At 39.3% G+C, this 288,358-nt stretch overlaps 7 protein-coding genes and 1 pseudogene across 22 annotated transcripts; 5 read left to right on the plus strand and 3 right to left on the minus strand.

The window, feature by feature from the left end:
• Positions 1-8,898: 8,898 nt before the first annotated feature.
• On the plus strand, positions 8,899-13,391 carry LOC148868420 (uncharacterized). 3 transcript variants are annotated; one of them, XM_088969115.1, is made up of 3 exons: positions 8,899-9,361; positions 10,550-10,661; positions 11,564-11,982. In XM_088969115.1, exons 1-3 carry the CDS (start codon positions 9,321-9,323, stop codon positions 11,651-11,653), a joined length of 243 nt encoding a protein of 80 aa, XP_088825241.1. In that variant the 5' UTR covers positions 8,899-9,320; the 3' UTR covers positions 11,654-11,982. The 3 variants fall into 3 exon arrangements, with proteins under 3 accessions (XP_088825241.1, XP_088825240.1, XP_088825242.1); XM_088969114.1 differs by lacking the exon at positions 11,564-11,982 and adding an exon at positions 12,260-13,391 and having other exon boundaries at positions 8,925-9,361; XM_088969116.1 differs by lacking the exon at positions 11,564-11,982 and adding an exon at positions 11,281-11,539 and having other exon boundaries at positions 8,925-9,361.
• A 2,861-nt stretch (positions 13,392-16,252) lies between these two features.
• Positions 16,253-30,329, minus strand: LOC148868421 (CASP-like protein 5A2). The gene is made up of 3 exons (XM_088972549.1): positions 29,479-30,329; positions 18,008-18,140; positions 16,253-16,601 (listed from the first exon to the last, which is right to left on the minus strand). The coding sequence occupies exons 1-3, from the start codon at positions 29,688-29,690 to the stop codon at positions 16,410-16,412; spliced, it is 537 nt and encodes a 178-aa protein (XP_088828675.1). The 5' UTR covers positions 29,691-30,329; the 3' UTR covers positions 16,253-16,409.
• A 7,595-nt stretch (positions 30,330-37,924) lies between these two features.
• On the plus strand, positions 37,925-53,645 carry LOC148868422 (uncharacterized). Of its 7 annotated transcripts, none has more exons than XM_088969118.1 (20): positions 37,925-38,163; positions 38,363-38,456; positions 39,175-39,278; positions 39,986-40,072; positions 40,217-40,292; positions 40,398-40,472; positions 40,567-40,620; positions 42,752-42,811; positions 42,932-43,048; positions 43,773-43,867; positions 43,972-44,177; positions 45,065-45,162; positions 45,945-46,048; positions 46,134-46,299; positions 48,084-48,206; positions 48,893-48,975; positions 50,281-50,419; positions 50,556-50,585; positions 50,758-50,828; positions 52,579-53,645. In XM_088969118.1, the coding sequence occupies exons 2-20, from the start codon at positions 38,418-38,420 to the stop codon at positions 53,408-53,410; spliced, it is 2,559 nt and encodes an 852-aa protein (XP_088825244.1). In that variant the 5' UTR covers positions 37,925-38,163; positions 38,363-38,417; the 3' UTR covers positions 53,411-53,645. The 7 variants fall into 7 exon arrangements, with proteins under 7 accessions (XP_088825244.1, XP_088825246.1, XP_088825247.1 ...); XM_088969120.1 differs by having other exon boundaries at positions 37,963-38,163; positions 38,356-38,456; XM_088969121.1 differs by having other exon boundaries at positions 37,963-38,163; positions 52,582-53,645.
• A 1,680-nt stretch (positions 53,646-55,325) lies between these two features.
• On the plus strand, positions 55,326-159,630 carry LOC148868423 (Zn-dependent exopeptidases superfamily protein). 4 transcript variants are annotated; one of them, XM_088971256.1, is made up of 14 exons: positions 55,326-55,518; positions 58,818-59,182; positions 72,908-73,146; positions 76,048-76,204; positions 95,476-95,553; positions 96,556-96,630; positions 98,009-98,128; positions 122,806-122,964; positions 123,064-123,589; positions 123,693-123,849; positions 125,545-125,654; positions 157,769-157,881; positions 158,259-158,619; positions 159,145-159,630. In XM_088971256.1, the coding sequence occupies exons 2-14, from the start codon at positions 58,847-58,849 to the stop codon at positions 159,462-159,464; spliced, it is 2,751 nt and encodes a 916-aa protein (XP_088827382.1). In that variant the 5' UTR covers positions 55,326-55,518; positions 58,818-58,846; the 3' UTR covers positions 159,465-159,630. The 4 variants fall into 4 exon arrangements, with proteins under 4 accessions (XP_088827382.1, XP_088827383.1, XP_088827384.1 ...); XM_088971257.1 differs by having other exon boundaries at positions 55,328-55,518; positions 58,815-59,182; XM_088971258.1 differs by lacking the exon at positions 95,476-95,553 and having other exon boundaries at positions 55,328-55,518.
• Positions 159,631-165,277: 5,647 nt separating this feature from the next.
• On the plus strand, positions 165,278-172,049 carry LOC148868424 (Acyl-CoA N-acyltransferases (NAT) superfamily protein). Of its 2 annotated transcripts, none has more exons than XM_088973544.1 (3): positions 165,278-165,568; positions 165,984-166,380; positions 171,485-172,049. In XM_088973544.1, exons 1-3 carry the CDS (start codon positions 165,397-165,399, stop codon positions 171,771-171,773), a joined length of 858 nt encoding a protein of 285 aa, XP_088829670.1. In that variant the 5' UTR covers positions 165,278-165,396; the 3' UTR covers positions 171,774-172,049. The 2 variants fall into 2 exon arrangements, with proteins under 2 accessions (XP_088829670.1, XP_088829669.1); XM_088973543.1 differs by having other exon boundaries at positions 165,335-165,568; positions 165,830-166,380.
• Positions 172,050-173,614: 1,565 nt separating this feature from the next.
• LOC148868425 (phosphoglucosamine mutase family protein) lies at positions 173,615-213,528 on the minus strand. Of its 3 annotated transcripts, XM_088968986.1 has the most exons (19): positions 213,116-213,460; positions 212,832-212,951; positions 211,718-211,942; positions 211,409-211,475; positions 206,721-206,904; positions 193,832-193,884; positions 193,563-193,651; positions 193,103-193,339; positions 186,236-186,300; positions 179,269-179,329; positions 179,069-179,186; positions 178,916-178,997; positions 178,734-178,806; positions 178,595-178,656; positions 176,162-176,257; positions 175,848-176,002; positions 175,675-175,771; positions 174,395-174,472; positions 173,615-174,194 (listed from the first exon to the last, which is right to left on the minus strand). In XM_088968986.1, exons 3-19 carry the CDS (start codon positions 211,839-211,841, stop codon positions 174,084-174,086), a joined length of 1,752 nt encoding a protein of 583 aa, XP_088825112.1. In that variant the 5' UTR covers positions 211,842-211,942; positions 212,832-212,951; positions 213,116-213,460; the 3' UTR covers positions 173,615-174,083. The 3 variants fall into 3 exon arrangements, with proteins under 3 accessions (XP_088825112.1, XP_088825111.1, XP_088825113.1); XM_088968985.1 differs by lacking the exon at positions 212,832-212,951 and having other exon boundaries at positions 213,116-213,528; XM_088968987.1 differs by lacking the exons at positions 211,718-211,942; positions 212,832-212,951 and having other exon boundaries at positions 213,116-213,524.
• Positions 213,529-222,576: 9,048 nt separating this feature from the next.
• On the plus strand, positions 222,577-243,363 carry LOC148868426 (ubiquitin-like protein 5 pseudogene; annotated as a pseudogene). Its single transcript, XR_016107082.1, has 2 exons — positions 222,577-222,926; positions 243,152-243,363. The product of XR_016107082.1 is annotated as a ubiquitin-like protein 5 pseudogene (transcript).
• A 16,044-nt stretch (positions 243,364-259,407) lies between these two features.
• LOC148868427 (auxin response factor 18-like) lies at positions 259,408-264,709 on the minus strand. The gene is made up of 6 exons (XM_088971210.1): positions 263,639-264,709; positions 263,436-263,519; positions 262,058-263,270; positions 260,154-261,067; positions 259,998-260,063; positions 259,408-259,714 (listed from the first exon to the last, which is right to left on the minus strand). Exons 3-6 carry the CDS (start codon positions 263,177-263,179, stop codon positions 259,633-259,635), a joined length of 2,184 nt encoding a protein of 727 aa, XP_088827336.1. The 5' UTR covers positions 263,180-263,270; positions 263,436-263,519; positions 263,639-264,709; the 3' UTR covers positions 259,408-259,632.
• Between the last annotated feature and the right edge of the window lie 23,649 nt (positions 264,710-288,358).

The raw sequence follows: 288,358 nt of genomic DNA on the forward strand, positions 1-288,358 counted from the left end.
TAGTGCTCTATCACCATATTGCAGCCAGTCACAACGTGAACGTTGCTTCCAGTAAAAATCTAGTGCTCTAGTTCAGATTTGAGACGTGACTCATGAGCCACAGTATCATCATGCAAATAGGTCCATTCTGAATTTCTGAAATTTGATTTCAAAGCTGCATGAATCCTAGTCTTAAAAGGAAGAGCAGAGTTATACCGAGTGTCTAACTGTGACTTGATGGAAGCACATTTTTCTACAAAACCATCATAAGAGGAAGACCAACATTGTTGCAACATAGGCATACAATCAGAATAAGTGGTCCACATAGCCTCAAATAGAATCTGAGGTCTGTATATAGGGGTGTCAATTGGACTGGATTTGGTCCAATTCGGTCCAGTCCATTACAAATGGGCCTGGTCCAATCCACTCCGATGAATATTTTGGACTATTTTGGATCAGTCCAAAGACTGTCCAATCTGTTCGAATTCCTATTATTAATTTAGATTGGTTTCAACTCAAACCTGGTCCATTGACGCCTATGTTCTTATTTTCACATCAGATATTGGCTCAATCCAATATAAATTCATTATATACGGATCAGATCCAATCCAATATGTCATATTGGTCCATCCAATCCATCCAAATTCAATGTCTTATTGGTCCGTCCAATCCATTCAAATGAATTTTGATTTGGACGGAATTCAACCCAAAACCGGTCCATTGACAGTTTGACACTCGTATCTGTATATCGACGTTTGAAGTCAGCCAAGCTACATAAATAGTGGCATGGTCACTACCAATAACAGGTAAGTGTTTAATGAAATCACAGTGAGAGAAACAGATCAAATCATGAAGATGTTGCCAATTTAATTAAAATTTGAGAGCACCTTTTAGTCCAAGTGTAGGCTGGATCATGGGAATCCAAATCCATGAGGCCACAATCATTCATAACCTCCACAAACTTACGAATACGGCCGGCGCCCATGCACTATGGAAACCAAACCACCTTCTTTTACAGCACTAGCACTAGAAGAAATAGCATTGAGATCACCCAAAACCAAAAGAGCCCAAAGGCTGAATCCATGTAGAAGTATAATCACGTAGCAGCTGCCAAAGTTGATGTCTGTATTCCCGACGTGGAGGGCCATACCCATCACCATGGACCACGATCCGACGGGTCAGAAGCAGAAGTGACAATAAGATATTGGCCACTGGCCAGCTCAGGTAATAGCAGCATACTTGCATCAGTTTATAGATGCGTATAATTTACTCGAGAGTGGGTTAGTATTGTTATAATTGTTGGACTAGATGGGGTCATTATAACTTAGGAGAATAAGCTTTGAGGTGCGTCTGAAGACACTGTCTTTAGAACGTTATTTGCCCCCACTAAGTTTTTCTGAGTTTGCTGTTTGGTTACAGGTAAATTCGTTCCCAATATACAATAAAGCCTTGGGTGAGAATCTACAACCAGCAAAGTTGAAGAATCTTCAAAAAAACTTTCTGTGAGACTGTAATAGACCAAACTGAGAGAGAGAGAAATAGTGAATTTCGAAATTGTGTGTTTTGGAGTCTGATTCATGCTCCTTAAATAATTTGTGAAGAGATATGAGGAAAAGATAGGTGATGGTTTAGAGAAGGCACATTGAACAGTCACAATTCCAACCATTGTGACTATTTAAAAAGTTGTTAACAGTTGGTGACTGTTAACTTTGAATTGTGCCTCTTGATCACACCCAATCGAATCATGACCGTTGATCTCATCAACGGTGATCAACGGTCATCAACGCACCAAAACTAGAGCCGCCCATCGCAAGTCACGCGGATGCGCACGAAGTGCGAGCAAAGTGCGCCTCTAAAGCGCCTCATTGCGTCACAATATGCGCGCACACGTGTGCGCGCGCGTTGCGCGGTATCGAATCCCCATACTCTCCTCTACTAATTCTAAGGAGTGTAAATCAGCTCCTATTGAAATACTGAAAACAAACCTTGTAATTATCCAATGTGGGTCAATTTCAAAACTCGGTTTTCTTTTATTTTTTTTTGTAAGAGAAAAACTGATTTTTCAACCAAATGTGCAGGTGCAATTTCTCATGTAATTGACCAATCAAACCCATTGGATTTAATCTCTTACGAGATTAAAATCCAACAATCCCCCACATTGATCGATCAATTACATAGTTCTCTCTCAATCCAAACTACTATGACACAGTTATGCATACAAAATGTGTTTATCAACTTAAATCTCTTGTTAGTATAGTTATCTCAGAGCCTTGTCAAAGTTATTGGTGGTAAAACCTTAAACCAACTACTCTCAAAACAGACCGGAGACACCTATACACATAAAAATGTTCAGTCTCTGCAAGAGTTTCAAATTTTGCTCAGCACTGTCATGGCCATGTGCTTCTTTCCTGGTTTCATGAACAATCCTGAGAGCAAACCCAAACCCTCATGAGAAGCAGCACCACTTCTATATTCACATAGGTGAAGTTTCACTATGTGCTCCGTTATTTGACACATTTTAGAACTTCATTAAGAGTTTATCTCAACCTCTCATCATAATGGACAGCACTGTTTATGTTGTGATGGGAAATTTCTCAATGTCAGTGCTAACAGTCACATTGTTGTAACTTGTTGTTACCCATTAAACCCAATACTAATGGCTTTTCAATTCAAGTTGGGTTACCATTACAAGTGACTAAGTTAAGGGTTTTAATCCCATCTCTTTAGTTGTCATTCTTACCAATTCTCTAGCTAAACCCTTGGTAAGAGGATCAGCCAAGTTTTTACTTGACCTCACATAAGTTATAGTGATGACTCCATCTTGAATCAGTTGCCTAACAAATTCATGTCTCATACTTATATGTCTGGACTTACCATTGTAGGTACCACTGTAGGCACCACTGTAGGCCCTTGACAGAGTTGCCTCACTATCACAATAAATGGGAATTAGAGGCATAGGACTAGGCCAAAGTTTTATATCCAATAATAAATTCCTAATCCATTCAGCCTCTTTTCCAACAGTCGCTAAGGCTATGAATTCGGATTCCATGGTCGAGTGAGATATACAAGTTTGTCTCTTGGATGCCCAAGAGATCGCACCCCCACCAAGGACAAAAATTCATTCAGATGTGAACTTGTTCTGTCCATTACCGGTAGTCCAACTTGCATCAGTGTACCCTTCTAGCACAGCTGGATAATCACAATATAACAAGCCAAGTTCCAAGATTCTCTTGAGATACCCAAGAACTCTCCCAATTTCCTTCCAGTGCTCTGCACCAGGATTACTTGTAAACCGACTGAGTTTGCTTACTACAAATGCAATATATCAAGTCTGGTACAAAGCATAGCATACACTAAGCTCCCTACTGCACTAGCATACTCAAGTTGTGCAATTGCTCTACCAGTATTTTCTACTAGCTTTATACTAGAATCATATGGCGTGCTATATTCTTTAAACCCTAAATGCTTAATTTTCTCAAGTACTTTCTCAATATAATGTGATTGACTTAATGCATAACCCCTACTATGCTTTTTAACTTTTATTCCCAATATGATATCTACTTCTCCTAAATCTTTCATCTTGAAAACAGAGGATAAGTAGTTTTTAGTTTCATTTATGCCAACCATATTTGTACCCACAATAAGCATATCATCCACATAAAGACACACAATTACTCCATAATTTTTAGTGAATTTTGAGTAGATGCATCTATCAGCACTATTATGTTTAAAACCAAAAGCTATAATGTAAGAATCAAATTTCTCATGTCACTGTTTAGGTGCTTGTTTTAACCCATATAGTGATTTAACCAGTTTACAAACTTTCTTCTCGTTTCCAGGAAGAACAAATCCTTCTGGTTGTTCCATGTAAACCTCTTCATTTAAATCACCATTTAAGAAATCAGTTTTAACATCCATTTGGTGAACAGATAAGTGATAAATGGATGCTAATGCTATAAGTGTTCTAATAGAAGTTGTTCTAGCCACTGGTGCATATGTGTCAAAGTAATCAATCCCTTCTTTTTGACTAAATCCTTTGGCTACCAATCTAGCCTTAAAAGTTTGCACAGTTCCATCAGTGTTGTATTTTCTTCTAAACACCCATTTACATTTTATTGGTTTTGATCCTGGAAGCAGATCTACTAGTACCCATGTGTTATTTGACATTATTGAATCCATTTCATCATTTATAGCTTCCTTCAAAAAGGCAGAATCTCTAGAGGTCATGACCTCACTATTGATTTTTGGATCATTTTCAATGTTTAGGACAATGGGTATTTTATTTAAAATCTTCTCTCTATCAGCCTCAACCAAAAATACAATTGATTGAGTAGAGATAAAATTTGAACCTAAGTGTTTCTCTGTTCTTTGTCTTTGACTTCTTCTAAGTCCTATTGTAGGTGTTATAGTTGTGTCATTTCTTCTTTCAGTCTCATTATTATCAACATGTATTGAGATCTGAGTTTTTCTGTCATTTTCTGCAAGTTCATAACACTGTTTATTTTCAAAAAATTCAGCATCTCTAGTTTCAATTATTATGTTGGACTCTAAGTCTAGAAGCCTATAGGCCTTACTATGTTCTGCATATCCAACAAACATACTTTTCTTAGCTCTAAGTCCTAATTTGGTTCTTTTAGGATCTAGAACTCTATAATATGCTAAGCACCCTCACACTTTTAGATATGTTAAATTAGGTTTTCTTCCTGTCCATAATTCATATGGGCATTTGTTATTAACTCTAGAAACAATTTTGTTATGTAAATGGCAGGCTATTAGGAGTGCTTCCCCTACAGGTTTAAGAGTGCATTAGCTTTTAACAACATGCAGTTTATCATTTTTGTAAGTGTTCTATTTTTCCTTTCAGTCAGGCCATTCTGCTGAGGGGTATAGGGAGCAGAACACGGATGTATTTTAATTTTCTTTTCTAGTTGATTTTCAACTTCAGTCTTATATAGTTTAAACATGTCAAATGCTTCATCCTTAGTTCTCATAAGGTAGACATAGGTGTACCTAGAAAAGTCATCTATAAACGTTATGAAGTATCTCTTGCCTCATCTGATTAATACACCATTGAGTTCACAGATGTCAAAATGGATTAGTTCTAGAAGTTGAGAATTTCTCTCAACACTAGGAAAATGTTTCTTAGCCATTTTAGATTTTACACATATTTCACATTTTTTAGTTGATTCATTACTTTAAGCAATTATACCTAGTTTGCTCATGTTCTTTATGGATTTAAAATTCAAGTGTGCTAATCTATCATGCCATAAAGAGAAAGAATTAACAATATAAGCAGAAATTTTTCCTTCATTAATACTTAATTTGAACATACCATTACAACCATATCCCTTTCCAACAAACATCACATTCTTGGATATGATTAGTTTGCCGGATTCAAAGATAACTTTGAATCCCCTCTTACAAACAAGGTTTACTTAGACCAAGTTCTTTCTAATGTCAAGAACATGGAGAACGTTCAGGAGAGTCAGTGTCTTTCCGGAGGTGAAGTTCAACTCTACGTTGCCTCTTCCAGCAACTTTGGCACATGTTTGGTTTCCCATCTATACCTCCTGGCCATCAGTCACTTCTTCATATGTCTTGAATAAGGACTTGTCCTTACAAACATGGATTGTGGCACCTGAATCAAACCACCATCCAGAAGACGATTCTGCCATGTTGATTTCAGTAATCATGGCCACGAGATTATCTTCTACCATGTTTGCAGACTTGGTTCCACCTTTCCGATGTCGGCAAACTCGGGCATAATGCCCCTTCTTTCCACAAACATAGTAGGATCATTTCTTATTGTTGTTCTTTTTGAAGTTCTCATCCTTCTTCTTTACTTGTAATGCAGTGTTAGTCTTCTTCGATCCGTTTTCCACAAAATTTACCTTAGAGTTCAGAATACCGGTTAGGGTCTTATCCCTACTGTCTCTAATTCGAGATTCTTCTTCAATACGAAGGTATTGTTGAATTTGCTCCAAGGTAAGTTCTTCAGCTTTGTGCATAAGCTTCTTCCTGTAATCCTTCCAAGATGGTGAAAGTTTGGCAATGATTGCTCCCACTTGGAAAGATTCAGGAATGATGATGTTAAGGGATCGAATTTTATTGACTATCACCTGTAGTTCATAAAGTTGCTCCAATATAGGTTTATGGTCGTTCATGGTGAAGTCAAAGTATTCTACAATAAGATACTTATTCGTACCTGCTTCTTGCACCTTGTATTTGAATTCCAAGGCCTTCCAGATTTCTTTTGGAGATGTAAGTTCCTTGTAGAAGTTGTTGAGCCGATCTGATAAGGCATTCAGTATGTGTCCTCGGCACAGAAGTGAGTCATCTTCCCGTTTTGCTCTTTCCTTCTTTAGTTTCTCAGAGTCTTTGTTAGTGGGTTCAGAAAGTGATTGCAGATTCGGGTCCAACAGATAGTATAGTTTCAGTGTGGTCAGAAAGAATATCATCTTGTCTTGCCATCGGCTGAAATTTGCTCCATCGAACTGGTCTAGTCGAATAAGATCTTGGTTCATCATCTTGATCGAAGTCATGCTTGCTTCCGCCTCCATTGCAGAATAACGTTCTAAAATTGTTGGAGAAGATGGGGTCACTGTAACTTAGGAGGAGAAGCTCTGAGGCCCGTCTGAAAACACTGTCTTTAGAACGTTATTTGCCCCCACTCAGTTTTACTGAGTTTGCTGTTGGGTTACAGGCAAATTCGTTCCCAGGATACAACAGAGACTTGGGCGAGAATCTGCAACCAGCAAAGTTGAAGAGTCTCCAAAAAAACCTTCTGTGAGACTGTAGCAGACCGGACTGAGAAAGAGAGAAATAATGAATTTCGAAATTGTGTGTTTTGGAGTCTAATTCATGCTCCTTAAATAATTTGTGAAGAGGTATGAGGAAAAGGTAGGTGCTGGTTTAGAGAAGGCACCTTGAACAGTCACAATTTCAACCATTGTGGCTGTTTAAAATTTTGTTAATAGTTGGGGACTGTTAACTTTGAATTGTGCCTCTTGATCACACCCGATAGAATCGTGACCGTTGATCTCATCAATGGTGATCAACGGTCACCAATGCACCAAAACCAGAGCCGTCCATCGCAAGCCACGCGGGTGCGCACAAAGTGCAAGCAAAGTGCGCCTCTAAAGCGCCTCCTTGCGCCACACACACGTGTGTGCACGCGTTGCGCGGTATTGAATCCCCATACTCTCCTCTACTAATTCTAAGGAGTGTAAATCAGCTCCTATTGAAATACTGAAAACAAACCTTGTAATTATCCAATGTGGGACAAGTTCAAAACTGGGTTTTTTTTTTTTTGTAAGAGAAAAATTGATTTTTCAACCAAGTGTGCATGTGCAATTTCTCATGTAATTGACCAATCAAACCCATTGGGTTTAATCTCTTATGAGATTAAAATCCAGCAATAACAATTAACAACCGTTCAATAGAGTATTAAGGTGATGAATGTGAAAAATTTTTAAATTTAAATGTAATTTTTCTAGTACATGATAATCACATTCTTTTATAATAATGCTAATATAGAATTAATGACCCCATTAAATTTAGAAAATAAGTTTATTTGACAAAATGAAATATAGAAGTTGGTCCAACCTGAACCCAATCCGAAGTTTTAGGATTGGGTTAGGCAGGAGCGGACCTAGGATTTTTTTCTTGAGGAGGCCGAAACCTAAAAAACCTGGATAGGGAGGGCCAAAACCTTATAGGAGGCTAAAACATAAGTGGAACTTAAATAGATTTTATGAGAATTTTAAAGGCATAATGGTGGTGGGGGTGGGGGGTATGGCTCCCCTCTGCCATCCCCTGACTCCGCCCCTGGGGTTAGGAGTTCAACAATATGGATTGAATTAGGGTTGATTTCAACCCGACAAGGGTTTTTTTTTCCTTTGTGGACACACCATCCTCATATCATGAATTTATTGTAGCATACTATGTAAATTTGTTTCGGTAATTCTGTTTCCATTGAGCACCTTCGATCATGGTCTCACTCGCAATAGGTTTTTTTTTTATTACAACTGCCCAATAAAAATAATAATAATAAAAAAGACATACAAATAATTAAGTATGTATTTGGAACCATAAGTGTTTATTCACTAAATATTTGTAATTGATTTATTTACAAAATCAAGAAAAACAATAATAAATCCATTTATTAACACTCAGGCACCATTAGACACTATATTGGCAAAATAATGAATAAAACACCTATCCATTGTAAGAAATGCTAAAATGAAGCTTTCCCCAACAATAGATATATATACATAAATAAAGACTTACTTTTACAAGTTTCTATACATATGAATCTGCATAATGGGAAAAATGCTGAAGTTATGCCTATATGCCTACAATTCCGAACACACTAAAAAAAAGTATGTGGCCAGGTGTTTCAATTTAAGGTTAATAGGATCGCGTCAATGAATTGTTGCAACTATGGATGCGAGTGACTCTCATCAATCTATTTCTCTCTCCCTCCGATCGGCCGCTGGTACAATTCTGTTTTGTTAAATGGAAGCAGTGAGCGTCTATAAAGCTCTTTCAATTCAGTACAAGGACAAAGAGCCTCTCTAAATCCAGCCAAGTGGGCCACGCCTGCCTCCTATATACCATCTTCTTTCTTTTCTGGTAGATTTTAACATTGGTAGTTTTTTTGAAAAGCGAGAGAAGAGTCCGACCGACCCTGCATTTTGGATAAGTTGACAAAAGTGCCCCTTATTATCTTCTCGTGAGTCGTGGCCGACGATGAAAACTTTTTGATAAAAATATTATATATATATATATATATATATAATAAAAATTATTTAAAAATGGATTATAAATTATATATAATAAAAAATTATTTATTTATTATATTAAATCTGTAACTGTAAGAATTACAAACCGAGGTTAGAGGTCAACCTCGGTTTAATTAACAAACGAGCCTATGAACTCAATTCGAAGCTCATGAATAAAATACGAATAACTCGTGAGCAACTCGACTACGGTGTTCTTTCAAACACATGTATCGAGTATCGACTGGACCAAAATTCCTTCGCAATTCATGAGGGCCCGCCCATTACAGTTTACACGTCATTTTTGAAAAATCACTCCCTCGGTCCCTCAACAGAAGCTCCTGCTAGTATGTACCCTGTAGTTTCCCATTCACTTGGGATGTGAAGCCTAAGGTGAACTTCCTTGCGATTCTTTCTGAGTTTAAGAGCGAGCGAGCGAAAGAGAAAGCAGATAGACAATCAAACAAAGAACGAATGGCCGTGTATATGAAAAGCCCAATCTTTATTGGCTTCGTGTTGCTTATGTTTTTGGGGATCGCCATCTACTTCAGGCTTTGATTTATGGATTACAATTTCTCTTCTGAAGACAGAGATCGGATGAGGTTCGATTCCATCACTACCTAAATTCTTCTTTCCTTTCTTTCTTCATGTGATTTCTTTCTGTGTCTCCTACTATTACTGTATACTTTTTTTTTCTAGTTTAGTACCGACATATATCGCATCAGTTTTCTTTAATTTCCCGCTTTTTCCTTGTTTAATGTTCTATTGTTGCTGATATTTATTGGCTTTTCTTTTTCTTGTTCTTTCTGGGTCTGGAAGTGTATCCTTCGGAAAAGAACGCCATTCCCTTTTCTTGAGTTCTTTTCGTTAATGTGAAAAAAGACGGTTCTGAGAAGAATGCACAGATTAAACTTTGTTTCTTCAGGTTACGTTTCTGGTAATTGTATTGAAAGATTTCTTAGAGAATAAAGAAATCCTGAATTTTGTTTTTGAAAGTATTTCGTCGTTTTGAATAGCTCGGGAATGATAAGTAGGCAGGTGTTTCTTTGTTTCTGTTTTCTTTATTTCTTTCTCGTCTTTGTATGCGTAATCTAGTTAAAGATTTTGAGTTCGTGGTATTTAACTTTCGTCACTGCAACCAATTCACTTACATTTTCGTTGTCCAATGCATTTCGTTCCGGTCATTTATTGGAACAAATACTACCTGGCTTCTCCGAAATGGCTCTGTTTAGGCCTGGAACTGACCGACTGTCTTGCCATTACAATGATCTTCAAAATTGTAACCCATTTCTCAATTGAGTCTCCGTAGCCAACATGGAGTTCTTCCATAGTTCTATTCATCATTGCAAGTTTGCAACATGAGTGATGTCTGCCCGCTTAGAAATAAAATCAAATGGCTATGTATTTTTCTGAGTACTGCCAGGCAGTCTTGGAGTCGGTACAGACCCATCAGAAGCCAATAGAGGGCTCATGAGTGTCTTTTTAGGATTTGAAAAAACTCATCAAACAAAAACGAATTTCTCATGATTTTGACATCAAACCAGCTTAAAGGCGTAAGATGATACAGACAGTCACTGTTTGAATTTACTTTTGACTAGTCTGACCATCAAATCTATTCAAATTTTGTTGTATGAGGCATATAATAAGATCTCAAACCATTGGATCCCTGGTGTCCTCTAAATCTATGCAGGTGGGGGACGAAAACTTTGTAGATAAGGGGTATCTGGGGGTATCTGTAAATACTATAAATTATATCCATGACCAATGATGCCTTCATTCACTCCTTGCAGGAGGCAATTTGATCTTGCTAACAAGGAAGCAATGGATGAATGGGCAGAATGGAGATTGAAGTATGATGAGGAAGCAGAGAGGGCTACAACTTGTCTTAAAGAGCTGATAAAGGTATGGACCTTCTCTTTAAATGTTAACTGTCTGCATGCTCCATACTATCTTTACATATATATTTCCCAATTCATAAAATTGTTCTACAATTCCCTATTCCTATAATTTCATAAAATTGAGTCACTGGTTGTAATTGCATTCCCTAGTAAGTTCATCACATTTTGTTAAAATTTAATTAAATGTGCTTACGAAAATGGTATTCACCTACCAGCTTATTCAATTATTTTAGTGACCTTTCCCCTGCTCTCACACTTAAGTGTGTGCTTGAAATTAAACCTGATTTAAGGTATCTAATCTCTCGAGTTTCAACAGCATTTGACGGTTTAAAGATAAGCATAATAATAATTTCATTATTCAGACATCAGAGAAAGATGTTTAGAGATGCTTATTTAGAAGAGTTAGAGGGTTAGGAATTTTTAGCTACCAAGATGTTTCTTACCACAACCAGCATAGCATGCACCTACTTGTCCATGTGTAAATCTAATACCATATTGTGCAGTTTAATTCCACATGTAAGACTCTTGGTCCTCTTCATTGTTAATAGCATAGAGAATAGATAGAAGATCCTTTTTTGAATCTCTCCTATATCTGGTTACATAAGGTTGCATTCCCATGACAGACCAAGGAAGCTCTTGAAAGGAAGGTGGAGGAATACTGCTTAATACAAATTTCTCTTTTTGTTCTTGCTCATTTTTAATTGGTTTCTCATGTAAGGATTAAAAAAAATGTTTCCTATGTGGTCTTTTCAGTAAGGTTTGAAAGTGGGCTTGTATCACTTTTCATGAAATTCTAGCATGATTTTATGAGCTACCCGAGTGATTTGTATCTTCATTCCTGAATTGCTGCACCTTAAATGACCAACAAACTTGCCTTTTGATTTGTTTTGTTTATGACATCTTTAGAAAAACGTTGACTTGCTTGACCGAGTGGAGTCATTGAACCAAGAGCTTGATGCAGAGAAGTTGAAATGCAGCTTACAACAATTTAGCTGACCATCAATTCTGATATTGATTTGGATATGATTTTATATGAGACTCATTTTTGGCTCTTTCACGAGGTTTTTTACGTTTTCTCCACCAGATCAAACTAACATTTGGTTGGTGAGTGAGAAAGGCAATTATGTCATAGGTCAGTTTTCTATAATACTATTTTTCCAAACGGGGTATTTGTCAGTGAGTCACCACTGGGCATTTCCTAAGCCATAAAACAGTGGAAGGAAATATAATGTTGTTATTATGGTCAGATTTTACTGTCCATATTTTGTAGGTTGACTTTGTATATTATTTTTCAAATGAGATATTTGGCTTTTTTTTTCTTCCAATTTCCAAAATTTCAAGTACATAATAACGAATACCATAAATCCAACTCCGAGAAGTTTATTGGAAGGGAAATTGTCTAAAATTCACCATGACTTTTTAGCATTTCTCTTAAACTCATTATGACTTTTCAAAATGTCTAGAGAATGGGAACCTCATGTCAATGAGTTTTTATTTTCAAAACTCACCATCCGTTGAAGCACCGTTAGTGTTCATTGACAGAAATTATCCATGTAAGCATAAATACAATTTTCAGGTATTTATGGCGAGTCAAACTTTCAGGTTGCGTTCTTCCCTCTTCACTCTCCCATATGCTTGCTCTGTCGCTCACTAATGGCGCAGGAGAATGCTGCAACTCTCAATCTCCAGAATGACGGTGGGGCTGACTGGCTGAGAACGGAAGCACCAAGACCGTGAGCTTCTCTTCCCTCAAGCCTCAGCTTGTCCTCCAGGCTTCCAATGCTGTCGAGGCCGTTCAGTTGTACAAGATACTCTATCCTGCTAATTTGATCTAATCTCCAGTTGAAAAATCTCACTTGAAACCAACCACCCCAATGGACTCCATGACCACCCAAAAACCAGCTATGTATATGCCAATCAAAATCAATATCAGATAAGCGTCTTCCTTGCTCAACCCACCATGATCTCCGAGTTTGGCAGCCATTATTCCTTCGACCATCAACTGTGAGGCAAACACCTAAGCTCTGCTTATTGCAAACAACACCCGTTGGTCTAATCTATCCACGATCGGCAAGGATATGAAGGTCAAGCCAGTACTCACAACTCCATTCATCACAGCAGACATGAGAGATGTCACCAGCTTAATTGGGATTGAAGCTTGGACTGCAACCAGGGCCAGAGAGAGGTGCCAACCCCAACTGCCTCTAATCTTTTCAATACTGAAGTTTATGAGGTTTGCTGATAAGGCTCCGAGCTTCCGATGCCTACACTAAACTGGAAGCCATTGTTAAACTTGAAAGCTCCTCTGTAGTGTGGTGGAGCCATTTCTGAGAGATACAATGGGACTGACTGCACAATATAAGAAGATTAGTTACTACCTAAAAAACTCCTCCGAGCTTCCGAAGTTACTTGGGTGGTGCTTGATCATCCAATGAAATGAATTGCATGTGGTAAGTTTTTGCTCAAAACCCATATCCTATACATTCCTAGGAAAGTGGTAAATCTGAGAGATGCCATCACATCTCCATCCTGTTCCAAGAACAAACTTACTCGAGCGCAGTATAAATCTAAGAGATGACATCATATAATTCTATGAATCCACCCCAACTCCAAGCAAGACACGGCCTAATATAAGCATGTATACGTTGAAAGCAGTGCCACCAAGAGCAGTGGCAGAGCCAGGAATTTTCTTTTGCGGGGCCAAATTAAAGTGTTAAATAATAAAATGAGATAGGGAACAGAAAAAGTAGAGTTTGAGAAAAAATGGCCTGAGGATGTTTGGGTCTATTATTTTTTTTTTTTTTTAATTTTGAGAGTTTGAGGAATGTTAAAGCGTAATCATTTACATTTTGGTTGATGTTTTGGGGGACCAAAAACCCACTTTATTAGGTTTTGATCCAACCTCCACTTCCACTTAGTAACGGCACATAAATAATGGTTTTAATAAAAGGTTGGGGGGCCAAAGAAAGTGGCACTGCCGGAAAAAATGGATGGCTTGCACCCAATGGCTCGAGTTACTAATGAAAAGGTTTGCATTTATCAGAGGTGAGCGAACCACCAAATCACCTTCTCTGATTCTTCGTCTTAGGCGAAGAAGATACTTCACTAATAATGCTTTCAGTCGTCCTGCTAATCTGATATTGATCATATGGTTGTTTTGATGATCACATTCTCCGATCGGTCTTTTGCCGTCTTAGACAATTTTCCTTATTGGAACAGCCAACATGCCTCATTAATTTAAAATGATTGAGACTTCTGGTGACTCCCACTTTTATGGTGGGTCTCGGACCATGGTAGGGTGTTGGAACGGATTTTGTTTGTGTTGCCAGGATATCCGGACTCACAGACAGAAGGTCCCAATTTATCCATTAGTTATTGCACTATTGAGTATTTGAATGGATTGGGACCCTCGCCTTAATCCATTTTAATGGTTATCTCCCTCTCTGTCCCCCACCTTAATCCGTTCTCCATCATCCGATAACAGGATTATTAATCGGGGAACAGAAAATGAAGTTAATCAAAATGGGAGAATAGCAATTCACGCAAAAAGTAAAATAAAGATTCTGAAGAGAAGTATTTTCCATACAACAATAAAAATAAAAAATAAGTGAACTAATAAAGTTATTAGAATTCTTTAAACTATTCACGCGTTTTTTCCTCAAGTTAAGCCAAACATCAACAAATAGGAAACGTTAATTTTCTACCAAATATTATTTCTTTAAAAGAATAGTCATCAAAATCATGCTTGATATCAGAATAAATCATTCAGTGCGCAGGGTCTAGGTCCACTAGGATGACTAAGGCTGCGTTTGGCAAGTCTTTCGGTGTGGGCTTTGGGCTGTTTAAAAGCTCGGAAGCTTAAATTCTAGACTTTTCCTATTTGGCAATAGAAAGATTTATTCGGGAAAAGCTCCAGCCCACAAAAGAAGCTAGAAACCCGAATTTAGACTTTTTCGGAAAGCTTCAAATGAAGCTTTTACAGTCTCTTAGCGCCCTGTCTTCTTCGAACATGTGGTACAATGCATATGCGTAGAAGAAAATGGGTTAACTTTCCACAAAAACTATTTAAATGTGTAAGTGGGGCCTACCAATGGTATGTGGGGCCTATTTTGGGAAATATATGTGGAACCCACGTACATGTCCACACATGGACCCACATGCATATCCACCAATGGCATGTGGGGCCCACCTTGTAAAATGTATGTGGGCCCCACATACATGTCCACACATGGACCCCACATGCATGGCCACCAATGGTATGTCGGACCCACCTTGTAAAATGTACGTGGACCCCACATACATGTCGACACATGGACCCCACATGCATGTCCAATGGTATGTCAGGGCCACCTTGTAAAATGTATGTGGGCCCCATATACATGTCCACCAATGGTATGTAGATACCACCTTAGAAAATGTATGTGGGTCCCACATGTTAAATGAAAGGTTTGTGGGCCCATACACAAGACATTCACATTACCAAACAGCCTTAGCTTTTATGGTCTTTTATGAAATCTATATAAAATATTTCAACCAAACAGTCTTTGATCTTCCAAAATCTATTTGCAAAAGCTCACTCTATCTTTTAACCATCAAATCTTATAGCAGATCTTTTGGAAATGAATTGCCAAACAAACATTAAGTTGAATCAATGGCTGTCCAAATTCAAATTGAAGCTCAATATAGCCACACATATTTGTTTTCAAAATAAACGGAAACAAGGAAAGCTAATTAAAACTAATTGGTTAAATCATAGAGCAATCGCCCCATTTTCATTTATCTGCTCTAGGGCTTCTTTGCAACCCTTTAGGCCCCGTTTGCTTTTTGGTAAGTTATTTACCCAGGTAAATGCAATTATCCGAGTAAGTGTGTTTACCTATGTTCTTTTATTTCTTACATAAATAAAGCAATGACCATTTTAGCCATAAAAATTTATTATTAAAATGGGCATTTTTTGTCCCATTCAAGTGTTGACAACTCCCTCCTAAGTGGGAAAGTTATTTACCCACCTAGAGATGGGTATCACTTACCCCGATCAAGGTTCAAAGTATCGATACGATACGCCCCATATTAAGCATGTCATATCATATGTTTTGAAAAGATACACCCTCCCTACACCTATTACAAGTGTTTCGAGAACCCCGCCTTTTTTTAATAGAAAAAACCTACTTTTAGCTTCCCAAGAAACCAAGATTTGAAAAAAAAAATAAAAAAAAAAATAAAGTGATTCATGTGTTTCTAAGTACTGATACGATATTGCTGATACACAGAAGCGCATCGGTACTTTGAACATTGACCCGGGCAAGTGATACTCAAGAAAATAAACTTTCCCTAGTCCCCACATAAATCAATCAGAACCAAAATCCCATTGACCAACTTTCCTCTCTCAAAATCCGAAAAAAGAACGCCCTATCCTAAATAGGAAGTGCAAAACACATCACTTTGGTAAATGATCATCCGATGTTTTCACCCAGCACGACCAGCGTGCAAGCATTGCACGTTGCATTCCACACCATGGTTAGCGTGGGCTGTGGACATCCTCACAATGCAGTTCAAACGATATGTCAATATCCACATACCTCTGCATGCATAATGTATTCGAAATGCTTTCAATTTTATGAATAGGCCAACTTATGTGATATGCACAACTGTGTAAGTCTACTGTTGGAGTGAGAAATAGTAGGGGAAAAAACCATCAGATTCACACCAATAGCACAACTTTTAGACAATATAAACTTCTTCTGGTCTTCAATCACCGGGATGCCAGTGACCAAAAGTTCAAGAGAAAAGATGGGGAAACAGTAAACCAGCTGATGAAAGCCATTGCTGTTGCTGTCTCGAACCTTGCACAGTGGTTACGAGCACAATCATTAAGATCATTGCCAATGAGCACAGTAATTCCTGCTGATGCACAGGCTGCAGCAAAGGTAAGTGTGGATGTTACCTGAATTGGAAAGACCCAGTATTAGAAGGCAGGGAAGAAACCACATGAGCAATGGAGGAATGCAAATGAAATATATTATTAACATGGTTCCAGAACTCACATCAGCCGTAACCACCGTCTCAACTCTCAAGGACCATCCTGAGATAGTCCCATAAAAATGTGGACACGTTGGTCATGTCGTGTCTGCATTTTATTAGTTGTCTCAGGATCCTGAGAGAGTGGTCACAACTTTCATAAAACACATCTATGCAAAATAGGGACATGTTGCATTTTATCCCCACTCATTTTGTTCTTTTAATCAGGCATACTTCTTTTGGCTCTCAGGAGTCCAGATTGTGTTTATTGGACATTTTGTCGGATATGTGTCATGATGCAAACAAAAATCATATTTCCATCATCACCCAGTCTGTACACTATCTTCCAACACAACATTTACATGCGGGTACACTGTACCTGATCAAAAACAATCCATGCATCTGATGTGCATGCATTGAAGCCATCCATCAAGCAATTTGCCTTCATCCATGCCACAAATTGATGCTTTCTCCATTTATCACTATCAAGGATATTTGCAGAATAAATTATCTTTGACAACTTGTTTCAAATCCAGGTAATTCTCTACCCACACTTCCCTCATTTTTAGACAATTGATACTATAAACCTTTCTCTTAACAACATAGTCATGAAAAAGGTTTATATGTATCCTTTTCATCTATACCTGCATGTGGCACAGAGAGAATGGTCCAACATCATCCACCTGTATCGCCTGTGCTACCCCTTATCAGCCCACATCAACCACATATTTGTGTATATTAGTTGATATAGGCAAATACATGACCAACTAAGGACAATTAAGTTTTGTATAGCTAACCCAGAGAAGCAAGGAAAAGAAAGATGCAAATGGCCTAAAACAAGTAGAATGGCAGGAAGGAATTTGCATAGCTAACCCAGAGAAGTTGATACAGCATCAATGATTATGGTGATATATTTCTACTAACAACTTATAGATATCAACAAGTTGCTTCTAACATGGAAGACAAGGTTGAAGCCATGCATCCCTCCTTGACCAAAAAAAAGCAAGCTGGGCCTATGATTTATAATCAAAGTGCACCTCTAACCAAGATTTACTCAATACACAAAATCTGGCTGAGTTTAAGGGTCAGAAAGAAGCAGAAAGTCCACACAAGATGTTAAATCAAACCAATGGATACTTAACTCCAAATAAAGTTCAGTCACAACATGAAAAATTTGGTCAAAGTTGAAAGATTTGCAGTTCCAAAACAATCACAGAGTAGTCCTCTGATTGTGAATAGCTGAACCACAACAACTAAACACCATTCCTTGTTTAAAATGAAACAGTGAGCACTTCTCTGTACAATGTATTATCGGATACAAATTGTTCTTACCCCATCACCAATTGTAAACAGGCTGACAATTCGAGAATTCCGCAAGCATCGCTTCACAAGAAGGGCATATATGTCTACAAAGGCTAGTGACAAGCTCCACACACTTTGCAAGCTAACAGCTGCTACAAGGTAACTGACATAAGAAGTACCAAGAAATGTTATAAGAGAGATGGAAAAAGACGTTGATGCTACATTGACATGAATGTTATGAGAGAGAAGATGGAAAAACAACTAGTTCATGCCACACACACATGCTAAAAATCATATAACACTTCATCCGTAAGTACAAGCACACAAAAATGGAAACATAAACAGTGAAGTGGAAAAATAGGCTCCAAATAAACCTCCAGGACACTCAATTGAAAAAAAAAAAAAAAGAGATTTCTCCTAGTTTTAATAAACTGGATCTTACAGAAAATTTGGATCCTGAAGAACTTGTGTTTCTGAAAATTGAAATGGTTATCGAGAAAAAACATTTGGAAAATGATGATTTAAAGAGCATACTTGAGACTAAGCTAGTAAGATGTTTGGATAGTACAAGTCTATGACATGAGCATAATATGAACAAATCTTTTACCATGACAGGTACAAAAGATTAATACATTATAACCACCACATAGAATGAAGAAATGTAAAAGAAACCTAACACTTCAACCACCCACTCAATTCAATAAGCTTCTTCCTGGGCTTGGGTATCAAAAGAAGCATATAAATTGTAAGAACCTATCTACTATCAAGCATCTGAGATGGATTCTCATTAAAAACATGATTTTCATTGGTTTTCCAAGAAAAAGAAATTGATGAAGTATCTGATGTGGACGCGTATTGGGAGCAGCAGCAACAATGATCCAGTGTTCTCATCCTATCCAATTCGGCAGCAACAGTCTTATCCATTCAGCATATTAGATTAGACTATGGCACAGCGTGGAAGCACTAAACTGGGCTGGCTATGCAAGCACCGGGCGAACACCAGCTTTGTAGCAAAGCTTTTATGTAAATCTCTAGAGGAGAGAGAAAAGTTGGCGAAAAACTGTATTGTGTATTAGCTTGGAAAATAACAATATTTATAATACATTTGGAAATTGTAGAATAACTAGGAAAGAATTTGTGATATATCTCTAGTCTGCTAGGATCGAACTCTTCTTGATCTTGATCTTTGTCTTGATAGGATCGACACTCTTGGGCTTGATCTCCACCGTCCGATCTCCCTGGGTGCATGACTTATCCTATCTTCTTGGAATTACCTTGGATCTTGAATTTCCTTGAGTCTTGGATCTAGATGTATCTTGAATTCTTGAATTATCTTGGATTCTTGAGTTCTTGATTTATCTTGGATTCTTGAATTCTTGATTTATCTTGAATTCTTGAATTCTTGATTTATCTTGAATTCTTGAATTCTTGATCGATCTTGAATTCTTGGATTCTTGATGGGTCTTGAATTCTTGAATTATGGGATAATCTTGATTCTTGAATTCTTGATTTATCTTGAATTCTTGATTTATCTTGAATTCTTGAATTCTTGATGGATCTTGAATTATTGGATTCTTGATGGGTATTGAATTCTTGAATTATGGGATAATCTTGAATTCTTGAATTATCCTTATCCTGCAAGCTCCCTTATCCTATGAACTGCCGCCCATATGGTGAGGTGGGCCCCATTATGGGATGGGCCTCCATCATTCTCCCCCACTTGGGAAGAACTCGACCCCGAGTCGTGACTAGGATATGCAAGTGTCATCTCTGGTAGGTAGCGATGAAGGTCAGCCACATTGAATGTCTTAGAGATACCCATATGATCTGGTAGGTCCACGACATATGCAATGTCGTTGATTTTCTTCACGATCTTGCATGGACCGTACTCACGAGGCTGCAACTTGTTGTATTTTCCCACTGGAATCCATTCCTTCCTTAAGAATACCATAAATTCATCACCGACGTCAAATACTTGGTGTCGACGATGCTTGTATGCTGCCAACTTGTACTTGGCGTTGGTTTGTTATAGTCTCTGCTTCACGGCTTCTTGGACGGATTGGATCTGGTCCGCCATCTGTTCTGTAGAGGTGCTGACACCGGGTACTCTGGGTAGCTTCACTAAATCTAGTGCATGATTTGGAACCTTCATGTAGACAATGGAGAATGGAAATCTACCTGTGGAGTTGTGTACTACATTATTATAGGCGAACTCAGCCTGTGCAATGGCGAAATCCCATTGTTTCAGTCTCTCTCGACATATACTGCGAATCAAATTACCAAAGGTCTGCTTCACCACCTCTGTTTTTCCGTCTATCTGCGGATGGGCTGTGCTGCTGAAATTTAGTGATGAGTCAAATAACCTCCATAGGGTCATCCAGAAGTGACTTAAGAGCCTTGTGTCTCGATCTGATGTGATAGTCTTGGGTACCCCATGTAAACGGACAATCTCCCTGAAAAATAATTTGGTTGTCGCTGATGCATATGTTGTTTTCTTGCATGGGAGGAAGTGAGCCATCTTAGAGAACCTGTCAACCACTACGAAGACGGAGTCCATATATTCTTTGGGTTTTTGGCAAGCCTAACACAAAATCCATGGACAAGTCTTCCCATATTGCAGTAAGAACAGGCATAGGCATGTAGAGACTAGTATTTTGGGTTTGTCCCTTAGCTGTCTGGCAGACATAACATCTACTCACAACAGTGGACACATATCTTCTTAATTTCGCCAATAATAACGCCCCTTAATTGCTTCAATTGTCTTGTCCCTTCCCAGATGTCCTGCTAATCCACCCCCATGCAGACCCCCGATGATCTTTTCGCGAAGGGAGGTGCAAGGGATGCACAGTTGTTCTCCTTTCATAAGGAACCCATCATAAATGTATAAATCATCTGCTGGCTGTCAATTCACACATTTTTCCCATGCCTGTCGAAAGTCCTCATTCTGGGCATATAGGTCTTTTAAGCACTCAAAACCCACAATCTCAATGTTGAGGGTCTTGATGAGGGCTACACGTCTACTAAGGGCATCGGCCATTTTATTTTGTTGTCCAGCCTTATACACAATTTTGTAGGGGAATTTGTCGAGGAAAGCAGATCATCTTGCATGTAAATCACTTCTTAATTGCTTCTGCCCACTGAGATACTTTAAAGCCTGGTGGTCAGTATAAAGAACAAATTCTTTTGCAATTAAATAGTGTTCTCATGTTTTCAAGGCTCTCACCACAGCATAGAACTCTTTGTCATAAGTGTACCACTTTCTCCTGGATTCACATAACTTTTCACTGAAGAACGCAATGGGTCTCTTTTCTTGGGACAATACAGCCCCTATGCCAACTCCACTGACGTCACATTCAACTTCAAATAATTTATCAAAATCTGGTAAAGCAAGGACAGGAGCAGTACATAACTTTTCTTTTATGAGAGCAAACTTTTCTCTTGTTCTTCTCCCCATTGAAATCTTCCATTTTTCAAACATTCAGTGATGGGAGCTATAATACTGCTAAAATGTTTAATAAAGCGCCTGTAGAAAGTTGCTAACCCATGGAAGCGTCTCACATCTGTGACATTTGATGGGGTCGGCCACTCACTTTCACCTTTTCTTCACCTACTTTAATTCCTTCCTTGCTCACAATAAATCCCAGGAATAATAAAGTATCACTCATAAAAATGCATTTATTCAAATTAGCATATAATTTATTTTCCCTTAATGCTTTTATGACATCCCTAATATGTCCAATGTGCTCAGTGATAGATTTGCTGTAAATTAAAATATCATCAAAATATACCAGAACAAATTTACCAGTAAAGGGACACAGTACCTGGTTCATCAGCCTCATGAATGTGTTGGTTGCGTTGACTAGTCCAAAGGGCATGACTAACCATTCGAACAGGCCATCTCTAGTCTTAAAGGTTGTCTTCCATTCATCTCCGGGACGGATCCTAATTTGATGGTATCCACTCCTGAAATCGATTTTTAAGAAAACTACAGATCCATTAAGATGATCTAGCATGTCGCCCAGCCTAGGAATGGGGAATTTGTAACCAATAGTAATTTTATTAATGGCCCTGCTGTCGACACACATCCTCCAACTTCCATCCTTCTTTGGTGTTAGCAATGTTGGTACTGCACAAGGACTCATACTGACTTGAATGTGTCCCTTTTTCAACAATTCTACCTTTTTCCCGTAAAATTTCTTTCTCTTTATGACTCATCCTGTAATGTGGTAGATTAGGTAGACTAGCACCTGGAACAAAGTCAATATGATGTTGTATATCTCTCATGAGTGGGAACTCATTTGGTAACTCATCTGGAACTACATCATGGAACTTATCAAGTAGTTCCTGTACTTCCACTGGAATTTTATTCCCCTCCAGGGTCTCATTCATATCTTCTCCCTTTACTACCAACAAATGTACCTCGCAGGTATCCTTACATTCTTTTACAAATTCAGCATGATGATGTGTAATAGTAAAGAAATTTTTCTCATTTGTTTTTGGGGCCTTTGGAACATTCTTTTCAGCCATGGGTAACAAAGTGTAATGTATACCCTCTTTTTTAAGTTGGTAGGTATTCTTCATACCCATGTGCCTTGCATCTATATCAAATTGCCAAGGCCTACCTAACAAAATATGGCAAGCATCCATGTCTACAATATCACAATATGCTTCATCATTATACTTACCAATAGAAAATGGTACCTTGCAGCGTTCCTCCACCCGTACGCCGCCTCCTTCCTTGATCCACCCAATTGCGTATGGGTTTAGATGTTTTTCAGGAAGTAGTTGTAACTTTTGTATTCCATCCCTGCAAATAATATTTTCTTGACAGTACATCTAGTACGGAACAATCTATGCCTTTGAGAAGTATCTTTATTTTTCTGGGATAGCATTAATTTTCTCACAACACAAGTATACTCTTCATGTTCGTATGGACCCTCTTCATCTTCCCCATTAGATCCACGGTACATTTCCTCCTCCACATCTTCTTCCTCCTCCCTTTCTATCATATTAGCTGCCTTCCTTTTGGGACAGTCACTGGATCTATGCCCAACCTCATTACATTTAAAGCATTTTAAAGGAGCAGGCTTTGCATAGGGATTACTGGGTTTAGGAGGGTTGGAAGGGTTACCTCAAGTATGTCCTCTTGTGATGGCCTTACCGATGTTAGCTGTATTTGCCGGGTGAGATGGTTGTGCTCCTGAAACTGGCTTGCTTCTGTCGACAGTTGTCGCTCCCGCTGTACCGGCGATAATTATCACTACGGGCCTTTTCTTGGAACATCAATTCTGCCTTTAAGGCTAGGTTCCTTGCTTCCTGCACACTAAGAACCGCTCAGATAACGTGTTGCCTGCTGTTTATCACTGATTTCTTTTAGCTAATCTTAAAAATTCAGAGGTATATTCATTAACGCTACGGGAACCCTGCGCACACCGTTGGTATGATTTAAACATGTATTGTTCATAATCTGGGGGTAAAAATCTACCTCTGTTTAACTATTTCATGCGCCTCCAGGTTCGAACAAAACCCCTTCCTTCTCTGATCTGGGTCTCTCTCATGTGTTCCCACCAAACGGATGCGCCTCCTTTTAGTCGGAAGGCTACTAGTTTGACTCTCCGTTCTTCTGGGATTTCCATATACTCGAAGAAACGATCGACTTCTGTAATCCAATCTAGAAGTCCTTCTATGCCAAGATCCCCACTAAAAGTAGGAATATCTACCTTGAGTTTAAATTCATCATTATTCCTACGGGGATTGAAATTACCTTGATTGTGCCAATTTCTGTCGTTGCCGGGAAAAACTGGAGCACCACAGAATTCTAACTCATCATCACTGTCATCGTCAAGAACTGGACGTCGGGATGCAGCGTTGACGGGTGGTCTGTCGTGGTCGTCTCCTTCGATTGGATGTGGATTTTCCCTATTCCGTGGAACAACCTCCCGTAACAAGGTTCACAGTTGTTCAGCCATCTCGGCCAACTGTTGTTCAATGTTACGTATGGTCGTGCACTGCTCTTCGATTGCTCTCCAAACAGCTGGGAACCCTTGATCTCCGTCATGGGGTGGGTTGCGACTACTACCGTCTTGGTTGGCCATCTGACTGGGCGAACTCCCTGCTTTGATACCACCTGACGCAATGTGAAAGCACTAAACCGGGCTGGCTATGCAAGCATCGGGCGAACACTAGCTTCGTAGCAAAGCTTTTACGTAAATCTCTAGAGGAGAGAAAAGTTGGCAAAAAACTGAATTGTGTATTATCTTGGAAAATAACAATATTTATAATACATTTGGAAATTGTAGAATAACTAGGAAAGAAAATTGTGATAGATCTCTAATCTGCTAGGATTGAACTCTTCTTAATCTTGATCTTTGTCTTGATAGGATTGAACACTCTTGGGCTTGATGTCCACTGTCCGATCTCCCTGGGTGCATGACTTATCCTGTCTTCTTGGAATTACCTTGGATCTTGAACTTCCTTGAGTCTTGGATCTGGATGTATCTTGAATTCTTGAATTCTTGATTTATCTTGAATTCTTGAATTCTTGATGGATCTTAAATTCTTGGATTCTTGATGGGTCTTGAATTATGGGATAATCTTGAATTCTTGAATTATCCTTATCCTGCAAGCTCCCTTATCCTATGAACTGCCGCCCATATGGTGAGGTGGGCCCCCATGATGGGATGGGCCTCCATCAGACTATCTTGTTATTCTTATCTTATTAAGTTAGTATACTAGATTATCTTATCTTATTAGATTAGGACTAAGAGAGACTTATCTTATCTTATTAGATTATGACTAAGAGAGACTTATCTTATCTTATCAAGATAGAGTTGGAGGTCTCCCTATTCAGCAAGGAGTCTCCCTAAGAGCAGGACTCCATCTCCTATTTAAGGAGCCACTATAATTGAATAAAGGCATCCAAGAATTTCAGTCAAGAGAAGAGTTGAGGAGAGTTAGGGTGATCTCTTGGACAAATCACCCCTTAGGTCGCCACGATAAGGTCTGCACGCAAAGGGAGGGGCAAGGGGAAGCTAGAGGTTCTCCCCGTGGACCAACTCGTGACAAGATCCTACGCCCGGGCCCATAACATTTTGGTATCAAAGCAAGGTGTCATGGGTGATCTGGAGCAGTTGCAGTCCAGGGTCCATGAACTCGAGCACCGACTCATGGAGACCAGCTCGGAAGTACGAGAAATCAAGGACAAAGTAAGGGAGCTACGGCGTCTAATGGAGTTATTCCTTTCTAGCAAAGAGAGGAACACAAAAGGGGTGACAGCCACTAGCGGCCGCCAACCAAATCTACCGGAATCTTTCAGCGAACAGCAGTTCGGCAACCAGGGGGCCGCAGTCATCCCCAAGTACAGCAGGTTAGAATTCCTGTCGTACAACGGCAACGAAGATCCCTTGGGCTGGCTGTACCAATGTGAGCAGTTTTCTCGAAATCAACGGATAGACGATTGAGATAAGGTAAGCCTAGCCGCCTTTCACTTAACAGAGGAAGCGCAACTGTGGTTCTATCGATTAGAACAGGAAGAACCTGGGCTTAGTTGGACCCAATCCAAGTCCTACTGCCTTCTTAGATTTGGGCCCCCACTGACAAGCAACCCCTTAGGCAAGCTAATTAACCTTAAACAAACGGCACGATGGCAGAATACCAGCGCCAGTTACATACCCTCCTCACCAGGGCATCTTCAGTGCGACCGGACTAGCAGGTAGACATGTTCACCGCTGGGTTAGCAGAACCCCTGCGGGTGGACGTGGAAATGCAGAATCCCCCCAACCTGGTTACAGCCATGAATATAGCTCGCGCCTCCAAACGCAAACTACAACTCAGCCACGAAACCTTCAGTATGGGGCGGCCTCCATCAGCTTGGGCATCCCCGGAACCACTCGGAATGGCTCCATATTCAGCAGCCAACCAAGAACGGAAGCCACAGACAAGCAACAATTCCAGATCAGCATCCAATGTGGGGAGCAGCGTCGTTGCACCCCTTATTAAGCACTTGTCCAGGGCTGAGATGGCGGAACGCAGGGCGAGGGGACAATGTTTTAATTGCGATGAACTCTACTCAGCAAGGCACAAGTGCAAGAGATTTTTCTGCCTCCTGGTGAAACAAGAGGAAGATGAGGATGAAACCTTTTCATTGGAACCCGATCCAGGAGGGCAAGGTCATTCCACCTATCCGGGATTCCTTTGACGGTGTTTCCCGACACCCATCCTGAATTCAAGCTTGAGGACAAGCTCGTAGTCCAAGAGGGGAGTAATGATGTGGGCGCGTATTGGGAGCAGCAGCAGCAATGATCTGGTGTTCTCATCCTATCCAATTCAACAACAAGAGTCTTATCCATTCAGCAGATTAGATTAGACTATCTTGTTATTCTTATCTTATTAAGTTAGTAGATTATCTTATCTTATCTTATTAGATTAGGATTAAGAGAGACTTATTTTATTAGATTAGGATTAAGAGAGACTTATCTTATCTTATCAGTCTTATCTTATCAAGATAGAGTTGGAGTCTCCCTATTCAGCAAGGAGTCTCCCTAAGAGCAGGACTCTTGTAATCTCCTATTTAAGGAGCCACTATTATTGAATAAAGGTATCCAAGAATTTCAGTCAAGAGAAGAGTTGAGGTGAGTTAGGGTGATCTCTTGGACAAATCACCCCTTAGGTCGCTACGATAGGGTCTGCACGCAAAGGGAGAGGCAAGGGGAAGCTAGAGGTTCTCCCCGTGGACCGACCCGTGACGAGATCCTACGCCCGGGCCCATAACAGTATCTCTGTAATAGGTTGGCTGTTGACCTTTTTAAGTAATCCCCTACCAAATGACCCTAAATAACATAAACATGGTGTCATGGTCTACCTAAGCACCTACAAATGGATAAGGCTTTACTAAGTTGAGCTAACATAGTTTTTTCAACCACTCAGGCCAATGTAACCAAAACAAAATAAAAGATTAAAACAAATATTGGCAATGTAAAGGACAAAAGCAATAAGGTGAGAATACCTTGATATTCCTAGCTAGACTTGTGATGGGGTAAGGAGATTTTGTTGTATTAATATTAATGAGAGGAAAAAGGGAACCACACAAGAAAGAATGCAGAACAGTCTAAAAGCCATGACAAACGTACAGCACAATGCCCTCAATAAAATAAAAGATATACATAGAAAAATTGTCCTTGTTTATTTGCACTAATCATAGATGAATTGACTAAACATTCACAAGGAGGTTTCATGGTGCTTGTTATTTTCTGATGATTCTGTGTTAATTGATGAAACTAACAAAGGATTGAACCCAAAATTAAGTTTATAGATAAATAGCTTAGAAACAAGAGTTATTAAAATAAGTATGACCAAAACAAAATATATTCTGTGCAAATTTAATAATGATAGGAGTCCAAATCAGGATACACATAGGATTTGTGAGAGAAATTGTAATTGCTGAGTAGAGTATGTAATGTGTTTGTTGCTTTTCATTCCAGTTCTTGATGGAGTATGTAATTGCTGAGTAGATCAGTCTGCCTTTCCGGGACTGCTCGCAGCTTGTATGTGCAGATTGTGAATCAATAAATATTACATTACCTTTTCCCAAAAAAAAAAGTAATGCATAGTATCATTTAAAATAATAAAAAAAAAAAGCATGTATAACAAGCTGCTGTACACGGGGATTTTACAATCACTGCCCATGCAGTCTTATACCCCCAAACCCTACTTTACAGAAAGACTTCCATATACAAAAAAAGGAACTATAATTTCTGTCCTTAAATAACTTGTTCATAGTAAGCCAAGAAAACATTTTTCCCTAGATTTTCTGGAATACTGTGTCTACAAAACTGCTTTTTTATAAATAAATAGAACCTTTTATTAATTTGGAAATATTAGCACATACAAGCAGCCCTTGGAGAAACGCGAGCTGCGATCTCTCCACTAAAGAAGAAAACAAAAGCAATAGGTTACGGTTGTGCCAATACAAAACTTCCCTAGCTGCCCCTTACTTGCCTAGACAGTGCCATACCATTTGTTGATCTCCCCACCCATTGTATTCTTAGGTCCATGTTTCTTGTCAGCACCTTCAACTTTTTTATTTCATTCCTGAAGCACCAAACTACCAACTCTAGGTCCTGCAACCAGCTTATTACAACCTTTGAGTCACCTTCAACTATTAGCTGTTCCACCCCTAATTGAGCTGCAAACTGTACACCTTGCAGGGCAGCAAACAATGCTGCTTTTGTTTTTGAATATCCTTGCATTCCTCTTGTGCCAAAAAAAACCAAATACTGATGCAGGAGCAATTTAGGATTGAAGAGCAGGAGATGACTTGATTTGACCTTTCCATTTCTTTGGTTCGATAATTCATAATCATAACAAGGGAGAGATTTTGTATGATGCAGCCCATAGAATTAGAGCACGATGGGCAAAAAGAAGAGGTGCATTTGGAGTCTTATGTGATAGGCAAATATCACTTGGATTAAAAGGAAAACTCTATAAAACAGTTGTAAGGCTAGTGATACAGTATAGAGCAAAGTGTTGGGTGGTCAAGAGACAACATGTAAAAAAAAAAGTATGGAAGAAATGTATATGCTGAGAATTATCAAAAAAAAGAAAAGGAAAGAAATGTGTATGCTGATATGGATAAGTGGAAAAACTAGGAAAGATATGGTCACAAACAAAGTCATTCAAATGAACCCAAAAGTAGTTCCAATAGTTGATCAAACAAGAGATATAGACTAAGATGGTTTTCTCATGTGCATAGAAGACCATCTACAGCACCCATAAGAATAAGCAAACCTGTTGCAAGTTGAAGGGGCTAGTAGGGCTAAGAGTAGACCAAAAAAGACATGAATTGAAGTAGTAAAAAACTATTTAAGCGCTCATAATTTAGCAATAGATATAGCACTAAACAGACTGGAATGGTGAAGCATGATCCAGTATAATTGGGATAAGACTTAGATGATAATGATATGATACAAAAATTATAGTGTTCCTAATTGTATAACGGAATTAATAAATACCAGTACTTGGCAATAACCCAAGGAACCTAATCACAAAAGTTCCATGTGTTTGAGTACTGAACAATTGGGTCAAAAGAAAACAGGTGCTGTTCAAGCATGTGAACAACGCAACGAGATCAGATTGGATTCTGTATTAAAATTTAAAACTCATGCAACTACTAGGGAAAAATAACTACACAATCCATGATTCATCTCCACGCCTTTCTCGGTACATCAAGTTTTTCAGATTGTATCCTTACTATGCATTAGATTGGTCACTAAGACCAAAGTGTAAGTTCTGTAGCATAAAACAACATACAAATAAACCGCATCAAATTTATACCATTCAGGTCCCCAATCCGATTATTTTATTGTTCTGGTTCGGTGGTTCCTAACCCTTTCCACAAAAAAAAAAAAGGTTCCTATCCTCATTCCTATAATAATTCAAATAAGCCGCAAAAAGACGATGAGATAATAGATTGAAGGGAAAAAATGGCAGAAATAAAATATTACCAGAAGGTTGTGACAGAAGTGAAATCGTTAGTGGAAGCCATGACGCAAAGCGCTGCAACTGCAAATAAAAACTGAGATATGCGTAAGGCGACTCCGCCGAGTGTTCCAGGCATTCCTTGGATGTCCTTCATCCTCACTCTCGGCACATTGTTTGCAGCATCAGTTAGAGGGGGGGCTTCAACAGGGTGAACCGCTGGATGACTTGCATTCATTGCTTCAGAATAATATATGAGTTATATAAAAGAAAATGGATTATTAATTCTTATAGCCCAGCGATGCCCATGGACACGCGGAGACAGTAACGCTTCCACTCTCGCATTCAAACACGGGGGAGTGGAACCATTGATCCCACCCCCTAACTTAGCACTCCAACCGTGTCGACCCTCCGATATTCTATTGAACAGGAAAGATAATATGTCCGGTAGCCCAATTCCACAAATTAAGTTGAAGAAAACCCTAACCTGATTGTTCTGAGACAAAAATGGAACAATTTTTCCACCAATAAAACCACAAACCCCTGATTCTGCAAACAAAATCCTCAACCACGTAAATGGTAAATGAACCCTAGGCTTACACAATTTGGGGGAAGTACAATATATTTCCAACTCGGGACACTATGCCCATCAGATGCTAGGGCAACACAGGCAGGCACCCCCTTGCTTCAGAGCTCTAATTCTTCAAACTTACAAAGAAGAACGTAACAAACATAACAAGATACTCCGATCAGTCTTCACTCTTTACGATCGAAAGAACGTAAACGCGACATGGGAACTTCTTTTTTTTTATAGGAACTTCGTCCAGCTGCTTGGCGCCTTGGCCTACTTCCAGAGTTCCAGCTTACTAACCTGCGTAAGCGTCCTCTACTAGCCACGTGGCAACTAGTTATTTGACTTATTTCCTGTGCCGTTCACACGGGAGTACGTAACGGGTAACACCATAGCCTGCACGGCCTATGTACGAATGATCATTGATGAATGGCCTTCCTCCCCGCCTAGACAAGTTCATGGGCCGGGCCGGGCTTTCACTCCTCATTAACAGTATTTTTTCAGGCCCGAGCCCTAGCCCAGCCTGACTAACAGGCCTACAACTTGGGCTCAAGCCCGGCCCTCTTAAAAAGCTCAAAGCCTAAAGCTTGACCTAACAATGTTTTTTTTCACTTTTATTGAAGATTGCATCTTGAGTTCGTCGAAGTTCACCGGTGGCGTTGGTGTTCACTGGTGAGAATGAGAACATTGAGAAGATGGAACACACACACACAGCGTGAACTCACCGTAGTAGTCCACTGGTGGCGCCGGTTCCTAAGAAGATGAGAATATGCAACAATGACTCAGTTAGTGAGAAACCGAGAATGAGAACTACGGGAGAGACGATAGAGAGAGGATTGGTGGAGAGAGAGATAGAGAGAGAGAGAACTCACCACCAGAGAAAGAGAGAGGACCAATGCTTGAGATCGCCGATGCCCGAGCTCACATGTTGCCTCTGAGATTAACAATGGTGGCTGCCTGTTTGGGCTTGCACCGATTCTTATGAGTAATAGTGAGGAGATAAGAAGATGAAGACTGGAGAAAGGGAATAAGAAAGGGTACTTATTTGGCTAGGGTTTAGAAATTATAATAGGTTACACTTGGTCAGGCCGGGCTTGGCTTTTGTGGCAAATCCCAAGCCCGACTCGTAAAATAGTCGAGCTCAAGCTTTTAGGCCTGCAGGCTAAAAACTATGCGCAAGCCCGTTCGGGGGGTTGGGGCGGCCCGTCGAGCTACCTGGACCATGAATAGGTAGTCCCGCCCAACTTACACCTACAGGTGCTTATGGCTCACGCTTCGGTTAACCAAATCATGAGCATACTTTTTAAACCGAACTGAACCTTGTGGTTTTTATATTTGTGAACCGAAACCAATCGAATCAATCCATCAATAGGATGCTTGGGATTGAGGATCCTAGATTTCCTGCCCACAATAACTCTGTCAGCGTCTACCCACGTAACATCGCAATCATACATGAGGAACATCTCATCCTCCTACATAGTATTATGCACGTGGAGATGTTCCCAATTCAAGGACATAGTGTGTTATGGGTAGATGTGGGTAGAGTTCTTATGGGCAAGAGATCAAAAGCAATGTTTTAAAAAGCACCACGGTTTATTTGTTAGGTTAACCAAAACTAACTAGATGGGTCCTAATGTAGTAGGCACGTTATGTAAGCACAATGAGTGAGCACGTAATAGTTGGGTGATACATGTCCCAGTTATGTAAGCACAAGGAAAACCTAAATGTGTTGGGAGTTGGGACTCATGTACGTTCTATTTTTTTATTTTTTATTATTTTGACAAAAGTAAGAAAATAATAGATAATTTATGTATAATGGAGCAAAAAAGTTTAAATAAAAGGCACATTAACTGGGACACGTGTCACACAGCTATTACGTGCTCACTCATTGTGCTTATGCCTACTACATTCGGACCCCAAACAGATGGTATGTTTCAAATTGGATGGTTGATTTTGGTTCAATTTTTTGGTCTTTTGGGTTTTAATGGCACTGCAATTGTATACAGCCTTAGTATTTAGGCCATTGGATATACTTTTATTTCCAAAACGTGCTTTGCAATTTCAAACCAATTTTTTTGCCAAATACATATAAAAAGGGAGAAAACCATTTTTTCAATGTGTTTTTTGTTAAGCAAAAGCTAAATAATAGAAAGGTCATTTACTAAAACACCCCTTATAGTTTCCTGGATTTACCAAAATTTATCCTATAGTTTGTATTTTACTAAAACACCACTTATAGTTTGCTATGGATTTAATCAATCTTTTATTAGATGACAGTGGAAAATGATAATGTCGACCATAATGTTAATTTAAATAATTTTTATCAAAATAAAATAAAAAATAAAAATACCATTTTTGCCCCTAATAAGACACGAGCAACCACTATATTGGTGGCTATATTTGGTCAATTTTGTTTTTTGTACAAAGAAGTGATAAGGATACTTTTGGACTAAAAAAACATGGCCATTATGGCAAAACAAACATTCCTTAATGAAAGGTTGATTAAGTAAATAAGTTGTAAAACATATGAGATATTTTATTAAAATGAAAACTATAAGGTGGGTTTAAGTAAATATGTAAAATTCAAAGGTGTGTTCTACTAAATGACCCTAATAGAAACACATAAGAGTATACAACTATTTTATATTTTCAAAATTTTTAAATAATTAGTAATTATTTATATTTTATATACTACTTTTAATAATTTTTTTATAATACAAAAATAACAATAATTAATTTTAGTTAGATTTATTCATTAAACTGATGAAACCGACCAACCCGATCAACTTGACCTGACCATATTGGATCAGTTTCGCTTTCGTCATTTGTAAAGCGACCAAAATCGGATGACTTGACCATTGATATATATTAATATATTATATTTTAAATATATTTTTTAATATGGGAAAGTGGGAAATTTTCCATGTTTCTTAGTCAAAAATGTTTTATATCATAAATTTTATTTTTAATAATTGCATTGTAATTTTCAAAATTTAAATTTAATTTTTAAGTTTAAATCTTTTGAATCAACCAACCAAATCAAAAAATTGACCCAAACTGATACAACTTGAATAGCTCGGTTTTTGCAAATGGTCAGTCAGTTTCAATTAACCAAGTCAATTTGGTTGGCAAAACAACCTACAACTAAACCGAACAAACTCATGAACACTCATAATTTAAAATAAATTAATAGTCTCATATTTGATAAATAACAATATTTTAATCTCCAGTAATTGTTGAAAATTTATAGCGAATATACACAATTACTATAAAATATATTGATAATGAAAAAATACAATAATTGCAAACTTACAATAAGTACTAAAAATATATTAAATTAGTCAATAAACAGTATAATCTCTAATAAATATTAATCAATAAGTTATATAAAAAATACAACAAATACAATTAGTACAATAAACAAAATTTAAAATTTTCAATAATAGTAGTTTAATCTCCAATAATTATTGAAAGCTTTTTGATAAATAACAAAACTAAACTAAATTTATACATAATTATTGAAAACACATTTATCACAAAAAATAATAAATAATTACTGAAATACAATAAATATTAATTGATATAAGTGAAATTATTTACTTACAATATTATGTAAAAATATTAAATTATTATTAAAGTTATTTATTTATTAATTTTGTAAAATATTAAATTATTATTAATTTGAACATTATGTTATAATTATTTTTCTAATTTTCTAAATTTTTTAATTTATTACATAACTTATTTATTTTAACTAATTTAAAATCAAGTTATGTTAAATATTTAGTTACTTAACTACTTAAATAATATGTAAAATATATAAATTTTAAAATATTAATTATTTATTGAATTTAGTAATCCACAAAATTATAATTTATACTATCATTACATAATTTTATTACTAATTTTGTAAGATATTGAATTATTATTAATTTCAATATTACGCTATAATTATTTTTCTACTTTTAAAATCTTTTAAATTTATTACATAATCTCGTTATTTTAACTATTTACAATATAATTATGTTAAATATTTAAATAATATGTAAAATATTTAAAATTTTGTGTTATTTACTGAATTTAATAATCCATTAAATTATAATTTATACTATTAATACATAATTTCATTGTTAATTTTGTAATATGTTATATTATTATTATTTTCCATATTATGTTATAATTATTTTTCTACTTATATTTAATTTATTACATATTTTCATTATTTTAACTATTTAAAACCTAGCTATGTTAAATATTTAAATAATATGTAAAGTATATATTTTTTTTTGTTACTTGAATTTTATTTATTTAAATATATTACATATTACTAAATATTTTGTTATATAGTTATTTGTATATTTGTAATATTTTTATTTATGATATTTATTTATTAAAATATTTACAAAAGATTTTATTTTTTAATGTTGTTTTTATTATTTCAGTAACATTTAAATTAATAATCCAGAAAAAAAAACATAACTTAAATTGTTAGTACATAATTTCGTGATATATTTTGTAAAAATATAAAATTATTTTTTGTGTTTTTAATATATATTTTAAAGTTTTTATAAATCTATTACATATTACTAAATATATTTTTTATATATTTATGATATTTGTTATTTATGATTTATTTATTTAAATATTTAAATAAGATTTTATTTTTTGATGTTGATTTTTTATTATTTGAATAACATTTAAATTGATAATTTAGAAAAAACATAATTTAAATTGTTAGTACTTAATTTTGTGATATATTTTGTAAAAATATAAAATTATTTTTTATGTTTTTAATAAATATTTTAAAGTTATTATATAATTTTTTTATAATATTTAAATAATTCTTAAATTTTTAATCCAAACTTTCTTTAGATAGATATAGATAAAAAGTTGGGGAGAGGATAAATAAGAATTAGAGATAATTTAGGGGATAAACTCTGTACTAAATTAGATATAATTTTTGAGATAAATAGGAATTAGAGATAATTTTGGAGAATGTGGGGGATATGGAGGAGGTAGTTGAGGATAAATTTTATGATAAGAGATTATTTAGGTTACTGGGAAAATGCATCTCATTGATTGTTTCAAAAATGACATGAAATAAAAAAATAAAAATTTTAAATAAATGAGAAAAATTTTGACCGCTTTGTTTTAATATATATATATATATATATATATATATAGAGAGAGAGAGAGAGAGAGAGAGAGAGAGAGAGAGTAGTGTAATTTGCATATCTATATTCTATTAATTCCCAAACGCTCTTGCTAGTCATCACTCTTGCTAGCAAATAGCTCATGAGAAGCTTGGCTTGTGGCCACCCCTATTGGCAGCTCCCCTTTGTGGCTCCTAGTTTTCTATGATTAATTTCAAAAGATATTGAACATGAAATTATTAAGAAAAAATGATGGATAAAGAGAGTAAACCATTGAGCAACCTAAAACAATATATGAACATAGAAATGTAATGGCAAGTGATGTAAGATGGATTGTGAAAAAGTGTTTTGCTTGTGCATAATAAAAGATGTGGTTCCTTGGCAATATTTCTGTATTAGCCATCCCAATCTCAAGGATGAAGCCATTTTGCTTATACATATATATATATATTCTATTTTAATAAAATTTTCTTTGTTACTCATCAAGGTTTGGCCATCCCAATCTCAGTGCAAATTTACTAAATGACATCTGTATAAGTCATTTTGACAGTTGAATGTGGTTTACATCCAAGATCCACTATTGGATCTCAAAATCATCCATTACGTGCAGGCATGAATAACTTGGACCATTGGATCAACTCAATGGCTCCTAAATATCAAGTAAAAGTGTCACCCCAGCCTGAATCACCCACATGGATGTTTCTTGAAATGCCCCACAAGATAGCCAAACATGATGAAACACTTATTTTTGCTAAGTTGTAAAGTAACTTTAGCGCCACCTCAACATTTCATTTCAAGAAATGCCCATGCATTGGGGAAAACATGAATTTGATGTTTTCCCGTATGCCCCATACACATAAATCAAAGAATTTCAGTTTTTTTTTTATTATTTATTTGATAAAACAGTGGTTTTATATGTAATAAACACCAATGCCTATGTAGTGTTGATGTAGTGGCATTTTTTCAATAAACACCCACATAACCAAACATATACTAAATATGTCTCATGGACATTGTACTCATATTTCTTATGAATGATTTTTGGCTTTTTGAAAAGAAAAATCAAGCGTATAGAGAACTTTTTTACCATTCCAACAATATAGAGGTAGGAATGGCAACGGGGCAGGGATCATATTCTCCGTCCTCGATCCCTGATGGGGATGGGTTCCCGTGCGAACCTGAATCCCCGAAATATTTTTAGATAACAATAGTTTTTTTTAAAATAAATTTACTTAAAATAACTAAAAAAGGGAAATTTTAAACAATGTTTTAAATATGTAGAAATAATATAATATTATTTAATATAAATAACATTATATATATAATTAGGGTTGGGATGGGGACCTCAATCCCTATCCTTGACCCTAACCCCGATAATAGATTCCTATTAATCCTCGTCTCCATCCCTACCCCACCAATGGATCGGGAAAGTCGAGTCCCTGTTGGGGACAGGGAAAATTGCCATCCCTATATGGAGGTAGAGATGCACCGTTGGAGCATTATAGGGATGACAATAATGATGCATATGTGTAATGACAAATGGGGAAAGGGTTAGAAAAGCAATGAAAGAGAGAGGCGATAAGTTTACCACCCACATGAGTTTTAAAGATTCAGGCCCCTTTTAGTTCACGGGAATAGGGGTTTGAAATCGGAATCGAATAGGCTATTCTTATTAAAACTATTTGGTTGGGCAGAATCGAAATCCCATTCTAATTCCTGCTGGAATGGCATTCCCCTATTCGAGGGATTGGCCATTCCCTACCCCTCCCTTGTGAATAAAATCTCATTCATGTTTATTCCGGTTCTCATTCCCATTTTTATATGAACCAAACATACTATGTAAATAAACTATTCCCCCATTCTTATTCCGATTTATTTTATATGAACCAAACATACTATGAACCAAAAATATCCTCAGTGTATATTTTGAAATTTCGAAAACAATGATGAATAAAGAATCAACAGATATCTAACTCTTTTTGAAAATCTCATGTCATGTCTTTTTTTTAAGGCAAAACTCATGTCATGGTTATGTCAAATTAGGAAATCTCGGTGTATGTTCAAGACTTTTATCCTTTGATTTATTTTAGTCTCATTAATCTCGCCTTTAACAACCACTGCCGCCCACTGAGCATTAATAGAGTGGGGTTCTGACGTCAAACAAGAAACTGACAGATAATAAGATATCTATGGGCGGTTAGGTCAACCTAAGCTGGCTTGATGTGGCTGAATCTGGGATCCAAAAATTGATAAATCTATTAATATACTATAAAAAACTTGATAAATTTATTTTATATGATTTTAAAAAGGAAAAGATTAATTCATTAAATGAAATTTCCCACCAGAAAAAAAAGGTTTATTAACTTTAAATGTAATCAATGCCAATGAACGCCTAGATAGGTAATAAGAGGCGTAGATTCTCCCGAAAATTGGGTGAGGAAAGAATTCGGGACCTGATATTTCAGGTCATTACTCATTACGACCAAAAAAGATATTCCATGTCAACAATTCTTATGCCGCCACGTGGCAAGTCTTTTGGTCATGTTTGGTGGAGACTGGAGGATGCTCCCAGTTTCTGGTGACGAGTGCGCTGGGCATTTGGGGAACACAAAATGCCATCTGAGCGGGGGCTACCGAGCCCTACCAGTTACCTGCAGGCTGCAGCGGGTGCGCATAATTACTGGATGCGCATTTTAGTAATTATCATCAATGCAAATGGAGAAAAAGGAAAAAAACAGAGAAATTTTCGAAACAATGTATGGTCGCCGTCATTTTTCGAAAAGTTCGGGGAGTATTTCGACAAATCGTAGCGGCGTACCTGTAATGCATGCAACCTTCACCGTGGATATTAGAAAAAACCCTATAAGATTCATCCATCCACACTTGGTTTTGTGAATTCGGCCCTCTTTTTGTACTTTCGCAATCTCCATTAGGCATCAACGTAGCCTACGTCGCGGCAGTGATTTTGGGGCTTTCGATCTTCGCGGGTCTGCCCACTCTCCCTCCTAACTATTCGAGAGATTAGTGCATTTGTTTTTCAAATAATTGGATGAAAACTTCCTTGTTCAAACATTTTCGTGTCTGTTAGGGTTTCTCAAATTTCAGATGGCGTTTTCTTTTGCTCGGTACTTTAGCTGATAGCAGATTCTATGTGTTTCTTTCTTTGATTCTGTTATAAGTCTGCAGATCTGCAAAGTTGCTACTTTCGAGCTCGTATTTCTGTTAAATTACTCATTTCAAGATGTTCTGGCGCATAACAGCTCTTTCCGCTTCTTCCCCTGTAAGTGAAACCCTAGATGATTTTGCATCTGTGTTGACATCTTTAGCTTCTTGATCATGGTCTCTATATGTCAATGACAATTGTATTTTGTTATTATAATTTTTTGTTGTTTATATGTTGTTCTTGAATTTTAGCATATTAAGGTTGTGTGCTAAACAGAGCTATAACTATAAGCATCTGCAATTAGTAGTTCAGTAAATGCGGGAAATAAAGCTTTTAGTGCGAGGTTATTTTAACGCTGTTAGTGCCAATCTAAAGTTTGTAAGCTCTGAAAGGAATTTGGTGTCGATTGGATGCTTAGGGTCGAACTCCGATATTCTTTAGTTGTTAATTTAGTTGCTTTATCTGTTCTAGAGGAAGGGAATGTTTAATACTTTGCCTTTCATAAATTCCCGTCATTTATAAATTTCAACTTGTCCCGGCGGTTGAGATATAATGTTGTGGAAGTGGAATTACTGTTCCTTTTATTGTTTTATGGCTTTCCTGGAAGAAACATTTATTTTCCCCATTAGTCCACCTGATTATGTTAACTATTCATAACTTTCTAGGTTATATTTGCTGTTTTACTTCTCTTTTTCTTGACTTTCTCATAATGATTTCATTGGATTTTGACACTATATAGCCTTTCTTGCCTTTCAATTTCAATTTTTTTTTTTTGTTTCATTAGCTGCTCTTGTCTATGTCATAAAGTGTTGAAACATCTTTTCCTCATTGATAGGTGGAAGCAGTGTTGGACAAGGACAACTTCACTTTGGAAGAGCTTCTGGATGAGGAAGAAATAATCCAAGAGTGCAAAGCTCTAAATAGCCGCCTCATAAATTTGTAATATACTTTTCTGCTTTACTTATCACTTATCAGTCTTATCTATGTATGCATTTTCATCCTAATTTATAAGGAAATAAATGCTTTTTCTTTGTATGATTCAATGTACTTGATGCACAGTACTTGTTTTCAGTTAAGCATTATTTTTTTCCCTACCAAATTGTTGATCAGTTGGTCAATGTATCTGACATGAATAAATGCATGTTTATTAATCTACATTTGTTTTATGGGGTATAGTAAATGGATTTTGGTTTTGTTACGAGCTATGGCTTTAGAAAGAAAGTACAAGTGAAAATAACAAGTAGACAGGGAACTTTTTATTCAACTTGTATCAAACCAAAAGTAAAAAACTTACTAGCCTAGTTTTGGAAGTAGGAAGTGAATACCTCTAGAAAGGAAAAAGAAGAGCAAGAAAAATTTAATTAGGCACAAATGGGTTAGGAATTGAATATATGAAGAAAGAAGAAAGTCCAATAAAGAACTACAGCTGGATAGAAATGAAATTTGAGTACCTAAGAGATGACCTAAATAAAGCCTACGAAGTATAAAAAATTTCTAGAAACTGGCATGATTCTATAAAACCATAGAGTTCTCATTGAAGGTATTTTATGGTTGGAAGCCTAATGGAACTCATCTCTTTCTCTTTCTCTCTCTCTCTCTTTCTCTCTCTCTCTCTCTCTTTTCTTTTCCGTTTTTCCCTTTTCTAGTTTGCGTGATAGAACCCAGGTGGATCAGTTACTGCACTATATTGTAGAAGAAGCTCCAGAAGGTGCTGACAGCAAACGTGCTTTCAAGTAATCTGCTCTGACTTAAGGAGATTCTTTTTTTACCAGGATTGCATATTAGATATATTTTGTGTTGTAACTTGTAAATACCAAAGTGTATTTTTCCTGTTGGTTATGTTGCATTTCATGACATCATTTATTTTAACGGTTTAGGTTTCCCTTCATTGCCTGTGAGATATTTACATGCGAAATTGATGTCATCCTTAAGACTTTGGTAGAAGAAGAAGAGGTATATCTTTGCTTTATGTTCATATTTTTTACACTCTTTGTTTATGGAAGTTTCTTTCATAGGGATTACATTTCTAATTAAGTATTCTTTTATTTGTGGTTGCAGCTAATGGACTTGCTTTTTTCTTTCTTGGAACCAAACCGTCCTCATAGTACCTTACTGGCTGGGTACTTCAGCAAGGTACTCTACAGTCTCATTTCTAATTTGTTTATTTATGTTATGTTTTTGTAGGAAATGCCTGGTTTACTACTATCTTTTCACTGTGATTTTCTAGGTTGTTGTGTGCCTTATGTTACGGAAGACAGTCCCACTTATGAATTATGTTCAAGTAAGTATATACTTAACCATTTGTTCTACAAAGACTTTTTATTTATATAAAAAAAAGAGAAACAAACAAATAACTTGTTTTCCCTTTGCTTTTGCTCTATAGCCAGTTTTATAGAATCTAAGTAGAGGTGAACAGTTGAATTTAGTATCTCTGGGCCATGTGAAGGAGTTGGTGCTGCTTAAAGTGTAAGAGGGAAAAAAAAAGAAAGAGAAAGCTCTAACTCTGCACTGCTTCCATCTCATTTTGATTCTGAATTTTGGATGCCAAATAACTCTTATCACTTCCAAATTTCAAAACAAACCAAAATTTAGTATTCTTTTGATCAGTAATAGGAAATCTATATTCATTAGTAAGATTAAATTTAGTAATGTGCAAGTGTACAAGAGAAGAGGCTAAGGTAGCTTCCAAATGAAAAACAGCAGAAATATAGAAGTAAAAACCATAGTGTTGTAGTAGCCCTACCCTAGAGAAACTGGGGAGATTCTGAATTCCTCATTAAATTTGATCCAATTGGTGATTTTCTTCAGCCTTTTTAGTTCATTAGGATCATCCAATGTGGCTGGCAGCTAATGTGGGCCTATGATAGATAAATCTGTTGTTATTCCAAGGTGGTTCAGAAGAAACTCTTAGAGTTGAATCTCATTCCTAGGTTTAGTTGCCAGGGAGTACCTAGTTCTACTGATTTGAAGTTAGGCTAAAACCTACCTGACTCCCTGGCTTGAGGCCTGGTTTCTTAGGGTTAGTTGAACTGGGGCTTTGCTCTGCAAGATTAGGGATTTTTTCCCTTTGTGGGTGTATGGGGAAGCTGCATTGTGGGATTATGCTTCTATCTGATAATGTGGGCCTATGATAGATAAATCTGTTGCTATTCCAAGGTGGTTCAGAAGAAACTCTTAGAGTTGAATCTCATTCCTAGGTTTAGTTGCCAGGGAGTACCTAGTTCTTCTGATTTGAAGTTAGGCTAAAACCTACCTGACTCCCTGGCTTGAGGCCTGGTTTCTTAGGGTTAGTTGAACTGGGGATTTGCTCTGCAAGATTAGGGATTTTTTCCCTTTGTGGGTGTATGGGGAAGCTGCATTGTGGCAGCCTCTGGATTATGCTTCTATCTGATTTTTATTTTTTTGATAAGCATCTGCTGTTCTTTAATAAAACCTCTTTCACGCTGTCACTGGTAAAGAACAAAAAAAATGTTTAAAACGGAAAACTTTCCATCATGCTTGTGCATTATGCACATGAGCCAACACGGAAGTGGTTGATCTGTCAATTCAAATAAGCTTTGTCCCCATCTATAAAAAAAAGAAGCCTTGTCCCAGCCATTTGAAGTTGGCTAGATGAATCCTCTTCCACAATTCTGTTCTATCCAATGCCATATCCATTGTGAAATTTTGGAACCTTATATCATCCCTTACTACATCAATCCATGGCCTTTCTGGTCTGCCCCTAGCTCTTCTATCTCCTTCAACTTGAAACGAATCAATTTTTGTTACTGGTGCTGTGGATGGCCATTTCTGCATGTGATCACCGAGCCATCTTAGTCTACCTTCTCTTGTTTCATAAAAACTCTTTGAAAGGCATGCCTTTCTACTCCACTCTCTCCATTTTATTCTTCTCTATCTCCTGAATGTAACAATAAATTTAGTAGAATCAGTACCCAAGAAAAAAGGTGACAATAAATTGCTCTTATTCAGAATTGTTTGATATTTACATGTTATGAATATGGACGTGATGGTTCTTGGGCATGTGGAGCTCCAGAAAGGGCATCTTCCTTCTGGGTGATCATGATTCTTAATGCACTTAGTTATACAATGATGATACACTGAAAATGATGCAGAACTGTGAAGATTGATGGCAAGGCCTATGTAATGGGAATTGTGAAAGTTAAATTTGTATTTATTAAAAGAAAATGAAATTTAGATGTGCTATTGGAATTTGGAAACAATTCTGTTCTGGTCTCACTGTAGTGGTATTAAGTGGTATGGTAATCTGCAAAGTACCATCATTAGGCATGCCAGACGTAGGCATTCCTTCAAAATTGTCATGTACAAGGAAAACTATAATACTTAGACCATGGATGACTTGTGTGTCTTTCTGGTTTTCTTTGACTCCACTAATTTACCTTTGTTTTTATCAGGTCCATCAGGATGTTATCCGCCAGCTGGTTGATTTGATTGGAATCACATCGATTATGGAGGTCCATCACTAGAATCATAAATGCCTTTCATGTATCTTATTTCAAGGGGTTGTGGATTTTTCGTTTATGTTTGTTTGACAGACCGTAGAGAGTACTCTTTCCTGACAAATTCTTATCCAGGTTTTGGTTCGACTTGTTGGTGCTGATGATCACATGTATCCCAATTTTATGGACGTGATGCAATGGCTAGCTGATAGCAATTTGCTAGAAATGATCGTCGATAAACTGAGCCCATCTGTAAGTGTCCAAAATTGCATATTGTGCTCTTGTAAAATTTTTCCCTTTAATTTTATTGCACTTTATATAAAGTTTGAAGCTATAGTTACCAGTATGTCCCATATCGGCATCGTCTGGTATAGTATATAGAATTTCTGTATCGCTAAATACAAAGTATAGACAGGACAACTTAGGGAAGCTAAACATCCTAAGAGACATGTTTCTAGAATGTTATTGTTCATGTAGGAGTTGGGCTCACATAGAATCATAGAATGCACACCAAATAGGCTTATGTACTTCAGAAAAATGACCATATGCATGATGGTTAGTTGAACTAAAATTGTAATCTGGTAAACTAATTTTTCATTTGTGGATTGTGGAACTTTTGGAATGTCTGACATGTGAATGCATCGCGATTTATGTTTCTGTGCTCAAAATATTGTCCTTGTATTGATTCATGTATGCTATTTGGACACTTATGAATGAGGGGGGAGGGGGGGTGGGTGACACACCAATTTCTAGAACTTAAATAGAGTTGGTCCCTTTTGTGAAGAAATTTTTTCTTTCTCTTTTGGCCATGTTGCACTGTTTACCTGTGCAATTGCTCAGGCATCACATGATATTTTATTTTATTTTGTTCTTATTTTTTTGCTGGCATTCTTGCTATGCATTCTTAGTTTATCATTCTGGTTAGTTTATTGAATGACTTTCTGGTTTCTGATATTTTTGTGCACAAATTGATCAGAGTCCTTCTGAAGTTCATGCCAATGCAGCAGAAACTCTCTGTGCTATCACTCGAAATGCTCCCTCGGCTTTGGCTGCTAAACTTTCTAGCCCAAGGTTTTCAATTTATCTCTTTCACTTGAGATATAGCCAGATTTCCTTTACAGTAGAAACTTTGATATTGATTGGGGGATTGACTCCTTTTTATTGTTGTTATGCAGTTTTGTTGCAAGGATATTTGGTCATGCACTGGAGGTTTCACAAATGAAATCTGCACTTGTGCACTCACTGTCTGTCTGTATCTCTTTGTTAGATCCCAAAAGAGCAGCTATTTTCCCTTTGGCTAATTCTTTCCGAAGTCAACATTTATATGACCCACCCATTTACCTCAATCCTGAGACTGTTGGTGCTATGCTGCCAAAACTTGGTAAGTTGGGTTTGAACCATAACGACCATAGTAGTTAGTTCTGTCATGATTCTTCCTATCAATTTTTATTCTACATACATCAGATCTGATAAATTTTTACTGTAATAAGCTCTCATACACTAGTTTTTTGGTACTTCGGTTGTATTTCTGCTCAGTTTTATATGTTTAATCGGTTTTGAAGTTTTGTTGACTGCAGTTGATTACTCCTTTCTTTTCCCATCTATGGGCATCACTACGTAGTTTATTGCTATATGCTTTTTGCATTTACTGCCTTTGTAATGGTTTCTTTTTGCTTTGGGTTTTAATGTGGATCATATGATTTTGCATTTACTGCATTTACTACGGTTGTTAATGATTTGTTAAACGATGTTACCAATTTGAAGTCTCCTATAACATAATTCCTTGTCTCTTTTTGTGACCTTAAAACAACCAAAAACTTGCTGAGTCAGGATTTGATATCCTGGTTTAATATACTCTCTTTCCATCCTGAGCCAGATGGATTATATGATTGTGATGTTTGATTTGAGTGGTATGCAATTATGATCAATTCAGCAATTGCTTATGTTCATATTGGTTTGTAGAACTTAACAATAAACAAGGGTTTGCTTTTTTTGTGATGTATCTTCAGTTATCAAATTGAGAAATCATTTTGTTGTTTGTTCTCCAAGAAACTTGAAATAAATAGTTATTATGATATTTGTGAAAACCATCAAGCTTATTATTTGATGCTGTACCATTTTTTACTAGCTTGTAATCCATCATGATATGCATTGGGAACTTCTAAAGAATATATCCTTAATTGCAGTTCTTTGTGTCTTTTCTTATAGATAATGTTTTAAAAATTTTCACAACCTTAACCATCCTTTTACTGCCCGACATTAATGCAGGGGACTTGCTTATGCTTTTGAATGTTTCCTCTGATGAGGGGGTTTTGCCTACGTCATATGGCAAACTTAGGCCTCCTCTTGGGAAGCACCGCCTAAAGGTTTGTTCCTATCTTGGATATAATGTGGGGCTTAATGTTATATTGTTAGTTAATTTAATAATAGCCTTTTGATATGTAAGCTTTGACATCTTTTCTCTGAGAAACCAATAACGGTAGACCTGCCTTTCTTTCTTTCACTTGGTGGGAACCGAACCTGAAAATCTAAGGTTGAAATTTGGGTTAGGGTTAGGGTTGAAAAGTCCAAACCCGATTTAACTTTGGGTTGGGTTGGGTTAGGGTTGAGGCCTTGGCCAATCCGTCCCAACCCAAACCCGACCTAGCTTGATATTTGTATATTTGCAAATATGCATCATAAATGTATGTATATATGTATGTCAACAATTTTGACAAGTAGAGTAGTTGGGCCAACCCTAACCCAACCCGGTGGGGTTAGGATTGGGGGTTCTTTAGCTTGGGTTGGGTTACGGTTGACCTGAACCCAACCTAAACCAAGCCCAACTTGCACCCCTAGTTGTGTTGGACTTTGCTGATTATCCAAACATGTAGCATAGTTCTCTTATGAACACATATAGGATGGGTTAGTACATAGTAGGTGGTTTGACTTTCTGGAGTGGGAGTTGGCTGGTTGTTCAAATGTATTAAACAAATCTTTATCAATGCGTATGTCTCAATTAGGTGGCTTTCATAAATCATAACTAGTTTGACATTATTTCTTTTGTTAAGATTTCATGCTATGTGTAGTTTAGATGCTGAAATGGGAATATTATTGATCTTCAAGTTTTTCTCTTTTTCCTAATTCTTTTTTAACAATGCCATTTCAGATTGTGGAGTTCATTGCAGTTCTATTGAAGACTGGCAATGAAGTTGCTGAGAAGGAATTGATCAGCTCTGGTACTATCCAGAGAGTCCTGGATCTATTTTTTGAGTAAGTTATTATTTATTTAATTTGTGTATTTGGCCAAAGTTTGCAAATTACCAGTAGTTTAACATATTATTTGTAATGTGTGCAGGTACCCATTCAATAACTCACTGCATCATCATGTAGAGAGTATTATCTTATCATGCTTGGAAAGCAAGAATTATGCAATTATTGATCATCTCCTCCGAGATTGTAATTTAGTTGGTAAAATTCTCCAGGCAGATAAAAATCCTGCTATTCCTGGAGATTCAAATCAGGTAGTCAAATATTCATATAATTGTGGAAGTTCTCATTGTTTGAGCATCTCTAATTGATGCTGTTTTTTGATGTCATTCATTCATTCATTCTGCTTCTTCTTCTTTCATGTGTTCAAAATAGTGTACATGGTGCTATGAAATACTTTCCGTCAATCTAGCTTTAGTTGGCCAAATCTTCAGGCTAACCCTATTTGTTCTAATCTTGATAGATTTTTAGTTTCATTTGATTGGAAGGAGCATTGGACAAGTTTGTTGGGAAGAACTCTGCCTAGAATTAGCTTAGATCATTGGCTGATTTGCTTATTGAGAAGCATAGATGGGGGTCCGATCCCTTTCAACTTTGAGAACATGTAGCTTACCCACCCGGGGTTCAAAAATAGGGCTAAGGAATGGTGGGATACTTTGGTTCAGCTACTAAAATGGGAAGGGCAAAAGTTCCTAAAGAAGTTGTAGTTGCTTTGTCATACCTCTATGTACAAATTAGCTTGGTAAATTAGTGAGGTGACCCTTCATTGTCACTTTGTTACCTAGGCATTGCCTTGACAACCAGGCTTGGAGTACACCTTGCACAGGACAAAAAGTTCTTTGTAAAGAAAAGTGGAAAATTATGGCATTGCCTTAGTGTTGAATGGGCTCTCCTAAGTGGATGAAATGTTTGTGTTGGGCACACTTCAGATTCTGAGACTTCATGGATTCTTGGGCATTTAACATAATATCTACTTGCTTGTTTGATAGAAATTAATAGTTGATATACACAATAATGCTATTTTTCTAGAAACCATTTTTAACAAAGAAAGTTCCAGAGTTTTATGTATATAATGTTAGAAAGCAAAAAGTTGTGCGCTGTACCATTTGAATAGTTTATACTCCTCTTTGGTATGGTGAAAGGTGATGAAGGTTTACGGGGACATCAAAATATGAGGACACTTGGAGATTGATTGGCACAAAAGGATGAAAGTGGCAAAAAGGAGAAAATTTTGATTTTTTGTTGTGAACTGAAGAAAAACCTTAGTTGGGTCAGTTTTAGTTGTACTGATGGCTGTAAGTGGCTGATTGTAAAACTATAGAGGTAGAGAGAAAGGAGGGATTCTAGCTCCATAAATGCTTTTTTAGTGAACTCTCCTTGCTCCAGAAAATAGAAACCTAATTTTTAATTTCTGCTACCCTATTAAAATCCACTGGCCACCTATTCACTCCCCCAGTCTAAATCAGCCTTATACCACTGGTTGCATATCGTATTGTTCTGTTTTTTCTCAATTATGTTATATTTTATTTCACCCCAAGTTATAAGAACCTCCCCTAGTTATAAAAGGCCATTATCCAGTGTTGATCCCAGTCATCTGTGTCTTGGGAGGGTAGACTGGATACAGTCCTACACCTTTTTTTTCTTTGCGCAAAGCGGCTGCTCTTAGACTTGAACATGCATTCTCATGCTTTCCAGCCCAAGGTTTGACCATTAAACGAAGTAATGACCTCTAGCCTTCCATATTCCAACTTCTAATTTAATAAACAATGCTCCCAAGAAGAAGGGCTGACTTTGGCATGTGGCAAAGGGTTTTCAGCTGAATTCCCCATCAATAGATGGCTAGGAAAGGAATTTGTGGATCTCTCGTGTTCTGAAGTAAGAAATCCAAGTAGCACATTTGTCCTTTATATAATACATTCATTGATACAGACATGCATGCATACATACATGCATTCATGTATATACAATACATTCATTGGCACTACATTCTTTTATACCTTTACTCTTATTTTTTGTGATATATTCTTTAATGTTGCAGCCAACCTTACCTGCTGCTAGAAGATTTGCTCCACGAGCTGGCTACCTTGGACATGTCACTCGAATCTCTAACAAACTTGTTCAACTAGGACATGGTAACAGTCACATTCAGGCATTTCTACAGGTTGGTCTTGCAAGTTGTCTCTGGCTGACTTGAGAAAGTCAGTGTATGACGCTCAAATTCAAATGTGTTTGAAAATCATATTTCCTCTATAGTGAAGCCTTTTAAGGAACTGTAGTTGTGGATTTAATGTTATCTCAAGGGACTTGACATTTCTTTTAGATTATCTCTGCAATTTGTGGGTGCCATATTTCCTTATTTGTCTGTTAAGTTGAGTTTTGGGCCTATTCTTATTGGAACGCTTTGTTCTGTAATGGTGATGCCTTGTTCTTTCTACATTGTAGCAAGATGCCAATCCATGATTGAAGTACTTTGTGTATTATTATACCCTCAGAATAGGTACCCATTTGTCCATCTTGAACAAATTGCAGTCGTTTAAAGCAGTTGCCAAATATTTGACTGGTCATTTTCCAAAATTTTCAGTAGAAAAGTTAGCAAGGAACTTTGAGAGAATACATGTTATCACTACTGGCACTTTATTGTGTTGCTCCATTCTTTATGTCAGTAAACATCTTGGTATAATGGTACCTAGGTTTGGCTGGAAAAATGGCTCTTTCTTAACATGTTTGTGTTATTAGCTTCCAGTTACAGTGTTGCATCTATGGGAAATTATATGCTCTGGGTCAATTTTGTCTGGAGCATATTTTGGAGGAATTTTGATTCAACTTTGGTTCATTTACTTTATCTAGGAAAATGGTGAATGGCTTGATTGGCAAAGCACTGTTCTAGAGGAGCGTAATAATGTGGAAAATATCTACCGCTGGGCCTGTGGGTAAGCTTCTTATCATCACTTAGTGCTACATTGTTTTGTTTTGGATTAACATGTTGGGCATACAATTTGTAGTAATACAGTTAAAGCTGAGGTCTACCCCATTGTTTTGCTCGGTGGACTTTTGTCTTCGAACTTGCTAAAAAGGGTACAAAGAATCCCTGTTCTTGAAGGAAGCAATTTATCATGAACTATGGATGTTGGTTGGGTCCAAGGTTTAAAATTCCGCAACGTATCGGGCTGTATTGGCTGATACTTATTGTTTTGACAAGGGCCTGATATGTGGAATGGGTCAAGTTCCGTGGATGCGTTCCTTTTTGTTTGTATTGGCCTGATATGGGCCTGTATTGGGTTGTTTTGAGCGGGTCCAATATGGACTGTAACAGTGTGTGTTGGCCGATACATTTGGAATTTTGGATTTTAATCTCTTTTAATGACATATTTAATGTTAACCCCTATCTTTAAGACACACTGTTACTCCTATATTCAGTGCTAGTTTATACATTTAAGGCAATATTAATCCTCAAATTTGAATTTGAAGGCATGCCATTAAACGCATTACACACCCTTTATTTAGCTATATAACCCATAAATGGGTGATACTGTAACAAGAAGGTTTGAACCCTGGTTATTAGTTTGTAATGATCACCAAGTCCATCATTATGTGCTGCTATATTTGCTTGTTAAAATTATATGCATATTTGTTCTTAAGTAAGCTTTCTCTTCTTGGTGGATGTTTGTCAATAAATGCTAAAACTGTTCATTAAAATTTATATATTAATAAACTTTAAGACAAATTATATTGATTTTCTGAAAATTAAGGTAACATACACATTTTATATATTAATAACTATTAAGCCAAATTATATTGTCAGACATGCAGACTAGCACTTTCTTTTGGTTTTTATATTAAAATATTTGAACTTTGAATGCTATATGTTGGTCTAGTATCAGTTGGTGAAAAACCAAAAGTATTTAGGGCTGATGTAGACCAAGTCTTGGACATATTGCAATCCAGAAGGTTGCCTACCTCTGGCAGACAGCACAGATTGGCCCATGATCTCTACATGTATTAGATAAAGGGTGGGTTGTGTAGGGAAGGCCCCTACTTGACCTGATCAGAAATTTTTTCGTAATATCAATATGAAGCTATGATATCAAGGGTTTGAAGAAGCACTTGCATGGTGGTTTTCATTTTATTTGGTTAAATAATTGGGGTTACAAGTTACTATTTATTGTATGGCTTTTGGTGGTTTTCATTTTTCATTCATATGAACTTTAAGCTTTATTGCAATCCTTTCCTTGCAGTCGTCCAACAGCATTGCAGGACAGGGCAAGGGATAGTGATGAAGATGATCTTCATGATAGAGATTATGATGTGGCAGCGTTGGCTAATAATTTAAGCCAGGCTTTTAGATACAACATGTTCGAACATGAGGGAGAGGAGGTATTTTCAAAGTTGCCTGAACCTGTATGGTGTTGACTATGTAGTGGTGCATGCTGTTTGTCTTCGGTTTGATAAATTTTGTTTTTCATGAATTCTACTTATGTTGTTGTTTTATGGTTTGCCTTGCCTCTTGCAGGTCCATGGATCTCTTGAGCGAGATGACGAGGTAATATTGCTGGTCTTCTAAGCTAATGTAAATTGTTATGTTTATTTCATATCATGGATTATGTAGGAAACACCAAAATATTATTAATTACTGAGGTTGAGAAATCTAGGTGGCAACAAATATTTTTCTTACATTATAAATTTTAATATATTATTTTGTCAAATAACTGCAGGATGTGTACTTTGATGATGACTCAGCTGAAGTTGTAATATCATCACTGAGGCTTGGTGATGACCATGAAAGGTAAGATTTCTGGTCACTGGGATATTAAAATTATCTTGGCCATTATGCAATATTGGCCTCAAGGATCAAAATATCGACATGTCAGATACCAACAATTGGGTATCGGTGTGTTGATAAGACTGATACTCTTGCCTTTTTTTTATTTCTTTTATCTTTTTATGTGCGACTCGGGTTGGCCAGAGTTAACATTTTGCACTGCTTCGGGTTCAGGCTTGGAGTCAAGCCCATTCAAAATTTGACACAACCCCAAGTTCCCAACCCAAACCCACCCAAGTTGCACCTCTAAGAGGGATACCTTCTTTTATCCCAAACTTTACCCACCAACCCTGTATGTATCAATATATCCATGCGTCTCCATGACTACTTGAGTGTATTGTATCGATATTTTGATCCTAGCTTTCTGTTCTTGGGAAGGGTTGACTGGATATAGTCCGGACTTTTGGCATTGTTTTTTGCATAAGGTGGCTGCTCTCAGACTCGATCGAACCTTTGTTCTACTTGCCAGCCTGAGAATTTTCCACTACACCAAGCAATGGCCCCTGGCATATTCAGAAGCAGTCATGAGTTTGCTAAGGTGCCAGTTGAGTGGTAGTTGTCCTAGAAAAAAATCTACGTTCAGTACACTAGTCAGGGAATTAGTGTGCAACTTGGGCTGGTTATATTGGGTTTAAGGTCAATCCAGGCTTAACCCAAGACCTGAGCCTTGGGGTCGGGCCTGGGCCTGGACCAACCTTAGGTCAAAGCCCGAGTTAAGCAGCTCAAGCTAAACCAAACACAATTCAAGCTGGGCTGGGGTGCACTTAAGCAGACCTGCGCAAGTTGGTATAATAAAGGAAAAAAAGGATACAATTATAATACGGTTATTTGTAAATATGATATAGTTTTAGAAAGGAATACAACTATGCATGCACTTAACATGCATAATGCATCTGATAAAAAATATACCTATGTATACATGTTTGTGCATTACAGTGGACTTAGTTGATAACATGGGCAAGATATTAGATATATACTCTGGAATGTACATTCTATTGTAAATTGTAGTAGTACATGCACACACAGATAAATGCACAATATACGTGGGAAAAGATGCACGATGTACAAATATACATTCGGTGGGTAAATATATTATAGAAACTTGGGCTGGCATGGGTCGGGGTTGCTTTGTCTTGGGCATAACTTGGCTGGCTGAAGCCCCAATCAAACCCAACTTGAATTTAAGGTCATGCCTGTTTTCAGGCCCAAGTCCAACCAGAGCCTGAAAGCCCAAGAAAAAACGAAGACAAAATTCATTGTAAAAAAAGTGCAAGTCTACATGATCTTGATGCATGGCACTGGAGCTGCATAATAGAAAGTTTACCCTGTTTCCCCATGTCACTGTTTTCCCTCTTGGAAGCTTCATCAGTTCTTTTACATGCAACTAAAAGAGTCCTTTTTCCTGGCCTATATTCATTTTTAAGAAATTAAGAAAATACTGCACTATCTATTCATGGGATTTATAGGAAAGAAGTGAAACACCAATTTGATGGATACATGGCTCGAGTCCAGAGAATCCTCATTAGTAGGTCTGGTTCAGGGACATCCCCCTTGTGGTTAAATGATCCAGTCACTGCATGCTTCAAAGCCTGCAGAACATTTTTTTTCTTTTATTTTCCTGTCCTTTCTTAATCAGTTCATACAACAGTCGGTTAACCAAGGACATTTGGATTGTCACTCACAGATGGTTACATTTCTGTATTTCTTGATGCAGCAGTTTGTTCACAAATTCCAACTGGTTTGCTTTTCAAGATGATAGAATTGTTGGTGAACATCTGAGCACCTCTCAGTCGGAGAAGATGGATGAAGTCAATATGACTGGAGCAACAAATGGTGGCGGTAGCAGTAGTGACGATGAGGTAGTGGTGGGAGAGGATGACGAATTAGTTGAAAGCATGGTAGCTTCTGTAAACGGGGCATCAAGTTCCAGCACAAAGATTCAGGATGAGTGCACTGGTAATGGTCCTACAAGTGGGGGAGACCTGAATCCCCAAAGTGACAAGGCAAGTGCTTCTGGTGATTTGGGTTTCTTCCGGTTTGACACAACAGATAGTAGCAACCCATTTGGTGATAGGCCATTTCCTCATTGGGTGGGGTGGCAAGAATCGCCAGATTTACAGGTTGGTGGATCTGGGAGGAATCCATTCAGTGATAATGGCGCCTCCAATATTGATATTTTCAGCCCAATGGATTCTACTGGGACTACCATCAATCCTTTCTCTAATGGGGAGGTGAAAATGCATAATGGTGCAACGAGTTCTTTGGTTTCCAATGATGGGCCTGTGGGGACTGCTGCAAGTCACATGACTGCTGTACCGTCATTGTTTGAGGAGGATGTTGAATTTGTCGGTGTGGAATCAGAGGGCACGGAGAAGGCAATGGAGCAGGCCCTGAAAGAGGGGATAGTAGGGGAAGCAGGTCCGTTGAAGAGGAATCGTGAGCCCAAGGTATCAGAGAAGTCCAATGAGGATGGTTCAGGGATGTTTGAGTTCAACGATACAAACTATTGGAGGGTCGATCAAGAGGTTGCTGTCGTTCAGGAGTGATTGGTTGCTTATGGGTTGTCTGTCTCGGTCAGATATTTGAGCCATACGTTACGGGTGCCGTGGATGTTGGCGGCAAGGGTATTCTGGCTCGTGTATGTACAGTATATTTTTCCAATTAGGGATTGGGTACTGGATCGTGTTATGCTCTCTTATTTTTTTGTTGTTGTTGCTATTGTTGTTATTATGTTTTCTGTTCTGTTTCATTTTTTACCCTTAACTGGGGATTTTGTTTCGATGCCTCGTAGCCTCCATATTTTATATTCCCATCGTCCACGGTTTTCTTTCTGCATAATGACCCAAAGTAATTTGGATTTCTTCACACTATCAGTAGGGCTGTTGTCGGATTAGAATAGGATAGATGATAGACGGATAGGCCACCTGTCTTATCTAGATGTTAGATGGGACTTAGTATGCCAATAGTTGATGTTTTTTTTTTTTTTTTCATTTTTAGAGGAAAATAGCTAAGTTTGTTTATAACATAACGAAAGGAAAAAAAAAAAAATTATGCTGCCAGAGTCGCACTCTTAACATAATCGATTATGTTTCGAAAGTAATGAAATGAGAAAAAACTTTATTTTGACAAAATTGCTTCATAGCCCTAACGCCCATCAGGCATCAAATCCTACCAAGTACCAACCTTTTACTTGGGACGTTTTTAGTGTTTATTTTTGGGAGAATGATCAATCAGCCCAGGGTCAGAATTTGTAGGTCCCAAGTACAGTTGGAGTGGATGTCAGTTTGGAATTGATGCTAATTTATGGGTGGGCATTGGTGTGTAGAGTGAGATTTTTTGTCCTTTTGAATATTTATAGTTTTGCAGTGAAAATCAGAAATCTACATTGGGCTTGATTTTAACCTCTCTATTCAACAATCAACAATGATAAAAAGGAGTTCATGGTTTTGATTAGATCGTAAATAGAATTTTAAAATCCATTGAGATAGAGAGGTTAAAAGTTAGAGCAGTATAAAACAACATTTAATGCCTGTATTGCTAGTTCTTTTAAAGAAAATTAGACTAAACACAACATTTAATGTCTCTTGCAAAAGAAGTTTTCATTTCATTTGAAACCAACCCAAGCCCGACTTTAGTTGAAGTCAATGGTGTGATCAGAGTCAGTGGCGGATTACTAACGATTGAGATTAAACAGACATGTTTTAAAAGTTTAGGTATTGAATTAATACGTTTTGAAGTTCGAAGACTAAAATGATATTAGGCCCAAAATACATGATACTACGTTACCTATAATATGTGGAGTGTAAAACTTTGTATTTTATATTATTTTATATGTATTTATACTGTATATATTTGTATTTGTATTCTTTCCAAATTGAACTTAGGCATTTTTTGTTAGTTTACACACATATAAATCAGAACTGATTCGAAATTTATTTTTTTTGAACTGATCAAATCGGTTTGAGTTAGTTCAATTCGATCGTTTTTCTTTATTTTATAAACAACCGAAACCCCAATTACAATCTATCATGTAAGAATCTTTAAGAAAGCCTGTTAAACTTTTTTAATTCCAACTGTAGTAGGCATGTTAGGTAAACACAATGAGTGAGCACCTAATAGCTGTGTTACACAACTCCGGATGTAGTACATTAGGTAAACACAGTGACTGAACACCTAATAGCTGTGTTCATTTCCCAATTAATGTGCCTTTTATTCAAATTTTTTTTGTTGCGTTGGACAAAAAATATTTATTATTTTATTATCTTTGTCAAAATAATTAAAATTAAAAATAATAAAAATAAAAAACCTAAACATTTTGGGAGTTAGGAATGATTTATGTTTTATATTTTTATTGTTTTTTAATTTTAATTATTTTGAAAAATAATAAAATAAAAAATAATTTCTATCTAACGTAACAAAAACGTTTGAATAAAATAGGCATTAAAGTCCGCTACTGGACTCGCGCAGCAGATACAGAATTACAGATACAAACAGTCAAGGGGTTTTGTTGTCATTTAACATTAATTTTAAGTCCATCTGTGATCTTTGTAGACTGTAGTCATACAGAGAACTCCGAAATTCCGAATCAGAAGTGTCGATTCCTCCACTGCTCTCACCCTCCGAACTTCCAGAGTCAAACTATCGACGCGGATAGGTAATGCTCTCTCCCTTTTCCATCTTACTATTTTGAGCTTCATATTTCGGCTTCTTTCTATTTTCAAAATTGTATGTATCGTTTCATTTTTTCAACTAATTATTTGTTCACTTGCTCTCTGCTGCACCCTTTTTTCTTAGCTCTCGACTTTATTTTCGTCCCTTTTCGTCTTTTCTTTTACTCTGTCTTTTTCCGTTTTATCTTGGTACCTGCGTCTTTAATCTACATCACCGAGTCGACTCTTCACGTTTCTAACGAAGCGCTTAATCGAATTTTGGTATCCTTAAAATCTGTTTCTTATTTTCTTTGTTTGGTCTTAATGATTTGATAAAATAACACATCTATACTACTGTAAAAAGTACGGATGGCAATTTTATCCCGCTATATTTAAATTTATTAATAAAAGACTGAGGGCAAATAAGATAATTACTTCTTAATATTAAATGGGTTGAAAAGAGGTAATTTAAAGATATTCAATGCATTCAATTCTCTCTCATTAAATATTAACTTGTATTTATGTTCATTGATTTATACATTTAATTTAGTTTTGTTTCTTTTAATCATTAAGTTCTATTAATTGAATCCATACTTAATAAATTAATTCCAATAACATAAAACCTTATAATTTTAAAATCTACCTAGAAAAAATGGTGTTTTCATCTAGGTGGTAGTAAGAAATTAAATCATTTTGGGTCAAATGGGCTAATCCATGTTGTCACGATTAAATAATAAAATTAAAAAAATTAGAAACATTTTTTAACATACATATTAAACAATAATAGTTATGATAAATAAGAAATATTTTTACTAATGATGAAAATGGAATGTAAAATTTAAAATCAATTGGAAATAAAAATATTTTCCTATTCTCTCACATTAAATCCTATATTTAAGATACATTTTTTTCATCATTAAGTTCTTGTAATTAAATCCATAATATTAATTTTAATAGTATAAAAATAAATATTTTGAAAAGTAAATTGAAAACAAAACCATTTTCTTCCCTCCCGGTGGTGGGCAAGCAATTTGACCATTTGGGGTCAAATGGATTGATAAATAATGCCATAATTAAATAATAAAAATTAAAATAAATAACTAGGAAATGTAAGAAGTATTTTTATTAATGGTGAAAATGGATTGCCAAATTTAAAATCCACCTATAAATGAAATGATGCCATAATCAATTAATAAAATTTTTAATAATAGAAAATACAAAGAATCACAAAAGTATTAAAAAAAAGATAAAGAAAATTTTGGGCACATTTCTAATGTTATATATATAAAAAATAAAATATTGGGTACATCTCTAATATCGTGCATTCATTATATTGAACAAAAATAAGTTTTATACATAAGAAATAATTTTATCAATGATGGAAATGCAATACAAAAATTTAATGTCAACTTTGAAATCAAAATATTTTTCTTTTTAGATGGTGGGTTAGTGTATTGAGTCAAATGATACCAAAGACAAACAAAAATTAAGTGTGATGAGTAAAAAACATTTTTTATAATGTAAATGAGATCTATAATTTAAAGGGAAAAATATAGTCAAAGTTGGTTGTACATTTAAAACTATGTTGCAGGTTGGTCCAGAAACCAACAAGACTCTAACAACCAACTCTACATTTCAAATTATAAACCCCCCCTGCCATGTCATCGGAGGCTTATGTGGTTGTTGCCAACATGAGACTCTTAGTCCATGTTGGACACAACAAAAAGCCAATACCGAAAATAGGTGTTCAGTTTCTCTCACACTCCCTCTGTCTCTCGATCTCCCTCCTTTCTCTCTCACTCTCACAGTCGTCTCTCGATCTCCCGCTCCCTCTGTCTCTCCCACTCTTCCAGCTTCGGTCTGTAGCCAAATCAAAACCTATCTCTCTTTTTCTCTCATTCTTCTCCCTCATTCTCCCTCTCGGTCAATATCTCCTTCTCTCTCCCTCAATCTCTATCATTCTCCAATTTGTGTAAATTACATAGCCAAGAGTTTCTTGTGAATTTTTATCAAATAGGTGTAATGATTTTTGAACCATACCAAGTTGGTCTCATGCTCTTTTATACAATCTAATTAATACCACATAAGTGTATAAGAAAATAAAAAAAAAGAACGAGAGAGGGAGTGAGAGAGAAATTGAAGGAGAACGATAGAAATTAAGGGAGAATGAGAGATTGATTGAGAAATAGAATGAGAGAGATTGAGGGAGAACGATAGGTAGAGAGAGAATGAGAGAAATTGATATATAGAAACCCAAAACCATTTTTATTTATTTTCAAATCACACAGTTGTTGAACAAATAAAGATGATTGTGAGAGTGAGAGAGTGTGAGGGAGATTGAGAGAGTGAGTGAGTGAGAGTTAGAGTGAGAGTAAGAGTGGGAGTGAGAGTTAGAGTGAGAGTAAGAGTGGGAGTGAGAGAGAGAAACTAAAACCCTTTTTTTTATTTTCTAATCACCCAACATTAAAGGGCAATTTTGGTATAAGCTTTTTGTTGTGTCCAATATGGATTAAGAGTCCCATGTTGGAAACAACCACATAAGCCTCTGATGGCATGGTGAAGGTTTTTATAATTTGAAATGTAGAGCTGATTGTTAGAGTTTTGTTGGTTAATGGGCCAACTTGTAGCTTAATTTTAAATGTACAGTCGGCTCTGACTATAATTTCCCTAATTTAAAACTAATCATTCAACTTTTCAAAGAAACTCATGATATCATAATTGAATAATAAATATTTAAGAAAAGATAGAACACAAAAAATGAAAATGTACAAAATTTTGTCAAAAACATTTGAGAACATTTTTGATGTTATATATTCATCATATGAAATAAAAATAATTTTTAAAATAAAAGTTATTTTTATTTATGATAAAAATGCAATACAAAATTTAATAATAATAATAATAATTGTTATTTGCTACAAGCATTAAGTTTATTTTTAATCATATGTTACTTTTTTTAATTTTCAATTTCTATCTTAACTATGGTATATCTAAAATTCAAGTAATTAATATGAAGAAAAATTTCTCATGTGCAATGCATGTGCTTAATTACTACTAAAGCTAAACTACTAAGAGTAAGCTCAGATATACAAATATAATGTAGTTGGTTTAATATTTTATTACTTCACATATACTGTGAATGAAAGCGTAGGTCCTGCGCTGCTTTGTTGGTTGAAGGCTTCTAGTGTGAGAAGTTATCTATATCAATTGATTCTTTAGTTGTATCTCATCTTCTTAAAGATTTTCTCTGTTGGTTTAGTATTACTTGATGGCTTTGGTTTTTCTTTTCATCTGTATTCAGCAGGTGATTCTTAATTGAACACAAAAGAAATAATGCCCCGAAGGTCCACCACTTCTTCATCAACGTCAAAGCCATTATTAAATCCTGAAACGGTTGATTCAACTACAGTTGATAAGGCCCTCTATTTAAATGAACGTGGAGAAAGCCCAAAAAGGTCGGCATTTTTATGGCTGGCCTTGTTTGCAGTGATCCTTAATTGCTCTTGGGGTGTTCATTATTATCAGTTTGAAAATATGCCTAGGCCTCTTAATGCCAACCAGGCAGGCAAAAGGGGTTTTTCAGAGCAACAGGCCATGGAGCATGTCAAGGCTTTGACTGAACTAGGTCCTCATCCTGTTGGTTCTGATGCTCTCGATCTTGCACTGCAGGTTTGCATCTATTGATTCTATTACCTTTTTTTTAGTTTTCCAATCATTACTTCTCTCTTGTATCATGTAAATTAAATAATTTCGCTGGTTCATTTTTCACAGCTTCTCTTTTCTTTGTTTTTTGATAGTAAATAGAAATTTTATTAAAAGATAAGGTACATCCTCAGGTTATAATAAATCACCAAAAAAAGAAAGCAAGTGACCCATCTCAGATCCTAACCTTATACCCTCCCTAAACCCTGAGCTCTACTAACATCTAGGCCTAGAAAATCATAAAAAAGAAAGAAATAGAATCCTGCAAACCCAACCCAAACCCATAATAAAAAAGATCCACAACTGACTTGTCAGTTCGTGAGAAGATGAAAGAGCTAGAAGAGAAACACAAGTTCAGATCTGTTGGGGTTGATTAATTTGATCGAACCAACCCAGAAAAGATGTATTTTTATTAAGGTCAAGTGAATGGACAAGATTGTCCTTACAGAGAAACTAATGTACACACCTATTACAGTACAAGAAAGAATAAGGGCCCGTTTGGTGCATCTTTTTGAGAAGATCTTCTTGTAGTTCTGACAGTCAAAAGACGCATTGAGCTTTTGACATAAGATCTGGGCAGCCCGAAGACAGTTTGGCAGATGTGCGTATTTCCGTGTGTCTGCCCGCATCTTTCCGCACGAGATTAAAACGTGAAAGATGCGGGAAGCTTCATTTGAAGCTTCTCGAAATCAGCCCGAAATGGGCTTCTCGCGTCTTTTCGGTGCACCGTCTTTTGGAAGCTAGATCTTCCATGAGCCAAATGGGAATAAACCAAAAATCGGTCTTCCCAGCTTGTAAACAGCCAAAAGACCGCACAGAAAGATGCACCAAACGGGCCCTAATAAAATACAATAGAATTACAAAGCTACCCTTTATTTTCTCTACACCCCCCCTCAAAATGATGCTGGGTATAAGCATCGGTTTGTCCACAAGAAAATTATGTCGGGATTTGGTCATGGCTTTGGTGAATAGATCCGCAAGCTTTTGACCCGATGAAACATGTGGGAGAGAGATGTGCCCATGTGGAGAAGATCATGAATGAAGTGACAATCTACCTCAATGTGTTTAGTACGCTCATGGAATACGGGATTGGATATAATCTTGATTGCACTCATGTTGTCAACATACAAAGGAATAGCAGATGAGTGATCAATATCCATGTCATGAAGTAGCGCCTTAAGCCAAACTATTTCACTGCATACTGAGGACATGGCTCTGTACTTGGCTTCAGTAGATGACTTGGAAACCGTCTATTGTTTCTTGCATTTCCAAAAAATTAGGGAATCACCAAAGAATATATACCAGCCATTAGTAGAGCGACGAGTGTCAGGGCAACCAGCCCAATCGGCATCCACATAAGTTCGGAGTTGTGTGGAGGAAGAGGATGAGAAAAAATAATCCATGTGATGATGTGCCCTTGACATAACGAATAATCCGAAGAACTACTGAATAGTGAGGCTGAAGTGGAGCAGATACAAACTGACTCATGATCTAAATTGCATAGGAAATGTCCGGTATATTCATGGTTAGGTAGATAAGACTACCTACAAGATGCTGATATAGAGTAGCATTAGGGAGCCTCATCCTTACTCAACTTACAGTTAAGCTCAAGAGGTGTATCAACTTGTTTGGAGTCAGTCAAGCGAGCAAGAGTCACCAAATCAGAGGCATATTTCTATTGGTTGACAAAATAACCTTGATGACATCTTTGAATTTCAAGCCCAAGGAAGTATGTCATTGGCCCAAGATCTTTCATTTTGAAGGAGTGACTGAGCAGAAGTTTCCGTTTATTAATACCATCCACATCATCTCTAGTGATATGGATATCATCAACATAAACTAAAAGAAGAGTCAACCCTTGATCTCTCTTAAGAGTGAAAAGAGATTAATCTGAAGCACTTTGCTGAAAACCAACCTGCAACTAGACTTGTTCATGGGCCGGGCCGGGCCGGGCTCGAGCCGGACTTTCATTTGTCACTAATGAAAATATACTAGGCCCGAGCCCGAGTCCGGCCCTGGTAAAAAGCCCGAAACCCGAGACCGAGCCCGAAGCCCGACCTAATTGAAAAAAAAAAAACAATTTTCCCTATTCAAATTAGAAATAAAAATTCAGATAGTATTTTTTTTTTCTATTTAAATGAACAATGGGCCTACAAGATGGTATTTTTCCCTTTCTTTTATATTTTAAAACACAATTTTACATTCTTAAATAAAAAAATTTATTCAAATGGACATAATCACATAACTAATTTTAAGTTTAATATTAGGTCGGGCTGGGCTATTTTGACAAAACTCGAGCTCAACTTGAATTTATTGCGGGCCGGGCTTTTTGGCCTGAATTTAAGCCGGCGGCCCTATAAGCATGTTCAAGCTCGTCCGGGGGTCGGGCCGGCCCGTCGGGCCACCCGAACCATGAACAGGTCTACCTGCAACACTATTGTACGGAAGTAGTTAAACCAAGTTCGTGGAGACTGAGGGTTGTCATAGTAGCTGGGAGGTGGTTTCATATAAATTGTCTCCTGTAATTGTCCATGGAGGAAGGCATTCTTGACATCCATCTGGTGAACTGTCCATTGTCCAAGAGCAGTAATGGCTAGTAGCAAACAGACTGTTGTCATTTTGGCCACAGGAGCAAAAGTTTCATCATAGTCAATTCCATACTCTTGCTTGTAGCCTTGAGCAACCAAATGGGCCTTATATCTGTCCAAAGTACCATCTGATTTGAGTTTCACGGTGTAAACCCATTGGCTACCAATGATGGAGGCATCTGGAGGAGGAGAGACAAGACCCCATGTATCATTCTCCAATAAAGCCTGGACCTTTGAATCCATAGCATCTTTCCAATGCTTAACTATTACGACTTGGCTGTAAGACTTAGAAATATCTCTGGATGACAAAACAACTGAGAAAGAACTATGACTAGAAAAGAAGCCATAGCGATCAGGTAGACGAGAAATATGGGATGACTGACGCAAAGGAATAGATGAAGGTAAATCCTCAGGAGGAGAATCTGTACTCAGTGTTTTAAAAGGTGTGGGAGGCGTATGCCTAGAGGCGGCATGGGAGGCGTACGCCTCCAGGCGAGGCGCTGACACCTCCGAGGAGTACCCCTCAGGTGCAAGAGGTGTATGCCTTTTGCGCTTTTCTTATGAGGTGTGCTAGAGGCGTTCGCCTCATGTGCCTCATGCACATCTGATATAAAAAGATAGAAAAAAAAAGAAAAAAAGAAAAAAAGGAAAGGAAAAGAAAGGGAAGGGAAAGAAAAAGAAAGAGAAGAAAAAAAAAAGAAAAAGAAAAAAGGAAAGGAAAGGAAAGGGAAGAAAAGTTAAGGGGAAAGAAAGTGGTTTGCCCCTTGCCCCTTTGGCCCTCCTTTGAACTAATGTTATGCATCTTTATTCTTCTTAATATAAAAGATTTTTATTAAAAATAAAGAAAAAAATGAGATCCTCCCTTCCTCTTCATCCTCCTCCTAACCCCCCTCCTCTTGAGGAGGCTTACGCCTCCTTGTGTTTGGGAGGCTTACGCCTCTTGCGTTCTGAACTATGCCTCACGCCTCTGGGTAGTGGAACGCCTCGTGTCACGCCTCCGCATTTTAAAACATTGTCTGTACTTACAATAGTAATGGATGAAGAGGAATGACCAGTCACTGTTGCTGGAAGTGGAGGAGACATAGGCGATGGGCGAACTAGATGCTTCCTGAAATACATCTCAAGTGGCTGAAATGAAGTAGGAGAGTCACCTGTAGAGCCAAAGTTATGTAGAATAGAAATGGATGGCGCAGGCAATTTAGTAATATGTTCAAAGAACGAAAGGTTCTCAAGAAAGATGACATTGCGGGAAATCCGCAACCTGTAGACTTTGGGTTCATAACAAAGGAGTCCTTTGTGTTCCATACTATATCCCATAAATGCACACATAACTGATTGAACTGTTAGCTTGGTGCGTTCATGGGGAGGGAGATGGGCAAGACAAACACGTCCAAAGACACGAAGTATGGATAGGTTTGGTGGGCGATGAAATAAGGATTGATAAGGAGAAGAATTTCCAAGAATAGGTGTAAGAAGAACATTGATAAGGTGAACAACAATGCGAGTCGCCTCCACCTAGAAGGTAAGGGGAGCATGAGAGTCTTGAATCAAGGATCTTAGCATACTAGCAATGTGGCGATTCTTGTGCTCTGATACTCCATTCTGTTGAGGAGTATCGGGACAAGATCTCTGGGACTGAATACCATGTTTAAGATATGTTTGAAACTCACCATCCTAACCATCATAGTACTCTCCCGCTGAATCTGACCTCAAAATGCTTATAGTACTTTTAAACTGAGTCATTACCATAGCATGAAAGTTGTTAAACATGGAGAAAACTTCTGAATTCTTTCGAAGGAAATAGAAGAACTAGGAGTATAGATGCATGTTTAGTAGAAGATGGAAAAGGTAAATAGAAGAACTAGGAAATAGAAGAACTAGGAGTATAGTGTCGAGTACAATCATCAATAAATAACACAAAATACTTATAGTCTAAGCGTGAAATAATTGGAGACGACCACACATCACTGTGAATGAGGTAAAAAGGTATAGATGCATGTTTAGTAGAAGATGGAAAAGGTAAAACATGACTTTTACTATAGCAACAAGTTAAACATGATTTATCAACATTCTTAAATGAAGAAGTAGTCATAGGCAAACAACCAGAAGAAAATAAGTAATCCAAATTTTTAGCATGAGTGTGACCCAAACGTCTGTGTCATAAGTGCCACACATATTACAAGAGGAAATAAAAGAATTAGGAGTAATAGATAGCAAACGGGAGTCTGGTGAAATTCTCTTATTCTTGAATTCCAGAGCAAACAACTTTCCAAGTCTACGCTCCTTCCCCTTCAGCTCCCCACTGTGTTGGTCCTGGATAAAACAACCATCACGAGTAAATAAGGCATTATTACCATCATCAACAAGTTGCCCAATAGAGATAAGACTAGTAGTCAACTTAGGTACGAAGAAGGTTTTGGGAAGATGAAAGGGTTTGGACTTGGAGGTGGACAAAAATAAATCATCACAATCACATACAGGTATAGAATCGCCATTAGCAGTAATAATATGGTTGACAGAGGCCTGATAAGCCTTATGTTGTCCTTTCTTGGGAGGCCTAGTTGGGCATTCCACTATAATGTGTCTCTGCTGTTTGCAGTAGGTACACAAGTTTTTCTTCTTGCAGTGGGATGCCACGTGACTATATTCTTTGCAGTCACAGCACTGCATCTTTGAGAAGTCTTTCTTACCTTTTTGTTTGGTAGCCAAAAACATTGTATCAATCCCACGTTCTTTCTTATGATCAAGTGTAGACAAGTTAAGAAGACGAGTTTCCTCCCTTAACAACTCTCCAAGAATTGCATCAAGATCAGGCATTGGCTCTCTGCTGAGTATACTAGAGCGTAGAGTCTCATAATTGGGCTTGAGGTGCATCAAAAAGTGCATGGTCTTTCTTTTGCTGAGATGTTTCTTCGTAGTCTTTACACAACAATCTGTAGACAAATCCCCAAAATGGGCCAGTTCATATTCAGTCCAAACTCCAAAGATTCACAAACCCCACAGTATTCTTGAATCCGCTTCTCCCCTTGGACATAGGAGAAGATATCAATTTCAATTTGATACTGCCTAGACATATTCGATTATTGATATACATTTTCAAGGTACTCTTTCATGTCATGGGCTGATTTGAGACCTCTCATCAGAATACTAACATCCATGGAAATAGAGCCAAGTATCCATGAAGTAACCTGAGCATTTTTAGTTCTCCACTGTTTCAGCCCTTTGACATCACTGGTGTCAGGCATGGAAGTGGAACCATCAATATAACCCCACATACCTTTCCCCTCAACAAAGTACTAAAAATGGAACTTCTAGAGAGCATAGTTGCTCCCATCGAACTTGACAGAAATAGTTTCATTCTTTTCCAAAGCCATGTCGAAAAGAATACAAAATAAAAACTGATCGAAGCAAGATAAGCAGTAATCAAATTTAAGAGAGTCAAAAACAGAGAAAAGTAACCTCTTACAGTCACAAATTGTCCAAGATCCAGCAACAGGAGAAAACTGGATATACAGTCCAGAAAGGGAAAGTCTGGATGCATCCGCCCAAAGGAGATGTATAGATCTCTCTGAAAGCTTCTCGGATCTCAATAAAAATTTCAGAATATGATGAGGAGGGTTCGGTGACACTTCCTTTCAAATCTTATTGCAAACTGATGTCATATAAGAGAGATCCAATGAAATCTCTCTTACTAGATGCGCAAAACATAGGGAAATGGTCTTTGGAAAGATCAAAACAGTCCAGAACCAATCGACAATGATAATAGCTCTCAAACTGATTTAGGAAAGAAGAGAAATGGATCAAAGAGCAGCCTGCTCTGATACCATGTCAGTTCGTGAGAAGATGAAAGAGCTAGAAGAGAAACACAAGTCCAGATCTGTTAGAGTTGATCAATCTAATCGAACCAACCCAGAAAAGATGTATTTATACTCAAGTGAATAGACAAGATTGTCCTTACAGAGAAAATAAAAGAGCTGTACAGTAATGTACACACCTATTACAGTACAGGAAGGAATAATAAAATGCAGTAGAATTACAAAACTACCCTTTATTTTCTCTACATACCCAAACTACAAATCATGTCCATTATTATTATTATTATTATTATTATTATTATTATTATTCAAATGAAGGTTGCTTTCAAATATTCACAAGGGCGAATGCTAACCTTCATCATCATCATCATCCAAACCTTATCCCAACTATATGGGGTTGACAACATAAATCCTGTTTCACCATTCCGTTTTGTTTAATGCCATATCCATTGTTATGGGAACTTAGATAATTTCTAACTATTTTGACCCATGTGCTTTTTGGTCTACCCCTAGACCTTCTAGCCTTTTGAACTTGCAACATATCAATTCTTCTTATGGGTGCTATTGGTGGTCTTCTATGCGCATGGCCAAATCTTCTTAGTCTACTTTCTCTCATTTTATCACCTATTGGAGCTACTTGTTCTTTCAAATGACTTCATTTTTAACCCTATCCTTCTTAGTTTTTCCACTCATTCATCCCAAAGTACACTTCTTTGCCACATTTTTTTGGATGTTGTTTCTTGACTACCCAACATCCTGTTCCATACAACATAACTGGCCTTACAATTGTTTTATAAAATTTTCTTTTCAATTTAAGTGGTATTTGTTTGTTACATAAGGCTTTGGATGCACTCCTCCATTTTTGCCATCATGCTCAGCTCTATTCTATGGCTAACACCCCCCTCAACCTCTCACTTGTTATGAATTATTGAACCAAGGTACAGGGAAAGGTCACATTGCATTATCTCTTGGTCTCCAATGAGTCCAATCCTAAGTGTATTCTCATTTGCGCTCCTATTATTATTTGTTTGCTGAAATAGGGCTGTCGAATGAGAGAAGAAGAGGAAGAAGAAGAAGAAGAAAAAATGAGATGGGCGGCAGAATAATGCTCAGCCAGCCCTAATCTATCATATATAAGGACATTACATAATGTTACATAAATAGACAAGAATGCCCCTGATTAGTGATGGGACACCTAGTCAAAATAAACACTAAATAAGATTAGGCCCAGTAACTAAGGCCCAATAACTAATGACTTAAGACCCAACAAAGATAAACATACAAATTAAGACAGCCGAACCAACACTCCCCCTCAAGCTAAGCATGGATGTCAATCATGTTTAGCTTGCCAAGTTAGTCCACGAATTTCACTGTAGCTAGCCCTTTAGTCAGAACATCTGCAATCTGCATCTCGGAGGGAGTATAAGGAATGCTGAGTTCTCCTGAGACAATTCTTTCTCTAACAAAGTGACGGTCTATCTCAATATGTTTCGTTCTATCATGTTGCATTGGATTATTTGCAATGTTGATGGCAGCCTTGTTGTCACAGTACAACCTGAGAGGGCACTCAATCTTTATTCTAAGTTCACCAAGCAGGATCTTAATCCACAAGAGTTCAGCAACACGATGAGCCATAGCTCGGTACTCGGCCTCTGCACTAGATCTAGCAACCACATTCTGTTTTTTACTCCTCCATGTAACTAAATTTCCTCCAACAAAGGTACAATACCCAGAAGTAGACTTCCTATCCCCAACAGAGCTAGCCCAATCTGCATCAGTATATCCTTCAACTTCAATTTTACTGTTTTTCCTGAACAGAATTCCTTTCCCCGGGCAAGACTTCAAATATCTGAGGATCCTTTCCATAGCTTTCATGTGAGGGATTTTAGGAGTGTGCATGAACTGACTGACAACATGTACAGCATAAGCAATGTCAGGGCGAGTGAGGGACAGGTAAATCAACTTCCCCACTAGCTTTTGGTATCTTTCCTTATCAAGGTAGTCCTCTCCTACTGACACCTGTACACCATGATTCTGTTCTATTGGAGTATCGGCTGGCCTACACCCCATCATGCCTGTCTCTTGAAGAAGATCAATGATGTATTTCTGCTGACATATATAGATGCCCTCTTTGGATCTTGCAACTTCAATCCCAAGAAAGTATCTCAGTTGGCCCAGATCTTTGACCTCAAATTCAGCAACCAAAACCTCCTTTAGTCTTTTAATCTCTTCCTGATCATCCCCTGTAATTACCATATCATCCACATAGACAATAAGTGCCGTAAGTTTGCCATTTCTCTTCCTTACGGAAAGGTAAACGTAGTTCCACACTCCATCCCATTTCCAATTTTGCTTCATTATCTCGTCTTTCTGCATCACATCGCCAGTTTGTTTCACTTTTGTCTTCTATTTCCCTACCTAACAATGTTCAAGAAGCTCTTAGTTCACCTGGATGGCGGCGGGCAATGGAGGAGGAACTTTCTGCTCTTCAACATACTCAAATGTGGGAACTTACTACTCTTCCACCTGGGAAGCATACTGTGGGCTGTAAATGGGTGTATACTATGAAATACTTGCCAGATGGTAGTGTGGAGCGTCTGAAGGCCAGACTTGTTGCTAAAGGTTACTCACAGGTGTATGGTGTGGACTATATGGAGACATTCTCACCGATGGCTAAAATTGGTTCCGTTCGTGTCCTAATTTCCTTGGCAGTTATGTATGATTGGCCTCTCCTTCAACTTGACATAAAGAATGCCTTCCTCCATGGTGATCTAGTGGATGAGGTATATATGGAGCAATCACCTGGGTTTGTTGCTTAGGGGGAGGGTGGTAAGGTGTGCAGGCTGAAGAAAACAATCTCCACATGCTTGGTTTGGGAAGTTCAGTGAAGTGGTGAAGAGTTTTGGAATGAAGCAATGCCAGGTTGATCACTTAGTGTTCAACTATGACTCAGAAGCTGGGAAGATTTTATTAGTGATAAATTGGGGATTGGCAAAGTAAAGGTATTTCTGCAAAATCATTTTCAAACAAAGGACCTTGGAACATTAAAGTATTTCTTGGGAATAGAGGTTGCCAGGTCAAAACAAGGTGTGAATCTGTGCCAAAGGAAATATGTCCTTGATCTATTGGAAGAAACATGACTGTTAGGTGCAAAACCGGCTGAGACCCCTATGGAACCAAATGTTAAGTTGAGCAGTGATACAGGAGAAGTATTTGAAAATCCTGGAAGGTATAGACAACTAGTGGGAAAGCTGAACTATCTGACTATCACGAGACCCGACATCTCCTTTGCAGTCAGTGTGGTGAGCCAATTCATGCAGAACCCTCGTATATCTCACTGGGATGTAGTCCTTAGAATTGTGAGGTATCTGAAAGGTGCTCCAGGCCGTGGGCTATTGTATAAACTAGGAGGAAAACTTGAAGTAGTTGGGTATACAGATGCAGACTGGGCAGGCTCAGTGAGTGATAGAAGATCTACTACAGGCTATTGCACATTTCTGGGTGGAAATCTTGTGACATGGAAGAGGAAAAAGCAGACGGTTGTAGCCAGAAGCAGTGCTAAAGCCGAATATAGGGCCATGGCTCACACTACCTTTGAATTAGTGTGGCTGAGGAATCTCCTACAAGAAATTGGGTTTCACATGGATAAACCTATGAAATTGTACTGTGACAACCAAGCTGCTACATATCTCATCCAATCCTATCTTTCATGAGAGAACAAAGCACATAGAGGTTGATTGCCACTTTGTGAGAGAGAAGGTTTTTGCCAGAGAGATAAATACAGAACATGTGGGCTCCAATGACCAGTGGGCAGATTTGTTTACAAAAGCTCTAAGCTCAGGGAAAGTGAACTATCTATGTAACAAGCTGGGATTATATGACATATATTCTCCAACTTGAGGGGGAGTGTTAAGAGGTGCCGAATAGGGGTAGTTTAGTCTTTTTATTAAGTAACTTGCTTATGTGGCAGTGTTATTAGAGTTACTCTGCCCCACACTTAAGTAAGGTCATTTTTGTCTTTGTAACTATGATTAGAACCTAATATAGATTAAGGGGGTCGACTGAATGGGTAACCATCAGATTTTCGACAGACCCTTCTTCTTCTTCTTCTTCTTCTTCTTCTTCTTCTCCTCTTCCTGTTCGGACTACTGTAGCAACAGTCGAAACAAGTTTAATCCCTTAATAGTTTTTTACAACTTTGTATGCCACCTTTATTATTAAATATAGGCACCATACTGCTCTTTCTGCATTCATTAGGCATCTTCTCTTTTATTTTCTTATTAAATAGCTTAGTTAGCCATAATAAACCTACCTCTCCCATACCTTTCTCACACCTCTATTTGAATATTATTTGGTTCTAATGCCTTCCACTCCATCTTATTTAGTGCCTCCAAAAAATCTAGAGCACTCCTTCGCAGGTAAAAAATGAAGAGTCCTACTGCAATCAGGATTCTTCCCCCTTCTCCATTTCTTCCTGATTTTGGTGATCAACCCTAGATCTGCAACAAGGGGTTCTAGATCCACCAAAAAGAAAACAAAAAACAAAAAACCGGCCACCTTTGAGGTCTTCGATCAGCCCTCTAACTCATCATGCAGTTGGCTGATCTAAGGCTGCATGATGGGAGCACAGAAAAAAACTAAAATCCTGCTCAGATACCAAGTAGAAATCTGCAGAAATAAAAAAACTGTAGAAAAAAGATGAAGAAAAGAAGAGTTTTTGTGAGAAGAGAGGAGATAAAGAATTTCGAAAAGAATGAGAGAACAATCAGATCTGGCTGCCCTCTCATTATTATTTATACTTAAAGTAAAAAATATGTACAAAGAACTTAAAAAAGGCACTTCAAAACACTCCAAAGGGTCCCAACAAGTGTGCTGTGGTCCCCACTACCTATCTAAACAAAATTAATTCATAAATCTACACAAAATCCATAACACTAAGCAAGGGGTGAATAGAGATCAACTGTTTTGGGCTAAATTATAAATATCATTATAGGGTTGGATGACTTGGCTATGCCCTTTGCATTGCATAAATCATATTCTGATTAATAAAATTTTGTTCCTTGTTGCTGATCATATATGTATGCATGTAGTTTGGGTCCTAATCAGTTTGGAACAACCGAAACGGAAAAACTGATCCCAATCCAATTTAGTTGGGGCAAAATATTAAAACCCAGAACCAAGCCAATTATAATCAGGGCATGTAATCGGACCTAGACCCTATATAATGGGGTTGGGTTGGTTTGGTTCTGTTAGGTCTGCCTGATCCAATAACAGCCCTATACCTTAACCATTACACCCAACATATTGAAAGCAGGTGTAGTTCTATATTTTGTCTTCCTACAACCACTACCAGCTAATGTTTCTTGGACATTGATCACCAAACCATTTCCAGTAGGAAGCAAAGATTACACAGCAATATCTTGAGTATTGCCAACACTGATCCCATGATTTAGATATTCTATCACAAGACCTCCCCCTCCAACACCGTTGTTTGAAGGATTAGTACAGAGATAAGCATTCAGAGCTTTATTCAATTCCCATGCTGTTTTAGCCAGTCTGGCATTATCCTTCACCACCTTCCTCTTGTACACTTTCCTAAAGTTCTTGCAAGGACCAGCCTCATGCAGGCCTCTTTTTAAATGAAGATTTCATTTATTTTCCCGTGCTGATATTTATATCCCTCCCTAATTAGTATTCAAACAATGGGTCCTGAAACCTGAAATTACTAAAGTTGGAAACTCATGTTGAACATTAATCCTATTAACCCGACTCAATCTAGGTTGGGTTGAACGGGTCAATCCATAACATCATTAGACAGAGATCTTGCCTTGGGATTAAAATATTAGGTAATGTTTACATTTATACACACACACATCTGCCATTGGAGAGAGATATGTTGCTGCTGCTGTTGCTTCTTACTGACTGTTTTGTTCATGCCTCCATGGCTCATATGCCATTGGAGAAGGATGAGGGGGTGGTGACAGTGGTAGTATTGCTTCTGTTCCCATTAGCCACTGCTTTTCTGCCATCAGCCACCTTTTCTACTTGCAACTGTTGGCCACCTCTTCTATTTGATGCCATCGATCGTTCTTGTCTCTGCTACTTGCTCCCAGATCTAGTTGCCAATCTAGTGGTTAACCACTACTATAATTTTTTTGATCAACATACTACTATAATTTGAACAGGTTGTCACTGCTAGCTGAACAGTGCTGACATGCTGCTGCAATGCCATTGAGGACAGTGAGTGACTGTGTATTAAGTGTTACAGGGGTGAAGCATAGGGGGGAAACTAAAGTTCCTAATCCTAGTCAATTGAATCAGTTGGATCTTAGCTGTGGTCTGACCTGTCCCTGCTAAATGGGCCAACTGATTCAATGGATTGATCACCTGGTCAATGGGTTTTTGCAATCAACCACTTGGGCCAGCTACAGGTTGAAAACACTGGGATAAATAATTCAATTACATTAAAAGCATGTAAAACAGACAAGTTTTGACCCATGAAAAATAGGCTGAAAGAAAAAATGACATTGCACCAACTTTTCACAAATTTCAAGCCTCTCTAATACTATTTAACTTTTAAAATGACTAACCCTATTCCTTAGACACTGACAAACTAGAAAACAAATTTGAAAAGATTATAAAAATATTAAAATCCAATGCATCCAAAAATTACAAAATTGACATTGGATGAAGAATTAGAAGAAAACTGATTTCTTTCTCAATTAGTTATTTTCCTTGCTCCTATGCCTGCATCACCAAGGAGTAAGCAAAGTTAATAGGTGAAGTTCCTTTCAATGTCTCCAAACATTGCAAGGGCCGAACTATGAACTTGTGGCAAAGTACTGTTGAAGGGTATAATGAGAGGGAAAAATGGAATATGTGGTTAAATTAGTATTTCAATGTCATTCTAAAGTTCCAAGGATGTGCAAGTCCTTTTACTAATTAAAAATGATATACTCTTCCATTGAATGACTAATTGTTTTATTTGGTTAGTACTTTTGATGTCCTTGATCATACATTTTCCATCTCTCTCTAATGACTAACAAGGATGTATGCTATCAAGAGGGAATAAATCTACCATTTTTTATATAAATATAAATACCTTATGTCTTTTAGGCAACTGATGTTGATGTAGTTCCAAGGATGAGTAGGAGACTTACTCTGTTTCCAACTTTACTCAACTGATTTTAACTTCTGCAACAATTTGTTTCAACAATTTGTTCTTAAGTTGTAATTTTCATGTAGAGTAATGCTTTTGACTTCTGATTTTTGACATGTTTCTATGACAGCATGTTTTGGCCGCATCAGAAGAGATTAAGAAAATGGCACACTGGGAGGTTGATGTTCAAGTTGATATCTTCCATGCAAAATCTGGTGCAAATCGTCTTGTCAGTGGCTTGTTTAAGGGGAAAACACTTTTGTATTCAGATCTTAAACATGTGGTCTTGCGAATCTTGCCAAAATATGGATCAGAAGCAGAAGAAAATGCAATTCTGGTTTCTTCTCACATTGATACTGTTTTCTCAACGTATGTTTCCTTTATTTGTCTTCTTCTGTGGTTAAAAATTTTCTGAGTAGGACTGCTAGTTATACAGACCTTGGGAGTACTTTGAACTTGTTAACCATTCTTGAAAATGTTTTCTTGGATCCCTCTAAGGATGATATCAGAATTTGGACCCCGTCCTCCTTCGGTACTTTCTCTTGTGCTTCATTCTTTGAAACCTTATCTCAGCCTTCTGCCTCTAGTGGTCTTGTCTTTCCATGTTAAAGAGGATTGGAGCAAGCCCATTCCTCCTCGGGTTGGTAGTTTTTGTTGGAAAACATTCTTGGAAAGAATTAACACAATTATTTGCTTTAAAGAAAGAGACCCAATTCTTGTCTATCCCCAGATAGGTGTATTCTCTGCAAAGTTGAAGGGGAAACTGGTTACCACCTATTGATTTCTTGTGGTCTTGCTTGTTTGCTAGAACTATTTTGGAATGGGTTTTCTCCCTTTTTGGGTGTAGCTGGACCCCCTCCCCTTGAATGTGCAAAGCTTCTTCTCTCCTTACTTTGGTTAGCCTTTAAAAAGAGGGAGAATTATGTGGAGATGTATTAGGGCTGAAGTTTGTTGGTCTATCTGGGAAGAAAGAAACTCACATACCTTCTCAGAAAAAGGAAAGAACCATTGAGAATGTAATGGAGTTCATACACTTAAGGGTGGCTCACTGGCTGAAATCCCTGAACCTATTCATAGTTTTCTCCTTTGATGACTTGCTAAGAAATTGGTTAGAAATAGCTAATTTTGCCCAGGTTAATAAGGCTTCTTCTCCCTCTTAGGCATCTCCCCCCTGGATTCATAAAGCTGAATTTTGATGGAAATAGTTTAAGGAACCCAGGTCTCTCTGGTTTAGGGGGAGTGTTTAGGAATTAGGAAGGGCTTATTATAGCCATGTTCTCAGGCCCTATTGGAGAAGGAGATTCTCTTAGCGCTGAGATCCTTGCGGCTCTGGAAGGTGCCCAAAGAGCAAGGGAGTTGAACTTAAGGAAAGTGGTTATTGAAGGTGACTTAGAGGTGGTGGTGAGATGGCTAAAGGAAGATAACTCTGGTATCTGGAACTACATCAATGAAAAGAAAAAGTTTAAGTGGCCGACTAGGGACATTGAGGTGAAATACAATTGGGTAAAGAGAACTGCTAACTCACTTGCTGATGGGCTAGCCAAGCAAGGGGTGAATAGGGGATCTTTCTTTTGGGATCATTTCTAATTTTGTATCCTTTGTTTTGCTCTAATGGGGGAGTTAAGAAAGTTTACCTCCCCCCTCTCTTGTAATTAAAGTTTCTTATTCTTAATAAATTCTGCCGTTACTGATAAAAAAAAACAAATACAAATAGGAATAAATAGAGAGGATTAAGAAAAGATTGACTACTCAAAACTCAAGTATTAGTGGTATTCTGCTCCAAGCTAGATTTTTGTAGGTTTCAAAACTGAACTTGAATTAGAACTCCTCTCGGAACTGTTCTACTACAGTAAAAAATGGTGTCAATCTAGTTTCTTGTGCGAACACGGTGATAGAGGGATTGGAAAGCGCCAATGGGCTAACTACTCAAAACCCAAACTCCCAATACTTGAAAACCCTAGCTGGGGTTGAGTTACAACTCAAATAAGAGAGAAAAAAACCAAAAGACCCCCACAGAAATAGCCCCCTTCTCTTTTAATAGCTGGCTGGAAAATCCAACTAAGATATTTACTCAAAAGCCCCTACAATGTCCCCCCTTCACAAACGACTCTATAGGAACAAAAATTAATTTCGAACAACCCCCAAAAGATAATTTTTGTTACAAAAATACCCAAGAGACCAAAACCCAATGGATGTGCGCCCAACTGCCCTTACTAGAATCTAAATTAAAAAATGACGAAATTACCCCTGGGCCCAAACTGACAACAGAGCTACCAAAAACAACTATTTGGCATCCTACTTCAAAACAAACAAGTTCAGAACATTTTTACATCATTTCTTCTTTATTTATTGGCTCATCAATTGCCCCTGCTTATGGATCATTGCCCATTTTATTTTTTCCTTCTTTCTATTTCTTTTTTTTTTTTTTTCGAATAAATCCATGTTATTCATCAGAACATAGAAAAGGAAGGAGAAAAGATTTTGTGGGCGTAAGATATCTTGGATACTTAATGTTCCATTCATGAATTTTTGGTTGATGACAAGGAGTCTCATTAACAATTAATTTTCCCGTATAAAAAACAATTGATTGTCCCTTATCAAGTCTCAATCCTTCCCTATATTCCTCATTTTGAAACTAGGTACTAATAAAAAGAGCATTACTCAGTGTTGGTTCCGGATATTTGGGGCCTTGGGTGGGGCGGACTGGATACAATCCTAACATTTCACATTTTTTTGCATGAAGGCAAAGGTATGGATCAGGCCATGCATGATGAGCCCAAAAAGGCGAAGGTATGCAAGAAAAATTATCCTAAAGACCATTCATTCTGTTGGAGAGTTGACCAGACATGCAAGGGTCTGTGTCTGATATATGGATTTGGTACTGTGTCTGGGTTATGGATCAGATATTGGGTTTTATGGTGAGGGCTATTTCTGGCTTATATCCATTAGGGTAATTTAGGTCTTACAAGTTTCTATTGTTCAAGTCATGGGTTATGTTTCCCTATGGATCATGTGTTTCTATGTTGAATTAAAGGGCACTTCTATTTAAAGTCTTTTGTGGTCATTTGAGGAAGTGAGAAGCTACCAAACCAAACTATGTTAAGTTAGTATGTCTTTCTGTTTATCATTTCCTAATCCACATGCTGACAATCTTCTCCCTTAATTGTCCATAATTGTTGCATAGGAAATTTGGGAGACAATATCAGTATAATCTTTGTTTTTTTTTCCTGTTTTTGTTGTTTAAGTTGGAACAGTTTCTTTGATTTTCAGGGAAGGAGCTGGTGATTGCAGTTCATGTGTTGCTGTTATGTTGGAACTTGCCCGGGGGATTTCTCAATGGGCTCATGGATTTAAAAATGCTGTTATATTTTTGTTTAACACTGGGGAAGAGGAGGGTCTTAATGGTGCTCATAGTTTTATAACACAGGTTTGGAGTATTTGACATGCCTCCTACTGTGCTTCATTTTTTTTTAATTCATTTGTAATATTGGTAAAGATATCATTCATTCTACAGGTTAATCTACATCATTCTTACAATCATACATGGAAATTATCCTTTACTGATAAAAAATCAAGTACACCAAGATGGAAATTGTAGTACTATTTGAAAAGTGCTAGAATCTGTTTGTATAGGTAGCAGGATATAAATGTCATTTTTTCTTTGTTTTATTTAAGTAGGGGCAGTTTAGTCAATGCATATCATATTATTATAATAAACAGAGATGTTTTACAGTTAGGAGATCAGTTCAGTTTGATCTCATCTGCTTTTAGTCCTATTTTCTATTCTCCCTCCTCTTTCTCTCCTCTTCTTCTTACTACCTAGTTTGCTTTCAAATTTGTTTTCTCCTTGTTTTCTTTTATCCTGAGATTTATTCTAGTCTGATTACATGGTATTAGAGCACCATTAATCACCTGGATAGGTTTCAGCTTTTTTGTCCCCAGCCCTGCGCATAGGAGATTCTTACCTCTACACAGAGAAGAATTACCAATTGATTTTTCTGGACTGATCGCATCAAGGATAGGAGGGCTTTCGTGCCTCAGCCTGGGTTGGTTTGTGTTGATTGAGTGGAGTTTTGAGATTCCTCTATTCGACAGTTCAAAGTGGGAATTGGAGTATGTTTAGGCTAGTTGATTTAACAGTTGAGTACTCTATCAGTTCATTTGTTTGGGTAATGGAAGAGTAAGAAGCAGAGTGTGGTTGCTTGTAGTGCTAAAGCGAAGTACAGGGCGATGGCTCATACCACTTGTGTAATCTGGTTGGAGCATCTACTTTAGGATATTGGAGTGGTTATTTCTGAGCTCATCAAGTATTTTGTGACTGTTAATGAAGTGGTATTTCGGTCTTTGTACCTGTTGAGATTGCTGAGTTGTTCTATTATGCTAGTTCGAGTGCCTCTTACTTAAATAAGGGCACTGATGTCTTTTCCTCACATTAATAATATAATATCAGGTCTGGTCGAAAGGAGTGTTGAATTTTTCCCTAATTTGAACCAGACCTTCTTCTTGCTTGCTTGCTTTACTTGACTGCTAACGGACAAACAGACTTCTAGGGCAGGCCGAACTTCAACATGGTATCAGAGCCAAATTAAACAAATCGGACTTGCCTAGAATTCTGTCTTCTGCGCATTCGACCTAGTTTTTTTTTCTTTGATTTCTCAGCTGTCGATTGGAGATTGGGAGAAGGGCTGAAAAGGAGTGATCACCCTCTTCCCTTGGAGATGTCTATGCCTCCGGTTGTGTCATGTGTGGTCGGTTGCTGTGTTTTCTAAGCCCTCCCCTAATCAATGTAGGGCTTGTACGCGTGGTGCAGTGGGTGTTTTCTTTCTTCGTGTGGTTGTCCTTCAGGCGATGAGGTAAGGAGTTTCTTTTATGCATAATTTCTGTTATGAAGCACATAAGAGGTATGTACAGATCGTATGGAGGGGTTTCAGATTGTAGTGTGCTAGGGTTTATGCTGGTTTGTGTGTGATTCGAAGGGAAGTGGTATTCACATAGTGGTGAAACTTTAGGTAGCTGTAGAGTAGGATCTGTGGTGTTACAAATGCAACTTTCAGCACTTATTATTGCTGAAATCAGTGTGCAGAATTTGGTGAAGTGTCTGTGTGCAGTGTGCAGTGTGTAGTGTGCAGAATTCGGTGATAAAAGAATTCAGCAATGGGAGATAACAGCGATAGTAAACCTAATGTGATGATATCTACTGACTACCTGAATGTCCAAATGACCTCCATTAAACTGAATGGGGAGAATTATGTCCCTTGGGCTAAGTCTGTAGAGGTTTTTTTGAAGGCAAAGAAGAAGGTGAAGCACATAAGAGAGGAGAGACCCCCCACTGATTCTCATGAGTATGAAGACCGGGAACAAGAAGATGCACAGATCATCACGTGGTTATGGAACAGTTTGGAACCCAGAATTAGTGTGAACTTCATGTTTCTTGACACGGCCAAAGAGGTAGATCATGCTAAGAAATTGTATTCTGGTTAGGACAATACAACCAGGGTATATCAACTGTATCATGAATATTTCAATCTGCAACAGGGCAATCAGAGTCTTGAGGAATACTATGCCAGTATGAGAAATATCCGTAATGAGTTGAATGTCTATCACCCTCTCACTCTTGATGTCAAGATTCAACAACAACAGAGGGAGCAACTTGATGTGACTCGGTTTCTAGTGGGACTGAAATCCACCAGAAACCGAGTATGAACCAGTACGAGCCCAGATACTAGGAGGATCAGCCCTTCCATCTTTAGATGTGTTTGCTCGACTTCGGAGGACTTCCATTGGATCTAGGGAAAACCCTAATGTCTCAGATAGATCAGCATTTGCAGTATCGAGAGGTCGAGGTGTTAGAAGTGGGGCTCGAGGAGCCCAGTCTGGCCGTGGTGGTAGTAGTGGCCCAGTATATGGCCGGAGTGGTAGTGGTGGATCTACACATACCCGTGGTGGTGGTCGTACTGGAGGCAGAGATTCAGGGGGAGCTTGTGGTAGAGGACGTGGCTCGGGTCCACGGAGGTGTACTCATTGTGGTTTGGATGGACATACTATTAATTATTGCTATGACTTGCATGGTTCACACTCGACTTGGGCCAATCATGCCATGACTAGTGACACTAGTTCCAGTTTTAGACAGGAGAACCGTTCAGCTGATCAGATGCCTCCTACCTCTTCAGATGGTCCAAGCAAGGAGATGGTGAGTGTTCCTCGTGATGAGTATGAAAGGTTCGTTCAATCCACATCGCAGCACAACACAACTACTTTTGCACACTCAGGTATGGCTTGTTTGGCATCCACACCCCCAACCCTTGGATTATTGACTCTGGAGCCTCCGATCACATGATTGGAACTCCTGATGTGTTTTCTTCTCTCACTCATTGCTCAACATCACAATCTGTTACACTTGCTAATGGCTCCACATCATCTATTTGTGGTGTTGGTAATGTTGACCTGGACCATGTATCCCCTTCCTTAGTTTTGTATGTACCTAAGCTTCTATTTAATCTTATGTCTGTTAGTAAGCTGACCAAGTCACTTAATTGCTCCATTACATTTTACCCCTCTATGTGTGTTTTTCAGGATCTCAAGACGGGGATGAAGATTGGTGGAGGGCATGAAGCCGGTGGATTGTATTATATTGATGGTGGTGGAAGAATGTCAACAGCCCTTCAGTCATCTATCTCTCATCTCCAGTGGCATTGTAGATTTGGTCATCCTTCGCTTTAAGTGTTAAAGTCTTTGGTTCCTTCGTTGAGTCAACTTTCTGTTCTAGATTGTGAGTCGTGTCAATTTGGGAAACACCATCATGTTCCCTTTAGCTCTAGGGTTGATAATCGTGCATTGAGTCATTTTTCTTTAATTCACTCAGATGTTTGGGGTCCTTATAAAGTGGTGTCATATAATGGATACTGATATTTTGTTATTTTTGTTGATGACTTTTCAAGGATGACGTGACTCTATTTAATGAAGGAAAGAAGTGAATTATTTACCATCTTCCAAAAATTTTATGCTGAGATTTGCAATCAATTTGGTGTTCACATTAAAATTTTCCGTTCTGATAATGGCCGCAAATATTTGTCTTCATCTTTTCAAGAATACTTGGACCAACATGGCATTATACACCAAACTTCATGTACTTACACCCCACAACAAAATGGGGTGGTTGAGAGAAAGAACCGACATCTTTTAGAAATGGCACACTCCCTCATGCACCACATGAATGTTCCCAAACCCTTTTGGAGTGATGCGATGCTCACCTCTTGTTTCTTAATTAATCGGATGCCCACATCTATCCTTGATGGTCGTTCTCCATTTAATGTCTTGTTTCCCACCATGTCTCCATTTCCGCTTTCTCCTCGGGTATTTGGGTGTGTCTGCTTCGTCCATAATCTGGGTTCCAGGAACGAGAAATTAGATGCACGATCCCTTAAGTGCATATTCCTTGGCTATTCCCGGACTGAGAAAGGGTACAAGTGTTACCATCCCAATTCTCGTCATTCCTTGGTATGTGCTGATGTTACCTTCTTTGAGTCTACTCCGTTCTTTGTGGGGTCCGGTGATGCTTCTTCCTCCACATCACCTCCTCCTCTTCCCCTTCCTGTGGCTGATCCTCTTCCTCTTGTTCCAGCCGTGCCTACGTCCTTGCCTCCAGTGCCACCGTCCGTCCACCTATCCGTCACGTGTATACACATCACCCACGTGTACCGGCTACGACTCCTCTGGCTTCATCACCGTTGACAAATCCAACTCTAGACCCGCCACCAGCCTCCGACCTTGATCTTCCTATTGCCTTACGGAAAGGTAAACACACTTGTACCCTTCATCCTATTTCCAATTATGTTTTACTTACTCACCTTTTCGCCTCCCATCGCCAGTTCATCTCTTTGTTATCTTCGGTGGTTGTCCCTAAGGATGTTTAGGAGAAGCCCTTCACCAGAGTGGTGTCGTGCTATGAAAGAAGAGCTCTCTACTCTCCATCATAATCACACTTGGGACCTCACCGCTCTTCCTCCTGGGAAACAGGATGTTGGTTGTAAGTAGGTTTATACCGTTAAGTACTTGCCTGATGGTCGTGTTGAGCGCCTGAAGGCGCGAATGGTAGCAAAAGGGTACTCCCAAACCTATGGTATTGACTACATAGAGACCTTCTCCCCGGTTGCTAAGATAGGGTCAGTTCGCGTTATCAACTCTCTTGCAGCTATGTATGATTGGCCCCTATATCAGCTGGATATCAAAAATGCATTTTTGCATGGTGATTTGCTCGAGGAGGTCTACATGGAGCAACCACCAGGGTTTGTTGCACAGGGGGAGGATGGCAAGGTATGCAGACTTAAGAAGGCTATATATGGACTTAAACAGTCCCATCGAGCATGGTTTGGTAGGTTTAGTGAGGTGGTAAAGAAGTTTGGTATGAAACAGTGCCAAGTTGATCATTCTGTCTTCAGTCATGACTCTCCGGCAGGAAAAATACTACTGGTGGTGTATGTAGATGATATCGTTGTTACTGGGAATGATAAAATGGGCATTGACAAGTTGAAGGCCTTTCTACAGGAATACTTTCAGACAAAGGACCTTGGCAAATTGAAGTACTTCTTGGGCATAGAGGTAGCAAGATCTAAGCATGGTATTAATCTGTGTCAGAGGAAATATGTGCTTGATTTGCTGGAAGAAACAGGTTTGTTAGGTATAAAATCAATTGAGACACCTATGGAAACAAATACGAGGCTGGGTAGTGATATGGGTGAAGTATTTGAAGACCCTGGCAGATACCGACGACTTGTAGGCAAACTAAACTATCTAACCATTACTCAGCCAGATATTTCATTTGCGGTTAGTGTGGTGAGTCAGTTCATGCAGAAACCTTTGGTCCCTCATTGGAATGCAATGCTAAGGATTGTGAGGTATTTGAAAGGAGCTCCTGGTCGTAGTTTGCTATACAAAAGTGGCGAAAAACTGGAAATAGAAGGATACACTGATGCTGACTGGGCTGGTTCTATGTCTGATGGGCGGTCTACCACAGGCTATTGCACTTTTCTAGGGGGTAACTTGGTAACGTGGAAAAGTAAGAAGCAAACAGTTGTGGCAAGAAGTAGTGCAGGAGCAGAATATAGGGTTATGGTACATACTGATTGTGAATTAGTGTGGCTAAGGAACCTTCTATAGGAGATAGGGTATGACATTAATACTCCAATGAAGCTCTATTGTGACAATTAGGCTGCAATTCATATCTCTTCTAATCCAGTGTTTCATGAAAGAACCAAGCACATTGAGGTTGACTGTCATTTTGTGAGAGAGAAGGTGCTGAATGGAGTGATAGAGACTGCATATGTTAATACGGGAAACCAGTGGGCAGACTTGTTTACAAAAGGTTTGAGTCGGGGGAGAGTGGACTACATATGTAACAAGCTGGGATTATATGATATATACTCACCAGCTTGAGGGGGAGTGTTAGTGAAGGGGTATTTCAGTCTTTGTACTTGTTGAGATTGCTGAGTTGTTCTATTATGTTAGTTTGAGTGCCTCTTACTTAAATAAGGACACTGATGTCTTTTCCCATCACATTAATAATATAATAACAGGTCTGGCCGAAAGGAGGATTGAATTTTTCCCTAATTCGAACCAGACCTTTTCTCTCTTTCTTCCTTCTTCTTGCTTGCTTGCTTTATTTGATTGCTAACGGACAAACAGACTTCTAGGGCAGGCCGAACTTCAACAGTGACAATCAAGCTGCTATCCATATATCCTATAATCCAATATTTCATGAAAGAACCAGACATATAGAAGTAAACTGCCACTTTGTAAGAGAGTCACAAGTGGTGACATTGTGACTCCTAACCTGAGATCAGAAGAACATGTATCCGATCTCTTTACAAAGGTCTCAGCTGGGCAAGGATGGATTACATTTATGGCAAGCTGGAGCTCTATGACATTTTTGCTCCAGCTTGAGGGGAAGTGTTAGAAGCTGTTGTATAGGCGGAAGGATATAAATGTCATTCTTTTCATTGTTTTATTTAAGTAGGGGCAGTTTAGTCAATTTACACCATATTGTTATAATAAATAGAGATGGGCAGAAGTTAAGAGATCAGTTCAGTTTGATCTCCTCTGCCTTTAGCCCTATTTCTGTTCTTTATATTCTTTTATTCTGAGATTTATTCTAATCTGACTACAAAAGCCATACCTTTCTTTGAAGTGGTTGCTTATATATTTTCTTGATTTTTCAAAGCAATAAACTGTTATATTATTGTATATCTTCTGTGATTTCTTACCACTGGATTAGAAAACCAGATAGTGGTTTGATTGACTTGTTGGGCAGAGATGGAGTTCACAGGGGGGATTTGAAACAGGGTCCTGTGCTACAGTCAAGGATTTCTTCTCATTTTATGTTTTAGGCAACTGCTCTGTTATTCTTCCTTTATTTTCTTTTAATAGAATTCTGATACTGTTACCTATAAAAGAAAAGGAATGAGAAATACACTGTTTCTTCAGAATCCTTTGACAGAGTATGGGAAAAATCTTCATCGAATTGTGGAATTAATGAGTTGTCTCAGCTACAGACAATTTTTTGATAGGGCTTAGCAAAAGGATTTTTTTTTCTTTTTGTATTTCAAGGGGATTGGAAGGGTTTGGTTTTTCTTGGGTGATTATTCCTTTCTTTCTTTGTTGTGGGTGATTTCTTATCACCTTTTCCTCCTTTCTTTTCAATATATATATATATATATTTTTTTTTTTTTTTCTATTTAGTTAAAAAATTGTCTGTAGCTGAGGTAAGAGAACCCCCTCCCCCAAAGATCATGGTAAACTGTTAGTTTGTGCCATAGTGGTTCTTTTGAATAATTGAATCCATTTCAGAAATCATATACACAGGAGCTGTGGAATCTCGTTAAGAAAGTGGTGATGCCATAATGGTTTCCAGAAAGCTTTACCAAAATACCTTACCTAGACCTAATATCATTGGCAATTCTTTATATATGAGGAATTGAGGATAAATTTGACGTACAAGAAGTGGCACCTCTCATGTGATTAGTAGGGCCTTCATCTGTGTCTTGGTGGAAATAGCCTTTCTGACAGGACTTCTAAAGGTCCAAATGATGTGTCTTTCACTGTCTGGGCAAAATCTCCAATCCTGGAAGGTCTTGAATTGTCAAGCCAATAGAGGATGGCAGCCTAAGGGGATTATATTGAATAGGTGTTGAACTGCTGTACAAAGTAAACAAGATTCACTCTTAATTGGGTTTAGAGGGTAATATGGAGTCCAGGAAAGATGATGGACTGATAGAAGTAATGGAATAGGATGATTTGAGACAATTAGAGGATGATTGGTTTAGTTAGGAATAAAAACTAGTTGGGGGTCTAAACTAAGGACTAGGGTGATTCCATTTTTCTTTGTATACATTATATAATCATTCTGTTAATGATAAAAAATAGCCATAACTTGGAGGGAATGAAGAAACTATGGGTTTAAATAATTTAAGAGAGTAATTGGGGGTAGATAGCTGGGGCTAGTCTACCAAAATGGGCTGACTTGTTTAATTTGTAACATTGTAATCCATTTGTTCTTTTATGTCAAATCAATAAAATTTCAGTTACTGATCAAACAAAAATATTTAAGAGAATTAGTTTTTGAAAATTTGGTTTGAAGATGGAAGCTAAGAGTTTTTTGTTCAAGGGATGCAGAATTGAAGGAAAGGCAACACTCAAGATCAGGGAAATGAACATGGCGATGATTTTGTTAGTAGGCAGGGAGGCAATCGAATGATGTCTACAATTCATAGAGGGGGCTTTACTTTCAGCAAGAAATACCTATTGTAGGAAGTTGAAAGCAGTAGATGAAGGGAACTATATTGCAGAAAGAAAGGAAAATGCAAAGAGGAGATACATAACTCTCTACAAATTCTTTGGGAAAGGTAAAAACAAGTTGTTTGCTTTGTTGAGGGAAGAAAAAGCGACTGATGGAAAGAGATTCTAGAGTCTTGCAGAAGTTCTTGAAGCATGAAGAAGAGGAATCAGAGGTGGCTAATAGAGCTGAAGAATTGAAGAACAAAGTAGGTCCAAAGAAGCTGGAATGACTAAAGAACTATTGTTAACAGGGAAAGGAAGAACAAAGTAGCTCAAAATGATAGCAAGTGGTGAGAAAGGGGACTGGAGAGATCAGTGTAAGTCCTCAGGCCTAGAAAAAGATAGAAGCAATGATAATAAAATAATTGGAGCTTAAGGGTGCAGTAAATCTGAATTGGAGGGCGAGGTGGAAGTAGTAGCGGTAAATCTGAAGTCTTTGTTAGGAAATATCATTGTTATCATTGTTTGAAAGTGGTGTCCCACTATCTAATGCGGAGAATGGATGTAGAAGACAATGCCATCATTTGTATTTGGGGGCTTCCTTTTCACTTGTGGAAGAGGTGTTCAAGTTAATCATTTTGTTGTGCAGTACGAAGCTGGATGGTTTTTTGTGATCAGTCTTCACTTTGCTGCTATTTTCTTGAGTGGAGTTAAACTGGAGGAGATTCCAAGGAAAGTTGAAGTTTTTATTGATCAAATGTATTAGTTATCCAGGTTAACAATGCCCGTTGAAGCAACTTTGTGAAAGGACGCTAGGTGGGAGGAAGATGGAGGGCTCAAAGAAGAAAGTTTACATGGTAGGAAATGAGTGGTTAATTCAAATGAGATGAGAAGTTATACAAATTTGGAAGAACAAAGTCTGGGTGGTGGAAAATCTGAGAAAACAGGAGGTATTTTTGGATCAAGAAAAGAAGGGTCAGCATGTGGCTGGTCATATGCCCAGGCGCTGATCAGTGTCATTAATGGCACTTCACATGTGCAGAAAGACCAAGGTGAGAATTGGAAATTTGACTGTGCATTAGAGGGCTCGAGAGTGAACCAAACCGATGGGGTAAAACCAGTCGACAAGACCCATTATGTGATACTTAAGAAATTTCATGAGGGGTAGGGAAATAATGAATATTGGGCCTGGTGTCTTGAAGCGTTCTAAAGACAGATGTAGGTAAAAGCCCAAAGGGGGGGGGGGGGCACGTGACCTACTTAAATTGCACATGGTAAGTGGAGGGATGATGGTGGATGCTAACTTGTATCCACCATTGTCTTCCTCAATCAAGTTGGGGAGCTATTGAGGCCTTAATGACAGGAAAATGTCAAGGACATTTCTACAGTGGGTTCCAAGCAGTGATTTGAAAGGCATGCCTAGGTGCACAAGCTAGAAACATTTTAGGCTCTGCACCTAGGTCCAGGTGCAGCCCCTTTGAAAAGGTGTATGCCTGGTGTGCTTTGTGCTATAGCTTGAGTGTGTGCCTGGTGCGCTTTGTGCCTTAGCTTAGGCACATGCCTTTGAAATAGTGCAATTAAGAAATGTAGAGGAGATGGGCCGAATGGCCCATAGGCTGTCATTGTATGTTATGTTTATGTTTTCCTCTGTAATGGGCCTTATTCTGGGCCCATACTCTTATATACTCTGTTTTTGTAATTTCTTGCCCACCCAAGGGCCTCTCTGTAATAATTCAAAGATTAACTTAATAAAATGTTTTAGAGTGTTAGAGGGAGGTTTAGTTCGAACCTCTCACTCTCTAACTCTCATTGCCACCAGCTCTCTCTCTCTCTCTCTCATCTTCTTAATCTTCTCTTGTTTGTTTTCTGGTTTTGCATCTAATCTCAAGCAGTTCTATACTTCAAGAGGGCTGTTTTCAACTTGGTATCAGAGTAGGCCAGAGCTTGGCGTGACCCTCATGTGGTTCTAGTCCAGCCGACCGCATGAGGATGTTCTAGGGCTGGAAGTTTAAAGTCATTCGCCTAGTTCTTGGAGGTCATTGGAGGGTGCCCAAGTCTCTACCCACTTGGAGAATAGTTCAGTGACCAGGAAGAATTAGAGAGAAAGGTGTTCGGCCTGATTTGAAGCTCAAATAAGAGATTCACATACTGTAAGTTACCGCAGTTATTGCTGGGTTATTTTCTTTGCTTGGGAGGGCTGTTAAAGTACTTGAAACCCCTCTCCATTCTGCTCTACTGTTCGGCTGTTGCTGGACTGATTCAACTCAGAGATTTTTGGGTTATTTTGGGAAGCAGTTCGACTGTTGTTGGACTATCAAGTTGCTGAAACTGGTTTGGACTCAATGGTATTAGTCTCTAATTCAGCCCAACCTTTTCTTGGACCTATGAAATACTATTGAAGTGGATTCTACTAGTTATCAATAGGGTGTTAACTACTGCACACAAAGTGTTTGTTAAAAGGCCTCTTAAGGACTGTCGACTGTTATTTATTCTCTTTGGAACAACGGTTGTTGGGGACCTGAAATACTTTGTGTTTGGAGGTCTGCTGGTTGCCCCTTGAAGGCTGAAACAGTATTTCTTCTTCTAGAAAGAGCTGCCACCGAGCTTGGCTGTCACGGTTGTCAAGACTGAACTGATTTTGTGAGCTGTGTGGTGTTGCCGATTCAGCTCAAACCAAGTTCATCAAGAATCCCTGCACTTTGAGAAACTTATTAAAACCCTAATTGGAACCTTTTCATGATGAACTTCTCAGACCTTGAAAGCAAGAGTGCTGTTGAATATGGACAGACTTTGGGAACCCTAGCCGATTCTATGTTGGCTGTAACTACAGTTAAACTTGATGGAACCAACTACTTGGCATGGTCACAATCAGTGAAAATCCATATTTGTAGCAGAGGAAAATGGGGGTTTGTTTCTGGGAGCAAGAAAGCTCCCCCAGAGGACGATCCATCTTATGAGAGATGGATGCAAGAGAACTACACAGTGATTGGGTGGCTTGTGAATTCAATGCAGACACAGATTAGTCAACACTATCTTTGGATGAACTTGGCTAAGGAAATCTGGGATAGTGTTGTAGAAACCTACTCCTAGAAATTGAATGTTGCCAGAGCCTATAAACTGAGGAGTGATGTGAAGAATCTAAGATAGGGGGAGAAATCCCTTGCGGCATACTTCTCAACCCTGAAATCTTTATGGCAAGAGATTGATCTGATAGAGGCTGTAACATGGGATACCCCCAATGATGCTAAAACATACAGGAAATTAGTTGAAAGGAACAGGGTCTTTGAGTTCCTAACTGGGCTGAATCCTGAATATGATATCACAAAGCATAACATTTTGTCCAAGGAAAGTGTTTCATTGTCGCAAGCATATGCTTTGGTCAACGGTGAAGAGAGTAGAAGACAAGTACAGGTTCAAGGAGTTGGCATCAATGATCATTTTGCAAATATGGGGGTTAAACCCAAAGGGGTTATAGGGGGTCCCAGTGGCACAGGAAAGAAGGAGGCGGTCTGTGAATATTACAAGAAGATGAAACACACCAAGGAAAAAGTGTTGGAAATTGCATCCCAGTCTTGTCCTTGTTCGGTTCCAGAAGAAAAATGATAGTAGAAAGACAGGGAGTGCAAATGCAGCCATGGGTACAGATACAGAAGTTGAGTCTGCCTGTGCATAGTTGGCAGCCATGAAAACCGAGTATGAGAAGTTTGGAAAGATGATCAACCATCTTGAAGGTGTAACTTCATCATCCAACCCTTCTGGAAATTCAGCCACCACCGCATTTGCTCACTCAGGTATAAGAGCTTCTACTAACCATGCATCCACCTCAGGTAATCCTAAGACCCTTCGGATCATAGACTCAGGTGCTTCTGATCACATGACCAACCTTTCCACTCTGTTTGTTTCGTATGATTTGCTTCCTGGTCGAGACAAAATCACCTTAACTGATGGTTCTCTTGCCTCTATTTCTGGCAAGGGAACTGTCAAGGCTACAAACTCCTTACTCTTATCTTCCACTTTTCATGTACCTAAATTAAATACCAATTTATTATTTGTAAGTAGCTTGACAAAGTCATTGAATTGTTGTGTAACCTTTTCCCCTTCTCACTGTGTGTTTAAGGACCTGGAGTCTCGGAAGGTGATTGGGAGTGGCCATGAAGCGAATGGAATATACTTGCTCGACACTCCTGGCCAATGCTTTGATCATCCCAAGAATGCTGCCTTTGGTTCTACTTCTTTAGAGTCGGTCAGTCGAATTATGTTGAGTCATTGTCGGTTGGGTCATTTACCTTTTTCTGCTTTAAGTCATTTACTTCCCGAATTGTTTAAGGGAGTCAGTGTGTCCAGTCTCAATTGTGAGTCATGTCAATTGTCAAAGCATTGTAGAAAAAATTACCCTGTGAGCAATAAAAGATCTTATTTTCCTTTTCATATTGTGCACTCTGATGTGTGGGGGCCTTACCACTTATCTTTTATGGGGGGCTACATATATTTCATCTTGTTTATTGATGATTTTTCTAGATTCACTTGGATATATCTAATGAAATCCCGTGATGAAGTCCCAAGACTTGTGAGGCAATTTCATGAGCTTGTTTTAACTTAATTTGATACCAGAATTAAGGTTTTCAGATCTGACAATGCAAAAGAGTATTTTTAGAAGAGTTTATCCTTGTATCTCTCTGACATGGGGGTTTTTCACCAAAGCTCCTGTGTTAGAACCCCTGAACAAAATGGAGTTGCTGAAAGGAAAAATAGACATATTGTTGAAGTTGCAAGGAGCCTTTTGTTTGCCTCACATGTTCCACAAGATTTTGGGGTGATGTTGTTCTTACTGCTACCTATCTCATAAACCGTATGCCTTCCAGGGTTTTAGGGTTTAAATCCCCCTTCAGTCTTCTTCATCCAGATAAAGATCTCTTCCCGATTCCTCTTCGTGTGTTTGGTTGTACCTGTTATGTTCACATTCCAAGTGCCCAGAGACATAATTTTGAATCAAAAGCCCACAAATGCATATTCCTTGGTTACTCCCCCACACAAGGGTTATTGTTGTTTTGATCCAACGGCTGGCACTCGACATGTCTCTATGAATGTTACCTTTGATGAGCTTTCTCCTTTTTATGGTTCCTCTCAGGAAGGACATTGTCAACAGGGGGAGAGTCTGTCACAAGTATTTGCTCTTCCTCTTCCTGTCCCAGTTGAGTCACTTGACAAGCCTGTATCCTCACCAAATGAATCAAAGGAGGATCAACCATTTCATTCCTCTTGCCCTAGTGCCCCTATTTCTTTACCTCCTCGTCCTACCCATAATCCCAAAGTGTATCAAAGGCAAAGATCCAGGAATGAGCAAGTCGTTTCCCTTACAACAGATGAGACTCATACATTCCCAATCACAGATGAGGTAATAGGTATTGCTTCAGCCTCTTTGGAACCATCTTTCCCAGATCTTGATGTCCCCATTGCTGTTAGGAAAGGAAAGCGGAAGTGCACTTCACACTGCATTTCGGTTGCTTCTACTTTCTCCTTCATACTTTGCCTACCTCTCTTCAGTTGCTTCTAACCCCATTCCTAGGTCTGTGTTAGAAGCTCTTGGGATTCCAGAATGGAGAGATGCCATGAAGTCTGAAATGGATGCTCTACACAAAAATGATATTTGGGAGGTGGTGGATTTGCCTGAAGGGAAGGATCTAGTTGGGTGCAAGTGGGTCTTTACCATTAAATACAGGGCTGATGGGACTATTGAGAGGTACAAGGCCAGACTTGTTGCAAAAGGCTACACACAGACATATGGGATTGACTACCTGGAGACCTTTGCTCCTGTTGCCAAGATGACATCTGTGAGGGTTCTCTTATCTCTGGCAGTTCACTTTGATTGGCCTCTTTATCAGTTGGATGTAAAGAATGCATTTTTGAATGGTGACTTACATGAGGAGGTCTACACGTGTCTCCCTCCAGGAATGTATGGGAAAGATATGCAAGGAAAGGCATGCAAATTGAAGAAATCACTTTATGGCCTCAAACAGTCTCCTAGAGCCTGGTTTGAGAAATTTAGAGCTGCACTTGTTAAATTCGTCTATGTTCAGATAATCAGATCATACTCTCTTTGTGAAGAAAAGTGGATCTCTAGCAGTGTATCTCATTGTGTATGTTGATGACATTATAGTGACTGGTGATGATGCCTCTGGCATTCGGGCCCTTAAGTCTTTCCTCCGTACAAAATTTGAGATTAAGGATCTGGGGGAGTTGAGATACTTCCTTGGCATAGAAGTTGCTAGATCCAAGGATGAGATTCTTATTTCCCAGAGGAAATATGTCCTTGATTTGCTGTCTGAAATTGGAAAAATGGTTGCTAGACCAGCTGCAACTCCCATTGATGTGAGTCACAAACTTTCAGCTTTGGATGGAACATTGTTGGAAGACAAAGGGGTCTTTCAGAGACTTCTTTGGAAGCTCCTGTACCTGTGCATGACTCGGCCAGATATTGCGTATGTTGTCAGTTGTATTAGCTAGTTCATGCATGCTCCTAGAGATACTCATATGGCAGTAGTAGAATGAATTTTGTGCTATCTGAAAGGCTCTCCAGGAAAATGAATTCTATTTACCAAGCATGGTCATCTGAAACTTGAAGCCTATACTAATGCTGATTTGGCTGGAAATATTGATGATAGAAGATCTACTTTAGGGTATTGCAGTCTGGTGGCTGGTAATGTTGTCTCTTGGAGGAGTAAGAAACAACCCGATCCTCCGCCGAAGCAGAGTATAGAGCCATGGCACATGGAGTCTCTGAATTGTTGTGGCTAAGGTCCTTAATGGAAGAACTTGGGATTGATCATGACAAACCCATGATGTTGTACTATGATAATCAGGCTGCCATCAACATTGCTCACAACCCAGTACAACATGATAGAACCAAACATATTGAGGTTGATAGGCACTTTATTCGAGAAAGAGTCTCTTCCGGTGAAGTGTGTCTTCCATTCATAACTTCTGAAGGACAATTGGCAGATTTCTCACCAAGGGTATTTCCAAGGCAAGGCTTCAACATGACACTAGCAAGCTGGGCATGATTAACATCTATGCTCAGCTTGAGGGGGAGTGCAGAGGAGATGGGCCGAATGGCCCATAGGCTGTCATTCTATGTTATGTTTATGTTTTCCTCTGTAGTGGGCCTTATTCTGGACCCATACTCTTATATACTCTGTTTTTGTAATTTCTTGCCCACCCAAGGGCCTCTCTGTAATAATTCAAAGATTAACTTAATAAAATGTTTTAGTGTTAGAGGGAGGTCTAGTTCGAACCTCTCACTCTCTGACTCTCATTGCCGCCAGCTCTCTCTCTCTCTCTCTTTTTAATCTTCTCTTGTTCGTTTTTTGGTTTTGCATCTAATCTCAAGCAGTTCTATACTTCAAGAGGGCTGTTTTCAACTAGAAAGAAATAAAGAAATTGAAAGTTTGACATACTTGCATATGTTTTATATGCTATGGAAGAAAGGGTGGTAGGTTCTTTAGTGGCTTGTTTAGAGTGTTCTACCACCCTCTGGCCTATGATCTACCTAGGTATTCCTCTTGGTTCTAATCCTAAGATTTTGGAATGCAATTTTCGAAAGGTATGAAAAGAGATTGGTTGCATGGAAAATGAATTACATATGTTTAGGTGGTAAGATTACTTTGATAAAATTTGTGTTTTCTAATTTGCTAATTTATTTTCTCTTTGTTTTTAGGATTCCACCAAGGGAAGCAAAGAAGTTAGATAAAGTGATGAGAGATTTCCTCTAGGAGCCAGGAGCAAGGAATTAAGTGGGTTGGATATCAAGAATGTGGTTAAAAAGAATAGAGCTCTTCTAGAGAATTGGTTGTGGAAATGGCTGCTACAGAGAGAGAGAGAGAGAGAGAGAGAGAGAGGTTGTGGTATAAGGTGGTAGATAGTATTCATGGAGTTCGGAGAATGGTTGGGATGCTGGAGTATCTCATTGAACTATGTTTGTAGCACCTTGGAAAGCAATTCATGGTATCCTTCCTCATTTTCTCAGTCTTATTAGGTATTATGTGTGCTTTGGTAATTCGGTTCGGTTTTGAGAGGATTTTTGATTAGTGACTCTCCTCTTAAGGACCTTTTCCCCTCTTTGTACTCCATTTCTTTGTACAAAATGAGGTTATTTCAAAATTCCTTACCCCTTTATCACTTCCTTTTGGTCATAATTAGGCAATTAGGATCTTGGTTTTCATAGAGGGTTGAGAGATGAATAGTTTGTTTCAATGGAAAAGATTTTGTTTCTTCTGAGTAAAGTTTGTTTGGAACCCCATAAGCTTGGCAAAAGGGTCTAGTTCCTCACCCAAAGGTCTTTTTTCTTGTGCCTCCTTTTTAAGTCCCTTTGTTAGACTCTTAATCCTCAAGTCTTTACCCTCAAGGAAGTATGGTCTAGGTCTATCCCTCCTAATGCCTTTTTTTTTAATGGAAAAATAATCACCTTGGATTGTTTGGAAAAGAAAAAAACCCTTTGTATGTATTTCCTTGATTTGGTGCATCATGTGTAAATCAAATGGTGAAAACATAATTGTTAAGGTGCCTAGGTGATTCTAGATGGCAGTGGGGTGCCAAGTTTTCTAGTTTTGTATACAATTCAGCATGCATTTTATTTGGAAAAATAACAAAATTCTCTATTAGTAACATTAAATTTCCTCTTAAAACATAGAAAATCAACATATCTAGGACTATTATTTTCAATTATATTATTTCAATACTTTCAAATTGATATTAATATAACAAATATTTAATAAAGCAATTTCATATCAAATTGGCAACTAGAGAAGGTTATTTCATCAATTCTCCTTTGATGATTTGTGGATAAATTGGAGTGTGGTGTCAAGAATTTCTTCAATGAAGGATAGGGTAAACTTCATGTGGACACCTCCTTTGGAAGAATACATGAAGTTGAATTTTGATGGGAGTAGTCAAGGTAACCCGGGCCCATCTGGAATTGGAGGGGCTATAAGAGACAAGGAAGGAATTGTAAAGGCTTGGTTCTTTGGACTGGTCAGTATGGGAGGCTGCTGTACAAGGAGTTAGATTGCAAATGAGCTGAGCATGGAGAACTTGATGATTGAAGGTGACTCTAAGGTAGTTAGGGATGGCAATTTCACGGGAATTTTAGGGTATCTGATCCATCCCAAACCTAATAGGACCTGTTTATCAAAACCTTGTAGGGTTTGGGTTTTGACCTTAGGGTACCTGGTACCTGAACTTAATTATACTTAATGCGGGTACCCACTCCCGATACCTTATATAGGCATCTTTTGCATTGACATAGCACACTTTCTTTTTAAGAGGGGCATCACATTTTACTTATGTGATGTAAAATCGGGTGCAAGGTTCAAAGTATCTAAAAATGCGAAGAATATTGAAGATGCAATTAAAAGAAATGCATTTGGATTTTGGATATGCTTTGGATATGTATTAGATACAATGGAAAATTTAAGATACACATGGATACACCGTGGAAATTCAAATATATAATAAAAAATATATGAATTTTATTATAATATACAACTCTAATAACTCTATACATAAGAAAAATGTATTTTAATAGTTTTGACTTTATGTGAAGTGTAATTTCACCATACAAAATGGGATGTATAAACCATCGGAATGTCCCAAGGAACATTGATATACACATATATGCATAGCTTAACAAACTAATGTTATAAATCTCATTAATGATCATGTAAAAGGTTACAAAATTTAAAATAAACAAAGTTTAATAAATAATAGTGTTATGTGTAGTAGAAAAATTACAATCTCCTAAGAAATAGTCATAAAAAAAGTCTCTTAAATGGATAGTTGAGATTATAGAGGCAAAAGCATTCCAAGTTGGTTTGGTTATGGGATTTATGGCTCGAGACCTAGGTATTTGCAAATGAATATTTTCTGTACTTTAATATGTGTGGATATAATATGGTTGCTTATCAATGCTGGTTTAACAAGAAACATGAAACTTGAGAATACAATGGGTGGGGAGAGTGGCGAATGTAATGGCTGATTATTTGACCAAGCAAGGCATCAATAGGATTCGATAATACTAGGCTTAGTTGTAATATGTATTCTGTAATGTTTGATTATTTTTTTGGGAGAGGTTGCTGCTCATGCTTCTTCAAGGGATGGTTGTTCTGTTTGAACCTTAATGGCATTAATAAATTATTCATTTATCAAAAAATTTAAGAGAATTAGAAGAATTCTATTACTTGGTTGCAATGGGAAATCAGGTAAATTTCCAACTCCAAATAGTACCAATCAAATATACCTCAAGAGAAATAAGAGAAAGATGGAAAATCCCTTGAATCACCCTAGGCTTCTAGAAATCATTTCTAGTATTTAGGAATCACTTGTATATGTAGTTGTATTACATTGCTCAAGGTTGCAACAGCACGTAATCCTATTTCATTCTTTCACCTTGAAAGATTGATGTTTAACTTAAGATTTTCCAGACTTACAATAGATAAAGTGTAAAGGAAAGCTAGGGGACACTTTATCATAGTTGGACCAAAAATGAAAGAAATATGGTGAACTATTAATTGACTTTCAACTACTCCACAATGACTTCTTAAGGGACTGTTTTTGATCCCTATCAGCCAACTGCCATCAAACATTAACCTAACCTCAACAGAGATTCTATCATCATGGATAATTTTAGTTGGCATGATAGAAGGCTAAGTGGATGATTTCTTCACTATATTTGGGAATATTCTCCTTTTTTCTTCTTGGTGTAATGAGTTTCTCGAAATTTTTACTAGTATTTTTTTTTTGTTTGGGTGCTATGAATAACTTTCTCTAGGAAGATAAGAAAATGGAGAGTCAACTGTGAACACCATGCACATATTTTCTGTAAAAAACAGATAAATCCTTTTACATAAAAGAGTAAATTTTGTACTATTAATGCAGCATCCTTGGAGGCGTACCATTCGTTTGGCTATTGATTTAGAGGCAATGGGCATCGGGGGGAAATCCAGCATATTTCAGGTCCAACTATTTCTGATAATATAGAAATAATTTGTTTGTCTTACATCATGTAGTTAATGTTACAATCTGCTAATAACCATGCAAAAGATATAAGTCATTCATCTAGACTGTCCAACCAATGCACTATCTCTTGGATAGAAGCAGATGAAATCATCTCTGACCTGTGAACTTGGTGGCCTGTTTTTAATCGTGATAGTGACCATTGGAACCAGATGATTAATCATTGGGGAGTTATACTGCTACATTTCAACTGGTGATTCATCATTTAGATGGTCCTTGTGGAATAATGTATACCTGTTTGATGGCTTTGAGCTGGCCCTATCATTGGCCAAATGTTATTGGATCCTTAGCAGGATGTCCTTTTGTATATTTTTCTTTTTATTTTTTGATCAATAACCATAACTATGAGTTTTACTAACTATTAAAATAAAGGATTGCTTCTCTCTGTCCAAAACGAATATAGAGTAGAGTCAGTAGACAATACAAGCAGCTCAAGGCTGACAGCCATCATCAATTTACTGGTACAACTGATAGATTTACATCAGTACCTGGACCTGGAGTTCCCCATAGAAGCTGGTCCCTATTAACTCCATACTCTTGTAATGACATCTTCTATTGCATTAACTGATTAAGGCGCCCATATGAATGAGCAGTTCAGATTGGATGCCAAATATATAGATTCTCTAATCAGTTGTCGAAGCATCCAAGGGTCCTTGTTCTTTCTTCCATCCAAGGACCAATACTTCTTTTAGGTTTCTTTCGTTGAAGTATCAAATACCAGAAATTAGTTAGTAAGCAAAGTGACTTGATTGATATATAGATATACATTTGGTTCTGGTTTGAACTGGACCTTGGTCCTTATGATCTTACGTCCTTATCTGTTCTCTTTGAATTGTTGATTAGACACAATATTGCATTTTCTTTTCCTATTGCTTTTCTTCTCATCCCCCCCCCCCCTCATGATAAGAATTCACTAAAATTAAATGGCATGCATGGAAACAGGGTGGTCCTGATCCTTTGGCTATTGAAAACTTCGCGAAGGTTGCAAAGTATCCATCTGGACAGATCATTGCACAGGTTAATGTTTCTTTTCTGTTATTTCCCCACTCCTTTTTCTTCCTTCCTGGGTATGTCTCCATCCACCAAGAAAAGGATTCTGAGGCAGCTTTAGAAATCCTGAAACTCTGATATATATCCATACTCCATACTTTCTATTTCATATATAAGAGATCTTTTTCTAAGAAAACTAATTTCATGGGACTGAAATGTAAAACGGCACATCCGTAATGATGATGATGATGCAATGAGAAAGAAGTAAAGATTTTTGACATAAATAATTATAGAAATGGTATTAATAAAAGGAAGATATATTTGATAATTAGAAGGAATTAGTTTGCTAGAAAAGTCACCTAGCAAAAGACAGTGTTTCCATATTACCACTATCTATTCATGTTGTAAACTTGAGATCCAGTTCCTCAGGGTTGACCCCCATTAGAATTCCTGTCTATCAGCTTCTTCTTTAAGTAATGTCTTGAGATAGAATACCTCATATACTCCATGTGTCATAGATTTGAATTCTTCTTCATTGGATTCAGCAACTACTTGTTGCACATAATAACCAAATTTCCTCCCACAAATGAATGGTAACCTGAAACCAACCTACAACTAATGGTGGTTCTTGTCAAATTAGCATCTCTATATGCCTTAGAACGAATATGACCATGATTAGGATGTAGATACCTTTTATGCGTAATGACTTTAGGTACCTTAGAATCCTATTAGTTGCCTCCGAATGATTTTTCCTAGGGTCATGCATAAGTTAGTTTTTTCAATACCAGATGGGCATGGATTCCCTGCACTACTCCCATCAAAGTTCAACTCGATGTAGTCAACCAAAGGAGGAGACCATGCAGGGCTTATATTAGGTTTGTGGCAATCAAAACTATCCACTTCCTTCCATTTGTTCATGACATCAGCTGTTGAGAAATCAGCGAATATCTTCATAGATTTTACCCAATGAACCACTCTCACCATAATATTTCAATGACAGCTTCCTACTTTTCTTTCCTTGTCTAAGAATAGTCTTGCATTTCTTCTTCCCATATAGTTCAGCTCACAGCTGCCCTTACACATCTCATAACACTCGCCCCCTTTTCTTTGGCCATCTCAAGAAAGTAGAAGCAAATAAGCTTTGCACATTAACTGGGGGAGACCACCTAGCCACCCCTCTTTTCTGTACAATTCTCCTTGGGAATCAACCTGCAATACAAATGATTCATATTAACCCCTCCTTTTGCTAGCCCATCTGCCAAATAGTTGGTTGACCTTGGAATCCAACTGTAGCTTGTTTTAGCTCCTAAGAAAATTGTCTGATCTCCCTCAACATTTATTTGTTTTCATAGATATCTTCTTGATATTTGGAAGTGATATTAAACTGAAATGACGAGTACTGCAGGATCTGTTTCTTTCTGGACTCGTAAAGTCCGCAACGGATTTCCAAGTGTACAAAGAAGTTGCTGGTCTTTCTGGGCTTGATTTTGCATATGGAGATGCTGGTGCAGTGTATCACACAAAGGTTTATTTTTTGCATTTTAAATGTATCTTGTATTTCCATTGATTTATAGTATGTAGTCACAATTTTCAAAGGCTAAATTTGCAGTCCATTGGTTTTTAGACTTTAATTTGATCAGCAAAGTTCTTATTTGTTTGTGTTTGGGAGTTACAATAGATCTTCCGGCAAAAGAAAAGGCCTTGGAATCAGAGAATATGGCCAAAGAGAAGAAGATGATAAATTAGTCCATCAGACAGAATTTTATCACTATGTCAAGAAATGAGCCATAGAGAATCCTCTGATCATCCACTATGTCAAGAAAGGAGTAAAAAAGAATAACAGTGAAATAGAGTTTTTCAAATACATAACACATCTTTGAAGAAGAGTCACGTGTACTTCAGATGGCTCAAGCGACATTTTATAGATAAGAAAGCAATAGTTCATACAATGACAATTTGAAACTCAAGTGAGAAGATTATGTTGGGCCGAGTGGTTAATGTTGGTGGGCTTATTTATCATTCTATGTCCTATTTCTATGGTCTGTTATGGGCCTTTAGTTATTGGGCCTAAGCTTGTTTTATTTTGTACTGTCTAGGTGTCCCATCACTAATCAGGGGTATTCTAGTCTTTTGTTGTAATATCTTAATGTTAATACAAATATTAGCTTCTAGGGCTGGCTGAGATTTGATTGCTGCCCATTCATTGATATTTCCTCCTCTTCTTCTTCTTCTTCTTCTTCTGCACTTCAGCAAACATGATATCAGAGCACCAATTGGCCTGACTGATTACATCTAGTTTCTCCTTCTTTTCTTCTCTCTTCTATTCTATTTTTTTCTCCTTGTCTTGGCTACTGTGAAGAAGCCCTAGGACCGATCGTAGGCTACAGAAAGCTGTGTCTAGGGCTTCTCTTTGGGTGTAGAGACCAAAGAGAGTTTCCCCAGCCTGTTATGCCCTGCTAGTTGTTCTGCAGCAGTTAGTAGCCATTCGGCTACTAGAGAGATCTGTGTAGAATTGATCTAGGAAGGAGGACTGAGTGGACAGTCCTAGTTGCTGTTTGGGAGTTAGAACAGATCGCAGAGAAAGTGTTTACAGCCCAGGTTTGACTACCAAAAGTGTTGGATTTGTTTTCAGAAGTTACTTTCAGTCTAGACCTGATTACAGGGAGTCCAGTTACAGAAGCTTCTCAGTTACAGATTTGAGTGGAGAGGTTACGTTCAGTTCAGTGGAAAAATTTTCCAGGTTGTAAGGCTTCTTCTAACATCCATTGACTATTTTCAGTCCAGTAACAGCTCCAGCAGGCCTTAAACCTTGTCTTTCTCTTTGAGACTACAGCTATAGGTTGCTATTATAAGTAGAATATGTCCACAATATCAGAAGTGTCCTCTAAGGACAATAGGACTGGTGGGAGATCCTCAAACCTAGAAAACCCAAATCTGCATAGTATGCAAATCACCCATGTGTTGTTAGACAAATACAACTTCAGAGAATGGTCTGTTTCAGCCAAACTTTTTATTACTTCCCAGGAACTTATGGGTTATATAGATGGACAGAAGAAGGAACCTAAAGAGAATGGTGCTAAATACTCAACCTGGCGCAAGGAGAATGCTACTGTTATGTCCTGGCTGCTTGCTTAAATGACTCAAAGGGTAGCAAGGACTGTTCAGCACTTCCCTATAGCATCTAAGATTTGGGAGAAGGTGTCTAAAACCTATGGACAGCGGAAGAACAATGCAAGAACTTATAGACTAACCCTAGATATTGTTGCATTGAGGCAAGGGGATATGTCTGTTACAACCTTAAAAGGACTATGGGAAGAACTGGACCACCATTTTGTACTTGACTAGGAAAATGCAAGAGATAAGGAGAGGCATGATAAACAAATAGAAGAAGGCAGATTTACATCATGTTTACTATTTTGTAAGAATGAAGAGGTTAGAAGGAAAGAGATGCAAGTAGACACCCAAGTGCAGCCTATTGAGCATTCAGCCTTGATTTCTTCAAGCCAAAAGGGGGGTAACCATTCAAACATGAGGCACCTCAAGTGCTCTCATTGTGGAGGAGACAAACATTTGAAAGAGACTTGCTGAATTATTTATCCTCACCTGAAACCAGCTGCATTAAGGAAGAACAAGAAGCCCTAGAAGAGCCAAACAACAAGCGGAAATGTTGTCATAAGTAACAGTGTTGAAAGCTAACTCAGCCTTCTGATCCCATTGGGTTGTCTTTCCCGGTTAAAGAAATTTGGAGTAGGCCCATTTCTCCTCGGGTTGGTAGTTTTTGTTGGGAAACTTTCCTGGAAAGAATTAACACAAATGACCTACTTCAAAAGAAGAGACCCAACTATTGTTTACTTCCTAATAGATGTACTCTCTGTAAAGCTGATGGGGAAACTGGTTACCACCTTATGGTCACTTGTTCGGTTGCTAAATCAGTTTGGGAGTGGGTCTTTTCCCTTTTTGGGTGTGTTTGGATTCCCCCTAGGAGTGTCCAAAGCTTGTTCTCTCCATCTTTTTTCAGATGGCCAAAGAAGAGAGGGAAGACTATGTGGAGAAGCATTAGGGCTGCAGTGTGTTGGTCTCTATGGGAAGAAAGAAACTCACGAATATTTTCAGATAAGGAAAGAACCATTGGAAACTTATTAGATCTAATCTTGTTAAGGGTGGCACATTGTTTGAAAACTATGGAATTGTTCTCAGATTATTCTGTGGCTGACATGGTGAGAAATTGGAAGGAGATAGCCTCCTCTACCCTTTGTAAGAGGACCTGTAGTCCTTCGTGGTGCCCTCCTCCTTTTGGGTTCATAAAATTGAATTTTGATGGTAGCTATATAAGGAACCCAGGGCCTTCTGGGATTTGGGGAGTATTTAGGAATGAGGCGGGGGCTATTATTGCTATGTTCTCAGGCCCAATTGGGGAAGGAAACTCTCTTAGGGCTGAGATTCTCGCAGCCCTAGAAGGTATCCAAAGAGCAAGGGAGTTGAACATTAGATGTTTGGTTCTTGAAGGTGACTCGGAGGTGGTGATTAGGTGGCTAAAAGGGGGAGGCAACGGGTTATGGAGTTATAACAATGAGAAGAATAAATTTAACTGGCTGAGTAGGGATATTGTGGTTCATTACAACTAGGTGAAAAGGACGGGGAATCCTCCTTAATAGACGAAATATTCCTATTATGTCAATGCCAATTGAATCAATGTTATTACCTGTGAATTCAAACATTTTGGTATTTTCCGACCTATTGCTTCGGATCCCCCCATCAGTTTACTAGGAAGAGAAGAATCAAAAGGATCGAACTACCTACTCATTATTCGGAGGTGAATCATAGAACACCAAAAGCAGTGGTATCTTATGGACGCGTTACTGCGCTAGCAGCATGATGAAAAACTACTGCGCGTGCTCGTTCAAAAGTACTGAATACGCGTTAGCGCAGTGGCTTGAGCGCTGCTCGAAAACCGGAGTGCTCGTTAGCGCACTGTAGTTTTCCCGCCTACCAATCAAAGAGTCTGAGAGTAAGCGTAAGCTCACCCGTAAGCTTGAAGAGCTTTCTCCACCAGAGAGAGTGGAGAAGGGGAGAAGCGACTCGTCGTAGAAGCGTAAGCTCACCCGTACTTTACTGCTCAGCTCAGTAAAGTACGTACCGGCTCGTTTTTGTTGAGTCGTCAAACATTCGTGGGGGGTCTGGAGGTTTGACTCCTCTTTGATCTCCCAAGACAACATTCCGCTTCCTCTTTATTTCTGGATTAGGAAGTAGAGTGCTGCCAGAAGTTAACTCCTCTTCCTCGGGCCTTAGGAATCCCGAGGTTCAAGCTGGGGAAATGGTTGAATTTGCTAGTGGTGTGAAAGGAATAGCGTTGAATCTTGAGAATGAGAATGTAGGTATTGTTGTCTTTGGAAGTGATACCGCTATTAAAGAAGGCACAGCGAGGTGTGAAGCGATCTCGTACCAAACGAAACGATTTTCACTTTCCATAACCAAAATGAAAGATAGTCAAACCGATTCTTGCAATTGTGGTCAGTCTTGCTACCTCTTAAGTTGCCACCCCGACTGTTGCTGCTGTATATGGATGGGACAGTGGAAGAAAATGGGCATATTTTGTTTTGAGTCGGTCCACCATGATCAAGACCCATACTCCCTTTTTTGGCAGAGCTGCAAAAAATCTTACCTACTAGTAGCTTTAGTCTTATCTACTTAGGAGCTGTCTTACTAGTAGCTATCCTTGCTTTGCCAATCTAGCTAGAGAAGAGCTCTTTCTTGCTTTACTAGGAATAGCTGTCGGCTGTGCTTTTATGCAGTTTTAATTATAAAACATAATTAAAACTATTTAATTATGAATATTAAATAGTAATATTTATATTTAACTAGTAATAATTATAGTTAATATTAATAGTAATGTTAGTGTAGGGGTATTTCTGTCTTTATACTTATCTTGAGGTTGCTGATCTGTAATATTATATTAGAACTAGTGTCCCTCACTTAAATAAGGGCACATGTATCTTTTCCATTATATTAGTAATATAAAACATGTCTGGCCGAATGGGAGAAAGGATCTTTCCCTAATTCGAACCAGATTTTTCTTCTCTCCTTTTCTCCTCCTTTCTCTCTTTCTTTCTTTCTTCTTCTTCTCTCTTCTTGGCTGTTATCAGACTAACAAAACTCAAAGGTAGGCCGAATTATAATATGGTATCAGAGCTCAACTAAGCAACTCGGATCTGCCCAGATTTCTGTTTTCTGCGCACTCAATCTAATGTTTTCTCTTGATTTCTCTTCCATCGATTGGAGATAAGGGATAGGGCTGAAAAGGAGTGGTCGCCCTCTTCCCTTGGAGGTTTCTATGCCTCCAGTTGTGCTGTTCGTGGTCGGTTGCTGTGGTCTCTAAGAAGCCCTCCCCTAATCGATGAAGAGAAGAGGGCTGGTTCGTGTGGTGCAGTGGGTGTCTTGTGTGGACTGATTTTCTTCTTGTGTGGTTTGTTTTTTGGGTGATGAGGTAAGAGATTTCTATGCATATTTTTTGTTATGAATCAAATAGGAAGAATGTTTCAGATCATATGATGGGATTTCAGACTGTGTGTGGTAGGGTTTATGCTGCTTTTTTTGTATGATTCGAAGGGGGAGTGGTTCTCATATAGTGGTGAGATTTCAGGTAGTCGTAGGTAGGGTTTGTGGTGTAAAGAATGCAACCTTCAGCAATAACAAGTGCTGAAACCAGTGTGATTAGTGTGATCAAGTAGTGTGCAGTGTGCCGAATTCAGTAATAACAGAATTCAGCAAAGGGAGATAACAGTTATAGCAAATCTAATGTGATGATACCTGTTGACTACCTGTGGAAGTTTTTCTGAAGGCAAAGAAGAAGATGAAACACATAAGGGAGGAGAAACCCTCCACTGGTTCTCATGAGTATGAAGACTGAGAACAAGAGGATGCACAGATTATCACGTGGTTATGGAATACTATGGAACCCAAGATTAGTGTAAATTTCATGTTTCTTGACACTGCCAAAGATGTGTGGGACCATGCTAAGAAGTTGTATTCTGGTCAAGACAATACAACCGGAGTATATAAGCTGTATCATGAATACTTTAATCTGCAACAAGGCAATCAGAGTCTTGAGGAGTACTATGCTAGTATGAGAAACATTCGTAATGAGTTGAATGTTTATCACCCCCTCATTTCTGATGTCAAAATTCAGTAACAACAGAGAGAACAACTTGATGTGACTCGATTTTTGGTGGGGCTGAAATCTGAGTATGAACCAGTGCTGGCTTAGATAGTAGGAGAGTCAGCTCTCCCTTCCTTAGAAGAGGTGTTCGCTCGACTTCGGATGACTTCCATTGGATCTACTGAGAACTCTAATGTCTTAGATAGATCAGCCTTTGCAGTGTCAAGGGGCTGGAGTGGTGGTGGTGGACCTACATATAACCATGGTGGTGGTCGTATTGGATCTACTGAGAAATCTGAGTATGAACCAGTGCGGGCTTAGATAGTAGGAGAGTCAGCTCTCCCTTCCTTAGAAGAGGTGTTCGCTCGACTTCGGATGACTTCCATTGGATCTACTGAGAACTCTAATGTCTTAGATAGATCAGCCTTTGCAGTGTCAAGGGGCTGGAGTGGTGGTGGTGGACCTACATATAACCATGGTGGTGGTCGTATTGGAGGTAGAGATTCAGGGGAAGCCCGTGGCAGAGGACGTGGGTCGGGTCTGAGGAGATGTACTCATTGTGGTATGTATGGACATACCATTAATTATTGCTATGACTTGCATGGTCCACCCTCAACCTGGGCCAATCATGCCATGACTAGTGACACCAGTTTCATACAGGAGAATCGTTCAGTTAATCAGATGCCTCCTACATCTATGGATGTTCTCAGGAAGGAGATGGTGAGTGTTCCTATGATGAGTATGAGAGGTTTGTCCAAATCCACTTCTCAACAGAACACAACTACTTTCGCACACCCAGGTATGGCTTGTTTGGCATCCACACCCAATCCCTGGATTATTGACTCTAAAGCCTCTGATCACATGACTGAAACTCTAGGTGTGTTTTCTTCCCTCTCTCATTGCTCAACATCACAATCTATTACCCATGCTAATGGTTCCACATCCTTGATTTGTGTTGTTGGCAATGTTCACTTGACCCCCTTATCTTTATCCTCAGTTTTGTATGTCCCTAAATTTTTGTTTAACCTTATGTCCGTTAGTAAGCTGACCAAGTCACTCAATTGCTTTATTACTTTTTACTCTTCTTCATGTGTTTTTCAGGATCTCAAGACGGGGATGAAGATTGGTGGAGGGCATGAAACTGGTGGATTGTATTATCTTGACGGTGGTGGAAGAACATCGACAGCTCTCCAGTCATCTCTCTCTCCTCTCCAATGGCATTGTCGATTTGGTCATCCTTCACTAAAAGTTTTGAAATCTTTGGTTCCTTTGTTGAGTCAACTTTCTGTTTAGATTGTGAGTCGTGTCAGTTGGGGAAACATCATCGAGTTCCCTTTAGTTCTAGGGTTGATAATCGTGTGTCGAGTCATTTTCCTTTGGTTCATTCAGATCTTTGGGGTCCTTATAAAGTGATGTCATACAATGGATATAGATGTTGGTTCAGCTGTCTTAGTTTGTATGTTTATCTTTGTTGGGTCTTAAGTCATTAGTTATTGGGCCTTAGTTACTGGGCCTAATCTTATTTAGTGTTTATTTTGACTAGGTGTCCCATCACTAATCAAGGGCACTCTTGTCCATTTATGTAACATTATGTAATGTCCTTATATATAATAGATTAGGGCTGGCTGAACTTTTTTACTGCCACCCATTTCATTTCTGTTCTTCTTCTTCCTCTTCTTCTCTCATTCGACAGCCCTATTTCAGCAAACATGGTATCAGAGAACTGATCTTTCGACTGGTTACAACAGCCACATCTTCTTCTACTCACAGGTAACTCTCCCATCTTTCTTGTTGGTTGCTGCAAAGAAACCCTAGGGTTGGTCGTAGAACACAGCTAGACCTACATCTAGGGTTTCCCTTGGTTGTAGGGCCCAAGGGGAGTTAGACCTAGAGGCTGATGCCCTAATAGACACAGTACAACAGACTGTAGCCATTCGGCTAAGATAGATCTGTGTAGAACAGATCTAGGCGGAAGGACTGATCTCAGCAGTCCTAGAACTGTTCGTGGGTGAGGTTATAACATGCGATAGCAGTGCTTAGCACACAGTAGAAGCCAACATTTACCTTTTTCATCATTGGAAGTGTTGTTTCCAGAATTATTCAAAGGTGTTTCAAGTCAAGAGTTAGTTTGTGAAGTCTGTCAACTATCAAAGCAATGTAGAACTGTTTATTCAACTTCAAGTAATGAAATTCGAGCTTCTTTTGACTTAGTCCACTCTGATGTTTGGGGTCCTTCTCCCATTATTTCTATTGATGGCTTTCGATACTTTATCAATTTTATTGCTCACTATTCTCGATGCACATGGATCTACTTATTAAAAGCACGAGAAGAAGTGTCGCGGGTAACCATGACATTTTGCAAAATGATTGAAACATAATTTGGTATGAAGGTCAAACAATTCAGGTCAGATAATGCTGCAAAATACTTTGAAAGGTCCTTGAATCTGTTTATGGAGGATGCTGGAATGATTCATCAGTCATCTTGTGCTACTACCCCCCAACAGAATGGGGTTGTTGAGCGCAAGAATAGGCACCTATTGGAGACTGCTCGAGCCTTACTATTTCAGCACAAAGTTCCAAAAAGCTATTGGTCTCAAGCAATCCTTACTGCATCATATCTGATAAATCGAATGCCATCCAAGGTATTGGGGATGAAAACTCCTTTCTCTGTTCTTTGCCCCCATCTTCCTGACTTTTCTCTTCCATCGAAAGTCTTTGGTTGTGTATGCTTTATACATGTCAAGGATCCGAAGAAGACAAAATTGGATCCTAGGGCTACAAAGGGAATCTTTTTGGGGTACTCCCCTACTCAGAAGGGATACAAGTGTTATGATCCAGTCACCAAGAAAAAATATGTCACAAAGGATGTGGTATTCTTTGAGTCTCAATCCTATTTTCACTCTTCCCAGAATCCTCTTCAGGGGGAGACTAGTGGGATGGAAGAGGATTCTTCTATTCCTCCATTCTTTGTACCTCTCTCGACCTCAGGTCTTCCATCTTCTCCTCCTGATCCACCTAGTTGTGGTATCCCGGGTGAATCTAGTGAGGCTCCCATTGTACCAGCTACTACTAGTGATGTTGAAAATATTACTGAAGACTTCAGTAGGCTGCAAAGAGATATTAGAATCACCTACAATAGAAGGAAGAAGGGTCCTCTAACTCATGACAGCGACCAATTGAACTCGGATCAACCTGTCTCAGAAACTCAAGGTAATCCTATCAGTTCCTCTGACTTAGATCTTCCTATTGCCCTTCGTAAGTCTACTCGTTCTTGTACTATCAAATACCCCATTGCTGATTTGTGTCTCACTCACAGTTGTCTCCTCGTTATTGTTCTTTTGTGTCGGCTCTATCTTCTGTGCATGTTCCTACCAGGTATACTGAGGCAGTATCTGACCCAAAATGGAAAGAGGCTATGGATGAAGAAATGAAAGCCTTAATGAAAGCAAGGACTTGGGAATTAGTGGATCTACCAGAAGGGAAAGGCACTGTTGGATGTAAGTGGGTGTTCACTGTGAAGCACAGGGAGGACGGGTCCATTGAGAGGTACAAGGCTAGACTGGTAGCAAAAGGGTTTACTCAAAAAGAAGGGATTGACTACAAAGAAACTTTTGCTTCGGTGGCAAAACTCAATACAATCCGAGTTCTATTATCATTAGCTGCAAATTTCTCATGGGAGCTACATCAGTTGGACGTGAAGAATGCTTTCTTGAATGGCGACCTGCATGAAGAGGTGTTCATGGATCCTCCACCAGGTTATGTTCTTGGCAAGAAGGTATGTAGACTGAGAAAGGCCCTATACGGCCTTAAGCAGTCTCCTCGAGCTTGGTTTGAGAAGCTATGTGGAGTCATGAAGAAAGGGGGTTACACTCAAAGTGGAGCAGATCATACCCTATTCATAAGGAAGAGAAATGGCAAACTTACAACACTTATTGTCTATGTGGATGATATGGTAATTACAGGGGATGATCAGGAAGAGATTAAAAGACTAAAGGAGTTTTTGGTTGCTGAATTTGAGGTCAAAGATCTGGGCCAACTGAGATACTTTCTTGGGATTGAAGTTGCAAGATCCAAAGAGGGCATCTATATATGTCAGCGGAAATACATCCTTGATCTTCTTCAAGAGACAGGCATGATGGGGTGTAGGCCAGCCGATACTCCAATAGAACAGAATCATGGTGTACAGGTGTCAGTAGGAGAGGACTACCTTGATAAGGAAAGATACCAAAAGCTGGTGGGGAAGTTGATTTACCTGTCCCTTACTCGCCCTGACATTGCTTATGCTGTACATGTTGTGAGTCAGTTCATGCATACTCCTAAGATCCCTCACATGAAAGCTGTGGAAAGGATCCTCAGATATTTGAAGTCTTGCCCGGGGAAAGGGATTCTGTTCAGGAAAAACAGTAAAATTGAAGTTGAAGGATATACTGATGCAGATTGGGCTGGCTCTGTTGGGGACAGGAAGTCTACTTCTGGGTATTGTACCTTTTTTGGAGGAAATTTAGTTACATGGAAGAGTAAAAAACAGAATGTGGTTGCTAGATCTAGTGCAGAGGCCGAGTACCGAGCTATGGCTCATCGTGTTGCTGAACTCTTATGGCTTAAGAACCTACTTGGTGAACTTGGAATAAAGATTGAGTGCCCTCTCAGGTTGTACAGTGACAACAAGGCAGCCATCAACATTGCAAATAACCCAGTGCAACATGATAAAACAAAACATATTGAGATAGACCGTCACTTTGTTAGAGAAAGAATTGTCTTAGGAGAACTCTGCATTCCTTATACTCCCTCCGAGATGCAGATTGCAGATGTTCTGACTAAAGGGTTAGATACAGTGAAATTCGTGGACTTACTTGGCAAGCTAAACATGATTGACATCCATGCTTAGCTTGAGGGGGAGTGTTGGTTCGGCTGCCTTAGTTTGTATGTTTATCTTTGTTGGGTCTTAAGTCATTAGTTATTGGGCCTTAGTTACTGGGCCTAATCTTATTTAGTGTTTATTTTGACTAGGTGTCCCATCACTAATCAGGGGCACTCTTGTCCATTTATGTAACATTATGTAATGTCCTTATATATAATAGATTAGGGTTGGCCGAACTTTTTTACTGCCGCCCATTTCATTTCTGTTCTTCTTCTTCCTCTTTTTCTCTCATTCAACAGCCTATTTCAACAAACAATAGATATTTTGTCATTTTTGTTGATGATTTTTCAAGGATGATGTGGCTCTATTTAATGAAAGAAAGAAGTGAATTGTTTACCATCTTCCAAAAATTTTATGCTGAGATTCGCAATCAATTTGATGTTCACATTAAAATTTTTCGTTCTGATAATGGCCGTGAATTTTTATCTTCATCATTTCAAGAATACTTGGACCAACATGGCATTATACATCAGACCTCATGTACCTACACCCCACAACAAAATGGGGTGACTGAGAGCGAATCATCATCTTTTGGAAACACGATCCCTCATGCATCACATGAATGTTCCCAAACCCTTTTGGAGTGATGCGGTGCTTATTTATTGCTTCTTGATTAATCGGATGCTCATGTCTATCCTTGATGGTCATTCCCCATTCACTACCTTGTTTCCTGCCTTGTCTCCATTTCCTCTTTCTCCTCGGGTTTTTGGATGTGTCTGCTTCGTCCATAATTTGGGCCTCGGGAAGGACAAGTTAGATGCACGATCCATTAAGTGCATCTTCCTTGGCTATTTTCGGACCTAGAAAGGGTATAAGTGTTACCATCCTAGTTCTCGACGTTCCTTTGTGTGTGCTGATGTTACCTTCTTTGAGTCTACTCCGTTTTTCTTGGGGTCCGATGATGCTTCTTCCTCCTCATCACCTCCCCCTCTTCGACTTCTAGTTGCCGATTCTGTTCCCCTTGTTCCATCTGTGACCAAGTCCCTGCCTCCAGTGCCACCACCTATTGAACGCCCACCTATCCGTCAAGTGTATACACATCGCCCACATGTATCGGCTGCTACTCCTCCGGCTCCATCACTGTCGACAGATCCGGCAGTTGTCTCCACACCAGCCCCAAACCCAGTATCTGATCTTGATCTTCCCATTGCCTTGCGGAAAGGTAAACACACTTGTATCCTTCATCTTATTTCTAATTATGTTTCACTCACTCAGCTTTCCACTTCCCATCGCCAGTTTATCTCCTTGTTATCCTCAGTTGTTGTCCCTAAGGATGTCCAAGAAGTCCTTGCCTCTCCAGGGTGGTGCCGTGCAATGGAAGAAGAACTCTCAACTCTACTTCATAATCATACTTGGGACCTCAATGCTCTTCCTCTTGGGAAGCAAGCTGTCGGTTGTAAGTGGGATTATACTGTTAAGTATTTGCTTGATGGTAGTGTTGAGCGCCTGAAAGCTCGATTGGTTGCAAAAGGGTACTCCCAAACCTATGGTATTGACTACACACAAACCTTCTCCCTAGTTGCTAAGATAGGTTCGGTTCGTGTTGTGATATCTCTTGCAGCTATGTATGATTGGCCCCTCTATCAGCTTGATACCAAGAATGCTTTTTTGCTTGGTGATTTGCTCGAGGAGGTCTACATGGAGCAACCATTGGGGTTTGTTGCTTAGGGGGAGGATGGTAAGGTATGTAGACTAAAGAAGGCTATATATGGGCTTAAACAGTCTCCTCGAGCATGGTTTGGTAGGTTCAGTGAGGTGGTAAAGAAGTTTAGTATGAAACAGTGCCAAGTTGATCATTCCTTCTTCAGTCATGACTCTCAGGCTGGAAAAATCCTATTGGTGGTGTATGTAGATGATATTGTTATTACCGGGAATGATAAAATGGGCATTGAAAGGTTGAAGACTTTTCTACAGGAACATTTTCAAACAAAGGACCTTGGTAAGTTGAAATATTTATTGGGGATAGAAGTAGCAAGATCTAAGCATGGTATTAATTTGTGTTAGAGGTAATATGTGCTTGATTTGCTGGAGAAACAGGTTTGTTAGGTGCTTGATATGGGTGAAGTGTTTGAAGACCCTGGCAGATACCGGCGACTTGTAGGTAAAGTGAACTACCTAACCATTACTCGGCCAGACATTTCATTTGCGGATAGTGTGATAAGTCGGTTCATGCAGAAACCTCTGGTTCCTCATTAGGATGCGGTTCTAAGAATTGTGAGGTATTTAAAAGGGGCCCCTGGTCATGGTTTGATATACAAAAGTGGTGGAAAACTTGAAATAGAAGGGTATACTGATGCTGACTGGGCCGGTTCTATATTTGATAGGAGGTCTACCACGGGCTATTGCACTTTTCTTGGGGGTAATCTGGTGACATGGAAAAGTATGAAGCAGACAGTCGTGGCGAGAAGTAGTGTAGAGGCAGAATATAAAGCTATGGCACATACTGCTTGTGAATTAGTGTGGCTAAGGAACCTTCTACAGGAGATAGGGTATGACATTAGTACTCCAATGAAGCTCTATTGTGACAATCAGGCTGCAATTCATATATCTTCTAATCCGGTGTTTCATGAAAGAACCAAGCACATTGAGGTTGACTGTCATTTTGTGAGAGAGAAGGTGCTGAATGGAGTGATAGAGACTGCATATGTTAATACGGGAAACCAGTGGGCAGACTTGTTTACAAAAGGTTTGATTCGGGGGAGAGTGGACTACATATGTAACAAGCTGGGATTATATGATATATACTCACCAGCTTGAGGGGGAGTGTTAGTGTAGGGGTATTTCTGTCTTTATACTTATGTTGAGGTGGACGATCTGTAATATTATATTTGAACTAGTGTCCCTCACTTAAATAAGGGCACGTGTCTTTTCCATTATATTAGTAATATAAAACATGTCTGGCCAAATGGGAGAAAGGATCTTTCCCTAATTCGAACCAGATTTTTCCTCTCCTTTTCTTCTCCTTTCTCTCTCTCTTTCTTTCTTCTCGGCTGTTATCAGACTAACAGAACTCAAAGGCAGGCCGAATTATAATAAGTAATAATTAATATTTTTCACATAATCACTTAAATTAATATTAATATATTAATTTTATATTAATCTTCATTCATTCTTGACCAAAGAAGAGTCTGGGGAGCGAAGAAACAAGCAAGAAAACTACAGTGCACGCTAGCGCACGAAGCTTGATGAAAAACATGAGCAGCAAGAAAGCCGGATGCAACAAGCATCACTCTACCGAGGGGCAACAAAGGCTGGAACTATTCCCGCAAAAAACAAGGAACCTACTTTTGTTATCCTTGTAAATGAAAGCCTAGAGGAATTGATTTTGTTGGGAGGTTCTAGGCAAGAATTCTCCTTTCCAAACTCTTCTCCCTGGTTCTCTTGTTTATTCCATCCCTTTACGTGTCTTTGGATGTGTTTGTTTTGTTCATGTTCTTATCTTCCTAGTGGTATGCGGGACAAACATCGTTATAAGTTGTCCAAGTTTCCAAGCAAATTCCTTTGCACGAGTAAGAAGACGATGTATTTCCAACAATGACGAACTTACCGCCTGAGCACCTCGTTCATCAGCCTCATGAACGTACTGGGTGCATTCGTCAACCCAAACGACATGACCAACCAAGCTCATGAAGACCTGAAAGTTAGATGAAAATTCTCCCCCTGAATCTGTGCTAAGAACTTTTAGGGATGCATGAAATTGATTTGGCGAGAAAATCCTTGTACTAAGGCATGTTCTTCTTTCAAGTAAAAAAATCCAAGTACAACGAGAGATGGCCGACGTCTAACCGGCATGAATACCCCACGTTGACTTGCTTTGTCTTGCTTACCTCCTGTTGAGCAAGAGAAGAGAAGAGAAAAGAGAGGAGAGAAAGAGAGGAGAGGCGAGAGGACTGAGAGCCCAAAAGCACACAGCAGGCGTGTGCAGTATGTTATTATTTATACTAGGTTGGTTGTACAACATAAAGTATGAAGAAATTACAAAAGTACCCTTGCGGTACTAAACATGTGTACAACAACATCTGTCAACACTCCCCCTCAAGTTGGAGCATAGATATCAATCATGCCCAACTTGTCACAGAGATTATGATGTCTAGAATGGTGTAGCCCTTTTGTAAAGATGTCTGCAAGCTGGTTCTCAGAGCTGACATAGGGAGTACATACTTCGCCTGTGATGACCTTCTCTCTGATAAAATGCTTGTCAACTTCGATGTGTTTTGTTCTATCATGTAGCATTGGGTTAGCAGCAATGCTTATAGCTGCTTTGTTATCACAAAATAGAGTCATAGGCTTGTCCACTGGGAAACCCAACTCACACAACAGATTCTTTATCCACATACCTTCAGCTACTCCGTGAGCTATTGCACGATATTTAGCTTCAGCACTGGATCTAGCCACCACATTTTGCTTTTTACTCCTCCATGTAACAAGGTTCCCTCCTATAAAGGTGCAGTAGCCACTAGTAGACTTTCTGTCACTTTGAGATCCACCCAATCTGCATATGTATAAACTTCAACTTTCAAATGCCCGTGCCTTTGAAATAACAAGCCAGCACTAGGAAACTTTTTTAGATATCGGAGGATTCTTTCTGCTGCTTCAAGGTGAGTGGACCTAGGTGCATGCATGAACTGACTGAGGACACCAGCAACATAAGCAATGTCTGGACGAGTCATAGAAAGATATAACCATCTCCCTACAAGCCTCTGAAACTGTTTCACATCCTTGAGAGGTTCACCTTGGCTGTCACCTAATTTATGGTTGGGGTCAATGGGAGAGTCAACTGGCTTCACTCCCAACTTTCTAGTGTCCTGAAGTAAATCTAGGACATATTTCCTTTGGGAAATGAAGATACCCCTTTTTGATCGGGCAACTTCAATTCCAAGGAAGTATTTGGGAGGTCCTAGATCCTTCACTTCAAACTGAGTAGTAAGGAAACCCTTCAACCTCTGGATTTCATCCTTCCAGTCACCAGTAACAATTATGTCATCCACGTATACTATCAAGGGAGCCATTTTACTTTCTCCTCTTTTCACAAATAGTGTGTGATCTGATTGACATTTCTTGTATCCTCTCTGCTGAACCGCAACATGGAATCTGCTGAACCAAGCTCTTGGTGATTGTTTCAGCCCGTATAAAGACTTCTTCAACTTGCACACTTTCTGTTCATTGCCTTGAGCCAGAAAACCAGGGGGTTGAATCATGTAAACTTCCTCTTAAAGGTCACCATTCAAGAATGCATTCTTGATGTCAAGCTGATGTACGTCCCAATTCAGATTAGCAGCAAGAGAGAAAAGAACTCTAACGGAGTTCATCTTGGCAACAGGGGCAAAAGTTTTTGCATAATCAACTCCGTACACTTGAGTAAACCCCTTTGCCACTAAGCGAGCTTTATACCTCTCCATTGTTCCATCAGCCCTATGCTTGACAGTGAACAGCCATTTACATCCAACTGGATCCTTTCCCTTAGGAAGATCTACAAGTTCCCATATGCCATTTTTATGAAGGGCATTAATTTCTTCCTTCATGGCATTTGTCCATTCAGGTATTGAAAGAGCTTCTGCCACATTCTTGGGGATAGGGACACTATCAATAGAGGTAAGGAAAGTACGAAATGAGGGTGAAATGTTCTCATAGGAAACAAAATTGGAAATGGGATGTTTAGTGGTGCACAATCTAACACCTTTCTTGTGAGCAATAGGAAGGTCAAGGTCATTAGCAGCAAAGATATCAATTTCAATAGAATCATGAACATCACTGGGAGCCAAGTTACCTGAGTGGGTATGATCCTCCCCTGAGGAGTTTGATGGCATTGGAGGTACAACTTCTAGATTCTCCACAGCTCTTGAATTTGGTTGGCGTTTGCGACGACGAAAGAAGACACGAAAAGGCGGAGGATCAGGAAGAGAAGGGAGCTGAACCAATTTCTCCTCATGCCTACACTCCCCCTGAGGAGAAACAGGAAAAAAAGGCTCATCCTCAAAGAAAGAAACATCCATGGAGACATAGAATTTCTGAGAAACAGGATCAAAACAACGATATCTCTTTTGAGTGAAGGAGTAACCAAGGAATATGCAAGGAATAGCACGAGAATCCAATTTCCCACAGGTGGGAGACAGATTTTGGACGAAGCACCGACAACCAAATACACAAGGAGGAATGGGAAGAAGGGGGGCCCTTAGGAAAGAGAAGCTGATGTGGGGCTTTGTACTCTAACCAACGAGAGGGCATACGGTTAATGAGGTAGGTAGAACAAAGAACAACCTCAAGCCAAAAACGTTTGGGGACAATCATATGGAGTAGTGAACCCCGAGCCACTTCAAGGAGATGTCGGTTCTTCCATTCAGCCACACCATTTTGTTGTGGTGTTCGGGCACAAGAGCTACGGTGAAGTGAACCACGCGAAGCAAAGAACGTGAGATCACTATGAAAAAACTCTTTCGCATTGTCTGACTGAAAAATTTGGATTTCAGTCTGAAATTGAGCGAAGACCATCTGCTGAAAATCTTGGATAATTTTTGGTACTTCCTCCCTGGTTCGCATAGGATATACCCAAGTATATCTAGAATATTCATTAATGAGGGTAATGAAATACTTGTAGCCACTCTCAGACGGTAAAGTAACAGGGCCCCATACATCAGAATGAACAATGTGAAAAGGAAATTCAGGTTTACTATTTTTTGAAGAAAATGAGTTCTACAATGTTTACTTAACTGACACGTTTGACAAAAGAAATCTGAAACGGACATTGACTTTAACAATTATGGAAATACAACTTTTAAAGATTCAAAAGACAAATGACCAAGATGACAATGCCATAAATAAACTTGACTTTTACAGGACTGACTCATAGACTCTGTAACATGAAGACTAGCCTTATTCTCCAGCATGTAAAGTCCATCAACCATACGTCCCCTACCAATCGTCCTCCCTGAGGCCAGATCCTGAATCAGAGTCACTGAGCAGTTTAAGGAATTAGTAACACTACTAACAGAGAACAAATTAATGGGAAATTTTGGAACATGTAGGACATCAGAGAAGGTAAGGCCAAGGGGAAGAGAGATGGTTCCTTGACCAGCTATGGAAGTGTATGATCCATCAGCCAGTCTCATCTTGTCTCTTCCAGAAAGAAGGTGATAGGTTTGAAAGTAAGTGGACGTACCAATCATGTGTTTTGACGCTCCAGAATCAATGATCCATGGAGAGTCAAGGGTGTGAGAAGCAACATGGAAAGTTGTGGCAGAGTTACCTGACGTAGATGCATATGAGGTTGAGGGAGGAGCATCCATCTGACGAATTGCTCTACCATAGAGCTCTAAATGGTCACGGAAGGAATTCATAATATCCTCCCTCAGGTCAGATCCAGAGAGATGTGTCTGAGTCACAATAGGGATGGAGGGCTAATTTTCTCGAGTAGCCATGTTGGCCATGTTGTATTTCTTTGTACCTTGCTGTCCGGACCTTTTATTCACATCTGAACCTTGCTTCTTATTCAGATCTTGAGCCCATTTTGGTTTCCCATGAAGATCCCAACAGGCATCTTTGGTGTGTCGGGGTTTTTGGCAATGAGTGCACCACAATTTGTCCTTATCTTCTGTTTTTTTCTGAGAATCTCCTTTCTTGGAAGAAGATCCCACACTAGTAGAGACACCCCCTTTTGCTGCCAACACAACTGCATCCCCACCAGGGCTGTTCATCAAATTCCTTCTGCTATCTTCAGATTGTACAAGAGCATAAACTTCCTGAACTGAGGGAAGATCCTTAGAACTGAGATTGTACTCTGATAGATTCATACATAGGATTCAGACCATGTAAGAAGGCAAACACTCTTTGCTGGGAGACAAGTTTCTTGTATAGTTTTGCATCCTCGTCACACTTCCAATCCACATTCTGGTAATGGTCCAACTCCTTCCAGACAGAAGTCAAGTCAGAGTAATATACTGATAAACACCTCTCTCCCTGTCTACAAGTAGACGATTTTGCCTGCAGTTGATAGATCTTGGCATAGTGTTGCAGTTCTGAATATGTAGATTTTGCTTGTTCCCAGATCTCATTTGCAGTTTTAGCCCACATGAAATTCTTCCTTATTTGAGGTTGCATGGAGACCAAGAGCCAAGACATAACCATACTGTTCTCCTGATTTCATCTATCATATTCAGCACTCTCAGAGTGTGGTTCTTTAATTTTCCCATTAATATAGCCTATCTTCCCCCTTGTAGTGATGTATAACTTGATCCCTCTTGGCCACTGTAGGTAATTTAGACCATCAAGAGGGACAACAGCCATAGGAAAGGATAGGTCACCACCCCCACTCATTCCATTCAGCATTGAAGAAACTCCAGATGTGGCTGAATCTTCACCACTCATGATTTCAGGTTTAAAAAGCAGCACCCAAAGAAGGTGCACTGCCTCACAGAGCTGTTACAGAAGGCACCAGGCACTTCCTGACCTTCAGTCCACTAAAAAGACTGCTACTGCAGCACACAAACAGGTCCTTATGACCTACGGTTTCACAGGGATCCAAGAACAAACACTGCTGTTGCAGCACGTAAACAGGTCTGTATGACCTACAATTTTATAGGAATCCAAAAGACAAACACTGCAGTTGCAGTACATAAACAGGTCTGTATGACCTACAGTTTTACAGAGATCATATGACCTCTCAACAGAATGGAAGATGCAAGGTGAAGTTCACCACACACCTAATCGGAAGACCTGGTACAGTGCCAACTTCAGGGCAGCCAAACAGCAGTCAATGAGATCAAAGTAAAAAGAAAGAGTTACTTCAGTCCATCAACAGGGTAGCCGAACAGCAGTAACACAAAAGGAACACCACAGTCGAATATTAGGGCATCAACAGTCCATAACAGGTGCAAAGAAACACAAAAAAAAAACTTCAGTTGAATACCAGGGCACCCAAACGGTAGATGAATAGTAGATAATACCTTCTTGAACATCAGATGATAGCCTCTCTATAAACCAGAACTTTCTCTACGAACATCAGATGATAGCCTCTCTGCAGCTGAACAGTCAATGTTGGTAGACTTCTTTGAACATCAGATAGAAAACTCTCTATAACCAGAACTCCTTTCTGCGTTGGAAGATGAAAAGTCAGGCAGGCATCTTCTTGCTTAAGGTCGAACAGCAGATGGATACGGCTGGGAGATGAAGAGATTGACTGCTCGACATTGGAGGATGAACAAATCAGATTAGCTTGACATCACCCTTCAGGCCTGGACGACTTGCTCTGATACCATGTTGAGCAAGAGAAGAGAAGAGAAAAGAGAGGGGAGAAAGAGAGGAGAGGCGAGAGGACTGAGAGCCCAAAAGCACACAATAGGCGTGTGAAGTATGTTATTATTTATACTAGGCTGGTCGTACAACATAAAGTATGAAGAAATTACAAAAGTACCCTTGCGGTACTAAACATGTGTACAACAACATCTATCAACACCTCCCATTAGCTATAAGTAACCCCCGTCTTAACTTCCCCTTTTTCTTAATCCAATGAATAGGCGAGGGCTTCGCTTGCTTAGAAGCAGGGGCAGGGAGGAAACCGAAAGATAGGAAATCCATATGGTGAAACATGAGAAAGACAAATTGCTTAAAATCGGAAGAAATCGAGTCTACCCACACAACGACCGACAGACTCGTGGTATTGAAAACCTCATTAGAGGAGAAGGTAGTTGACTGGCAGACCCTTGAACGTACATTAGCTAATGGGAGGCCGGGGGGCAGGGAAAAGAGTCGAGTCGATCAGGCTCGACAACTGAGAGAAGCAAAACGAAATCAGGATTTGGCCCCTCCCTTGATTCGATGTCCAAGGAACAAGACTTCTTGTTGAGCAAAAGAGCACTTCTCCTTCTTGACATAAAGCTGGTTGTCGCGTAATATCTGGAAGACAGCTCGTAAGTGCTCCACGTGCTCTTCATACGCTTGCTAGAGAAGGTCGGTTAAGCGCAGGAATCCCGTATGACCGAACTCGAACTCGCGGTAATCTCTCTTATTTCATACGAAATTTCTTGACCCAAGCAAGAGGGTCGGCCTATGATCGCTCACTACCGATCGCCTAATGGGAGCCTCCAGTCGCCTCTACTTAACAAATTGTACTATTAAATGGAGTCAAGTAGTATAGTTGAGTTGATTCGAAAGCTTTCAGTAGAAGTCTGCCTTACACGGGGGCCCCATTATGAACTCCTCAACTTGTAGTCCACCAGGAGGCTAAATCCTCTCATGAGTTCCGTCTGAACCCAGGTTTGTAAACCAACCATTCAATGGAAGACTTTGTCCTTCTGACGGTTTGTCGAAGCCCTCAAAATTAATTCTAGTCCCACCTTACTATGAACTTGTAGTAACAGTGGTACCGGGTCGAATCCCACAGGGAGCCAGTAATTAATTTCTCAGCCAAATGCGCAATATATAGAGTGGGAAATTTGAATAATCAAAATTCTAAAATAACAAAAGAGCAAATAACAACTAACAAGGAATATTCAGTCTTACCAACTCTGATCCAAGGGTTCGAATTGAGTCAATTGGTCATCGATCATAGGTAAAAATCAGCAGTCTTGCAATTCAAGCATTTAACCTTCGGATTTATTAGGATAGCCATAATAAACCTCATGTTTTCCTAATTTAGTTGACCAAACCCAGCATTCGATCAACACTTATCATTGATCGACTGGGCACGATAGCGTTCCATATCAATTAATGATAGCAATAAACTCTGTGAAAACAGTTAAACCAAAATAAAAATAATTGAGATAGTTGCAATTATCCAATCTTGTTCCGTTGATTCCCTTTAGGTTAAAACATGCCAATACATTGGTCAAAGGCTGTCACGAGCAATTGACCCAAAAAGATATTAACCTATTTGCTACTTGTACCACTATTCGTAACAATTACAGATCATCGAATTATGGATAGCAGTAGGAAGATCAACATTAATTAATTTGTCAGACTAATCAACACTAACTTCCATAAGAACATGCACAAGAATCAACGAATACTTGAATTAAAAGCAAGAAATTAAATTAAACACATAATCTCATGATGACACAATCAAATCAACAATCCCCCTTGAATCAGAAAAGAAAGGCTCAACCGCTCATAGTTGTCGTCTCCTTCTTGCTTTGCTTCCAAGATGGATGGACTGCTTGATTGCTTGATTTCTTGATTGATGCCTAAAGCTGGTCCCCCCCCCCCCCCCCCCTTTATATAGCTTTAGGAGGAGGGGCTCTCTCCAACTCCTCTTAGGAGATTATCCTAAAAAATAGAAAGTCCTAATCAGTTTTGATCTAATCCTATCCTATCTCTTATCTAGTAATCTCAATCTTCTTTATCTTTCTAGGATTACAATTGGAATTTAAATCTGATAGGACTCTTTATTCTTGAATTCGAGTTGGGCTTCTTTAATAATTTGGGCCGCTACAAGGCTTTTCTGCGAATTGGGCTTCAGCCGTGAGCTGGGTTTCTCTACGAATTTGCTTCGACTTCGGGCCCGATTTTGACCTTGATGCAGACTGAATCTATCAAAACCCAAAACTCGAAAGTTTTAGAGTTCTTCCTTATCTTTCCAATGCATCTTGAATTATCCCAATCGGAGTCCAGATGTGAGAGTTATGCCCAGATTATTGAACGGTGCCAAAATTGTGCAAAATCGTCCGATTAGCCTTGTTTTTTTCCTGTCTCTTCTTGCTTGCCCTGAATCGAAATACAAGAGTAATGAGTCAATTAAGTGCTGATTTAATGTAAAAGAATGAATATTTGGGGATAAAAATACGATACTTTTTATTCCCATCACCTTCGACCAGGCATTCTACCCTTGTCGAATCGGAACCAACCACCACTGCATTGCGCTCGAACAGTTGAGCGGCTGCTGGCCAACAACTTTCGTAGAGCGATTCTCAACGAGGACATTGAGACTTTTCGATAAACAAAAAAATGTTTTTAGGCTTAATCCGCCTTTGCTAAAGATCAAGGGGTACACTTGTACTTCGGCTAATAAGGGAAAGGTTTTCTTTTCAAATCCAAGTTTGACTCTGATTAGATCCTTAGCGCAAGCGCTAAGTAAGCAATCTACCTTATGTGCTAATTCTTTTGCTGATGGGTTAGCAAAGCAAGGGGTGGATAGGGTTTCAAGTTTTTGGGCTAATTTTTGAATTTTCCTTGTATTCTTTGGTGGGGAGTTAAGTCTTTTTACCTCCCCTTTGTACCTAAGCTTCACGTAGTTTCATATCTTTAATAAAGTTTCTTGTTATTGATAAAAAAAAAATGCCGAAATATCATTGTTTCTCTTAAAATTTAACTTGCTATTGGAACTCTACAATGTTCTAGATAATAAAATACTAGTTGGGACCCGTGCGATGCACGAGAAATTTGAAAGATTTAATAATTTTATTTACTATTAATTAATATTAAATTAATAATAAAAAATTGTTGTTAATTAACTAAAAGTATTCAAAGTTATTGTTAATATTTAAAATTTTAATAATTGTATTTTTCATTTAATGTTTGATTTATAGAAAATAATTATTGTTAACTTAATATGAATAACTTTTTTAATAAATTTAGTTTTATTAATAATTTGTAGTAATTTTAATAATTGTTATTATTTTTAAATGAAATTTTGATTAACTTTAAATAAATAAAAATAATTACAAAAGCTAACATTTTTATTAATTTCACTAATAATTAACAATTATATAGGAATGACAACGGGGTGGGTTCAGGGTGGGGCACCCCATCCCTGTCCTTGCCCCATAGTCACGACACTCTACTCCATCCCCACCTCGTCCCCAATGTCAGGCGGGTTCAGGGCAAGGGAACCACTCCCCAATGTTGGGCGAATTGGATGGGAAATCCTCGAATTTCTCCGCCCATCCCTAGTATTGGGCGGGTTCAAATAGTGGTGTAAATTGGGTTGTGTTGGGCCGGCACGACACGACCTGCATGTGGCCCGCACAAAGTGTGGGCTGTGCCGTGCTGGCCCACGGGGCGTCCTGGGCCCCGTATGACCTTAATGTATTAGCAGATGAGCTAGCTAAATCTGGATTCCTAGGGAACTAAATGTATTAGCAGATGAGCTAGCTAAATCTGGTGACACTTGGATTATTTGTATAGTGACAGATCTTTGTCTGTGTAGGCATGTTGACCTTTCTTTTTGCTTTTCTGATGTACATCTTCTCATATACTTCCCCTTTTTAGTGACTGAAAATTATCTTTTCTAAAAAAAATGCATGCTTGTTGCAGTTAACACATCAGGGATTATTGAAGATAGAGAGCATTAACTTTACAATTTTATAACATAAGTAAGTAACCATATAAACTACCAAAAATCTAAAATATGTGATGTGGGTCATGTGGCATGGGATTTTAGGGTGAAACCTGCCTTGTGAAGAGGGTTGAGAATATGGAGGAGTCCAACATGGAAGGTTCCTAGTTTGTTTAGAATTTTGTTAAATAACCCTAATAGTAAAACCATGCCAGAACAGTTTTATCCACAAATAAGTTTTGTTTCTCATGCAAGTAACATAACCAAGATGATTAGAGACCCTTATAGCAGGTTGCTGATTAATCAAACTAGAATCACGAACCTTGATTCTGTGACTAGTATTCTTTCTAATTCTTTGGATGAATTTTACAAATTCATATCTATACTTAGCCATGCATTTTTTCTAAACAAATAATTATGTAATTGAATCCCAAATTTTGATTCAATAAATGAAAATTTTTATCAGAGTTTCAACACTCTGATTTTAACAAAACTCCTCTTTGGATAAAAAAAATTGCAATCGTGTCTCTAAAAGATCCCACAATTAGTAACATACTTATGGATGCTAATGCATGTCTGGCTAAATTTAAGGATGACTCCTTTCATTTGTCCAATAAATCCAGCTTATCAAAGTTGCCAAGCTATGATGCATACCGACTAAAGTCTGAATACAGTATCAAAGTCTGAATGCAGCTTATCAAAGTTGCCAAGTAACATATATTAGCCATGCCATAATTTTGGTTCACTCTGATTTTCAGAATACAGTATCAAACTGTATTTATTTTGTCACATACTATTTACTTAACTGTAGCATATTTGAAAATTTTGAATGGTAAAGCCTTTGATGATTCGACAATGCAGAATGACAAATTGAAGCTTTTGAAACCTGGATCTCTTCAGCACCTTGGAGAAAATATGCTTGCTTTTCTGCTTCAGATTGCTAGGTCATCTGATCTTGTGAATGGCACAGCTATGCAAACCCGAGAAGATAATGACCATGCTATATTTTTTGATATTCTGGTATTGAGGAACTATTAAGACTTCAATGTTATTTACTTTTCTTTTCATGGTTGGAAATATTGTACTATGTCATAGTTAAAATTTTCAATTACTTATCAGGGAACTTACATGGTTGTGTACCGTCAACATCTTGCAAGTATGCTCCAAAATTCAGTGATAATGCAGGCGCTTGTAATCTGGACAATGTCATTGCTTATGGGTGGTTTTCCAGCTGCAGCATCATTGGGTTTATCATGTTTGAGTGTTCTGATGATGTGGATATTTTCACTAAGTTTCTCTATTCTTGTTGCCTTCCTTCTACCACTCATTTGTTCTTCACCAGTTCCCTATATTGCAAATCCATGGTTAATCATTGGCTTATTTGTTGCACCTGCTGTTCTTGGGGCCTTAACTGGTCAACATGTGGGTTTTCGCATTCTTCAAAAGTACCTTCAGCATGCTTCATCCAAGGGAGGGCAGAAGAGATCGCATGTTGTTCAGGCTGAATTGATCAAATTGGAAACCGAAAGGTGGCTCTTTAAAGCTGGTTTTGTCCAGTGGCTTGTTCTTCTGATGGTGGGAAGTTTTTATAAAATTGGATCTTCTTATTTAGCTCTTGTTTGGTTAGTCTCACCTGCTTTTGCATGTAGGTTTGCATCCTGGATTATCTCATCTATTTACAACTTTTGAATCTTATACTACATCATATGGCTTCCCTAATTCTTCTGTTTTGACATTGGAATATCCAGATGGGTTGATTGAAGCAACATTATCTCCTGTCCGATCACCAAAGCCCCTCAAAATTGCAACCTTACTGCTGGGTTTGACTGTTCCTGTTTTAGTTTCTGCTGGTATATTTATTCGGTTGGTAGCCACCATGACTGGGATGATGGTTCGATTTGATAGGTAAGATCTCCAATATTCGGTTGGTAGCCACCGTGACCTCCACCCCACATCTGCTGGAAATATGGGGGTTTGGTATGAATTTAGGCACTTCATACATGGTCAATTCTTGTGACAGTGGATGACAAGGAGTGGCTACATCAACCCTTCATGTATACAAAAAGAAATTCTGGATAGCAAATACAGAAATTCTTTTTCATATTAGTTAAGAAGATAAACACAGAGAGTATAAAATTACTTTGTTGTAAACTCAATGCTAGGTGGGAATAAATGGCATCAAAATATGTGACCAGTGACCCTAAAACTCAATAATTTAATGTGATACTCAAAAGTAATTTCTCATGTAAATACTAGTTCATGACATCATGGGACAAAGAAAAACATATCTAGGTTTCTAGATCATTGAGTGCTATATATTTAGTAGTTAGTACTATATGAGACATATGGACATACACAGATAAACATAGTTGCAAATGATGATATGTTACATATAATGATAGTTTCTTTATCTACAACATAAATATGTTGCAAAGTATTGCATTTTTTCAAGAAGGTGAAGTATTGAATTTATTGATTTGTGTTACTGTGTGGCCAAAGTAAAGCAAGCATGCACATCAGGTGGAGGGAAATTTTCTAATTCCATTTATTTGATTGGGATAAAGTTCATTCTTTATGATCATCTGGCGGTCTAGGCCTTGGAAAGTTGCAAAATTCAACTATTTGCCTTGGAAACCGAGGCCCATTTAGAGTTGTGAAAGTGTTCATAAACCAAGGCCCATTTAGGTGAAGTATGAACTCCATATGTGAGTTCAGGGATCAACTTGCTGATGTTCTCACAAAGGGCCTTCCCTATTCGCAGCACAATGAGCTATGTGACAAGTTGAGCATGATTGATATACACTGCCCAACTTGAGGGGGGAGTGTTGGGATTCTATAATAGTTTGTGCTGCAAGGGCACTAATGTAACTTCCTTTTTATTGCTGCAACTTAAGTATAAATAGAAAGAAGGTGCTGCCAATCCAGGTTTTTGCCTCTCCAACTATTTTCTTCTCTTCTCCTCTCTTCTCTTATCTTCCTCTCCTCTCTTTTCCCTATTGTTTTCTAGTGAATAATAGGTTACAACTTAAAAATTTCTTTTGAACATAGTCCTTGCTGTCCTGTCTATAGTCATTTCGTTGTCCATTCCTAGCACCATATGTGGTTAATCATGCCTGTTTATGTACACTATTTATGTATTCAAGTGCCTTCATTTTGCAGCAAAAAAAAAGTACTCTTTTCATTTAATCTAGGGCATTGGGTCACAGGATGCATGGTGTAGTCTGGGACCCCAATAACTTATTATGTTTAATTTGATTAAAGGATTGGGTCCAACCACTGAGCTGACCCAGCTGAAGATGATAGCTACAGTAAAAATCAGTGTGAACTGATGAACTATAGCCATCTTCATGTTATATTAAGCGTATTTCCTTGAATATAGCATAATTGTTTCAACCATTGAAATTAATAAAACAAAATGTACAGGTGGAAGAATCCCTTTGGGCTGGCACTAGGTGGCAATTTGTTCTCTCTCTATATATATATATCTTGTTCCTAAGACCATACTTCAACATTTTTTCTGAATATTCTAGTTTGATCATTTATACTCATCTCCAGAAGATTGAAAGAATGGGTAGTAACCATATATTGCATTTTCTGCAGGAACCCCGGTAGCACACCTGAGTGGCTTGGAAGCATAATGGTTGCTGTACTTGTTGCTGCTATTATTTGTCTTACATTGGTTTATCTTTTTTCATATGTTCACCTTTCAGGTCTTAATTGTCTCAATGAATTTATTAATTGTTGCACTGATATTTCCTATGTTCATATCAATGCGTGCTATTGTGATTTTTCTACAAGTTTCTTTGGAAAGCAATGCCATCAATTGTCTTAGGTATAGAAGAAAACCTTCTTAGGGTGTATAAAGAGATGGTTTGTTGAACAAGATAGAATAACAGAAAAAGCTTTATAACGCCACGGAGTTGTCACTGTATAACCCTTCTCTTGGGTATGCAAGAAATCAAAAGGGGTATTGTTGCTATGTTCCAGTTTCTGGGAGTCGGTATGTTACTATAGATGTCACCTTTTTTGAGTCCACACATTTTTTCTCGAGGGGTTCTTCTTAGGGGGAGTGTTTTGGAGAAGGAAGTGAGTAATCTATACTTCTTCTTGTTCCAGTTCCTTTGTCTACTCCAATGTTTGACCTACCTATCTCACCCACTTTGCCACCTCCATTGTGTCTTGTTTCTTAGTGTTTTATACAACAACGCCTATGATAGCAAAGGGAGGTTGATTCCATAGTAGAGGAACCCACGTCACTCCCTATCGGCTCATTAGAGATTCCTGGTTCGATTGACACAGACCCAGGTATACCTCTTGTTCCCCTGATGAAAGACAACTATGCAAGAGGAAATAAAAGCATTGATTAAAAATCATACATGGGAGATTGTGGATTTGCTTGATGGCAATCACCCAAAGCTTGGATTGACAGGTTTAGAAGTGCATTGGTTGTATTTGGCTACACTCGAACTCAATCTGATCATACTCTTTTTGTAAAGAGGAGGGTGTCACTAGTGTCGGTTTTGATAGTGTATGTGGATGAAATTGTAGTCACAGGAAATGATTTGAGTGAGATTGATACCTTGAAGAAGAATCTGCACAAAGCGTTTGAGATTAAGGATCTTGGGGAGCTGAAGTACTTTCTGGGCATTGAAGTGGCAAGGTCCAAGCATGGGATCTTCATCTCACAGAGGAAGTATGTTCTAGATCTACTACATGAGATAGGAAAACTTGGGGCAAGGGTAGTTGATACACCTATTGATCAGAACCACATGACAAATGTTTCAAAGGGTGAACTAGTGAAGGATTTTGAAAGATATCAGAGGTTAGTGGGGTGGTTGCTATACTTATGTATGATACAACCAGACATCTCTTATGCAATGAGTGTAATGAGTTTATACATGCATATTCCACGAGTTCAGCATTGGGAGGCTATTGACAAGATACTTTCATATTTGAAGGGACACCTAGGTAGAGGCATATTGTTTGCTAACTATGAAAAATTGAAGGGTGTCTAGATGATAGGAGATCTACATCAGGAGTTTGTACTCTCGTTGGAGGTAATTTAGTTTCATGGAGGAGTAAGAAACAAACAGTTATGGCAAGGTCAAGTGCAGAAACTGAATGCAAAGCCATGGCACATGGTGTTTCAGAGCTCCTATGGATCTTGTTAGGAGAGATTGGAGTTGAGGTCGAAGAACCTATGATGCTATATTGCGACAATCAGGCAACAACTAACATTTCCCACAACCCAGTTCAGCATGATAGGACGAAGCATATAGAAGTGGATAGACACTTTATAAGGGAAAGTGTGACATCCGGAGAAGCTTACTTTCCATATGTTGCATTTGACTTGCAGCTTGCTAATGTTCTTACAAAAGGAGTTACAAGAAACAAGCTAAAGCATGATCTATGCAAGTTGGGAATGTGTGACATTTGTTCCCAACTTGAGAGGGAGTGTTGAGTTTTGGGCTGATATAACATGTTTTTTATTTACATAGCATAGTTAGGGAGTTATTGGGCCTTAGGCCCATTAGTTTTATGTTTTAAGTTACGAGTGTTTTTAAGATCTCACAAGTAGCCGACTTACTAAGGGCATACTTGTCTGTGTACTCTCTTTTATTTATGAGTATATAATCTAATGAAAGGAGCGACTAAACCTAATTCTAAGGTTCTTCCAGTCTCTTCTATCTCTCTTCTCTCTCTTCCTCAGCTAAAACCCTTTCTTCTCTTTCTTTTCTTATTTCTTTTACAGTTTTTATATCAAAACAAGTTGTCCAAACTTTTCTACTTTCTCAAAATAAGATTCTATACTGGAAGTTCGTGGAGGTAGGCTGATGAAAAAAAATACATGAAGATTGAAGCAAAGGAGTTTCTTTTTGAGGAGCTTAGATTAAATGGTCAACTGAGCTTGAAAATCAAGGAAGCAAAGAAAGGGCTGGTGTTGTTAGAAGGTTTGAAGGTGATTGAAGGGCTTAAGGAGTTTGTGAAAGATGCAAGTAACAAAGGCAAACAAAATAGCTGGAAAGATTCTCTCTCAGAAACTGGAAGAAGGTTTGTAGTAGAGTGTAAGAGAAACACCAAAGGCTTCTTCATTTCTTTGACAGAATTTTTTGGCAAGGGTAGGAAGCAGATGGTCTGCTTCCCAGAGGAAAGGAAAAATCAGGGCTGGAAGGCAATTCATGGAGTATTATGTGAATTGCTGCAACGGTTGGGTGCTAAAAGAGAAGTAACAGAAAGAAGGAAGAAAAGTAGTTCTAATAGTCTGGAGAACAATAATAAGCAAGAGACTCTCATAGTGACAGCTAGGGCAGGTAAACACAGATTGGGAGTAAACTTACAGAGAGGAGATTGGGAAAGTAAATTGATATTTAAAGCTTCAGTTCACATTTTAGATTGGAGGAAAGTTGCAGATGTGTTAATGACATGCTTGAAATTGAAAAGCACATTTATTTTAACACCATCTGAGAAAGACAAGGCTTTGCTAGATTTGCTTGAGAATAGAGTAGAAGTTGAGGCTCTCAATATCCAAGCTGAACTTGGGAATCTCACATTATCAAGATGGTGTTTGGGGTCAAACTCCAATGATCTCTTTGTTGAAGATGGAGTACTGGTGCGTCTTTTAGGCCTTCCCTTTCATTTGTGGAAGCAAGAAATTGCTGAAGCCATTGCTTTGAGGTGTGGAGGATCATTAGGAGGTGTTTTTTGGGGACATCTCTTTTCAGCTTCCATCTTATTGAACGGGGTAAAACCTGAGGAGATTCCTTGGAAGATAGAGGTGCGAGTTGAAGGAAAATTTTACTCAGTATGGCTGGCTTCATCCATTGAAGTTGTGCTTTGGAAAGAGGCTCGTAGGGAGGGAGATGAGAAGGTTGAAGAAGAAGAACTGCATGGCAATAAATGATTGGATGGTTTAAACGAGAATGGATCTATACAGAGACTCTTTAGGTTTTGAGTAGAAAATAAAAGAGAAGAAGAGAAGGAGATAGAGAAGGACCACTCGTGGGAGAAGCTTTGAAAGGAGAGAATGGTTCGAGTGCTTAAAACAACCGCCCCACTCCTTAATTTGTATACATAGTTTCCTAATTGTAAAAGAACTTTAATGCTTACATGGCAATAAAAGATAAGATTAAAATAAAACTAATCCTAGATAAGGTAGAATAAAACTTATCCTACTAGGAAAGCTGATCCTAATCAATTAAATCTAAGTACATCTCAAGGTGTCACACGAATACTCTTAATGTGGGGTCCACAGTTTCCTACACTCCCCCTCAAGTTGGGTCGTAGATATTTATCATTCCCAACTTGCATAGATCTTCTTCTAACTTCTTTCTTGAAACAGCCTTGGTGAGAAGGTTTGCAAGCTACATGCCGGAGGTGATGTAAGGAAGGAATACTTCTTGAGATGTAACCCTTTCTCTGATAAAATGTCGGTCCACTTCGATATGCTTAGTTCTGCCATGCTGTATTGGGTTATGGGCTATATTGATGGCAGCTTGGTTATCACAGTACAACATTAGGGGTTTCTCATAAACATTACCCAATTCCTCAAGTAATGATCTCAACCATAGAATCTCAGCCACACCATTTGCCATGGACCTATATTCAGCTTCAACACTTGAACGAGAAACAACACTTTGTTTCTTACTCTTCCAGGAGACCAGATTACCTCCTACAAAGGCACAATATCCAGAGGTAGATCTTTGGTCATAAACACACCCAACCCAATCAGCATTTGTGTAGACTTCTATCTTCATGCGGTCATTTTTCTTGAACAAAATGCCTCTACCTGGGGACCTCTTCAAATATGCTAATATCCTTTCAACCGCAAGGAGGTGAGTAGTTCTAGGAGAGTGCATATACTGACTAACTACACTGACTGCATAACTGATGTCAGGTCTTGTGAGGCCAAGATAGAGAAGCTTTCCAACTAACCGTTGAAACATAGCTTTATCTTCAATAGGTTCTCCACCCTTTGTACTAATCCCATGGTTCTGTTCAGTAGGTGTGTCTGTAGGCTTAACTCCCAACTTTCCTGTTTCTTCTAGCAAATCAAGAACATACTTTCGTGAGATAAAAATCCCATGCTTGGATCTAGCTACCTCAATGCGGAAGAAGTATCGTAGTTCCCCCAGATCTTTTACCTCAAACTCTTGATGGAGTTGCTTAAGAGACTCAATTTCAGTAGTATCACTCCCAGTTACTACAATATCATCCACATACATGGCAAGCAAGGTTACGGAGGAACCCACTCTCTTAATAAACAAGGTGTGATCTAATTAAGCCTGCACATATCCGAACCTATCAAGGGCTCGTCTAAATCTGTCAAATCATGCTCTAGGGGTATGTTTTAGTCCATATAGAGCTTTCTTCAACCGACAAACCTTTCCTGTCTCCGTACCATAAAATCCTGGAGGCAATTGCATGTAAACTTCTTCCTACAAGTCTCTATTGAGAAAGACATTTTTAACATTCATCTGATATAATGGCCAAGAGTAACTAGTTGTAAGAGATAATAGGTACTCTGATAGTGGTCATCTTTGCTACTGTTGCAAAAAATTTCTTAGTAGTCAATACCATATGTCTGAGTAAATCCTTTTGCAACTAATCGGGCCTTATACCTTTCAATAGAACCATCAACATTATGTTTCACAGTGAATACCCATTTACACCCAACCGTTTCTTTCCTTTGGGTTGATCAACTATCTCCCAGGTATTGTTTCTGATGAGGGCATCCATTTCTACTTTTATTGCATCTTTCCATTATGGTACTTCCAATGTTTCCTGTATTGTTCTGGGAATGTGAATATCAGCAATGGATGCAAGAAAAGACTTGTAGGAGGGAGACAAATGATCATAGGATAGGAACTGAGAAATGTAGTGAGTTGTGGTGCAACGACGTTTGCCTTTACGGACTGCTATGGGGAGATCAAGGTCACTGAATGAAGGTGAAGGCTCCATGGTTGGATGTCTCTCATCTGTAGTATCTGTGGTACCTGGATCTAGATCTGCAGAAGGAACCGAGGCTACTGTGATACCTGGATCTGGATCTGTAGAAGGAACTGGAGCTACTTTGGTACCAGGACCTAGATCTGTAGAGGGGACTAGGATTGGCCTGCACTGCTGATGTCCAAAATTGACATGTCTCCATCGTCTGTGATAGACTCTCACATCCTTGCATCTTTGACATATTTCCCCATTACATCATTTTTCACTTAATGGGATTGGGAAAGGAACTTCTGATGAGCTACTCCCAGCTTCACTATTCTCCCCCTGAGGAGAAACCCTTGGATAATAGGGTTTATCCTCAAAGAAGGTGACATCCATTGAGAAAAATCTTTTTTCAGAAGTCGGTTCATAACAACAATATCCCTTTTGAGTTTGGGCATAACCAAGGAAAATACATTTGGAGGCCTTGGGATCAGATTTGGAACGATGAGGGCCAAGGATTTGAATGAAACAAGTGCACCCAAAGGTTTTGAGGGGAATGAAACAAGTGCACCGATTGATGAGATAAACAGTTGTAAGAGCAGCATCCCCCCAGAAACATATAGGCACATTTGAGGTAAACATAATGCCTCTGACTACCTCAAATATGTGTCTATTCTTTCTTTCAGCAACCCCATTTTGCTGTGGTGTATGTGGGCAGGTACTCTGATGGATAATCCCATGATCAAGCATGTAGGAGGCTAATGGGTTTGCAAAATATTCTTTTGCATTATCTGATCTAAAAATTTTAATTTTGACCCCAAATTGGGTTAAAATCATTTGATGAAAGATCCGGATTAATGTTGGAACCTCATCTCGAGAATGCATAAGGTAAACCTAAGAAAATCGAGTGTAATCATCAACAAATAATATGAAATATCTATACCCCCCATGGTAGTGGTATGATAGGGTCCCTAAACATCAATATGCACAATTTCAAAAGGAATATTGCTTCTGTTATTACTTAATGAATAGGTAGTCCTGCAATGTTTTGCAAACTCACAACTTTCACATTTCAAACTAGTCATCTGGACAGATTCAAATATACTGGGAAACAAACTTTTCAAAGCTTGAAAGGATAAATGGCCCAATCTATTATGCCAAAGCATCACCTGATCAACAAACTGAGAAACAAAGGATTTCTTAGTTTCACTATCTTCCTGATGAGCACTTTCTCCAAGTAGGTAGATTCCATTTGTTTCACGGCTAGTCCCAATCACCTTCCTTGTTTCCAGATCCCGAAAAATACATCGATAAGGAAAAAATGTTACTGAACAATTCTGCCCTTTCGTAATGCTACTAATTGAGAGCAAGTTAGTATTAAGCTTAGGAACATGCAGGACAGAGGATAGGGAAATTGTATCAGACAACTTGATGTCTCCTTTGCCAGATTTAGGAACAAGGGATCCATCAACAATGGACACTTTATCTTTACCAGAAGATAGATGATAGGTAGAGAAAAGTGATGGCAAGCCAGTCATATGGTCAGATGATCCTGAATCTATTATCCAAGAATGTTCTGTATTACCTGGAACTGAAGCATGATAAGTTGAGGTCCGATTACCTGATTGAGCAAAAGATGAGGTTGAAGGAGCTGATGATGGCTAAGGAGATGATACTGAATTACTGACTCCACTTTCTAATTGTGTCAGAGCAGCTCGGACAACGGCTAGGGTATCAAGAGGGGTACCTCTTGAAGTTGTTGAGGCTGCACTATCAGTGTTGACAGCTTTATTGGCATTACCCTTTTTTGTTTATAAGTTTTGTTGGAACTAGATGTGGATGCAACTTCCAATAATTATCTTTGGTGTGCTTAGGTTTCTTGCAATGTTCACAAACTAGGTCATTTTTAGTCTCTTTCTTCATATCCCTTTCCTTATCTCCCCCTGGCTTGGGTTTAACTGCTATTATGGCAGATTCGAAAGGCTTTGCTGTAACATAACCTTTCTCCTAGTCTCTTCATTGTGCACTAGGGAATAGGATTGAGATAGAGTCACACTTTTTCTTGTCAATAGTTGTTGTCTTATAATATCATATTCAAAATTTAGACCAGCCAAGAACTCAAATACTCTATTAGTTTCAAGTTGCTTTCTGTAAGTCCGTGCATCTTTCTGATTCTCCCATTCAATTGTCTCAAGGTAGTCAATCTCATGCCACAGGGATTTCAGGGTTGAGAAATAAACAGAGACCAATTTCTCCCCTTGTATGAGATTTTTGACCTCACATTTCAGCTCATAAGCCCTAGCAACATTAAGGGGTTGAGAGTAAGTTTCTTTCACAACATCCCAAATTTCTTTAGCTGTTTTTGCCCATAAGTAATTTCGGTTGATGTGTGGCTGCATAGAGTTGCACAACCATGTCATCACCAAATAATTTTCCTGAATCTACTTAGCATAAGTGGGATCCTCCTTGGTTGGTTCCTTCACATCTCCCAACAAATAGTTCAGCTTTCATCTTCCCCCAATGGCCGTCATGGCTGATTTTTGAACCATCAAACTTTACAGTTGTAATCTGGAAGGTGTTTTCAGCAATGCTTCTTGAACCAACCCCCAAACACCCTCTCCTTGGCTTTTAAACTCCATTAGAATGCTTCCTAATTACTGTACCAATCGGCCTACTGGGTCTGTAGCAGGTAATAGGAGGGTTCTGATTTAGAAACCCTAATTTTGTGACAGTCGGCCTATTGAGACTGAACTATATCAATCCTGTTAAAAAAAAAAAATCTACTGGATCTTCCAAAGAGCAAAGGAAAAAAAATCAAGGGAGACAAATCTGATTACTTCCTTGAAGCAATAACAACCTTGAAACTTGAGGGTTTTCTCTTAAACCCTAAAAAAATGCAGAAAGGAAGGGTTTTTTTTTTCTTAACCGTACCTCTTATATCAAGAGATCCTTGCTGCTGATTTCTGGTAAGGCTTGAAAACTTACCAGAAAATCCTGAGAAGCTTTGACCTTGATAATCAACTTTAGTCTTGAATAGAAGAAATCGATCTTGAACCAGAAATCTTCTGAAACTTTGATCGCCGCCTCTAATCTTGATCAAGAACTGATCTTGATCCTCTTCTCTTCATCTAATTCTTCCTGGTTATCAAAGATCTGATCCAATCTTTGGACTGCTGCTGTAGATAACCTCCAAGAATCAGCCGAAGGGAGCTTTCTCTATTCTTCCAGCCCTAGGCAGTTCTCATGTGGTCGGCTGAATCAAACTCACATGAGAAGCCCTAAATTTGGCTGTGATACCAAGTAGTCGTACAAGACTACAGAGACTCTTTAGGTTTTGAACAGAAAATAAAGAGAAGAAGAAAAAGAGAAGAAGAGAAGAAGATAGAGAATGAGCACTCGTGGGAGAAGTTTTGAAAGAAGAGAATGGTTGGAGTGCTTAAAACAGCCGCCCCACTCCTTAATTTATATACCTAGTTTCCTAATTGTAAAAGAACTTTAATGCTTACATGGCAATAAAAGATAAGATTAAAATAAAATTAATCCTAGATAAGATAGAATAAAACTTATCCTACTAGGAAAGCTGATCCTATTCAATTAAATCTAAGTACATCTCAAGGTGTCACACGAATACTCTTAATGTGTGGTTTACAGTTTCCTACAGCTCTTTCACTAAAATGGCACAGGTGGTAATAGGCGCCAATTTGCCTGTTTTAAACAAGGAGAAGGGGTTGGTTCAGGGAGGAACCGAACCTGGGCCTGATAAAACCAAACCGGGCTTCGGGCTGAATGTGCGTGACTTTCCTAAAAATCACGTGAAGCTGCAGACTTATAAGCAAGGGCCGAGTGTTAGTAAAGGTCCCATGGGCTTTGGGCGATTTAAAGAAGGCCCTAAATTCTCAGGGACGGAGGTTGTACCTGGGCTGCAAAAATCAGGCCCATCTAAGGCAGGTAAGACAGGAAGCCCAGTTCAGGGGCCCAACCCAAAAGATGTTAACTTAAAATGGCACGTGACCAACCATGTGCCTTCGATAGATGGTAATTACCATCTATCTTCTTCCTCTTTGAGTGCAGTGAATCGCGCAACGGGGAGACTGAACTCGCCACACTATGGAGATTCGAAACAATGGGTTCCGGCAACAAGATTAGAGCAGTCCTCACCTGAAAAACGAAATCCAAGGTGCCTTAAACGAAGGGAGTTTGAGGAAAGAAAGAGGGAGTTCTCTCAGTTTGAAGATTTCAGCAATACTGAATTGGATGATTCTGAAAGTCTAGGCAGCATCGATCTTAGCAGATCAAAGGACATTGCTGAAGAAGAGAACCTTGGAACGGAAGTATTGTTCCTGGAGGAGGAGGGATGTGTTTATCAGAGTTTTGAGGGAGGTTTGAAGTTTTCGATGGAACGGCAGAAGATAGCTACAGTTGGGACCCAGATTCTGTCTACACTGGCAAGGGAGATCAACTCAGTAGCGCAGGAAGAACAGGTTATGGGTTTGGAAGGGAAAGACTCTACCGGAATGCACTATGATGTATCGCCTATAGCCAAACAGCAGTGGAGACTAACTCAGATGTGGAAGTTGACAAGTTGTTGATATCCTATAATAATTCTTCTAAGAAGATCAGAACTCAGGAGACAGATTTAGACTTGCATCCCGATGCTGGTTCTGGTCCTCTGAAAGAGTTTCATTTGGCTCCTAACAATGAAGGTACTATTGTCAATTTGGTTTTTGTTATTGATGCTCTTCCTGTGGTTGAAACAGATATGCTAGCATCTCGAGAGGAAGTTTTAGGTGAGGAGGAAAACAGAGAACTTAGCATTGGTGAAGGTGAGAGAAGAGAGGGAGAGGTGGAGATGAAGAAGAAGCGGGAGGAAGAGTTAGAAAAAATTTGGGAGCTAATTTGTGAGTTATTGGAGGAGTATAAAGCAAAGGAGGGGAGGGGTTAGATGGTAGGTGATGAGGGCGGATTTTGCCCTCCAATGACATTGTGACGCATGGCACCTCAGAACAGCTAGGTGACACCCGGAACCACTCAGGCAACAATTTGCCAAGTCGATGGTGTCCAACTTGGCGGTCCGGCGGCTTGGCACATGCGTCGACCTGGCGACCTGTGAGACGTGTTCGCCAACAAATTCGACATGCATACCCCACGATCCTTGGAGGTTGGCCCTCGTTCCGGAAGATGGGCAACGTGCATGGCAGTTACCTCCGAGGATCTCGGACTAGTTAGACACGTCCTCCTGGAGATCTCGAGGGAGATACTTAAGCAAGGCCTATATAAAGGCACCAACCCCAATGATAGAGGTAAGCAAGCAAGTAAGCAAATTCCAGCTCTCATACTTTGTGATTTTTAGCTCACAGACTACTATGAGAGTACTGACTTAAGCATCAGAGCGACCTCGCCGAGTTAGCCACCCTGGGTCCTCTGACATTTGGTTCCTTGCAGGTCTCTAAAGAGCAACGAAGCTCATCAATTCAGCTCACCACCAGGCAGCTCGGCCCCCTGGTCAGTGGCACCTCACAGGCAGCTCGGCACCTCACAGGTAGCCCTGCACCTGGTCAGCCTAGTGCCTCACAGGCAACTCGCCACCTAGTCAGCCCGATGCCTCACAGGCAGCTCAGTAGCCAAAGTTCTCCACTTCGGCCTGAGTCACTGGCCACTTGGAAGCAGACCAAATGATGAGGTACTTAGCACAAAAAATTGGCAATAACCAAAAATATGATTCATCAATTGGCGCCGCCTATGGGAAACGCTACAAACAGCTAAGTTCTCATCCTCTAAAAGGCTAAGTCCTCACTTTTTAGAAACTAAAGCTCTCGCTTTATAGTTTCCATTTTTTATGAACTTAAAGACTATGCAGGAAGTTGATAGCTAACAGACCAAGCATCTCTACCAACTTTATTTCAACTCGGATAAAGCCTCATCAATCCTCTCTGCGAGGTCCCCTCTACAAAGATGAGCTCTTCGTGGCTTCCACGGGAGTTGGCGGCCAACAGACTGCATGGACGCCCTTGCTGGTCGAGCCTTCTAAGGCTCCCGTGCGAGCTGGCAACCTAATGTCAGTAGTGATGCCCCCGTAGGTCGAGCTCCTAGTAGCTTCTTGTAGGAGTCGGTGACCAGCGTCACGAGGCTGATGTAGTGCAGCCATAGCACTAAAGTATCGAACTGGCGAAGACCTCGGTACCACATAAGACCCAGTCGCCTCTTCGGCATGGGCAAAATCAAGGAGCGGACTGCGAGTCGCTCCCAGAGCATAAGGAATTGAATCGATGCTTACGAGTTCATCAAATTATTCATTCCGGGCCAATAGGAGAAATCTACTCCCTTCGCCAAGTTACTTTCAGCTCGGGAGTGGGGGGCAAATGATGAGGGCGGATTTTGCCCTCCAATGACATTTGACACATGGCACCTCAGAACAACTAGGTGACACCCGGAACCACTCAGGCAACAACTTGCCAAGTGTCCAACCTGGCACATGTGCCAACCTGGCGACTTGCGAGACGTGTTCGCCGAAAAATTCGGTATGCATACCCCACGATCCTTGGAGGTTGGCCCTCGTTCCGGAAGATGGGCAACATGCATGGCAGTTACCTCCGAGGATCTCGGACCAGTTAGACACGACCTCCCGAAGATCTCGGGGGTGATACTTAAAGCAAGGCCTATATAAAGGCACCAACCCCAATGACAAAGGCAAGCAAGCAAGTAAGCAAATTCTAGCTCTCAGACTTTGTGATTTTTAGCTCGTAGTCTACTATGAGAGTACTGACTTAAGCATCAGAGCGACCTCGCCGGGTTAGCCACCCCGGGTCTTCTGACATTTGGTTCCTTGCAGGTCTCTAAAGAACAACGAAACTCATCAATTCAGCTCACCACCAGGCAGCTCGGCACCTCACAAGCAGCCCTGCACCTGGTAAGCCCGACGCCTTACAGGCAGCTCACCACCTGGTCAACCCGGCACCTCATAGGTAGCCCTGCACCTGGGTAGCTCGGCACCTCACAGGCAGCCTTGCACCTGGTCAGCCCGGTGCCTCATAGGCAGCTCGTCACCTGGTCAGCCCAGCACCTCACAGGCAGCTCGGCATCTCACTAGTAGCTCGGCAGCCAAAGTTCTCCACTTCGGCTTGAGTCATCGGCCACTTGGAAGCAGACCAAATGACGAGGTACTTAGCACAAAAAATTGGCCATAACCAAAAAATCGATTCATCAGTAGGGATTTTGATGCAACTCCTTAGAATAAGGAGAGTAACAAAAGTTCTAGGCTACAGGGGGGGAAGTAAGTATAGGCAATGGGTTGGCTAAAAAGTTAGAGGGGAATGTGAGAAGGAAGAAGAAAAAGAGATCAGAAGTGGAGAGACTATTGTCAGATATAGAAGGTGATATTGAGTTTAGTGGAAGGGGAGAGAGAAGGAAAGGTTCCTTGTGAGATGGAACCGGGTTCGTAAGGGGCGTACGAAAGGAGTCTTATTATGAAAATCATCAGCTGGAATGTGAGAGGGTTAGGGAGTGCAAGAAGGAGAAGGGCAATCAAAGACCTGCTGAGGAGAGAGAAGCTTGATATAGTCATGTTACAGGAAACTAAGTTGGCAGATTTGGATAGAAGATGGGTTAGGAATGTGTGGAAATCAAGAGGAGTGTGCTGGACCTTAGCTCCCTCATTGGGAGGCTCGGGAGGGATAGTGACTTTGTGGAGAGAGGATGTTGTAGAATCAATGGAAGAACTTGTAGGGAGATTCTTTGTATCTTTAAAATTCAGAAATGTGGAAGATGGTTTCATTTGGGTATTAATGAATGTCTATGGGCCAAATAATTATAGGGAAAGGAAGGAAATGTGGGAGGAGTTGTATGGTATTCAAGGCTTGTGGGATGGCCCATGGTGTTTAGGGGGGGGGATTTCAATGTAATCAGGTTTTGCAATGAATCAAATAACCCCCAAAGATTGGTTACTACAAGTATGAGAAGTTTTAACGAATTAATCAACACCTGTGGGCTAAAGGAATTACCCTTTCTACAAGCTAATTTTACTTGGTCAAATTTCCAAGAAAACCCTCTTTGCTCCAAACCTGACAGATTCCTTTTTAATGTAGAGTGGGAGGATCATTGGAGGAATTTGGTGGCTAAAACCCTTCCTAGAGTTACATTTAATCATTGCCCTATACTATTAGGTCAAGATGTTCTAGGCTTTGGCCCTCGACCTTTTAGGTTTGAGAACATGTGGCTAACCCATCCAGATTTTGAACGAAAGATTGGGGAGTGGTGGAATGAAGATTTGAGAGGGGTTAAGTGGAAAGGTGTAAGATTCCACAAAAAGTTAGAGACTATAAGCAAGAATTAAAGAGTGGAATCAGGAGCATTTTGGAAGGGTAGAAGACTAAAAGAATTCTTTGATGTCTAGGATTGATGAACTAGACTCCAAAGAATCCTAGGGAGGAATGAATGAGCAAGAAAGGTTGTTGAGAAGTAGGTTAAAAAAGGAATTGGAAGAAGTGCTACTTAGAGAAGAGATCTCATGGGGGCAAAAGTCAAGACACAAATGGATTAAAGAAAGGGATGGTAATACACAATTTTTTCATGTGTTGGCTAATGGGAGGAGAAAAAAAAATTGTGGCCAAATTAGAAGCAAGGTTTAAAATGTCAATGTCGATGGAAATGTCGCTTACCAAAATATAGGTCATATGTCAGAAATGTCGAGGGGAAATATTGTAAAAATTAGAGACATTGTGGAAATATTATGAAATATGTGGAAATATGCACTGCTATTTTGTAAAATGATAAAAGAAGAATTAATACATATTTCTAGACTATTATCTTATTCCCAACCATTATATAAAGCTAAGAAGCTAAGCTCAATAACAAATTAGTAAATGACGATTTACTGATTTATTATGCATTTTGATGTTTTTACAAGGTTATCTGATATTTTATTTTCTTATTTTTAATTCTGATTTATTATAATTTCTAATATATTTATTTCATACTAGTAAATAGAAATACATTTATTCTTATTTTTTAAATATTAAAGTTATAATACATTATGTTTTATTATAAATTTAATAAACTGATTCTCCTTTTTGTAGTATTAAGATTATGATAAATTATGATTTCTTATAAAACTTAATGAATTTATTATGATTTTTAATACTAAACTTATAATAAATTATGATTTAGTATAAAATTTAATAAATTTATTTGATTTTAATAAATATTTTAAAAAATACTAACTAGTTAATATTTTATTACTTGAAAAATATTTTATGTTTTATATTATAATGTAATTAATTTATTCTTTTTTTTTATATTTTGTTAATTGTTTTTTATAAATATTTTATTTGAAATATTAAATAGAAATTATTAATGGAATAATTTATATTAATATGCTATATTATAATTACTAATGTACATTAGTTGACATCCTGTCGATCGAAATAATGTAATTTGTATATTGCCATCCATTTTCGTGTCGGTGAGCCTCGACGTTGACATATGTCAGGCGACATTTCGTGACATTTGAAACCATGATTAGAAGTGGATGGGGAAGAAATCACAGATCAAGATGAGATAGCAAAAGTGTTGGTGGATCATTGTAAATCAATTGCAGGGAAGCCTCTGAGCAATAGACTAAGGTTGGAAGGTCTAGATTGGCCCAGGCTGTCTAAAGAGCAAGCAAGATGGTTAGAGAGGAGTTTTGAAGAAGAGGAAATTAGGCATGCAGTGTTTTCAATGGATAGATCCAAAGCCCTTGGACCAGATGGCTTCACCATGGCTTTCTATCAAGATTGCTGGAATGTGGTGAGGGAAGACCTTTGTGCTGTGTTTAAGGAATTTGAAGTTAATAGCAAAGTAAGCCCTGGAGTTAACGCCACTTTCATAGATCTAATCCCTAAGAGAAAAGAAGCAAAAAACCCTAAAGATTTTAGGCCGATTAGTTTGGTGACTAGCATATGCAAAATCCTGGCTAAAGTGTTATCCTTAAGGATTAAAGTAGTGCTACCCTCCATCATTAGTCAAGCACAGGGAGCTTTCGTTCAAGGGAGACAAATAACATATCAGATTCTAATAGCGAATGAATGTGTGGAGGAGATGAGAAAGTCCGGAATGCAAGGGTTTGTTTGTAAGCTGGACTTAGAAAAGGCCTATGATCTGGTGGATTAGAGCTTCTTACTAGAAATCTTAGGGTGTTGTGGGTTTGGAGTCAGATGGTGTAATTGGATAAAGGGATGCATAAGTTCTTGCCATTTTTTGGTCTTGGTTAATGGGGTAGTCAAGGATTTTTTCCCAGCTCTTAGAGGTTTTAGGCAAGGTGACCCCCTTTCCCCTTTTCTTTTTACCCTAGTTGCAGATGTCTTTAGTAGGTTGATCTCGAAGGCAGACAGGGAAGGTGTAGTGAGAGGCTGGAGGATAGGAAGGAATGGGATTAGGGTGACCCGTTTAGAGTTTGTTGATGACCTAATAATCTTGTGAAGGGGGTGATAGGGGAATAGTAAGTAATCTCAAGTCTTTAATAGAGTGCTTTGAGAGAGTATCAAATCTGAAAATAAATTTGGAAAAGAGCTATGTGGTGGGAGTGAATCTGGATGAGAGGACCCTTGAGTCGGTGGTTGTTTAGGTTGTCCTATTTCCTATTGGCCTTTACAGTATTTAGGTCTTCCTCTTGGAGCCAACCCTAAGGAGAGCATATTTTGGGCCCTGGTTTTAGAAAAGTTTGAGAAAAGGTTAGCCTCGTGGAAAAGGAACTATATTTCTTTAGGGGGTAGAGTTACCTTATTGAGGGCTTTCTTAGCAAATCTGTCGATTTATTATTTCTCTATGTTTAGGATTCCGGTTAAGGAAGCCAAGAAACTAGAGAAATTAATGAGAAATTTTTTGTGGGAGCCAGGGGAGGAAAAAAAGGATCACTTAATAAATTGGGGAATAGTGTGTAGGAGGAAAGAGGAAGGTGGATTGGGACTGGGGAATTTAGTTTTGAAGAATAAAGCGCTCCTAGGAAAATGGTTGTGGAGATGGTCCCTAGAACAGGAGAGACTTTGGCATGAGGTGATAGCTAGCATACATGGCAGTTTGAGCAATGGATGGGATACTGGTGTATCGCGTTGAGCCACTCTGGCAACTCCTTGGAAAGCAATTCAGAGTATTCTTCCTCCTTTCATCAACTGTATCAGGTATGAAGTCAATTCTGGTACTTCTGTTTTTTTCTGGGAAGACATCTGGGTGGGCAATTCTGCCCTTAAGGACAGCTTCCCTTCTCTCTATTCCATTTCTTGCTACAAGGGTAAAACAATTTCTCATTTTCTCCCATCACCTAATTCTTCATCTTCTTTGAGTTGGGACTTTGGGTTTTGTAGGGGTTTGAGGGATCATGAACTATCTTATGTTTCAGACCTGTTGTCATTGCTTGAAAGTGTTTTTCTGGACCTTTCCAGTTCTTATGTGCGACTTTGGTCTCCAAACCCAAAAGGTTACTTCACATGTGCTTCCTTTTTCAAGTCCCTTTGCTCTCCCTTGAGACAAGTGGGGTTCCCAGCTAAGGAGATCTGGTCTAAACCTGTACCTCCTAAAATTACCATGTTCTGCTGGGAGGTTTTCTATAGGAAAATCAACAGTTCAGATCTACTGCAGAAGAGAAGGCCTTCTATGTGTTTGTCTCCTAATTGGTGTGTACTTTGCAGGGCTAATGGTGAGGGTTGCTCTCACTTATTTTTAACTTGTCCCTTTTCTGATGCTATTTGGGGTTGGATCTTTGCTTTGTTTGGTTGCAGATGGAAAATGACCACAGCCATAGATCAGATCTTTGATCCTTCCTTCTTTGTGTGGCCCACAGAAACTGGTAAAACAATGTGGAGAACCATTAGAGCTGTTGCTCTGTGAACAATTTGGGAAGAAAGAAATGCGAAGATATTCCAAGAGAAGGAGAGAAATGTGCAGAATGTAAAGGATTGTATTTTGACCAGGGAAATCCACTGGCTGAGATCATTAGATTCCTTCAAATCATACTATTTTGATGGCATGTGGAGGAACTGGAGGGCTGTGTCTAGCAGCAGTAACAGAAAGAACAGGGTACTAGATGTGTGGGTACCCCCTTCAGAAGACTGGACAAAGCTGAATTTTGATGGTAGCAGCCAAGGAAATCCGGGGTCTTCAGGGATTGGTGGGGTGCTGAGAAATAAAGATAGTAACATTCTAGCTTTGTTCTCAGGCTTTGTGGGTATAGGAGACTCTATCAGAGCTGAGCTCCTAGCAGCAGTACAAGGCATTCAGGTTGAGGATCAGTTAGGAGTTCAGAATTTGATTATTGAAGGAGACTCCAAAGCTGTTGTGGGTTGGCTAAAAAATCCAGATTCAGTGATCTGATGCTACAGGGGTATTATGAGGAAAGCTAAATGGTTCTCAAGGAACATGAATGTTATTTTTCAGTGGGTGGGTAGAACAGCTAACACCATAGCGGATGGGTTAGCTAAACAAGGGGTATCAAGGGAACAGTTATTCTGGGCAGCTTTGTAAATTTTTTGTTACTAGTCTGAGGTAGTATATTGTTGCTATTGTGGAGAGGTATCAGCTCGTGCCCCTCCTTTGGAAAGGCTGTATTGTAATATCCTATTGCTTTTATTGAATAAAATTTTAATCATTTATCAAAAAAAAAAAGATTCTATACTAAAGAGAAACCCTGGTAGAACTATATTTTTCTGTACAGTTAATTTGTTTTGCTTAGACTAGAAGATTTGCAAGTGCTATAAGGACTTGTCTTGTCAACTTTGCACCAACTAGTGATACCAATCTAGGGTGTAATCTTCAACTTTGCACCAACTAGTGATAAGGACTTGTCTTGTCAACATAAGCAGCCTTTCAATCCTCCTACTGGGATTAAAGAGTCTAGCAGGATCAAAGGAACTCAACATGATACAGTTCTACCCAATTTCTCAGCAGAACCCAGCTTTAACAGAATATTGAGATAAGCAAAACCATAACTTATAGGGGAAAAGAACAGTGAAGCAGAAAATGAGGGCATTTGAGGGGAACACACAACTGTTGTCAAGCACCTTGCCTTTATATAAAAGGTGAGTGGTAGTCAAGATTAATCAGGTATGCTATTCTGCATGGAGCAAAATTTTGAAGTGGAGATGGGCATCCTAAATCCATTTTCATTGAAAGGATTCAGCAGAGAGGCTGATTAGGGAATTCTGAAAAGATTCCCTAAGAGAGATTCACATTTGCTTCCATATTATAGCACCATTTACCTCATCTTTGTAGCCACGAAGACAGTGATCCCATGCCACCTAACTGCTCTCCTCAGAAGAATTTACATTCCTTCTCTCATTTGAAAATAATGAATTTGCTTTAATTCACTTTGTATTTTCCAGAAACTCCAGCCAAAAAGCATGCAGATTGGCTGAGGCTCCCAGTCTAGTTTAGTTGTTCCATACTGATGTAATCTGTAATATATGCCACAGAGGGGCTTTTTTGTCTTTTCCTCTTCTTTTATTATGTACGGTCGTCCTAGTATTTAATCTAAAGCTGGCGCCGCCAGCAAGAACTTTTGGCTCTCATTGGTTGAAGGATTCCTCTGATTTTTCTGGATTGAGAATGAAGGGAACAAACTTCTTCTGGACCTGAGAACTGTTCAGCTGCATCTTTCTCATCTGTTCTGGGCTGAAACTGAACTGAAGTGATTTCAGAAGTTATTGATGATTGGTTGTGTTTCGACTGCTGCTACAGTAGTCTGAACAGGAAGAAGAAGAAGAAGAAGAAGAAGAAGAAGAAGAAGGGTCTGTCGAAAATCTGATGGTTAACCCATCCAGTCGACCCCCTTAATCTATATTAGATTCTAATAATGTTTACAAAGACAGAAATGCCCTTACTTAAGTGTGGGGCAGAGTAACTCTAATAACACTGCCACATAAGCAAGTTACTTAATAAACAGAAGAAGACTAAACTACCCCTATTCGGCACATCTTAACAGGTTGAATCTTCCTAAGAGGCCGGCTGTTCTTTTTTCTGTTTTATCTTACTTTGTCTTGGACTCAAAACCCCAGAATTCTCTCGGACTGAACAGGGAAACTTTTTTAAACTCTTTTTTTCTTGGTTCTTGGTGTTGATACCAAGAACAGGTTAAGGTTTGCCAAGACCAAATGATATAAGGTGGGTTTAATCTCTTCTTTGTGGGTTGGATGATCCAGAAACCAATTTTCTTGTGAAGTAATTTGTAGGTCATGAGTGACCTGATTTGGCTGACTGGTACAGCAGTTGTTTACTGATGTTTGTGGCTAATATTAGCCTAGGGGAGATCTGTTACACCTCTGAGAGTGTTCAGGTGGCTAGTATAGCAGCAGAATACTGATGTTTGTGGCTTAATATTAGCCTTGGAGGCCCATTTTACCTGTCAAAGTGTGTTACTACAAGAACTGAAATTATGTCCTGATTGTCAGAACACTTAGAGTGAGGGCTGTGTAGTTTTTGTGGGTGTGTGTGGACTGAAATCATGAATACTGAAGATTCTGCAACCTCAGAAACCACCATGAATCAGGGTGGAACGAATAGTGGTCATGACTCCATGAATTTCCCAATGACTATTACCCCTTTGGATGGTAGGAATTACCTGGCATGGTCTAAGGAGATGTGGCTGTATGCCTGTATATCACAGCCATGGGTAAGGAAAGATATATTAATGGGAAAATAAAGGAACCTAGGGCTGGTACTGCTGAATACGATAAGTGGGACCAAGAGAATTGCATGATTATGTCCTAGCTTTTGACATCCATGTTACCATCCATCAAATAGAATTTTATGTGGGCTGAGACAGCAAAAGAAATATGGGACCAAGCGAAGGCAATTTACTAAGAGCAGAGGCACTATGCTAGAATTTATCAGCTACAAGCAGAATCTTTGACATGTAAGCAGGGAGAAAGGAGCTTATCGACCTATTATTCTGCCCTCACTTCAGTTTGGAAAGAATTAGACTATTATCAAAGCATTGATTGGGAAAGTGAAAAAGATGCCAAGGCCTATAAACGACTAGTCTCGCAGCAAAGGGTGTTTGCTTTCCTTCTAGGTTTGAATCCCATGTATGAACCTATTCATGTTCAGATTTGGGCAGCAAGGATCTTCCGTCTGTCCAAGAGGTATATGCACTTGTTAAATCTGAAGAGAATAGGAAGTCTGCCATGAATCCTCTTGAGGAAGAGACTATTGCTCTAGCTGAAAGGGGTTACATTGGGGCACCAAGAAAAGGGGAAAATCAGAAAAAGACAGATGATAAAGACAAGCTGTTGTGTACTCATTGCCAATAATCTAGGCACACCCATGAAACTTGTTGGGAATTGAATGGGAAACCAAAGTGGGTACAAGAACTGGGTAAGAAACCAGCACAAGAACCGAGCAAGAAGCCATACCAAAAGAAGTTCACCTCGGCAAACTTAGCATCTGAGCATCAGAGTACTTCTCAGGATTCCCCCTGGTTTTGACCCTAAGGAAGATATTATCAATTCCTCTCGTGACCACTTAGAGCAGTATGGTAGGGCTCTCCACAATGCTGATTTTGGATTCACACCTTCTACTTCATTTGCCTTCTCTTCAGGTAATTCTGCCTTAGCTTTCCATGTGTCTACTGATAACTCGGAATCCCCATGGATCATTGATTCCGATGGATCCAGCCACATGACTGGTAAGCCAACCTTGTTCCAAACATGCTATCTTCTCTCTAGCAAAGATAAAGTGAGGTTAGTTGATGGATCATTCTCCTCCATTGCTGGTCAAGGATCTATATCTTTGCTTTTTGGCCTTTCCTTATCTAATATTCTACATGTTCCAAAGTTACCCATTAACTTGTTGTCCATTAGTAGTATTACTTATGCCTTGAATTGCTCAGTAACCTTTCTTTCACATTCTTGTGTTTTCTAGAATTTGGCCTCTAGGAGAACGATTGGTAGAGGGAACATGGTGGATGGTCTCTATGTGTTGGAGAACAAAGTTGGTATTACAGTTTCAAAGTATTTGAGTTCGTCAAATGAGAGTCAGGTTATTTTGTGGCACCACTATTTGGACCATATGTCCTTTGAGTCTTTGAAGTATTTGTTTCTAGGTTTGTTTGTCTTTGTTTGTTAGTGACTTTCAATGTCAAGTGTGTCAATTGAGTAAACATTGTAGAACTTCATTTCCTTTACGTAATAAAAGATCAGAATTTCTTTTTTACATTGTGTATTCAAATGTTTGGGGACCTCTTAATATTCCAACTAAGAATGATTACAAATATTTTATCTCCTTTATTGATGACTTCTGCTACACTTGGGTTTATCCTATGCATTCACGGGAGGAAGTTCCTAAAATTGTAAAAGATTTTCAGCATATGGTTTACACCCAATTTCAATCAGAGATCCAAATCTTTCAATTAGATAATTCCAAGGAGTACTTCCATGGGGACCTCACAGAATTCTTTACATCTCATCATAGGGGCTTATGTGCTAGAACCCCTCAACAAAATGGGGTTGTAGAGAGAAAAAACCGACATCTCCTTGAAGTTGCTTGGGGATTGATGTTACTGATGAATGTCCAAAAAAGATTCTAGGTGGACGTTGTCCTGATTGTTGTCTATGTTATCAATAGGACACCATCTTGGGTATTGGAATATAGGTCCCCTCATCAGCTCCTCTTCCCTAAAGCACCAATGTTTCCTATACCTATGTGTGTCTTTGGATGTAAGTGTTTTTTTCATGATCTCTCTGTTACTCATGGTAAGCTTGATCCCAAAGCTATTGTGTGTATTTTTCTTGGTTATTCTCTTTCTCATAAAGGTTATCGTTGCTTTGACCTTGTGTCTAAAAAATATTGTTTCAATGGATATTTCTTTCTATTAAAAGTCTATTATATTTTAAGTTTAGTAACATAGGGGTATTATTGTACTTTCTCCCTCTTTTATTTTGTTTTATGTCGCCCTAGTATAAATACAAAAACCTAGCGCTGCCAGCTTGACTTTTAGCTCTCAATCTCTTTTCTCTCCTCTGTCTTCTCTCTTCTCTCTTCTCTCTTCCTTTCTCTTCTTTCTTGGTGCAAAGGATTTTTTTTTGCAGTTATTCAGTGTGTGAAGGGAAAATCGTGTAAATTGGAGACAATTTATCTTTCTGGGTGTTATATTACACTATTTTAGGGTTTTTTGTGCCTGCTTTGAGTGTAACCTGAAGTTGTTATCATGAGTGGTGAAGATTCTGCCATATTTGGTGTTTCCTTAATGCAGAATGGAATGAGCGGGGGTATGGATTTATCCTTCCCTATGGCTGTCATGCCTTGGATGGCTTAAATTATTTAGAATGGTTGAAAGGGATCAGGTTATACATTACTACAAGGGGAAAGAGAGGATATATAAATGGGAGAATTAAAGAACATAATTCTGGGAGTGTTGAGTATGACAGATGGAACTAGGAACTTTATGTGGGCTGAAACGGCTTATGAGATTTGGGAACAGGCAAAATCAACCTATTTTGAACTGCGTCACCATGCAAAAATCTATCAATTACAGGCAGAATCGTCCACTTGTAAACAGGGGGAGAGGAGTCTTTTTTGTGTACTATTCAGACTTTACCTCCATCTAGGAGTTAGATCACTATCAAAGTGTGGACTGGAAGTGTGATGAAGATGCAAAAGCATACAAGTCTCTTGTTTCCCAACAACGAGTACTTGCATTTCTCCATGGCTTGAACCTTGTGTATGAATCCATCAGAGTCCAAATCCTAGGCAGCAACGATCTTCCATATGTCTAGGAGGTGTATGCATTAGTACAGTCAAAGGAAAGTAAAAGAAATTTGATGAATAATTCTAGGGGGGATGCAGTTGTGTTGGCAGCGAAAGGGAATGTTTCTACAGGTGGGGGAAATCTCTTTAAGAAAGGGGACTTTCTAAAAAGGTGGATGACAAAAGACAAACTATGGTGCATCCATTTCTAGAAATCCCGATACACTTGTATACATGTTGGGAACTTCATGGGAAGCCAAAATGGGCTCAAGAATTGAGTAAGAAGCAATGTTCAGATTTGAATAAGAAGTCGGGACAGCAAAGTCCAAGAAAGCTCACTAGGAGAATCAGCCCCCTACTACTATTGTGACTCAGACACACACCTTTGGTTCTGACCCTAGGGAGGATATTATTAATTCCTTTTGTGACCATTTAGAACGCTATGGTAGGGCAATTTGTTAAATGGATGCTCCTCCCTCAACTTCATCTGCATCTACATCAAGTAATTCTGCCACAGCTTTCCATGTATCGTCTCATTCCCCTGACTCTCCTTGAACAATTGATTTTGGAGCGTCAAAACATATGATTGGTAAGTCCACTTACTTTCAGCCCTATCACCTCCTCTTTGGAAGAGACAAGGTGAGACTAGCTGATGATTCATACTCTACCATAGCTGGTCAAGGAACCATTTCTCTTCGCTTTGGTCTCACCCTACTTAATGTTTTGCATGTTCCATAATTCCCTATTAATTTGTTCTCTGTTTATAGTACCACTAATTCTTTAAACTGCTGAGTGACCTTTTTCCCTTATTGTGTGATCTAGGATTTAGCCCCAGGGAAGACGATTGGTAGAAGACTTATGGTGGATGGGCTCTACATGTTGGAGAATAAGGCTGGTCTTACAGTCATAGAGTCTAAGAGTCAGTCTAGTAAGAGTCGGGTCTATTTATGGCACAGTCGTCTTGGTCATTTATCTTTTGAGTCCTTAAAAATGGTGTTTCCAGAGTTGTTTAAGTCAGTGTTAGCGTTAGAGTTTACATGTCAAACTTGTCAATTGAGTAAGCATTGTAGAACTCATTTTTCTTCAAAGAATAATAAATCTGAATTTCCTTTCCATATTGTTCATTTTGATGTTTGGGGCCCTATTACTATACCATCTGAGAGTGGCTACGAGCATTTTATTACCTTTATTGATGATTACTCCAGATACACATGGGTATATCCCATGCGAGCTAGGGATGAAGTACCAAAAATTATCCAAGATTTCCACCAAATGGTCTTCACCTAATTTTAAATTGAAATCCAAGTTTTTCAATCTGATAATGTCAAAGAATATTTTCATAATGATCTCAGGAGTTCTTGGCTTTGCGTGGATCACTTCACCATAGCTCATGTGCCCAAACATCATAACAAAATGGTGTTGTTGAAAGAAAGAACCGACACCTTCTTGAAGTGGTCCGAGGGTTATTAATTCATATGAATGTCCCAAAACACTTTTGGCTTGAGGCTGTCCTTTGTGCTATTTATCTCATTAATTGTATGCCCTCTCTCTGGTTAGAGTGCAAAGCCTCACATCAGCTTATTTTTCCTAAGGCTCATCTTCTTTCTATTCCTCCTTGTGTGTTTGGTTGTTGTTGTTTTGTTCAAAACCTATCACCCAATAGTGGAAAATTGAATCCCCGTGCTCTTCCTTGCATCTTCTTGGGGTACTCCACCACTTAAAAGGGATATCAGTGCTTTGATCCCGTCTCTCGGAAGTATTATGTTTCTATGGATGTCTCTTTCTTTGAGAGTGAGTCTTTCTTCCTTGTTTCTCCTCAGGGGGAGTGTAGGAATGAGGAAAAACCGGTTCAGCTCCCTCCTCTTCCTGATCCTCCCTTTTGTGTTTTTTTTTATCATCACAAAGGCCAACCATGTTCAAGAGCTGTGGAGCACCTAGAAGTTGTACCACCAATGCCATCAAACTCTCTGAGGGTGAATCCTACCCAACCAAGTACCATGGTTCCCATTGACATTCCTACCCTTATTGCTATTGATACCTCTAACATTTCACCTTTCCTTTTGGCCTTTCTTTCTTCCATTGACAGTGTTCCTATTCCTAAGAATGTGGCAGAAGCTCTATTGTTGCCTGAATGGACAGATGAACAAAGAAATTCATGCTTTGCATAAAAATCGCACTTGGAAATTGGTATATCTTCATGAGGGGAAGGAACCAGTTGGATGTAAATGGGTTTTCACAGTAAAACCTAGGGCTGATGGCATGGTGGAGCGGTATAAAGCTCGTTTAGTGGCAAAAGGGTTTACACAAGTGTATGAAGTGGATTGTGCAAAAACTTTTGCACCTATTGCTAACATGAACTCTATTAGAGTCCTTTTTCTCTTTAGCTACTAATCTTGATTGCGACCTTCATCAACTTGATATCAAGAGTGCTTTTCCAAATGGTAACCTTGAAGAAGAAGTGTACATGGTACAACCCCCTGGTTTCCGAGCTCAAGGTAATGAATAGAAAGTGTGCAGGTTAAAAAAAACCATTATCTGGCTTGAAACAATCACCGAGAGCTTGGTTCAATAGGTTTCATATAGTTGTTCAGCAAAGAGGATACAAGCAATGTCAATCTTATCACATGATTTGTGAAAAGAGGTGAAGGAAAAATTGCAGCCCTAATAGTATATGTTGACATAGTTATCACTGGTGATTGGAAAAATGAAATTCAAAAGTTGAAGAGATTTCTTGCTACCCAGTTTTAGGTGAAAGATCTAGGTCCTTTAAGGTACTTCCTTGGAATTCAAGTTGCTTGCTCACAAAAGGGTATCTTCATTTCCCAAAGAAAGTATGTCCTAGATCTGCTCCAGGATATAAAAAAATTGGGAGTGAAACCCATTGATTCTCCTATTGATCCTAATCACAAATTAGGTGATTGTCAAGGTGAATTCATCAAGGATGTGAAACAATTTCAGAGGCTTGTAGGAAGATTGTTATATCTTTCTATGACCCAACTTGTCATTACTTATGCAGTGAGTGTTCTTAGCTAATTCATACATGCCTCTAAGACCACCCACCTTGAAGCAGCTGAAAGAGTTCTTAGATATCTTAAGAATTTCTAGGTGCAAGTTTATTGTTCCAAAAGCACGGGCATTTGAAAGTTGTAGTGTATACTGGTGCAGATTGGGCAGGATCCCTAAGTGATAGGAAGTCTACCAGTGGCCACTGTACCTTTGTCGGAGGGAACCTAGTTACCTAGAGAAGCAAAAAGTGGAATGTGGTGGCTAGGTCTAGTGTTGAAGCTGAATATAGGGCAATGTCTCATGGAGTGGTTGCAATTATGTGGCTAAAAAATATGTTGAGTGAGTTGGGATTTACAATTGATGGACCTATGACCCTATACTATGATAACAAAGCAGCCATAAACATTGTTGCTAATCTAGTGCTGCATGATAGAACTAAACACATCAAAGTCGACAAACATTTTTTTAGAGAAATGGTTGTCAAAGGGGAAGTGTGTACCCCTATGTCAGTTCTGAAGACCAACTTGCAGACATCTTCACAAAAAGGTTACATCACTTGTGGCATCATGATTTATGTGACAAGTTAGGCATGATTGACATCTATGTCCCAACTTGAGGGGGAGTGTTAAAAGTTTGTTAATATTTTAAGTTTAGTATCGTAGGGGTACTATTGTACTTTCTCCTTTTATTTTGTTTTATGTCGCCCTAGTATAAATACAAAAAGCTGGTGCTGCCAGCTTGACTTTTGGCTCTCAATCCCTTTTCTCCCCTCTCTCTTCTCTCTTCTCTCTTCCTTTCTTCTTCTCTTCTAAATAATACTTTCTTTGAAGATGTTCCTTATTTTCCTATTTCTCCTCAAGGGGAGTGTGTAGTTGAGGAGAAACAGAGTAAGACTCAAGTTTTATTGCCTTATATTTCTGATCCTCCTCCATTTTATGTCTTTCGGAGATTGCGTTACAAAAATCAAGGCCAACAAAGTTCAGTTGCCACAGAGCCACTAGAAACTATGCCACCAATGTCATCAGAGTCTCAGGGGTTGGATCCTTCACCTCACCTAGGTACTATTGTTCCAGTTGATGTTCCTGAATCCATTGACATTGACACTTAAAGTTGTGACCTGAACCTCCTTATTGCAAAAAGGAAGGGTGTCAGTTCATGCACCACACACCACCCCGTGTCTCACTTCTTGTCCTATGAGAATGTCTCATCTTCTTTTTGTTAGATAGTGTATGCCCTTAGCTCCAATCAGATTGATGTACAGATACATTTATTGTAAATGAATAAAAATACATAATTGTTTCTTGTTATCATTGGTGTGTTTCTATGTAATTACCCCTTAAACTAGACAATTATGAGACTCGTGTTATTTTAGAATGTTCTTAGTTGTTGGATAGACTTGGGGAGTTTATCCTATCAAGTCTGACACTATTGTGCTGCCAAAAAGGTTGGGGTAGCCTGTTTCGGCTGCTAGGGTTAGACCCAAAGCACATGTAGTGTATGCCTATTTGAAGCACTGAACCCGGACCAATTTCCAGTTATGCCCTGGACCTTGGAGACTGATGGGAAAAACTGGAAAGTTACACATAACCCCCTAGACTTGATTATGGTACCACACTGAGTGTCGGATCAGGTTGTCTTTGATATGCCAATCAATAAGATCCATTGTGGGACAAAACCTAGGTATGTTGGGGTAGCCTGAGAATTCACTTTAGTGGGTGATCATAGTGATAGAATCAGCCCCTTTGTCGGATAATGTGAATGATCGGGACTGCACTGTGTCTGATGAAAACCAAAACTATCAGTAGTCGATTTCAACTGTGTTTGAGATTTGTTTTGCAAAATATATTTATATGATATTTATATATTATGTTTTAAGAAAAAGTGTTTGCAAAAGGTTTTAATTCCCAAAACCCATCCAAGTAGAGAGTGCAACACTATACCTTGCAGTTAGGGGAGAAGTCCTTCCCTGTCGGGCAGTGTTTGATCATTGCAGGCTGAGAGGTTGAGTGTAAGAGACCATTAAGGGTTGTTTACTTAATGGGCTATATCTTACTTAAGTGCATTATCCTTGGGCCTTCATAGGATGGCTGGACTCATGGATCATTTAACTGTAAATGTTGGGTCCATTAAGAGCCCATACTGATGGACTCAGGGGTTCACTGCATTGGCAATAAATTTGGCTAGGCCTTTTCATAGAGGTTGGGCTGAACCCATGTGGGCTTATGTGAGGTCATTGTTGGGGTTCCACACCATACAAATTGAAACTAAATGGACCAGCAACTATCTTGGGACGTGAGCCACTTGCTTAATGGGCCTAAAGCCCATGATTAATGAGATTAATCAATTTGTCACATGACTGCTTAAGTTGTCATGTGACTTAGGTGAATATGGGTTTGGATATGGGTCTGGAACACCCATTCTCATAAGAGGATAAGTCTTATCCTTTGATAGAGTCCAAATCCAATTAAAGATTTGGATTAGGAACCTCCTATTTCGATTAGGAGTGGTGCTCCTTAAGGCTTAGGAAAAGAGAGAATTGAACTGCTCCAGATTACACACTCTGCTTTCAGTTCTCTCTCTCTGCTCTTGCCACCAAAAACCCTAATTTGACCTCCCCTTCTTGGACTGATTTTTTATCAGTTCCTTCTCTAAATTTTTCGAGAAACTTGTAGAGGATTTCCGTGCTCACCTCCCTTGTTCGATCCATACTGTTGGATTGCAGTTTTGCTAAAAACTGCATTGTTGAACCGGCTTCATTCAAAGCTGCGCCATCTTCAGTGGAAGCTGGTTTTGAGATTCAGTTTGGACGTGAACTACTACCACTTTGGGAGCTACGTCTGTGGATCCCGTATCAGGTATACATCTCCCTCCTTTTGGTTTCAGATCTGGTCCGGTTTCGGTACAAGAATGATCCTTGAAAAATGCAATTTTTCTAAAATAGGGAATACGATTCCCGGAATGTTGAAAGAAAATTTTTGAAATTTCGCCCAACCGTCTAGCATGGTTCGGCCATCCATATGATGGATCTCACCTTCCTTCACTTTTTGTGCTTTTCTATCTGCCATTGGTAGTGTTCCCCTTCCCAAGAGTGTTGTAAAGGCCTTACTTGTTCCTGAGTGGACAAATGCAATGAAGGAAGAGATCAGTGCTCTTCACAAGAATGGCACATGGGAGTTGGTAGATCTTCCTAAGGGAACGGAGTCTATAGGGTGCAAACGGGCGTACTTTGTAAAACATAAGGCAGATGGTTTTGTGGAAAGGTACAAGGCTCGGCTAGTTGCAAAAGGCTTCACACAGGTGCATGGAGTTGATTATGTCAAAACCTTTGCTCCAGTTGCATAAATGAACTCTATTCGGGTTCTTCTATCTTTAGCTACAACTCTTGGTTGGGAGCTTCATCAACTTGACATAAAGAGGAAGTGTATATGACTCAATCCCCTGGTTTTTGTGCAAAGGGCAATGAACAGAGAGTCTGCATATTGAAGAAATCTTTGTATGGTCTAAAGCAATCTCCAAGAGCTTGGTTTAGCAGGTTTCACCAGGCAGTTCAACAAATGGGTTTTAAGTAGTGCCAAGATGATCACACACTCTTTGCAAAGAGGGAACAAGGAAAAACAACAGCTTTGATTGTCTATGTAGATGATATTGTCATCATTGGAGACCGAGTCTCAGAGATTCAAAGATTAAAGAAATTCCTAGCTACACAGTTTGAAGTAAAGGATTTGGGGCATTTGCGTTACTTCCTTGGAATTGAAGTTGCTCGCTCTCAACAAGGCATCTTCATTTCCCAAAGTACACCCTAGATCTCTTAAAGGCTATAGGGAAGCTAGGGGCTAAACCTGCTAACACACCTATGGATGTAAATCATAAACTTGGGGACTACAGTGGTGAGCTCTTGAAAGATCCAAGGTAATACCAAAGACTTGTGGGCAGACTTCTCTATCTATCCATGACCAGGCCTGGCATTGCATATGTTGTGGGTGTCCTTAGTCAGTTCATGCATGCACCCAAGGAGGTGCACCTAGAGGCAGTAGATTGAGTTCTTAGGTACTTGAAGAAATTCCCACGGACAGGTTTACTCTTTAAGAAACTTTGTGCACAAATGCTAATTGGATCGGCTCAATGGATGACAGAAAATCCACCAGCGGCTATTGTGCCTTTGTAGGTGGAAACCTTGTGACTTGGAGAAGCAAGAAATAGAGTGTGGTGGCCAGGTCAAGTGCAAAGGCAGAATACAGGGCTATGTCACATGGAGTTGCAGAGTTACTATGGATCAAGAACCTATTAAGTGAATTAGGATTTCCTTTTGATGATCCTATGTTACTCTCTACTGTGACAACAAAGCTGCTATCAATATTGCAGCCAACCCAGTTCTCCATGATAGAACCAAGCATATTGAGGTTGACAAGCATTTCATCAAAGAGAAAATTGAGAAGGGGCAAGTGTGCACTCCCTACATTAGCTCCGAAGAACAGCTTGCATATGTTTTTACTAAGGGATTATGTTCACTGTGGCATTATGATCTTTGTGACATTTGGGGATGATTGACATCTCTGCCCCAACTTGAGGGGGAGTGATATAATCTGTAATATATGTCACAGAGGGGCTTTTTTTGTCTTCTCCTCTTCTTTTATTATGTACAGTCGCCCTAGTATTTAATCTAAAGCTGGCGACACCAGCAAGAACTTTTGGCTCTCATTCTTTTCTCTTCTCCTCTTCTCTTCTTCTTCCTTGCTGAAAACACATACTGGCTGTCAATCACCTTTCTCTGTTATGCTTTTATCCCCTAAATCATCAAATCCATTCCTCAGGAAGTGCTTAGTTCAACAAGCAAAGTGGTCAGTAGATTATGCCTCTTCTGTCCTTGGAATGTTCATGGCTGGGATGATGCTACTAAATGGTACTTTTCTCATTATTTGGGCATTCCACAAGAAGTTAAGTTTTATCCTTTCAAATATATCCACCACCAATGCCAGGATAGAAATAGAAACAAAATAGTAGAGTGGCATTAGAGAAGGCTCTCTTGACAAGAGTTAAATTGCCACCTGATAGGTCATGTCTTCTAGCCTACCAGTTTCCTCCAAATCATTCAACTACCAAAGTCCCAAATTGATTTGGATCTGTAATTTGCCACTGGAGGTACGCTCAGGTACTTGAATGGAAGAGAGCCATACCTGCATCCAAGTGTAACTACTGACTTGTACACCTTTCCAACCATAAGAGTTTCACCCCACTTCAACACTAAAATTTTGAATAGACTTGACCTGTTAGTTGGGATCAACTACCTAGAGGGAAACTATACAGATATATCACCTTCTTCCCTCTTTTATAGTAGGGTGCGCAAGACCTTAGCCTTCTCTTGGTTTGGTGGGAACACAGTGAAGAAGAGAAGGCAAGAATATGTTTGAAGAGTGCTTCAATTTCAAGTTTATGACCATCTAAATCCATAAAGGGATTCTTGTACGAGTCCTTTTTGAAGCCCCTTAGTCACATCGTGATCTGCATATCAAGTATAAATTCTATTTATCAAAATTAAGTATTTCTAGAAATATATATCACTAGTTTATGTTGTAGCAGAATGAATGGATCGAGGATCTACAGCATTAGATGTACAATATGTTATGGTTGCCAGTAATCCTTTGATTAAACATCATGCAAATCCAAACTCACCAGTTGATTTAACACCTCTTGAATGTGGTCTCAAAATCAAATGGAATAGATGATCTCAATAAGCTACAAAATAAAACCTGTTGGACCATCTTCATGGCTCTCAATATCATCCAAGATCAAGCATTTTAATTGGGTGAGGATCATTTATGACCTGTAACATTTTGAGCAATGTTTGCTCCAAATTTATGTTTTTAACAAATACACTGGTTGGGAGCAAGCAGCAGTCTACTGTCTCCTGACTGGCTCAGATGCAGTCACTTTATGTCATGGTAAGAAGATAGTCATGTAACTCATTGAAAGTTGCCTTACTTTATCCTTAAGGTGGTGTTTCATAACAGCTGAGTGCTGACTAGTCAGAACAAAGAAAACATCTATTTTCTGTTAGTTTCTTTTTGTATTTTGTGTAAACTAATGAGATCATATTTGGTTTGTAATTGTTATCTGTAAGAGTTTGATTATTATTTGGTTTTATTAGTTCTGATTTATATGCATGTTTACAATTGGTATTTAGGTGTAAAAAGATCATTCGTGTATGCAAATTGTGCTCTGTTCTGCCTTGCACTCACTGCAGTAGTGTCTGGAATTGTACCACCATTTACTGAAGATGTTGCTCGAGCTGTGAATGTAAGTTCTTGGTTCTTGTTGGCATTTAAGGTATGCATGATGCTTTTTGTCTGTCAAATAAAACTAGTTGTCCTGCTTTTGTAGCATCTCCTTCTGTCCAATATGCATTTACTGTTCACTCTGCTAAGTCATTAAAAAAATAAGCAAAAAGTCAAGTAAGGTGAGGCATTTTAAAATCTTAATATAATCTCCTGTCTCCATTCTTTTTAGGCAACAAAAAACAGTTTCTCATCGACTTTCTTTAGCTGCTGCTTTTTTTATTCTTTTTGTATTGGTCTTCAAAATGTGTAGGTGAGCATGGTTAAGATTTAACATCCATCTTTACTTCTTAGTTCTTACCAAGTTGATGCATGTTACAAACACTTCATTGTTCACAGGTTGTGCATGTTGTGGAAACAACAGGAAGATATGGTGAAAACAGAAGCCCTGTCTCATATATTTCTCTTTTCTCTACAACTCCTGGAAAATTGACAAAAGAGGTTGAATATCTCAAAGAAGAAGGATTTACTTGTGGAAGAGAAAAGACACTCGATTTTGTTACTTTCACTGTCAACTATGGTTGCTGGAGTTCTGAGGATACTGAAAGTGGATGGATGGAATCAGATATTCCAACTCTCAAAGTTGAAAGTGACAAGAGGGGCAATAACAGGATCACACAGATTTCAATTGATACAAAAGATTCTACCCGCTGGTCCCTTGCAATCAATACTGAAGAGATTGAAGACTTTATATTTGAAGGTAAGGAATAATTCTAAAAAACTGTTCTGCAATTTGTCATATACTTGTTAAGTTTTTAACTTGTCATGCACCTTAGCTTGGCATTTATATGGTAGTATTGGACAGAAATAGGCAGTGTTACCTCTTACAACTTAGTGTTCCCTATGCCTGACATGGCAGAGATAAATGGGATAATTGGTCCATTCCAAAATAGAACCATAAAATCAATTCACATGGTATATGGAACTTTCCTGATGTACCTAGGTCAAACCAAGTCCCATTCTTGCTATTTTTGCATTCATCTAGATTTTTCAGAACATATGAACACATGCTTTAACAGATTCTTGTCTTAATCTTATAGGATAGTTAAGCATTGCCTTCTCTTGCCATTGTGTTTACTAATGTATTCATGATAGCCAAAAACTTGCCACATTTGCATAGAAGAAAAAGAAAAACTACTAAAAAAAGAGGAAAAGCCGTATTCAAGGAATATATAGGTATACTGATCATTATCCATCTTTTCCTCCAATTTATTCTGGAACCCAGGGAATTCAGAGGAGCTGGTTCCAGTAGGCAACAAGAATGGAGTTAATGGATGGCACATCATTCAGTTTTCAGGAGGGAAAAATTCCCCAAGAATGTTCAATGTGACTCTCTTCTGGTTAAACAATTCTACCCGGTTAACTAACAAGTCAGATACAGAGAAAAAGGACCCGTATCTCCTAAAATTAAGAACAGATGTAGACAGATTAACTCCGAAAGCTAAAAGAATACTCATGAAGCTCCCTCCTTGGTGTTCCCTGTTTGGTAAGTCAACTTCTCCTCACACTTTAGCTTTCTTAAGTAAACTCCCTGTTGATTTTTAGGCCCTTTAAAATTTTCTATATTGAAAATGTATGTTTAGAGTTGACAGAACATAAAGTGCCCACGATGTCCTTCACAAGTGATGATCTCAAAATCTCTAATACTGTAAAAGATCGGACTCAGTTTGTCTCTTTCTATTTGATAACGAAAGAATTGTGGTTTACTTCATTGCTCTCTCTGTAACACTTAGTTGTAATTACAGTGCATAGAACTCATTGCGAACACAGATTATTGTGTTGCATTTTGATAGGCTAACCGGTAGGAGACTCACTAGGTCAAAAATGTCAAGCTGATCTGATCAGCTTAGACCATCTGATTTGTTTTTACTGCATGGCAATTCTAAAGCAAAATCATGCATATTGGTGAATGGTTCTGGATCGGCTACAAGCAAGACGTGTGCAATGGGCTAAGTAACCCAGTCATGAGTAAACACGGCATTACTGGTACATCAGAACTATACGGGTGGCCGTTGTGTTTACTCCGGTCCCCATTGGACTATGTTATGTAGCAGATTCGGGGTCTTGACAAACACCCCCAAGTACGTATTCTTTTCTTTCTTTTTCTCTATTGGCAACAATGTTGTGAAAAAACGCACAGTAGCAGCCAGCTGGATCAAGTCAACCTAAACCAGGCACTTCACAAAACCTCAAAAACCAGGGTTTTTTTGTTAGGTTAAACCAGGAAAAGTGGGAGCCATGGCCCTTTCAGTTTAATGACTGGTATGGTTTTTGAAACATTGGTAATTGGTTGAGAGGGATGACGGATGAGATACAGGTGAAGGTTGTGATGATACAACGTGAAAATCCAGGAACTCTTGCCAAGTTTGAACACGGGGCCCAAACTTCTTCAACAGCCCAAAGTGGAGGTTACTTTCTACCACAACTAGAATTGCTAATAATCAAGAGAGATTAAGAGAGAGTGTTATGCTAAGAGGGAGAAATGTTTTCAGTAGTTCAAATGCACCCCTCAATATTCTGGGTTCTATTTATAGACCCTTTTATGACTGTTGGGTTTGTTCCAATGGATAGGAATTACCCACAAATCTCTCTAAACAGTTGGGATTAGCCTTTACTGGAATGAGACACTTGACCTGGTTGTTGAGACATTTTTTCATCCAACAACTACTCTAGTGGACCAAGTTTAAAAGAGATAAGTCAAAACCAATTTTATTTTATAGGAAAATAATAAATAATAATAATAATTGAAAAGATGTGTTAATTGTGTGTGCATGTTGGTTCACATAGAGCAAATAGTCCATTGATCGTGTGGTTATTCCCGTTGGCCTACGAATAGTCCTATATGTCTAGGCCATTCGGTCCAACAACAGGCTATTTGCCATCATGCGTTAAATGCTATATATCATTATGAGCCTTATTTCTACCAGACACAAATGCTTCAAACTCTAAACGATTCTGAGGAATCAATTCCTGTTGTAAAAGACCATGGTCACCTGCCTCATCTCACGTGAGTTGGTGGGTAGGTTAGCGATCAGAAGACAGTCCCTCGTTTGGGGAGACTCGTCAAATTGGAACCAGCATAATAAATCGGTTTATTTGGTTAAAAATAGAATAGAATTAATCGAAATTTTCCATTATTTTGGTCATAACTGAATTTCATTAATATATTAATTATGTATTATATATTAATATGTACGTATATATTATGTATAAAGAATAAATTTTGGTTTATTTGTTTTTTCTGTTAATTAAATTTCTAAACCAGAAAATGGAAACCAAAACCAAACCTTTGTAAAACTGAACCAAAAACTGAAATAACTGAACCGAAAAAATCAAAATAAAATATTTCAGTTCGGTTTGTTGGTTTTAAGCAATCAATGCTCAGCCCTAATATGACACATTTTGAAAACTGGGGGTTTGAAAAGCAAGGTTCTGCTTCAGCTGATGAATTCTCAGTGCATTCTTTTGGAAAAATCTTTCCTTTCCATCTATTCTATCATGGAGATTTCCTTTCCTTTCCATCAACAAAGCAGAATTTCACACGCAGAGCATTCCTCATTGCTTACTGCTAAGTCTAGTTATCACCATTGAGTAGGGATAAAATGAGTACAGTGCTTGGATTGTCTGAAGGATGCAAGAATTACGGGGAATTTAGATCTGAATCCATTGCAGCAGGCTGCAAAAAATAGAAGTGAACGAAACAAGGGAATGAAAGAATAGGGATACCCTGAAAACTGAGAGTTCGAAGGGAAAACTCAGGCAAAAAATTCATTAATAAGATTACAAGTGATGCAAGGTGATTTGGCCCGACCTAGTAATAGGGGGACACGTGGGCACGACCTAACCGACAGGATGACAACCCACTCCGACGCATCAAATCTGCAACGGACCATGCTCGAATAATCGAACCACCTTGGGGCAAGTCCACCTCTGGACAAGTTCACATCGGAACACATCGCATCAAGACCACCTCGATCCCAAGGCACTTCGGCATTCGTACCAGGTCGGATCCAAAGGGCACTAGTTTAAGTAATATTGACCGACCTCTACATGAAAACCCCGAAGATCTTGCCACCAGATTCCACGCTTTACAGGATCATGCCTCGTAACAGTTAGTCTTATCTCCCCTGACCGATTCTCGTAGTAGTGATAAGCCTTGTCGGCTAGTAGTGTTATCTCTTGTTAACGCGGAAATGGGCCTCATCATAGTAAGGATCCTAGAATCACTCTGAAAAACCCGCGAGGACTCCAGTATATAAAAACCCCAACCCTCCAGGGGTGAAGGTACGCGTAATCTCTGCTCACTAACTCTCTTGCTTTCTAAGCTACTATCAACTCACAAATTACTGACTTAAGCATCAGAGTGACCTCGCCGAATAAGAACCCATGGGTTCTTTGATTCCCCTTTTGCAGATAGTCAAGTCCATCGTCTACTGAAAGCCAAATCATCACTAGCTAGGAGCAATTGGATTGCGTCGCATCACTAAACACCCTTTCACAAGATTTGTCAATTTGTGTAACTCTTGACCTTCTACAAGAATCTATTCTAACATAACGGCCATGTAACAAACTCGACTCTTTATTCTAATACACTTTAACGTTGTATTAGTTTTTTATCCTCTCTGATGAGAAATTCATGCTTTGAATCAGTAATGCGAGAAGCCCCTTCGCTGAATCACACTATTCACAAGCCCTGATTCCATTTTTGTACACTTGCTATTCATAATCACCATTACGTGATGAAGATTAGTCGTTGCCTATCATTCCTCCCATGCCACCACCAATGAAAGTATGGAACTAGCGATGTAAATGCTGTAAGTATAGCTTGTAAATCCCTTTCTTTTTTTTTCATGGATAATGACGTTAATTGGCTTTGGATGTTTGCAAAGAAAGAAAAAAGGAGAGATGGAGAAAAAAAAAACAAAGGAGAAATCTAAACCTCAGTAATCTTCTGAGTTTTGAGCCTCTAATAAAGGAAAGGTGGTTCCCGGAGTTTGCAGAACTCAACTGGACTCGATATGGGGCAAATGGCAATCAGTGTAAAGAAAATAATCAATTGTGGTCAAAGTCAAATTGTTATTTTGCACTCTTTGGTTCGTTTCAAGATGATTTGCAGAGATCCGGTTTATGTGTACGCTTCTCGAAAGTCGAAACACTTTTTGTGTTCCAAACTGTTTCCCCCGTTTCTGCTTGGGAGTTCAGTATTGGCCGTTGCGCCTAACCGAGTAACAGTCCGTAGTCTCGGACCTCTGGGTGGCATTTTGGTTCTCTTATGCTGAAGTTTCAAAACCTCTTTGTAAGTGGCTCTGGGCTCACACGATCACACTTGGTAAATATTAGACAGACCAATCCCCATTAATCAAGCGGTGTAATTCCATAAGCCGCCTGTCAAATTAGAATCTATCTAACTCCATACACTATAAACACTAAATAATAATGTTTTTGAACCGTCGTTGATTCGGACGATTGGACTGTTTGGACTGAAAACTGTTCAGGTGACCGGTTCCATTTTATTTCAAATCCACAATTTGGTAAAAAACCGTTGAATTAGTCAATGAACCGTTGATTCGGATAGTTTGACCGATAAACTGTTCAACCTGGAGAACGGTTTGCTGCTCAAATCTCAGATTGAGAAATCTTAGATCTGAGAAATCTCTGAAACTAAGAAATCTCATATCTGTCTTTCTCACACGAGAAGGTGAGAGAGAGTGAGATCTGAAACTGAGAACGCCACCATTGTTGCCGTTGTAGTTCACCATCACCGTCACCGTTGCCGCTACAAGCCTGCAAGTCCTCCTCTTCTTCTTCTACTAAGCTCTTTCAGTTCAACAGACAACTTTCAAGTTTCAAGTTTCAAGTTTCAACCCTTATTTCCTCCTATATAGTATGCATTAATGCATCTTACCCATTAGTATGCTCAAGCCATTCGAACCATTTGACCTGAATAGTCAAACCATTGACCTAAAAACCAGTGGCCAGAATGATTCCATTTCCAGATCAGTTTTTAAAACTTTGCTAAATAATACACTATCATCCATTGCCATGAACATTAAACAATCTGTGACTGGAGAGTCAAGAATTCAAATACAAATAATTAGAAAAAAATATAGAAAGCCGCATTGAAAGGGGGGGAAGGAATGACTCCAAATTGAATCAACTGATTCAATCAATCAATGAGGCCTGCAATAGAGGTCTGAATTGAATGGAATCAAAATCCAATTCCTATTTTAATGAAATGGTATTTCTTCATTTGAGCCCTCTTTCTTTCTTAAAAATAAAATTCCATTTCAAATTATTTCAATTCTCATTTTGATTCTTATGTGAACCAAGATTTTGATTGATTCCAACTGTAAATCAAATATAGCTGGTATTCTCTTTGGGCGAGTACATTGGGAAATATATAAGACCGGATGACTGGATTCAACTTTACGAGATTGGTTCGGGTAGACGGTCCTGAGCATACCATATCCGGCTCTCTAGGAATCGAATCTTTACCAGTGATGAGTCATGAGTGGACTAACATTGCAAAGACGCAAACCATTGTATGCCGTGATAGATACGGTTACTTTTACCCCTTGGGCCTCGACCCAAGATGTGGGATGGGATCATGAGATCGGATCTGTTCTTCACATCTGGCGCTTCGTATTTATTTGTTATTATTCACGAATCACGAGAGATGTTTCTAGTGCATGGTGGATGTGCCTGTGAGGCGCCCATTTGTAAAGAGTAGATCTCGTCATTGTGATCATAGCTAATGGGAACATTTATGAGTCATGCCACAGCTAAATGAAATCAGATCTGCTTCTCACATATGGCGCCTCACATGCACATCCTATCATGTATTGGGAATATCTATTGTACTTATAAGTTTGGGAGATGATCCCAATGCATGATGAATGTACATGTGAAGCGCAAGTGTGAGGAACAGATCCAGTTCCCAGCTAAACGTTAAAGAAACGGGATCTGCTCCTCATGAAGAGGCGCCCAAGTGTGAGGAACAGATCCAGTTTCCAGCTAAACTTTAAAGAGATGGGATCTGCTCCTCACAAATGGGCGCCTCACTTGCACATCTACCGTGCATTGAAAACATCTCCCGTAAATAATAATTAATTAATACGGGAGATACTCCCAATGCACGGTAGGATGTGCATTTGAGGCGTCCTGTGTGAGGAGACCCGGTCACAACGTTGAATGGTGATCACTAAATCACTAATCACTGTGGTGGTGGATTCGATAGAGCCACCGTGTGCTGGTTAAATCAACTGATCTCTCTAAGTGGGCCCACAACATCAATAGAATTGTCCTTTAGCGGTTGATTAGGGATATCTCAGGTTCAAGCCTCTGATCCAAACAGCACCACGTTCCCTCCCCGCGCTAAGTGAATTGAAGTTCGTTAGCAAGTTAGCAACCGATTCGGTTAGATTTTTTTTCCTTTCTTTTGGCGGAGAGCGAGCGAGCGAGCAGACAGAGATCAGAAATGAGGATAGTACCGCTCGGTATCTCTGCGTCTCCATATCCCACCTCAAACCCAATAACCTATCATACGAAAATCTCTCTCTATCCCAACAAACTCGCCCTCCCACGGAAGCTCACTCGCTCTGGAGATGAATCCTCCCGATCATCCTCTCTCTGCAACTCTCCCAAATCAGGTATGCTAAATTACGAATCTCATCTATTTCTATTTGTTTCCTCGTTTCTTTAGTTTATTCTTTAAAATAGTTGATAGATGTCTTTCGATCTGATTGCATCAAAAACCCCATCTTCACGCAAAGTTTTCCACTAGAATCGGATTGCGTGGAGGAGGTGATATTGGGGCTTTGCGATCTTCATTTCTTAAATTCTTTAGATCGGATAAAAGCTAAACTGTGGCATCGAACAATTCTGAAAACTATCATGGGTTCGTTTGCTAGGGACAAATTCAGACAGGCGTCCAAATCCTGGTTCTTAACTATTTGGGTCCGTGTATTTTATGGTTAGAGTTGAGGGGGGGAAACAAACTTATGGTCGGTCTGCCTGGCATTCACTCGGGTTCTCTGGTGAATTTACCAATGTTTTGGTGTGTAGGAAGTTGCAGAGCCAGTCAAGCTGTTGAATTATTTTCGAGCGTCTGTCCTGAGATTGTTGTTCGGGAGGCGCGGTTGGAGGATTGTTGGGAAGTAGCTGAGACGCATTGTAGTTCCTTCTTCCCGGACTACTCTTTTCCATTGGATTTAGTACTGAGGGTCGACAGGCTGGTGGCAATGCTATCCGGGTTCTCTATTCCCAGTGGTTGTAGGAGATCGTGTCTGGTTGCTGTTGTTGGTGGCTCAGTTGATGACGGCTTTGCCTTGGGAAGTGAAGAATTCAAAATAGGAGAGTTTGAAGGGAAATTCAGCTTCAACAGGGGATATGTTGCTGGAATATTAACAGTGGATACGGTGGCCGATTTCCTTCCTCGCAAAGGACCACTGCGGCAGAGAAGGTTAGATATTTTAGCAGAGAAGCTTTACCTTGTCAAGTTTCACCTTGTTCAGCAACCTAAGTTGCAAATTGCAACTGAATGTAGAAGAGTTTCCATCTAACTGGTTATAGGCATGCATATTTGCTGTTAACCTTAGTTTTCTCAAGATGATCTTGATTCAAGGTGATTCATCCGTGTCAATGGCAGATGCACACAGCTTCTGCTCATCAATTGGCTTATGTGTCAGTTAACATTTTTTCCGTCAGAAGATTGCGTTCAGATTGGCTACAGCCTCATAATTCTATTAACAATCTCAAGCAAACCTATTTGTAGCTGAAACTTTGATTATGGATGATAAGTTGATTTAAATAGCTGGAAAAAAATGATGACATAAATTGATATATACTGCATCTAATTGGGATGTATGATCAACCAGACAAGATGTGCTTTATGGATTGGAGATAATATATATATTAATCTTTGTTGATACAACTTTCTCTTATCTTTGTGTTGAATGTTTTTTATGCTGTATGAGAACAACACGTAATTAGGTTTATAGAAAAAGGTTACTTATTCTAAGTTGTTTAGTTGCCTCTGTTTCCGGAATCTTCATGAGACGAGAATTTCATATTCTGAAAAAAAAATATCTGAATTGTCTAGCCATTTCTTTGATAAAAATTATTTGAAAGAAAAACACTGATATTTTAGGATCAGAATTTTTATCAATTATGAAATTAAAATGACAATGAATAAAAAATTTACCCTTTATGATATTTTACTGCAAGAATAGAATGTTTCTCATATTCTTGTAATTCATTATTTGGACTTACAAAGTGATTGAGATTTTTGCATTAACATACAAGGAATCCAATTCATCCTTAAGGAAACTGGTCTGTAAAATTCTTCTGGCATTCTTGTTCTAGTTTGGACTTTATCAATGTCTTATTGCCTTATTGGACATGTTTTTTGAAATGATGGACATGTCTCCATCATTACCATATGCCTATCCACTCTATCTTGAGCCATGTTATCTGTCAAAGTCTAAGGGAATGGTTTGCAAGTACCAGTATAAAACAAGAAAGAAATAATTTAAGTATATAAATTTGTTGCAAGAGGATAGGAAAAGGAAAAATACATTATAAGGTAGAAACCGTAGAATACCAATCTGAAATTATTAAAATGATGTCAAGTGGGTCAATGCTTAACAGAACTGACATTACACAGATTCTTGGTGAATTCACCTTCTTTTCTTCCTTCTTGGTGCTATTGTCCACACATTGGCAGTAAATAGGTCTTCTTAGTGAAGTTGAAGTCAAATGGATCAATAGATTAGTACAAGGCCCATATTGGTGGCAGAAGGCTTTTAACCAGAACAAGGGGTTTATTATGAGGAGACGTTTACTCTTGTTGCTTAGATGACAATTATGAGATTTGTTCTAGCAATTGGATACACATTGATGATAAATTCATGGTGTATAAACTCAAGAATCCCTATATGGGTTGAAAAGAAGGTTCCCAAGGTATGGTTTGAACACTTAAAAGATGTCATTACACAAGCTAACCATGTCCAATGTTGTTCTAGCTATTGCCCTCACATGTATTTCTCCTATTGTATGTGGACGATAGATATACTTATAACAAGACATGACCCTCAAAAGGTATTTGACAACTCAAAACTCCCAAATCCTTTAAGATGAAGGATTTGGGTTCTCTGACTTGATTTCTTGGCTTGGAGCTGCATTCTTCTCCTTGAGGTACATGATGAATGAGTAGAAATACACTAAACATCCTATCAAACTGGAAATTTTCTGTGATAATAAGCAAGTCAATACTCCTTTACAATTGAACATCAAGTACTCAAAAGATGATAGTACTCCACTCCTTGATCTGGTTCCTTATCGATCATTGGTGGGAAGATTTATCTACCTCACCATGACTCAGCTTGATATTGCCCATGTTGATCGAGCTATTAGCTAGTTGGTCTCATCACCTTGTCAATCACATCTCATTGTTGTCTAGCAGATTATTCATTATCTATGAAGGGCATCCTCCAAGGGATTATTCTTTTTCTTCATCCTCGCCTCCTAGGTCCTTTTGCTATCTATTTAAACTTTTTTCTTTTTCTTCAGGTTGATATTATGCCACCTATACCACTTTATTTATGTATTTATTTATTGATAGTAAAAAGAAAATTTTATTAAAACAGAAGAAAAGATACATTCTGAGGGGGTGTCAAGGTAACACCATGGAACAAACCCAAACAACAATCCAAACTTCTAAATCCAGTGCGATCCAAAATCCTCATCCACAATCAAAGCTATTATCTTGAAAAGCAAACTGAAAAGACCAATGTCCATATTGCTACTGACTTGCCACTGAATGCTACCACTTCTCAATGGATCATTGCAAATTCACAAACAACCTTCTTCTCCTTCTTTCCAACTAATCCATCACCTAGCAAAGGTGAAGCAACTCCACAAAATCTTGACCAACCAACTTCCTCTTTGCAAAGGCCAAGAGGAAAATAATTCTGCAGTGACTTCACCACTTTCCACTGTTAAAACCCCGAACTTTAAGTTTTAATCTCGCTACAAAGTTCTATATCTTTGACTCCTGTATCACCCCCACCTCTTATTTAATGTTTCTAACTACACTCCTCACCACAGCCCTTCAACTAACCCTCCTAGCCCCCTTATAACCAGCTCAGAAACTTCACCTCCGACCCTTGATCTCTTCGCCCCACTCAACTCCCCATTCCAAATTTCACCACCCTCAATTATTTTCTTTTTATTTTTTTCCTCTCTTCTTTTCAAAATGTTCAAAGGCTTTCCTTGCAGAGCCTTCACCTCCCCAAAAGATTAAACCAAGTGCTTTTCCCACTGCCACCTCCCCTCTCCACTAACTTACCAATTTCCGCCTCTCCAAAATTGGAATTTGCAATTTCTAAGGCCCCTTCACCACCCTTCCCCTTTGTCTCTTTTTTATCCCCCTTTCAACCTCGCCAATCTCCGCCTCTTCTTCTGCCCCTACAGACAAATTCAGCGAGTGTCTACTCTTTTCTCTATTATACATTCTGTTATGAAGATTATACCCTTTCGTCCCATCAGAACTCTTCCCCTTTGCTTGAACTTTCCTCACCTCCCCCTGCTCCTCCCACGTCACTTCCTTACTAGACTCATCCCAAACCTCAGTACGAGGCATAGGAACTGGACTTACCTCATTGCTAAGAAGACCAGCCTCAGCGATGCTGCTTATGTCACGCGACCCATTCTCCGAATCAACCTCCTCAACTATCTTTGTCACAATCTCCACCCCACTCGCCAAGACTCCATTGAGAGAACTTTTGGAGTGTTGAACATGCAATGGCTGTACCACAGAGATGAGCTTGCCCCCAATCATACCGCCAACCTCCTGCAACTGAACCTGCTGCCTAACTCCCCGTAAACCAGCCTCATCATTTTCACCAGCAATGTCTTCCACCTGATTGCACCCTGCACCGTGTTCACCTTTTCTTTTCTCCCCTTTATTCAGCACTGCCTTCTTCTTCCTACCTTTCCCGTACCTTGGAACAACCCAAACCCACTAATCAAATCCTTTACCCCAAAAGATTTTTTTCCTCCCCTCTTCCTATCTTACCCCTCCTAGCCTCCTTAAAGACTTCAACTCCTTCCACCAGTTTTTTACTTCCAAAACTTTTGTTTTTTCTTCTTGAAGTGGTCCCCACTTAGGCCTCTCGACTCCCTAGTGCCCACTACTGCTTGTTCCCCTTCTCCTATCTAAATCTTCTCATTCCATTTTTGGTCTTCCGCTCTCACATCGCCCTCACCCCCCATGTGTCCCTCTCGATGTAAATCCAACTCAAAATTTTCCTCTGAACTCCCTACTTTACCCTTCAAACATGCCACCTCATCGTCATCCACCTTCGATCGACTCTTCATCTCCCTACCCTTCTCCATTCTGCAATTCTGGTTCTTCTCAATATTTTCTCCCCCTAGCTTATCCAAATCAACCTTTCCACCATGCTTTTTCATGTCTGCCCTCAAGAAAGTCCTGTGCTCCCCTTTTAAAATTAATCTCAACTCATAGCTCTTCCCAGCAAACTGAAGTTCCATCTTGTTTGGTAGACCAGAAACCTCCTCCACTTCCACAAATATATTGTAGCCATGTCCAACCTTTCCGAAGTTCTATTCCTATCATCATATTTTAGGAACTTCCCGTAACGATCCCCAATTTCCTTAAAGGTAAGTATACTCCACGCGTGAAGGGGGATACCAATCACTCCTAACTACACCGCCCTTCTTCTTGCTTCTCTAATTACCCCTGCTGTTGGAAACCACCAACTTAATCGAAGGTCATATTCTCTCACCGTTAAGCTCTCTTACTCCAGAATCCTCTCTGCTCCTCTACTATAGAACATAAACAGGAATAGCCCACTGTTTAACTTCCTCACACCCATCAGACAATCCTTCCCCCAATCAAAAGACACCCACACTTCAACCTTCACTTCAGGATCTGTCCCCACGAACTAGGCTAGCCTACAACACCTGCATCCTCATCCATTTTCCCAACTCCCACATTGAACACACGCCACCACCACCCACATCCTCAATGCTCCTAGTGCCATTCAAATTGCATCTAATCATATTTTAAATGAGTGCATCAAGTACATTGAGGTGGATTGTCACTTGATCCACAACCAATACCTTGTTGGTTGATCCACACCCTTTCTACCAGTGGCTCACCAAGAAACCTTCAATCTAAAGCTTGAAGATTGGTCGGGTTATCAGTATATAAAGCAGGTACAAGCTTGAGGTTACTAAAGACAACTGACCAGTTGAAAGAGATTCTTTACTTGGTTATTATAATATTATAATAACAAAAGCTGTCCTTTGTTGACCGGTTGAAAGATTCCATTCTGCAGAGCCAGATGTATAAGAGGGCTTATTGCCAAGTTGAGGGACTGAAGATAAAAGCTGTCCTTTGGCCATGTTACACTCTGAGTTCATGTCACTCTTACGTATAACAATTTTTCCACAAAAATGACAGCCTATATTTTACTTCATTCTTCTTTTCTCTCTCCGTATCAGGTCTCTTTCTAACGTGTGTAATCAACATATCCTGTCAGGACTGGGATAGCATACATATCCAATGTTGCAGTTCGTGAGAGGGATAGGCGTAAGGGAATAGCCAAGAGACTCATAGCAAAGGCAGAAGCCCAAGCAAGGAGTTGGGGATGCCGTGCCATTGCATTGCACTGCGACGTAAACAATCCTGCAGCCACACAGCTGTACAAAGGCCAGGGCTTCAAATGCATCAAGGTCCCAGACAAGGCAAACTGGCCTCGACCTAAGACCTCTCCAAATATACAGTTCAGTTTCATGATGAAGCTCCTTACCACACCAATCCCTATTTGATTCCTTCTGGATATAAGAATCCTTAAAGGAAGAATTTGGAGTGGGGGAAGGAAAAAAAAAAAAAAAGAAATGTTGATTCTGTAAATATGTAAACAAATAGATATTTTGATGCGACTCTCAAGGAACTGTATTTATTGCATGTGTAATATTCATCTCTTGCAGCAAATGTTGCATGCTGAATGCTCTTTTTGCTGGCTCAGTTTGGAAGGAGTACAAATACAAATATGTAGTGTAAAATTTTGTATTGTATATTATTTTATATGTATTTGCACGGTACATATTTGCATATATATTCCTTCCAAACTAAACATGAATAACAAAAAAAAGAACGCTTTTTTCGCTTTCTCACCTGTATTTCTCATCCGATTTACAATTCAGTGAGGACCTTCTGAATCAAACATAATGTGCAACTTTTAGTTGCTACCATCAGGGTCTCGGTAGTCACAGATTCCAGAAATCAACCCAGCCACATCCCGAGAGATATTTTTCGTGATATTTGTTGATATGGTTTAGAGTGGAATACGGTTGAGATAATTGTATCTCAAAATGCAATTTTTTCTTCACAACATTGATTTTTTTATGGACTGTTCAGACTGGAAATCGTTCAGGCAACCAGTGCTGTTTTATTCCAAACCCGTCATTTGGTCATAAACCATTGACCCAAACAGCTTGACCGATAAATCGTTCAACCCAAAGAACGATTTGCTGCTCAGATCTCAGATTGAGAAATCTCATATCTTTCTTTATCGCACAAGAAAGTGAAAGAGAGAGAGATCAGAGACTGAACGCCACTGCTGCTGCCGCTGTAGTTCAACATCGCCGTCACTGTCATTATCCTGCAAGTCCTCTTCTTTTTTTGAACTCTTTCAGTTCAACCAACAGCTTTCAAATTTCAAATTTCAACCTTTATTTCCTCTTATATAATATACATTTGCATCTTACCCTAATATTCCAATCTAATAAATAAGATGCTCAAACCATTCGAACCATTTGACCCAGATGGTCAAACCACTGACCCAAATACCATTGGTCAGAACGGTTTTGTTTTCAGGTCAGTTTTTAAAACCTTGCTTTTTTTTTAATCGACATCAACTCTTCTTTGGTATATGCACTTTATATGCCATCGCATTGATCACTTGGGTTTCTTGGAAGTCCTTATTGTTTCATACTTTTATTATTCATGAGTAATCTGCGCGTCCTCTCACTAGACCCATACGAGAGCCACTGGACTGGGCCTCCTAAATCTCTTGGATTATATCGAGACCCTGCAATCAAATGATGGTCCTCATACTTGGGCATATTTTTATTAGTGTCAGAATACTTGGGCTTAGTGCCCTGCATGTTTAATGTGAAGGCTGATATGTCCCTCCCAAGTCCCAACTATGAGTTCTACTCCAACGACTTTACCCATTTATAAAAAAAAAAAAAAAACAAAATCCAACAACTATACACTTGGGACAATTTCGTCAGCACAATAATCAAAAGCAATTACGGTCCTGCGTACTAAGTTCTGAAATGAAAACCGGAGTGCCCGACTTTTCGTTGAGGCTCTTGAGGGGAGCCGGGGAGAGAATCAGCAGTATACCACGTTAAAAATATCCCAAACATGAAACAAATAATCCCTCTTTCCGAACAACAAATAATCCCAGTTACATTCCTTGGTTACCTTAAAAATATATTCAGCAATGTTACCCGTACTTTATCCTGAAAATATATTCCTTCTTAGCCTGTAATTTATATGTTAGTATGTAGTAAAAATCTTTCTTAACGGTCACCACGAACCACCTGATCTCTACCTGCTCTCAGCTAACAGAATCAAGAGGGCAAATACCAGTAAAATATACAAAAAAATAAAAAATGCCATTTCTGAACCTAGAAAGACTGATTCAACATGAACCATGGTCTAATAGATGGCATCGATCCCTGTTGATACACTCCGTTACTTCTTAGGGTGTTGAGAAAAGTAACCCATTTTGTACCGTTCAGTCCCCCCATCACGCACATAAACAATGTCTTTCCCCACACCCCACCCTCAGCCCACCTCAAATATTTGCACTACAAATATGATTTTTATTACTATTTTTCTTTATCATACACAGCAGGCTAACATGAAGAAAAAAACCTCAGGATTCAAAAAAACCATTTCAATGTGGTCATCCAAACTAGAGTCCTAAAGACTTCCCTCAATCCCTGAAGCAACCTGACATTGGCAAGGACCTGACAAGTAACCATCCCAAAAAAGGACAGCTATTACCAGATCAGGTTACAAGCCAAGAGCTGATAGGCTAGCTTCTTGTAAAGCTCTCAACTTTACGATGCATGGACAAATTTGCATAATGCAGACATGTCCAAAGCGGGGAACTCTTTAACAGCGGCAAGCACAGAAAGCCCAAGCTTCACAGCATCCTCATTGCTTGGTGCCTGCAGTGAGTGCTATCATTGATCAATGGAGACATGCAGCAGGCACTAGCATCTTATAGAGATAAGCAGTAGTAAACGGCAAGTTTTGTTGAGTGACAAGTTTTGTGGTCAAAGCTTTTGCACCTTCAAAGTTACTAATTTCACTAATATAAGACAGGCTTAAAAGTAACAAATTAACAATCCAGGAAGGTGTTATTTACCTCGATGTTGAGAGGCAGAACAGGATCGTGGAGAGAAAGTCTTAGAAGGAACCACCCACCATAGCCAGAGACTCGAACCTGTTTACATGAGGGATAATACACATATTTGTAGCTTTCGACTCAGAAAGAAACCAAATTTTCATTATCTAATCACCCTTTTTTGGTGATGGTTTCAATAGACGGGGCAACTTCAGCTGATTTCTGTAACCGTATATTAACAGAAGTCAAAGATACACCAATACACGTATAGGATTTTCCTAGGTCTCAGAGAGAACGAAAATTCATCCTTCTAACTCAGAATTCCAAATTGATAGTTGGAAAGTTGCAAAAGAAAACAGCTCAGTCAATGTCCAAGTCTAACTCTGCTTGCCCCATGTTTCTCTTTTGTGGTTCCAACATATGAGATGATTAATATACTCAACAACTAGAAAGTTAAAGAGAGAGAGAGAGAGAGAGAGATTCTCACATGCCGAAACAGGATTCATGTAGTCAAACCCAGGGGCGGAGCCTGGGGATGGCAGAGGGGGGCCACCACCCATGCCTTGAAAATCCCTACAATACCCATTTTAATTAATTTTACCTATATTTTGGTCCCCCTACCTATATTTACTAACTTTTGACCCCCCCTATCGATGTTTATTACATTTTGGCCCCCCTCAAAAGAAAATCCTAGCTCCGCCCCTGAGTCAAACCACTGGGCAAGGCTTGGATGACGAATTCTCTCCCACCATGTTATAGGGCTAAGAATTTACCCCAAGGTATGGCATTTGCAGCTCTGGAAGGTATCCAGAAAAGCTAGGAATATGAACATCAGGAGGTTGATCCTTGAAGGTGATACAGAACTCAGAAGTGGTGATTAGATAGATAAAGGAAGACAACAGCAGCATGTGGAGGTTTAGCGATGAAAGGAAGAAATTCAAATGGCTTACTAGGGGTATTGAGGTGAAGTACAGCTGGGTGAAAAGGAGTACCAACTCACTTGCTGATGATCTAGCCAAACAAAGAGCGAATAGGGATTCTTTATTTTGGGCTAATTTCCAAGTTTTTCTTGTAATCTATTGGTGGGGAGATAGGACATTTTATCTCCCCCTTTCTTGTACTTATATTTCTCTTATTTAATAAAAGTTTTCAGTTACTGATAAAAAAATGGAGAAGCCGTTTTTTTCTAGACAGATAACATTAAGAATAATGGTAAAAATGCAGTCATCATTTGACAGAACTTAAGAATCTTCCTTCTTTAATCTAGCCATATACAATTTAGCAAAGACTGATGAACTTACGCCTTCATAGTTAACAGGGGCTTTCTGAAGCTTTGGGTCTGAGTTTGTCATGTTCTCTAAATGCTTAAGCACTGCCTCTCCATAATCCCGGAAAGATCTGAAAGCAGAGAATCATTATTTTATCCACCACTTATTTATTCAAGAATAAACCATAAGCTGATCATCCATCATACCCTCCTTTCATATCCACATGATTCTGATCAATCTTCAACCGCAGTTCAACTGCAACAGCTGGCTCCTCCAGACCCTCCACCAGATCAGTCAGAACTTTGCTGCCACCACTTGTTCCAAGAGCTCTGGCCGAAGCAAGTTTATTTAATAGTTTTACCTGCAAGTAACACAATAAGGGGAAGGAAAGAAAGCAAACAGGAAAAGGTATTCAGTTAGAAATATGGACTAAATAACCATGTGTTTCTTTCATCCATTAATGGAAACCAATCTACCAAGTGAAACAACCTCCCAAAGGATAAAAGCAACTAAAGCTTACCATAAGGTATGCACCATCATCAAGCCAGTGATTCTCCTTGAGAGCTCCATGGCCACTGGTTTCAATTGCTAGGTGTGATTCCTCACCAACCGAGTTCTGCCAGCATTATTTTTGCTTCAGTTAGGAACATTTCTGTAGGAATAATTTGTAGCCTCTGGGGGAGGGAAGGAATAGATCACTTGAATTGAAGATGGTAGGCAATCTAAGCACTAAAGCATTGCCATAAACAAGGAACTAGTAGGGCCCCATGCAATGAAGAGGATTTGTTAAGTAAAACTGAAACAGGAGGAGCCCTCTAATGTGCTTTAGCTTTTCATGTTCAGATGGAGAATATTTAACTTATTTCAAGAGACCCTAATTGGTGATTCATAGCTTTCTTGTCAAAACTTAAAATTAATTACACTTAGTTGTCAAACATGAATAACCATGAGAAAGTAAAAGTCCTATTCTTTCCTCTGAACAATTTACATAACATAAATAAATAATTTAATTTACATTAATTACTATTAATTACTTTTACTCTGAGCTTAAAGTCAAGTTAGTGTAAATACTAAAGCTTAAGTTAACTTTAATGTAATTATTTTCCTATTTTACTTATTTTAACTTGACCTATTTAGATTAATTTTAATTTCCCAAGTTATAAGTTAAATACTAGCATGCTTGTTTTAACAATACACCTCGCATATTAATTGTAACTTAATTTATATTAATTTATTTGCTATTAATATTAAGTTAAATTACTATTATTAATAATTAAGAATAGCCAGTTTTATTGAATTAATTAATTAATTACCATATCATATTTTAGTAATTAATTAGTTATTATATTATTATTACTAATTAATATTAAAAATTTAACTTAGATATTACTATTTTAATACATCTAAACAAAAATTATGGTTTAATTCTCATAAACTAGCCTAAATCAAGCCAAACTGAATCTGGTTTAGTGTACAAAGGCTGTTTGTGAAGAGATCATCATGGTATATTAACGTGCATCTCGGTTACCCTTCAGTATGTCACTTCATCATTGCTTGACATGTCTATCAAGAGTATAAGAAGGTTAAAGTGTTACACATTGAGGTTCATGCCTCCAAGTTAACTGTAGCAATTGCCCTTCTATTGCTATGGCTATGTGGGCAATGTTTAATAGGAAGGTTTAATAAGGTTAAGACAGGTTCCACAAAGGCAAAAGGCTCAATTTTATGTCGTTGAGTCATCTACAGGAAGCTCCAAATAATAGCACCATATAAGCACCCTAACTATTTTAGCTTGTTTTCCCAATCCTTTCAAGTGTGCATCATCGTTTACAGTTTTACACACTGTATAGTGTATACAGAGCCAAAAGGCCCAAAACCTCCATTACTAAACAGTATGTAGGATTGGAAACTTTGACATAAACTAAAAAGAAACTTATTGGTATCAGGAAAGATGATTGTGCAGTGACTTTGATCCAGCCTTGTTTAAAAAAGCTGTCAAAGACTCAGAGAGAGAGAGAGAGAGAGAGATAGAGAGAGAGAGAGAGAGAGAGCAGTGAAGTGACCTGCGCTATCACGGAGAACCAACTATATTTGACTTTTTTTTTTCTGAGAATTAAGTTCCTACGTAAACATAAATCACTTTTATCTAATATAAAAAGCAAGATAGCAAGCAAGTAAGAATCATGAAACAGTGAAATAACACAAAGATTGAATAAAATGCAATTTCAAATCTTATAATTAAGATAGTGGCAATGTAATAGATCAAATCACATTTGCAAAAAATATATATATCACTAAATTAGCAAGTTATACTAAACAAAAATTAAATAAATTATAGGGCAAGCAATCTATGTAGAGTGGTTATTACTCCTGTTTTTGTTCTATCTAGCACCAAATTCTCTAACTGTATGTCTTCTTTCATCGAGAATAAGATCATGAGAATTATATTGCAACCTAGGTTGAAGGTTTTATGACTCTCAAAGATGTGGAGTAAGCAGTGGTGCTCTCCCGACCACCAACAAAATCTACACAGGCTGTACTTCTTCCATCATCCCTCAGGACTTCCTTACTATTCTTGGATTTGGTGGGTTTGATACCGAAGCCAAGAACCAAAGAACCTCATTGAAGAAACCAGCTGCATCCTCACTGAGATCTGATTTGACCATGACCCTACCCAACCTCCAATCCACCCAACAACCATCATCACCACAAAAAGAAAACGCATGCATGATATACCCACTTGTGTGTGTGTGTGAGAGAGAGAGAGAGAGAGAGAGAGATCAGAGCAATTTAGGGAGACCATCTTTTTTGATAAATGAGGTACTCTCCCTAGTTGAATGAACAAAAAATGAATAATTGTTTATTCAGAAATCAAATCAGAAAAGTCCGTAAGAAACAATCTGCAGCTCATGCACATGTAGCTGAATATATGTGACATTAAGTCAAGTCTCACCAAGCGGATTGCTTCATCAATGACATTTTTGTACCCTCTTTTGAAGCGGTGGTGCTTCCCTCCTACAAAACATTAAAAGTTATGAGCATAAGATCCATCAAGAATTCGGAATAGTATGACATATATTTCAGTTTCTTACCAAGTTTCTTCTCAATGAATGAGGTTAACCCATCTGAAGTCACACTGTCTGTGACAATAGTTGTTCCTGGATGCTACTTGTGAGAATACAACAGAAAAAGATAAAGCTATCATTTGAACAGGGCAAGAAAGTACTTGAAAATCCATTGCCATTAAAAGACAGTTACATAAAAGAAACCTTACTTCCTCAAGAACAATTGCAGACATTAAAGCAATCAAACGGTTGCGATTGAACTCACGGCCCATAGAATCCACAGCTGCAGATCTGGAAGAAAATTTTATTCAGAAACACTGATAATACATGTTAGACAAATGTGCAAGTATCAGAAACATCACCTGTCAACATCTGTATCAAAGATTATTCCCAAGTATGCGTTGTTATCAAGGACTGCCCGAGTAATAGCTTTCATCGCTGCTTTATCTTCTGGGTTAGGTATATGATTTGGAAAGAGACCTGATACCAGAACAATGTTTTCAATATGGAGTATCAAAAACAACCTCAAAAAGTTTTGCAAAGTTCAAGACTAAGAAATTACCATCTGGCTCCAAGAACTGACTGCCAGAAATGATAGCCCCTAGAGGTTCAAGCACCTTCCCCTGTCAAACCATTGAGAAGAGCAACACCAAAGTTTAGGAATAGTAACTGATTCTAATAACTTTTCTGTTTAAGAATATTGAGTTTTTGCACCTCTAAGCATAAGAGGAATAAATGATTGACAGAAAATTCACAGGCAGTAGTTAAATCCATACATCTAATTTATCTGTTATATAAGAGGATACAGAAGATATAACATATTTTAGATTAAGGGCAACCCAGTGCACGAGGCTCCCGCCAATGCGGGGTCTGGGGAGGGACAGATGTACTCAGCCTTATCCTGCACATATAGAGAGGCTGTTCCCAAGATTTCAACCCTGGTCACCCAGGTCACAAGATTCCAAGATTTCAACCCAACCATTGTGCCAAGGCCCACCCTTTATTTTTATGATCAATAACAATAACTTTTCATTAAGAATTAAGCTTTAAATACAAAGGAGGGGAAATAAACTATCTTAACTCCCCAGGGATGCCAAAGCCACCGCAAAAAGAAAGTAAAAAACAGTAACAAATAAACCCAGAATACAGACTCCCTATTCAACCCCTTGTCTAGCTAACACATCGGCAAAGGAATTAGCACTTCTCTTTACCCAAGTACATTTTACACCAATATCCTTTGTCAGCCACTTTAACTTTCTCTTTTCATTGCTGTAATTCTAGAGCCCATTCTTGTCTTCCTTTAATCAGCCCACTACTATCTCAGAATCTCCTATGACCAGCTTAATGATATTCAGGTCTTTAGCTCTTTTTACCCCTTCCAAAGATGCCGGTAACCTAGCCCTAAGAGAGTCACCTACTCCAATTGGGCCTGAAAACAAAGCTATTTACATTCCCTTGCTCATTCCTTAGTACTTCTCCAATGCCAGAGGGCCCGGGATTTCCACTACCAACGAAATTCAGCTTGATAAAGCCACTAGGGGGAGGACTCCAAATTGGACATGAGGTCTTCTTAGATGGGACTGAACTCGCAATCTCTTTCCAGTTTCTTAGCAAATCATCCACTGAAAAATCTGTGAACAGATCCAAAGATTTCAGCCAGTGTACCACCCTTAATGTAGATCACTTCTAGCACATTTTCTACGATTCTCTCCTTGGCCCACCCTCATAAAACATAATTTTAGATTGTATGATCTAAATAATTTGGTGAAAGGTGAATACAATAGGTTCAACAAGCTAAGTGTAAGATTCAGATCATGCAACAGCAAGGGAGAAGAACCCAATAACCAACTCCTGTAGCTTTATAAAATTACCATTCACCAAGTAGAGATTTGAGCATTCAATTTTTCAAGCCAATAAATGCAGACTATTTGGCTCTGAGTACTCCATCTCCTGACCTAGCATTTTCAGTTACCTTACAATCTGGCAAAGGAGAAAGATACCCAGTCACCTTTATTGCCTGTAGTGTCCTCTCTAATTTAAACTGCCAATGTGATTGATGGGTTCAAAATCAATTTGGTGTTTCAGTAGAAATGTTTCGTTCTGACAATATGAAAGAATATTTTCAAGGACCCTTTCTATCTTTTCCTTAATTCTTGCAGTATTATTCATCAGCCTTCCTGTTCCCATACCCCATAACAAAATAGTGTTGCTGAATGGAAGAATAGAAACTTGCTTGATACAACACAGGCCCTCTTTATTCAGCTGTCCATTCCTAAAATTTATTGGAGTAGTGCTGTACTTAAATCTTGTTTTCTTATTAATTGTACGCCTTCTCCTATCCTTAATGGTGAATCTCCTTTTTTACTCCCCTCTTTCCTTCCATGTCTTCGTTTCCTCTTCCTCCACATATTTTTTGGTGTGTTTGCTTTGTCCATAGACTTGGCCCTAAGGTGGATAAGCTTGATTCTCATGCTTTCAAGTGTACCTTTCTAGTTTCTAAGATCTCAAACTAAAAAAGGTTATAAATGTTATTGCCCCACTCTCCACTGGCCCTCTATTGTTCCAAATGTTTCATTCTTTAAAAATGTTCCTTTCTTCTCTGCCGTTGAGTCTCCTTCTTCTCCTCCACTTCTTCCTATTCCTACTACAGAGGTTTCCCTACCAATTCCTGCTGTTGAGACACTCACATAGCCACTAATTCATAAAGTGTACATGAAGAAACCATGTGGAGTAGTGTTTCGTACAATTCCAGCCTCTGTTTTTTTTTTCAGCAAAAAGATTGTTTCATTAATTAAAATATGTGGAGTTAATTACAGACTGATGGCCCAATAGTCATCCCCAAGGATTACAACCCAAGTTACAAGGCCCAATATAGTTGCTGCCTTGCAGCCCCTTGTTTGGCTAAAGTATCTGCTAATCCATTTGCACTCCTCCTGATCCACCTAAAATCAGCATTTATATCCTTTGCTAATCTCTCCACCTCTCTGAAGATATGCTTGAGGGTACATTGAACATGTCTATTACATTTTTCCCAAGAGATTACAACTTTTGAATCCCCCTCCACTTCCACCTGACGAAAACCCAATTGCTTTGCCAATTGGAGGCCCTGTAATAATGCTGATAACTCAGCCTTTGTTGAATTTGTAATACCAATTGGCTCTAAATATAGAGCCAATATCTTGCATTCTTCATTTCTGATTGCTCTCCCAATTCCTGCCACTCCTAGGTTGTCCATAGAGCTTCCATCAAAATTCAGTTTCACTTTGTTTACCTCTGGTGGTTTCCACTCGACTCTTATAGTTTCCTTGCCCCTAGAGGACTGTGCTATCTCTTTCTATGCCCTTTGGATGTCAGTTACAAAGAAAACTTGAAAACTGTCCAAGGTTTTTATGCACAAAGCAACCCTCAGTTTTATGTTGTCAATGACCTCTTCCAAAGTTCTAGATTTTCCAGCAAAAGTTCTATTATTTCTTTCCTCCCATACTCCCCAAGCAATAGCCGCTTTGGTAACTTTCCACATAATTCTCCCTCTCTTCTTTGGTTGCCTCAAGAAGTTAAGATTGAAAATGTCTGTCACCTCTTGGGGAGGGTCCCATCTGCAACCAGAGAGAACAGAAAAATTCCTAAGTACGATGTACAAATGAGCAAGAGATCAGTAAGTGGGATTCCTACAAAGAAAATACACGAGGACAGAGGCAAGTGGAAAGCCTCCTTTTCTGCAGCAAGTCGCAAGTATTTACTTTACCAAGGAAAAGGGTCCAGCAAAAAGCTTGGATTTTTGGTGGGGTAGGTTTGCTCCAAATTTCTTTCACCGAGAGAGCCACCTCTTGGGGCCTAGCAAAAGCAAGATGACTGAAAAAAGAGGAGCAAGAGAAAAACCAATCTGAGGAGATTACCCAGAATCTAGAATCCTCCAAATTGGGGTCTAAGTAAACTGATTGCAAGGTTCCAACTTCCAAGGAGATCAGTCGACAAGATACACTCTCTATCCCTAAGGCCTCTTCTGAAACCAAGGTTCCAGACTTCCAGTTGATACCTGAATGGGAAGCCACACCCAAATTAGAAATGGTTTCATTCTTGAAGTTGGAGAAGGTATAAAGGTCAGGGAATTGATCTTTAAGTGGTGATTCCCCAACCCAAAGGTCTTCCCAAAAACGGATTCTATTCCACTTTGCCACGTCAAAACGGATGGAACTAAAGAATGCAGGGTAGGCTTCGTGAATAGCTTTCCAAGGAGAGACTGAAGTGGAGTGATGAGCCAATTTAGCATCCCAGCCATTGCAATCTAGACCATGAATGCTTGCAATTACTTTGTGCCACAACCTATCTCTTTCAAAGGGAAATCTCCATAACCATTTACCCAACAATGCGGTGTTCCTTAGGGCAATGTTTCCTAATCCTAGCCCCCCTTGCTCTTTTGGCTTACTAACTTGTTCCCACTTGACTAAGTGATCCTTTTTTTCCTCCCCCGGTTCCCAAAGGAATTCCCTCATGAACTTCTCTAAATGTTTTGCTATCCTTGCCAGGATACAAAAGGTGGAAAGAAAGTAGATGGGTAGATTGTAATGGACCAACTTCTAATCTCACACCCCAATACCTCTGCAAAGCTCAAGAGCTCCTCTTCCTCCACATTAATTCCAGCAACTTTAGGTTACTCACCATTTCCATATCAAAATTCTCACAAAACAAAATTGTATCATCAGCAAATTGAAGGATGTGAAACAATTACTTGATCTCTTCCAACCCTCCAATCCCTGATCAGCCCTGGGAATCTACAGCTGTAACATCTTATTGAGGATCTCTATTACTAAGGTGAAAAGGAAGGGAGAAATGGGGTCCCTTGTCTTAAACCTCCCTTAGCCGGAAAGAAGTCTTTCGCCACTCCACTAATAAGAATGAAATAGTGAACTGACTCAATGCATCCTTTTATCCACTTCCTCCACCTTTCTCCAAACCCAAACCTCTCTAGGTTTTCTAGCAGGATTTCCCAATTCACTAAGTCATAGGCCTTTCTAAATCCAACTTACAAACCATGCCTTTTCTTCTTTTTGTCCTTTTCTCAGCAACACATTCATTTGCCACAAGGAGTTGATCCACAATCTGTCTCCCTTCAACAAAGGCCCCTTGGAAAAGAGAAATTATTGAATGTAGGACTTTCTTGATTCTCTCTGAAAGAACCTTTGCAGTGATTTTGTAGAGACCCCTATCAAGCTGATTGGCCTGAAACCTTTGGGGATTTTGCCTCCTTAGGTATCAGGGAGATAAAGGTAGCATTTGCTCTAAAGGGGATCTTTCCTTTTCAGAAAAAATCTTCAAACACTTCCACAAGGTCAAATTTTAGGAAATCCCAACACTCCTGGTAGAAAGCCATAGTAAAACCATCCAGTCCCAGGGCTTTTGATCTATCCATGGAGAAAATTGCTCCCTTAATTTCTTCCAAAGAGAAATGTCTTTCCAATTCCTAGGACTCATCCTCAGAAATTATAGTCCACTCCAGATCCGGTAGCTTATCCTAGAGGCTTCGGTGACTGAGAGGAAACTCTTAAAATGGTTGACAAATGTCCTCACAATCTCATGAGACTCCCTTAGTTCCTGGCCTTCCACTTCCACACAAGATTGGTGTTTAGTCTCTGTTGCACAACCATCAGTTTCATTGTCAATGGATTGATCTACCTTAGATTTACCTATTGACTTCGGAAAGGTAAACATTCTTATACTAACCACCCTATTTCACATTGTCTCTTTTGCTCATTTATCTCCTTCCTATCACAAGTTTGTGTCTCTTGTCTCTTCTATTTCTATTACTAGGTCTATTTAGGAAGCCCTTCTCCCCAGATTGAAAGAAGGCAATAAAAGAGGAATTTTATGTTGTTGAGTCTAATCATACTTAAGATTTCACTCCTTTCCCTCCTAGGAAAAAGGCAATTGGTTGTCAATGGTTTTATACAGTTAAGCATCGGCTAAAATGGTAGTGTTGAAAGGTATAAGGAGCAATTGGTAGCAAAAGGTAACACCCAGACATATGGCACTAACTACATTGATACATTCTCCCCTATGGATAAAATGGGATCTGTTTGTGTTATCATTTGTTTGGCTACTCACTTTGCCCAATCGTTGCTTCATCTAGTTGCGAAGAAAGACTTCCTTCACGATGATAATGATATTCAGGAGCACCCTCCTGAATATGTTGCTTAGGCCGAGGTAGGTAAGGTATGCAAGTTAAAGAAGACAATTTATGGGATGAAACAGTCACTGCGAGCTTGGTTTGATCAGTTTAGTAGTGTGGTACAGCAGTTTGGACTAAGGCAATGTAGTGTTGATCACTTTATTTATAGTAGAGACACACCTTCTAGTAAGATTGTTCTACCTGTTTACGTTGATGATATCATTATCATAGGAAGTGATACACATGGAATTGAGGAGTTGAAACAGTTCTACAACAACAGTTTCAGACCAAGGCTATGGGTTAACTTTTGCTGTTGGGGCCCAACAGCATAGGCTGTTGAGACAGTTTCTGGGCTGGGCACATTCTGGGCAGTTCACCCATTCACGCCTATGCTTTGGTTTTTAGTCAAAATAAATTAAGATGTAATTACTAATTTACCCATTCACATGGTAACGTGGCATTTTCAAAAATTCTCTCAACAGCATAGGCTGTTGGCCCCCAACAGCTAAAGTTTTTCCGGACCTGGGACACTTGAAGTATTTTTTTAGGCAATGAGGTAGCAAGGTTGAAGTGGGGAATCTCCCTTTCACAGAGAAAATATGTACTAGACCTGCTAGAAGAAACAAGATTACTAGGAGCAAAACCAATGAACACTCCTATTGATCCGAAAAGATATCTGATAGTGAAGGGGAGTTCCTGGATAATCCTGGCGAAATATAGAAAATCAATGTAGAAACTCATTTATCTTCCCCCTTCTTATACAAAAACCCTTTACCTAGGGCACCTTTATAATATACAATCAAAACACCATACAGAAAAATAACCACTTGCCGAATGCCACCTTTAGTTCAAACCAAAGGTATAATAATATGAACAAAAAAGGCTATACTATCATTTTTCTTAATTCCATAATGCATCATAGCATCCCCCTAGAATGTCAAGAAGTTCACTGCTCAAACTGTAAAAAGAAATTTATCATTAAAAAAAGGAAAAGCAATTCTAATCGGGACCTATGTTACCCAGATAGAGCAAAGATACAATTGGAATACAGTATTAGATAAAATTTTACACTAAAATTTGAAGTATCCAACACCTTTGTACAGGTATCAGGTATCATAGGTTGGAACTACAACAAACAAATCTGGAAAAGTTGATCTTCATAGCCAAGATCTGAAGAATAACATAAGATCCAGTCAAGAAGCTCAGAAACCCAATAAAATAAACATGGTTTCATTACATCTGGTTAAAAAGAAATTTCCAGATCAACTTTAATAAGAAATAAGGCTGAAGCTACATGTAATAAACCCATAACCAAAATTTCCAATTTCACATTCTTAAGAGTTACGATATGGAATAAACTTACTGCAAAAAAACCTCCAGCTCCATTCCCTGCGTCAACAACTATATGGAACCCCTCCAATGGCTTTTCTGTGTCAAAAGTAAATCATAGTAGGTCAGACAAGTATTGACACCCAATAGAACAATATCAGGAAATGAAAAGAAAACTGTGGTTTTAGGTTATGGCTGAGAATATATCCCCCATTCAAGTCACAGTTCCTACCAAGGTTCAAAATATCGATACGCCTGATACACTGGTAGAGGCGTATCAGGCAGTATCAGTAGCTTTTTTTTAGTTTTTTTTTTTCAAATCCAGTTCAGAGGGGCCGGTTTAAGGTCTGTCCACCCCCTGAACTGGTCAAAACCCCGATACACCCTCTGTAGGGGCATATCGGGAAGCTCCCAATACAATACATATCAGCTGATACGGGCCAATAAGTATCGATACTTTGAACCTTGGTTCCCAACTTCCTACTCCACTAGGGGTTAGAGTTTTTATTTTCTTTTCTTTTCTTTTCTTTTTTTTTTTTGAGTTTATTGAAGACGAGAATGAAAAAGAGTCATGAAGAGATGTACAGTGAAGCAGTTAAGGCAGAATTACAAAGGCAGACAATTGCCACTAAAAAACCTTTCTCTAAAAACCCCTGATTTTGCTAGGCTATCAGCAACAGTATTTTGCTCCCTAGGAATCCAGACCAGCTTCACATTCATTGAGTCTAAGATATCCCTAGCTTCAGCTAGCAAGTGTGCTAGTCTCCAAGGCCCTCCTTCATTCTCCCTTAACCAACTATAGTATTTGCATAATCCCCTTTAATGGTTCAAGAGGATAAACCTAGCCATTTGGCAAAGCGAATTCCTGTAAGGGCAGCCAAGACCTCTGCCTTTGTAGCATCTCCCTCTCAGCAGGACCACTATAAGCCCAGCAGGTATTCTGATGAGTTACCGCTCACCTTGGAAGCCCCTTCGAGGGTGGCTTAACCTCCTGAAACAGAAGATGGGAGGGAAAGGGGAAAGGTAGGAAGAAAATGACTCAGAGAGAGATGAAAGGGATATTCATTCACACCACTTATTACATGATCAGGGCCTTATATAGTTGGCCTACATGTATGCAACCATGGAGAGAATATCTTCTGGTGGCAGTGTAACTAACTCTGGGAGGCTCTGCTGCGTGTCACGCTAGCCTCTGTCTTCTAGTGAAATGCTGATCGGTGGTGGCCTGCTCCACTCCTATAGTTGGGTTCGGAGGGAGTGTTTGGGTTACAACAATTCCTCCCCCCTTAGCATTGACCTTGCCCTCAAGGTCTAGGTCTGGAAACCTCTCATTCAGCGTAAGATAAGGTTCCCAAGTGGCATCATCTGAAGGAAGCGCAGCCCATTCTACCTTGGCTTCTGGCACAACCTGACCACCTCCTCAAACCCAACGGAAATCCACAATTCTGATAGGCTCTGTGTCAATGTCCCCTTCTTCAGTGAATTGAGGTAAGTTGGGTGAGAAAGGTGTATGATTTCCCACCGCCTTCTTAAGAAGTGAGATGTGAAACACTGAATGAAGCTTTGAGGTTGCAGGGAGGTCCAACCAATAAGCAACAAGGCCCACTCTCTCCAGAACCTTATAAGGCCCATAATACCTGGGTGCTAGCTTGTGCCAAGCCCGTCTTACTACTGAGATCTGGCAGTAACGTTGGAGCTTAAGGTAAACGAAGTCACCCACCTGAAATTCTAACGGGCTTGAAGGGTGTCATTCCAACAGTTGATTGATAAGTCGAATTGTACCAGTATTCTGCCCACGGAAGCTAGTGAGCCCACTGTCGAGGCTTTTCCCCTATGAAACATCTAAGGTAGGCTTCCAAGCAATGATTAAGAACTTCAGTCTGCCCATCAGTCTGCGGGTGATAATTCGTGGAGGGGTGTAGTTGGGTTCCTTGCAACCGACAATATTCCTTCCAGAATGAACTCAAAAAAGCAGGGTCCCGATCTGAGAAAATGGATCTTGGGGTTCCATGCAGCTTGGCGACGTCCCAGATGAAGATGTCAGCCACCATTGTTGCGGCGTAAGGGTGAGGTAATGCAGAGAAATGGTTGTACTTGGTGAGACGGTAAACCACTACCATGATAACATCCTTTCCTGCAAAACGAGGAAGACCAGTGATGAAGTCCATGGAAAGGTCTTCCCACACTTGATCTGGAATCTTGAGAGGTTGTAGAAGGCTAGCGGGAGACTGTGACGAGTATTTCTGCTGTTGGCAGGTTTGGCATTCAGATACATATTGTAATACATCCTTACGCATTCCTACCCAATGATAGTGGATGTTACGCACTCCTACCCAATGATAGTGGCTGCTGAGCCTCTTTAGGGTCCGTAGCACCCCTGAGTGCCCTCCCAAGGCGGAGTCATGAAACAACCTTAGTAGTTCAGCTTTGTGGGCCGAATTCTGGGCAACAACAAACCGACCCCTAAAAAAAAGATCAGGCCCCACAACTTGGTAACCAGCAACTTGTGAAGGGACTCGCCTCCACTTATCTCTAATGACCTGCAACTGCGGATCAGACCTGGCTTCTTGCCATATAGCTTCAAACAAAGGGAAGTTGGGCTGAGAGCAGGTCAGATGGGCTAACTCTTCTACTCTTGACAAGGCATCAACTACTCTGTTTGCAGGCCCCGGCTTATATTCTATGAGGTAGTCAAAGCCCATCAGTTTACTAAGCCATTTTTGCTGCTCCGGGGTGTGCACCCTTTGCTCTGCTATGTACTTCAAACTTCGTTGGTCTGTCCTAATAACAAATTGGCGTCCCAATAGGTATGCATGCCACTTTTGCACTGCCATTACCACAACCATCATTTCTTTGACACAAGTGGAATGACTTTGGTGAGCTGTTGAGAGAGCCTTGCTGAAATAAGCAATGGGCTGCCCTTTCTGCATCAAGACGGCCCCTACTCCTACACCCGACGCATCACATTCTATTTCAAAGGGCTGAGAGAAGTCTGGAAGAGTGAGGACTGGAGGGCTGGAAACTGTTGTCTTCAAGTCTTCAAAAGCCCGTTGGGCTTTATCAGTCCAACTAAAGGAATCCTTCTTTAATAGAAGCATTAGAGGGGTGGCCATAAGCCCATACCCCTTAATGAAGCGCCTATAATATCCAGTAAGCCCAAGAAAGCCCCGCAGAGCCTTTACAGTAGTGGGCTTGAGCCACTTCCGAATGGTGTCTATACCTTTTCTGGGTCTGCCATGACCCAACCTACTGCAACCACATGGCCTAAGTACTGAATTTGTCCTTCTCCAAAGGAACACTTTGTCATTTTGGCATGTAGTTGGTGACCCTTTAGAGTTGTAAGGATGAGTTTCGGATGTTCCATATGTGTGTCCCAATCCCTGTTGTATGCCAAAATATCATCGAAAAAGACCAGAATAAATCGCCTTAGAAATGGCCTAAAGATGTCATTCATGAGGGCCTGAAAGGTGGAGAGGGCGTTTGTGAGTCCAAAAGGCAGCGTTCAAGCCATTGTGCTAACACGCAGCCATAACCAAAAACTCATAATGGCCACCGTGGGTCCTAAAGGCCGTCTTGTGGATGTCAGCCTGGTGGACCCGAATCTGATGATACCCGGACCGCATGTCTAATTTGGAGAACACTCGTGCCTCTCCCAACTCATCCAGTAGTTCGTCAATGAGGGGTATAGGAAACTTGTCCTTCATGGTAATCTGATTCAAGGCCCGGTAGTCTACGCAAAAGCGTCAACTACCATCCTTCTTCTTTACTAAGAGTACAGGAGATGAAAAAGGGTTGGTGTTGGTCTGTATATGCCCTTTTTCCAATAGTTCTCTCACTGCCTTCTCAATTTCCAGCTTCTGAAAGTAAGGGTATCTATATGGCCTCACATTGGCCAGATTAGAACCGGGTGAGAAAGGTATCTGATGATTACGAGCCCGGGGTGGAGGTAATTGGTTCGGCTCCTTGAATACATCGCCAAACTGATTGAGTATCGACCGTAAGGCCTTGTATTGGGCTTTTGTGGGGTGAACACAGCCCTGGTTGTCCAGAATTGGGACTGTGGGTTGGCCAGCATCCTTGGAGGTCCATATCATGGAGGCTAAAGTGTCACTTTGTGGACTAGGGAGCCGCACCCCTTGTAAATGACAAGACTGGCCATCCTGGTGAAAATCCATTGTCATTTTGGTCCAATCACATAGAGCAGGGTCCAGGCCACGCAACCAATGAACCCCCAAAATAATATCAGCCCCCGAGAAATCCAATGGGTGGAGATCCATCACAAAATTATGGCCCTGTATGAGGATTTTTTTCCTTCTTACATACACCATTACATGACATTTGACTCGCATTAGCCACATGGATTGAAAAGAGAGGAGTGGGTTGTATGGTCATACCTAGCTACTTAGCCAAACGGCAAGTGATGAAATTCAGGGTAGAGCCACTGTCAATCAAAATCATCACAGTTTGGCCCACCAATCTTCCTTCTACTCGCATGGACTGAAGAGAGTTGAGGCCCATGAGGGCGTGTAAGGAGATCTCGGCCCCGTCAGGTTCTGGTCTATCTGGAATCAATTCACAGTCATTTAAGTGCTCTGGATCTGTCTCTTCCGGCTCTTCCTCTGCCTGTAGGAGAAACACCCATTGGACCCGACATCCCACTAAGGCTTTCTCCGGCTAGCCGTGTACCCTGGTTGCCATCCACTCGAACTCGAGCTGGTACTCTGCTACCGTTCCAGTCTGCTTCAATCGGGTGATCAACTCATCGTAGTCCACGAATGTTGTCGGCCCAAAGCGGATGCACAAAGCTTCGGTGAACTCCACCCAAGTTATATGGGGATGATTCCGACGATACCACTGGAGCCATAGAATCGCGTCCCCTTCTAGATGAATGGAGGGACGGAGACACGCTAGTGTGCAAAAGTTTTGTGGTATTTGAAATATCTTTCTGCTCGGAAGATCCAAGGAATGGGATCTCCACCAGAATAGTTGGGAAAGTTGATCTTAGTGACTTTTCCGGTGGGGTAATCCCCTGTTCTTTGGCTACTGGAAGTAGAGGCTTCCGCTCCTACTAGGTGACTGGTCTTGCCAGACTATTGCTGAGAGACGAAGCTGGAGATGACCACTTTGAGTTCCTTGAGTTCATTCAACACCTGGTGAAATCCAACCTCAAGCTAGTTGACCCTTTCATCCATGGTAGTGGAATGTGTCTGTGGCATCGTGAAGCCTGGGATTTGGATAGCCTGGCTCTGATACCAATCTGATGAGTTACCGCTCACCTCGAAAGCCCCTTTGAGGGTGGCTTAACCTCCTGAAACAGAAGATGGGAGGGAAAGGGGAAAGGTAGGAAGAAAATGACTCAGAGAGAGATGAAAGGGATATTCATTCACGCCACTTATTACATGATCAGGGCCTTATATAGTTGGCCTACATGTATGCAATCATGGAGAGAATATCTTCTGGTGGCAGTGTAACTAACTCTGGGAGGCTCTGCCGCGTGTCACGCTAGCCTTTCAGTTTTCTAGTGAAATGCTGCTCGGTGGTGGCCTGCTCCACTCCTATAGTTAGGTTCAGAGGGAGTGTTTGGGTCCCGACATTTTCTCCCTTTCTCCTTGGACTACACCTCCAGTTCCTGCTTGACCTGTAGAGCCTTGGGCACTACCATCAAAGTTTAGAGTCACCACTCCTTCCTCTTTAGAAAAATGTCTCACAATCAATTCGGTTCTTGGAGAGGAGTGCAGGACTGCTGAAACCACCCAAAGGTTATAGAGAAAAGTGATGTAGGAAGTTAGGTCTTCAGCATTCCTAGCTTTATTTTCGAAAATTCTATTGTTCCTTTCTTCCCAAATGCCCCACAGGACTGCATGAGTCACCATACTCCAATATAAATTATAATATTCCCCTTTTCCTAGTCCTCGAACTCCAGGAGGTCCTCCATGGGGTTAGAGTTGTGACTTGAAGGGAACATTCCAGGTGGTGACCAAATGGATGAAAGGGATTTTGCATGTCCCATAGCTGTCTCCATTTCAACAGAGAAGACTATGCCCTGGCTTCAAGGTTAAGGCCCCGTTTGGTTCACAGGAATAGGAGTCTGGAATTGGAATCGGAGTCCCATTCCCATTCCTGCTGGAATGGCATTCCCCCATTTGAGGGAATGGCCATTCCCCGCCCCTCCCTTGGGAACGAAATCCAATCCTATTCCTGCTGATTCCAATTTCCACTCCCATTCCTGTCTGAACCAAACATACTATGGGATTCCGATTCTGATTCCAGTGGATTCAGATTCCAACTCTGATTCCGATTCCAACTGCGAACCAAATGGACCCTAAGTGGTTTTTTCCATTGATTAAATAGATCTGCAAGTGCTAATGCTGACAATTTGGACAAATATGGTGTCCCAGAACAAGACTTGCAGTGGGGCATGTTAGCTTCAGCATAGTATAAGTTCACTCTTTCTTGTATGGGTCTATGTTACCCGGATACAGTAGGGACATGACAGGGTATGAAATCAAATACAAAATTTACACTAAAAATTAAAGTATCTGACATAATACAGCACCCTACAGATATCCAGGTATCAAAGGTATAGATTTCCCTATGTGATTCTCTTGGATTTTCTTGGTGATTGGGCTTGTCACCTCACAAGCCCAAAACCTCCTCCATTCTCTTTTAAGAATCTTATTGATAAGATTCATCTATTTGCCCAGGGAAGGGGTCACTGTAGCATGTAGCAACCTCAACAATAATAACAAAACAAAGTAGGCAACAGTGGTAATAATAATAAATGTGAGTAAGATGTAAGACCTGGATCAAGTGAGTCAGCATTCCACATGATAAGAGAAAGAGGAATAAAACTTTCCTAGATCTATATTTTATTAACATTTTTCAAAAAAAAAAATATTACCTATATTCCCAGCAGCTCTGCGCACTGCTTTTACAAGATCAGATGTATAAACAGACATGTAGTCCACCCTCTTTATTGATGCAGAAGTTGCTCTTTCTGAGGTTTTCAAATTTTCAGATGAAAAAGTGGCATATATATTTGCAGCACGCTCCAAGATATCTCTAATGTCAGCCTTCCCCAGCCCCCCAGCATTAGTGAAAAATTTAAAACCGTTTCTGTTGTAAGGAAGATGGCTGGCTGCATGCAGAATTACATCAAAAAGCTTTTAGCATAATTTTGAAATGCAAAAGTATGAAAGAAATATTCCAACAATGATAAAGTAATAAAACACAAAACACTAAAATAGTCTAATCTACCATCAAAAAAGCATAATCTAGTAATGATTCCATAACCCGAAAAACTCATTATCCCCTTACAGGATCTAAGGTTGATAAGCTCAAACAAAAGACACTGTATTCACCTGTTATCATTATGGACCCATCAACTGGGCACAGAAACTTCTCATCTTCTGTAAGTGTGCTGTTAAACATTGCTGGTGTAGATGCTAACCTACAAACATTTAGCAATATCCATCAGTATAGGCCTAACGATAAAGCAAGGATATATGCTAAATAAACAGATACCAAAAAAGATGCCTCAATTGTGAATTGCTTGAATACAAATGCTCATATAAACAATCAACCCAAATGATCAATGATGGATAAAAACGATTACTAGTATATTACTTACCCATATTGAACAACATCCAAACCTGCACTAGCAATTCCTCGAGAAACTGCATCCTGAAAGTAAAAACCATCTAACCCTCAGAATTCTTACAATAAATAATAACAAAAACAATAAGAATAAGAATAACCATGAAGTTCTGATAATGAAAACAACAAGAATTAAGAAGAATATAAGTTACTTGTATATGGAGAGCTAGGTCTGAAGCTGAAGTTTAGAAACAAATATTTGTTGGTAAAGGGCCCTAGGAGATTTCTTTTGGATTTTGACAAACTTTGGTGTACTATTACTTGAAGCATTAACAGTCTTAATACCAATGATATAGATGCAAGGCTGGCAAGAAGAAAAATATTTCCTCTCCTTGCAAATACTTTTGGAGGAAGACCATTATACAGACTAAATTCCCTAGACTGTATGCTTTGTCACCTTTTCAAAATTGCCCTCTTTCCTCCTTTTACAGATCTATTTTAAGACGCACTTGGAACATACTCAAGAAATGATTAAGGGATATGGAATCTGATGATTGCTCAGGTAATAATACTAAATTCTGGGAACATTTTTGGATGGAGCAGTCTCCATTAAAAGAACAATTTCCTTCTCTTTTTGCTATCTCTTCCTGCAAAGGAGATTTTTTGGCTAAATTTTCCATCCCTTTATCCTCTAGCATTGGTTTTTACTAGGATTTAGGTTTCAAAAGAGGTCTTAGGGATTCTAAGTTAACCAATGTTCTCAGTCTCCAACAAATTCTTGGACAGTTGGACCTTGGTCAATTTTGGATCCTGTCACTCTTAGGATCTTTCACTTGTGACTCATTTTTTAAGGCTTTACACAGTCCCCTCTTCCCTTGCAACTTTTTCCTCAAAAGAAGTTTGGTGTAGACCCACCCCACCTAAGATTGGAGCTTTTCCTCAAAAGAAGTTTGGTGTACACAGTCCCCTCTTCTCGTGCGATTCACAATTTGAATCGTAAAATTTGAATCAAATTGAGGCCAAAACGATACAAATCATATATATGAATCATTTTTTGAATTAATCGTACGACTTATAGTTAAATTGCTAATTTAAATCATGAATCGCGATTCATACACGATTCAAACGATTAGAGCTGAAAGGTTAATTTAAGAGTAAATGACGATTTAATCCTCCTCCTTTTTAAAGTTTCACCTTTACATCAAGGGGCAGAATTGTCATTTTAGTTATAAAATATAAAATAACCTCTTTGGTCGATCAAACATGACTTACCATTAAGTAAAAGACTAGGCGGGAGACTGGGAGAAAAGAAACCCTCCTCCATTGTTTCGGTGAAGCTCCAAACCTCCTTCCCTGCTGGTCCGCTTGATAGGTAAGAGATTTAGTTTTTTTATTTTTTAGATTTCTACTGTTTTTCTATTTGTTGGACATGGTTTGTGTAGAGAAGATGGGCCGAATGGCCCATAGGTTGTTTATTCTTTCTTGTTATTTATGTTTCTTTTCTGTAATGGGCCTTATTCTGGGCCCATCTTGTCTATATTAAGTTCTTTGTAAATTCTTGCCCACCTAAGGGCCTCCTTGTAATTATTCAAATATATCTTAATAAAAGAATGTTAGGGTGCTGAGAGAGAGGTAGGTTCGAAACTCTCATTCTCAGACCCTCATTGCTGAACTCTCAAGCTCTCCTCTCTTCAGTTTTCTTCATGGTATCAGAGCATATCTGAACCTGAATATCATAGGGCTGGAAGCTTAGTCACATACTGCCTGATTCTTGGAGGTCAGTGGACGAGCCCAAGACTAGAATCTCTTGGGGAAGGGGTTCGATGGCCAGGAAGAACCAAAGAAAAAAAAAAGGGGGAAGGAGAAGGGGAACAGCTCGGTTCTGTTTTTGAAGCTCGACTGTGTTTGGACTGTTGAAGCTCGAACTGTAAGTTGTGCTCAGTTTTCTGCTCTAAAGTTCGACTGTGTTTGGACTATTGAAGCTCAACTATGTTTGGACTGGTTGTTCTGTTTTTGAAGCTCGACTGTGTTTGGACTGGTTGTTCTGTTTTTGAAGCTCGACTGTGTTTGGACTGTTGAAGCTCGAAATGTAAGTTGTGCTCAGTTTCTAATTGTTCTGTATTATCTTCGACTGTGTTTGGACTGTTGAAGTGTCTGAAAACCCTAGTTGTTCTGTACTACCTTCGACTGCATTAAATCTGGTTTAACCCAGAAATTTCTGGGCTGTTTTTCTCTTCTTCTTGGACTATTAAAACCTGCCAAAACATCCTTGTAACAAGGTTGTGTATTGTTACTCATATTTTGGCTGTTTTAAGGGGTTGTACAAACTGTTTTTGGGGTCTTTTCTCTTCCTTGACAGTGGGGCTGTCTCTATTGCCCACACTGTGTTTGTGAAAAGGCCTGTTCAGCAATACCGATTGGTATTTACTCTTCTTGGCTCAGTGCACAGCCTTGAAAAGGTACTTCGGCTGAGTGCACAGTGCCTAGGAGTTTCTGATTACTTCTTGAAGGCTGAACTCAGTATATTGTCTTCTTGTGGTCGGCTGAACTCTATTTAGAGTGTTTACATGATGTACTCCTCAGAGTTTGAAAACAAAAGTGGTGCTGAATATGGACTGGTTCAGAGAACTCCAAATGATTCCTTATTGACTGTGACCACAGTTAAACTAGATGGAACTAATTATCTAGCATGGTCACAATCAGTAAAGATTCATATTTGTAGTAGAGGAAAGTGTGGATCCATTTCCGGGAGTAAGAAGGCTCCCCCAGAAGATGATCCATCCTACGAGAAGTGGGTGCAACAAAATTACATTGTCATTGGGTGGCATGTGAACTCAATGAAGCCGCAAATCAGCCAATACTACCTATGGATGAATTCAGCAAAAGAAATTTGGGACAGTGTTGCGAAAACCTATTCACAAAACTCAATGTGGCCCGGGCATATAAATGGAGAAGTGATATAAAGAATCTAAGACAAGGGGAGAAACCTCTTGCTGTATATTTCTCAACCCTAAAGTCCTTATGGCAAGAGATTGACCTAATAAAAGCAGTACCTTGGGACACCATCAATGATGCAGAGACCTACAGAAATTTGGTTGAAAGGAACAGCGTATTTGAGTTCTTAACTGGACTAAACCCAGAATATGATATCACAAAACTGAATATTCTTTCCAAGGAGTGTGTCTCTTTGTCACAAGCTTATGCATTGGTGAATAGTGAAGAGAGCAGAAGGGCTGTTCAGGTTCAAGGGGCTGATATGAATGATCACTTTGCCAATATGGGGATTAAACCTAAAGGGAATGCTGGAACTTCTGGTGGCATAGGAAAGAAAGAAGTTATATGTAAGTACTGCAAGAAGTCAAAGCACACCAAAGATAAGTGTTGGAAACTACATCCTAATCTTGTTCCTAGTCGGTTTCAGAAAAAGTATGATAGTAAAAGATCGGGAAGTGCAAATGTAGCTGCCGAGCTAGATAGTGAAGAAAGGTCTGCTGATCAGTCAGCTGAGTGATGTGACCTCTTCTTCCAACCCTTCAGGCAATTCTTCTACTGCTTCAGCATTTGCTCATTCAGGTATAAGGGCTTCTGCCAATCATGCTACCACTTCAGGTAATCTCAAGATCCCTTAGATTATTGACTCAGGTGCTTCTGACCATATGACCGATCTTTCTACCCTATTTGTTTCATATGACTTGCTCCCTAGACGTGATAAAATCACTTTAGCTGATGGTTCACTTGCCCCTATCTCTGGTAAAGAAACCATCAAGGCTACGGATTCCTTATTCCTACCTTCAGCCCTTCATGTACCTAAACTAAATACAAATTTGTTGTCTGTAAGCAGTTTAACCAAGTCACTAAACTGTTGTGTAACCTTCTTTCCTTCCTACTGTGGTTTTCAGGATCTGGAGTCTCAAAAGGTGATTGGGAGTGGCCATGAGGCGAACGGAATATACCTGCTTGATACCCCGGAACAATGCACTGATCATCTTGGGAATGCTGCTCTTGGATCTGTTTCTTCAAAGTTTGTTAATCGGATTATGTTGTGCCATCGTCGTTTTGGTCATCTGTCTTTTTCTGCCTTGAGTCATCTTTTCCCTGAACTGTTTAAGGGAATTAGTTTGTCTAGTCTTCATTGTGAGTCTTGTGAATTGTCAAAGCATTGTAGAAACAATTATCCTTTGAGTAATAAAAGATCTTCTTTTCCTTTTAATATTGTGCACTCTGATGTGTGGGGGCCTTACCACTTACTTTCCATGGGTGGCTATAAATATTTTATCCTGTTTATTGATGATTTTTCTCGGTTCACTTGGATATTCCTGATGAAATCCCGTGATGAAGTTCCAAGACTTGTAAGACAATTCCATGAATTTGTTTTAACCCAATTCGATACCAGGATTAAAATCTTCAGATCTGACAATGCAAATGAATACTTTGAGAAAAACCTATCCTGCTATCTCTCTGACATGGGGGTTATTCATCAAAGCTCATGTGCTAGGACCCCAGAACAGAATAGGGTTGCTGAGAGGAAAAATAGGCATATTGTTGAAGTTGCAAGAAGTATCTTATAAACCGTATGCCATCCAGGGTTTTGGGGTTTAAGTCTCCCTTCAATCTTCTTCATCCAGACAATGACCTGTTTCCTGTTCCTATTTGTGTCTTTGGCTACACCTGTTATGTACATGTTCCAAGTTTCCAAAGGCATAAATTTGAACCCAAAGCTCAAAAGTGTATCTTCCTTGGTTATTCCCCCACACAGAAGGGTTATTGTTGTTTTGATCCAAAGTCTGGCAATCGGTATGTCTCAATGGATGTCACCTTTGATGAGCTTTCCCCCTTTTATGGTTCCTCTCCAGAAGGACATTGTCCACAGGGGGAGGATTTGTCACAGGTGTTTGCTCTTCCTCTTCCTGTTCCTGTTGAGTCTCTTGATGTGTCTGTTTCTCCTTCAAATGCATCAAGGGTGGATCAGTCGTTTCTTTCTCCTTGTCCCAATACTCTACCTCCTCGTCCTATCCTCAATCCCAAGGTGTATCAAAGGCAAAGATCCAGAAATGTGCAGGTTGTTTCTCCTACAACACATGGGCCTCATACACTTCCAGTCACAAAAGAGACAACAGGTACTGTTTCAGCATCTTTGGATTCATCCTTCCCTGACCTTGATATTCCCATTATTGTAAGGAAAGGAAAATGGAAGTGCACTGCACACTGCATTTCCAAGCACCTTTCTTACAGTTTGCTTTCACCTCCTATTCCCAGGTCTATGTCAGAAGCTCTTAAGATTCTAGAATGGAGGAATGCTATGAGATCTGAAATCGATGCCCTATACAAGAATGACACATGGGAAGTGGTGGATTTGCCTGAAGGGAAGGATCCAGTCGGTTGCAAGTGGGTCTTTACTATCAAATACCAAGTTGATGGCACTATTGAAAAGTACAAGGCCAGGCTGGTTGCAAAAGGCTATACACAGACATATGGGATTGATTATTTAGAAACCTTTGCACATGTTGCCAAGATGACATTTGTGAGGGTTCTTCTATCTTTAGCTGCTCACTTTGACTGGCCCCTTTATCAATTGGATGTGAATAATGCATTTCTGAATGGTGAATTACATGAGGAGGTTTATATATTTCTTCCTCCAGGGATATATGGAACTGATATGAAAGGGAAGGTATACAGGCTGAAGAAATCTCTTTATGAACTAAAACAGTCCCCTAGAGCATGGTTTGAGAGATTTAGAACAGCACTTGTTAACTTTGGTTATGTGCAAACACAGTCCGATCATACTCTTTTTATGAAGAGGAGTGGACCTCTGGTAGTATACCTCATTGTGTATGTAGATGATATTGTAGTGACTGGTAATGATGTTTCAGGAATTCATGATCTAAAATCTTTTCTCCATACAGAGTTTGAGATTAAAGATTTGGGGGACTTGAGATACTTTCTTGGTATAGAAGTGGCTCAATCCAATGATGGGATTCTTATCTCCCAAAGGAAGTATGTTCTTGACTTGCTCTCTGAGACTAGAAAGATGGGTGCTAGACCAGTTGCTACTTCTATTGATATGAGTCATAAACTCTCAGCCTCAGAAGGGACATTGTTAGAAGACAATGGAATCTTTTAGAGACTTCTTGGGAAACTTTTGTATCTATGCATGACTCAGCCAGATATTGCATATGCAGTCAGTTGCATTAGCCAATTCATGCATGCTCCCCAAGACACTCATATGGCAGCAGTAGAGAGAATCCTATGTTATTTGAAGGGCTCCCCAAGAAAAGGTATTATGTTTTCCAAGCATGGTCATATGAAACTTGAAGTCTACACCGATGCTGACTGAGCCGAAAACATTGATGACAGAAGATCTACTTCTGGGTATTGCAACTTGGTGGCTGGTAATGTTGTTTCTTGGAGAAGCAAGAAACAATCGGTTGTTGCTCGGTCCTCTGCTGAAGCAGAATACAGGGCCATGGCACATGGAGTTTCTGAATTATTATGGCTAAAATCATTGATGGAAGAACTTGGAGTTGAATATGACAAGCCAATGATGTTGTACTGTGATAATCAGATTGCCATCAGCATTGCTCACAACCCAGTGCAACATGATAGAACCAAGCATATTGAAGTTGATCAACACTTCATTAGGGAAAGGATCTCTTCAAGTGAAGTGTGTCTTCCTTTCATCACATCTGAAGGACATTTGGCAGATTTTCTCACCAAAGGCATTCCCAAGGCAAAACTTCAGAATGATACCAACAAGCTTGGCATGATTGACATCTATGCTCAGCTTGAGGGGGAGTGTAGAGAAGGCCCATAGGTTATTTATTCTTTCTTGCTATTTATGTTTCTTTTCTGTAATGGGCCTTATTCTGGGCCCATCCTGTCTAATATTAAGTTCTTCGTAAATTCTTGCCCACCTAAGGGCCTCCTTGTAATTATTCAAATATATCTTAATAAAAGAATGTTAGGGTGCTGAGAGAGAGGTAGGTTCGAAACTCTCATTCTCAGACCGTCATTGCTGAACTCTCAAGCTCTCCTCTTCAGTTTTCTTCAGTTTGCTCCAAACTTCCTTCTCTACTGGTTTGTTGTACATGGTTTCTACAGTTTTTCGATATCTTCTTCTTCCTCCTCCTGCTCCTCCTCCTTTTTCTTCTTCTTTCTTCTATATATATTCTTTCTTGTTTTGACACAAAAGCAGGGGTTCCACCCATTTCTTTCAATCTTTTTTTACACGAAAACAGGGCTCCATCCCATGTTTTTCATTCTTTTTTTTTTTTTTTGCATGATAGCAAGGGGCTTCAACCCATGTTTTTCCTCCTTTTGCATGAACTAGGGGTCCTCCCTAGTTTCGTCCTTTCTTCTTGCATAAAAACAGGGGCTCCGCCCTTTTACATTTTCCCTTTTCTCATTCACCCTTTTTCCATGCACAAAACAGTGGCTTCTCCTCAATCTTTTTACTTGTTTTCTTGCATGAAAATAGGGCTTTAGCCCTGATATATTCCCCTCAGTCTTTCCCTAATCTCAAAACAGGGCCTCTTCCCCATTTTTCATTCTTTTTTACACATAAAACAAAACTGTATTATGGAAAAACAGAGAAGTACTTGCACTTTAGAGGTTAAAACGTGATGCTTTCTATTGTGCAAAAACAACTTTTTTACGAAAAGACAGGGAATATCCTATTTTTTCACTCTTTTTTGACATGAAAACAGGGTTCATTTATTTTCTTCTTCATATTAAAACACTGACTTTGCCCCATTCTTTCTTATATTCATTTTTCCCTTGTTTGTATTTTTCTCCTTAAAATTAGATAATGAGTTATGAAGCACTTCTTTTCAGACTTTAAAATTTGATCCATACACATAATATCTCTTTATAGGCATTCATTTCACATGACTTAGGTGTCCTTTTGTTTATAAATGGTAGGAAGCAATGATAGAATAGGGCCTTTGCATCTGAACACTCAAGAACTCTATATTCCTTGATGATCAGTGAGGATTTCTTTGTTAGCTTCAGCATTCATTTCTTTGTTTGTATTTTTCTCCTTAAAATTAGATAATGAGTAATGAAGCACTTCTTTTCAGACTTTAAAATTTGATCCATACACATAATATCTCTTTATAGGCATTCATTTCACATGACTTAGGTGTCCTTTTGTTTATAAATGGTAGGAAGCAATGATAGAATAGGGCCTTTGCATCTGAACACTCAAGAACTCTATATTCCTTGATGATCAGTGAGGATTTCTTTGTTAGCTTCAGTATTTAAGTCTTTATTTATGCTGGTTTAGTGGAGATGGTTAGGCTTATAATTTGGCTAGATTTGAAATTTATTATACTTGTCCACAGCATTTCTTTGGTTATTTAGAGATTTATGTCACCGGAATGTGCTTATGAGTTATGTCCAATTATGCGATGGTATTAGTTACCAAAAAAATTATTAAACTTAAGAATTTAATTTCTTTAATTGAATTGTTTCACTATTGTATTCTTGTATTGATGATTTAATGTGTGAACTTTTTGAATTATCATGTTCTTGGATGTGTAAGACTCAAAATATCATGTTCTTGTATTGATGATTTAGCTTAAATTATTGAAACTTGAAAGACGAAACATTAGGAATTAGATAACCTTTTAGTTCTTTTTTGTTGAGCCTTGGGGATGAAGAGTGAAGACATGAACATGATGCCATGTAAAGCTCATATTTATATAATTATATAATGATATCAAATAGCAATAAAATTAAGGATATAGTTTTTTATTGTTTAAAATTGAAGTTGAACTTGATCATACCCATGTCTTCAATTGAATTATGAATTGTGAAAGTGGTGTAATTGTTAGACTCACTACCAGTACTACTACCTATTTACCTTATGTCTATAGGCTAAAATTTAGTACAAAGTCATTATTTTTCCTAATTTTTGAGGGGTTTAGGTATTTTTTATAGTTTTTTGACAATTTTTAGAAAAACTGGAAAAAAAATTATGATTTACAATACGATTCATGATATGGTTCGATTCAAACCTCTTTACAATTTACGATACAATTAAGATTTTCAATGGAGGATGCATATATGTATATTTGATGTTTTTATAATCATAATAAACTTGATGGTTATTGATCAAAAAAAAGATATGGAATGTGATGATGTGATTGTCTCCTTATTCCTAGATCCAAACGGGCAAGATGGTAGAGCCTAGTCTATTTGTCCTGGTGGTTTTTTCTATTGTGCCTCTTTTTTTAGGGATTTGGTTCCATTGCTTCCCCCAACTTGTTCAAAGTTGTTTAGTTGAGTCCCACCCCTTTTGAAGTTGTTTAAGGATTTGGTTCCACTGCTTCCCCCAACTTGTTTAAAGTTGATTACATCACAAATGATACAATCATTCTTTGCGAGGAGTGTGATAAAACCAACATGAGGAATGTAAAGGATTTGGTTAAGGAATTCCAAAGGATATCAAATTTGAAATGGAATTGGGGGAAAAGTTGTGTGGTGGGAGTCAACATGGGAGGCAATGACATTCAGGTAGTGGTAGAGATTCTTGGATGTGAAGTCAAAGGCCAGCCCCTAGAGTATCTTGGTATGCCTTTGGGGGGTAATCAAAGAACAAAGGCTTCTGGAAACCTGTTGTGGAAAGATTTGTTAAAAAATTAGCTATCTAGAAGAGGAATTACATCTCTTTGAGGGGTAGAATAACTCTGATCAAATCCACTTTAGCCAACCTGCCTATCTACTTTCTCTTTTACTTTTAGGATTCCAGTGAAGGTAGACAGGCAATTAGAAAAGATTATGAGACACTTTCTTCTGGGAACCGGGTGATGAGAAAAAAGGCCACTCAGTAAAATGGGAACAAGTGTGGAAAATTTGATAGTCGAGGGAAACTCTAAGGTGGTAGTGAGCTGGTTGTTGAATCCAGATACAATCCTCTAGGGATACAGTGATCTTCTCAAGAAAGCTAAGTGGCTAACAAGGAACATGTCAGTAGTTTTCAGTGGGTTAGCAGATTAGCAAATGCTATGGTCAATTCTTTGGCTAAACAAGGGGTCTCAAGGGCTGAATTATTTTGGGCTACCTTATGATTGTATCCTGTTAAGAGTATGGTTCTATTCTCATCTCTACGGAGAGTTAACATCTCGTGCCTCCTCCTAGGGTGAATGTATACTTGCTTCTTTTATTAATAAAATCATTATTCATTTATCAAAAAAATAGAAACAAGTTTGCAAGTCTAAGGATCGGGGGGCTGGGCACATTGGGAATTTGGTCAAGAGAAACACAACCTTACAACGCAAGTGGCCTTGAAGATTTCCCCTAGAGGGTGACAGGCTGTGGCACAAGGTCATTGAAAGCATTCATGGTGTGGCAGAAAATGGAGAGCATGCAAAAATGGCAATTCACACTTCACCAAGCTCCCCCTAGAAAGCAATTATTGAGGTGCAACCTTCCTTTATTAATTTTATTCACTTTGATGTGGGTTGCAGGAATAAAGTGTTGTTTTGGGAAGATCTTTGGATTGATGAGCTGCCTCTTAAACTACGATCCCCTGAACTTTACTCCCTGTCTAATTACAAACTGGACCATGTTTCTAAATTTGGTGTAACCACTACTTTAGGGTGAATTGGGATTTTAGTTTTAGGAGGGGCTTGAGGGATAGTGAATACAATTCCCTAATTCTTTTACTTTGCTAAAAGAAAAAATTGGACCAAAACTATTCTGATGTGAGAGTTTGGTCTCCTTCCACTAAGGGCCTTTTCTCTTCTGTCTCCATCAACCTATCAGTTCATTCGGGGTGGGGGGGGATTCTCGGTGAAAGAGATTTACTGTAAACCTGTCCCTCCTAAAGTTCAAGGTTTGTGTTGGGAAGTATTCCTTGGAAAGATTAACACTTGTGGTAGGCTACAGAAAAAAGGCCTATATGTGCGTCTATTGCAAGGCTAGTAGTGAGACCCTCCCTCTTTGGTTGCATACGGGTACCTCCAAAAGATGTGGTAAGCCTATTCAACTGACTTCTTGAGGGATGACAAAGAAGGATTAGGTGGACAGTAAAAGCAACTTTAGTGTGGACTGTTTAGGAAGAAAGAAACCAAAGGATCTTAAAACAAAGCTGTGTCCTTGGCGGTACAAACACTTATTGAGCAGACTATTCCACTCAAGGGAAGTGTGGTTGCTTTGCTTAACTCTTTCTCTACAATGATGTCAATATTATTTCTTCTCTTGGCCAATCTCAACCCATGAAGAACTGCTAATATATGTGGGGGATGGTGATGGCCTGTGAAGTTTTGAAAGTCTAGGGGAGTGGCAAGATCAAAAGAAGACGAGAGAAAGAACAGATCTGAAAGGCATATCTGAGAGATGAAGGGGTTGGAGCTCCAAGTTCTCAAAGTCTAGGGTTCTGTACTGCTGAGACTCTGAGATGATCCCCACAGAAAGTCCCTTTTTGGCTTTTTATACATATTCCTCTTTGGGATGTCACGTGGAGAGTGTGGCCACTCGAGATGCAGAAAAATCTCTTGTCAGAGAAATATCTTAGTTAGTTATGCCGGCTCAGCAAGGTCGTTATTGGGAAAAGGCGTGGAACAAACCTGGTACTAGACTAGGTGTTTTTTTTTTTATCAATAACATATAAACTAGGTGTCTTTCCCAGCAACTCATGTGTGTCCCCCAGTCACAACCCAGCCATACGCTACCAACTATGGCTCTCTCTTTCTTTGCTGGCTATGTTTCACACATGCAGTTGTATGTAACAACCATGGTCTTGGGACATCCATGCCCTTACAGATTTCAGATCTGATTGCATTTCTTTGGTCTGCTGGTCCAGGAAGAGTTTATTTGTCTCTATACTGTTTCTGAATACCCCACCAATTCCGGAAGGGCCCAGGTTACCCCTGCTGCATCCATCAAAGTTAAGTTTGATCAATTGAGGTGGTAGGAGTTCCCATTGAGGGTGTGCAACAACCCTGACAATAGAGGAGTTAAAAATCAGTTGCAACTTTCTAACAATGTCATTTGGTGGAGAAAGAGTTAAACAACCACACTGTTCTTAACCTAATGAACCACTTTCAAGGTGATGTAGTCTATAATAGCTCTTCTATCTTGTGCCTTGTCCCTAAACAGCCTTCCATTTCTTTTCCTAAATGGACCACAGTAACAAAGCAGAGTTATTGATATGATCTCTCGCTTCTAACTCCAAAAAAGCCTTTCTCGAAAAGTCATCTCCTGGTTGCAAAAGCTGTAACAATCAAGGCTGAATTTAATGAAGGTTGGCCATGGAGGAGATCAAGATGGCTGGATTGTTATTAATCCAGTTAAGGAAGAAGCCTTTATATTCCAGCCCCAAACAATGTCATCAGTACTGAATACTTGGAATTCGTCTAATGTCTGAGTCAATGAGCTACTCTTATTGAAAGGATATCCATTAAGACCTCTACCAATTGAGATTTTTCTTGAAAGATTCTTGCTTTGCATTCCTCTCAAGTCAACCAAAGGACAACAACTCTAACATATCTTTGCATGATGTTTCTTCATTTTCTTTGAGGGGAAAAGAACAAGGGTCCGAACAGGCGAGTAATCTCAGTTGGCATAGAGAACTTGTATCTGTTTTTTTTTTTTAGTTTGATCAGTAACAATGAACAGTAACTATCAGCTGTTCTTGGGAGTGATAGTACTGGGAGGCTCCTAAATGGAACATTATCCGCTTAAGCTTGCAAAGTTCCTCCAACATGAACATGAAGCACTCAAATAGATTTGAAACAATGGAAGCTGGGCAAAAAGACTAGCAAGCCTTAGCATCCAAGGTCTTGGGAGGACCGGAGGAGTGGATTGGTTACAACCCAAATAATCTCAGCAATCAGAAAAATAAATCAAAACAAGATAAAAATCTATTCTTTTGATAAAGGACAAACAAATTTATTACTGGATATGTAAAGAACTGAAATTACCTGTAGCTTTTGTGCAGATATCCGCGAGTCATGGCCAACAGAAACTCTCAGCCCTCTAGAGCCATCTGCTGCTTTTCTGGCCAATAACCATGCAGCAAATGCAGCAGCTATTGCTTCAGTGACAGACTCAGTGAGATTAACAGGTTCGCCCTCAACACCAGCAACAGCAACACCTCGAATATCACTGCAAGGGTGAATTAGTCTTTAAAAATACGAAAATGCTCATTCCAACAAGTTATATAAGTCATATAAAAATCAGTCTCAACAATAACCCCAATACCAACCTTTATAGCTAACAAGAAAAAACACATGGCTGTTTGCCATACAACAAGCTTAAACTTACATTCTTATTGTCAACAGTTAAGTCATCCACTAATACTTATCATTGGAAGTGAAAAGAATGATTCCTTAACTGGTGAACTAAGGCTGTCTCTGGATTAGGGTGAATTTCAATTTGGCAGGAGAATTGAAATTATTAATTCCAAATATTTCCAGATTTCATTATTTGGGTCCATTTTATGCAAAATAGGATTCAGACAAAACAAGGATTTTCAGCCTTGAATTCTGCATTTTAGCAGAACTAAAAATGATGTAGGAGACTAGTCATTCAATTTCGTGGATTTGAGATGGGAGTGGAATTCAAATCCATATCCAATCCCATGATCTAAATGTGGCCTAAAAATGTAAAGTTGAATTTAACATCCATGAAAACATGATGGCCTTACAATAATGCCTCCTTCTGGAACACTATCCATTAAGCTTTGACAGGTTTTGCTCAGACGATGATGATTCCAGGCTTGCAAAGAGTTTAGCAGATACTCCAGCAAGAATGGGTGTTAACAAGAACAAGTTAAGAGGAACACCAGGACCTGGTGCAAATTTATAACCATTTTGGACAAGTATAGTGTGGTTGTATCTCAGATGGTCTGGTGCAAATTTATAATGATATTCACTGTTGTTCAAAAAAATATCATTTGAACTCATAGATTAGCCAATAGCTTAGCTGATGCAGCTAGGCAGGGAGTTAATAGAAGAGTATCATATGGGGGGTCAACCCCAAGGAAAGTTATATATAAATTGTAAAGTAGAAAGTTTGAAATTGGGGTAGGTAGGTGGAGCTAGCCTACCACATCAGGAAGGGTGCTTCGCACACTTGTACTGTAATCTATTCTTTTTTACACACTAATAAAGTTCTTGCTTACCAATAAAAAAAATAAAAAGGGAACAGAAAAAGAATGTTGAAGCCATGAAATTGGTAGTGCAGCAGCATTGTACCCTGTTTTATTGAGAAAAGGTAACTTGTATACGAGGGATGCACATCAATGCACAAAAAAGCGTGACAGATTCGTTCAATGCCGAAATTGTGGAGGAAGGAAGCTATTACCATAGAAGACCATTACCTAATGTTGGTCCCAGCTATCCAGGTCTTGGGAGGGATTGACTGCATATGGATCTAACCTCTAGCATTTTTGGCACACAATGTAACCTCTCAGACTCAAACCCACATCCTCATGCTTTTCATCCAAAGATTTTACTATCACATTAGGCAATGGCCCCTTAGCAAGATATCACTGTACAATATAAATAAAAGCCTGAATCACCCCCAATTTAAGCTATTTAATGGAAAGAAACCATTTGAAGAGGGAGAGAAACAAACAAAGAATGAAACAAAATATTCACTCTTGGATTGACCTCACAATGGAAAGAACCATTCATTGGGTCTTGACCTATGAAGAATACAAAAGAACACCAAAGATGGCATTTAGAACGATTGGCAAACTGTAACAGGCTTCTCCAGCCAGTGGGAGAAAGCAAAGTAATATGGAATGGAGAACACTAGAGAAAGGGAAAAAAATCTGAACTTTGATAATGCTGTTTAGGCAACCTTGCAGTTTCAGGCACATTGAGGAAGCTGTTAGATTAGGGGTGGCAAATGGGTGGGTTGGGTTGGGTAAGGCTTGAATACCAACCCACCCATATTGACCCACCAACCCACCATGACCCATCATCAATCCTTGTTAAAGGGTCATAACCCACCCATATTGACCCTTAACCACCATCACCCATACTAACCCACCTACCCTCACCTATAAATACAAAAATGGGTTGGGACAGCCCCCATATACCCAAAAAACCATTTTTGAGAAAACCATCTCTCTTAAGACTGCCACGTGATAGAAACGGGTTGGGTTGACCCGTAAATCCGGAAAAAAATTAATAAAAAACATTTTTTAGAGAATCGTCTCTGGCAAGACTACCACGTGACAAAAATGAGTCAAGTCGACCCGTATATCCGAAAATGCAAATATTGTAGATAAATGCAAAAAATAGTAGAAAATTGCAGAAATGCAAAAAAAAAAAAATGCAGAAAATTCAAAAATACAAAAATGCCAGAAAATTACGAAAAATACCAAAAAATTACAGAAAAATCAGAACTTTTGCAGAAAAAATTAGAAAATATGCAAAAAAATACCAGAAATTTTCAGAAAATGTAGAAAAAAACCATAAATTTGCAAAAAAATATGCAGAAAATACCAAAAAAAATACAGATAGTGTAGAAAATAGCAGAAAATGCAGAAAAATACCAAATAATTTTAGAAAACGTAGAAAAATACCAGAAAATTGCGAAAAAGCAGAGAAATACCAAAAAATTACAGAAAATATAGAAATAGCAAAATTGCAGAAAATGCAAAAAAAATGCATAACTTTTATAAAAGTGCTTTCGCAAAAGTACTTTTATAAAGTACTTCCATAAAAGTGATTTCATAAAAGTACTTTCGCAAAAGTGCTTTTGTAAAAGTATTTTTATAAAAGTGCTGTGTAAAAGTACTTTTGTAAAAGTGCTTTCATAAAAGTCCTTTTCATAAAATTACTTTATAAAATTGCTTTTGTAAAAGTGCTTTCATGTAAAATTGCATGTGAACACGAAAGTTAATAAAATCTATTTTATTTCACTTTTAATCACAAAATGAGATGTGTCATGGTGGTTTGGAACTGTAATGAGATGTGGACACACTGGGAGACATGAGTTCAAGTCACTTCAATTGCTGTTTTTTGAGATTTGGCAAATATAAATAGAGCTGACTTTGACCGAACCCATCCTGACCCGCGCGACCCAACCCATCCTAACCCTAATGGGTACCCTCAACCCAACCCACCTTGACCCTTTTCCACTGACCCTAATGGGTTAATCGACCCATATTGACCCACCAATAGATTGGGTGGGTATGGGTGGGTTCCAAGGTGGGTGGGTTGGGTGGGTCAAATGGGTTGGGGTCAAGATTGCCAGCCCTAGTTAGATATGACAAGGGGAATACCCTTCTAAGTTTTTCTGGTCTTGTTGGTCCTGGAAACAACTTAAGACAGAGCTGTTAGAACTAATTCAAGGTTTAAAACTTGCCTTATCAACTAGTTGAATGGATCTACTTGTTGAAGGGAATTGTCTAGTAATCATAAACTGGTTAAAGGCAGTGGAACAAGTGCCTTAGACACTCGGGTTTCTAGTTAGAGAAGCTAGGGCCTTGGCTTTAACTCTGATCACAAGTAAACGTTGAGCACAAAGAATTGCTAAATTCTGATAAATAAAAAAAGAACGAAAGCATATTGCAGAAGTAGCAAGAAGTCTATGGAAGACAAAAAATCATCATAAGCTATCCTTGAACTTCCATTGCAAAACTTGGAAACCAGTAACCTAATTTCTTCTTGCAGAGTAAGATTTTCCTTACTGAGTATTACTGACAAACCAAAGTCATTTCGAGGGACCAGAACACCAAGCAAACCTATATATGCCAGTAATCTAAGGTGCTAAGCTAATTTAAATATTATACTATATCCTCTTAACCCATTGAAAGGTAAGGAATTTATTTCCTTTCAAATGTTTGGGTTTTAAGTTTTGAAAGTGTCAAATTTTTGCTCTAAATTATCCAGTATAACTGGACTTAATCAAACAGACTGAACCAGGTCTGTAGCTCCTGGTCTTGACTCAAGGTCATAAGTTTATGGATACAGAGAAAATGATGGATGGATTTCACTAGAAAATGAAAGTATATTGCACGTATGTAACAATATAGTTATAATATTAACAAACTCAGCAAGTATGTCATACTGCAGTATTGCAGTATTGCACAAGCAATTGCCTGCAGCTTTCCTTTCCCAGTGATATATGTGTTTACATATCTACATGTCATTAGGAGTTTTTTTTTTTTTTTTGATGAATATGTCATCAAGAGTAAATTCTTTTATTGAATGTTAACATCCAATGATACGACCAAAATAAATAATGCAATGAAGCACATAGAACCATCTATCAAACAGATCAACTATAAATTCCACTTCAACAAGTAAACATAAGAAGCAAGTTAAAATGTATAAAACAACATTGTTTGCATGTTGCAACTGATTTTGTTCCCAACAGGTATGCGAATTGAGAAAATCTAAGGTTGCATTAGATAAGCTTCAGGATTTTTGCTTTTAAAGCCCATAAGTACAAAGCCCCAATTTTATGCTTTGTGCTTTGAGGCTCCAATGTGTTTTGACTTTAGATTTTCATGTTTTTAAAAGCAACTCTTATCAAACATTAAATACACTTTTTGACTTAATTCTGTTTCCTACACCCCCAAAGTTCAAAAGCAAAAGCTTATCCAAACAGAGCCTAACTAAACCACACTATGGACGTGTATAATCTTTACCTGCCATTTTGAAGCTTGCTAAAATCAATATTTTCAAGAGATGGTGCTGCACTAGCAGATGAAATAGCTGCAGAAGAAATGTCAAGTCAGGGGAAAGGCCAAAAGGCATAACTAGTATTAAATTTATAAGTGACTAGAGGAAATCAAGTTGAAATAATCAATATTTTCACGCCAAAATGGCCATGGAAGTATAACTAAAAATGACTGAAAATGCATGATTAGAAGGACAAAAAATATGCAATTTCCAGGATAACAGAAAAGTTATGTTTTTGTTGAGATCAACCTAAACAGTTAGAGTCTAGAGCAGACCATTGCAACAAATACTTCCTCGATTCCGTGAGCCACTCTGGTATTTTGCCAAGGAGCGCAACTGCATGGGTGATATGCCAGTCCATGCCAACTTCCCCTGTTGATAGGGAAGTGAGTCGCGCATGTTAGGGGCAAAACAGTCATAGCGGTAATGGGTGACCAACTGCCTATTCTGTTGGCAGCATCGTGACACAAAAACATTTTGAACAATCTTCCCTGATGTTGCTGCATACAAATTTGCACATCTTATTAGATCTATAATTTCTGTGAGACTATCCGAGAAATTAAAATGAAACTATTTCAATGCTATTGATAGCATTTATTCCTCAACAGTTTTTAAAAGCTTTAGTTAAATTAGTTTCATGTAAAAACTAGTTAACAACTACAGAATTTAATAGTTTCAATGTGAAGTGCTCCAGCTACTTACTAGCAGATTCTGAAGTCTATTATTCTTTTTTTTTTTTTTGCTAACTCTGAAGTCTACTATTCAAGCATATAATTTTATGATCAGGCTAAGTTCAATTAGAGGACAAAATTTTGGAGATTTTGAAACTCAGAGTTCTCCTATAAATGGTAGCTGCATCCATCCTTAGTACGCTAATAATTTGCAAATGTCTAGATGAGAATTTACTCTTGGCGCCTTACGAGGTTTCAGAAAAGAATGTTAAAATAAGAATCATTCCCTTGTAAAACATAATACATCCAGTAACTTGTTGAGCAGAACAATGCGAATGAGTTCTGTAGTCGAAGTAATAGTGAAGCAGTAGAACATGAAGTTCAAGTTCAACACCTCCCTTTTTTCCCTTCTTGCAATATCAACCACCTATCTACGCTCAACATCAATCATCTTCCATGGGAACCCCCCCCCCCACCCCCCCACCCCCTCCCAAAAAAAAAAATAGAGTGAAGAAGAATAAAAAGAGGAAAAAATGAACGGGAAAATTTTGTATGAAATCTAAATTCTAAAGAATTTGACATCAGCTCAACTGCTAGTCGAGACTATAAAATATAGTGAAAGAATGAACTTCACGTTTCTAACGTGACGATTATCAGTAACATATGATCAACTGATTCCGATTTGAATAATGGGCATACCAGGAGAGATCCCACTTACACGTTATGATTCGATCTCCATGGATGGATTCCTGAATAACGACGAATTGTCCATGTTGGTTTGTATCTTTTTCTCGATAGGTATTGGGTTTGCAAATTCAGGATCCCAAGTTTAAGCATGCTATAATATAATACCCATGGGGTGTCAGTAGACTGATACTTTCAGCAAGTACGATATCGTTAAAATATATCGGCCATGTTACACAAATATAGTATAAATCATGAAAGCAAAAATGAAACCGTTTCAGCTTTCAGGCGAAGGATGAAATGGACGAATTCATTTACCTGCCATTTGACGAGTCGAGCTAAGAAACTTGCAATTTTACCAGCAAAGCGAGCGCAAGGGATACAGAGGGATAAAGATAGGTCACAGCGACGAATGAACGAAGAACCGGAGAGAAGTCAGAGAACCGAACGCGATGGATGAGGGAAAAAATACCAGAAGATATAAGGAATGCGGAGCGGAAGCATAGATTTTCTCAGAAAAAAAAAAAGGAAAGAGAAAATGATTTTAGTGATGATTCGATGTTTTTTTTGGGTAAAAAGATGATTCGATGTTGATGATCTCATAGAATACGCCGTGACCACCCTAATGCGTTTATTATTCATCGCCATCGGTAGAAAATCTTCTACCTTTTTTTTTTTTCATCCAACGAGTGGATATAGACACGTAGGGAGGAACCAATGAAATCACACGCATTAGATCCACCGGATTAACGGACTTTATATTACTCAAGTCTCTAACAAACGCTGCGTGCGCAGAGTCCACCTAACGCTCGTAAAACCGGAGTAGGTATGTTGCCACTTGCCACCACGTGTTTCTGTAAAGGGATATTTGCACTTAGAACTTAAAAGAACATATTCAACAGACGCAACGTGGCTCTCCTTCGAAACGATTTTTTTTTTTATTTTTGTAAACAACTTATAAATGTTACCGTCAAAAAAGAATCAGAGAATATTAATTTATCTACTTTTTTTTTTGTAGAAGAAAGTATCTGTTTGGCCAATTTTCTCGTGAGTAGAATTTAGAAAAATGATATATTCGGGTGAATATGTTATATATGTTTGTTTTAAAGGAAAATGTAGGGAAGGGAAGAGAAACCTGTACAAACTTCAAGCCTTTGTAATATTTGTCTATTTTTTTTTCTTTCTTTCTCTACATTTTCCTTTAAACCAAATATAGTAATAGTAATATTTATCGAAATGTAGTATTCATCCAGCATCATATATTTTGGGAATATAGGCGACTTTAGATATCTAATGAGTTCGTATCAAAATATGGCTACATCGGGTACTAATGAATGGTTTTCTTTGAATGCTTAGGCTGTGTTTGTTTTCGGTAGAAATTCATTCATATAAAACTTAATCGATGGGTTTAAAATTTTAGTGGATCGTTTGCGGTTTTTTAATGTGATAATGGATGCAAGTGCGGTGTATTATTTGTATTGACTATCGATAGAAAATTCAACTAATGGGTTGTTTATGTAAGCCTTACACTGAAAACAAGTATGTGAAAATATGAACCGAGCGTAAAGTTTTAGACCAGTCCATATTTATACTAAAAATAAACGCATAAAAATATATAGACTGGATGTAGAGTTTTACACCAATTCATATTTACATTGAAAACAAACACATGAAAGTATAAACCAGCTGTAGAATTTTACATCAGTCTATATTTACACTATAAACAAACGCAACCTTAAGAGTTATTGACCGGTTTGTTACTAAAAACTGGAATTTTTCGATGGATAAGGATGAAGTGGAGGAACGCAATTCTGTAATTGTTTTTCGTTAAAGTTTTCACTATGATTGTTCTTCACAATCAGAACCAAAAATATTAGTCTGTTTATCATTTACACGTATATGAGAAATCATAACTAAAGCCATAGTTTGCTGCCATGCATCTTGACATCTCCTCATGACATTCGAGCCTCTAAGCAATTAGATGGTAATATCCGAGCCTCTAGCAATTAGAGTGAGTTGCTCTGGCTCTTGAAATCAGACTAACAAATAGAAATACCAATCACCCCCCCCCCAACAAAAAAAAAGGCTTCTTTTCCAATTATGTTTGTGAAGTTCTAAAAAATGTAGTCATTTTCTGTTCTCTCTCTTCAATCAAAGCGCACAAGGGGAAAATGGGGTGGTGCCATTGGTGGTGGTGGAAGTATACCCTTTGTCATCTTTTTAGTGTTTTACTTTTTCGTGTTTTTTTTTTTTTTGTTTCGGCAAATTCAGGCTAAGAAGAAGTCTAAGTAGGGTCGCCATGGCCTCTATAACCATCTCAACAGCGTTGTTCCATGTTTAACAAACTTTAATTTGATTGTCAATTCAATAGTGGCTCGGTTGGTATGTTAGGTGGGTAGTCCCAGCAAAAATATGGATTCTAGTCCCGTGATTTCTGTGTACATTGAAGAGTCAAGCGTGTTGTGTTAATATCAAAAATTAAAAATACCTTTAATTAAATTTATATTTGATATAACATACAAGTACACATGTATAGACAGATTTGCCCTTGAATTGTAAATAGTTTTGTCTTAGAGATACTATTACATACATGTTTACTAGTATGCATAAATACATAAATCTTCATAATATAAAAATTCATAAATATATAAATAATGGATGTATAATTGCATAGGCATACATGCATGAGTACAAGTGTATATAGTATTTAAATTGAGCATGGGCATGGTTGGTCAATGTTTCAATTCTAACCCATCCATTTAAAAAAAAAAAAAAAAAAAAAACCCAAACCTAAGTTGTTTTCATAGTTTTCACCCCTAACCCAACCAAACTTCGATCCAACCCCATACCTACCCTAGTTTTTCAGACGCAGGACCATATAATGTTTGAAACACTTGGCAGGGTCCATGACATGTTGAGGGGGGGGGGGGGTATAAAAAAATGGAGAACAGAGAAACCAGGTACAAAACAACCAGAAGAATAACTAATAACCTGAGAATAGACAACTTACAAATACCTACTGCATACACTAAAACAAGTAAATAAAAAAAAAAAAAAGAGACCTGTTGTCTTCCTCTAAGGCTTCCACAGCCCAGCCTGGGAACATGTTCACCAAAACCAGATTCAGATAAGCCCTGAATTGCTGCTAGATGAGCCACCCTATTTGTTGATCTTGGAACAAAAATATAACAAATAATGACAAGAGTTTGCCATCTTTAAAATATCCTGAATCATAAAAACTGAAAAAAGGTATCAACCGAGCAATTAGAGGCTTGACAGAAAAAATATTGTTTAGGACTTACGAGATCTTTACGATCACTTTCAATTAGAGTATTCTTGTAGTTTTTCTGAGCAACAAATTTTAGAGTTTATAAAATAGCAAAATCTTATGCTTGACCGGCTAAACAGCCATGGCATCTACCAAAACAAAGAGCTTGGCATCTTCCTTATGTGTCACGATCCACTAAACCAAAACTAGCAAGACAATTATCATTCAAGAAATAGCCATCCACATTTATATTCATCCAAGGTTGAACCGACTTTGTCCAAAAAAAGGGAAAGGGCCCGGGGTTCTCTAGAAAGGGGCTGATTTGGTTTCAACTTCCTCATTATTTGGCGTATTTCCTTCACTACTTATTTGGATATGTCAATCGCAAAACTTGGGTTAGGTGTCTCATTTTTAAAAATAGCACTGTTTCGAGCCAGCCATATACCCCACAACAGTCTTCAAGCAAGGTTTTTTTTTAAGCCATCTGCACCTTAACACCCACTTTTTTAACCACTCCTTAAACTAGTATTTTGGTTCAACTCATTAGAACTAAGCCCAATGCCACTCCCAAGCCAATCACTTCGAGCATGATCACATCTTAACATGGCACGCATAAGCATTTCATTTTCATAACCACAAATCTTGGAGATTGGATTAGAAGTAGCCTTTTTATTAACCAGATTATATGCAACTATCACCCCATTGTGACAGCATTTCCACATGAATGCTTTGATCTTTGCTTCTATCTATAAAGACCATATAGCTTGTCATAGGAATCTCTCATCTTCTTGTCCTAGACCATCCTGCTCAATAAGAGGGGGGCCATTCAGGTTTTTTGCCTTAAAATAAGTCAATTTAAAATTAAACTTGCCATTTCTAGAGGGAAGCCATACCAGTCTATCTGTGACCCTCAAAAGCATTGGTAACAGCCATCTCAAATCTTGACCTTTTCACCATAACCAATGCTCCAAAAATCACCTTGTCCAATAATTTTTTCTCTTCCAAAATACTTTTCCACCCCCACAACCCACTACTAGCAAAATCTGTAGTCATAAAGTTTTTATTCTTCTTATACTTTGTTATAATCACATTGGCCCAAAGATTATCTTCACCAAAGCAATCCTCCATATTAGTTTATCTATATGCCTTGTTAAACAATTTAGGATCCCTAAAAACCACAATCCTCATCCAATTTATTTTTACTAATCGCTAGTTGTTTCAATGATTTTTGTTACTTTTTTCAACTGTACACCACCAGAATTGCCTTTGAATCTTTTTTATCTTGTTACAAATGGTCTTTGGGATAAAAAAAAAAAAAAAGGGACATACAATAAGAGGGGATAGTAGTTGCCACTGATTTGATCATGACTTTTTCCCTGTATGGTAAAGGTATTTACTTTGCCAGCTATTTGTTTTGTCCTCTACCCTATTCAACAAGAAATCAAAGACCTATTGTTTTGGACTTGCTTATTTGGAGGTGAAGACCAAGGTATATAGAAGGTTTTGCCACCCTCCTCAAGTGGAGACTTCTAGCAACTAGCTTTTATATTTTTTGGGTGTATATTTGAGTTAAACTTGACTATAGATTTTTCAATATTCACTTTTTGGCATGAGGACTGCTCATATGGTCTGATGATATCTAGAATTTTATAACCCTCCTCCAAACCAGCCTTGGTAAAGATGTAGCTATCATATGTAAAACAAAATATAAAAGAGAAATTATGGGACTTTACTGATTTAGCTTAACAATAGAAATTTTACCATTCAAAACTAACTTATTTAGGAGTGATGAGAAAACATTAGAGCACAACAAAAATAAGTGTGGGAAAATGGGGTCACCCTACCTAAGACCCCTCTCAAGCCTCGCTTTTCTACTTTGAGATCCATTTATTAGAATTTAATAAGACATTGAGGATACTAAATTCATTATCCAACCTGTCTATTTATACCTGAAGCCCAATTTTTCCATTACCTTTTGGAGAAATTGCAACTCCACCCTATCATAGACCTTACTCATATCCAAATTTAATTGCCATGAGACCTCTCTTATCTTTTGTCTTCTTCATATGGTGAAAATTTTCATGGGCTAGCAAAATATTATCCCCTATATATCTATTCCGAAGGAAAACACTTTGATTTATTTATTTATTTTTGGAAGCTAGAGGGTTCAGTGATCAAATTTATTGTTAAAAACTTCCAGTTGTGTTGATTCATGCTAGCATTGCTCATTAAGTATTGGAAATGACAAACAAATTCAATGGATCCTGTTAAGAAATGACAAACACCCTTCCTCATAGTCAAAAATGTTTTTTTATTCTTTTGTGCAATAAAAAAAAGTGAATATGTTACAAAATTCAGCCAATGTAGTTAAAATAAAGGGCATAACAAACATGTAAGATTCAAAATAACAAAAATAAAATAAAAACAAAATAACAAAATTGTTAGATTCAGCCAATGTAATTAATGTCCATTTTAGTATTTTACTTATTTTTTAGGTTAGCATCCATTGTATGTGCTTTAATCTATGTTTCTTTGGTTTGTTCTCTTGGTTTTTGTTTTACTTTTGGAATAAAATAATTTGGGGAGGGTGTTTATCAGTGTTTTAAGACTTGCACCGGGCTAAAAACCGGAATGTTGGCCCTAATTTTACCGGTTAATAGGATGGTTTTCTCGTTTAACTTGCCAAATTTGTCATTTAACCAGGGCTCGGAAAACCATTACTTTATAGATTTCATGGTTCGACCGTTCAATCTAGGCCGAGCCTAAAACACCAATCTATCCTTGTTCAAAGAGTGACATGGGATTTTTAATATTTCTGGACTAAAAAAAAAACATTCAAAACGAACAATCAAATGGTTCATAACAAGATACCCTATTTTCAGTGTGGGCAAATTTCTTAAACTACCCCTAATGTTTAGGAAATTGACTAACTATACCCCTACTATTTCAATATTGTCTTAAAGTACCCTTACTGTTTATGACAATTGTCACACAGCTCCCTTCTTGTTAAGTCTCCATTACAAACCATTTACATGTGACTTTACGTGTTTGATTTAATGTTAAATTATACCAAAAATATCATTTGACAATTACCGTACATCCCCTGGGATGCAAAGTTTGTAGCATTTTCTGCAAATCATATTGTCCATATTGTATTTCCAAGCCAAAGCCATCAAAGAAGGATTGATAATTCCTCCACGAAGCCTTAGAACCAGATGCAAGTGTGGACTATTTCTAAATGCTATAGTCAACAAGGGTTTGGCTATCTTCAAGCTACTTTTTTTTCTGCAAATATCACCATTTTTCTATTCAAACCAACAGTGGCAGCTAACCCCCCCTCTCTCCCCTTTCCTATTTTCCCATTTTCATTTCCATACTTCTTTTCTTCCATTTTTTTTTGTCATTGTTCATCATGTTTAGATGAGAGCAACGAATCCTCAATGGTGATTTTCTCTTAGGCTCCGTTTGGTTTGTGTGATGGAGATGAGAAAAAAGGAAATATTCCAAAAATATTCCTTTTTCTCTTATTTGTTTTGAGGGAAATAGAGGGATGGGATGAAAAAATGTGGGATGCGAGATCCCAAAATTGTGGAATCGAGGTTGCACCAAAACAGTGCGACCCCAGTGGAAAAAAACTCAAGAAACCATTGTTCATTGCCTTCCAGCGACGATGAACAATGTGACCTGATCTATTCTCCATTGTTTTCTTCATCAAATATTAACAATGAACCACTGTTCATTGCCTTCCCCATTTGAATAGAGGAGGCAGCGGTGGCAAGAGAAGTAGGCAGCGGCAATCTGCTACCTTCCCTATTCTCTGTCTCTCCCTCCATCTCCATCTTCTATCTTTTCCTTCACCTTCTTCTTCTTCCTATTCTTCACATCTTCCTCCCTTACCTTCTTCTTCTTCATATTCTTCCTGTCTTCCTCCCTCACCTTCTTCTTCTTCCTGCGAAGAATCGGGTCATGACAATGCTTTTTCCTATTATTTTCCCATGCCACCCAAATCTTCCCACAAACCAAACAGAGCCTTAGTCTTCCCTGTCATCACCACCGGCGAGCATTGATAAGGTATAGTTATTTTCCAAAGATAAGCTCATCGATCTCCTCTAGGAAGCTACCGATAAGCATACTAACATCATGGACCGTATTCACAAGGTCACGGATGTGAACCTTGTGGCAGCAACTGAATCCCATGTTCCTCTTATCCACACTTTCCACCCACTTCATCCGTTTTTATCTTTTGACAGCACCAGTCCAGATGCATCATTACGACGACTTGTCCTTTTATTATTATAAAACATGCCAATAAAATTGTAGAGTTTGACAAAAAGTGAACCTAGACCTATTGTATTCAGCCTAAACTCGTTAAATTGGAATTGTTTCCAATGACATTTGAGATGAATTACAATAACTGACTATGAATTCTAAGAATCATACGAGTATCAAGGGTTTTTACATAGTCTTAATAACAGTGAGGATTCATGATGGATTGATTTGTGTGCATAACTGAGATTGCCGGGGCAGATCTCTCTGCAAGTTGCACAACCGTTCCCTCTCTCTATTTACTGAGAGTTTATCTCTTGCATTTCTTGAGGTTCTATCAATCTCTCTATTGGGGACTTTTCTGTTATCCTCTCTTTTTTTTCTTGTTTTTTTTTTCTTCTTTTTGTAGGCATTTTGACAAGGGGTTTACTTGCTCTTGGATCCTATATTGGGCATTCAATACTGGTGGGTGTTGCTTTACGTTTTTCCGTTCATGGTTAAGTCCATACGCGGTTCTCCGACAGAAGCAATTCATGGTCAGCTCCATTTGCAGTTCTCCGGCGAATGCCATTATGGAAGGCAGTTACAGTATCTGGTATCGGTTGTAATGTTTGGGGCTCTATCATCTTTTGCGGATCTACCCCAACCATGCTATTACTGGCTCTTTGCAATATCTTTTGGGAACCTCCCCTATCTTTTCTCTCGCCGTTTGTGGTGGATTGGAGTTGTGCTTTTCTATTTTTATTGGTGATTTAAATACACCTTTATTTGATTGCAAAAGTTCATTTGTTATTCTACATCCATTTATATATTTTGCTCTTATTGAGAAATTGTATTTGGGTTCTGATTGGCCTTGTTGGCAATTCTATGTACTTGTATCAATTTCTTGAATGAATGGAATATGTTTTAAGCCTTCAGAAAAAGATTGCCAGAGAATTTGAAGATTTAAGATTGGGCCCACCCACACTATCAACCCAATGGGAAACTGCTCATCATCACAAGAATAAAGAAGAAAACGAAGAAAAACAGGGGAAAATCAATTTTGATGGAAAAATGTTCAAACTAGTAAACATGTCAGGTGTGCACTTCTCCCTTGTTTCGTCACCGCTTCTAGCGGTGGATTTAAATGCCTCTCTCTCTCTCTCTCTCCTTCCCTCTCTTCTACTCTCTCGTATTTTTCTCTGGTTCTCCCTTCCACCCTCGTTAGACCGTATCCAAGAATCGATCATATGATGCCAAGTTGCCAACTGTGATGTAGTACCCGCCCCTCATTAAACAGTGGTGGAATATAGTATTTAGGATAGTAGCCGAAATGCTAGAGAAGAGGGTAGTCATGCTTTCTGTTTGAACAATCTGAATCCCAACGGAGATAGGGTCGTGTGAACATACCATTAAATGTCTGGTAATATTGACAAGATTTCTAAATTCTAATTTGGAGAGATGACGGTGATGATTCACCGTTGCATCTCCAAACAGAAGTTGCAGTGGTTGTCCTTACTCTTTGGTGTCCTTTCTTAACATAATGGTAAAACCCAATATTTTTCGAACCGTTGTTGATCCAGATGGTCAGACTGCTCGGTCTGAAAATCATTCAGGTAATCGGTTCCGTTTTATCCCAAATCCGGTCTTTAGTCAAAAGCTGTTGAATTAGTCAATGAACTGCTGATCTGAATGGTTTGACTGTTGAATCATTCGACCTGAAAAAATGGTTTGCATTTTATTACTTGTGACAAGTTTTGTCAGAACAAGAATGAAAAAAGAAGATCTCTCAAATATGAAATCTACTGAGAGAGACGTGTGAGACAACGAGAGAGATTTCACATTTAGAGATTTGGGAGAACAGTCTAGAGAGAGAGAGATATGAGACTCAGAAATCTCAGATCTACTTTCATTGTCAGTTTGCCACCATTGCCGCCACTATAGTTTGCCATCGCCATTGCCGTCACTGTCACTATTGCTGCTGTAAGTTGCCTTTATCGTAGCCATTACAGTCTGCACGTCCTCCTCCTCCTCTTCCTTCTTTTTATTCTTATATCGTATTCAAACCGCATCTTATCTTAATATTAAGATGTTCAAACCGTTTGACTCAAATGGTTAAGCCGCTGACCTAGAAACCAATGGCAAACGGTTCTGTTTTCGGGTCGATTTTTAAAATCTTGGTAAAAACAATTTTTCATGCGTCTCCTTTATGATTTAAGAAACAGTAGAGGTATTTAATAAAATACAAAACAGTAGGGAAATGGCCAAATGATGGTGGCTCAGTTGGTAGGTTCTCTGACTCGTTGGAGTAGAGACCTGGGATCAAATCCCGCTGCCACCAGGGGTTTTTCTGCAATCTGAACTGCAGTAAACCTGTGCAAGAAGGAAGAAAAGATGATTGAGGTGGTATTGAATGATCGACTGGAGAAGAAGGTGAGGGTGAAGTGCAACGAGGATGATACAATCGGCGATCTCAAGAAACTTGTCGCAGCACAGACGGGTACAAGAGCCGAGAAAATTCGTATTCAGAAATGGTACACTATCTACAAGGATCACATCACCCTCAAAGACTACGAGATCCACGATGGCATGGGTCTCGAACTCTACTACAGCTAGGTTTGTTTGATTTTCTGCGAGCGGCTATTGGAACATAACAAGTTATACATGCCTTAAATTGAATTCTGTTATTTTGTTTATTTTCATTGGTCTGATGCTGTTGGTCAGTAGTCCATATAGTTTTCGCAAGAGTGGCGTTCATCTGATGGGTTGATCTGAAATCGTGTTTTTTTTCTTCCTCCGGTATATGTTTTCATCAAATTCCTGTGGAATACGAATACATGCACAAATTCCAAGTGGCTTTTGTAGTATATCTTTTGGTGCGTTCATGGTTATATGTATGAACAAATTTCAACTACGTTTCTTTGATTCCATGAAAGTTACATTCACTGCGGTTCAAAATCTGCCTTTTGCCACCGTGTTATGACCACTAACCCCCTTAGAAACTGGGGTGGGGACTGGAAGTCTATATGGTGCTTGAGTTTATGTCAGTGAACTGGTCACTACACAAGTCTGGAGAAGGCAACCCACACAAACTGAGTTGCCAGCCCTTAACAAAGGTAAAAAAATGAAGGCATTACAATCATCAGAGAAATTAAAAAACCAAACCCCTTTAAAATCAACCAGAATCATTGCCTAAGAAGTGTTCTTTCAATGGATTCCATCACTACAACAGTACATTGTATTCCTGATGCCTGCCTTCAAAAATCTTACCATTCCTTTCTTTCTGAAAGTTCCAGCAAATTGCAAATAAAAGAATAAGACCCCACATGATACTGCCTCTTTTGTTATTTTTCTTTGGAGACAAATGCTGAAACCTTTAAAGCAGTTGACCTGGCAATCCTTTCCATCTTGCTTTTATGCTTCCACACCAATCCAAGCAAGCCTTGTAGTTTGGAAACGGTTTTTAGCCATGTGTTTACTCCATGTGTAGTTTGTTAAGAAAAAATTGTCATTTACAAGCAACATTACAGAATGACTGTTCCTATTTCTATATAGTTAGATCATCCATAAACAATTAAAAAGATGTTTGTTGAATGCAGTTCATTGATGTATATCTAACTAGGACTTCACTATTCTTATGCTAATGCTCTGTTATACATTCTTTTGATCATGTCAATATCCATTCAAAACTTGTTTTTCTCGTTCGGAAAGCATCACCTTACCTTTTTTCACCAAAAAAAAGGAAAAAAAAAAACTATTGTTTCTCTGACATCCTCCTTTTAACCTAATATAAACAATATGATTTTTTTCTTCTTCAAAATGTTCTCAAAATAATAATATAACCCTGCTTTATTATTCTCCATGGCAAAAACAAATAGATTTTATGATATGACCTCTAAATATAACCTTCTTTTATTTCTATTTGGATAATATTTTGATTTGAAGCCTTTCCTATCTTTATTTCTCAAAGTGCCTTCAATCTTTAGACCTTAATAATCTAAAGTCATGGATGATCAAATGTTAAGGATTATTTTGCAATCAAGCTCAGACTATGATCCTCATTTAATAATGTTATAAAATAACCTCTCTTGGGAGAAGGAAGCTACAATTTAACTTTGATGGGTGCTGTCTTCGAAATCTTGGGACTTCCAAAGTGGGGGGAGTGGTTAGGGGTAGGAATGGCAACGGGGTGGGGTGGGGATTGGGAGCCATCCCCATCCTCATCCCTACGAAAATCCCTATCCTCGTCCCTGCCCCACTAGCAGGGACAAGGTTATCCCCGTCTCCTTCCCCACTCCCTGTGATTTTTTTTTATGATGTCAATCCTTTTGTTTTTGTTTTTTATTTCATTTAAAAAATAAAAAATTAAAAAAAATTAAAAAATTAAAAAATTTTAAAAATTAAAAATAAAATGTTAGAATTTGCAATCCTATTAGAAAAGATCCAAATATATTCAAACACATTCAAACATATTCAACCATATTTTAAAATATTAATATAAGCAGGGATCCCCATGGGCGGGGACGGGGGCCCCACGGGGTGGTTAGTTCTCTCCCTATCTACGCCTTATCCTTGCCAACAGGGATGATTGGATGAAAATTTCATTGAAATGGCGATCAAGATTCACTAATTAGGTTGTCTCCTATAAGCAGGCAATGGGGAGCTAACATCGACGATGGTGAACAAGCAAAAGTTTTCGGAGGGCCCTATTTGGTTACTTACACCTACACAAAGACTAGGTAGGAGGGGTATTGGTTGTTCCTACTTGCGAAGGAACGGAGAGCAAGGTGCTCTAGATAGAAAAGGTAAGGGGTCTTTTGCGGAAGCTCTCAAGAAGAACATTTGGACGACGGAAGGCGAGGTAGAAGTACGGGCTAGGAAAGAAGTTTTTTTCATTGTGATGGAGATTTTGAAAGGGGAAGAAGAGTAGAATTCCTTAAAGCATGCCTAGTTGGTGCGGTAAACTCACCCAAATATGTGCTCGATCTGAAGAACTGGGGTCTACGGAAATGGGGAGTCAAAGGCGGTTTGAGACTTCGGAGGCTTCCAGATTCAAGGATCTTGTTTACTTTTGCAAGCTCTAAAGAAGCAAGGAGAGTTTGGCTCTTTGGGAGTAGAAATGTCAAGGGAGAGCTTCTTCATCTGGTTCCATGGTATATGACTGTGGAGACTCTATAACTTGATGTATCTTATTAGTATAGTCCTTGTTGTACATTACTTCTTATTCTTCTTTTCTCTTTTAGCCCTATATGGGCATTCTTGTAATTGTACATATTTTTTAATATATAAGAGACTCTTTGAGGTGGGGGTCATTCATTCTTGATACCTCTAAGATTATTCTTGTTCTTCTCTCTGTTCAGACAAGAGTGTTGACATGGTATCAGAGCAGGTTGCTCTCTGATCTATTTTCTCTCTCTCTCTCTCTCGTGAAACTCACTAGAAGTAGTAATCCTGTCATATTAGGGCTGCTTTGATCAACCCTTTTCTGTTCAATCTTCTTTGCGCAACCAGCAGGAGAGATTTTGTTAGATCTCTCTTGTGAGACATTGGTTCGAGGCCAAACTTCAAATCTAATGTTGCTTAGACCTGATCTACTCTTCCTACAAACATCATCTGATTTAGTAAGTTTCCGAAGGAGTTCTGATCTTCTTCTTGGGGCGGCAACATTGTACAGTTTTCTTTTTTGGACTGCAACAGCTTTGGACTCCAGATCTGGTGTCGCCTAGACCTGATCTATTCTACCTACAAACAACATCTGATTTGGTGAAGTTTTCGAAGGAGTTCTGATCTTCTTGGGGCTGTAACACCGTACAATTTCCTTTTTCGGACTATAACTTTTTTTGGACTTCTAGCCTTCTACATTAGCTTGCGATCTGATTTCTTTCTCTCCAGATTGAAGGGTCCTCTCCAGCTCTTCTTAATCCTACACTCATTTTTTGGTTTGGAGATATCTAGGGACTATTTCGATCAGCACAAGATATCCCCTTATTCTTGAAAAAGAGGCATGCTGTGTTGGTAAATCACAATTTTCTCTCAATCGGCTGACTCAATCAACCTATAACCCTATATTTGGTGTCGTCCTAGGGTTTTCTTGCTTCCCATTTATTTGATTTAGGCTTCATATTCATATTTGAAGGGTTTTAGACTTGACAATCTTAAAACTTGCCTTTTTTGGACCGTTATCCTGAGTTCTTAATTGCTGAATTTGGTTGTCTCTGATATCCTTATGCTTGGACTGTTATTTTCTTGCTGAAATGGCGTCTAATAGAGAAGATATTATTCCTATAGAGCTGGAAGGATCAACCTATGGAATTGACACTGCTGTTGTAGCACATGGGAGTAAGAAATCTACTATTGATGGTGATTCTTTGGCATCTATGGTTGAGGAAAACATTCGACAACTGGTAACTTCTGCTATTTCTTCTGCTCTTTCTGCTATTGACTTACCTGGTGAGTTTTCCGGTTATTGTGCTTCTTCTTCTCATACTTGGATCATTGATTCCGGAGCTACTAACCACATGACAGGAGCCTACCCTAGCCAACCAAGTAACCTTACTAAAGCCCATCACAAACATATTGTTATTGCCAATGCTGAAAAGTTAAACATCATTGGTAGTAGTGATCTATCTCTTAAGCTTTCACCCACTGCATCTTTCCCTCTTACCAAGACCCTTCTTGTTCCTAATCTCACTACAAACTTGATTTCTGTTGGCCAATTAATTGATGAAGGTAACATTCTCATCTTCTCTCAGGATGGATGTTTGATTTAGGACCGGAACACTGGGAAGGCAAAAGGGAAGGGGTGTAGGCTGGGTCATTTGTTTGCATTGGAGTTTGAGAAGCCTCAAATAGCATCATCATCAGTTTATTTCAATTCCTCCACTTCTAGTTCCTTTTTGAGTCATAGAAATAACGTTTGGGACTTGTGGCATAAACGTTTGGGTCATTTACATTCTGAAAAATTAAAATTTTTGTTTGATTCAGGCCTCCTTATTAAGAACAAAGTTCATTCCTTGCACACCTTTGATACATCTTGTGTTTCTTGTTGCTTAAGTAAGAGTCGTACCTTACCATTTTCTCACATATCTGAGCATGCTACTTCTCCCTTTGAGCTTATATATAATGATGTTTGGACTGTTTCTGTCTCTTCTCGGCTTGGATACAAATATTTTGTGTCGTTCATTGATGATTGTACCGGGTACACATGGATATGCTTTCTTCGCCACAAGTCTGAGGTGTTCTCAACATTTAAGTTGTTTCATGCTATGGTGCGGGTTCGGTTTCAATCACAAGTGCGTATTCTCCGTTCGGATTCAGGGGGAGAATACACTGATGGAGATTTTTTATCCTATTTGAAGGACCATGGAATACAAGTGCAACGAAGTTGTCCAGATACTTCTTAGCAAAATGGTGTGGCCGAGCGCAAGAATGGACATATCCTTAGTGTTGTGAGGACATTATTGCAGGAGTCCCATACTCCACCTTCCTTTTGGGTAGAGGCAGCTAGTGCAACTGTGTTTTTGATCAACCATATTCCTTCCTCAGTTCTTAGTAATATGTTCTCCCTCTCAGAAGTTATTTGGTCATTCTCCATATTTATCTATGCTTCATGTTTTTAGATGTGTGTGCTTTGTTCATCTTCCCTCTTGTGAACATTCTAAATTGTCTACGCAGTTTTTCAGGTGTGCCTTTGTGGGTTACAGTCCTGTCCACAAAGGATTTTTTTGTTATGATCCCTCTATTCGTCGCATTCGTATATCACGTAATGTTGTTTTCCTTGAGTATATTTCATTTTTTGCTGGAATTGCTAGACTGTCTACACCGTCTATTTCTATTTTGCCAAACTTTGATTCACAGGATGCTCTACCTCCTGCTGAGAAGGACTTTATCGTCTTTTCTCGCAAGCGGTTACATGCTCCAGCCTCTGCATTTGCGACTCTCCTTCCTCTCGGTTTATATCATCATCCTACCATTGCTCGTGTAAGTGATACCTCTACTTCATACACTCTTCATACTTCTGTTCCTCTTCGTCGTTTTACTCGTATATCTAGACCTTCTGACCGCTATGGTTTTCCTTTAAACCATAGCTCTTTGTCTGCTGTCCTATCCTCCACAGATATTCCTCGCTCCTACCAGGAAGCTAATAGTAGCCCTCATTGGAAGGAAGCCATGGATGTAGAGATTCATGCTTTACATGAGAATGCCTCTTGGGGTCTTGTGCCTGCTCCTCCAGGTGCATCCATTGTTGGGAGTCGTTGGGTTTACAACATTAAGCTAAAGTCTGTGGATCTCTTGATCGATACAAGACACGTTTAGTTGCTTAGGGATATAGTCAGGAGTATTGTATTGACTATGAAGAAACCTTTGCTCCTGTTGCAAAGATCACTACAATCCGTGTTCTTTTAGCAGTGTCTACTGCTCAGTCTTGGACCATATGCTAGTTTGATGTGAAGAGTGCCTTTCTTCATGGTCAGTTAAAGGAGACAGTCTACATGAAGCCTCCTCCTGGTTTGAATGCAATGATTCTTCTTTAGTATGTCACCTAAAAAAATCTCTATATGGTCTAAAACAAGCTCCCCGGACATGGCTTGAATGCTTTCGCGATGTTGTAGTTGATGCTAGATGTAGCTAGAGTTCTTCTGATCACTCTTTATTTGTTAGGCGACGGCCTTAGGGTATTACCATTCTCCTACTATATGTCGATGACATGTTGTTGAATGGGAATGATGCTGAAGGCATTCGTGAATTGAAACTATTACTTCATAATTCCTTTCACATGAACTTGGGCCCTTTCACATATTTCTTGGGACTAGAAGTACATCGTAGTGATCGAGGGTGTTTTGTTTGTCAGCAGAAATATGCCTCTGACCTTGTTAAACTTCTTGGTCTTAATGATGAAAAGCATGTTGATACACCTATGGAGCTAAATCTTAAGCTATCCAAATCTGAAGGTCCATTACTTCTGATGCTGCCTTATATCGCCAGCTTGTGGGGTCCCTCATTTATCTCACTATGACTCAGCCTGATATTTCTCATGCTGTTCAGGTTGTTAGTCAATTTGTTTCTGCTTCTCATCAACCTCATATGACTGTTGTTCATCGCATCATTTGATATGTTAGAAGCACAACTTCCCAGGGACTGTTCTTCTCCTCCTCTCCTATTTAGTTGAGAGCATATGCTGATGTGGATTGGGCTGGTTGTCTAGACACTCGTAGGTCCACTTTTGGGTGGTGTGTTTTTATGGGTGATTCACTCATCTCTTGGAAGTGTAAGAAACCACAAACAGTCTCCAAGTCTTCCACTGAAGCAGAAGTATAGGGCCATGTCTTCGGTTTGCAGTGAGATTGTTTGGTTACAGTCTCTCTTTATGGATCTTGGCATTCAGCTCCCTACTCCTATTCCTCTCTATGAAGACAATATGAGTGCTATCAAGATTGCATCTAACATTGTCTTCCATGAGAGGACCAAGCACATCGAGGTGGACTGCCACTTTATCCAAGATCTCTTCACTACTGGGTCTATATCGCTTCCTCATGTAGCCTCGGACATGCAGGTTGTTGATATTTTCACCAAAGCTATGACTAGAGTTCGACATCTCTTTCTTGTAAACAAACTGATGCTTATGTCTAGGTATCAGTTTGAGGGGGGGGGGTTGTGGAGACTTTATAACTTGATGTATCTTATTTGTATAGTCCTTTGTTGTACATTACTTCTTATTCTTTTCTCTTTTAGCCCTATATGGGCATTCTTGTAATTGTACATATCTTTTAAATTTTAATATATAAGAGACTCTTTGAGGTAGGGGTCATTCATTCTTGATACCTCTAAGATTATTCTTGTTCTTCTCTCTATTCAAACAAGAGTGTTGACAATGACAACCTTGCAGTGGAAAGAAGAGTGGAATACGTTGTGGATGCGCATCTATGGCTTGCCCTTGCATCTCTGGAATTCCAAAGTAGTGGAGAAAATAGGAGACCTTTGTGAAGGCTACTGGAAACAAACAACTCTAGTCATGCTAAAGAAACAATAAAATGGATACGCATTAGGGTGAGCTGGAGGGGAAACCCATCAACTGCGGTGCAGATTGTGGATGGAGAGGAGGTGTTGACAGTGACATTGCAGCCAGAGTTTCAACCCGTGAAAAAAAGGAGGGAAACCCATCAACTGCGGTGCAGATTGTGGATGGAGAGGAGGTGTTGAGAGTGACATTGCAGCCAGAGTAACAACCCGTGAAAAAAGGAGATTGACGGCTTGTGATGAATCTGTTGTCACTAACCAAAGCCGGATCTGGAAAACTTTGACTGGGCATGATGTGACAGAAGAGATAAGGAGGAAGTTAAAAGGTAAGGAAATTGTGACAGACGGGGACGACGGCTGGCTGACTGGAAATTGGGAGGTAGACAAAAAAGAGGAAGAGTTTCTGTCATTTGGGAATCATCGTAAAGAACCTTCTCTTGATGTGACATGCATCGAACGGCTCCACCCTGTGGATATTTTGGGAGCTGTAGATGGGGTGGTTCTTGGAGGGGCATGTGAGCCACATTGGCCCCCAGTTGCGAGCCCAACACCCCAACCTATTATCAGTCTTTGAACCAAACCTGGGTCAAGTTGGTTCTAAGGAATGAGACCCAAAAGATCTATCCCCCGCTTTGTCCCTGCAAAACTCTATTCCAGTGTGTGATAGTTCAGAAAATGCCTCGCCGTCTATCTCACGGGGAAGAAGAAATCAATTCTCTTGATTCTTTTGGAGGAGTGGAGTAGGCACGGTCTAGGGACTTGGCTGGAGGGTCTTTTGTGTTGGCAATTTGCCAACCATGAGCAGATTTGGAGACGACATTGTTGGTTCATGAAGAAGATGGAGAAGGTTCTGAGGTTTCAGCAAAGGCTCCTTATTGCTGTGTTGCCAGCAAGAGGTTGGCCCACTGTAGGGGAGTTGTTGATCACTCTGCAAAGGGAGATGTAGTCCACAGGCAAGGCGGACTCTGTGGCCAACGGAGGGATTCCAACTCTAGAACCTTCCACTTGGGTGTTACATGGAGTTTGGCGCTTTCCTGGGGGTTCCTCTCAAGGGCATGGAGGAGCTGATGAAGTCGTATCTTATAGAGGTGGAGAGAAGAGTGCTTGAAGAAAAAGGGAGGAAAGGGAGGAGAACAGAAAGGGAGCTGTTCAGATTGTCTTGGGGTCTCAACGACAATGCTGGAGGTGTTGTGAGAGGTGGAAAGGAGGGGATAAGGGGTAAGGATTAAGGGTAGGGCGGGGATAGGGATGGACCACCAAACTGTTTTTCTCTCAAATGATAATATCAGAGGTCTTAACTCAGGCAGGGGCACATATAAGCAAGTGGAAGACTAACATCCTTTGCCTCCAAGAAACCAAAATGGAGTCTTTGGATGCCCAGAAAAATAAGAAGTGCCTAGGGAGAGCGTGATTGTGATTGGGAAGTTTTGCCTGCAGGTGGGATGGTAGTGATTTTGGATTCAAATGTGGTAGGAGTGAAGGGTAGGAAGGTGATACGCTCAAGTTATCTAACAAGAGGGAGAAGGATCTAGAATAAGGAGAAGAGAGAGAGAGAGAGTTTGTTTGTAGAAAAGCCAATGCCAACTCCATTCATTCAGGCTATATTTATAGCCTTATGGTGCTACAAACTGGGAGTAGAAATAGGAACTACTGCCCCTTAATCTTAGGAACTTATCAACAAAAAAACAGAATGCACTTATCTAGGAACAGAAATTGATGACTTATCTAATGCACTTATCTAGGAAACAGAATGCACTTATCTAGGAGCAGAATTGAAGACTTATCTATTCTAACAGAATTAAAACTGAATGGATAAGGCTTATCCCAACTAAGAGCTAACATGACCGGGTCTTCTGCTGCTATCCACTTTGATCGGGTCTTCGGCTGCTGCATGCATGCACGTATCATTCTCCTCCCCCCCTGAAGGACCCTTGTCCGCAAGGAAGTCGGGATAAGCTTTTCTGAAGCGCCATTCATTCTCCCAGGTTGCATCATCAGCTGGCGCCCCAATCCATTTGACCAAGACTTCGGATTTTGGGCGGTATTTGCCCTTGTGAATAATACGGCGATCCAGGATTGCTTCCGGTTGGGGTAGGATGGTCGAAGTATCCGAGATTGGAGGAAGCTGAGTGGAAGTAGGGGTGATGGGTCCCAAGTGCTTCCGCAGCAAACTGACATGAAACACATTGTGGATTTGAGAGCCGGGGGGCAAGGCTAAGCGGTAGGCTACTGGACCAATCTTCTCAATGATTGGGTACGGCCCAAAATAACGTGGGGCGAGCTTCATGGAACGCCGAAATGCCACCGAGGTCTGTCGGTAAGGCTATAGCTTCACATACACGAAGTCACCTGCTACGAACGAGACTTCTCGTTGGTGCTGGTCCGCTTGACATTTCATCCGGTTCCGGGCTACCTGGAGGTTATGTTGTAGCTCGCGTAGGATGATGTCCCGGTCACGCAAGTATTCGTCAACTACCCCTACTCGAGTTGTACCCGGTACATAGGTCAGGAGACTAGGGGGTGGGATTCCGTAGACTGCTTCAAAGGGTGTCATTTTGGTGGAAGAGTGAGTGGAGGTGTTGTAGCTGTATTCTGCCCAAGGAACCCACTCTACCCATTTTCGCGGCTGGTCACCTGCAAAGCACCGTAGATATTGCTCCAACGTCCGGTTAACAACTTCGGTTTGCCCATCGGTTTGGGGGTGGTAACTGGAGCTCATACACAATTTCGTCCCATGCATCTGAAAAAGTGTCTGCCAGAATGAGCTGATGAATGCCTTGTCACGGTCGCTAACAATGGATGTTGGTACTCCGTGTAGGCGGACAACGTTGGCAACAAATGCCTTCGCGACTGTGGTGGCAGTGAATGGGTGTTTTAAGGGAATGAAGTGGGCATATTTTGTCAACCGATCCACAATTACCATGATAACCGTGTACCCATTGGAGGAAGGCAATCCTTCGATGAAGTCCATGGAGATGTCTGTCCACATTTGAGTAGGAATTGGTAATGGCTGAAGCAATCCCGTTGGTCTCATGCAATCTGTTTTGAAGCGCTGACATACGTCACGTTGTTGCAAGAACTCCTTCACCGTCCGACGCATGTGGGGCCAAAGGAAGCTGTGCTTGATGCGAGAGAGGGTCTTATGAAACCCAAAATGTCCCCCTACAGGGGATGAGTGGCAGTCCGCCACCACCTTTGAAATCAAGGTGGAGGTGGGGCTCAAATAAATCTTGTCCCCCTTGAACCATACCCCATCCCGTTGAAGCAACTTGTGGGAGGGTCGCTTTTTCATCAATTCCCCATAAAAGGTGTCTTGTTTGACCTCTTCTTGTAGCGTCGGCCACCAGTCTACGTGTGGTATAGAGATGGAAAGAAACTGAAATTCAGCCATACGTGACAAGGAATCCGCACCTTGGTTCTCAGCCCCTTTTTTATACTCGATCTCTTAGTCGTAGCCCAGTATCTTTGGCAGCCACCGCGTTTGTGCCGGTGTGGTTATCCTCTGCTCGAGTAAATATTTAAGACTTTTTTGGTCGGTGCGGACTGTGAATGGTTTCCCAAGCAGATATGGGCGCCATTTCTTAACGGCTTTGACAATAGCTAACATCTCATTCTCATAGGTGGATAATGCCAAGGCTGAACCTTTCAATGCTTCACTGAAGTAGGCCACCGGTCGGTTTTGCTGGATGAGGATGGCGCCAATCCCGGTTCCACTCGCATCGCATTCAATCACAAACCGTTGGGAGAAATCTGGTAGACGTAGGATTGGCGGTGAAGTGAGTGCCTTCTTCAATTGCTGAAAGGCCAGCTCTGCTACCTCGTTCCATTGAAATCCCCCTTTGGTCAACAGTTGGGTTAAGGGCGCTGCAATGCTTCCGAAGTTGCGGATGAACTTCCGGTAATATCCTGCTAACCCGAGGAAGCCACGGACCCCCTTTGCTGATGTCGGTGTAGGCCATGCGAGAACAACTTGTATTTTGGCTGGATCAACGGACACGCCTTGTTCTGAAATCACATGACCCAAGTACTCGACCTGCGAAACCCCAAATTGACATTTTGACATTTTTGCAAATAATTTGTTAGAGGATAATATAGTTAGAACAACTCTCAAATGAGATAGGTGGTCTTCCCATGATTTAGAATAAGCCAGAATGTCGTCGAAGAAGACCAAAATAAATTTCCGGAGGTATGGGCGGAAGAGGTCGCTCATGAGGCTTTGAAAAGTTGCAGGTGCATTCGTCAAGCTGAACGGCATCACTAAGAACTCGTAATGCCCTTCATGTGTTCGGAAAGCCGTTTTAGGAACGTCTTCTTCTTGCACTCGAATCTGATGGTATCCCGACCGTAGATCTAGTTTGGAGTAAAATTTGGTGCCGTAGAGCTCATCTAATAATTCATCAATCACGGGAATGGGATACTTGTTTTTAATAGTGATTTCGTTTAGTGCTCGGTAATCCACGCAAAACCGCCAAGCTCCATCAGCCTTCTTCACTAGCAAAACCGGTGATGAGAATGGGCTATTGCTTGGTCTTATCAACCCTGTCTGCAAAAGCTCCTTCACCATCTTCTCTATTTCGGTCTTCTGGTAATACGGGTATCGATATGGCCTCACACTCACCGGTCCTTTGTCGGGAAGCAGTGCAATCCGGTGGTCATGTGGTCGTTTAGGAGGCAGGCTTGTGGGCGGCTCAAACACATGGGAAAATTCGGTGAGAAGGTGGTCCATCTTGGGTGGAAGAAAACTTGGTTGGCCGCTGCAATGTGAAGGAACTATTTGAAAAAAAAATCCCGTACCTTGTAACCCATTGCATTCCTTGTTGGTTAAGGCTTCGATGCTGGCTCGTCCCAATCCTTGGAAGGTGCAAGAGAGTCCCTCCTTTTTGAACGTCAAGGTTAGTTGTTTGTAATCCATCTCGACGGGTCCAAGCGTCTCTAGCCACTGTACTCCCAACACCAACTGGCATGCTGCGACGGGAAGAACATAATAGTCAGCGGTAACGGGGTGTCCTTGAATGGCGAGGGTGAGAGATCGACACTGCCCCATACACTCGATCTTTTCACGGTTGGCCACCATAACTTGAAATTTCTTGTCTCGGTTCACTGGCAACCCAAGCTTGGAGACGATGGCTTGGTCAATGAAGTTGTGGGTGCTGCCGCCATCAATTAATACGGTCACGTTCTTGTTTTTCAGTTTCCCAAGAACACATATGGTTTGCGGGTGCTCAGCTCCTGCAATAGCGTGGAAGGAGATTTCAGGGATGGCTTCTTGGTTTTCCTCTTTTGATTCGACAGTCTCCGCGTCTGCCGGTTCCGGATCCTCAATCATGAACAGTTGTGGACGTGCACAACGGTGGCCGGAGGTGAACTTCTCATCACAGTAGTAACACAACCCCTTCTCACGACGTTCTCGCGCCTCCTGGTTGGTGAGTCGCCGGAATGTTGAGGAAGGAGCACTGGAAACCTGGTTCGCGCGCGAGCTTGGTGGAGGCCCAAGTACACCGGCCATGGGGTTGGGCGACGCCTTCTGGGTTGTCATGGCTGGTGGGGATCGAATCGGTTGGCTAGCTCTCCGCTGTAAGTGATTTCGTTCCTCAATTAACCGGGCCACTCCAATCGCCTCTATCAAAGTTCGAGGCTGCTTGATCTTCACATCTAAACGAACGTCATCACGAAGCCCTGCAATGAAACAACCAATGAGAAAGCTCTCGGGTAGGCCGTCAACTTGGTGAGAGAGCCTCTCGAAGGCTTCTTGATAAGCCGTCACAGTGGTGGTTTGCTTTAGGCGGGTTAATGCCTCTGATGGGTCCTCGTAGTCGGTGGGGCCGAACCGTTGTAACACCGCTTTGGAGAGTTCTTCCCATGTGAGCGGTCCGCGATGCTTGGTCAACCACCTGTGCCACTGTAAGGCGATGCCTTCCAAATGGAAGGAAGCTAGCTGCACCTGTTTGTCCGGAACAATATTTTGAAATTCAAAATACTGCTCCGCCTTGTAAATCCAACCGCTCGGATCATCCCCATTAAATTTTGGGAATGACAGCTTGACGTGTTGATGAGGGTGGTCATGGGTGGAGCTTGAACGGGAAGTATGGGGCTGTGAGGATTCTTCATGGGCGAAGGGGTTGGTCTCGGGAGTGGTATTGGGAGTGGTTCGTGAGGCTCGAAGGGCTTGGAGTTCAGTTAACACTGCTTGCAAGACAGTGTTCATTTGGTCGAAGCTCGACTCATGTCGTGCTAAGGTTTCATTGACCTCATTGCGGAACTCCGTGTTCGTCTTTCCACGGGTGTCCATGGTCGAACCGGCTCTGATACCAATGATACGCTCAAGTTATCTAACAAGAGGGAGAAGGATCTAGAATAAGGAGAAGAGAGAGAGAGAGAGTTTGTTTGTAGAAAAGCCAATGCCAACTCCATTCATTCAGGCTATATTTATAGCCTTATGGTGCTACAAACTGGGAGTAGAAATAGGAACTACTGCCCCTTAATCTTAGGAGCTTATCAACAAAAAAACAGAATGCACTTATCTAGGAAACAGAATGCACTTATCTAGGAACAGAAATTGAAGACTTATCTAATGCACTTATCTAGGAAACAGAATGCACTTATCTAGGAGCAGAATTGAAGACTTATCTATTCTAACAGAATTAAAACTGAATGGATAAGGCTTATCCCAGCTAAGAGCTAACATGACCGGGTCTTCTGCTGCTATCCACTTTGATCGGGTCTTCGGCTGCTGCATGCATGCGCTAACATGACCGGGTCTTCTGCTGCTATCCACTTTGACCGGGTCTTCGGCTGCTGCATGCATGCACGTATCAGAAGGTGGGTCAATTTTCTATTTCAATTTGGTTCCAACTTTTTGAAGATGGATGGGAATTTGTTTTAACTGCTGTGTATGATTCAAACATGAATATCTTGAGGGATTTTTTCTAGCAGGAATGTGATGTAGTAAGAGAAGAGTGGAATATACCATGGGTGGTAGGAGGGGATTTCAACACTACTCGCTTTGAGCATGAAAAAAGGGGGAAGTGAGATCCAAGAGAGGCATGGGGGGTTTTGCTAGTTTAATGAGAGATGGGAGTTGGTGGATCTTCCTTTGGTTGGAGCCAAATTCACTTGGACAAACAATTAAGAGGAGGCAACTCTTGTGAAGTTAGACCATTTTGTGGTGTCTACAGAGTGGGAGGAGAAGTTCCTTAATTTGTCCCAAGAGGCCCTTCCTAGACCTCTATCTGATCATATTCCCATTTGCCTAGACTGCGGTGGCATTCAATTCAAGCCATCTCCCTTTAGATATGAGAACTTGTGGCTTGAAGAGGAAGGTTTCGTGGAGCAGATGAGAAGCTGGTGGGAAGGAGTTTCTGTGGAAGGAACAACTAGTCATGTGTTTGGTAAGAAGTTGAAGGCCTTAAAGGAGCAAATTAAAGTCTGGAAGGACTCTTTCAATGGGGTGGAATAGAAGCTGAAAAGCTGTTTAGGTACAATAGTTGAACTTGATAGAGCTGAAGAGGAGAGGCAATTAACTGAGGAAGAAAAAAGGAAGAGACAAGGGGCCAAACTGGATTTTGACAAAAAAACCTATTGAGAGGAGATAAAATGGAGGTAGCGACCTAAATGTTTCTGGCTAAAAAAGGGTGATAACAACACAAAGTTCTTTCACAAATTAGCTAGTGCTAGGAAAAGGGAAAATCTACTGAAAAAGCTGGTTGTGAATGGTGTACTGGTGGAGGAAGACAAAATTAAAAATCATATTGTGGATTTTTATGAGAATCTTTACAAGGAAGAGTGGGTTAACGGGCCAAAACTTGATGGCATGGAGTTTGATGGTCTCTTAGAGGAGCAAGCTGCAGATTTGGAAAGAGAGTTTGATGAAGGGGAAATTTGGGAGGCTTTAAAAGAGATGGAAGGCAATAAAGCTTCGGGTCTGGATGGGTTCACCATGGCATTTTACAAACACAATTGGGGTTTTCTAAAGAATGATGTTTTGAGGATGTCGAAATAATTCCATGACTCTGCAGCTCTGGAAAGGAGCTTAAATTCCACCTTTATAACTCTAGTCCCAAAGAAAAAAGGGGCAGAGGAATTGAGAGACTTTAGACTGATTAGTTTGGTTGGTAGTATCTACAAATTAATTTTCAAGGTTCTATCCAAGAGGCTCAAACTAGTAACGGGGACCCTAATCTCAGAAACTCAAGGCGCTTTTGTGGAGGGAAGGCTCATGGTAGACGGAGTGCTAGAAGCAAATGAGATAATAGATACTATATTGAGAAGTGGGAGGGCTGGGCTACTTTGTAATTCGATTTTGAGAAGGCCTATGATCATGTAACTGGCAGTTCTTAGACTACATCCTAAGAAGAATGAGCTTTGTCTCTAAATGGCGAAATTGGATGAAAGTCTGTGTGAATACTCCTTTTTCAGTCCTGGTAAATGGGGTGTCTTGTGGTTGCTTTAGGAGTTCTAGGGGCTTAAGGCAAGGGGACCCTCTCTCCCCCTTCCTTTTTATTTGTGTAACTGAAGCAATAAGTAGACTGATGAAAAGGGCCACGACTAGGGGTGTATTTGAGCCGAATACTTGGCTATTCGAGCTTGGCTCGCTGAAATTGTGTTAGGCTCGAGCTCGAGCTCGGCTCGATTCAAAGCTCGCAAGGTCGAGCTCAGCTTGGCTTGAGCTCGACTACAAGCCAAGTTTTTTTCTTAAAAAATAAAAATTATACATATAAAAATATTTTTTATTTTACATACAAAAAATTAAGAATTATAAAAACTATTTATTATTATACATATATAAAAAATATACATATAAAAAATGTTTTTATTTTACATATTTTGTGATGACACACTCATATTTTGTGATGCTTCAGTCAATCAGCTTGGTTATGTAATGGCAGTGCTGCATTGGTTTGAGGTTGTATCAGGCCTTCATGTAAACAAGCATAAAAGCGAACTGGTTGCAGTGGGAGAAGTGCCAGAGATTGAGAGGTGGGTGGAGGAATGGGGGTGTAAAGGAGGTAAACTTCCTTTGAAATATCTGGGAATGCCTCTAGGTGCTGGGTGCAATTCCAAATCGATTTGGGAGCCTATTGTGGAGAGATTAGACAAGTGTTTGGCTTCTTGGAAGCCCAAGTACTTATCCTATGGAGGTAAATTAACTTTGCTGGAAAGTGTTCTATCCTCCCTCCCTTTGTATTTGCTCTCTTTATATCCAATTCCTAATGGGATGGCTAAGTCTTTAGAGAGGAAGATGCGGGATTTTCTGTAGAGAGGCTGGAGGGAAGAGAAGAAAAAAATTCATGCTGGCTAGCTGGTCCAAGATTTGTAAATCCAAATCTCGCGGGGGGGGGGGGGGGCGCACTTGGGTGTGAGAAGAATAAAGGATTTCAATTCTGCTTTACTGGGAGAGTGGTTTTGGAGATTTGGTGAGAATCAAGGTGGTTTGTGGAGGGTGGTGGTAGAAGCCAAGTATGGATATGGAATTTCTGGTTGGGTCCGGGGGGGAGCTAAACCAATCCAATGGATGCTCTGTTTGGAAAAGGATTGGGAAATTTCATGGTCTTTTTTCAAATGAAATTCTCTTTAAGGTGGGAATGGGAGGCGAGTTCTTTTCTGGAAAGACATATGGTGTGATAATAGACCCTTGACTTGAGGGTTTCTTATCCTACCCTCTTTGAAGTAGTATCTGATAAAGATGCTCTTGTTTCAGACTATTTGCAGGTTCATAGTGGAAGCATTGTTTGAGCACCTATCTTCAGGCGAAATTTGAATGATTGGGAAGTGGAGTCTCTAGTGGAATTGCTGCACCTGCTGTATAGCACTCCAGTGGAAATAGGGAGAGAGGATGGAAGAGTTTGGAAGTGGGAGAAGTCGGGGGTCTTCTATGTTAGATCCTTTTACAACTATTTTTCCAGACCAGAGGATGAGCCAATCCCAGTTAATACTGTGTGGTTTAAGGGTGTGCCCACAAAGGTGGCGTTTTTTGCCTGGACAGGCTACTTGAACAGGATTTTAACTAGGGATAATCTGGAAAAGAAGGGTATGCTGCTGGACACAACTGTTTGTGTGCTTTGTCAGAATCATATTGAGTCAATCAACCATCTGCTACTTCATTGTGGTTTCTCCTGTGAAGTTTGGAATAAGGTCAGGAACTTGTATGAGGTGAACAATTGTTGCCCTGAATCAGTAGCATATTTTGTGAGGAACTTGTATGGCTTGGAACCTGACTCCTGCTGCAGTTTTCTGGTGCATCTGGCAGGAGAGGAATGCAAGGATCTTCAAGAACCAACACAGCTCTTCAGACACTGTTTCAGAAAGTTATGGGAATCTTTTTGTAAGTCAGGGTTTGGGGGTATAGTTCTGCTGGTTGCAGTTTTTGTAAATCCCTGTGTACAGCTCCTTATTGTCATGTTTTTTGTCTTAATGAAATTTTCACATTACCTGTTTCAAAAAAAAAAAAAAAATCCCCATCCCTGTCCCCGCAGGGGTAAAAATCATCCCCATCCCTGCCCCATTCAGGGTGGGTCCCCGTGGGGATTGGGGAAATGGGGAAAATAATGGTTGAAGGGGATTAAACTGGTGGCTCCTTGAGGGCAGAGAACTGTTAGCTTTAGTGCAAGGCATTAAACTATAATAGTTGAAGGGGATTGCCAATTTGTGATTAGATAGATGAATTCTCAGGATCAAGCTCCTTGGCAATTTAGAACGCTGGTGAGATTAGCTCTTTCCTTGGGTACCAGATTGAACATCTCATTCATTTGGGTGCCCAGGAGTGCAAATATGATAGCTGATTCTTTGGCTGGGATGGTGGTAGGAAAGGATTATTTGGATTGGGGTTGCCCAGGCCCGGACTGTAACTTGTAAGTTTTTCCCTTTTTTTTCTTTGGTTATCTGTTGTATTTATTGGGATGTAGAGGATGTGTTGTACTTGGTCCACCCGTTGTGTCAAGCTGGGTGGTTTTCTCTTTCCATTAATGAAATTTATTTCTGATGCTTATAAATAAATAAATAAAATAACCTCTCTTCTTTACCTTCATTTTTCTTTCATTTAAATACTTTGTTTGCCAATATTGATTCTTTTTGCATCAATAATGCTATAAACTTGGCTATTCCTTTGGCTGTAATTTGGGCTATTTGGGGTGAAAGGAACATGAGGATCTTTGATAAAAAACAGAATGAAGAAGAGGTGCTGATTAATCAAATAATTGGAAACCTTAGAGGATGGCTGAGTATTAACCTGCACTTCAAGGATGATCTTCTATCTTCTATTTTGGCTGTTGGCTTTTTTGGGGGATCTTAATGCTGTTCATATGTACAGAATCCTTTTGTACATTGAACTAACATACTTGTGTACTTCTTTTTGGACATGCTGCTTCTTAATTGTTCAACACTCTGCTCCATACAACATAAATGGCCTTACAACTGTTTTATAGAATTTTCGTTTTAATTCTATGAGTGATTATTGAACCAATGTAACAGAAGAGGTCATAAAATTGTAAATCTTATAAGAAGCACAAAATTCAGATTTTGTTCTAGTGGAGTTTGATGTGTCGCACCTTAGAAAAATTTGGGAAAATGACTAGCAGGGGGAGAGTTCATAGATGGTGCACATTTGTGCTAAGCTCTTTTGTAATTGCTAGCCTTTTCTCTTGCTAACGCTCACTGCTTTGATGTTCTGGTCTTTTTTAGGTTGTGCTTGGTAGCATTGCTGTTCCAGTGTTTATACTTGAAAAGTTTTGGGTTGATCAATACAAATCGGCATACAGCTGTTATTTGAGGCTTAGCTGAAACTGGCATATCTTAAAAAAGCATGTGTAGAGGAGGCTATTTGTAAAAATGTCAAATTGAAGTTTCTTCCGGGGGTGGGGTAGTATAATCATTCTAGCTGAAGTGAGCATCATATGTGATGTAACAACACATATTTCTCATCTCATCAATAAAGAAATACAACCTTTAGAGGGGGGGGGGGTAAGCAGCAATGGTACCAAACACAACCTGTGACCATCATATGTGATGTAACAAAACATATCTCTCATCAATAAAGGTAGCGATAATGCTACGGGGGGAGTATAATCATTCTAGCTGAAGTAACCACCATCATATGTGATGTAACAACACATTTCTCATCAATAAAGGTAGAAACAGCAATGGTACCAAATACAACCTTTGGGGGGGAGTGTAATCATTCTAGCTGAAGTAACCATCATATGTAATGTTGAGTCATGTGACAACGCATATCTCTCGTCAATAAAGGTAGAAACAGCAATGGTACCAAACACAACCTTTGGGGTGGGGTGGGGGGTGAAGTATAACCATTCTAGCTGAAGTGACCATCTTATGTGATGTGAATCATGTGACCACATATCTCTCATCAATTAAGGTAGAAACAATGGTACCGAACACAACCTCCGGAGGTGGGGGGGAGTATGATCATTTTAGTTGAAGTAACCACCATCATATGTGATATGACAACACATATCTCTTATCAGTGAAGGTAGAAACAGTGATGGTACCAAACACAACCTTGGCTAGCAGTGAATTAAAATAAGCTAAGGCTTGAACTCGCATGACTCTGCAGTTCTTTTGTGGTCATGAATTTTAGGTTCCATAACGTGTTTGTAGTTTGCATTCGTCACCATCATCTTATCCTCTGGTGAAAAAAAATAAAGGTAAAAGAAAAAAAAAAGAAACGAGTTAGAGACCTGCTGAATGATTATGTTTTCAGTTTTCTGGCCTTCTGGGTCTTACGTGGATTTATTTTTTAGGCTTTGGATATACTAAGATACATATCGTTTGGTTAAAAGCTTAAAATCTTATTATGTGCTTAATGTTTTCAGTTTCAAAGTGCAATGTACTGATGAGCCGGAATGATGGAAGACAATGCCATCTCTTGGGCAGAATTTGTACGTAGCATAATTTCTCCCTATGGGTAATTCGGTAAGAAGGACTACTCTGCTTAATATGTAAAGTATATTTCGTGGTTATGGAGGCATGAACATCTGTGCACAATTATAAATATCTTGTGTTTTGAGTGGCTTCTCTTCTGCAACCTGCGTATATCTATTGTTCATCTCTTGGAATTTACTTGTAGGGTGTTGATATGGTAATGTTCTCATTTAGATAAACTGTGGAAATCAGCATTATAAATGTTTAAGATATCGTTACCATCAGACAAGTACTGAGATGAGGGAAAATCTATGCTCTGCCGGAAAGGCATCATACCGAAAGGGTTTTGACCAATTAAAACCCTTGCCCCTGTGAGTTTTAATAATACCAGTATACCACCACCTAATTGGTTACCACTTTTTTGAAACCCTTTAATTGTTTAAAGTTTTTCGGGTTTTATACGTGTCAGGTATACCCGAGAGAGAGAGGTCAGTTTTTATTGTGATAAAAACAGGGCACTTGTCCATTTAGATGCTAGCAGGGGCTAGGAATTGAAAGTAATTGAAACCTTTGTTATGCAAGTTGCTAAAGCAACGGATCCCGCAGCCATGCCAATTTGTTCAATCTCTACAATTCAAAACATGGGCTATTGTCCCTATTTTTTCTCTTTCCTGTATTTAGTAAAGGATTTGGTCCGCTGAAAATGAATTAGGTACCTAGTAGTATGATCCAGTTCAATGAAACATTATACACACTTTTTTGCCTTTTTTTTGCTAAGTTATACAATTACTTTCAATTCCCTCCCAAGGATGTCTCGGTGACTGGAGATGCATGCATATATGATACACCGATGCTTTTCCATCTATCAAAAAAAAAAAAAATGATATACCAGTGCACAGTTTTTGAAATTTAAAAGTTTGGGATGATAAAAGACATCTCTCTATTGCTGATAATTTAAAAAAAACTGAAAAAAACAGTGGAGCATTGACACGCATTATCAATATTGGGTATATTGATATTTTGATCTTTGCCCCTTGCACAATTATTTACAGGCGGGATGGTTTCTACCTTTACCAAGCTCGCCTTGCATGGATCTGTTACACAATTTAATTGGGCTTTTAAATTTTTCGGGCCGGGATTGGGCCTAACCCTTGGAAAGCCCAAGCCTGTTCCAACCTGAGCCTGCCCCGTCTACATATGTATATGTAGACACATTTGCACTCGTACATGCACACACACATATATATATATATACACGAGGGTGGTTCAGCAGTGGGATTTGATTTCACTACATCCCAAAGTTTCTTGATACGAGGGTGCATACTTATCGTGGGGACAGTAAAATTTCAAATATTACCGTTCACTAAGAACACCTACAACGTGTAAACCTACTTCGTTTTATTTTCTTTGTTTTTCTCTTTCTTTTTAATTTTAGAGAACTGCAATCTGGGTCTTTCTCTGTATTCTTTTTTAACACGTGGAAGGCTTTTCTCTGTTTTCTATCCCTATCGGTATTCTGGGATTTGCATGCATTGCAAATGAAATATGTTGAAAAATGAAAATTGGATGCACTATAATTCCCAAATAAAATGTTAAAATTTCATGTTATCTTTTTACAGTTTTATAGACCAAAAATGAAAAGGTTAATTAGGCGAAAATGTTCTTTTACAAAAAAAGAAAAAAGAAATCTTCAGCCAATTCAAAGAGGATGTAAGAAAAAAATAAATAAAGGAAAGGATAATTTAGTCATAAAAATCCATTGTTGGAGTTTGGACTTGAGACATACATTCCATTAAAAAAAAATGAATGTGCTCTTCTTAGCTTTAGTTGATCACCTCGTCACGGATGATATTCCATTAAACCAACCAAGTTTCAACTTACAGAATGATTTATACTCCCACCACACCTGCCATTCTTAGACCACAGATTAAAAAAAAAAAGGACAAATGCCGATCCTCTATAGATTTTTCTCATAATTTCGTACTTGTTCTTTCTTCGTATTATCATCAACATCATCATCATCATACAAGTAAGTAGAAAACTCCAAAGTGCAAAGATAAGGGATCACTTCGGATACCCCACTAATGCACTTGACAATGTTCCCCTGGACAGGGACCCACAACTTTTAATCTATCAGGATCCATCTCTTTTCTCCGTACACTGGCCAGTGGCGGATCTATGTTGAAGTTAGTGGGCGTCGGGGTAATAAAGTTTGAAAAAAAAAATATAGTTATGAAATTTATGAACAAATTTAATTTTTTTGACAATTGCCCACACTCAAATAAAATAGGAGTTAAAATAAAATCTATTTTCTGAAATGAGGTCTGTTTTTTTCAAAGGTGAATAATCAAGAAATAAAGAAAAAATATACAAGAATGTCACCTGTGTCTTTCTACTTCATCTCTTCAAACCTAGAGATGACAAATTTTCCCATCTCTGCTAGGTACCCAACCTAATCGAATTGGGGATGGAGACTACCTTAGTAGAGGTGGGAATTAATAGGGATACCTGATTGAAGACAGGGATGGGGTATATGCTTTAAACTTTTTTCTTTGTCTTAAGTAAATATTTTCTCAAAAAATTTATTAAAAAATTCAAGTGTTTAGGTCCCTGATGGAGAACTCATCTCCATTAAAGATCGGAGATGAATGTCAATTTTTCTCCCCGATGAAGATTGGGATTGGGGATGAAAAACATGATCGTCACCCCAAACTACTCTGTTATGACTAAGTTGATGTTATGATAATGTCTGCCCTCATTAATCAAAGATCCTAGATGTGGTTGCATGATTATTATTGAAAGCCTAAGGTGAAGATTAATCATGGCACAAACAAACTATTGGATATGTTTGTTTGCTGTGAATCTTTTTTTTTATTATTATTTTGGTAGAATGCTGCGAATCTTTGGAGGGGTGGAGAGAATTATACATTTGAATTCTTTAGAAAATTTGAAAATAAAGTATAAATCAAATGATATTGACTTGGTATAGGTGGAACGCAAGAGAGGTGGGTGATGGGTGATGGATATTTCAACTTTTCAAGTAGTTTGTGGTTAGATAGAAAGAGAGAGGGAAGACGTAATAAAAATGCATAGGGACATTTACAGAGCGGGAGTGGAGGGTGGAGGGGAGTCCAGCCCATCTCCATGGCTGGAGCAGTGGAGTTGCAGGGCATGGCGTGATGATCAAGTTGAATTAATTAGGTAAGTGCAGTGGTGAGAAGGATAGGACCAAGCAACCGAGGGCGAGCGGAGGGGGACTTGGGCTTACAAAATATGAAAGAGATAAAACGTCAACATCTTGCACTGTTCAGTCTGGGACCCTATAACCCATATACACACACGCACACATTCGTCAATTAGCAAATAATACAACCAAAATATACTATACTCTCCACGAGACGAAAGGCTGACAAAATCTTCCTCCACTTGTTCCACCGCACACGAAAACCAAACAAGGATTGGGGAGGAGTCAAGTTTGTTGTTTGGAAAGGGACATCGGTGCTTGGGGGGTGGGCCTCATCGATTAGATATGTTTGCGTCCAAACTCCAAACTTCAAAATCAATGTGTGGTGGGTTTGATCGGAATTGAAAGCGAAGGCGAAGGCTAAAGGCCGCCCAGTTTTTGTGGTTCAATTATATATATATTATTTGTTTGTGTGAATGGGGTTTGGCTGCGCATTTGAATCAATCCACACCAGACTGGCTCTGGCCTCTGGGCCTCTGGCTCGCTTATTTCGTACTAACAAACAGTTGCGTTGCTTTCTTTTCAATTACGCGTTTATGTGGTACAAGAAATTGATGCCTTCTTAATACTTGTGCAGCTATTCACTACGGACAGACTTAGAAAGAGAGATGATGATGATGAATTGATGATTACAACCCAGGCACCCAGTCGCTCACAGTAGATTGGTAGAACCATGAAATTGCGAGATGGATGATGAGCATTAAATTGAGGATGTACATGTACTAGATTGACAGTTTTTGCAGTCTATCTAGCTAGCTAGAAAAGCTGCCAAATATCTCCTCCACATGTCATGTCATGTGCTCATCAATCATCAGTAGTTGGCTACAGCCAACACCAACGGGTAGTCCTGTTAATTAAAAACTTGTCCTACTTCACACACATACAGAGCTTAGTTGTCTGTGGCCCCAAGTTTGTCCATAGCCTTATTAGTTGATTCATGCATGGAAAAAGGTTAAAAAAGAGTTTATCAATTTATTAATGCAATTGTGATGGCTGTGCAGTGCCGAAAATGGGCTTTTGGGTTGTGACTCAGCTCCCTAGTGAGGATATGTAATAAAGATGGAGCAACTAGGGAATAGTCTATTGTATTGTCTGAATGTATGATGCATCGTTGCAAATAAGGATGCCAATGGATCGGGTTAAGTGGTAAATTCTCTTTCATCTGTGCTCGTAAGATTTGAGTTTTAGTTAATCTCGATTGATGGTTTTAGTTCAGGTCTTGTATAAAAAAAAAAAGAATAGATTAATAGTTAATTTATCTATAAAAAGTCTTAATTTGCTGAGAATAATATTGCTATTAATAAGATAGGCAGAATTGGATTCGGTAATCCGTTTCTTTTTGGTTGGGGACATGGGTCGTGTTTGGGTTGGACTGACTTCAGATTGCCTTCAGTTTGAGCCAAATCTGTACTTAGCCCAACCCATTGACATCCTTAGTTGCAAGAAGTGCGGCAAAGGAGGCATTATTAATGCAAAAGAATGTCGTAGGGAAATCAAGACAATGATGCTGATGATTTGCACGCTTAATGATCATAATCAAGTAAGTGTGGACTAAAAAGGTATGAGTGAAAATAGTAAAAATGATTTAAGCGCCGATAATTTAACAATTGATATGACATTTAAATATAACAAAATGGTGTAATGGTGAAACAGGATTCATTTATCTCACCCATATAATTGGATTTAGACTTGAATATTGATAATAATGAAGTAGGGACCTCTGGTAGAGCAGGTATGAACTGGCAAGGACAAAAGATGAACACTATAAATTACAAAAACCATGTCAAACTGAAGGCATTCTCATCATTTGAGGTAGGGTAGCTCTCATTTTATGAGGGAAACATCTGCACGTCTCCTTACAGGTCTTTAAACAGCATCCACATCTTTTTCCCCCTTCTCTCTTGGCTTAAGTTCCTTAAAAAATTAAGACAACTTCAGATCTTTAAAATTCATATGATAGGTATTCTATTAATTGTTACATAATGCAACAGAAAAATTGGGTCTAGGGATAATTGAGTGTGAAAGGATTTTGGTACAAGAATTTGGAACCAATAGAGTAGGAGTGGGACGGAGAGAACTTTTATTAAATTGTAGGTATAGGGGGGGGGGGTCAATGGGATTTTGGTTTCCATTGGCCAAGAACTCCATGTTCTTTTTTTGTTTTATGTGGGGACCAGGGAAAGTTTATTCTCTTAGGTATCATTTATACAGGAAAGTGATACCCATCTCCTAGTTGAGTAAATAACTTTTCCACATAAGGAGAAAGTTGGTCAATGAGATTTTGGTTCCCATTTACTAACAATCCCATGTTCTCTTTTCAGCTTTATGTGGGGATGATGGAAAACTTATTTTCCTCGGTACCACTTACCCAAGAAAGTGATGCCCATTTCCTAGGTGGTTAAATAACTTTATCACATAAAAAGAAAATTGTCAATACTTGAATGAGACAAAAATGCCCATTATAATAATGGATTTCTATGGTTAAAATGGTCATTGCCTTATTTACTTGGAAAATAAAAGAATATGGGTAAATACCTAGGTAAATAACTTACCGAAAAGCGAATGTTAGTATGGAACCGGACTGAAAGTGTCTTTTGAAAGTATCAAAAAAATTTTGTTTTGTTTTGTTTTATTTTGTTTGAGTGGGAGGGGGACTGTAAACGGTAAGAGAACTGTACAGGTTAATTTAATTGTTAATATAAAATTGGCATATTGGTGATAATTAAACCATCTAAGGATTAATGATACGTTTAAAGATTTTATTGATACCCTAAATAGAACAAAAATACTTGAAAACTGCAATTCCTCTACATGCCAAAAATTGGATATTTTTAATCTTCTTCTAAGTATTGTAATTATGATCAATCGAAGCAGTGTTGTACAAATGAGGCCTAATTCTATAACAATAGCATCTAATAATGTGTACTTAAGGTTCAGTTTGAAAAGAGTATAAATATAAAAATATAGAGTGCAAAATCTTCTATTTTGTATGTATTATATTATACATATTTGTATTTGTACTATTTCTAAACTGAGACTAAATTGCCAAAAGAGTGGCAAAGCATTGAAGTATGGCATCATTGTGAAGTTTCTATTAATGTTGAGACTCAGTTTGGAAATACTACAAATATAAATTTGTAGAGTGCAAAATCTTGTATTTTGTATGTATTTGTACTCTTTTCAAACTGAGGCATTTATTGACGGATTTATAATTAATAAAGCATTTGTTAACGGGATGCCTATGTGACACCGCCGATAAACTTAAATAGAACCAAACATATACTTAATTATCATTACAAGATATATATGCTTTCGCATGAGGAGCATGAGGTGACGCATTAAAAAATAAAAGCCTATTTGGAAACTTCAACTAACAGGTTAAGTTTTGAGATTGAATGATTCTTTAAAATATGTGATATGAAACAAGTAATTAACAAAAATAACACGTAAAAAATGACATTCTTAAGAAAATAATAATGCTTATGATGGAAAGAATTAGGTAGTCTCTCTTTGATTCTGTGGATTATACGAAATTCTCACCAAGTTTCAGAAAAGTCAAATCATAACAGAACCTAACTAAATATATAGTTAATCAAATTCCAAATCCCCAAACTATGCTACTTTTCAAATATCCATTTTGGTACGATGGTGGGATTATGAGAATATCAATTTTGTCCATTGTTAGCATCACCCCAATACTTAAAAAAGAAAGCAGCACTTTTTACTTTAGTTGAAAATATTAGTAGTGCAATGATATTGGCAGCAATTTTTTAAAAATCGGACTGGACATGGAATCTTTAGAATGGACGGCCCATTTTGATTTAAAAAATAAAAATTAAAACAAAAAAGTTAAAAACCGTTGTTTGGGTTGACTACCTAGGTAGTGGGTCGTTGATTAGGGTGAAATGGAATCGATTGTCTAACCAATTCATAAGTCAATTGGCCCGAGCATCCAGTCTGGTCCAATTTTTAAAACCATAATTAGCAATTTGGCATGGGATAAATGGTTTAGAAACTAATACAAATTAACAAAAAAAATTATGCAATCTAGGCCTCTAGAGTTGAAAATTGAAAATTCACATTATGAATCAAATGCATATAGGCTGCATTTAGAAATGATGCAAATAGAGTGTCAAATCCAGGTCCAGGGTAAATTTGTACTCTGATTCACTTTTGCATGTGTTTGGCAACATTATAGTTATGCATTGATAAATGACAGACCAATGCATACTTACATTGATAATAAGATGTAAAAGTACATCAATAAAAAAAAAAATGCATTCAATTCATCAATTGGATTTTCGATAAAAAATATATACTTTATTGAAATTCATATTTACATCCATTACAGCTAAAGAAGATAAATTTGTTAATATAAAATTAACCTAATTTTATGAATTATATAAACCGTTTTACACTATATATTTATATTCGCACTTGTTCGCATAGTTTCCAAACGCAGCCATAAGAAAAAAGTATTGAACGGATTGGGTTGGATTAACAAGTTCTACGTATTTCTGCTACACGGAAAGGAGGATGTGGTAGATCTGATCTGTCAATATGCAGTACGGGGGCGTCTATATTTTCCAAGTGTACCATCATACATATTTCTACCACATGGAATGTAGGATGTGGCAGATCCATCTGTCAATGATATAGGGGCCGTCTAGATCGCCCTAGGTGTGATGAAATATTTCATCAGATCAATCAAATGTATAGAAGGATAAAGATTTTTCTATTTGACAAGGGAAGAAAACATCAAGTTCATAAAGATTATCTATTTGGGTTAAGGACTTTTTAAGGGATCGGCTGGAGCTGGAACTGGAGGGGCGACTCTAAAAAGTTATTCTGCTCTAGAGACATGATATCACAAGGACTTTGACAAATCCTTCCCCATCGGAAATACTTTGGCTGTTGGGGGTTGTTGAGAGCGTTTCTGAGGATGCCACGCTATCATGAGAGTGGGTAAATTAATAGTTTTCTCTTATTTTGTTTTGATCAAAATGAAAGACATGGGCGTGAATAGATAACCTATTTACCTTGAAAATACTCTCAACAACATAAGCTATTAATCTCCACATATTGGGAAATGGGATTACTAAAACTTAGATGAAAAGTTTTGAGAAAACTTTATTTGCCCTCACTAAATGAAAGTTTTATTGATTTTGCTGTTGGGTTATAGGCAAATCCATTCTTAAGATACAATAGAACATTGGATGAGACTATAGCAAACCGGATTGAGAGAGATAGGAAATGATTTTAAAAAATGTTGTGTGTGTGCAAATGCTTGATTTGTGCTTCTTAAAAGGTAATTAATAGTTAATGAATGTTAATTTTTGAATTGTGTCTCTTGATCATACCCGATCGAATCATGACTGTTGCATTGCCCTAAAATCAAAGTTGTCTTTTGCGAGTCATGCGAAGCAAAATGCACCTCTAAAGCTCCACATTGTGCTGCACACATGTGCGTGGATGACACAATAATAAGCCTCCATACTCTCCTCTCTTTATGTAAAAAGTGTAAATCAACTCCTATTAAAAAACTCAAAACAAAACTTGTAATTTTCCAATGCGGGACAAGGTCAATACTAGTTTTAATAAGAGAAAAACTATTTTTCCAAACAAGTGTGCAGGTGCAATTTCTCATGTAATTGACTAATAGAGATTAAAATCCAACACCAACAGCCAAAGTTATCTCTCTTCCACCAACCATAAACTTTGATAAATACCCCCTGATTGGTTACGACTTTTATGATAATAGTTGATTGGCTACATGTTTGTTTCGTTATGTGTTTTTCAAGTATAATAGCCAAACCTTTATCAAAAGGAAAGAACAATAGCACAGCGGAGCATGTTTTTAGAACTACCATTAATCCTGATGGTTAGACCATTTGACACAGGAATTGGTTAGGGTACCAATCTTGTTTTGACCCTAAATTGCTAATTTACCCAAAACCGTTGAATTGATCAATACTTTGCTGACCCAGGTAGTCAAATCATCGACACGCTTATCTGGGCAACAGTTTTGGATTATTATTTTATTTTAAAATTTTAAATTATCATGGCCGATCTGTTTGAACTGGGCCAAAGAGGTTCTAGCTCCATATCGGTTTTTAAAACATTGCAGGGGAGGACGTAACCCGCCTTACCTTAATACCGAGCAGAAAAGCACACATTCTTTCCCTTTCAACCCAACCCAAAACAAGAAACAAAAACAAAAGACAACAATCCATTACAATACAAAGACAAAAGATTAAACTAATCGATTCTCAACTTTGGAGTTCGAGATAGATAGTCTTTATCAACAAAATTAGGAATTTTCTTGGAACTTTCATGGCTAGAACTAAATGGAAGCTTTCTTCATGAATGTCTTTGTTGCCCAAAAAATCAGGGCACCAATTCTCATCTCTTTAAGGAGTGAATAAAGTTGCATACCATTGCTTCATTTCTTAATATCTCGATGAATGTAAGTGAATTGCCAAGGGAGATGATTCTTATTCATGAAGATGTTATCTAAATATTTAGTACCGCTCTCCACCTCAATTTCTATAATGTTTTGATTTAAAACCAAAATAAGGTCATCAAATAGAGCAAGTGATTCAGCATTAACTGATAAAAATTTTGGAAGCCAAAGCAGAATGCACTATAATTATTTCTCAAGACATCTCCATCTCCATTGGCACCAGAATTGCCACGTGAAGCTTTTTCTACATTGACTTTGTAAGGGACAGCATTAGGGGTGTTCAACAAAAACCGAAAAAACAGAGGAAATCGAACTGAAAAATCAAATTAATTAAATCGGTCAATTTGTTATTTTGCAAAAACTGGTGGTATCGGTTTAGTTTTTGGTTAATCTAAAAGAAAATCAACTGTTAATTAAACAAACTGATATATAAATATATATTGTATAAGTTTATATACATTATATATAAATATAAATATATATTATATTTTTAATTATTTATTTATTTATTATACTTATTGAAAACATAAAAAACCAAGAAATTGAAGAACAAACTGATCAAACGATTAACCAGATGGTTTTGATTTGGTTTTCATTCATGGTTTTTCAAAAACCGGTGGTACCGGTCAGTTCAAAAAAAAAAAAAAAGCTAATGGTTCTATTAACTGAACCATGAGCACCCCTTCCAAATCACCCACCTATCCTTTTCTGTCTACATAACCAAACAGTAAAATGTGCAGGGGTCCCTTCTACAGAAGGGGATCTGCTCCTCACATATGGGCACCTTACAAATACATCTACTGTGCATTGAAAACATCTCCTATTAATAATAACTTAAAGTACGAGAGATATTCCAAATATATGGTAGGATGCATGTGTGAATAAGTGCGAGTCACCCTTTGTGAGGAACAGATCCGATATCCCCCTCGACTGGTAAGGTAATTAATCTTGCAATCCACATCAGCATTATATTCAACCTTTTTCTTTTGGGGTAAGGAAAGTTACACATTATTAATATGAAATTTCCCAAAAGGGGCTTTCTATGGACACGCAGCTATTGTTTTAGGCATCTATTTTTTGGTCACCGAAAACCCAATTAGGACTATTAGGTTTAATTAATTGAGATTAATTTGTTTAATCATATCTACATTCTACACCACACAAAGTACATGAGATGAAGAGAATGTAATTAATTTATATATTTCCTCTTCTTTCTTTTTGTTATTTCTTGATCAGGTAACTCATCCAATGTTATATGGGACCTACTCTGCTACCACACATCAATTCTATCCATTCGAACCAAACAACCACTTGCACTTGCAAGGTTTAAAATCAGGAAGATTACTGTGGTAGTCCCGGTGGAGTGACACTGACGGTTGTAACAGTTGTAGGGTACTTTTTTTATCTTCTTTTATGCGGGGCCCGCTGCCTAAATAATTTGATATGATATTAAGTGGGACACGTGTTCCCACATAAGCAATGGCAAATGATCTTGATGACGATGGTTCCCACCTCTCTCTCTCTCTCTCTCTCTCTCTCTGTTTTCTGGTAAATGTCTTTAATCACGCACGCACGGTTTGCTTGTTGTTTTGAAGTACAGAATAGAATAGAAGAGGGGTAGTCTCGGTTTCGTAGAGATATGTTCCCGATATTTTTGTATTCTGACGATAAACAGGGAGCGAGAACGAGAAGAGAAATTAGACATCTCGTGTACTACTTCTGACTTGATTGGTTAAACCGGTTCTCTCTCTCTCTCTCATTCCTCGGATTATAACCGACAGGCTATTCCCGGTGCGTACCCCTCAAAATTTCAATTGACTGAAAATCTGGACCGTACACGTAGAGATGATTTTAGCTTTTCAACGCAATGACTCCTACGTGCCGATATAGTCCACACATGGATGATGGATGTCGGTCGGAAGTCGGAACGATCACGACGCAATGAACTGTGGCCTGTGGGTCCAACGCACGGCCAGCCCTGCCAGCGCTACCCACCTCACCGAATCTCTGTCGTCTAGGTGAATGCCGCGAATTTTTCTCCGAGAGAGAAACGACAAAGTGAGCACTGCCACATTTCTACGATACGCAGGGGAGTGCGTAACGCACTCCTCATGTGCGGATGTGCCCAAGGCACCATAAAGTCACGAAACCCACCGCGCTTAGGCTTTAGCCCTTTTTTTTTACACGGTCCGGATCCCTAACATAACCAACAGGCATGAATGGAGCTATCTAAATTCTATAGTCATCGGACTCCGGGTCTTCGGCTCCGACCAACAGCACCATTTTATCGGTTTATGTTGTTTGGTCTAATTTGGGTCTCAACTCTCAATGAAAACAGAAATTGGAGTTGTCACCCCTCGAAAGCAGAATTCGAGGTTGACTTTATAGGAAAATATGAAAAATAAATAAATTAAATTAATGGAGATTAATTAGTGGCATTCTTGGATCTTGGTAACCAATATTCATATAATTTGCAACACACCTTGGATTCAACTGGCGAAGCATTCTCAAATTCAACGTTCCATTCTCGACATCTCTGCAGTCCCGCAGTTTCTATTCCATTCTTTAATGAAAACACTCACCTTTATGTGTCTAGATCGCAGAGTAAGGCTACATAATTAATATTCTTAAAATATGTTCTTAGTTCAAGACAGTAGTCGTTAAACCATCTTAGTCGGATCGACCCGGGGTGGAAGTGGATCCGCCCCTTCAAGAAAAAAGGGTTCAAGTCCATTTAAGAAACAGGGCTACCATTCAAAGTTTTGCTGTTATATATGTTCCATAGGGTATTAAACAAGACATTAGTTAAGTGAAATGCATCCATTAGGTAAAACAATTGTTGGGGACCCGAATTGAACTGAAATTTGGGATCCATGTTCTGATATGACAAGTGGCCAATTGATTTGCATTAAAGTGAACAAATACTGTCAACGTATTTGCAAATCTAATCCTGTCTTACGATACAATATAATTTCAGTAGAATTTGTGTAAGGTTCCTCTAACAATTGTTTATCTCCATTGCACCCTTCAATAAAATACTAATTCATCTATCAAATAAATAAATAAATAAAATGCATCTTCTTGCTTGTTCAGTTGAACAAGAGTAGTTATTATATTTGAGGGACAACTGTAAAAGCTTTTCAATAGACAGTAATAGGGTTTGCGAGAAGTAAAGGTAGGAGACAATGGTGGATCCCGATGCTTGGTTGTGTATGTTGCAAGATTAATATGAAAAGTTGTAAATACATTTATTTGCTACATAAACCTAAAGAGAAAAGGGTAAAAAAGTAAAAATCTCGAATGACCTCTTATGCTCTATTTGCTTTTTGATAAATAGAGGGGTAAGTTGGTCAATGTAAAAGTTGATCAAATATATATATATATATATAGATAGATAGATTTTTAAATTGCACTCCATATTAGAATTCTGATTTGGATTCCAGACCTACAATAATTCAAAATTATAAACACCTTCACTTATAACACCCATACTCACTAGTGAATTGGCATCAATTTCAAGCTGATACCTACTCCTAACTGTTTAAGACAGAGAGAAAATTATATATAAATAAGATTGAAAAGACATCGATGAAGGTGGTGGACTGGTCAGTGGTCAGTGGTCACTGCCGGGGTGGAAAACAAACAGTGCGGCGGAACGGTTGCCGGATCTTACTGCGACTGCGACTCTGCGAGGGCGAGGCTGGGGTTAAAAAAAAAAATTGAAAACAAAGTCAGAGACAAAGAATGCAACCAATTTGTGAAGAGGTGAGAAGTGAAAACCGTAGTCAATAATCAACAGGATTGCAAGTTGGATTCATGGACAAAAGCTGATGCTTCTACGTCGCGTGAATGGGACGGTATGGAGCTTTCATCGTGACTTTGGATCTCCAAGTTTATTTTTTCTCCTTTAACAGAGTTGATGAAAAACAGATATTAATCAAGATAAAACATGTTGTTTATTAAGACTTGCTTGGGAGAGAAACATGTCGGGTAGGGAACAAGATTTAAGATGGGGGCCAGCTTTTGTTTTCAGTATTTGTTTATTAAGTAAAGAAAAAAAAAAGGGTGGGGGGACTGAACTGAAAACAAGGGCGATTGGGGAAGCAAGGGTTTGAAATTAAAAGGCATTTTGTCTCTGATGATGTCTCCATTTGTTCCGTTATTAGTTCTACTTTCTGCAATTCCACCCCTCCTTTTCTTTTGACTTTTTGACTGCCCAATTTCTAATTTCTCGTGAGTTTATCTTATCCAATTACCTAATTATCGAATTGATCCTGCAGAGAGAGAGAGATGAGAGTCAGCACTCAGCCTGCAGCAGTCTACACAGAGTATGCAGACCACAGAAATGTGGATCAGTGGATCCCATCTCTAAATTCGGAAATCCGAAAATCACGTGATCTACGTACATCAAAAACGCAAGAGTGTCGTATTTGTATTTTATTTCGCGGCCAAGGAGTGCAAAACTGCGGAACTCTTTTTAGGGTGTAAGAAGATGATTTCAATGGATCCAATATATAACCATCAGATTCTGATCTGACGCCAGCGCAAACAAAGCCGTGTGTGTGAATGCGTCTACAACTCTAATCTACATGAGAGAGAGAGAGAGGGCAGAGTTTCGAGTGTGTGCGTGCTCTTGGAGTTGAAGGTGGGGTGGGGCGTAGTCAACTAGGACAAGGGCCCGGCCATCAAAGCGGCGCAACATTTGCACTCGCTGACGCAGTCTCACGTGACTATTGATTACACTTTTATGGGTCCCGATGTTCACTTGGGGGAATGTGTTCCTCTCCAACTTCCCAAGCCCCTCCCCCCAACCCCCTTCCTTTTCCGGTTCCTTCCCTCTCTCTATAATTCTATTTCCTGCGACCATCGCTCTTTTTGGCCTTCCCATTCCCACATTGGATTGGGAATCTCTCTCTCTCCCCACAATTCACAAATCACAACTCACTAGCAGACGAGCAAAGTAGAGTGGCAAGACCCACTACGTCCGACAGCAGATGGGGAGTATTTTCGCCAACGCAGCAGACCCACAAGACGACAACAACTACTACTTATTTGCAAAAAAATAAATGAATAAATAAAAAGAAATCTCGCATTATGATTTTTATCATCCTCAACTCAAACATTGTTTTATTTTTTGTCTTTTCCAGTAGGAGTAGGAATATGGTTGATTTTGTAAAAACCGAATATACCCAAGTCAATTCTCAATTCTAATTTCTTTTGTCTAATTGGATATATTAAAGAATTAATTTAACAATCCCGATAGTTGGATCCTACAAATCAGCTTCTGCCTATCTTCAGCAAATAGCTATGAAACCGCGCTGTCCAACGGATTCTGGTTTCTCTCGTGGTCCATCAGTTTTCCGGGTCCAAAAAAACACCCCCCATATCCATTTAATAGTGTTTCTTCTAATCATTTCCTAAGCTTCACTTATGCTCTGTGTAATAGAAAAAAGCATCAGCACATACGTCGCATCCATAGAGAGGGAGAGGGAGAGGGAGAGGGAGAGGTGCGTTGGTCATAACAATTCTTCTCCAATTGACTAGTACAATTTACAGGTAAAGTAATGAAATTAAGTCAAAACATTCATCAATGGCTAATTTTCTCAAATTGGAGTTCATATTCCAGTGATGATAAGCTCAGAGTCAGACTAGTTACTCTAATTACATTACATGACGGGGGACTTTTTCTGAGCCTACTGAACACCATACCTCACCTTGGTATTACCGTATTAGGCACGGTCCACGGAGTCCCCGCCACCCCTGACGGCTGACGCCAAAATCCAAATCACAGCCTGGTCACCGCAGAGGTGAAGTGAATTTACATCATCTGTTTGGAGACTGAAAATTGAATTAGAAAGAAGTTATCCTTTCAAGTTTGGATTGCGACGGATCATATACAAGTGAAGAACGACTGTGAGATATATACATCAGATAGTGGGACAAAAGCCAGGAGCCATCGGGAGTGGGATCTCAAACCCCTGGAGCATATGGATTGTGTCTCTTTTTTTTTTGGTGTGCAGCCACAGTTGTCTTCTTTTAGAAAAGGAAAGGTTGATTACCGATGTTTTCTTCCTTTTTCTTTTCAACCTGCCTTTTTGGCAGAAGACAAAAAATGTGGGTATCTCACGTCCACTATTATAAGAATGGCAAAGCTAGGCGCGAGAAAAAGTCCTCTTGCCATCCTTCGTCCTTGCTCTAAAGCTATCGGCCACAACCAGCTGCCAGCATCATTTGTCTCTCCGTGTGGGTGTAACGGCGACAAAAGAAGGCGATAGTGCGAGGCCGGATGCTGGGCTTACTGGATGGATGGACACTAACAAATTAAACCCCTCTCACTCTCTCATTTGTCTCGATATCTACCATGTTTCGACTGCTTATGGATATCTGAAATCTGAAATTTGTTCCCAAAAAAAAAAATGGAAAAATTGCTCCGGCAGTTCAATGCAATATTAAGCCAACAGTTGAATCGATAATGAGCAAAAAATAGAGCACACCAACAATTCCTTGTTGAAAGACAAAGGAAATTATTTGTCTTAAAATTTACCAGTCCAGACCATAAGGAGTTTATGTCCCTCTCCCAGTGGCTATATTATATGAAAATAAAGAGCCATCCCGAACCCCAAAACAAGAAAAAAACATTCATAGCCAAATACATCCCACCAAAGAAACTACGTCAATAGTTCATTAGTTTCGACACATTCTCTAAGAAACCAGATTGTCCTATCTCAAGCAAATATGCTTAATGGTCCCGTCTTATTAGTTGCATTTAGTCCGTTTTCAGCACTCCGCAACCCTGTCATCCATACCCTGCAAAAAATGTTCCACTTGTATTTGTACAAATTCTCTTAATGAAACTGGATAATAAGAGGAATCAACTTGCAGAATTAAGTTTTCACGTTGGCAAAAGTTTGAAATTAAAACCCGTTTCACCAACAGAGATGATTCCTTTAGAAGGATTTTCCATCTCGATCGATATCAACACTTTTTTTTTCTCCAACCCCAAGAAGAACAAATAGGTGACCATTGGAACAGAATTGGTAACCAACTGTACATTTAACAAGTAAAATTTTGTTTGTTTTGTTGACTCTACCTTCCTATATTGTCACTGCCTGAATCCATTAGAATTGTCAGCCTTCTTGCTGTTTTCATGAACTCGCTGCAATATAACGGGGAAAACAACAATTTTCAGCAGACTTTCAAGTAATGCAGACCTTGGAGTATTTGAGAATCAAAAAGCAAAATTCACCTGAATGGTTCATCCCCAGTGTGTTTTACTGCACCTGTTGCATCCTGGTAGAGAACACGGCTCAGCATCTCTGATCTTTCTATGCCAAACATGTTTGCCAGTCTTCTGTATAGCTCTTCATATGAGCCAAGAACTGTGAGGTCAAGAGTCCGACCCACATCTTCTGACTCCATGAATACCTTACATTGACCAGTCTCCAAACCTATCTCAGTTGTAGGGCGTTCCTTGTACCATGGAAACCCTTCACATGAGTTGTCTAGTAGGCCAAGTTGGTTAAGGGCAGATCCAGAACCATCAGAGAAATTTGTTGCCTTGTCCTGATTATTACCTTCTGATGAACTGTTTCCTGTAAGGACTGGTGACACAGTGTCACCAGAGCAACTAAGAGAGATCTGCTGTTCAGTGAGGATTGGTTGTCCAAAGAGCAAGAATCCAGGTGACTTTCTACCATCAGATTTCCTTGAACTCTGAGTGGAGCTCCCTATGGTAAGCAGGCAAGATATATTCTCACTACCATTAGGGTTGCCCCTAATAAGGCCGTTGTTGATTTTGGATGGAGTAGTAGTGTTATCAAGCCGCTGGAAACTGGCCGGAAACAGACCCGACTGCAGTTTGTTGAGGTGGACATCTGATAAAGATATACCAAATTGAGCATGCCTGGCTCCCTGTATGCCTGCAGGAGTGTTGTCTGATAAACAACACAAGGGGCTGCTGGGCCCAAGGGGGTTTCCTGAAAATGAAGGAATCTGAAATTGGCTGTCTAGGGGGAAATCTGGATGTTGTGGGAGTCGAAACTTCTTCCTCGGGGGTGAGAAGGGTGATAAATGGATGGCAGGCATGTTTGACACCAATTCTACCAGCCATGGGCTGACACACTTCACATTTTGCAGCAAATCAGGTTCATCCCAGGTTACCTACAATACAGATTTTAGCAAGAACAGTGAGAATATAAATATCAACATCAACTTAAACATATGAATATGCCTTTAAAAACTCAAAAAGAGGCAACATAAACCAAAATTGTGGACTATACAATCTTCCAGTAAGCAGCCATAAATCACTGAATTTAGTACCATCCACAGTATTTTCCAGATGTTTATGAAAATAAGTAGGCATTAATAGTTGATGGTTTCTGTATCGACAACACAAAATCATGGATCAATTCATTGAAAATTTCCACACTTAAATTGATTTTTAGATTAGGAATTTGATTCACTTAAACCAACACAATCATACATCTAGCAGAAGCTATTGCATTAAATACAGTCATTCAGTCAACTCTATTATGATTATCATGCCAGTTCTGACCAAACTTATGCACCATCCAGTCCAAGTTGGTTGCCAAAGTAGAAGATGCATATTTCTCCAGGGGACGATATATTCTAGACATAAGCTAGACTTGTAATGTCAGAAGACAGCATACGGGGAAGACACTGCAGGCGGTACCTTAGGAATGGGGAGCCAGATAACACTGAAAGAGAATATGATGCCTATATGAATTTACTGTGAGTGCAAACAATACCTCTTATAAAAGTAAACAATACAGTTTGATGGGGAGCAGCCATGGATATGTGGTGCAAGAATACAATTCTAACCTATTTCCCACAATGCTAAAGAGAAACATATATGTAATCAATCTGATGTGTTTCTTTCAGAAACTACACCCTGAAACTTAAGCTAGGTATGCCATTAGAGAGCAAATGTTGGTCCCTCAGAATAAGCATTCAAGATTAGCAGTTGAGTAATAGATTATGGCAACATTTAGAAAACTAAATGTCACTATCCTCGAAAAAATAACAGATACAACAACGGCAATAGCCCAAAGTTAATAGAAAGAAAAACCGGAGAAAAGGATCAATCAGTTTAAATGAGTCAAATGACAATATAATCGACAGACAGTATACCTGAAGCAGCCTCCAAGGTGAATTTGGCCAGCGAATGGGGTCAGCAACCTGAACAGAAGATATAGTCCCCATGAACCAGCTTATCCTTGAAGAATCTTCGGTCTCAAATGCCATCTTGAACCTCATTCCTGGACACCATTGGATCCGCATTGCTGCCTTTACAGCTGAGGCCTTCACACAGAACTCTGGAGTGCTTGCTCTTGGGTAGTAAACGACCTCAAAGGACTGCCCATTGGCAGCCAGGGTTGCAGCCTCAATGACAGATTCAGCCCTCACTCTCCCCCGTGTTCTCAAACCCACACCAGAGTTTGAATTCCCACCATTGACATTTCTCATTAGCTTGTTTTCATCTTCCCTTAAGAAGACAGAAAAACCCCCATATGGCGAGACACAATTTCCAGCAGCCGGATTCCATCCAGATGGGGATTCTGGTCCACCGCCAACACCTCTTTTTGCCCTTCGGATTCCGACACAGAGCTCACCGTTCTCTGCTCTCAGGAACACGATTGAATCCCCTGCAATGAGCTTCTTCTGGTTCACAAAGGTACTCCATCCTGTTGTCAGGAGGTGGCGACGTGGTGTACCCCTGTAAATATGTCGGAATTTCCAAACCTCGCCATGAACATCCTTGGCAAGAACAGTTTGCACAGGAGGATCTGCAGAATAGTCGAGGCGGGGGAAGATTGTCTCGGCACAGTACCGAGGGACAGAGAAACCTCCACCATTGTTGGCATCAGATTGTGTCAGGGTCTTTGCAAAAGAGGCAGGTTTCTCTGCAACGTCAGATCCGTTACTTCCAAGAACCCCATCATCATCATAGTCGGGCTCGTTGTTCCGAAGGGGTACCAACCTTATCTTTGCATAAACCTCGTCTGTCTCAGGGTCCGCCAAGTACTTCACTGCAGCGACTCTGCAGAGGATGAGTGGGGGAATTCTTGGTGAATTTCCAAAATCAACGTTCCCATGAGCATGCTCCGCTTGGCCCTGGGGGAAGTAGAAGACCTTGGAGTTGGCCGATGGCATCTGCACCATTCCTCCGGCGCAGGCGTGCCAGAGTTGAGAATCTAGGCATTTCTCGGTTTCTTTCATTGGTTCTTTCACCGAATCCGTGAATGTAATCATTGCGGTTCAGAAGATTATTATAGCCCTTATAGCAATTAAACGGATTTCAAAGAATAAAACTCCTTTCCTGATGACTATTTTTCAGCAGAGTCTGTAAAGAAGAAAAGAAAGAAAGAAAGATTACATATTTCAGGTCTAATAACCATGAAGATAAAATGAAGAAAACGCACGGAGTTACACACAGACAGACACTGTAGGATAGAAGGGGGAGATCAATAATAACTAAAAAAGAGGCATATGATCATAAATCTCTTACCTTTCAATTCCAGCGAGAAAATAACACACAAAAGAAGTATCTCCGATGAAGAGGTAAAACGATAACTTTGGCGAGAAATCTCTACTGAAAGAGTAGAAGGAAACACGTCACCTCTCTAGGAAAGCAGAAGGTCCGATTCAAAGAAATAAGAAAAGGAAATACATTCTTGAAAGGCTTCTTAGAATCTTTCAAGGGAGACCTACCAAAGAAGTTAAGTCAGGTTGCAGAGTTCCAGCTTAAAGAAAAGAAAATTCCAAAGCCCTATGCAGTTTTTTCACCACTTGGAGTTCCTTACTGAATGTTTTCCGGTGTTACCCAAAAATGAAGCTAATTTTCATAAGTAATGACGCCTTTTGAGCCTCTTCTACAGCTCTAGCAGACCATGTCGTACATTTACTCTCCGTACTCAAACCTCTAGCCTGAAGACATATATGTCGCAGAACCCTAACTTCACTCTCGCTTGCCTGGAAATACCTAGAGATTTGGCACGGCAGTAATCCTCATAATAAGGGGATTCATAAAACCTCCATGCTATTCACCGTGGTAATCGAATCTCACTGCAATTTCTAAAGTCTAAAACAACCACGATCTAATTAAAAGAGAGCTCGCTGCCTTTTTTTCAGGAATTGTTTACCCGGTAGTGAAGCAATCTCAGTACGAAGCCGACGAATCCTCGTAGAACACAGTCCTTACAGAACCCCCTGAAAGCATCCACCTTGCGACCAAGACCTGTCATTTCTTCTGAATCTCCTTCAACTTCACACGTTTGAAGGTCGAAAGCAGTCTTCCATGTCCATGCCCATGTCGGATTCGGCAGGTTTCTACTTTATCGAACGGTATAGCTCTGAGGGGAAAAAAACAGAAGACTCCAACTATTAAAGTGAAGACCTCCTTCACCTCTTCCTCTGGTTGTTGTTCTTTTTGGTCTTTTATGCTTTTAACTTCACGCGCACACACACACACAAGGAGGCTTCACACCTGAAGGCTGAAGCTTCACCGCCGACCAGAGAACAGAAGAAATTTAAAGAAACCTCCACAACATTTCATCGTTCACCGATGCTTGTCGATCACAAAATTTACAAAACAAAGCTAAGATGAGGTCTATGCCACATTGAGTTTCGTTCTTATATGTTTCTTCAGATCTGAAGAAAAACTTTTTATCTTCTACTCTCCACCTCTTCCTCTGGGCTCCGGCACAAATTCACAAAAAAACAAAACAAACTAAAATATAGCAGAGGCAGAGAGAAGCATCGAATTTAAAAAGAAAAAAAAAATATATATATATATATATATATACAATAAAGAAGAGTTTTGCCTATTAATTTAATTAATTAAAAAGTAAATGGGTAATTAGGCCTTTGTAAAGCAAAGGTCTTTGCCATTTGCCATTGATGATGATGAATCGAGAAGTGTATCACGATACGATAAATTGAAAATTTCGCAAAGGAAACAGGAAAGACAAGGTGAAATTCTGTTCTAAGAAAACTTTGCTTGAACTTTTAAAAGCTGAGAGGCAACCGATGCAGATAATCTTAATCTTATTACTTATTACCACGGTTAAAAAACATATTGATTTTTTTTTTTAATTTTTGCAACAACGACGAGACGACGAGACGACGAGACGAGGAGAGAGGGATTAAGTGAGGTAACCGGGGTTAAAGGTAACTAGAGTCAACTAGGGTATGATGTTGATGCAGCACACTCAAACTGGAAGTGGGTAATTATCATCTCTTCTCGTCTTTCAAACTCTAACCCACCACCTATCTTTTTGGTCGGGCATCCAGAGATTAGGCCGCGGTGACGTTCTTTTGCTTGTTTGTAGTAAAAGTCAAGCCCTGGAGTGTAGGACTCTCGAGAGACCAAAAGTGGAATGAGTAGAGAGAGAAAAATAGAGAATATAAAGAGAAAAGAAAAAGTAAAAAACACAGAAAAGCCAGAAACCCACCAACTGTAATGACCTCACTTGCCATTGCTTGGTTTTCGATTTTTCTTTTTTTTACTACTTAAAAGAAAAAAAATTAAAAATAGCCAAGGCTAGAACCGCGATCGTGACCCCACAGCTTACATTTCCTTTTCGAACGGAGATATTCTAATCCAACAACTTCTTAATGAAGATTACGACTCTCCCGATGTACTACTACTGCTACAACATCAATACTTTTTTTAAGCCTTTTATCCTCAGGTGAACGCCATCACGCACCAATCGCTAGAGACCAGAGATTCAATCGGATTCTTCAACTGCAAGTACCCGAGTTGAAAATAACGACTTAAGAACGAACCAAGTGGGAAACGTCAATGGGTCGGGTCGGGGTCGGTCTGTTTTTCATTTGAAGCATTTGTCATCTGATGATATATATTTTTAATTAGTATGACCAAATAAATACAGGACCCTAACCAGTTCCAATTATTTAACGAGGTTGGGTCATATCAACCGAAAGCTAGTTTATAATAAAACAGATCAGATTAGGGTTAGGGATGGATGGTTGGCTGCAGGTCGAATTTAGGATTACCAACTCTAACCAAGTCATCAATTGCTATGATGTTGGTCCTTTGACAACAATTTCATATTCTAAATATATCTCGATGGGTTCACAAAATGAATAGGATACAAGTAATTTAAATGTGGTCCAATTTTATTCCAGCTGCCCAAATGGGATACGTTGTCGGGCCTCATAAGGACGAGTTAACATCTGCGCCCCACAATATCCCAGAGTCGATGATGATACTAGAATCCATCATCAGAAGACATTTTTAATAAACGACGGCTAAATATACTGTGAAACGTTGTGGGGGGCGCAGATGTGAATTCTCATAGGACCGGCAAGTAACCTCGTGGTTAAAACCAGACCGACATCAAAGATAAGACCGATCAAAGGCATTCATTGTCTGGATTATGCAGGCGGAGTTGGCTTTGCCTACCTTGAAAGTTCCAAGCGTATCACAATCGTTCTGCATTTGAAAGAATTACAAATTACAACATAACATATATCTGAATATGATTACAGTATATAAATAGATGGAGTCATTTCTGGGACTGGTGTCCTCAATTATCAAATTAACGAGCGTCCAGTAACGTCGCTGCAGAATTTTGTTTTGTTTTTTTTTTTCTTCTGTTTTTGTGTCACCCAGACCCAGAGCCAGTGGAGATGAAATGAAGATTAGGTATGGGATCCCAGAAAACTTTGTGTAGACACCGTGAGCCTAACCAAATTAGAGAGTAATCTCATCCTTTATCCGACCATAGATACAACAAACGTACGTCTAACGATCACATCACAGGACATTCCAAACAGTCACTTACTTATTCCCAGAGTGAGATTGTATACGTATAGAGAAAGTGACGTTAATTTTATTAAATAATAAATGTAAAGGAGAGACGGTTTAGGTTTTAGAAGGCAAATTGGGCAAAATGAAAATGGCTGGTGAAGGAAAGGGAAACCAAATTAGGCATTGGTTGGACCTCTTCTTCACTTTGAGGTCTGAGTTCTGCCTAGCTTCTGCCCGGAAACTTCGATTAGTTCACATATGCAAGTTGAGGTCTCATTATTATTAATGTAGGAGTGTCCCACTTGATCGAGGCTAGCCCCTCACCTACAAGCTACGCCAACTCTATTGAGCCAAATTGTCTTTGTTTGTGGTCCTCCCTCCTCCGATAATGACCCTTTTTCCTCCCACAAGGCCATGACGATGCAGTATTAACCGAACCCTTTTACAACACAATAAAAAGTGTAGTGCGGCTGTTCCTGCCTCTTCATTTCAATTTGTGAAATTTGTGACTGGGACTGGGATTGGCTTCCGGCGGTGATAATTGGGTGGGTTAGATTTGATTTGGGTTGAGTTTTAATTCAATCTATCTAATTCGTCAATCCATTAATCACCCAGTTATATAAAATTAAATGGTTTGGATTCAATTCAAACCAGCTTTGATCCAATCCAATCCGTTCAAATCCATTAATCTTATATTTATGTATTTAAAATAGAAAACATATTCTCATTTGACAAGTAAGTTGGTTGTAGCTTGATGGTAATTGTGGTTGTTATTTAAACAAGTGCTGAATGTTCAAATCACATTACATGCATATTATCTTCACATACTAATTGAATTATCTTCGAGCTAATCACACAGACTTGCATATTATCTTCACATTTGTGTACGGGTTTGGGACCGAACCGATTGGCATGAAGTGGGAAAATGGAAGTAAATTGGACCGGTTCAGGTTGTACAGATACAAGTTGATCGTCCAAATCAAACCGGGTCAAAAGCAAGTGGGCATATTTTGGGTCGGACTGGGGTTCGGGCCGAACCATCCCATCTGGTCCCATTTTGAATTTGAGTCAAGCCCGGATTGGCCTACTATGGTTCAGGTTGGGTTCGGACTAGGCTGACCAACCCAAACAAACCTAACCAAGGTGATTGGGTTTGTTCATAAAATTGAGTTGGTCCGGACTCGGGTCAAGTTGATTCGGGCAAAATATATTGATTCGATACAAAATTAATTTTAATCAATAATTAATAAAAAATCAATATATTAATTATAAATTATTTTCATTCAAATGAAAAAATAAAAAAATGATTAAAGAATTAATATTTATATCTTTAATGATTAACTCAATGATTATATACAACCCAACCCATTTAAATTATCCCAACGGATAATCAATGGGCGGATTAGATACTGGCGAATTGGGTGAAAAATTGCCACCCCTCCTAACTAAAACTTAGCACATATAAAAGTACAGGACAGGATGCAGTTCACATTGTCACGACTCACGAAATCGTCTTACTTTGATGGAAAAAATAGATACATCTCTTCTTCGACGATTTCAGACAAACCCAATTTCAAGATAGGGCTAGATAGGTTTAGGCGGATGTTATCGTCCGGTTCGTTTCGTTTGTACATGAACGTGAGCAAGTTGTATGGTTTGGTTGGAAATTAATATGCTCAAGATTGTCCGGATAATGTATTGACTCGCTAACAACCGCCTTTGCAATCCGACAAACCTTTCAAGAACATGTTACTGGTACCAGTCCAACAAATAAAAGCGAAAGACAAACAGACGATCCATTCTCCAAGTATTTTCTTAGACATTCAAATTGCACTCTCTCTCTCCCATTCAAATTGCGCGTGTAACGTGTAATTTGTACATCTCATACGCTTGATTAATTATTATACAATATTTTGCTGATGGGCTCGACCTCGATCAGTACTTTTTCTGGTTCGTGTCCTTTTTTTTCTCACGGTGGCCGGCTGGTCGGGAGAATTCAATTTGTTTCATCGTTTGAGAGTGAATATGCGGAAGGTATGTGCCTTGAATGTATCAATTGGCATGGGCTCAGATTGCGTTTCTTGTTCTGTTTCCGGCCGGCGCGATAAAGCAGGGTCTAAGAAGTGATCCAACATCTACTATGCGGCAGTATCCCACTGAGGAGAACCCTAAATCAAATGGGTGAATTGATGGAGTCATGGGGAGAGAGAGGGGTAGCGTCGAACGGTTGTAAGTTGGTAACAAAAAGCGCGAGGCGCGACAAATAAAAAAGAAGATAAGACAAATGGATGGCTGTGGCCTTTGGCTTAGAAAGTGACAGTGGAACTGAAAAGCCCGGCTACTGACCATCTGCCGCGTTTATCTGGAGTATGGCCTGATCAGGCCTCCGTTAACCGGCCGGGCTTGCTATAATGGGCATACGGTTGGACAAACCAAACGCAAACCTGAGACAACAACATCATCAGTCATCACCACCACAACTAATCGGGGGGACCGTGCAACACTCAAATGCGATGAATAAACTTAAGCGACAAGCAACAACACAATTAGACAAAAGAGAAATTGTATTGCATTAATGGATGATAAGCATAAGCACACAGTTCAGTGTCGAGGGGATCTCATGTTTAACATTTACAATTCACTCGATTACCTACCTCCCCTCGAAGAGTGCATTAAACTTTGGGGGGAGTGATAATAATAAACATAAAAATGTGAAAATCTATACTATAAAATTACAGTAATGCTATTGGCAATCCCCCAATAAAAAATCATGCAATGCCCCCACCTAAACACACACACTTGGACACTCAGATGGTAGGCTGTGGGCGTGATGAAGGCACTTGATGGTGTGACAAATTGTTCACTTGTGACAATCTCCCCCACTCAATTCGATATTCATCCTCGAAGACCAACTTCTGCTTGTGGCGTGAGACTACTGTTGGTGAAGGATTATTTAGTGGCTCCACAAGCTTCTTCTCTTCCAAGGTAAGTTTGGATTAAGAGGGGCTTGTATGTAGAGGGGTGTTTCCCAAGGCTCTCTCCTCACAGGGTTACTATATGGGTTGGATGGAGGCCGAGTGTTGGAATGGTCCCTATCGAGTTGGGGTGGCACTCTCTTCCCATTATGGTAGGTAAACTGGGTGTTGGAGTTGGCCATGGGTCTTCCCTTGGACCCATCAATTGCGGGCGCTTGCGGCTTTTGCTGCAAAGTCGGTTTCTGCTGATGTTGGTGCTGACGTGGGCGCTGGCGCTGGCGTTGGCGTAGGAAATGGAACGGTTTTGGGGGAGACTTCTTCCTAGTGACAACTTCCCAACTAGTTCCAGTATTGATGTGAGATGATTGACAGGGGATCTTCCTTGTTAATACGACGCTGGCTTCATGGTTGCTTGCTTCTTGGTACATCTGTAAGGCTGAAAGTTGCTTCCCATGTATCTGCAGAGTTGATGATCGGGAATCATGCAAGGGGAGTGCTCATCCAAGATAAATAAGATGCTAATGTGTGGCATAAGTGCTACTTTCGCCTGCGTAAAGAACTCCACTCCAAGAACAACCTGAAAATCATTCAAATGTATCACATATAGATTGATGGGTCATTTCCATGGTTTAACTTGGAGTTCTACTCCCCGAGCGATGCCCTCTATTGCTTTGGCCCTTGAGTTGACAGCCTTGACCCACCCTGTTTGTTTGGTGGTGGTCAAGTCGAATCGCTTTGCCTCCGCAAGTGAAATGAAGTTGTAGGTACCCTAGTGTCCACCAATGCTTAGGTTGGCCTCCTGCTGAGGGTAATGTTTACATGATTCAGCCCCTTGTGGGCTTTGGTGGGCCGCTTGGATGTGGCCTCTTTCTTAACCATGGCGTTGAGAAGTTGAAGGGCGCCTACTCTTGGCGCTGTTGTGGTTTTCTTTTCATCACTCTCTTCATCATCACTGAGTTTGGCGATGAGGGCATTGATTTTCTTCCGCACAGGACAATCGCTAGTCCAGTGCTTTCCATTGCGAATTAACAAGGTGCGGGAAGAGTAGTTGGTCTCTTGGTGTACCGGTGGCCCTGATGGCTTTGGGCTCCTTGTGGCTTCTTCCCTTGTTAGTGATTGATGGGCTTGTCAGTGCGCACTGGCTTCTCCTTTGTAGAGGTTGATTGTTGATTTCCCCCACTCAAACTCATGGTATGTAGGATGGATGGCTTTTGCTCTTCTTCCTCAGGTGCCCTCAGATCAACAAGCTGCTCAGCTATGGCCATGGTAGTGGCGAGGTCCTTAACCCAACGTCGTTGAAGTTCAAGCTCAGCCCATGGCTTGAGACCGTCCATGAAATTGAACAAGAGGTCTTTGTCTGACATGTCGGAGATCTCAAGCGTCAAGGCCGAAAATTCCATGACATAGTAATGTAATGATTCTTGATGTCTAAGGTTCTTCATTCTTCAGCGCGTCATGTACTCCACATTTTTAGGGTAGAATTGACGCTTAATCTCATGCTTGAATCCAACCCATGTGTCAATGGTGTGGGTTCCACATTCAATGTCTTGGCAACACCTATGCCAACATAACATTGCAATATCAGTCAAATACATAACGGCTGTATGTACCTGAGTTTGGTTGTCAATGATGCCAGTGCAGAGAAACATTGCTCCAATTGCCACAAGAAAGTTGTCAAGCTCCCTAGCATCCCGAGCACCCGAGTAAGGTGTTGGCTCGTGAATTTTGATGTGCATGGAAGCTAGGGTAGAGGGAGTGCTAGATGAGTTGGCCACCGCCCTCTTTAGGAGAGTCATCTTGTCTCTCATCTCGTCCAATTACGCTTGAAATCTATCTAGCAAGCCTTGTAGGCTACTTTGGGAAGGCCCCACTCCCGAGTTTTGTAGGGTGGTGTGCATGTCTCTGAAGGCACCATTGAAATGCCCTTCTAGTTCCACCACTGCATTCTCAAAAGTCTCTAGGTCGAGGTGGAGTTCATTGACCTGATCTTAAGTTTCTCCCACTGTCGCCTCGCAATGTAGGATGCACATGTCCATGCTAGCTAGTTGGTCGACTGACTTGTCACGCTTGCTAGCTTTAGTTGTGCGGCCCTTTGGGGCTTGTGTCTTGGTGGGTTCGTCGAGTGGAGCCTCATCAGTGTCATGGGCTTGGTGCAGCCCGTGTAGTGTGTCATCGGCAATGTCCCGGTTGCTCTTCATTGTGGTGAAGTAGAGAGGAAGACAGGGTCCAATGTGTGTGTAAGAGCTCTTGCTCTGACAACTAGCCCTGTGCGACACTCGAATGCGACGAATAAGCATAAGCGACAAGCAACAACACAAGAAAAGTCAACAAAGATGATACTCGAATTAGACACAAGGCAAATTGTAATGCATTAATAGATATCAAACATAACCATACAGTTCAATGTCAAGGAGATCTCTTACTTAACCTTTACATGTACATTAAACTTATGGAGAGCGACAATAAGAAATATAAAAAAAATGAAAAATCATACTATAAAATTAGAGTAATGCCATTAACAATCCGCCGATCAAAATCATGCAATGCCCGTCGGATTGTCACGAGTGGCTCCTTTGCCGCGCCATCAAGCACATACCATGAGCCATCAGAGTGCCAACCACGTGCCTTCAAGGTGTCAGCATGTGTGTCATGGGTGGGCTACGCATGTATTTTTTAAGGGTGGGGGGGGGGGGGACCGCCAATGGCGTTATTGTAAATACACAATATGAATTTTCATTCTTTTGATGTTTCTTATTGTCACTCCCCCAAAAGCTTAACGTACTCTTTGAGGGGAGGTAGGTAGTCGAGTGAGTTCATGAGCGTGTAAAGGTTAAGCACGAGATCCCCTCGACACTGTACTGTGTGCTTGTGCATACCATTGATTAATGCAATACAAGTTACCTTTTGCCTAATCTGTGTGCATTTTTGTTGCCTGGTGTGTGTTGTTGCTTGCTTTCGTAGGCTTTCTTGACCCCATCGAGCGCCGCACGGGGCCTCGCTGATTAACCCTGTGACAGTTGGTGTCAGAGCAGGTTGCTCCTCAACGTTCGTGACCCTTGCATAGCAACACTAGTGGTGGTGCAATAAAGCACAACAAGGAACTCACCGACGAGATTAGGCATGGCCTTGCCCATGCAAGGGAGACTGATGAGTCTCTAGGCGATGAAGCCGCTGCAGAGAAGGCCCCAAAGGGTCGCACATCCAAGACAAGCAAGCCTAACAAGTCAGTTGATACGCTTGCTGCTTTCGACACATGCATCATTCGCTGTGAAGTGATTTTTGTGGAGATGCGTGACCGTGTAGAAGAAATCCACTTGAATGTGGAAACAATTGAGAGCTCCATGGTGGAGCTAGAAGCCCGTTTAAATGGCATTATGAATGAGGTCTAAGACGTCCTGAATAGAACCCTTAAGGAAATCTTTGGAACAAAATCTCGACAAGAAGGGAGTTCATCTCGATCTGACATCCAAGACCAGGTGGATGAGATGAAAGTTGAATGGATGGCCATGAAAGTAGCCATGGCCTCTCCTTCCGACATCCAGACTCAAGTGGATGAACTAAGAGGAGACATGTCGCTCCTCAAGAGACTGGTGGCGAACACTCCAAGCCCCTCCACAACGCTGGCCCCTGCTCGTGTGAAGATTCGGGAGCCCACACCTTATGCCGGCTCCCGAGATGCTAGGGAACTTGACAACTACTTGTGGCAGATGGAACAATATTTCCATGCCGCTGGCATTGATGATGACCTAATACAAATTCGTACAGTGATCATGTATTTAACTGACATTGCTATGCTATGGTGGCGCAGGCGATGCCAAGACATTGAACGGGGTACGTGCACCATTGAGACATGGGCTGATTTCAAACGAGAACTAAATCGGCAATTCTACCCAGAGAACGTGGAGTACTTGGCGCGGAAGAAGTTGAAAGCACTCCAACATGGGGACTCACTCCACGATTACGTTAAAGAGTTTTCAGCCCTTACCTTGGAGATCACGGATATGTCCGACAAGGATCTACTGTTCAACTTCATGGATGGACTGAAGCCATGGGCCGAGCTAAAACTCCAACGCCGCAACGTACAGGACCTCGCCACAGCAATGGCAGTGGCAGAGCAACTCAATGAGACCAGCTTGTCAGATGAAGAAGCTCCTAAGCCAGAAAGCCTGCGTTCCCGTAATTTGAGTGGGGGAGCAAGTCGCTCACGCCCTTCGTACGACAACTCCAGCTTCAACAAGCCAGCAAGACAAGACTACGGGAAGAAGCCACAAGGAGAGCAAGGCCCTCAGCACCATTACAAGCCCAGAACCGCTGGGTCCCCAATTTCTTGCTTCCTTTGTGGGCGAAATCACTTGGTTCGCAACTGCCCAACCAAAAAGAAGATCAATGCCCTTGTTGCCAAGCTTAGTGATGACGAGCAAAGTGATGAGGAAAAGTCTATGTAGGCGCCAAGAGTGGGCACCCTTCAACTCTTTAATGCCATGGTGAAGAAAGAGGCGAATCATGAAAGGCCAAAGAGAGCCCAAAGGGGGCTGAAGTATGTAGACATCCTCCTCGGCGGGAAGCCAACTCAAGCCCTTGTTGATACAGAGGCCTCCCACAACTTCATTTTAGTTGCCGAGCCCAAGCGACTCAAGCTGAACACCATGAAAGAGACAGGGTGGATTAAGGCCGTGAACTCTGGGGCAAAGGCGATTGAAGGCACGACTCGTGGGGTTGACCTCCAAGTTGGGCCATGGAAAGACAAGATTAATCTTTCAGTTGTACCCCTGGATGACTTCCGAGTTGTCTTGGGAATGGACTTCATGACACAAGTAGAAACCGCACTCCTGCCTCACATCAACTCTCTGTGCATCTTGGACGAGCGCTCCCCTTGCATGGTACCAGTTGTGACTTCTACCCGAGTTCATGGAAAGCAAGTTTCTGCACTACAAATTTATCATGGAGAAGACTTGTTCAACGCCAACATGAAGGAAGCAAAGAAGTTCCCCACTCTACAAGTTGAAGAAGCCGCACCTCGAGCCAACAACTACAGTAGCAATAGGAAACAGCAGGCCATCCAACCGTCTACACCTCTCCAGCAACAGAGTTCATGCGCGTCGACAACCATCAAGCAAAGTAGAAGACCCAAGGCCGTGTCCAAGTTCAACATCGCCTATCACCACAACCACAGGGGAAAGCGAGTGCCACCCAAGCTGCCTAGGGACCACTTTCGCACCATCCCTCAGACTGAATCATGTAGGAGCCTTATGAGTCATCCTTGGGGAAATATTCATGGGAACCAACACCCCAACAATCCAAACCATCATTTTGACCCTTACCTAGCCCAAACCTACCCAATAACCAAGTCGAATAAGCCATTAACATACCTTGAGGCCGCGAGGAAAGGACTTAGCCCTAGGAAACCTCAATAGAGTAGGCCAACCCAACCATGCTACAAGACTATACACCTCGGCCTTGGACGACAGTAGGTTCGGGAGCAGTAGAAGAACCTTCCTTCCACAGTAGTGACTCTAAGGGACGAACCGAAGTCGATCTCCGAGGACATAGATCGAATTGAGTGGGGGAGAATGTCGCGAGTGATTCCTTTGCCGCGCCATCAAGCACCTACCATGAGCCATCAGAGTGCCAACTGCGTGCCTTCAAGGTGTCAGCATGTGTGTCATGGGTGGGCTACGCATGTATTTTAAAGGGGAGACCCCAATGGCGCTATTGTAAATATATAATATGAATTTTCATTCTTTTGATGTTTCTTATTTTCATTCCCCCAAAAGATTAACGTACTTTTTGAGGAAATGTAGGTAATCGAGTGAGTTCATGAGCGTGTAAAGATTAAGTACGAGATCCCCTTGACATTTGTGTTTACCATTGATTAATGCAATATAAATCATTTTTATTGCTTGATGTATATTGTTACTTGATTTCGTAGGCGTGGTGAATATCTACTCTAGCTCCATCAAGTTCAACAATTTCATTCACACACATCTCACATCTCTTTAGAGTGTCTCGCTGATCTCTCCCTTTCTGGGTTCTCTGACGCTCCCCGTCTCTCTCCCCGATTGACAGTGTGGCACACGCAACGTAATAGCTACAAACAAATAGCAGTCCTATCGCCGTACACATGGGCTGTTGCGTGACATGGCAGCACAATCATCTTCCACGCGTCGAGAAATAGTAGCTGATGATGTCAAGGCTGTTCCCATTCAATCGGTGGCCCAGCGACTGATGGGACGTATCACTGTGATATAAGATTGGACCCCACCAAACCCCAATCTCCAATCTCTGTTGCTATGTGCTCTGCCCTGCCCTCTCTGTCTGAATGAAGTCTGAAATATGATGGTTGCACTTGCCCATAGATAATGGTAAATTTCAACTTTCAAACTTCAAACTCTTAAGTCAGGGCGTCGGCCAGCCTTCACGCCTTCACCGTTCACCCTACTAGCCGCTACCAACTCGGTCGAGTTATACGAGTCGTGGGTTCCAATGTTTCTGTATCGCAGGTCGCGGCCAGAGGGAGACAAAGACAGACCTTTTACAGTTGAATGACCGGGAGAGATAACTCAGAACGTCCCGCAAATACAGGCCGCCAGACAGACAACGACTGTGATTGAAGTTTAATCCCATGCCATGGAAGCTGGAACCCGGTTGGACCCGTCGGTTGGAAGTTGGAACCTGGTCTCTCTCTATTAGGGGGAAAGTGTCAGCTGAGCCGAGCTTAAATCTAGACCATTCAAAATATTATGATTTCTGTTAGACGGCGTAGATGATGGGGTCTGTCTGAGTTCTGATATTGATGGGCCTCAGGACGGATTAGCATTTTTCATTTGATAGTGCCACCTTACCTGTTACTCGCACTTGTCCGTTTTTTCTTTTTTATGTATACGGAGGAAGAAGGATGCAGATGATACATACACCGAGTCACCGAGAAATGTGTTCGTATCTCTTTGACAGTGTGAGAGAGAGAGAGAGAGAGAGAGAAGCAACGCGACAAGATAAGGAGGTGGTCACATGAAGGAACGATGGATGAGGTAGTTTAGTTAATAGAAGAGCGTCGGAGTCCAGAGTCATGTGACCAAGCAGCAGCCTTCAGAGTTGAGACTCGAGACTTCAGGCAGATTATCTTTGTTTGGCTGGTAAGTGGTGACCGGCCGGCCCAGCAAGCTTCCAACTATGCGTTGCGAGTCTTATACAAGGATGTAAATGTCGGTTCGGTTTAACTAACAAACAAATAACAATGTTCTCCCACTTCTCTGCCCATGGTTTTCATATTCCTTCACTTCTACTTATTTAATTCATCCTTAAAACATAAAACATTTAAATTCAAAGCGTGTTTGTGTGAATGGTCGCCAAGGCCAAGGTCCGGTCAGTCCCATGACCATCATCTAAATTCTAAAAAATAATTATTTAGTACTATGACGTATTTTTTTCCTATTAAAGGCCTACATACTTTCTTGCTGTGGTCCCTACCTACCTACCTTTGTGCCGTGAGCGTGGCAAAGTAAAAATCTCCACTCTCATTATTATTCTATTGAGTATTGCCCACAACCAATATTAATTCTCTAATCTAATTGTGTTATTATTTTTACTAAATTATAATTAGTGGAGATGACGACTATGTTATTTATTTACTGAGAGAAGTTGGAGATTGGGTCCTCGAGGGGGAGGGGGTTTGGGTTTGGTCGTATGTACAGCTCGCGTGCACTGTACGTGTGTGGGGGGGGTCAAGGGTCTGGCGTCTACGAAGCAAGAATTAGAGGCAACAAAGATTCCTAACAACGTCAGCCAAAAACCCAAGCGTGTGAATTGTGATAGAACCGTGGCTTTCAATTCAGTCCAGTTGGATATAGCCATATAGGAGGGGACCCACGTATATTAAATGTAACGCGTGTCAACACGTAGCATATGCGTGCGTCTCTGCTGCCGCTTTGACGGCCGCAGCCGGCGTTGTCGCTCCTTTTTGGCTTCCAAAGTTACAACGTGTTAACTTGGGGTCTCAAAAAAATAAAAAAAAAAGTCTCACCTCTTTGACACTGATTACCGATTAATCACTTAATCTTCCTTCTTCCTCGATAAGTCGATAGTCAGTCAAACCAGTGGCTCCGATTCCCCCGTCCTAGTTCTGGTCCCACCCACAGTACTGATTCAATTCGAAACATGTGATCCTATTTCTAACATACGCCCCTGATGCTCCTGTGCATCAAGCGCATGAGCTACTACTCCTCTTCATTCATCTTCACAATCATCGCATCTAATAAGATTAAGAACAGAACATGGCGACCCCCCCTTCAAATTAACCCTCCAATATAAAATGTAAAGCAGATTCAATGGACCATCGTCAGGATTCAGGATTGCACATGGCCCAAAAGAAATTCTTGGTCAATATATTCAATATTGGATGGATTGCAATCGACTCTGCTTTTGTTGGGTATTTTTGTGTTCATAGTTTGATTTGGGCCCGTTCTTAGCAATATCCATTCACGTTAATGTTACCGTACAATGCTTTGCCCTTCCCTTCATAGACCCTCTCCTTTGAATTTACCCAAATGTTTTTTTTTTTAGCTAATTACAGCCTATCTTGTTCAAGTAGGCTGTGGGCAAATTACCAAGTCTGCGTTTGGTTGCTGAAGAAATCTTGAGCGTGTGCTAAATTTCAACCAAATTCAGTTTTTTTTCATTTATTTGTAATGAGGGCAGATTTGGTGCTTTAGTGATAGTGCTATGTGGAGATTTAAGAATTGTCACATGACACCTCTACACCAGGTAAGCAATGACTTGTATTAGTTAAAATGATGGAGACCTTTTCAAACTCAGGTTAGAATTGTCACATGACACATTCTGAGGGCGCTTTGTCACCACTCCATCAAGATCAGGATGACCACCTTAGGATCGAGCTTGAGACATTGGCACGAAGGGCAACTTCCCGCCGAGGTCTCACCGACCAGACTAAGGTGCAAGTAGCAACTTGCATGACGAGGGGGTCAACATGCCAACACCTCCGCCGACATTATGGAGACTTAGCTGATGACCTACCTTCGTTGACCTGACAACATAAGATCTCGATAGGACTAAGTTGGTAGAAGAGGCGACCTACCTCCGTCGACCTAACAGAGACGGGTGGCGACTTCATTATGACCAAGCTAGGGACCTTAGCATTAGGGACAACCTCCCCCGAGATCCTACTAACTTGATTCGGACCCAATTGGCGACTTGCTTGATGTGGTGACTGGTCACTTCGAAGTGAAACATCATGCTCGACTCCTACAGGATCATGTCGTTTGACTATTAGACCCATCTCCCCGCACCACTCGCTTCGGAGTTAATCTACAGGGATTCCATTTCCGATTGACAAATTGCTCCCGAGCATAGAGGACGACTTCCCAAAGATCTTGGATGCATTACGGTCACAACTACCTGTGCCTATATAAAGGTGTATCCTTCAATCAGAAAAGGTACATGTGATTTAGCTCTCACACACTCTACCTCTCTCACATTCTTGCAATCACATTATTAGTTCGCTAACGTAAGCATCAGAGTGCCCACCCTAGGTAAAGCAACCCAGCCACTCTGATCACTTCTTTCTTGATGCTCGACTAGGCGACCTACTCAGTTCGACGTCCAAGCTATCCGTTAGTAGGGAGCACCAGATTGTGCATCACCAATTGGCACCATTTATGAGACATGCTACACAAAAGCTAAGTTCTCATCCGTTCTTTGAGCCATAAGTAATGGAATCCTCAAGCAACAACAACAATGCCTAGATCAAAAGAACCCCTGCAAGGGGGCAGAATCAGAATGATCAGCTTGGACAAAATCTCCCAGCCTTGACTGTGAGGTTGTCTCGCGCAACGATCCCTCCATGCTCCCTATAAGAGTTGATGGCCAAATGACTGTGAGGCCGTACTCATAGGTAGAGCCCTCCATGGTTCCCGTGGGTGTTGACGACCAATAGTCTATAGAGCTGCCCCCATAGGTTAGCCATGTATGGTCCCGTGGGAGTTGACGACCAATAGACCGTGGAGTCACCCTCGCAAGTCAGCCCTATCGAGGTGATCAGGTATGTGTAGGCCAAGGTGTTGAGAGAAAATCGGCCTGATAATATTTTGATAAGGTCAAGTTGGTGTAAGAGGTGACCCGATTCTGTTGATTTGATTGAAACCCTCTTTAGCGACTTAGATGAGTCGAATGGGAAGCTAGACCACATTTAAAATTAAGGCTCATCAAGCCGACCTATTTGAAACACGATGACAACAGATGATCGACCTGCACTAAGCGCACATTTGCTCACTCAAACATGCAACATCGTCCTTGTCCTCATTGACAACTTCCTTGTTGGCATCATTCTCGTTGCCCTTTCCGCTATCTTCCACTTCTCTATGAGTGGAGTGACTTAAGGAAGCATGACACAGTTTGAAGCCCTTCTTGAGGGCGAGCACAATGAACTCCACTCTTGAGGTATTCAGGCGAATGATGGAAGTCATCGATGGCTACATCCCTAGCTCGACGGATGCCTTCGGAGTGCTTGTTGCGCTTCTCCTTGTGTTGATGAGTTCGCTCTTGCACCTTGTGGTCAAGATGGTGATGTTCTACCTAGTGTCGCATTTAGCCCTTAGACTCTTCTAGCTCAAACAAGCAAATTGGGTTGACGTAAAGAGAGAGAGAGAGAGAGAGAGAGAGAGAGAGAGAGAGAGAGAAAACCGATTGAAATATCAGTTTGGGCCAGAGACATGCAACGAACTACTCCCTTCGTCGTGCTGACTTCAACTCGGGAGTGAGGAGAAATTGATGATGGTGGATTTGGCCCTCTAGTGACAGTGCGCCATGTGGCAATCCCACAACTGTCGCTTGACACCTCGACACCACATAAGCGATGACTTGCCTTAGCCAAAATGTTGGAGACCTACTTGGGGCCACGTTGGGTGCGCCTCGCATGCCCTGAGGGTGCTTCGTCACCACCTCACAATGGCTGACCTATGGACACCTTGTCAGGATTGGGACAACCACCTTAGGACCGAGCTTTAGACCTTGGCACGAAAGGAGACCTCTCGCCGAGGTCTCACCTAGACTAAGGTCAAGGTAGCAACTTGCTTGATGTAGTGGTCAACCTGTCTACACCTTCGCCAACCTGACAGGGACCCAGTTGGTGACCTACGTCTACCAACATGATGGCATAAGATCTCGACAGGACTAGTTTGGCAAAAGAGGCGACCTACCTCTGCCGCCCTAACGATGTAGGATCTTGACTGGACTAGGTCGGAAGAAGTGGTGACCTACCTCCACCGACCTAATGAAGACTCAAGCGGCAACCTCATCACGACCGAGCTAGGGACCTCAACATTAGGCGTGACCTCCCTAAGACCCTGCCGACCTGACTAGGACCTAGTTGGTGACCTGCCTGACATGTCAACTAGTCATTTTGAAGTGAAACATCATGCCCGACTCCTACAGGATCACGTCGCTTGACTATTAAACCCGTCTCCCCACGCCGTTTGCTTCGGAGTTAATCTACGCGAATTCCATTTTCAACTAAGAAATTGCTCCCGAGCATGGAAAATGACTTCCCGAGGATGTTGGTGCGCTATGGCCATGTCCTCCCGGAGATCTCGGACGTGTTACGGTCACAACTACCTGCGCCTATATAAAGGCATCTCCTTCAATCAGAAAAAGCACGTGCAATTTAACTCTTAAACACTCTAACTCTCTCGCCTTATTGCAATCACATTATCAGTTCGCTAACTTAAGCATCGGATTACCCACCCCGGGTAAAGTAACCCGAGCACTCTGAGCATTTCTTTTTTGCGGCTTGACCAAACGACCTACTCAATTTGGCATTTGAGCTATCCGCCAGCAGGAAGCACCTGATCATGCATCATCAATTTGTAATTATGATTTATGACATCAACTTGATACAAAATTTGTTATTGTATCTTTTTGCACTCATTTGCAATGCAAATTTTCACCACTTTCCTCCTATCTCAATTCCAAAGTGGAGGCTACATCATTGTGCATCATATCTTAACCCTAAATATATAATCCTCGTTCTACCTCCATGCTCTTTCATTTAAAGTGGATGTCATTTCATCTTACTTCCAATTTTATTTCTCACAAACAGATAAAACAAGTCAAATTTGAAGCAAAAACAGACCAGACTTTACACTCATCCGTTTTACAACTTACGGTATTCTCCTGCATTTACACTAGTGCAAATGAAAATTGTTTTACAACCAAATGCAGCCTAAAGTTTTGCAACATGCACTCAATGACAATGAATAAAGTAAAAGGTTTCTCCAATTGAGTTATGCTGATGCCTTCCTTTTCTATGTAAGTACTAGATAAAGACTACCCCGTAGGTGAACAATTATAATACTCCACATACTAAAACAATTAATTCAGACAAATGATTAGCATAACACTACTTTATATTGAATATAAAGGGGATTGGGTCCAAGTTAGCAATTCAATCATCTTCACCCATGGTAGGTGAACAATTCAACTATCTGGGCCCATACATCATAAATTATACAATAAAAATATATTAATAGAAAAGCTTGCAAAAATACACAGACAACATAGAAAAAGTGATCATGTTTTTAGGGCTATAAATGAGTGGAAGTACTTTTTCTCTAATTTTCGAGCTGGATTAGTTTTAAATTTCAAGAAACAGGTTACAACTTATATATACCAATCAGGAGCTCGTCTTGAAATAAGATAGTATTGTCTATTAAGCTTTGGAATGTCATAGTCTTTGTCAATTTCATTTAACAAATCCTATGCACTGCAAGGATCTCAACTGATGGATCTTTTGTTAACTACGCATTAGGGACCATACTCACTAAATTGGTTGCTTGTTCAGACCCGTAGTCCATATGGGTTGAGCCTATAACCAACCGGTTCATTTAAACATGTGGCATAGCCTTCTGGGTCAAAACTTTTTCTTCCATGAATGAATAAAAGGTAGAGAAGGAATAAAGAGCCCCACAGTTTGATTTGGTTCATAAGAGGTTGCTCCTCTATTTCTATATGCATGATTTTTGTTTTTGTTTGAAATAAAAACAAGTGCTGCATCATCATCAAAAGCAATTTGCTTTTAATATTTTTATTTGTGATTTGATTTTACAAGTGAAGATTCAACAAAACTAAATCAGTCCACTACGAACATTCATGGGTTACTTAGTGATGTGGAAAAAGGGTTTTATAATTAGATCAAGCACAGCTACCACCCTATTTTTTGCCACGCATGGGATAATTAAACATGTAATATAATGCACGAGAGATATATAGTTGGGTAGAGGGAGGAAAGTCACGGTTGAGTTCCATAGAAGTAAGAAGGTCCTTTCAATTAATAAGAAGTATAAGCTTTGGGATGTAATATTCTGCACATTCTGTACAAAAAAGGCAAACGGTATGGTGCATCAACTCTACCATGCAATAATGTTTTTAATATGCCGTTGACCCGATTGGTCGAATCATTCAAACCGTCACCTGAATAGGATTTTGGTTCCAGTTCATTCAAGACCCATTAGACGGTTAAAAATTATTGATTAGTTCAAGAATCATTTGGTTCGGTCGGTTTGATTTGGTGACTGAGTTGCGGGTATTATATTCAATACATTCAAATTTTTGGAGGCCATAACTTTGTACTTTAATGTCAATTGGGGTGACTTTTTTTTTTTTTTGGTAACTTTTCAAGATCTATACGTTCCAAGGCGTCATGCCTTGATATTTTCATGAAAAAAACCATTTTTTAGCTTCAAATTGCAAGTTTTAGTCTTTTTATAAAATAAAAAATTAAAACTAATTTAAAAGCATAAATTAAATATAAAATAATACATATAACATATCTAAAACATATTTATACATTATTTATTTCTAACATATATATTTATACACACATACAATGTTAGACCAGGCAAAAAGTTGACCCAACCCAACCCGAAAAAACAGGGTTAGGGTCTCATATTTAGATACCTGAATGTGAGAGTGACCCGACCAAACCCATGGGTCAACCCGCTGACCTAATTGTCAAGTCTAATTGGGACTATTTATGCATTTGTTAGAAGTTTTCACTCTTTAATTTTTTCTATTTAATCTTTACTCTTTATTGTTTACTATTTAAATTGTTAAATGTTCAATTTTTTTATTATTTTATATTTAGAATTTTAAGGTTAATTCTTTTAAATTTGACATTTTTCATGTAATTTTTCTTTATTTTTTTAATTTCAGTTATTTTTTGGGATGACCTTAACTAACCCATTGGTCAACCCTAACCCGAACATTTAGGGTTAGGGTCTAGCATTTGACAACCAACCCAAAATCCAACCCGAAGGGTATTGACCTAACTCGAGCTTGACCCACCCAACCTAATTGCCAGGTCTTATATATATATATTGCCAAATGGTTCAGACCAATGATGTGGCATGGTCTGAATTGTTTGACCCGGTTAGTCGAACCGGTGACTTGTGACACGATGGCAAAAATGGTTTGGCCTTTGGGTCGGTTTTTAAAACATTGCCATGCAACAAAGAATGTGAATCGACAATAAAATGATATGTTACAACTAATATCTTTAACGATTATTAAGTTTTGATGTGATAGTGGAATTTAGGAAGCCTATTCATTCGGTTTTACTAGTTGGAATATAAATTTAGATGGATGGTACCAATCGGTATAGTTGGTAAGTAATGAAAAGTAAATAGAACATGTGACATTGGAGTTTATAAAGCCTATTCATTTGATTCTACCATGGTTTTCAAAATCGGACTGGACTGCACAGTCGGACTATAAATCCGGGAACCAATCAGGTGATCGATTTCGGTTTTTCCCTTCGAACGGTCAGACTGTTTGACCTAGTAATCAGACCCCTAACCGGTTCGGTCTCTGGGTCATTTTTAAAAACCATGGATTCTACTAGTTGGAATATAAATTTAGAGAGAGAGAGAGAGGGGGGGGGGGAAAGGGCAGGGGTCCACTCACCACAAAGCTCACATGTGCCTTTTCCTATACTCCTTTCTCATGCATGCATATTTATTTTTAAATGAAATCATTAAAAATATATCAAGGCAAAATTTAAATTCCCATGGGTCTTCATTGTCTCTCATTAAATCCATATTTGCTATCTAATAACATTCTTCTTCTTTTTCTTCTTCTTCTTCTTCTCTCTCTCTCTGTCTCTCTCTCTTTTTCTCTCTCTCACACACACACGCACCCCCCCCCTTAATAGTCAATGTTTGTAACATCTCCCTATTAAAGAGCTCACATGTACCTTTTCTTTCTCTTCTTTCTCTCCTTTCTCACACATGTGTATATTTATTTTTAAATTAAATCATTCAAATTATAATAAGTCAAAATTAAAACCCTTATAGGTCTTCATTGTCTCTCATAAAATCCATATTTAATCTCCAATAAGTCCATTCTTAAATCTCTCTCTCTCTCTCTCTCTCTCTCTCTCTCTCTCTTCCATCTCAATAATCATTGTTTATAACATTTCCCCTCCCCATTAAATCTTTCTTAATCCCTTATCGACTCTTTCTCTAATTCTAGTAGGGGTGTAAAAAAGATGCATCGGATTAGGTTAAGGGTCGACCCTAAACATGAACCCTAGTTTGGACCTAAACTAATGTCAAAATCCAAAAATTCCCACCCAGTACATGGGGTGAACCAAATCTTCTTCTATTAAAGTCTAAAGAAACCATTACTCTTTTCTATGCATTATTAGGGTTTTCTCTATTTTTTATTAATTGAATGTAGATTTGTACCATGGATTGTTCTAGTTCAACAATAAAATGCAGTAAGAAAGCATTGAATGTGAGCCATTGGTTACATTAAGATCTAGAACTAGCCCAAGAACCTTAACCCCCAACCCTAGTGGGGGTTGGATTTGATCTCAGGTGTGTACTACAACTAGCTAGAGAACCTACCAATTAAGCCACTATAAGTTGGTTCTCATGCTAATTAGTTGATTTATGTGCTTCTCATAATATATAAGTTATATAAAAAGGAGCAAGTTTGAAGCCCAATACTAAAATAACAAAATTATTTTTTCTATTATTTTATATTTAAAGAATTAGAAATATATAAAAACTTTGATGAATCATTGTTCCTTCATTTTTTTAATTAAAAAATACATTTCAAAAGTTTTGGTGTTTTGACAATTCTCACAAGGAATAGAGGTTCAACCAAATTTGAACTCATTAGATAGGACCAACTCATATGTCGCTCTCAAGGAACTGTTCAACCCAAAAGCTTAAACTGTAATTTGGGGCTTATCAATAGTTTTTCATTCTCTAACATACCCCTCACACGTTAGCTCAGCGGGTTTGAAGCAAGAATAAGCATAGATCCGTTCATATGTCGTGTTGAAATTTAATTAATTACAATTGATACAACGAGTATCCCATACTAATCACTTCGTCAATCTCAAGGAACTGCATGTTCAACCTAAAACCCTAAACTGAGAGGTGAGGTCCATGGATAGGTTTTTATTCTTAGACCCATGCATCAATATTTTTCAAATACCCATTTTACCTTTTTATACATTAGTTTATATATATTTTGTAAATTATCCTCACTCTCTACTGATCCTCTCTCTAGGAGTCAAGTGACACCGCTTCTTCACACTTTGATCCGTTCTTTCCCCTGCTTCAAAAGCTTTGCCCGTCCCCCATCTCTCTCCCTCTCACTCTGAGCTTTCAAATGCCTCATTTCTCTCGACGTCATGAAATCTCTGGTAAGCTTATGTACCCGCTTTACCTACAAAAGAATATCAATATTAGCAACTGAGCCGCACCAAACTGATGGATAAATGAGATAGTTAATGTTCTCGAGAGGCCTTTTGATCCTCCTCATATTATTGGTGAAAAAGGGATTGATTGCATGAATTGGGCTAATCTGGTTGGCAAAGAAATAAGGGATGTTCTCTTTGTTGTTTTATTCACAGAGAGAGATAGCATCCACTGCTGCTGTCCGGGAAAAACAAGAAAGCAGAAGAGATGATGGAACGAGGAGGGAGGGAGAGAGAGATGTTATGGTGGGTAGTGGATGCTTTTTGGTGGAGAAATTGAGGTTGTGTTTTTTATGCTTATCATTTTTAATTTCAAGGAGGGAGAACAAGAGATTCTGTGTTTTGATTTTCGAAATCTCAATCGGAAAGTTATAATGGAGATAAGGGAGGAGCGGATGGGGATAGGGATACACTCATCAAGGGGAATTTCTATTTTGAAAAGGGAAAAGATTGTCAGAGCCATTTTTAGGAGCTACCAGTTCAGGTATTTGAAAATCCTGACTTAAGACTATTGACTGGTCCTCTGTTTTCTACTTCAATGCTGCAATAATTTAGTTGTTTCAGCGGCAGCAACAGTAGAGGGTGAATGAAACCCTGATTTAAGCTTCCGCAACTCATCAGTGGTGCTCAAATTGGTGCAAAACCCACTGTAACAAATAACATTTTTCTACTTTTAGCACTATCGAGCTATTCCTATATGCCGTGCTGGATCGGTCGTAAGTAACGCCTATGCATAGGCTTACCGAAGATTTCATAATAACGTCAAGGGAGATATGGGGCATTTGAAAGCTCAGAGAGAAATTTACCGAAATAATAAAATGGACATTAGAAAAATATTGATGCATCAGTCTAATGTTTTCCGTCCGAATCAATAACGGAAGGGAGGTTTTTATTGATTTCTTTAAAAATACAGGAGAAAATTTTGTTAAAATAAAAGTAAAAGAGAGATTTTTATGATTGTCAGAAATTTTAGAAGAGGTTTTTGTATTTTACCCTTAATTATACTAATTTGGTAGCAAACCTGTTTGAAGGTTCATTATTTAACAATGGTATAGCTGGCACAAGACTATAACAGTAAGGGACAGTTATGTCCTATACACTCCTTGATGGTCCCCAGAAAGAAATGAAAGAACTACTGCGAAAATAGTGAATAATTTTGACGAAAGATAAGTCACAAGCCAGATGAGCAACCATCAACAGTGTATCAAAATAATGTAGAGTGTCACCACACGAAAGCTATAAGAAATTCTTTATTTAACATGCTTCCATTTTCCAAAGACAGGGATGCGATTTTTCACAAATTCTCAGCACATTAGCAATCCACCATATACAACAGGAATATACAAAAAGCCCCTATCTAATTTGATTCCAATTAAATAAAGGGTCATTGTAACAGGATAATATATGACTTAATTAAGAGATTGATTGGACCTACATATGTTCTTTCAAGGCTTTATTTTATAAAATTTTAACAAAATATAGTATTAAAATATTTATACTATATCTTGTTCTCTCATTTTTTTTTAATATTTGTGGATTCTTTCAATTGGGATTTTGTTTCAATTGTGGCACATGAATTTACTGAAAGAATTTTGGGTTGGGTTTGGCCCCACCCAACTATGCCTCATAACCGCCATGATGGTTCAATGAGCCAAAATGATCAAAGATAAGCAAAAAAAGCTTGAAAAAGTTGGCAAAGCTGCAAAATTTATTACCAAATGGCTAAGCCTAAGTTCACTAGAGTCTGTTAAGATTTCACACTCTACATATTTGTATTTCTATTCTTTCCAAACTGAGTTTTAGGCACGAAAAATAATGAATTAAATTAATTGTTTCATATTTTTCTTGTCCCTTCAATTTAAAAACAGTCATGCATGAATCAGTAGAGTTTGATGTGAAAATCA

The sequence above is a fragment of the Nelumbo lutea genome, chromosome 2, assembly GCF_056320005.1.
Source record: "Nelumbo lutea isolate HS-2025 chromosome 2, American lotus-T2T, whole genome shotgun sequence".
Taxonomy (NCBI): domain Eukaryota; kingdom Viridiplantae; phylum Streptophyta; class Magnoliopsida; order Proteales; family Nelumbonaceae; genus Nelumbo; species Nelumbo lutea.

What these genes read in the sequence shown, in the direction of transcription:
- LOC148868425 (XM_088968985.1), bottom strand. An exon ending in TATCTGCACAAAAGCTACAG is followed by an intron (nt 193,885 to 206,720) that starts GTAATTTCAGTT and finishes TTTTACTTTCAG; the next exon opens with GATGCAGTTTCTCGAGGAAT. An exon ending in GAGCTGGAGGTTTTTTTGCA is followed by an intron (nt 179,330 to 186,235) that starts GTAAGTTTATTC and finishes ATGGTTTGACAG; the next exon opens with GGGAAGGTGCTTGAACCTCT.
- LOC148868427 (XM_088971210.1), bottom strand. Translation starts at nt 263,179, where the DNA reads ATGATTACATTCACGGATTCGGTGAAAGAACCAATGAAAGAAACCGAG. An exon ending in ACTGGGGATGAACCATTCAG is followed by an intron (nt 260,064 to 260,153) that starts GTGAATTTTGCT and finishes GTTATATTGCAG; the next exon opens with CGAGTTCATGAAAACAGCAA. An exon ending in GGCAGTGACAATATAGGAAG is followed by an intron (nt 259,715 to 259,997) that starts GTAGAGTCAACA and finishes CATTTTTTGCAG; the next exon opens with GGTATGGATGACAGGGTTGC.
- LOC148868423 (XM_088971256.1), top strand. Translation starts at nt 58,847, where the DNA reads ATGCCCCGAAGGTCCACCACTTCTTCATCAACGTCAAAGCCATTATTA. An exon ending in CTCTCGATCTTGCACTGCAG is followed by an intron (nt 59,183 to 72,907) that starts GTTTGCATCTAT and finishes TTTCTATGACAG; the next exon opens with CATGTTTTGGCCGCATCAGA. An exon ending in ATGTTGCTCGAGCTGTGAAT is followed by an intron (nt 157,882 to 158,258) that starts GTAAGTTCTTGG and finishes CATTGTTCACAG; the next exon opens with GTTGTGCATGTTGTGGAAAC.
- LOC148868420 (XM_088969114.1), top strand. Translation starts at nt 9,321, where the DNA reads ATGGATTACAATTTCTCTTCTGAAGACAGAGATCGGATGAG. An exon ending in GAAGACAGAGATCGGATGAG is followed by an intron (nt 9,362 to 10,549) that starts GTTCGATTCCAT and finishes CACTCCTTGCAG; the next exon opens with GAGGCAATTTGATCTTGCTA. An exon ending in GTCTTAAAGAGCTGATAAAG is followed by an intron (nt 10,662 to 12,259) that starts GTATGGACCTTC and finishes TCAAACTTTCAG; the next exon opens with GTTGCGTTCTTCCCTCTTCA.
- LOC148868424 (XM_088973543.1), top strand. Translation starts at nt 165,524, where the DNA reads ATGAATCCTCCCGATCATCCTCTCTCTGCAACTCTCCCAAATCAG. An exon ending in CTGCAACTCTCCCAAATCAG is followed by an intron (nt 165,569 to 165,829) that starts GTATGCTAAATT and finishes TTCGTTTGCTAG; the next exon opens with GGACAAATTCAGACAGGCGT. An exon ending in GGACCACTGCGGCAGAGAAG is followed by an intron (nt 166,381 to 171,484) that starts GTTAGATATTTT and finishes ATATCCTGTCAG; the next exon opens with GACTGGGATAGCATACATAT.
- LOC148868422 (XM_088969118.1), top strand. Translation starts at nt 38,418, where the DNA reads ATGTTCTGGCGCATAACAGCTCTTTCCGCTTCTTCCCCT. An exon ending in GACAGCAAACGTGCTTTCAA is followed by an intron (nt 40,073 to 40,216) that starts GTAATCTGCTCT and finishes TTAACGGTTTAG; the next exon opens with GTTTCCCTTCATTGCCTGTG. An exon ending in GTCCTGGATCTATTTTTTGA is followed by an intron (nt 46,049 to 46,133) that starts GTAAGTTATTAT and finishes TAATGTGTGCAG; the next exon opens with GTACCCATTCAATAACTCAC.
- LOC148868421 (XM_088972549.1), bottom strand. Translation starts at nt 29,690, where the DNA reads ATGAATGCAAGTCATCCAGCGGTTCACCCTGTTGAAGCCCCCCCTCTA. An exon ending in ACTTCTGTCACAACCTTCTG is followed by an intron (nt 18,141 to 29,478) that starts GTAATATTTTAT and finishes TTCTTATGTCAG; the next exon opens with TTACCTTGTAGCAGCTGTTA. An exon ending in TGTTTACAATTGGTGATGGG is followed by an intron (nt 16,602 to 18,007) that starts GTAAGAACAATT and finishes TTTCCAATTCAG; the next exon opens with GTAACATCCACACTTACCTT.